This window comes from Schistocerca cancellata, chromosome 11 (genome assembly GCF_023864275.1).
Source record: "Schistocerca cancellata isolate TAMUIC-IGC-003103 chromosome 11, iqSchCanc2.1, whole genome shotgun sequence".
In the NCBI taxonomy this organism is placed as follows: Eukaryota; Metazoa; Arthropoda; class Insecta; order Orthoptera; family Acrididae; genus Schistocerca; species Schistocerca cancellata.
In genome coordinates this window covers 15212202-15500559 of record NC_064636.1, presented here as the reverse complement: position 1 = coordinate 15500559, position 288358 = coordinate 15212202, and the positions used below count along the sequence as shown (strand labels likewise).

The 288358-nt window shown below is 45.7% G+C and overlaps 1 protein-coding gene and 2 non-coding genes across 3 annotated transcripts; 1 reads left to right on the top strand and 2 right to left on the bottom strand.

Annotated features, from left to right (window-relative positions):
• Positions 1-46380: 46380 nt before the first annotated feature.
• Positions 46381-219240, top strand: LOC126108826 (uncharacterized). The gene is made up of 9 exons (XM_049914190.1): positions 46381-46504; positions 48417-49306; positions 74617-76027; positions 115576-115790; positions 145577-145777; positions 145928-146082; positions 160064-160238; positions 212069-212218; positions 219235-219240. Exons 1-9 carry the CDS (start codon positions 46381-46383, stop codon positions 219238-219240), a joined length of 3327 nt encoding a protein of 1108 aa, XP_049770147.1.
• Trnas-uga (transfer RNA serine (anticodon UGA)) lies at positions 171193-171267 on the bottom strand. The gene has a single exon. It is a non-coding gene; the product is annotated as a tRNA-Ser (tRNA).
• On the bottom strand, positions 215660-215734 carry Trnas-aga (transfer RNA serine (anticodon AGA)). The gene has a single exon. It is a non-coding gene; the product is annotated as a tRNA-Ser (tRNA).
• Positions 219241-288358: the final 69118 nt, after the last annotated feature.

Here is a 288358-nt window from a genome sequence, read left to right as displayed (position 1 = left end):
TACAGCCCTGTCTGCAGCCCGAAGGCGTTCCTTGTCTAAAGCAAGCATCGCTCGTACCATGTTAGAACCTATCTTCATTCCCATATTTCTAAATACCTTGCACCTTACAATGTTGCCATCATTGAAAGTCGCAACACAAACTTTACTTTTACTCATTATTATACTTCAACAAAACAGAGACTCAAGAAACACAATTAATTACGAATATTTTCGAGATAACGACAGAGTAAATAAACATGAAACAGTCGACAATCACACCAGCGATATATATTGAACCATCACAGGTTAGCCACAACACATACTTTATCTCACATCACTAAAATGTACCTGATGAACACGGACGTTAATAATAACACCATTTGACAGCAGTTTAACAGCGCCACAGTGGGTCACGCCCACGTAGAACACATTTCAAAAAAAATTTAAAAATAGTTGTAGTCTTCGGAATTGAATAAATTATACACTCCTGGAAATTGAAATAAGAACACCGTGAATTCATTGTACCAGGAAGGGGAAACTTTATTGACACATTCCTGGGGTCAGATACATCACATGATCACACTGACAGAACCACAGGCACATAGACACAGGCAACAGAGCATGCACAATGTCGGCACTAGTACAGTGTATATCCACCTTTCACAGCAATGCAGGCTGCTATTCTCCCATGGAGACGATCGTAGAGATGCTGGATGTAGTCCTGTGGAACGGCTTGCCATGCCATTTCCACCTGGCGCCTCAGTTGGACCAGCGTTCGTGCTGGACGTGCAGACCGCGTGAGACGACGCTTCATCCAGTCCCAAACATGCTCAATGGGGGACAGATCCGGAGATCTTGCTGGCCAGGGTAGTTGACTTACACCTTCTAGAGCACGTTGGGTGGCACGGGATACATGCGGACGTGCATTGTCCTGTTGGAACAGCAAGTTCCCTTGTCGGTCTAGGAATGGTAGAACGATGGGTTCGATGACGGTTTGGATGTACCGTGCACTATTCAGTGTCCCCTCGACGATCACCAGTGGTGTACGGCCAGTGTAGGAGATCGCTCCCCACACCATGATGCCGGGTGTTGGCCCTGTGTGCCTCGGTCGTATGCAGTCCTGATTGTGGCGCTCACCTGCACGGCGCCAAACACGCATACGACCATCATTGGCACCAAGGCAGAAGCGACTCTCATCGCTGAAGACGACACGTCTCCATTCGTCCCTCCATTCACGCCTGTCGCGACACCACTGGAGGCGGGCTGCACGATGTTGGGGCGTGAGCGGAAGACGGCCTAACGGTGTGCGGGACCGTAGCCCAGCTTCATGGAGACGGTTGCGAATGGTCCTCGCCGATACCCCAGGAGCAACAGTGTCCCTAATTTGCTGGGAAGTGGCGGTGCGGTCCCCTACGGCACTGCGTAGGATCCTACGGTCTTGGCGTGCATCCGTGCGTCGCTGCGGTCCGGTCCCAGGTCGACGGGCACGTGCACCTTCCGCCGACCACTGGCGACAACATCGATGTACTGTGGAGACCTCACGCCCCACGTGTTGAGCAATTCGGCGGTACGTCCACCCGGCCTCCCGCATGCCCACTATACGCCCTCGCTCAAAGTCCGTCAACTGCACATACGGTTCACGTCCACGCTGTCGCGGCATGCTAGCAGTGTTAAAGACTGCGATGGAGCTCCGTATGCCACGGCAAACTGGCTGACACTGACGGCGGCGGTGCACAAATGCTGCGCAGCTAGCGCCATTCGACGGCCAACACCGCGGTTCCTGGTGTGTCCGCTGTGCCGTGCGTGTGATCATTGCTTGTACAGCCCTCTCGCAGTGTCCGGAGCAAGTATGGTGGGTCTGACACACCGGTGTCAATGTGTTCTTTTTTCCATTTCCAGGAGTGTATATCTATTAAAAGGTAATAGTCTGCAGATTCAGAAAACGCAAAAAAGTAAAAATTGAACTTTTCATGATTTTGAGCCTTTCCGGAGCCCCTTAAGCTACCTTAACTACCCTGGTGAAATGCTCATACACTAATACTCTAGCGGGGTCTCGGAGTACCCCAATAAAAAAAGAACTGAAACTGTACTTTAAGGAAATTTTATTTTGAATTGCACCCTTATCACTGAATATTATAACCATTTTTACATATTTGAGATATGATTACAAACAATTTTGGCACACTGAAAATCTGGGTTTGGGGCAAACATGTTTTAAGCATTTTTCACACACTATTTTGGTTTCCTTGTCTACATTTCTTGCGCACATGTAGCATCTTGCTTTCCGCGTGGGTTCTGGCTCTGAAGATGTTGAGGTAAGACGAGTACCTCCAAGTTTAACAACAACGTCTCTCAGTTCACGAGAAAGGGGTCGGACATCTCGACGCTGTATGTGGGGCTTTACTAAATCCATTCCAAACCTCTGTAGCGATTCTCATCTTTTTAAATCATTTGTTTCATCAAGTTGTCTGGCGCACTGAAGCAAGACAGCAGCATTGACTCCCACTATGTTTAGAACGGCATAAAATACAGGCATTGGCCATCTGCGTGTTCGCCGCGATAGCGAATAGTCGGCGCACATTTGGTCCAGTGCGCCCACTCCTCCTCCTGTGGCATTGTAATCAATGATCATTTGAGGTTTTTTTCTGTCGAGTACTAATTTTCTGATCGTGATGCATCGATGAAAGCAACACAACAGCTCGACCTGTCCGAGGAACGTAAGAACACATAGTCTTTCCTTCGTTATGCCCAAATAATGCAGATTCTACTGGGCGCTTTCTGTTTGGTTTGAATTCTTCTGGGATCTGCGGTTTATTTTGCTTTAGAGTGCCTAAGACAGTCAACTTTTTGCCTTCTAGTTGATCGCAGAGTTCAAGTGACATGAACCAGTTGTCTACTGTCACGTGTCTATTGCTTCCCTCAATTGGTCATGTTGTTCTTGTTGTGGTCTTCAGTCCTGAGACTGGTTTGATGCAGCTCTCCATGCTACTCTATCCTGTGCAAGCTTCTTCATCTCCCAACCTACATCCTTCTGAATCTGCTTAGTGTATTCATCTCTTGGTCTCCCTCTACGATTTTTACCCTCCACGCTGCCATCCAATGCTAAATTTGTGATCCCCTGATGCCTCAGAACATGTCCTACCAACCTGTACTTTCTTCTTGTCAAGTTGTGGCATAAACTCCTCTTCTCCCCAATTCTATTCAATACGTCCTCACTAGTTACGTGATTTACCCTTCTAATCTTCAGACTTCTTCTGTAGCACCACATTTCGAAAGCTTCTATTCTCTTCTTGTCTAACCTATTTAACGTCCTCGTTTCACTTCCAGACATGGCTACACTCCATACAAATACTTTCAGAAACGACTTCCTGACATTTAAATCTATACTCGATGTTAACAAATTTCTCTTCTTCAGAAATGCTTTCCTTGCCATTACCAGTTTACATTTCATATCCTCTCTACTTCGACCATCATCAGTTATTTTGTACCCCAAATAGCAAAACTCCTTTACTACTTTAAGTGTCTCATTTCCTAATCTAATTCCCTCAGCATCGTTGTTGTTGTTGTGGTCTTCAGTCCTGAGACTGGTTTGATGCAGCTCTCCATGCTACTCTATCCTGTGCAAGCTTCTTCATCTCCCCAATTGGTCATATTAATTTCAAAACATCCTGTGTTGGGACTGATAATGTACTTCTATTTGTCCCTTTTCGTGTGTAAACAAATGCATTGCATAAATAGAATGTTCGTGAGTCACATAACTTTGAGGCCGTATTTGGCTGGCTTCTTGGGCATATACACGCGAAATTTGCACCTGCCACGAAAGGGTTCTAACATTTCATCGATTGCCACGTACGCTCCTGACATTTCTCTATAAAGAGTTCCCACACAGCTCTAATAGCTGCAAGTCTGTCGTCAGCCTTCATAGCATCTCTTGTAGCAGCACAATCGAGCCGCAAACAAGACGAAATGAATAAAAATCTGTGAACGCTCATAGTGGCTCGAAACACATCACGACCAGTTCCATCATTGGCAAAAAGTCCAACAACATTTTCGTGATTGGATTTCATTACTCCAGATAAATAAAGCAGACCCAGAAATATATCTAGCGGCTTTATGAACGCTGGCTTAGGAGCTCTGTATTTGTTCGACATGTCATGTATCTTGACATTTGAATTGGTTTGAGTATTGGTTGCAATAAATCTTCACTAATGAACAGTTCCCAAGCAGATAATATGTCAGTTGAATCAATCGTTTTTGCTTCACGTTTACCACCTGGAAGATGACTAACTGACTATATTGTGAGGACGGGTACGAGTTGTAGGACGCGCTTCTCTTGACCACTTGCAGCACTGCTTTTTTCCAAAAAAATATTTGTCAGCGGACGGTCTAATACACGCTTCTTCATCTGATTCTTCACAACAACTTTCTGACGTAGCTTCAGAGGTGGAACCATGATCACTTACTATGAATTCATTCTCATCTGCTGTGGTTTCCTCGTCAGATTGCGAAAACGCAGGACCATTCACTATTCTTTCCAACTCGTCATCTGTTAATGACTTCGATGATGCCATTCTGAAAAATAATGCATTCATACTCACATAACCTTAACAATTAACGCTATCGTGTAAAAAGTGTGCTGTTTTCGAAATACTCTTAAGATTTCAGTCACTTGAAACACTAATTGAGATACTCAAAAACAACTTACGTTAATACTCTGGTGGGGTATTCTGAAACCTCTTTTTCTTTATCTCACACAATAATACTGGAAACATCATTCAACAGTCCGCGTTAAAAGGCCGCATTTCACTGAGGACTACCAAGAACACAGGTGCCACCTGTTGTTCCGTTCACGTAGTATGTATTGTATTCTATCGTCTGGGGTTCTCCGGGACCGTACTACAGCAGTTAAGGGTTAAGCTTGGCAGTGCTGCAAAATGGTAAAAGTCATACCTCGCTAACAGGAAACAAAGGGTGTCAGTACAAGGGACTAGTGAATTAAATCATCTGTCATCATCAGAATGTGAAGAAATTACATGTGGTGTCCCACAAGGATCCATCTTAGGACCACTGCTTCCCCTTGTGTGCATTAATGATCTCTCATCAGTTACACTGCCAGAAGCTGAGTTCGTTTTGTTTGCAGATGACACGAGTATTCCAATAAATAGTATGTCCAGTGTAGTTCTAGAAAGATCTGCTAATGATATTTTCATGGATACTAATAAATAGTTTAAAGCCAACTCACTAACGTTAAACTTCGAAAAGACTCACTATATGCAATTCAGAACATGTAAGAGGTTTCCACCCAGCATATGCATAATGTACGAAGAACAGCAGATAGAAGAGGTTGACAGTGTTAAATTCCTGGGATTACAACTTGGTGATGAATTCAGCTGGGAGGAGCACACCACAGAACTGCAGAAACGCCTCAACAAATCTGTATTTGCAATTCGAGTGTTAGCAGACATAGGCGACATAAAAATGAAAAAGCTTGCATACTTTGCCTACTTTCATTCCATAATGTCATATGGTAAATATTTTGGGGTAACTCTTCAAGTCAAACAAAAGTTTTCAGAGTCCAAAAGCGTGTAGTACGTATTATTTGTGGAGTAAATTCACGGACATCCTGTAGAAACCTCGTCAAAAAACTGGTTGTACTAACTATTGCCTCTCAGTACATTTACTCCTTAATGAAATTTGTCCTAAATAATATATCTCTTTTTTTCCAACAAACAGCTCAGTTCACACATACAATACCAGGAACAAAAAATGATCTGCACAAGGACTTAAAAGCACTTACTTCAGTTCAAAAAGGGGTCCACTACTCGGGAACACTCATCTTCAATAATTTGCCAGCAAACACAAAAAAATTAGTTACAAATGAAGATCAGTTTAAAAGGAGCCTGAAAGACTTACTTGTGGCCAAACTCCTTCTACTCCATCGACGAATTTTTTAATAGAAACGAATGAGATATTGTATATACTCATGGTATTAGTATTGTTATTTCAACTTAAAAAAAAATTGACATGTTCCACATCCACGAGGATCCTCCTCAGCACGGATCTATGGAATGAAAAACTAATGTAATCAAAGCCCCTGTTACACGATGCGTCTAAACCGTACGTCTACGACCTCAGAAGTTAAGTTCCACTGTGCTCAGAGCCATTTGAACCTTTTGAACAGTTTAGACTCGTGCTGCAGCAGTCCCTAACCACAGGACGGTGGGCGGGCTCAAGTGACGTAAAACGCTGGTGTTGCTGGCGGTAATAGCAGTGGCAGTGGCGCTAGCCTTCAGCTGAATGCTGTCGATACCAAACTTGGAGTCTGTTAATGTAAAATCCGGAAGCAGCCCAACCAACCGAGTAGGAGTCGGTGAGGGAGTCTAAATGTGGTTGGCCAGGGCAGGCTGTGACTCGGTCCGAGCAGTCATCGGAAGGCCCAATAGCACCGACCGAACGCCGTGTCGTCCTCATGCGGTAGGAGTGCATGGAAAAAGTTCAAAGAAGGGCAGCACTATTTTATCATAGCGAAATATGGGAGAGTCACAGGATTTGGGCTGGACGTCGTTAAAACAAAGGCGGTTTTCGTTGCGACGGAATCTTCTCACGAAATTTCAATCACCAGGATAAAGCAAGGGAAATCAGAGCTCGTACCGGAAGATCGTTTTTCCGCGCGCTATATGAGATTGGAATAAGAGCGAATTGTGAAGGTGGTTCGATGAATCCTCTGCCAATTACTTAAATCTGATTTGCAGAGTATCGATGTACAGGGTGTTTCAAAAATGACCGGTATATTTGAAACGGCAATAAAAACTAAACGAGCAGCGATAGAAATACACCGTTTGTTGCAATATGCTTGGGACAACAGTACATTTTCAGGCAGACAAACTTTCGAAATTACAGTAGTTACAATTTTCAACAACAGATGGCGCTGCCGTCTGGGAAACTGTATAGTACGATATTTTCCACATATCCACCATGCGTAGCAATAATATGGCGTAGTCTCTGAATGAAATTACCCGAAACCTTTGACAACGTGTCTGGCGGAATGGCTTCACATGCAGATGAGATGTACTGCTTCAGCTGTTCAATTGTTTCTGGATTCTGGCGGTACACCTGGTCTTTCAAGTGTCCCCACAGAAAGAAGTCGCAGGGGTTCATGTCTGGCGAATAGGGAGGCCAATCCACGCCGCCTCCTGTATGTTTCGGATAGCCCAAAGCAATCACACGATCATCGAAATATTCATTCAGGAAATTAAAGACGTCGGCCGTGCGATGTGGCCGGGCACCATCTTGCATAAACCACGAGGTGTTCGCAGTGTCGTCTAAGGCAGTTTGTACCGCCACAAATTCACGAAGAATGTCCAGATAGCGTAATGCAGTAATCGTTTCGGATCTGAAAAATGGGCCAATGATTCCTTTGGAAGAAATGGCGCCCCAGACCAGTACTTTTTGAGGATGCAGGGACGATGGGACTGCAACATGGGGCTTTTCGGTTCCCCATATGCGCCATTTCTGTTTATTGACGAAGCCGTCCAGGTAAGAATAAGCTTCGTCAGTAAACCAAATGCTGCCCACATGCATATCGCCGTCATCAATCCTGTGCACTATATCGTTAGCGAATGTCTCTCGTGCAGCAACGGTAGCGGCGCTGAGGGGTTGCCGCGTTTGAATTTTGTACAGATAGAGGTGTAAACTCTGGCGCACGAGACGATACGTGGACGTCGGCGTCATTTGGACCGCAGCTGCAACACGGCGAACGGAAACCCGAGGCCGCTGTCGGATCACCTGCTGCACTAGCTGCGCGTTGCCCTCTGTGGTTGCCGTACGCGGTCGCCCTACCTTTCCGGCACGTTCGTCCGTCACGTTCCCAGTCCGTTGAAATTGTTCAAACAGATCCTTTATTGTATCGCTTTTCGGTGCTTTGGTTACATTAAACCTCCGTTGAAAACTTCGTCTTGTTGCAACAACACTGTGTTCTAGGCGGTGGAATTCCAACACCAGAAAAATCCTCTGTTCTAAGGAATAAACCATGTTGTCCACAGCACACTTGCACATTGTGAACAGCACACGCTTACAGCAGAAAGACGACGTACAGAATGGCGCACCCACAGACTGCGTTGTCTTCTATATCTTTCACATCACTTGCAGCGCCATCTGTTGTTGAAAATTGTAACTACTGTAATTTCGAAAGTTTGTCCGCCTGAAAATGTACTGTTGTCCCAAGCATATTGCAACAAACGGTCTATTTCTATCGCTGCTCGTTTAGTTTTTATTGCCGTTTCAAATATACCGGTCATTTTTGAAACACCCTGTAGATCTAGATGTAGATAATACGAATGTGGAGGGGCATGTGGTCAGCACACCGCTCCCCTGGCCGTATGCGAGTTTACGAGACCGGAGCGGCTACTCCTCAGTCGAGTAGCTCCTCAGTCTGCCTCACAAGGGCTGAGTGCAGCCCACTTGCCAACAGCGCTCTGCAGATCGGATGGTCACCCATCCAAGTGCTAGCCCAGCCCGACGGCGCTTAACTTCAGTCATCTGATGGCAACAAGCTCTTTTTATTCCTTTATAAATATTGTTCCATGTGTTTGTATGTACCCTATATATTTTCGCTAGCAAAGAAATGCCTGTACTTCGACATGTTAATTCACTTCTCACCACTACACCATGGAAAATTGTTCGAGAGATCGCGTTATGAAATTTGATTTGGCCATTGAGAAACTTTATTGTAGCTAGTTCCTTAACTGTGATACCATACTCAGAATTTTTGTTACGGTTGGTAAATCATAGACCCAGTTTGACTGTTCGGTACTGGGCTGAGACTGACGTGACATAATGCACAGTGTGAAATAAACGTGACGTGACGTGACGTGTGAAGACATCCTGATGTATCGGTGCGCTGATGTGATGTTACATAACTGACATGGCTAGTTACTTAATTCTGATACCATACTCACAATTTTTGTTACGGATGGTAAATCATAGACCCAGTTTGACTGTTCGGTACTGGGCTGAGACTGACGTGACATAATGCACAGTGTGAATAAACTGTGACTTGACGTGACCATGACTTGACGTGACCGTGACTTGACGTGACCGTGACTTGATGTGACCGGCAGTGTGAGGACATCCTGATGTATCGGTGCCCATTCGTGACGTTACGTAACTGACGTGAGCGTGACTTGACGTAACAAGCACTGTGAATACATAGCTAGTTACTTAATTCTGATACTATACTCACAATTTTTGTCACGGATGGTAAATCATAGACCCACTTTCAATGTTCGGTACTGGGCAGACGTGACATAACGCACAATGTGAAATAACTGTGACATGACGTGACGGACCGTGTCAATTTAACGGTGCCCTGATGTGACGTTACATAACTGACAGTGATAATTCACCCTGACGTGACCGTGACTTGACGTAACGAACAGTGTTAATACACCGTGATGTGTCGGCAAGTGTGGACCGGCCCTTTCACCCGGTAGCTCCCGTCCACGCCGCTGCGACCCAGGTCGGGGAACCCCCGTCCCGCCGGCGCGGCCGCCATTAGTCCGCGTTACGGCGCTGTTCCCCGGCCCCCGGTGACCTCTGACCTCTCCAGCAGCAGCGGCTGCCGCCGTCCGTCTTGCCTGGGTCAGGGGCGTCTACCCCCACCCCTAACCAACCCCCGCCCCCCCCTATCCCCAAAACCAGCCCTTACTTCAATTTCTCACCGTCTGCCCCACCGTACCTCCACCCCCACACAGCACTCCGAGAGCGGCAGGGCCCCGATAAATCTGCGACACAGATTCTCGGCTAGTGGGAACTGATTCCGGTGTTTCTTCCGGCGCTGGAAAAAGCCACCCCGTGGGTGCTGTTCGGTCAGAGAAATACGTTTCGTATGTCCGGTCGAGAGGGAATCAATTTCAGCTGTCCCCTGATCCACACGTCAGCACTTTCCCATAGGAGTGATAGCTGCAGATTAAATTACCTGCCAGGGGCAAACTTCCATACTGTCCCCTGGACAGAATTAAAAGCCAGTTACAGTTTTATAACGCTGCAACACCGAGTAATGTGCAGAATCCAGATTCTTTAAAGAATTCAACGTAAATGTAGGAAACAGCTGATTACTTCACGAATGAGGCACGTGTTTAAAAAAAAAAAACGTTTCAAGAATGTTTCAAATTCTGCTCAAAAATGGTTGAAAGCCGATAGCTGCCGTCATTATGAAACTACGCATGAATCAATATTGCTTATATTACAATAGCAACTGTACAATGTGCGTGTGGCTAAAACTCAAAAACAAACCCGTTACGATAAAGGGAGTTATGTGGTGTGGTAGCTATCATTTGGGAATCATTCCGTGAACATTCGGGGAACATTCGGGGAACATTCGGGGAACATTCCGTGAACATTCGGGGAACATTCCGTGAACATTCGGGGAACATTCCGTGAACATTCGGGGAACATTCCGTGAACATTCGGGGAACATTCCGTGAACATTCGGGGAACATTCCGTGAACATTCGGGGAACATTCCGTGAACATTGGGGGAACATTCCGTGAAGATTCGGGGATCATTCCGTGAAGATTCGGGGATCATTCCGTGAAGATTCGGGGATCATTCCGTGAAGATTCGGGGAATATTCCGTGAACAACATTCCGGAACATTTGGGGAACATTCGAGAGTACTCAGGAGCATTCAAGATGTTTCACAATGATCTTGGATGTTCTGGAACATTCGGGAAGATTCCAGAATGTTTGGGAACACCCCGGATCATTGTGGAACATTCCAGAACACTATTGAATGTTGTGGAATGTACAGAAACATTGTGGGCCATTCGAAGCCCTTTTTGGTGTGTTCTGGAATTCTGCACTGATGGGGCTACTGATTGGTAGGGGTATATACGTAAAGCAAGACCCGTTGTGGGTTGAAACGTCAGTTTCTTACAAGTGACGAAGGGAGGAACCGAGAAATTAGTGCAGTGAGTGAATAGAAACAAACAGTGAAATGTGAGTGTTCAAACTCACACAGTGACTGAATGTAAATCGAAAATAAAGTGTGGAAAGCGTATAACGTGTAGTTAATGTATTTTTAAAGAAGTGGTTCAAATGGCTTTGAGCACGATGGGACTTAACATCTGAGGTCATCAGTCCCCTAGAACTTAGAACTACTTAAACCTAACTAACCTGAGGACATCACACACATGCATGCGCGAGGCAGGATTCGAACCTGCGGTCGTAGTGGTCGCGCGGTTCCAGACTGAAGCGCCTAGAACCGCTCGGCCACACCGGCCGGCTTTAAAGCAGTCAAAGTTTCGCATCAGGCATGACAGTACAATTCATTACTTCTTTGTCACCGACTGTATTCGTGACAAATTTTGCAACACTATATCACTGTACGACACAGTGTAGGAGGTATGACGTCATGAAGAATGAGAAACTGTCGCATCTTCCATGACGGTCATATTTATTACTTCGTTGCAACTAACGTCATTCGCAACACGTCGGGCGGACAGTATTGACATATATCGCTGAATGTACCTATAAAACTGTATAACTGTACGATACATGGTTAAGACGCTGCATGTAAATAGACACCTGGCAATGTCGGATTTGTCTGATGGTATACTGTATGATACGCGCTCCGTTTTTAGCGATGACTAGTCTCTCATGCATCTCAATGTTTATGACATTACATGTCCTGGATTGTACGTCGTACGCTGATGTACAGGGCCATTCGCGAAGATATGCAAATATTTTAATATGTTATTCTACAAGTAAAACAAAAGAAAAAAAGTTCATATATGCAGACACCGCAAAATTGTACGAGGTTACACTACAGCACGATTTCCATTTATTTTGCTGTTATTAGTGTGGTGAATCTAATGAAACATGTCCGAGACGTGTATCCTTAATAGTTTTCCAGATCATCCAGAGAAGCAAAGATTGTTACTGAAGTAAATTTGTTTACTTTCTATTAAGAATATAGAAACGTTTATGTCATTGTTGGCAAACGTCAGTGAGTTGCTTCAGTCGTTTCCTTACCTTGAAACCAGTTAATTTTCTGCGTTGTTCGGCGAAAGAACATAATAACAACAGTGTATTTAAGTGTAACCACAAAGCAACTGCTGTAGTTTGTAGATGATTTATGAAATAGGTTTGCCTTTACAATTTACGACAGAGGAATACGCCGATATGGTGTTTATTGGTGGAGATATCGTTGAACATTTATTGTGAAATTCGCAGAACACCTCAAAAAATAGACACTCACGCTTCGTCCCCCGTTCCTTCTTGACATGGAAATTTTGCATATAACTGACAAGCGCTACAAAATGAACGTTTCAGAAGATATTGAAATATATAAGAATTCTCGCCTAAATTCAAAAGACTCATCAACTTGCTTTAAAAAACACGCTATATTTTGACTGCGTATCACCTCTCACAAATTGTAGAATGAAGGCTTTCACGACCGGGTGACATGGCTGTTGATATACTTTCCGGGATGTGAGGTCGTGGTCCAAGAACTTTTCCGCTCTTTTTTACGTTTCGTCCAGGACTGCGCTGGACTTCTTCAGAGGCGCTGCTCCGCTTAGTCTTGCCGACTGACTGGTCGGGTGTCTGAGAGCGACTTATATATTGTGAGAAAGGAGGGCGTGGTTCAGGTGACACGTGATGAGCAGTGATCATCCATAGCAAAGATAACGTTGACTATCGATTACCACCTTGCTATGGATTATCACTGCTCATCACGTGTCACCTGAACCACGCCCGCCTTTCTCACAATACACAGGGTGATTCAAAAAGAATACCACAACTTTAGGAATTTAAAACTCTGCAACGACAAAAGGCAGGGTAAGCACTATCTGTCGGCGAATTAAGGGAGCTATAAAGTTTCATTTAGTTGTACATTTGTTCGCTTGAGGCGCTGTTGACTAGGCGTCAGCGTCAGTTGATGCTAAGATGGCGACCGCTCAACAGAAAGCTTTTTGTGTTATTGAGTACGGCAGAAGTGAATCGACGAGAATCCGCGGGAAACAACTCGGTATGAACGTGACTCGCCTAAGGTCAACGTTTTCTGTGCCATTTCAGCCAATAAAGTTTTTGGTCCCTTTTTCTTCGAAGGTGCTACTGCAACTGGACTACAGTATCTGGAGATGTTAGAGAATTGGCTGTTCCCTCAGCTCGAACAAGAAGCACAACAATTCATATTTCAGCAGGATGGAGCGCCACCACATTGGCACTTATCTGTCCGTAACTACGTGAACGTCAACTACCCGAGGCGATGGATCGGCCGCCAGGCAGCCCGTGACAGAGCACTTCATCACTGGCCTCCAAGAAGCCCTCATCTTACCCCCTGCGATTTTTTCTTATGGGGGTATGTTGAGGATATGGTGTTTCGACCACCTCTCCCAGCCACCATTGATGATTTGAAACGAGAAATAACAGCAGCTATCCAAACTGTTACGCCTGATATGCTGCAGAGAGTGTGGAACGAGTTGGAGTATCGGGTTGATATTGCTCGAGTGTCTGGAGGGGGCCATATTGAACATCTCTGAACTTGTTTTTGAGTGAAAAAAAAAACCTTTTTAAATACTCTTTGTAATGATGTGTAACAGAAGGTTATATTATGTTTCTTTCATGAAATACACATTTTTAAAGTTGTGGTATTCTTTTTGAATCACCCTGTATAAGTCGCTCTCAGACACCCGACCAGTCAGTCGGCAAGACTCAGCGGAGCAGCGCCTCTGAGGAAGTCCAGCGCAGTCCTGGACGAAACGTAAGGAGCAGGAAAGTTCTTGGACCACGACCTCACATAAAAATGTGAAAATTTGCCCATGCCTTTCATATATTACAAGTATGTGTTACGCTTAAAACTTAATTATATGCCTTCGTTACATGTTTTATACAGGTTTTTAGCGTCAGAGCGCGCACAAATGTAACAGGTCATAGAGTAAGCTCAAAAATTTGAGCTTAGGGAACCTGGGGTCAATTCTGAGATTTGTCGTAAGTTCCTATGGGACCAAACCGCTCAGGTCATCGGTCCCTAGGCTTACGCACTAATTAAACTAGCTTACGCTAAGGACAACACACACACACACACACACACACACACACACACACACACACACACACACACACCCATGCCCCAGGGAGGGCTCGAACCGCGCGAACCGTGGAACCTCGGATCAGAGAAGCCAGGTTAACGAGACGTGGAAGTAAACTTGTCTACCGCTTTGTCTAGCATTACTGTTTTGTAGCTCATTTATCACTAACATGCGTACAAGTTTGCACGTACTGTGCTGTTAGTTTACATGTGCATTCTAGATTTCGTGCAAGGAACCAGGGAGGACCGGCCTGGTGAGCAGAAAGTCACGATGCAGGTCTTGTTTGCTTGAGGTTCGTCCATCTGACCTGTTGGAGAAGGTACCCTCGGCTGTCGGTGAGAGGATGTGGATACAACATGGCGATCGACCGCCTCACACCAGTATGGATGTCCGCAACCATCTTCGCATTCGGGAGGACGACGGTTCAATCCCGTCTCCAGCCATCCTGATTTAGGTTTTCCGTGATTTCCCTAAATCGTTTCAGGCAAATGCCGGGATGGTTCCTTTGAAAGGGCACGGCCGATTTCCTTCCCAATGCTTCCCTAACCTGAGCTTGCGCTCCGTCTCTAATGACTCGGTTGTCGACGGGACGCTAAACAGTACCCACCACCCACCACCACCGCAACCATCTCAGTGCTGTTTTTTCCTGGTAGCTGGGTTGGATGAACAGGTCCTATTCCATGGCCTGCTAGCTCACTTGACCAGAATCCCCTCCCATGGGGATATCTCAAAACCACACGCGTTATGATACCTCAGTGGGTACGGAGATGGAATTAGTTGCCAGAACTGTAGCTGCCTGTGATGTAATTCGCAACACACCAGGGGTGTTTATCAGGGTGCGTCAGAACCTTGTTCGCCGAAATCGTGCTTGGACTGGGGTTGATGGCCGACAGTTTCAGCATATTTTGTAAGATACAGTACAAATGGTACGCCCGTTGTGGCAATGATGGTATTAGCACTTAATTAACGTAAATAAAAAAAGTACACAGCAGTGTGATTTTATTCCTCTTATGTCGTTCAAATGGTTCAAATGGCTCTGAGCACTATGCGACTTAACGTCAGTCGCCTAGAACTTAGAACTACGTAAACCTAACTAACCTAAGGACATCACACACATCCATGCCCGAGGCAGGATTCGAACCTGCGACCGTAGCAGTCCCGCGGTTCCGGACTGCGCGCCTAGAACCACTAGACCACCGCGGCCGGCTCTTATGTCATTAAGCTGGCTCCTCCAAACCCAGGTTTCCCACCTAAAGTTGTTCACCGAGGTACGCTACCGACTGTGCTATAGGTCTAGTGTGTATTTTTGTGTTAGCTGTATGTAATACAATGCCTGGTTTCCGAATATCTCTGTAAATTTATGAAAAACGTTAGGAACACCCCATTTCTCGGCACTTTTTAGCCGTGTTCCACATAGAGATGGGGGATCTGCTCTTGAACTAATTCATAGAGTTGAATCTTTCAAAGGAGTGAACAATCAGTGATTGAGAAAAAAAGAACGGTAGCTCCAAACGTTTCCCACGGCCGAGAGAGAGAGAGAGAGAGAGAGAGACGGAGCATATCAGCAGCGCCTCTGCTGGTCAGAGCACAGTGCACGCCACACAACACAGCCAGCGCCAGCCTCTGCCCTGCTTCTACCTTGGCTGCCTGCATTGTGCAGTGCCCCATTGGATTTTGTGTTTCACATATGCCATGCCGTCTCTGTGCGTCGTCTGCCGCCTGCAGTGTCTGGCGCAGCTTAACTTCGCATCGCACTCTGTCGGCGATCGTTTCAGTCGCACATCCTGCCCTCTGGGCAGTTGATGCGAGCAACAGGACAGAGAGCCACCTAGCGGATAACATAGGAACTACTTGCAAAAACCTGCTCGCAAGGTAACGGACGATTTGTCTCGGAGCGGGTGAGTTCACCGCTCGCCCCCACCCTCGGAACTCGCCCGCTCGACGCTCACCCCACCGTTTCGACTCTAGCCAGAGCGTCGAGCAAAGCGACTCAGGTGTCACTCTGGTCTCTGTGGTCTCAGCTCACGCAGTAATACAGCTCGCGGCTCGACCTGCTCGACTCAGCGCCTCTGCATCGGAGTTCGTCCCTACTGGATATTGTTCTTCGTAGTAATACCGCTATGTATATTACATTATTATGTTATGTATACATCAATTGTTTTTATTTCATTTTTCTTTGTTTAAACTGATTAGATTAGGTTCCTGATGACTCCTCTTACTATAGGATTTTTATTACGGACACTCGAATTTACGCTTTAATTACGAGCGAACCGATAAACGTATCGCAAAATGTGATACACCAATATTTTCCTTGTTTTATTCTGCGTAAGGCTATATGCAGCACTTTCGTTTTACAGTCAAATTTATATATTTTTTTCTTATTCTGGTACGGATTTTGCGATTTTAGGCGTCTTCGGAAGGAAACGTTCACTTTAAAAATATATGGCTTGCGATGTATTTGTATGAGGTTAATGAAATTTTAATACATTATAGCCAAATATATTGTTAATGTAAATCTCAAGTTACAACATTTTCCGATCACCTAAAAAACCACGATAGTGCAAAATAAATCAATAATCAAAAACTTTGTCATATCGTGGAAATTTCAATAAACAATACAAAATTGTTACTCATTATCTGTGTTACTTCAAAATAGGATCAAATAAGATCAAAATACAGGTATAGTACTGGAATAAACCAAGTTTAAAGGGCAATGTGCCTTCCATTTATTTTCTATTGTAAATGAGTGGTGAGTCATGAAAAAGACCTAATTCATTTCAGGGAGTGAACAGTTCTGATCCAATCTCTGAAAAGAACAGTTTTGCGCATCTCTAGTTCCACACGCACGTTTCACTACGGAACAGAGAGCAGCGTCAGCCATTTTCATACTGCGCATTGACAGCGCGACAATCAAGAGCACAGAAATGCAAAAACTGTGACTGTGGATGATGTTCGAAATAAAAGCTGCATAGCTAAAGCGTGATTAAGAACAACGTTGATGGCTGTTCATACATTTGAATGTCTTGAAGTTTCATGTAACGTAACTTAGGTCCTACGTATGTATTACGTACATTAGTACTACTTCCAAGAGCGTAACAACGCCGGTGAGTGCATACTGAGGCTGCTGACAAATGATCGCGTTTATGTTTGTGTACACCAGGTTTATTCTTACGATGAGCGGAATATACAAACGTGACACACAACTCGCTACCCGCCCTAGCGTAACTGGTGCACTTGCTGCAGCCGGGCCGGCCGGAGTGGCCGACTGGTTCTAGGCGCTACAGTCTAAAACCGCGCGACCGCTGCCGTCGCAGGTTCGAATCCTGCCTCGGGCATGGATGTGTGTGATGTCCTTAGGTTAGTTAGGTTTAAGTAGTTCTAAGTTATAGGGGACTGATGGCCTCAGATGTTGAGTCCCATAGTGCAGTAAAGAACTGGAAAGACATGGTAAATGGACGCCTGACATTACCGCCCTGCGGTAACTTACATTCTCGACAGATCAGTAGCATTTATGTAGACCTTCTCTCGGTTGATTTACGCTGTGCCTCGCACGAACCTCTGACTTCAGACAGTTGACGGAACAACCGGCGAGCAATTGTGTGCTGCTACCTCCAGTATGAGGTGCATTCAAGTTCTAAGGCCTCCGGTTTTTTTTTTTTTTCTAATTAACTACTCACCCGAAATCGATGAAACTGGCGTTACTTCTCGACGTAATCGCCCTGCAGACGTACACATTTTTCACAACGCTGACGCCACGATTCCATGACAGCGCGGCGAAGGCTTCTTTAGGAGTCTGTTTTGACCACTGGAAAGTCGCTGAGGCAATAGCAGCACGGCTGGTGAATGTGCGGCCACGGAGAGTGTCTTTCATTGTTGGAAAAAGCCAAAAGTCACTAGGAGCCAGGTCAGGTGAGTAGGGAGCACGAAGAATCACTTCAAAGTTATTATCACAAAGAAACTGTTGCGTAACGTTAGCTCGATGTGCGGGTGCGTTGTCTCGGTGAAACAGCACACGCGCAGCCCTTCCCGGACGTTTTTGTTGCAGTGCAGCAAGGAATTTGTTCTTAAAAACGTTTTCGTAGGATGCACCTGTTACCGCAGTGCCCTTTGGAACGGAATGGGTAAGGATTACGCCCTCGCTGTCCCAGAACGTGGACACCATCATTTTTTCAGCACTGGCGGTTACCCTAAATTTTTTTGGTGGCGGTGAATCTGTGTGCTTCCATTGAGCTGACTGACGTTTTGTTTCTGGATTGAAAAATGGCATCCACGGCTCGTCCATTGTCACAACCGACGAAAAGAAAGTCCCATTCGTGCTGTCGTTGCGTGTCAACATTGCTCGGCAACGTGCCACACGGGCAGCCGTGTGGTCGTCCGTCAGCATTCGTGTCACCCACCTGGATGACACTTGTAGCATTTTCAGGTCGTCGTGCAGGATTGTGTGCACAGAACCCACAGAAATGCCAACTCTGGTGGCGATCTGTTCCACAGTCATTCGGCGATCCCCCAAAACAATTCTCTGCACTTTCTGGATCGTGTCGTCAGACCGGCTTGTGCGAGCCCGAGGTTGTTTCGGTTTGTTGTTACACGATGTTCTGCCTTCATTAAACTGTTGCACCCACGAACACACTTTCGACACATCCGTAACTCCGTCACCACGTGTCTCCTTCGACTGTCGATGAATTTCAATTGGTTTCACACCACGCAAATTCAGAAAACGAATGATTGCGCGCTGTTCGAGTAAGGAAAACGTCGCCGCCATTTTAAGTATTTAAAACAGTTCTCATTCTTGGCGCTGGCGGTAAAATTCCATCTGCCGTACAGTGCTGCCATCTCTGGGACGTATTGACAATGAACGCTGCCTCATTTTAAAACAATGGGCATGTTTCTATCTCTTACCAGTCCGGAGAAAAAAAATCGGAGACCTTAGAACTTGAATGCACCTCGTAAGTGGACCGGTTACGCCCGCGTCGGCTGCCCGAACTGCTGGCTAGAACAGGAGCGGCGAAGACGCTAACATGACACACAGCGAACTATGGACGAAGGGCAACAGGCTAGATTCCCCATGTCCCATCAATCGATCACTCCTTTTAGACAAGTTGAGCGACTGATTTCTCCTTCCTCCAATTCTTTTCAGCACTTCCTGATGAGTTTCTCGATGCACTGACCCACTTCTCAGCTTTCTCCTGTAACACCACGTTTCTAAAGCCCCCGTTCTCTTCTTCTCTGTGCCGTTTGTCGTTCAAGTTTCACTTCTGTACAAGGCTGCACCCCCGACAAATACCGACGAAAAAGACTTGCTAATAATTACAATGCTAGTGAGTGTCTCTTTTTGAGAAATTTTTCTTGGTGTGGCGAGTCAACATTTAATATCTCCTAAACCTCAGCCATCATATTTTACCAGCCAAATATGGACACATGAAAAAAAAGTTTTGCATCACTCCGGTTCACGGAACTGCTAAAGATAGCCGTCGACTATCGATATTCTATCACAGACACAGTCCAGCATGAGATTTTCACTCTGCAGCGGAGCGTGCGCTGATATGCTAGAGCACTTGCCCGCGAAAGGCTAAGGTCCCGTGTTTGAGTCTCGCTCCCAGAGAGCGTCACAGAGAGCCCCAGACAGCATCGCAGAGTGCCCCAGGGAGCTACAACACCAACAAGAATCGCTTCTCGGCTTTTGGCAAGATCAATGTGTAGTATTTGTGGCCCTTAAAAGGGCCGTTTGATGAGAACTACTACTTTCAATGATTGTATAAAGTACAATCACCCACAATGCGACAATCTTCCAAAGAAGAAGGACCACTCGCCTTCACCCATAAGTGAACGCTACAGTCAGAATTTATCTTACAACGTCTAAGACAAGACAAAGACAAACTCCCGTGCGGAAAAAGGTAGGAACCCTCATTAGCAATCATAATCTCACGGTAAGCTAAGATTTTTAATCTGCCAGGAAGTTTCAGACACAGTGCCTTTGACTGTTCACAGATGTCACTGAACCCGCGCAAAGATGTAAACAACCGTGCATGAGCAGCGCCTATTAGACGGAGGGGGTGGGTTCCGACAGCCGGTCAGTTGCAGTCACTCCACCAGGAAGGAGGTACACGGCTCGTGTTGTCTGTAGTTCAACCGTGCCTAGACGGTCAATGCCGCGGATCGATCGCGTCCGCATTGTTACTTTGTGGCGGGAAGTGCTCTCAACAAGGGCGTCTCGGAGTGAACCAAAGCGATGTTGTTCAGACGTGGAGCAGATACAGAGAGACAGGAACTGTCGATGACATGCCTCGCTCAGGCCGCCCGAGGGCTACTACTGCAGTGGATGACCGCTACCTACGGATTATGGCTCGGAGGAACCCTGACAGCAACGTGTTGAATGATGCTTTTCGTGCAGCCACAGGACGCCGTGTTACGACTCAAACTGTGCGCAATAGGCTGCACGATCCGCAACTTCACTCCCGACGTCTATGGCGAGGTCCATCTTTGCAACCACGACACCGTGCAGCGCGGTACAGATGGGCCCAGCAACATGCCGAATGGACCGCTCTGGACTGCCATCACGTTCTCTGCACCCATGACTGTCGTATATGCATTCAACCGGACAATCGTCGGAGACGTGTTTGGAGGCAGCCCGGTCAGGCTGAACGCCTTAGACACACTGTCCAGCGAGTGCAGCAAGGTGGAGGTTGCCTGCTGTTTTGGGGTGGCATTATGTGGGGCCGACGTACGCCGCTGGTGGTCACGGAAGTCGCCGTAACGGCTGTACGATACGTGAAGGCCATCCTCCGACCGATAGTGCAACCGTATCGGCAGCATATTGGCGAGGCATTCGTCTTCGTGGACGACGATTCGCTCCCCCATCGTGCAGATCTTGTGAATGACTTCCTTCAGGATAACATCGCTCGACTAGAGCGGTCAGCATGTTTTCCAGACATGAACGCTGTCGAACATGCCTGGGATGGATTGAAAAGGGCCGTTTATGGACGATGTGTGATCAAAAAATGGTTCAAATGCCTCTGAGCACTATGGCACTTAACATTGAAAGGTGGCTACACTGAGCCACAGCGCCAGAGATCGCGCCAGAGAGTATTGTTCCACCGCCTCCACTGGCAGTGATTATTGAGACGTAGCGGCAGGCAGTTCTTGCCGAGAAGTTGTGGTGGACACTGCTTGTCGTGAAGTCAGAATGAGATGTGGTAGTGGAGAGTGTTGTTCCATGTTTTATGCAGTGGTTTGATGGGAGAGATAGCAGATGTTGTTCTAATGGAGATATTGTAATGGTCAGAGTCCATTTCGTCAATATATATGGAGGTATTTTCTTTTATTCTTTTATTCTTTCAGTGACCTGAATAATGTGTCATTACAGGTTCAGTCAACAAAGCATCTGGCGTGTGTTCTTGTATTAGAGTGGAATTTTGGTTTTCTTGCACAATTATAGTATTTGTAATTTTCTTTCATCACGTCAGTATAATTGGTATTTAAAAATTCTTGTCTTGTTGAAGAAGAACCGTGCCAAATGTGCGTTGAGTCATACTACCACATACAGAACAGCTACACTTGTGCTTTGTTGTTTCGTTGGTTTTATAGTTGCTGGGGACTTAATTAATTAATTGTGCTAACAGAAATTTTCTTACATTCTTTGTTGTCATTCTAAGCAGTCAGATTGCGTACTAAAACTAGTCAGGGCCACCCGTTTACGAGACTTGCGTAATCGGACAGACAGCTACTAAAAATATTTGCATTTTTTTTATTTAAGAAAGCCCCCCTGGAGCATCTATGGTCATCAGTCCCCTAGAACTGAGAACTACTTAAACCTAACTAGTCTAAGGAGATCACACAACACCCAGTCATCACGAGGCAGAGAAAATCCCTGACCCCGCCGGGAATCGAACCCGGGAACCCGGCCGTGGGAAGCGAGAACGCTACCGCACGACCACGAGCTGCGGACGATGTGTCATCCGCCAGCCAGTCTGAGGTATCTACGCCGAATCGCCGTCGACGAGTGCGACATTCTGGATCAATGCAAGAGGACGTACTACTGTGTATTAGAGGTACTGGTGTGTACAGCAGTCTGGACTAGCATCTCTGGAGGTCTCGCCGTATGGTGGTAGAACATGCAATGTGTGGTTTTCGTGAGCAATAAAAAGGGCGGGAATGATGTTTATGTTGATCTCTATTCCGATTTTCTGTGCAGGTTCCGGAGCTCTGCGAATCGAGGTGATGCAAATGTTTTTTTTTGGTGTGTAAATAAAAGAGCTTACTTGTCAGCCCCCCTTCCCCACCCCCACCCCCATGTGGTGTGTACGTGTTCCTGTTGGCACAGCACGACGCCGGTTACCTCGCACAAGACGCGCCAGCCGTGTCCTCCGTTTCTCTGCCGGCTACGGCAGGGTCACGGCTTGCGGTAGGTCACGGGGTCGACAATCCCCCGCATTCCGGCTGGTGCGGTAATTCTGCTCTCCGGGCACGCGTGGCTAAAGGGCCCATTCGATAAATTGACCGCGCGCGCTCCAAGCCCGGCTGTGGCACCAACTTGGCTCGCCGATCGGATTTAGACTCCAAAATATGCGTGCCCTGGCCTCGGTATCGGTCGTGCTTTGCGTGTTCACCACTTCTCAGGCTGACTGTTTACCTGCTCCCGGCTCTCTAGTTCAAGACCCCTCGCCTTATTCAGGGCGGCTGAATTTCGCGATTTACTTCTGCGACTACCATCCATTGCCTCAACGATACAGAGTTTGGCCGTTAAAGATTTAACCTGCAAAGTATTCGGAGTGAACCATCTAAAACTCGCGGCGGACATATTGCGAAAGTGGAAAGTGCTATTCAGATGTGCGGTTTTCACACAACGGTTTGCTACTCACGCACTGGTACTGTTAGCCAACAAACAAATCGTAAGTGTTATTATGAAGTCTATTTCTCAGGAAATACATACTTTTTACACTACTGGCCATTACAATTGCTACACCAAGAAGAAATAACAGACGATAAACGTGTATTGGACAAATATATTACACTAGAACTGACATGTGATTACATTTTCACCCAATTTGGCTGCATAGATCCTGAGAAATCAGTACCCAGAACAACCACCTCTGGCCGTAATAACGGCCTCGATACGCCTGGGCATTGAGTCAAACAGAACTCCGATGGCGTGTACAGGTACAGCTGCCCGTGCAGCTTCAATACGATACCACAGTTCATCGAGAGTAGTGGCTGGCGTATTGTGACGAGCCAGTTGCTCGGCCACCATTGACCAGACGTTTTCAATTGGTCAGAGATCTGGAGAATGTGCTGGCCAGGGCAGCAGTCGAACATTTCCTGTATCCAGAAAGGCGCGTACAGGACCTGCAACATGCGGTCGTGCATTATCCTGCTGAAATGTAGGGTTTCGCAGGGATCGAATGAAGGGTAGAGCAACGGGTCGTAACACATCTCAAATGTAACGTCCACTGTTCAAAGTGCCGTCAATGCGAACAAGAGGTGACCCAGACGTGTAACCGATGGCACCCCATACCATCACGCCGGGTGATACGACACTATTGCTATGACGAATACACGCTTCGAATGTGCGTTCACCGCGATGTCGCCAAACACGGATGCGACCGTCGTGATGCTGTAAACAGAACCTGGATTCATCTGAAAAAATTACGTTTTGCCATTCGTGCACCCAGGTTCGTCGTAGAGTACACCATCGCAGGCGCTCCTGTCTGTGATGCAGCATCAAGGGTAACCGCAGCCACGGTCTCCGAGCTGATAGTCCGTGCTGCTGCGAACGTCGTCGAAATGTTCGTGCAGATGGTTGCCTTGCAAACGTCCCCGTCTGCTGACTCAGGGATCGAGACGTGGCTGCACGATCCATTACAGCCGTGCGGATAAGATGCCTGTCATCTCGACTGCTAGTGATACGAGGCCGTTGGGATCCAGCACGGCGTTCCGTATTACCCTCCTGAACCCACCGATTCCATATTCTGCCAACAGTCATTGGATCTCGACCGACGCGAGCAGCAATGTCGCGATACGATAAACCGCATCCGCGAGAGTCTACAATCCGACCCTTATCAAAGTCGGAAACGTGATGGTACGCATTTCTCCTCCTTACACGAGGCATCACAACGACGTTTCACCAGTCAACGCCGGCCAACTGCTGTCTGTGTATCAGAAATCGGTTGGAAACTTTCCTCGTGTCAGCACGTTGTAGGTGTCGCCACCGGCGCCAACCTTGTGTGTGAATGCTCTGAAAAGCTAATCATTTGCACATCACAGCATCTTCTTCCTGTCGGTTAAATTTCGCGTCTGTAGCACGTCATCTTGGTGGTGTAGCAATTTTAATGGCCGGTAGTGTAAAACGGAACAATACCTATTGACATTAACAAACTAAAAGCAGGGTGAATCAGAATGTCAGTGGTGTTTGTTGCATGATTCTAGAGCGAGACGTTTACGAGATGTCGTATTTTGAGAAAGTGCCGCAGCTCTCGCAGAGGGGCTGAGGCACGATGCGCGATGACGTAGGTCCCCGTTGGTGAACGGGAGACAAATGCGAACTCGTACGATGGACCATTCTTCTGATTTAAGATTGAATGATTCATCGCCCGGATATGCAGTAGTTGTTAAATCTTACCCCATCCGCATCGTACACACCAACAATTGCGAGGGAACGTTGTAATTATCAGTAGGTCTCGTACGTTCTTGGCTCGTTGCTATGGAGTTGTTGAACCTGTATGAAGCGAGTTCAACAGATACTCTTTTGATCACGTGTGAGTGAACCTACGCCGTAATTTTAAAAAAAAAGTTCAAAAGTTCTCTTTTCAGTTAATGAAGTATGTATTTTGGCATTCAGATTAAATTATTCCCCCCCCCCCTCCCCCACAGTCGTTGGTTAAGGGGCTCCGGAAAGGCTCAAAATCATGAAAAGTTCAATTTTTACTTTTTTGCGTTTTCTGAATCTGCAGACTATTACCTTTTAATAGATATATAATTTATTCAATTCCGAAGACTACAACTATTTTTAAATTTTTTTTTGAAATGTGTCCTACATGGGCGTGACCCACTGTCGCGCTGTTAAACTGCTGTCAAATGGTGTTATTATCAACGTCCGTGTTCATCAGGTACATTCTAGTGATGTGAGATAAAGTATGTGTTGTGGCTAACCTGTGATGGTTCAATATATATCGCTGGTGTGATTGTCGATTGTTTCATGTTTATTTACTCTGTCGTTATCTCGAAAATATTCGTAATTAATTCTGTTTCTTGAGTCTCTGTTTTGTTGAAGTATAATAATGAGTAAAAGTAAAGTTGCTGTTGCGACTTTCAATGATGGCAACATTGTAAGGTGCATCGTATTTAGAAATATGAGAATGAAGATAGGTTCTAACATGGTACGAGCGATGCTTGCTTTAGACAAGGAATGCCTTCGGGCTGCAGACAGGGCTGTAAAGAGTCTAGAAATACAAGCAAGAGTAAACAGGAGGAGGAGTTTGCAGAGGATGAAGATAATCCATCCTATGGACCTGGAATGCACTAAAAAGTTAATCCAATCTTTGTCGCTCGATTCCGAAAACTTTTATTTTCTCATACTAATTACATGTTTTCTAAGGATCTTCCAAACAGATTTGTTTCAAACTTTCAGTAAATGTTACACAGTACCTTCTGCTTATTTTGACACAGCCTTTTTCCAAAAAACTGTATATTTTTGAATATATAAATAAAAAATTGCAAAAAAATGTTGTGAATTTTCATTACAATTGAAAAAAAATCATCTTTAATAACTGAACTAAAATTTTGTAAAATCCATGTGTTAAGTTGTAGCCCATATTCCAATAAATAATCTGTAAAAAGTTCAACTTCCTACCTCAAATACTTCGTGAGGAAAGATGTAATTTATAAGCGTTATTTTAACATTGCAAGTATAGGGCGTTCCAGAGCCCCTTACCTGTCATTGATTAAATCACTTAATAATGTAGTCCACGCTTCATATTTCACTTGGAACGAACAGTTTATTGTTTCTCGGCCACTAAATACTTAATAACATTCGCACCACACGTACACGAAGTTGGTTGGTGAAGTCAGTTCTATTAAAATCAAATTTCTCGACAATTACGACAACTTGACTCTTCACCCTTATCATCTTCGCGAAGTCGTGTAATTGAGTCCTACTCGAGACTAATCGAGTGTAGTCCTTCGATATAGTATCCACTCTTCTTTTACTTCCAACTATTTTGAAAGTCAAGTCCAATGCTCACTAGTTTCGTCAATAAAGTTCAATTAACCCGTTATGCACGGTCGAACGCGTCTACCAGTTCCTGTCTCTGGTTAGAAAATCAGTTTCCGAAGTTCGCGTATCACGTCACGCAAGAAACACTTCTGAACCCAAAACAATCTCGTCCCGTTCCGTACTCTCAATAACTAAGACGAGAATTGTTCTCGCACGTCTTTACAAGACGAGAGCCAGCAAGCGACTTCTTCTGTGAAAGGTTATCGTAGGCGCATCGAATTTCTTCGTTGCGCTTACAACTCTCTTCCACATAAAAGTTATCTCTGACTAACATCACCTCGGACTTGGCTTTCAAGATATTAATTGCAATTATCACTTGGATATTTGTCCATTAATGAAATCTGAGGTTTCTTCCTCCTCTTGTCATAACAAAAACTCTTAGTGATTGTATAATGTTGTTGTTTATCAAAACTTCTTGGTGTTAGCTTATCGGCAAAGATGTCGTATTTGCCAAGGTAACTCTTCCGTACTTCATATTGTGATATTCTGCCTTAATTGACTTCAAGCGGGTCGTTGGGCTGTTATACTTTAGTTCAATTCTTTTATCTTGGCGGCTCGCGCATGCCCGCCTACACGTGGGAGATTGCTGCGTTGCCAGTTGTACGCGCCAAGAGAAGCAGCGCCATAGTGTAGTATAGTTCGCAAACTTACGCGCAGTTCATGAAGTAAAGCCACCACGGCCGCAATAACCCTTTCGCTGCTACAGAGACGTGCTCCCCGCATTTTGTCATCACTGCACTGCTCGCCTGTGCAGACACACGGTGTTCCGACTACTTTGACACACCTATCATTCGATTTCACAAAAACTATTTGCCCCAAAAATTTGATTTTTATACGTCTTCTTGACTGATACCTGCCCCTCCCCCTCCCCCCAATAAATGACCTAATTTTGTTTCGATGTTCAACGCAGTTATTGTGCAGCATTAAATGTAGTAAACCATTGCACGAAATTTTGAAGAGTTTGCAGAGGTTAAAGTCCATAGCGTATACTTTCCGTATGGTCGATTTTAGTTGCGACAATGTTGAGAATGGAATGTGGACAATATACGTAATTTTCATATAAAATGTACTGTATAACAATACCTCATTTAATTTAAGTACCAGATAGGTGTCGTATGTAATATTGAGAAATATTCCGTCTTTCGCGACTGTAATAAAACTTTTATTTATGCCGGTGTCATTTACCTTTTTTCTAAAAAGTTCTGATTGAAACAAAGTTGGCGAAGTGCACAAGCCTGAATAGTGGACGTAATAAAGCGTAGAAACTAAAATATATTTTCAGTGAGACGCAGTGCGCAAACAATTTGTGTTCGTCACAACGGACAGCAAATACTTGCCAAAAGTATCAGTCGACGAAAACATTGAATATGATTTTGGCAAAGCAGCGAAGCAAAGAATTGCGTCAGACAATCAAGTAGCTCGGTAGCGTACGAGCCGAAATTCTGCTCTAAATAATACTTCTAATACTGTCGCAAAAGAATATATCTCAATACGAATAGTAAAACAGCGACTGCGGAAGAGAAGATATAACAAACAAAACAGACAACATGAATATTGTATGTGTGCCTTTTCATTGTTTTCAATTGCTGTGAAAAGAAATATTGGAGTAGAAAATTAGAAAAACCGAAAACTTATTATGATTATAATGAAGAGACAAAGCACTAGAAATTTTAAAAAATTACACTCAAGCGAATAAAATTCATGAAGTAAGACACTTCGATGTTGTTTTTAATAAAGAAAATATTAAAAACCAAACGGAAATTGGAGTTCAAAATTGACCAACCAGTGAAATTAGGACGAACAAATATTCGAATAGACTGTTTGGCCTTTGCAGACGACTTGGTTATTCTAACGCAGGACATCCAAATTGCTCAGAAACAAATAGAAATTCTTAAAGAAACAGCAGAAAGAGTAGGTCTCCAAATCTCATTTGAAAAAACACAGTATATGACTAGCAACAAACTGGCACCCAAACTTTTGGAAACTAAGTATGGAAAAATCAAAAGAGTTTCGCAATTCAAATATTTAGGTGAAACAATCTCAGAGACTGGTCTAGAAAAAATTGGAAATGAAATTCGTTGTCAAAAGATGGAGACAGCTTTTAGACTTACAAAAGACATCTACAACAAAAAATGTCTCTCGAGGTACTCTAAATTGAGACATTACAACACGGTCATAAAACCAGAGTGCCTTTATGGGGCTGAAACGCTAATTTTAAACAGAAAAAAGGACATTCAAGAAATCCAAAAAAGAGAAAGAAAAGTAATCAGAAAAATTCTAGGTCCAAAATATACTGAAGAAGGAACATACAGGCTAAGAGCAAATAGTGAAATTCAACAATACACCAGCATATATTCGGATATGAAAAAACGCAGATTAAAATTTTATGGGCATATTAAAAGAATGGATGCTACCAGACTACGAAAATCGAAGTAAAGCTAAATTTGAGACAATAAAATGGATTGCTGCTATAAAAGAGGACATGAAAGAGGCAGATATAAAACAAGATGAAATTCAAGACAGAAAATTATTTAGGCAAAAAATTCATGACTGGGTAGTTGGTCAAGCTGAAAAACCAAAGAAAACTGGAACCACATGGTCTGATGAAAGGAAAAGAGCTCATTCCGAGAGAATGAAAACAATTTGGGCAGAGAGAAAGTCTAAAAGAAAATAACTGAATGCCCCGTGATTGTACTTCGCGTGGTCCAGTAGGGCCCAAACGTGAATAATAATAATAAAAACCAAACGAGGTTTGAACTCGGAATCTTTCACATAGCAGCCACACACCTTAACCATTACGCTAACGCAGCTAGTCATTCAACGGAATTCCTGGAGGACTCTAAAAATATCACACAAAATACCGACAAACACTGTTGGTATGACTATGAATTACTGACGTTTCCTCGAAGTACGATGGGAAATAAACAATTACCGCTGTTCTTTATTGCGAAAAAGCGGTTCGTGAGAATGATGCAAACACCTTTCCATGCTATCGCCTGAATTAGGAGGCTTATTGCTTGTTTGGTTTAATTAATTAATAGAATATGAAGCAATTGGTATAAATAAAACTTTTTCAAACTTTTTATAAAAGAAAATCTGCTATCAAGACATTGCTTCTGTTCAGTTACTTCATTTATGACTGAACGTTTCTAAAACTGAAGACAGTGTGTCCCTGCTCTGCACTGCAGTCGAGCTCTGGCAACGCCGTTCTCTGTTCATTGGCTGACTGCGTTTTGTGACGTCAGATGCGCAGAACGGACCTAAACTCGGCCGCCGTCGTAAATGTCGCGCACTATAGTCACTTAGTGTGTGTCAGTCCAAACAGTAGGACGTCTGTGGACGATGGGGTTTACCAGTGCATAAAAAGCCAACATGCTAATGGTGTAAGGAGAGCGTAGGAAGGACGCAGTTCGTTCTCGTACGGTGTATGTGCGAAGATACCCCAGTCGATGTAAACCATCTCGGCAATTATTTATCAATTCCTTCATCCACTTACACGAAATTGCTGTTGTTACAGCGTAACAGAAGGAAACAAGTACAAGCGATTACGGAAGAGGGTGGAAATCAGTGTTGTTGCTGCTCCTGTTGCAGTTCATCCGCACGTTAGTTCCCGCAGGTGACCGAGCGGTTCTAGGCGCTTCAGTCTAGGCGCTACGGTCGCAGGTTCGGATCCTGCCTCGGGCATGGATGTGTGTGATGTCCTTAGGTTAGTTAGGTTTAAGTAGTTCTAAGTTATAGCGGACTGATGACCACAGATGTTAAGTCCCATAGTGCTCAGAGCCATTTCAACCATTTTTGTTAGTTCCTGTGCAAGTGTTCGCGGAAGTGACATGAGACAGGCAACTGTCCATCGACAGGGGTTCCATACTTATCACAGCTCTCTCCGTCAAGAGCAGCATGGAAGCGATACAGAGAATCGTGTTAATTTCTGCACATCGGCATTGACACAGGATGCTCCAGATGTATCGTGCATCTTCTCTAGTGTTTTTTATGTCTCCGTCGCCGCTTTAGAGTCTTGTACCAGGGGAAGCAGGAGAGAGGAAATTGTTTGGTGGCCGGAATCCCCTCTCCGTAACACAACTGCACACATGTATTAGCAGGATTCCGTATGTACGAGAACAGAGAGCTACTTACACTATGTGATCAAAAGTATCCGGACACCTGGCTGAAAGTGACTTAGAAGTGCGTGGCGCCCTCCATCGGTAACGCTGCAATTCAGCGTGGTGTTGGCCCACCCTTACCCTCGATGACAGCTTCCACTCTCGCAGGCATACGTTCTGTCAGGTGCTGCAAGGTTTCTCGTGGAATGGCAGCCCATTCTTCAAGCAGTGCTGCACTGAGGAGAGGTATCGATGTCGGTCGGTGAGGCCTGGCACGAAGTCGGCGTTCCAAAACATACCAAAGGTGTTCTGTAGGATTCAGGTCAGGACTCTGTGCAGGCCAGTCCATCACAGGGATGTTATTGTCGTGTAACCACTCCGCCACACGCCGTGCATTATGAACAGGTGCTCGATCGTGTTGAAAGATGCAGTCGCCATCCCCGAATTGCTCTTCGACAGTGGGAAGCAAGAAGCTGGTTAAAACACCAATGTATGCCTGTGCTGTGATAGTGCCACGCAAAACAACTAGGGGTGCAAGCCCCCTCCATGAAAAACACGACCACGCTATAACACCATCGCCTCCGAATTTTACTGTTAGCGCTACACACAGTGGCAGATGACGTTCACCGGGCATTCGCCATACCCACACCCTGCCGTCGGATCGCCACATTGTGTACCGTGATTCGTCACTCCACACAACATTTCTCCACTGTTCAGTCGTCCAATGTTTACGCTCCTTACACCGAGCGAGGCGTCGTTTGGCATTTACGGGCGTGATGTGTGGCTCATGAGCAGCCGTTCGACCATGAAATCAAAGTTTTCTCACCCCCCGCCTAGCTGTCACAGTACTTGCAGTGGGTCCTGATGCATTTTGGAATTCCTGTGTGACGGTCTGGACAGATGTCTGCCTATTACACATTACGACCCTCTTCAACTGTCGGCGGTCTCTGACAATCAACAGACGAGGTCGGCCTGTACGCTTTTGTGCTGTACGTGACCCTTGACGTTTCCACTTCACCGTCACATGGAACCTAGGGAGTGTGTAAATCTGGCGTACAGACGTATGACACAAGCCACACCCAGCCACCTGACCACGTTCGAAGTCCGTGAGTTCCGTGGAGCGCCCCATTCTGCTCTCTCGCGATGTCTGATGACTACTGAGGTCGCTGATACGGAGTACCTGGCAGTAGGTGGCAGCACAATGCAACTAATACGAGAAACATATGTTTTTGCGTGCGTCCGGATACTTTCGATCGACAGCAAGTGCAAAACTGCTGAGGAGGTATGGGTTGAGGACAAATGTAAGAATTGAGAACACTAGGGAAAAGAGAAATGCCGTCTACAGGAAAATTGAAGAGACCTTTGGGGGAAAAAGAGAGATCACATCGAGTAGTAGTTCGAAGCAAAGAAGGGAAAGCAGAAAGGTGGAAGGAGTATACAGAGGGCCTATACAAGGCTGAGGGGCAGTATTATGAAAACAGAAGAGGACTTGGATGAGAAGGCTTGCATGCAACTGCGTCGTGAATTTGACAAAAGTCGGAAAGACGAAACAAGGCCCGAGAGGTAGACAACATTCCGTTGGAGCTACTGATAGCCTTGTGAGAGCCGGCCATGACAAAACTCTTCCATCCGGTGTGCAATGTGTATGAGGCAGACGAAATACCAAACTTACTTCGAGAAGAATGTAGTAATCTCAATTCCAAGGAAAGCAACTTCTGACAGCTGTGGAAATTACAGAACTATCAATTTAATATGTCGCTGTTGCAAAATAATAACACGAATTCCTTACACGAAAGTGGAAAAAACTGATAAAAGCCGACCTCGGGGAAGATGAGTTTGGGTTTCGGAGAAATGTAGGAACGCGCGATGGCGTACTGAACGTATAACTTATCTTGGGAGACAGGTTAAGGAAAGGCAAACCTAACTATATAGCATTTGTAGACTTGGAGAAAGATTTTTCCGATGTTGACTGGAGCACTCTCTTCGCAGGGATAAATACAGGGGGCGAAAGGCTATTTACAACTAGTACGGAAACGAGATGTCAGGAGCACGAAAGGGCAGCAGTGGCTGAGAGTGCTGTGAAACAGGTTTGTAGCCTGTCTCCGATGTTATCGGATCTGTTCATTGAGCAAGCAGTCTAGGAAACAAAAGGAAAATTTGGAGTAGGAATTAAACTCTATGGAGAAGAAATAAAAACTTTGAGGTTTGCCAGGGGCACAGTAATTCTCTCGGAGACAGCAAAGGATGTGGAGAGCAGCTGAACGGAATGGATAGTGTCTTGAAAGGAGGATATAAGATGAACATCAACAAAAGCAAAACGAGGATAATGGAATGTAGTCGAATTAAGTCGGGTGATGCTGAGGGAATTAGATTAGGAAATGAGACACTTAAAGTAGTAAAGGAGTTTTGCTATTTGGGGAGCAAAATAACTGATGATGGTCGAAGTAGTGAGGATATAAAATGTAGACTGGCAATGGCAAGGAAAGCGTTTCTGAAGAAGAGAAATTTGTTAACGTCGTGTATAGATTTAAGTGTTAGGAAGCCTTTTCTGAGAGTATTTGTATGGAGCGTAGCCATGTACGGAAGTGAAACATGGACGATAAATAGTTTGCACAAGAAGAGAATAGAAGCTTTCGAAATGTGGTGCTACAGAAGAATGCTGAAGATTAGATGGGTAGATCACATAACTAATGAGGAAGTATTGAATAGAATTGAGGAGAAGAGGAGTTTGTGGCACAGCTTGATCAGAAGAAGGGATCGGTCGCTAGGACATGTTCCGAGGTATCAAGGGATCACCAATTTAGTATTGGAGGGCAGCGTGGAGGGTAAAAATCGTAGGGGGAGACCAAGAGGTGAATAAACTAAGCAGATTCAGAAGGATGTAGGCTGCAGTAGGTACTGGGAGATGAAGAAGCTTGCACAGGATAGAGTAGCATGGAGAGCTGCGTCAAACCAGTCTCTGGGCTGAAGACCACAACAACAGATCTGAATTTTTTCTGGAGGAAGGAAAATTTTTGTTTATCGTTTAATTCTCTTAAGTGATTCTTTAATGATTTTAGGTTCACGTTTTATACAATATACCTACTTATCTTGAACACAAATTTTCAACATTTGGCTTCTTTTTATGGGCTAAAATAAATATTTTTGAAATATTCACTGCTGTCACAAATAAAATAATAATTTAATTAGTACCTTGCAAAAAAAAACTATAGTAATATTCAGTTCTACAGTGCAGGATAAGTAACTAACTTCCTTGATTTCTGTCGGTCACAAGGTGCTGCACACCGCTGCATCCACTTGTTGATGTTTTTACAGTGAAGCTGCGCAACAGGTGGTAGCACTTGTGTATGACGGAAAGACCGAACAGTTACAAATGTGTAGACAAGGTTTCAATTCAGGAAAAATGTTTCTACTGCAGCTAATACAGACTAAATATTGATGTGCTTAATTGTAGCCAATGTGTCTGAAAAGGATAAAAGTTTGATTTATAAAGTGCAGTAAAATTAAATTCCAATGTGATGTTAAAAGCATAGAATTGCCTGAGATTTTACGAAACTGCTGAAATTCCCTAAGGGGAAAATGGAGTTCCGTGAGGATTCCAGGTTTTCCAGGAGCATCGCCAACCTGATGCTCCGCCGAGTGGAACATTTCGACTCCGAAGGTCTGCGACGCCCCCCGTAGGGAAGGAAAGGCCCGGGAGGCGAAAGTCGGCGACAGATCGGATGGTTCGCAAGGGCCCTCTGCGCGCGTTGTTTGGCGCCTGGCTCGCCCTTAAGGGCCGGGAAGGGCCCTCATGGCTGCGGGGCGTGCCCTATCTGCCCTGCCGCCCTCCGCGCCGCCACGACCTGCCCTTCGCGCTCGCCCTTTGAGCAGGGCGCGTCTGGAACCAAGAGGCAGGGAATAAATACTACAGAGAGGCTAGCCCGACAACGCTCGGCCGTGTTTTATGTTGTCAAAACAGATGATAGATAAACTGCGAAAAGAATACACAACTGTTACCTTTCAGCAATTATGCTGAACAATGTATCTGATCGTATACAATCTAAACGACAGAGGTTCCCAACTTGTCTCTGACCATTACCTCTGAGTGTAACCGGGTATTACCTATTGTTGCCCCGTCCCCCTTCCTCCCATACTCCCTCCACTGCCCCTACATTTCTAGCGCCACCAACTAGTCTGCTGTTATTGTTGTGGTCTTCAGTCCCGAGACTGGTTTGATGCAGCTCTCCATGCTACTCTATCCTGTGCAAGCTTCATCATCTCCCAGTACCTACTGCAAGCTACATCCTTCTGAATCTACTTAGTGTATTCACCTCTTGGTCTCCCTCTACGATTTTTACCCTCCACGCTGCCCTCCAATACTAAATTGGTGATCCCTTGATGCCTCAGAACATGTCCTACCAGCCGGTCCCTTCTTCTGGTCAAATTGTGCCACAAACTTCTCTTCTCCCCAATCCTATTCAATACTTCCTCATTAGTTATGTGATCTACCCATCTAATCTTCAGCATTCCTCTGTAGCACCACATTTCGAAAGCCTCTATTCTCTTCTTGTCCAAACTATTTACCGTCCATGTTTCACTTCCATACATGGCTACACTCCATACAAATACTTTCAGAAACGACTTCCTGACACTTAAATCTATATTCGATGTTAACAAATTTCTCTTCTTCAGAAACGCTTTCCTTGCCATTGCCAGTCTACATATCCTCTCTACTTCGACCATCATCAGTTACTTTGCCCCCCAAATAGCAAAACTCCTTTACTACTTTAAGTGTCTCATTTCCTAATCTAATTCCCTCAGCATCACCCGACTTAATTCGACTACATTCCATTATCCTCGTTTTGCTTTTGTTGATGTTCGTCTTATATCCTCCTTTCAAGACACTGTCCATTCCGTTTAACTGCTCTTCCAAGTCCTTTGCTGTCTCTGATAGAATTACAATGTCATCGGCGAACCTCAACATTTTTATTTCTTCTCCATGGATTTTAATACCTACTCCGAATTTTTCTTTTGTTTCCTTTACTGCTTGCTCAATATACAGATTGAATAACATCGGGGAGAGGCTACAACCCTGTCTTACTCCCTTCCCAACCACTGCTTCCCTTTCATGCCTCTCTACTCTTATAACTGCCATCTGGTTTCTGTACAAATTGTAAATAGGCTTTTGCTCCCTGTATTTTACCCCTGCCACCTTGAGAATTTGGAACAGATTATTCCAGTCAACATTCTCAAAAGCTTTCTCCAAGTCTGCAAATGCTAGAAACGTATGTTTGCCTCCCCTTAATTTATTTTCTAAGATAAGTCGTAGGGTCAGTATTGCCTCACGTGTTCCAGTATTTCTACGGAATCCAAACTGATTTTCCCCGAGGTCGGCTTCTACCAGTTTTTCCATTCGTCTGTACAGAATTCGCGTTAGTATTTTGCAGACGTGACTTAATAAACTGAGAGTTCGGTAATTTTCACATTTGTCAACGCCTGCTTTCTTTGGGATTGGAATTATTATATTCTTCTTGACGTCTGAGGGTATTCCGCCTGTCTCATACATCTGGCTCACCAGATGGTAGAGTTTTGTCAGGACTGGCTCTCCCAAGGCCGTCAGTAGTTCTAATGGAATGTTGTCTAATCCCGGGGTCTTCTTTCGACTTAGGTCTTTCAGTGCTAAATCAAATTCTTCACGCAGTATCGTATCTCCCGTTTCATCTTCATCTACATCCTCTTCCATTTCCATAATATTGTCCTCAAGAACATCGCCCTTGTATAGTCCCTCTATATACTCCTTCCACCTTTCTGCTTTCCCTTCTTTGCTTAGAACTGTGTTTCCATCTGAGCCCTTGATATTCATACAAGTGGTTATCCTTTCTCCAAAGGTCCCTTTAATTTTCCTGTAGGCAGTATCTATCTTACCCCTCGTGAGATAAGCCTCTACATCATAACATTTGTGCTCTAGCCATCCCTGCTTAGCCATTTTGCACTTCCTGTCGATCTCATTTTTGAGATGTTTGTATTCCTTTCTGCCTGCTTCACTTACTGCATTTTTATATTTTCTCCATTCATCAATTAAATTCAGTATTTCTTCTCTCACCCAAGGACTTCTACTAGCACTCGTCTTTTTACCTACTTGATCCTCTGCTGCCTTCACTACTTCATCCGTCAGAACTACCCATTCGTCTTGTACTGTATTTCTTTCCCCTATTGCTGTCAATTGTTCCCTTATGCTCTCCCTGAAACTCTGTACAACCTCTGGTTTAGTCAGTTTATCCAGGTCCCATCTCCTTAAATTCCCACCTTTTTGCGGTTTCTTCAGTTTTAATCTACAGTTCATAACGAATAGATTGTGGTCAGAGTCCACATCTGCCCCTGGAAATGTCTTACAATTTAAAACCTGGTTCCTAAATCTCTGTCTTACCATTGTATAATCTACCTGATACCTTCTAGTATCTCCAGGGAACTTTCATGTATACAACCTTCTATCATGATTCTTAAACCAAGTGTTAGCTATGATCAAGTTGCGCTCTGCGCAAAATTCTACCACGCGGCTTCGTCCTTCATTTCTTAGCCCCAATCCATATTCACCTACTATGTTTCCTTCTCTCCCTTTTCCTACTCTCGAACTCCAATCACCCATGACTATTAAATTTTCGTCTCCCTTCACTACCTGAATAATTTCTTTTATCTGATCATACATTTCATCAATTTCTTCGTCATGTGCAGAGCTAGTTGGCATATAAACTTGTACTACTGTTGTAGGCGTGGGCTTCGTGTCTATCTTAGCCACAATAATGCGTTCACTATGTTGTGTGTAGTAGCTTACCCGAACTCCTATTTTTTTATTCATTATTAAACCTACTCCTGCATTACCCCTATTTGATTTTGTATTTATAACCCTGTATTCACCTGACCAAAAGTCTTGTTCCTCCTGCCGCCGAACTTCACTAATTCCCACTATATTTAACTTCAACCTATCCATTTCCCTTTTTAAATTTTCTAACCTACCTGCCCGATTAAGGGATCTGACATCCCACGCTCCGATCCGTAGAACGCCAGTTTTCTTTCTCCTGAGTAGTCCCCGCCCGGAGATCCGAATGGGGGACTATTTTACCTCCGGAATATTTTACCCAAGAGGACGCCATCATCATTTAATCATACAGTAAAGCTGCATGCCCTCGGGAAAAATTACGGCCGTAGTTTCCCCTTGCTTTCAGCCGTTCGCAGTACCAGCACAGCAAGGCCGTTTTGGCTAGTGTTACAAGGCCAGATCAGTCAATCATCCAGACTGTAGTTCCTTTTCTAGATTGTCGCACAGATGACAAAATGGTAGATATCGAAATAGATTACAGAGGGATAGAAAAACAATTAAAATCGCTCAAAAGAGGAAAGGCCTCTGGACCTGATGGGATACCAGTTCGATTTCACACAGAGTACGTGAAGGAACTTGCCCCCCTTCTTGCAGCGGTGTACCGTAGGTCTCTAGAAGAGCGTAGCGTTCCAGAGGATTGGAAAAGGGCACAGGTCATCCCCGTTTTCAAGAAGGGACGTCGAATAGATGTGCACAACTATAGACCTAAATCTCTAACGTCGATCAGTTGTAGAATTTTGGAACACGTATTATGTTCGAGAATAATTACTTTTCTGGAGACTAGAAATCTACTCTGTAGGAACCAGCACGGGTTTCGTAAAAGACGGTCGTGTGAAACCCAGCTCGCGCTATTTGTCCACGAGACTCAGAGGGCCATAGACACGGGTTCACAGCTAGATGCCGTGTTTCTTGACTTCCGCAAGGCGTTCGATACAGTTCCTCACAGTCATAAATGAGCAAAGTAATAGCATACGGACTATCAGATCAATAGTGTGATTGGATCGAAGAGTTCCTAGATAACAGGACGCAGCATGTTATTCTCAATGGAGAGAAGTCTTCCGAAGTAAGAGTGATTTCAGGTGTGCCGCAGGGGTGTGTCGTAGGTTCCTTGCTATTCACAGTATACATAAATGACCTGGTGGATGACATCGGAAGTTCACTGAGGCTTTTTGCGGATGATGCTGTGGTATATCGAGAGGTTGTAACAGTGGAAAATTGTACTGAAATGCAGGAGGATCTGCAGCGAATTGACGCACGGTGCAGGGAATGGCAATTGAATCTCAATGTAGACAAATGTAATGTGCTGCGAATACATAGAAAGAAAGATCCCTTATCAATTAGCTACAATATAGTAGGTCAGCAGCTGGAAGCAGTTAATTCCATAAATTATTTAAAATGATTTAAAATGGAATGATCATATAAAGTTGATCATCGGTAAAGCAGATGCCAGACTGAGATTCATTGGAAGAATGCTAAGGAAATGCAGTCCGAAAACAAAGGAAGTAGTTTACAGTTCAGTTGTTCGCCCACTGCTCGAATACTGCTCAGCAGTGTGGGATGCGTACCAGGTAGGGTTGATAGAAGAGAGACAGAAGATCCAACGGAGAGCAGCGCGCTTCGTTACAGGATCATTTAGTAATTGCGAAAGCGTTACGGAGATGAGAGATAAACTCCAGTGGAAGACTCTGCAGGAGAGACGCTCAGTAGCTCGGTACGGGCTTTTGTTGAAGTTTCGAGAACATACCTTCACCAAGGAGTCCTGTAGTATATTGCTCCCTCCTACGTGTGTCTCGGGAAGAGACCGTGAGGATAAAATCAGAGAGATTAGAGCCCACGCAGAGGCATACCGAAAATCTTTCTTTCCACGAACAATACGAGACTGAATAGAAGGAAGAACCGGTAGAGGTACTCGAAGTACCCTCCGCCACACACCGTCAGGTGGCTTGCGGAGTATGGATTTAGATGTACACGTCTACGGTAGGAAGTGCCTATCCAAAGATGCAAACATACGGCATTACACACTCAGTAGGAAGCCAGAATGCCTATATGCAAGAGAATTCCTGGTATTAAACTATAATTTAGATAAATTAGACGTACTAGAAAGCCGAGTTATAAGGAAAACATTAGAACCACAAAACACAGGAGGAGGTTGTAAATTACGGAGTAAGGCTGAAACACACCCAAGTACAGAAAATATTTCAAACGTAATAAGAAAAATGAGACTTTTTTTTTATTTTTATTTTTTTTTTTTTTTTGACAATTTCGAATGCAAGACAGAAGATTAACCAAAAGATCTCCAAATGTTTGTGGGGTAAGAAGTCCTCAAGAACGTGCGTCAACAAAGTAAAAATGCATTTGGAAAGAAACAATATAAAAACAGAAGATGTAATCAACAGAGACGCCTTTCGGGAAAAAGTATTGAAAGTGGAAGGATTCCGTAGGAGGATTGCTAAAAAGACTGGTTCGGAATGGTCTGAAGACAGAGAGAAGAAACGTTGTGAACAGATGAAAGCATGCTGGAGGAAAGGAAAAGACCAAAGAACGAAATTGGAACGTGGTCTTCAGATGGCGTATTTGCAGTAAACAACAATAATAATAATAATAATAATAATAATAATAATAATAATAATAATACATGGATGATCTAAAACTACTGGCAGCAACAAATTAGCAACTCAACCAATTACTAAAGATAACAGAAGTATTCAGCAATGATATAAATATGGCTTTCGGAACAGACAAATGTAAGAAAAATAGCATAGTCAAGGGAAAACACTCTAAACAGGAAGATTACATGTTGGATAACCACAGCGATTGCATAGAAGCGATGGAAAAACAGATGCCTATAAATATCTAGGATACAGACAAAAAATAGGAATAGATAATAAAAATATTAAAGAAGAACTAAAAGAAAAATATAGACAAAGACTAACAAAAATACTGAAAACTGAATTGACAGTAAGAAACAAGACAAAAGCTACAAATACTTATGCTATACCAATATTGACCTACTCATTTGGAGTAGTGAAATGGAGTGACACAGACCTAGAAGCAGTCAATACACTTACACGATCACAATGCCACAAATATAGAATACATCACATACATTCAGCAACTGAAAAATTCACATTAAGCAGAAAGGAAGGACAAAGGGGATTTATCGACATAAAAAACCTACATTATGGACAGGTAGACAATTTAAGAAAATTCTTTCTAGAACGAGCAGAAACTAGCAAAATACACAGAGCAATCACTCATATAAATACATCGGCTACACCACTGCAATTTCATAACCACTGCTACAACCCTCTAGATCACATAACATCAACAGATACGAAGAAAGTAAATTGGAAAAAGAAAACACTACATGGCAAGCACCCATATCATCTAACACAGCCACACATCGATGAAGACGCATCCAACACATGGCTAAGAAAAGGCAATATATACAGTGAGATGGAAGGATTCGTGATTGCAATACAGGATCAAACAATAAACACCAGATATTACAGCAAGCATATTATTAGAGATCCCAATACCACAACAGATAAATGCAGACTTTGCAAACAACAAGTAGAAACAGTAGATCACATCACAAGCGGATGTACAATACTAGCAAATACAGAATACCCCAGAAGACATGACAATGTAGCAAAAATAATACATCAACAGCTTGCCTTAAAACATAAACTTCTAAAATAACACGTTCCCACATACAAGTATGCACCACAAAATGTACTGGAGAACGATGAATACAAATTATACTGGAACAGAACCATTATAACAGATAAAACACCACCACATAACAAACCTGACATCATACTCACCAATAAAAACAAGAAATTAACACAACTAATCGAAATATCCAAACCCAGTACAACAAATATACAAAAGGAAACAGGAGAAAAAATTGAAAAATACATCCAACTGGCTGAGGAAGTCAAGGACGTGTGGCATCAGGATAAAGTTGACATTATGCCAATTATACTATCAACTACAGGAGTCATACCACACAATATCCACCAGTACATCAATGCAATACAGCTACATCCAAATTTATATATACAACTACAGAAATCCGTAATTATTGATACATGTTAAATTACCCGAAAGTTCCTAAATGCAATATAACATATACCGTACAGTTAAAAGGAAGTCACGCTTGATCAAGGTCCGCGTCACTTTCCATTTTTGACCAGACATAACGTCTGAGAAAGTAAAGAAATAATAATTATATCGTATTCAACACTATACAAACCATTATGTTCATTTGTCTATGTTGATGTCAGAAGTGAAGCAATTTCTGGTCTATTGCACGAACTGTCTAGAACTTGGAGAAGACATTTTCATGAAACATTTAGCGTTTGTTACTATATGCCTCACCTTAAGTGTTGTCGATTTATGGTACGAAGTACAAAGTATGTTTATAGTGAGTGGATTGTAAGAGGAACCAGTAACCTCTACCACATAGTATCATGCATAAATGCTCATAAAGGAGAAAAAATACCTGATGTAATCAGTTTTAGTCTTACGTAATTGTTATAATGATGATATGAAGATGATGATGACGATATTTTAAAAATTGAGTTTCATGGCTGGAACGGAATCAAACCCCTTTTGGTTTTTACCTCCAAGGAAATTTCATTTTACCCCTCGGGGGATAATTACCTTGTTACACACCACAGCTGTAAGGGAAAAAAACAGACGCACTATGAAAGAATTATCCAAACAGGTAGGAAATCGCAGATGCACATACATGGAAATGATTACAATTTCAGAAAAATCGCGTGATCTGTGCAAGAGAAAGTGTTTCACAACTTGAGTAACGCATTGTTTCTCTTCTATCCATGATGCAAGCAGTTACAGGGGTTGGCATTGACAGGTGGAGCTGTTGGATGTCCTCTTCAGGGATATTGTGCCCAATCCTGTCCAACTGGCGCGGTAGATGGTCAAAATGGTTGGAGTGCCCTGACCGTAATGCTACAAACATTCTTACTGGGTAATGATCCCGCGGCCTTATTGGCCAAGATAGGGTACGGCGAGCACGAAGACAAACAGCAGAAAAACTAGCCGTGTGTGGTCGGCCATTATCTTGCTGAAATGCGAGCGTAGGATGGCTGCCCATGGAGGGCAACAAAACGAGGCGTGGAATATCATCTTGGTACCACTATGACGTAAGGGTGCCGTGGGTGACAAACAAAGAGGTTGTGCTGCGAAAAGAAACCTCACCCCAGACCAGCAGACCTGGCTGTCGGGCCGAATGTTTGCGGCGTCTCCAGACTCACCTGTGGCCTGGAATCCCATCGACTGGAGTAGAACTGTCTTCGGGGATGAGTCCCCGTTCGCACTCAGTCCCAGAGAGTAGTGAAGACGTGCCATTGTTTCGATAATGCCCGAACTGTCGCAAAGTTTAAAACATCTAGGCTAAACGAGGTCAAAAATTTATACACTCCTGGAAATGGAAAAAAGAACACATTGACACCGGTGTGTCAGACCCACCATACTTGCTCCGGACACTGCGAGAGGGCTGTACAAGCAATGATCACACGCACGGCACAGCGGACACACCAGGAACCGCGGTGTTGGCCGTCGAATGGCGCTAGCTGCGCAGCATTTGTGCACCGCCGCCGTCAGTGTCAGCCAGTTTGCCGTGGCATACGGAGCTCCATCGCAGTCTTTAACACTGGTAGCATGCCGCGACAGCGTGGACGTGAACCGTATGTGCAGTTGACGGACTTTGAGCGAGGGCGTATAGTGGGCATGCGGGAGGCCGGGTGGACGTACCGCCGAATTGCTCAACACGTGGGGCGTGAGGTCTCCACAGTACATCGATGTTGTCGCCAGTGGTCGGCGGAAGGTGCACGTGCCCGTGCCCGTCGACCTGGGACCGGACCGCAGCGACGCACGGATGCACGCCAAGACCGTAGGATCCTACGCAGTGCCGTAGGGGACCGCACCGCCACTTCCCAGCAAATTAGGGACACTGTTGCTCCTGGGGTATCGGCGAGGACCATTCGCAACCGTCTCCATGAAGCTGGGCTACGGTCCCGCACACCGTTAGGCCGTCTTCCGCTCACGCCCCAACATCGTGCAGCCCGCCTCCAGTGGTGTCGCGACAGGCGTGAATGGAGGGACGAATGGAGACGTGTCGTCTTCAGCGATGAGAGTCGCTTCTGCCTTGGTGCCAATGATGGTCGTATGCGTGTTTGGCGCCGTGCAGGTGAGCACCACAATCAGGACTGCATACGACCGAGGCACACAGGGCCAACACCCGGCATCATGGTGTGGGGAGCGATCTCCTACACTGGCCTACACGGTACATCCAAACCGTCATCGAAACCATCGTTCTACCATTCCTAGACCGGCAAGGGAACTTGCTGTTCCAACAGGACAATGCACGTCCGCATGTATCCCGTGCCACCCAACGTGCTCCAGAAGGTGTAAGTCAACTACCCTGGCCAGCAAGATCTCCGGATCTGTCCCCCATTGAGCATGTTTGGGACTGGATGAAGCGTCGTCTCACGCGGTCTGCACGTCCAGCACGAACGCTGGTCCAACTGAGGCGCCAGGTGGAAATGACATGGCAAGCCGGTCCACAGGACTACATCCAGCATCTCTACGATCGTCTCCATGGGAGAATAGCAGCCTGCATTGCTGCGAAAGGTGTATATACACTGTACTAGTGCCGACATTGTGCATGCTCTGTTGCCTGTGTCTATGTGCCTGTGGTTCTGTCAGTGTGATCATGTGATGTATCTGACCCCAGGAATGTGTCAATAAAGTTTCCCCTTCCTGGGACAGTGAATTCACGGTCTTCTTATTTCAATTTCCAGGAGTGTATTTAAAAATCTGTTCGGTTAACCTGTTGCTGTTCATTCAGTATAAGTGTCCAAAAAATAGCAGTCGCCTCTTTCGTAGTGTTTCATTTATGTTTTCTATATTGCGATAAACTTCTTCATTGCTGAAACTTCCTGGCAGATTAAAACGGTGTGCCAGTCCGAGACTCGAACTCGGGACCTTTACCTTTGACGGGCAAGTGGTCTACCAACTATGCTACCCAAGCACGACTCACGCCCCGTCCTCACAGCTTTACTTCTGCCAGTACCTCGTCTCTTACCTTCCAAACTTCACAGAAGCTCTCCTGCAGAACTAGCACTCCTGAAAGAAAGGATATTGCGCAGACATGGCTTAGCCACAGCCTGGGATATGTTTCCAGATTGAAATTTTCACTCTGCAGCGGAGTGTGCGCTGATATGAAACTTCCTGGCAAAGGTGCCGAGATCGAGTCTCGGTCCGGCACACAGTTTTAATCTGCCAGGAAGTTTCATATCAGCGCACACTCCGCTGCAGAGTGAAAATCTCATTCTGGGAACTAGCTAGTTCGATTATTGTTTATTTTGTTTCTCATTGCATTGTATTCCAACTTGTCAAGGCGTAATCATCACCATTCGGTAATAACAGCTTAATGAGTTAAAAATTCCTGCTGTACTACGCCTGGCTGTTACTTCCGGTTTCTTTTAACAAAATGTCCAGTGACGTTTTGACAACGCTACACACGACGGTCACTCAATAATTAAATAGACAAATTGGTTTGACGAAAAAAATGTTAGTAGGGCAAGTTTGGTACTTTTATGGCTTTAAGTTGGCATCACTGGGATCAGCCCTGATCAGCTGATTTATCGACATTGTTTTGTTTATAACCTCAAAAATACATTTCGAGACGGGAAATCCGCTTGAAACGTCCACATTAGTTGAACAACGTTCTGTTATTCGTATTTTACTTGTTGAAGGCTAGAAACTAGTGAATGTGTAATGTAGAATGTCTACAGTTTCTGGCGAAGGCTGTATGAATCGTGCAAATTTTGACAAGTGGGTGGAGCAGTTCAAAAATGGTCGCGACTCAGTGACTGACGAACACCGTTCTGGCCGACCAGTTGCAGTTTCAACTCCCTCACTCGAAAGTCGAATTGGTGACGTCATTCGTGCCGACCGCCGTGTGACTGTGGAAATCATAGTTGATAAGGCTCAAGTTAGTACTGGTACAGTTCGTAACATTATCTGTAACAAGCTGAAGTACCGCAAAACACGTGCAAGATGGCTCCCAAAGAAGTTGACGCGGCTACACAAGGAAACAAGGTTGACAGCGTGCACAGAGCTAAAGGAACGTTATGAAATAGAAGGTGAGCACTTCCTCGAAAGATTGTAACTTGATGAAACTTGGGTTCACTGTTGTGAGCCAGAATCATAAAAACAATGCACGGAGTGGAAGCATACCAACTCACCTGTCAGCAAAAAATTCCAGACACAAGCATCAGCAGGAAAAGTCTTGGTGACGGTGTTTCGGGATGCTGAATGTCCAGTTTTTTTGTGATTATCTCGAAGAGCAGTGTACAATGAACAGCCAGTACTACTCGGATTTGCTTTTAAACAACGTGGAGACAGCCACGAGAGAGAGACGTCGTGGGTCTCGGAGGAGAGGTGCGATTCTCCAGCAAGACAACGCACGTCCTCATATTGCTCAACTAACACTTGAAACCATCGACAAAATTTTCTTGGAAGTACTGCCTCATCCCCCTTACAGTCCTGATTTAGCACCTGCTGATTTCCATTTGTTTGGTTCACTGAAGGAGGCGTTACGTGGGGAGAGGTTGCAGGACAACGAGGACATGAAAAAGTTTGTTGGAAATTGGTGCAAACATCAAGATAAAGGGTTCTTTGCAGCCAGAATAAAAAAGATTGTATCCCGTTGGAAAAAGTACATAAATGTTCAAGGGGATTAGGTTGGTAAGTAGAGAAAGCATTGTTTTGTAAAAATAACGCTTTTTCTCCAGACCAGTTTCTATTTCATTATTGAATGACCCTCATATATAAATGACCTAGTGAATAAAGTTGGAAGTTCCTTGAGGCTTTTCGAACAAGATGCTGGTGCATACATACACTCCTGTAAATGGAAAAAAGAAAACATTGACACCGGTGTGTCAGACCCACCATACTTGCTCCGGACACTGCGAGAGGGCTGTACAAGCAATGATCACACGCACGGCACAGCGGACACACCAGGAACCGCGGTGTTGGCCGTCGAATGGCGCTAGCTGCGCAGCATTTGTGCACCGCCGCCGTCAGTGTCAGCCAGTTTGCCGTGGCATACGGAGCTCCATCGCAGTCTTTAACACTGGTAGCATGCCGCGACAGCGTGGACGTGAACCGTATGTGCAGTTGACGGACTTTGAGCGAGGGCGTATAGTGGGCATGCGGGAGGCCGGGTGGACGTACCGCCGAATTGCTCAACACGTGGGGCGTGAGGTCTCCACAGTACATCGATGTTGTCGCCAGTGGTCGGCGGAAGGTGCACGTGCCCGTCGACCTGGGACCGGACCGCAGCGACGCACGGATGCACGCCGAGACCGTAGGATCCTACGCAGTGCCGTAGGGGACCGCACCGCCACTTCCCAGCAAATTAGGGACACTGTTGCTCCTGGGGTATCGGCGAGGACCATTCGCAACCGTCTCCATGAAGCTGGGCTACGGTCCCGCACACCGTTAGGCCGTCTTCCGCTCACGCCCCAACATCGTGCAGCCCGCCTCCAGTGGTGTCGCGACAGGCGTGAATGGAGGGACGAATGGAGACGTGTCGTCTTCAGCGATGAGAGTCGCTTCTGCCTCGTTGCCAATGATGGTCGTATGCGTGTTTGGCGCCGTGCAGGTGAGCGCCACAATCAGGACTGCATACGACCGAGGCACACAGGGCCAACACCCGGCATCATGGTGTGGGGAGCGATCTCCTACACTGGCCGTACACCACTGGTGATCGTCGAGGGGACACTGAATAGTGCACAGTACATCCAAACCGTCATCGAACCCATCGTTCTACCATTCCTAGACCGGCAAGGGAACTTGCTGTTCCAACACGACAATGCACGTCCGCATGTATCCCGTGCCACCCAACGTGCTCTAGAAGGTGTAAGTCAACTACCCTGGCCAGCAAGATCTCCGGATCTGTCCCCCATTGAGCATGTTTGGGACTGGATGAAGCGTCGTCTCACGAGGTCTGCACGTCCAGCACGAACGCTGGTCCAACTGAGGCGCCAGGTGGAAATGGCATGGCAAGCCGTTCCACAGGACTACATCCAGCATCTCTACGATCGTCTCCATGGGAGAATAGCAGCCTGCATTGCTGCGAAAGGTGGATAGACACTGTACTAGTGCCGACATTGTGCATGCTCTGTTGCCTGTGTCTATGTGCCTGTGGTTCCGTCAGTGTGATCATGTGATGTATCTGACCCCAGGAATGTGTCAATAAAGTTTCCCCTTCCTGGGACAATGAATTCACGGTGTTCTTATTTCAATTTCCAGGAGTATAGTAGTAGCAACGCTAGAAAATTGTTGAATTGGAGAAAACCTGCAGTGGTTCGGTACTTGGTGTAGGGACTGGCTCTTCACCCCAAACACACATGACATCATAAATAGTATCAGAGAGACTTGGTATTGTACGATTAGACGAACGATCTCTAGAAGCAGTTTACATCCTTAAGTCTTGGTGTGTCTGTACAAAATGGAGCGACCAGATGAAGCTAATCGGAGTTAAGGCAGATCCCAGATTGATTGGAAGGATCCTCAGGAACGGTTGACCACCCACAAAGGAAGTAGCTTACAAAGACCTCGTTAGATCAGTACTTGAATACTGCCTGCCAGTCTGCTATGTATACCAGATAGGCTTGACAGCAGATTTCGTGACAGTTTCGTGTAGCCAATGCGAAAGCATCTCCGGGATGATCAACTAACTCGAGTCGCAGAGCAAGCAGTAGTACGTTGCAGTGTGGTTTGCTATTCAAATTCTTAGAAGAGTCAGTCAGTAAATTGCTTGCTCCTACATGTGTGTCACGAAAAAGATCATGAAGGTAAAATTGGAGATGTTGGAGCTCTTATGGATGCTTACCTGAATCGTTGTTGTGACCCATTTGGGACTGGAACAGGAAAGTGAGAAAGTGAAAGTGGGACCCTAAGTACCCTCCAGCACACACCATAACGCAGCTTGCAGCAGATAGGTTTAGACGTAAAGAACACATCTGGTACATTGGGCTCTGTATCTCAGGAAAGCTCTTCTTATCTCGGTTGCAGGGCGGTGCGATGCAGAAGCGTCAGACAGCCACCCACTAGCCGTGGTCGAACACCGGGGGACCACCTCACCGACACTGTCTTCCAGCAGCGATTCACCACGACATCGCCACCACCAGACGCAGCCCGCTCCAAGCACCGATCGCACTGGAGAAACTCGAACACCACCTCGGCCAACTGAAGTCGCACGGCGACCGGCTTTCGAGACACCTTACACCAGCCGCTTGGTGGCGACTCTCGAGCCACCCTGTGGCGAGAGGCAGACAGCGACCTACGACCTCGGGGACGCCACCTGCGCGACTCCAGTTGGGGTACCGCCGCGCTTCACCCCACTCACTGCATCTAAGACTCGTGTGTGGGTAACCTCGCTCGATGAAGATCTCGGACTCCACTCTGGCCAGGAGTCGTCAGGAGGAGGAAGTGCAGTTTGGGCCTCCGAATGCAGTCTTCCAGGGGAGCCTCTGAGTGAACCGGAAGCGGAGTCGTCGGAACGTATTCGCTGTGTCTGCTCAGATTCGGACAGCCCGTGCGGTTATTCGTCGCCGACTCCTGAAGCGAGGGAAGTCGCGTCCGAGGCATCTCCCACCGGAGGCGCTTCTTCCTCGCCACCTCGCACCGCCCCAGCACCGGACAGCGAACCTCCCGGTCGCGACGATTTGGGGCCTCCACTGCAGACTCCGCGAGCAGAGGCAGTCTGGACTCAGACGGCAGATGGTGGAGACGCTGGACTTGAGCCCCTCCTGCTGGCCAGAGCCGCCGACTCTGCCGCCATCACAGGCGGCGTCTACATCCTCGTGAGTCCTGCCCGACACCTGCTGCGAAAGCAGCCCGGCGAAGGACACCTCCACCACCACCACCACTGCTGTTGCTACGATTTCGGTGGGCCGCTAGAGGTAGGTCACGTCTACGTCTGTGTCTGTACTATCACAACCACTGTGAACTGCATGGCAGAGAGCACTTGCCATTTTGACACATGTAAAATACCGGGTCATCAAAAAGTCAGTTGTTGTTGTTGTTGTTGTGGTCTTCAGTCCTGAGACTGGTTTGATGCAGCTCTCCACGCTACTCTATCCTGTGCAAGCTTCTTCATCTCCCAGTACCTACTACAACCTACATCCTTCACAATCTGCTTAGTGTTTTCATCTCTTGCTCTCCCCCTACGATTTTTACCCTCCACGCTGCCCTCCAATACTAAATTGGTGATCCCTTGATGCCTCAGAATATGTCCTACCAACCGATCCCTTCTTCTGGTCAAGTTGTGCCACAAACATCTCTTCTCCCCAATCCTACTCAATACTTCCTCATTAGTTATGTGATCTACCCATCTAATCTTCAGCATTCTTCTGTAGCACCACATTTCGAAAGCTTCTATTCCCTTCTTGTCCAAACTATTTACCGTCCATGTTTCACTTCCATACATGGCTACACTCCACACAAATACTTTCAGAAACGACTTCCTGACACTTAAATCTATACTCGATGTTAACAAATTTCTCTTCTTCAGAAACGCATTCCTTGCCATTGCCAGTCTACATTTTATATCCTCTCTACTTCGACCATCATCAGTTATTTTGCTCCCCAAATAGCAAAACTCCTTTACTACTTTAAGTGTCTCATTTCCTAATCTAATTCCCTCAGCATCACCCGACTTAATTCGACTACATTCCATTATCCTCGTTTTGCTTTTGTTGATGTTCATATTATATCCTCCTTTCAAGACACTGTCCATTCCGTTCAACTGCTCTTCCAAGTCCTTTGCTGTCTCTGACAGAATTACAATGTCATCGGCGAACCTCAAAGTTTTTATTTCTTCTCCATGGATTTTAATACCTACTCCGAATTTTTCTTTTGTTTCCTTTACTGCTTGCTCAATATACAGATTGAATAACATCAGGGAGAGGCTATAACCCTCTCTTACTCCCTTCCCAACCGCTGCTTCCCTTTCATGTCCCTCCACTCTTGCAACAGCCATCTGGTTTCTGTACAAATTGTAAATAGCCTTTCGCTCCCTGTATTTTACCCCTGCCACCTTGAGAATTTGAAAGAGAGTATTCCGGTCAACATTGTCAAAAGCTTTCTCTAAGTCTACAAATGGTAGAAACGTAGGTTTGCCTTTCCTTCATCTTTCTTCTAAGTAAGTCGGAGGGTCAGTATTGCCTCACGTGTTCCAACATTTCTACGGAATCCAAACTGATCTTCCCATAGGTCGGCTTCTACCGGTTTTTCATTCGTCTGTAAAGAATTGGGGTTAGTATTTTGCAGCTGTGACTTATTAAACTGATAGCCCGGTAATTTTCACATCTGTCAACACCTGCTTTCTTTGGGATTGGAATTCTTATATTCTTCTTGACGTCTGAGTGTATTTCGCCTGTCTCATACATCTTGCTCACCAGATGGTAGAGTTTTGTCAGGACTGGCTCTCCCAAGGCCGTCAGTAGTTCTAATGGAATGTTGTCTACTCTCGGGGCCATGTTTCGACTCAGGTCTTTCAGTGCTCTGTCAAACTCTTCACGCAGTATCGTATCTCCCATTTCATCTTCATCTACATCCTCTTCCATTTCCATAATATTGTCCTCAAGTACATCACCCTTGTATAGACCCTCTATATACTCCTTCCACCTTTCTGCTTTCCCTTCTTTGCTTAGAACTGGGTTTCCATGTGAGCTCTTGATGTCAGTATAAATTTGAAAAATGAATAAAACATGGAATAATGTAGATAGAGAGGTACAAATTGACACACATGCACGTTTTGTATTATCGCGAAATACGGGAGAGTCACAGAAATGACACAGGATTTGGGCTGGAAGTCATTAAAACAAAGGCGTTTATCGTTGCGACGGAATCTTCTCATGAAATCCCAATCACCAAGATAAAGTAAGGGAAAACAGAGCTCGTAGGGGAAGATCGTTTTTTCCGCGCGCTATATGAGATTGGAATAAGAGCGAATTGTGAAGGTGGTTCGATGAACCCTCTGCCAGTCACTTAAATGTGATTTGCAGAGTATATATGTACCGGGTGATCAAAAAGTCAGTATAAATTTGAAAACTGAATAAAACACGGAATAATGTAGATAGAGAGGTACAAGTTGACACACATGCTTGGAGTGACATGGGGTTTTATTAGAACCAAAAAAATACAAAAGTTCAAAAAATGTCCGACAGATGGCGCTTCATCTGATCAGAATAGCTATAATTAGCATAACAAAGTAAGAGAAAGCAAAGGAAATGCTCAATATGTCCACCATCATTCTTCAATAATAGCTGTAGTCGAGGAATAATATTGTGAACAGCACTGTAAAGCATGTCCGGAGTTATGGTGAGGCATTGGCGTCGGATGTTGTCTTTCGGCATCCCTAGAGATGTCGGTCGATCACGATACACTTGCGACTTCAGGTAACCCCAAAGCCAATAATCGCACGGACTGAGGTCTGGGGACCTGGGAGGCCAAGCATGACGAAAGTGGCGGCTGAGCACACGATCGTCACCAAACGACGCGCGCAAGAGATCTTCCACGCGTCTAGCAATACGGGGTGGAGCGCCATCCTGCGTAAACATCGTACTTTCCAGCAGGTGTCTATCAGCCAGGCTGGGGATGATGCGATTCTGTAACACATCGGCTTACCTCTCAACCGTCACGGTAGCAGTTACAAAAGCAGAATCACGCATTTCCTCGAAGATAACGGTAGACGTGGTAAATCCAAACCATACCGTGACTTTCTCGTCGTGCAGTGGCTTTTCCACGACGGTTCTAGGATTTTCGGTAGTCCAAATTCTGCAGTGGTGGGCGTCGACAGACCCTCGGAGCGTGAAATGAGCTTCGTCGGTCCACAACACGTTACTCGACCAAACGTCATCTTCCGCCATCTTTTGAAACGCCCACACCGCAAATGCCGTCCGCTTCACTAAGTCGCCAGGTAACAGTTCGTGATGCCGATGGATTTTGTACGGATAGCATCGGAGGGTGGCAACCAAACAGTAGTGTACGGAATGCCGGTGCGACGTGCGACTGCACGAGCGCTGACTTCCCCGTGCATAGACGAACCCGCTACAGTCTCCATTTCTTCCTGAACTGTCTCAGCAGCATTACGCCTTGTGCTCGGTCGGCCACTACGGCGTCTATCGTCTAAACAACCCGTGGCTTCGAACTTCGAAATCATTCTCGCCACAGCTGCATTTGTCAACGGACCTTTACACGTTCGATTCCCCTTCCTGTGGCGATAGGATCGTAGCGCTGAACTAGCACATTCCCCATTCTGATAATACAGCTTCAGTAAAAGCGCCTTCTCAGGTAACGTCAACATGCTGCGACTGCTGGCGCATCTGATTCTCTCTCTCATTACAGCTCTTTTTACACACGATTGTCATGCGCAGTCACTGAGATTTTGCTGTCCAGCGCCATCTGTCGGACATTTTGTGAACTTTTTTTTTTGTTCTAATAGAACCCCATGTCATTCCAAGCATGTGTGTCAATTTTTACCCCTGTATCTACATTATTCCGTGGTTTATTAAGTTTTCAAATTTATACTGACTTTTTGATCACCCTGTACGTTAATCAGAAAATTCACGATAAATTTCCTCCACTCGCACTGCCGACCACTAATTACCACCGTGTAATTGCGCGTATAACCCTACCACTACTATTCTACTTTAGTATGCTTTGCCTAAATAACAGAAAACCCTGTCTCTGTGTTGCCGTGTGCACTATACCCCACCAGAACAAATAGTCATGTCACGGGAAAAGCCACGTATAACCCCCTTACTGAATTTAGTTCAGTTTCCAAATAAAGTACACTACGGGAGGATATTCCCGCTAATAGGAATAGCTAATCAATAGAGTTACCCGTTTCACAGGATATGTCTGTGTGTTGTGTCTAATAGAAAAGTAAATCAGATTATTCACTTCTTTTCCTGAGATCTTACCCAAGCGGTTAGATAGAAATGCAGTATCAATAATATTATACTGAAGCTAGGACAACTCAGTTCGAAGTTCACTTAGTGGTTTTAAAATTGTACTAACGGTCGTCAGCCTGTCCAGGCAATGAAACAGCGAAGTATTGGAAAAGCACGAGTATGAACTTCGCCTTCTTTCATGCTACTGTTTAAGCTGCTTCTTCAAATGAATACTACTCCACGTAAACAATGTTGAGCTTGACCCCTATACATTACGTTTTTAAAAGAGAAAAGCCCAGCAGATAACTTCTAGAAAGCTAAAGAGAATTTGGCCAGGGGGGGGACGATTAGAAAAGCATTTTCTATACTCAACAAACAGAAATACTAAAGTACTTAGATACCAAACCACACACTTCTTATATACTGAATATTTCACTTCAAGAAAACCTCTTTCTTACTGGAATTTACTTTCAAGAGCTATTATTATTTGAACTAACTGTGTAGAGTCATTTAATAGATTCTAGTGACTTGGCTACACTCCGATTGAATTTTTCGTAAGCAAACTTTGACTGTAACACTTTTGAAGTAGTTCAGTCTCTTTATATTAACTTGTCACTTCGTGAGTCTGTAACACAGGACACTCGGATTAATCAAACAGCAGGAAGAAACCCTATATAGGTGTATCATTAGGATGAAATAACAGGGCGATCCAGTTTCTTAAAACTTCAAGAATGATTATTAAAACACAGTTTAAATTAATGGTTCACGCTGTACAAAAGTAAAAATACAAAAAAGAAAATCTTATCTTGTGGCTGTAGGGGTGGGTATGGCGAACAATTATGGCGGCTACACTACCCACAATATGACCTGCAAGTATCTTGCTGTGTGGGCCCAATTTCTCTTCTTGGCGTCGTACATTTTTACGTACAGTATCCCAACAACTGGCAGCTATGCCGTAAGCCGTTTGCAGTCTCCATCCGAGGCATTTTAGTGCAAATTTGCAGGCAAAACTTCTCCTGCTCCACAAACGTGTTGCCTCAATCTTTGGTGCCTACAGAATGCGTGACTTACTTCCCGCGCTTGCTCAAAAGGCAGCGCGCCAATTAGCCCTTGCCACCTTTTCCACTCCGCAGAGCCACTTTTATTTTAAACAAAAGCACACTGCTTGTAGGTAACACCTATTTCTTACATCGTTCCTCAGCATGACCGTTCAATAAATTGTCAAATTTACATCAACGTGAACAGTTTATAGACACAAATATTTTACATAGAAAATGTCATCAGAAAATTATTTAACGTAATAAACAATTTACGTATTTTACATACATTACTCACATACAATGGAAAGAACTTAAAACTCCGGTATAGCACACTTTGCTGTACACCTACAGAAAATATTGTACCAACATACGAAAATTTTAAAGCAAAAAAATTATAAAAATTTAAATGAACCATAAACAAATAGTTTTACGTGTGGTCATATCGTGATTGTATTCAGTGGTATTATGGGCTACATTGCAAGCATCTGGGCGCATCTCATTTGGCTGAAGAGCTTGAAAGTTCGTTATATGGGGTGTAACGTAGCAACTACGTTACGTAGTCCTGTATAAATGTACCCACTCTGTTTAGCAATTTTATGTAAAGGCTTAATAATAATAGTAACATAAGGACTTGACCCAAATTCAAATCAAAGTAATCCACGCTAACCATAAGGCGACGCGAATTAATATATTTTCGTTATTATTCAAATGAAATGCGAATGAGACTATGCAGAAGGCAGTGGGCAGGCATACGTCGAACGGTCGGTATAGAAGGCTCTGAGTCATCTCGAGCGGGAATGCGAACTAGTTGATGTTGCCGGATGTAGATGGCAGTGCCAGTTGCGCAGGAAAGGAAAATGAATAATTTCAGCGTAGTAATACCTTTCCGGTATCAGAAAGTGCGCGTGATTATGAATGCTGAGCGGGGACCCCCACCCCCTACTCTCCCCTGCAGACTTCGATGACGGTATAGCGAGATATCGGAGTCGAGAGAAAATAGTCCCACTTGTTCTTAACCATTCAGCTTAAAATATATGTATCTTTTAAAAGTGAACTATAGCACGTAATTGAGGACGGGACTTTTGAAAACAATCTCGTCTCGTATAAGCTGTTTACTTCGCCCTAGATCCTTAATGATGGACAGGCTTGTATCTGACTGCTCCGATGAAATGCTAATTTTATTCGGCCAGTAAGTACTTTTGCAGTACAAATGGCTTTCCAGGCACTGCTAAGAGTGTCTGGAATAGAGTTGGGCAACTCGATTCTTTTTCCCGATTCGATTCCTACGATTCAATCTCACATTGCGAATCGATTCCTACGATTCGTTCACGATTCATTGTAGTCTGCGATGGCACGATTCTTACGGAATGCAAAAAGTTCTACATCTTACTCACAGATGGCAGGACATGTCTGAAATTGTCAATGGGGTTAGAATCGAACTGTGTTATGATAATATATGCCATAAATAGTTTATTTATGAGTAAACATGCAAATGACATTACAAGTGTGATTCTCGATTTATACGTCACGTTTGATTTGATTGCATCTGTTTTATTTCAGTATGCCAGGAAAGAGGAGTCGATTTGTGCGAAAGGTGGTGCAAAATTACGTGGTATGCCAGTTTGGTTGTGTGGCTTGAACGTATCTAACTACGGACGTCTGTTTTATAGTAACAAAATCTAGCAGTGAGGCAGACGTGATTTGGCTCATATCATCCTATGTTTTTCTGTGCTAAGATGTCTTTCCAAGTCCACATCACTCTTGCAATTCATAACGCAGCTGACAGTCCTTCCACAAGGCAAATTTAGCTTAACTTTCATTTCGTCTAAATACGAAGCATAGGTATTTTGCTTTTAATTTGTCTGAGAACTTGCCACTGGCACAACTATTTACATGAGAAGACGACACTGCCAAGTGTCAGCTTGGTTTTCACGATAATATTACGGCCCACGAACTTCGTTTGTTCGTTTCGAGCTTCCTTTGTTGACACGCGTCCTCCACTTGACTGCCATCTGGCGGCCGTAATCATTCGGCACGACTCGGCATGATTCGGAAGTTGCCTTCGAAGCATAGCGTACTAAGAATCGTTGGAACTTGGAATCGTCACGACTCGGAAACACACAATCGTTCTTACGATTCTTTTGAACGACGATTCGTCAGTATCACGATTCGATTCATACGATTCTTTATTTAGAGTCGTTCAAATGAACGACTCATTCACGAATCGCCACAACTCTAGTCTGGAACAGCAGTTGTGTTTACGACATATTATTCCGCAATTTAATACGCCAATAAAAGCGTACGTGACGCACAGAGTTTGACTGTCTGATAGGAAGGCTCACTGGAACTGTGATGAACTTTAGAACAACGAGAGAATGTAGAATCAACGTGCAGTCTCATCTTCATGGATAAGTGATTTCATCCATGGCTCGGCACCGATGACAATTTCGGATAAGTCTTCAGGGTTTTGCTGTGCGATAGATGGCCATAGAGTCGACTGGAGTTGAACGAACCTAAATTCATTGTGTAATGTGGTGATGTTCAGGCGAGCGTTTGTTTGTTGTAGTTGCATTATTATAAGTCCCGCGTGTCAGTGCAAAATGAACTGTTTTAACTCTGACTGAAAGCGGTATCTAATTTTTTTTGTACGTAAGGAGAAGAAAAACCGTTCTAGAAGGAGCTAGCGTATATTGCATTCTTCTGGCGGATAGAGCCTGATTCAGTGTGAAGATAATTTATGAACATAAATGAGAGAGGTGTCATCCTAAGGAGCGTAAGGGAAGAAGTTGTCATTCGTGTGCTCTAGCATTGACTACAGGTGCCAAACATCACTGTAATAGCAATCCCTTGCAGTTGTAACTCGGGCTTTATTCTAGGAGACTGCGCCTCTGGCTTATACACTCCTGGAAATGGAAAAAAGAACACATTGACACCGGTGTGTCAGACCCACCATACTTGCTCCGGACACTGCGAGAGGGCTGTACAAGCAATGATCACACGCACGGCACAGCGGACACACCAGGAACCGCGGTGTTGGCCGTCGAATGGCGCTAGCTGCGCAGCATTTGTGCACCGCCGCCGTCAGTGTCAGCCAGTTTGCCGTGGCATACGGAGCTCCATCGCAGTCTTTAACACTGGTAGCATGCCGCGACAGCGTGGACGTGAACCGTATGTGCAGTTGACGGACTTTGAGCGAGGGCGTATAGTGGGCATGCGGAAGGCCGCGTGGACGTACCGCCGAATTGCTCAACACGTGGGGCGTGAGGTCTCCACAGTACATCGATGTTGTCGCCAGTGGTCGGCGGAAGGTGCACGTGCCCGTCGACCTGGGACCGGACCGCAGCGACGCACTGATACACGCCGAGACCGTAGGATCCTACGCAGTGCCGTAGGGGACCGCACCGCCACTTCCCAGCAAATTAGGGACACTGGTGCTCCTGGGGTATCGGCGAGGACCATTCGCAACCGTCTCCATGAAGCTGGGCTACGGTCCCGCACACCGTTAGGCCGTCTTCCGCTCACGCCCCAACATCGTGCAGCCCGCCTCCAGTGGTGTCGCGACAGGCGTGAATGGAGGGACGAATGGAGACGTGTCGTCTTCAGCGATGAGAGTCGCTTCTGCCTCGGTGCCAATGATGGTCGTATGCGTGTTTGGCGCCGTGCAGGTGAGCGCCACAATCAGGACTGCATACGACCGAGGCACACAGGGCCAACACCCGGCATCACGGTGTGGGGAGCGATCTCCTACACTGGCCGTACACCACTGGTGATCGTCGAGGGGACACTGAATAGTGCACGGTACATCCAAACCGTCATCGAACCCATCGTTCTACCATTCCTAGACCGGCAAGGGAACTTGCTGTTCCAACAGGACAATGCACGTCCGCATGTATCCCGTGCCACCCAACGTGCTCTAGAAGGTGTAAGTCAACTACCATGGCCAGCGAGATCTCCGGATCTGTCCCCCATTGAGCATGTTTGGGACTGGATGAAGCGTCGTCTCACGCGGTCTGCACGTCCAGCACGAACGCTGGTCCAACTGAGGCGCCAGGTGGAAATGGCATGGCAAGCCGTTCCACAGGACTACGTCCAGCATCTCTACGATCGTCTCCATGGGAGAATAGCAGCCTGCATTGCTGCGAAAGGTGGATATACACTGTACTAGTGCCGACATTGTGCATGCTCTGTTGCCTGTGTCTATGTGCCTGTGGTTCTGTCAGTGTGATCATGTGATGTATCTGACCCCAGGAATGTGTCAATAAAGTTTCCCCTTCCTGGGACAATGAATTCATGGTGTTCTTATTTCAATTTCCAGGAGTGTATTTTACTTATCACTGTAGGTCCGTGTTCTTGTTTGCTGCAACACCCTTTTTCCTTCCAGTGTTACTTGCTTGGTATGTTGCTTACACCGAGTAGCATCGAGAGCAGGAGAGCATCGGTCTGTGGCGCTTGCGTCGCGTAACAAACGTTAGATGGACTTAACCAGCTGCGCGCCCGATTTAATACAATCTACACTACGTGATCAGAAGTATCCGGACACCCCCAAAAATATACGTTTCTCGTATTGGGTGGACTGTGCTGCCACCTACAGCCAGGTACTCCGTATCAGCGACCTCAGTAGTCATTAGGCATCACGAGAGAGCAGAATGGGGCGCTCCGCGGAACTCACGAACGTGGTCAGGTGATTGGAAATCTCGCGTACAGACGTATGACACAAGTCACGCGCAGACTGCTAAAAATCCCTAGGTCCACTGTTCCCGATGTGATAGTGAAGTCGAAACGTGAAGGGACACGTATAGCACAAAAGCGTACAGGCCGACCTCGTCTGTTGACTGACAGAGACCGCCAGCAGTTGAAGAGGGTCGTAATGTGTAATAGGCAGACATCTATCCAGACCATCACACAGGAATTCTAAACTGCATCAGGATCCACTGCAAGTACTGTGGCAGTTGGGCGGGAGGTTAGAGAATTGGATCTCACGGTCGAGCGGCTGCTCATGAGCCACACATCACGCCGGTAAACGCCAAGCGACGCCTCCCTCGGTGTAAGGAGCGTAAACATTGGACGACTGAACAGTGGAAAAACGTTGTGTGGAGTGACGAATCACGGTACACAATGTGGCGATCCGATGGCAGGGTGTGGGTATGGCGAATGCCCGGTGAACGTCATCTGCCAGCCTGTGTTGCGCCAACAGTAAAATTCGGAGGCGGTGGTGTTGTGGTGTGGTCGTGTTTTTCATGGAGGGGACCTGCACCCCTTGTTGTTTTGCGTGGCACTATCACAGCACAGGCCTACACTGATGTTTTAATCACCTTCTTGCTTCCCACTGTTGAACAGCAATTCGGGGATGCCGATTGCATCTTTCAACACGATCGAGCAACTGTCCGTAATGCACGGCCTGTGGCGGAGTGGTTACACGGCAATAACATCCCTGTAATGGACTGGCCTGCACAGAGTCCTGACCTGAATCCTACAGAACACCTTTGGTATGTTTTGGAACGCCGACTTCGTGCCAGGCCTCACCGACCGACATCGATGCCCCTCCTTGGTGCAGCACTCCGTGAAGAATGGGCTGCCATTCCCCGAGAAACCTTCCAGCACCTGACAGAACGTATGCCTGCCAGAGTGGAAGGCTAAGGGTGGGCCAACACCATACTGAATTCCAGCATTAGCGATGCAAGCCGCCACGAACTTCTAAATCATTTTCAACCAGGTGTCCGGATACTTTTGATCACATCACGGCTAAGTGGCTAAACACTGGCATCGATACATTAATAAAAGTATGCAACTCTTGTTATATCGCATTCCAGCTGTGGTAGTCAGGTGATATAAATCTTCTGCACCGACCCTGCTAACTTCCAAGGGTGAACATTAATAAAACCAACAAACTGCAGGCACGGTTTCCTGACTTGAAATAGAGGGGAGAAAGGCCCTATGAACGTGGTCCAGAAATGCATCGTTGCCACGGTAGATTGCGCTGACGAATGAACTTTCCTCCAACTGCCGACGATAATACGTAACACTCTTTGCCAAGTGACACGAATAGTAGCGGTTGTCAAACTGGATACACGGAACCGTACTTTGTCTTACACCGTATTGGTGGTCCCGTTGCCTGGAGCCTGTACCGGGGTTCGTCTCGACATCCTGGAGAACCCGGTCCTCCAGATCCGGTGTAGACTCAGTCCGCGCCTCCCTGCTCGTTCGTCTGTCTAGAAGGACCCTCGACCACACAGACGCCCAAAAAGGACTGGAAATATCGTGTGGTGTGGTTGGTGTCTGGTACGGCCGTGCTGCCTCTCGGCCGTTTCCACCTGCCTACCCGTACGCAAACACCACCTCGGCTTGTCCCCGACACCAATACCGGACCAGTCTTCCGCCTACAGAACGCTGAGTCAATGACACTCTGTAACATACAAGCAAACACGGCATGTGGTCACAGCAACTGTCATTCGTCAGAGCCATCAACCGTGACTACGATGCATTTCCGGACACTTTTCAGTCGGGAATCGGTGACTGCAGTTTGTAAGTTTATTAATGTCTACCTTAGCTCGTGATGTTGCGGTAGCGTTCTCACTTCCCGCGCACAGGGTCCCGTGTTCGATTACCGGCGGGGTTACGGCGTTTTTCCTGCCTCGTGATGACTGGGTCTTGTCTTCATCATCATCATTCATCCCCATTACGGTCGGAGGAAGGCAATGGCAAACCACCTCCGCTACGGTGATATGGGTCTCCTGCAACGTCCCCTACGCTCCTTGGAGTATGGGACCTCATCATCATCACTTTGTATATTCAAATTCATTTTTGTGTCAGGTTGGTATTTGAGAAATGTGTGAAACTTACAGCCGCAACAGAGCTGTGTGAAAAGTTAATTTTGAACAGAAATATGTGGAGTTCAACGCTACACGGCTGCGAAATACAGACTAACCGGCACATCAAACAATTGGACTGCGAGAAAGTCACCCGTCTCCATTGAAATATACGTACGCCATCTCACTACAAAACAAAATATATGGAAGTTTAAAATACTGGCCCTGAATATTGCTAATCTTTATCTTTGTTGTGGTCTTCAGTCCTGAGGCTGGTTTGATGCAGCTCTCCATGCTACTCTATCCTGTGCAAGCTTCTTCATCTCCCAGTATCTACTGCAACCTACATCCTTCTGAATCTGCTTACTGTATTTATCTCTTGGTCTCCGTCTACGATTTTTACCCTTCACGCTGCCCTCCAATGCTAAATTTGTGATCTCTCGATGCCTCAGAACATGTCCTACCAACCGATCCCTTCTTCTAGTCAAGTTGTGCCACAAACTTCTCCCCAATTCTATTCAATACCACCTCATTAGTTATGTGATCTACCCACCTAATCTTCAGCATTATTCTGTAGCACCACATTTCGAAAGCTTTTATTCTCTTCTTGTCCAAACTATTTATCGTCCATATTTCACTTCCATACATGGCTACACTCCATACAAATACTTTCAGAAACGGCTTCCTGACACTTAAATCTATACTCGATGTTAACAAATTCCTCTTCTTCAGAAACGCTTACCTTGCCATTGCCAATCCACATTTTATATCCTCTCTACTTCGACCGTCATCAGTTATTTTGCTCCCCAATTAGCAAAACTCCTTTACTACTTTAAGTGTCTTATTTCCTAATCTAATTCCCTCAGCATCACCCGACTTAATTCGACTACATTCCATGATCCTCGTTTTGCTTTTGTTGATGTCTATCTCATATCCTCCTTTCATGACACTGTCCATTCCGTTCAACTGCTCTTCCAAGTCCTTTGCTGTCTCTGGCAGAATTACAATGTCATCGGCGAACCTCAAAGTTTTTATTTCTTCCCCATGGATTTTAATACCTACTCCGAATTTTTCTTTTGTTTCCTTTACTGCTTGCTCAATATACAGATTGAATAACATCGGGAAGAGGCTACAACCGTGTCTCACTGCCTTCCCAACCACAGCTTCCCTTTCATGCCTTCTAGGACAACTTATTCCGCCTACTTAATTACTGTAAAATTTAGTATGGTTGTTCGAAAGGTTTGTGCTATCATTGACGTACTGTTCCAACGAGAAGGGGTAGCACGTGGATCGGAACAGAATAATAAGAGTTACTGAAGTAATTATAGGTAAAAGAAATACGGTCGCCAGCGCCAATTGGGCAAAATTTCTGTTCGGTAGGTGAATTAATGAGCCGAACAGTCAGTGTCAAGAACTACTTGAACACGCGCGGCAACAAAGGGCTCCACGCACGTTAGCAAAAACAATTTACGTAATAAAGCGAGAAAGAAAGTAGTTTGCACTCGAAATGTCAGTAACTAATAGAGCTGAAATTTTGAAAACATACGAGGTAACACTTAGATTAATGGTTACTTACTGATGTAAGTGACAATGGCGCTACCTCACAATAACGTCTACTATTTTCATATGAATTTTGGAAAATGGCTAAAAATAATTAAAAGAAACTCTGTTGACTTCTGAACAGGGATGTAGAAATTGGTAATTACTGTATCAAAAGGTAATTATTATATTTTTGAATACATTATGGGAGAGGCAGTGATGAATGTCTTACAAATATTTACTATTAAAGACAGTCTTGATCACGATTTGCCGGCCGGAGTGGCCGTGCGGTTCTAGGCGCTACAGTCTGGAGCCGAGCGACCGCTACGGTCGCAGGTTGGAATCCTGCCTCGGGCATGGATGTGTGTGGTGTCCTTAGGTTAGTTAGGTTTAAGTAGTTCTAAGTTCTAGGCGACTGATGACCTCAGAAGTTGAGTCGCATAGTGCTCAGAGCCATTTGAACCATTTTTTTGATCACTATTTATTTATCGAGGTGACCGGTTTCCACCACTACTGTTGTCATCTTCAGACCTTCAAGTTGTATACAAAGCTTTAAGCCTCCATTATATATAGTAAGACGTGCACTGGTTTCTCCAGTAGTGATTCTCCAACAGAAAGAGGTTCCTACTCAATGGTAATTCATCGTTTTATAGCTGTATAAACTGTATTTTCTTTAATGTATGTATCCCTCTAATTAAAGCTTAGTACACAACTTGCAGGTCTGAAGATGAACGCAGTAGTAGTCGAAACCGGTCACCTCGATAAATAAATCGTGATCAAGACTGTTTTTAATAGTAAATATAAGTAATTATTATACTTTAGCACGACTGCAAGTAAAATTGTGAACCAGAAGTTTACTAACAACAAATTACAGTAATCACTCGTATTTGAACTCACTCATTAATTCTAGTTAGTGCTTTTGTTCGTAGTGCGAGGAAGCATTTTAATGTGACTAGTTGATATACTATTTGCAGCAATTAGATCGCCTCAGATTAAAGTTCAAATTTAAAGTTAGTGAGACTGAAATTATTGAATGCTTTAAGTTCAAATCTTTAATCTAACTGAATCATTCAGTTCATAAGCAAAATTAGCTGCCACTGCAATTTTCATTTTTCATAACCGGTACTCGGATTATTGTTAACAGTAGTCCCCCATTCGGATCTCCGGGCGGGGACTACTCAGGAGGGCGTCATTACCAGGAGAAAGAAAACTGGCGTTCTACGGATCGGAGCGTGGAATGTCAGATCCCTTAATCGGGCAGGTAGGTTAGAAAATTTAAAAAGGGAAATGGATAGGTTAAAGTTAGATATAGTGGGAATTAGTGAAGTTCGGTGGCAGGAGGAACAAGACTTTTGGTCAGGTGATTACAGGGTTATAAATACAAAATCAAATAGGGGTAATGCAGGAGTAGGTTTAATAATGAATAAAAAAATAGGAGTGCGGGTTAGCTACTACAAACAGCATAGCGAACGCATTATTGTGGCCAAGATAGACACAAAGCCCATGCCTACTACAGTAGTACAAGTTTATATGCCAACTACCTCTGCAGATGACGAAGAAATAGATGAAATGTATGACGAGATAAAAGAAATTATTCAGGTAGTGAAGGGAGACGAAAATTTAATAGTCATGGGTGACTGGAATTCGTCAGTAGGAAAAGGGAGAGAAGGAAACATAGTAGGTGAAGATGGATTGGGGGGAAGGAATGAAAGAGGAAGCCGCCTTGTAGAATTTTGCGCAGAGCACAACTTAATCATAGCCAACACTTGGTTCAAGAATCATAAAAGAAGGTTGTATACCTGGAAGAATCCTGGAGATACTAAAAGGTATCAGATAGATTATATAATGGTAAGACAGAGATTTAGGAACCAGGTTTTAAATTGTAAGACATTTCCTGGGGCACATGTGGATTCTGACCACAATCTATTGGTTATGAACTGCAGATTGAAACTGAAGAAACTGCAAAAAGGTGGGAATTTAAGGAGATGGGACCTGGATAAACTGAAAGAACCAGAGGTTGTACAGAGTTTCAGGGAGAGCATAAGGGAACAATTGACAGGAATGGGGGAAAGAAATACAGTAGAAGAAGAATGGGTAGCTCTGAGGGATGAAGTAGTGAAGGCAGCAGAGGATCAAGTAGGTAAAAAGACGAGGGCTAATAGAAATCCTTGGGTAACAGAAGAAATATTGAATTTAATTGATGAAAGGAGAAAATATAAAAATGCAGTAAATGAAGCAGGCAAAAAGGAATACAAACGTCTCAAAAATGATATCGACAGGAAGTGCAAAATGGCTAAGCAGGGATGGCTAGAGGACAAATGTAAGGATGTAGAGGCTTGTCTCATTAGCGGTAAGATAGATACTGCCTACAGGAAAATTAAAGAGACCTTTGGAGAGAAGAGAACCACATGTATGAATATCAAGAGCTCAGATGGCAACCCAGTTCTAAGCAAAGAAGGGAAGGCAGAAAGGTGGAACGAGTATATAGAGGGTTTATACAAGGGCGATGTACTTGAGGACAATATTATGGAAATGGAAGAGGATGTAGATGAAGACGAAATGGGAGATAAGATACTGCGTGAAGACTTTGACAGAGCACTGAAAGACCTGAGTCGAAACAAGGCCCCGGGAGTAGACAACATTCCATTTGAACTACTGATGGCCTCGGGAGAGCCAGTCATAACAAAACTCTACCATCTGGTGAGCACGATGTATGAGACAGGCGAAATAGCCTCAGACTTCAAGAAGAATATAATAATTCCAATCCCAAAGAAAGCAGGTGTTGACAGATGTGAAAATTACCGAACTATCAGTTTAATAAGTCACAGCTGCAAAATACTAACGCGAATTCTTTACAGACGAATCGAAAAACTGGTAGAAGCCGACCTCGGGGAAGATCAGTTTGGATTCCGTAGAAATGTTGGAACACGTGAGGCAATACTGACCTTACGACTTATCTTAGAAGAAAGATTAAGAAAAGGCAAACCTACATTTCTAGCATTTGTAGACTTAGAGAAAGCTTTTGACAATGTTAACTGGAATACTCTCTTTCAAATTCTGAAGGTGGCAGGGGTAAAATACAGGGAGCGAAAGGCTATTTACAGTTTGTACAGAAACCAGATGGCAGTTATAAGAGTCGAGGGGCATGAAAGGGAAGCAGTGGTTGGGAAAGGAGTAAGACAGGGTTGTAGCCTCTCCCCGATGTTATTCAATCTGTATATTGAGCAAGCAGTAAAGGAAACAAAAGAAAAATTCGGAATAGGTATTAAAACTCATGGAGAAGAAGTAAAAACTTTGAGGTTCGCCGATGACATTGTAATTCTGTCAGAGACAGCAAAGGATTTGGAAGAGCAGTTGAACGGAATGGACAGTGTCTTGAAAGGAGGATATAAGATGAACATCAACAAAAGCAAAACGAGGATAATGGAATGTAGTCAAATTAAGTCGGGTGATGCTGAGGGAATTAGATTGGGAAATGAGAAACTTAAAGTAGTAAAGGAGTTTTCCTGTTTGGGGAGCAAAATAACTTATGATGGTCGAAGTAGAGAGGATATAAAATGTAGACTGGCAATGGCAAGGAAAGCGTTTCTGAAGAAGAGAAATTTTTTAACATAGAGTATAGATTTAAGTGTCAGGAAGTCGTTTCTGAAAGTATTTGTATGGAGTGTAGCCATGTATGGAAGTGAAACATGGACGAAAACTAGTTTGGACAAGAAGAGAATAGAAGCTTTCGAAATGTGGTGCTACAGAAGAATGCTGAAGATAAGGTGGGTAGTTCACGTAACTAATGAGGAGGTATTGAATAGAATTGGGGAGGAGTTTGTGGCACAACTTGACTAGAAGAAGGGATCGGTTGGTAGGACATGTTTTGAGGCATCAAGGGTTCACAAATTTAGCTTTGGAGGGCAGTGTGGAGGGTAAAAATCGTAGAGGGAGACCAAGAGATGAATACACTAAGCAGATTCAGAAGGATGTAGGTTGCAGTAGATACTGGGAGATGAAGAAGCTTGCACAGGATAGAGTAGCATGGAGAGCTGCATCAAACCAGTCTCAGGACTGAAGACCACAACAACAACAGGACAGGACAGGAACCTACTCGGTGAATGATTTTAGGAGAATCACGGGTAAACAGTTTCGATTAAACTAATGTTATTATTCACTCGCAAAACACCACAAAGCTGAGTAACAACCTCACAAAATTGGTTGACAATAAGCTGTGATGCAGGCAGCAATCTTACTGCAGTCCATTCTCGCCGTGACGAAGTTGCTGACTACGATACTGCTGCTGGATCCATTCCGTGATAATCAGCGAGCACGGTAGTTATTGGCAATGATATTGGCGTGGCGGGTTCTCGATGCTGCTGCAGCCAATACTTCCACCGCCCACGCTCATCACTTGCCACGTGCCGCTAAACAATCACTCCTCCAGAAGTGTAGACCTATATCTCTAACGTCGATCAGTTGTAGAATTTTGGAACACGTATTATGTTCGAGTATGATGACTTTTCTGGAGACTAGAAATCTACTCTGTAGGAATCAGCATGGGTTTCGAAAAAGACGATCGTGTGAAACCCAGCTCGCGCTATTCGTCCACGAGACTCAGAGGGCCACAGACACGGGTTCCCAGGTAGATGCCGTGTTTCTTGACTTCCGCAAGGCGTTCGATACAGTTCCCCACAGTCGTTTAATGAACAAAGTAAGAGCATATGGACTATCAGACCAATTGTGTGATTGAAGAGTTCCTAGATAACAGAACACAGCACGTCATTCTCAATGGAGAGAAGTCTTCCGAAGTAAGAGTGATTTCAGGTGTGCCGCAGGGGAGTGTCATAGGACCGTTGCTATTCACAATATACATAAATGACCTTGTGGATGACATCGGAAGTTCACTGAGGCTTTTTGCAGATGATGCTGTGGTGTATCGAAGCAATGGAAAATTGTACTGAAATGCAGGAGGATCTGCAGCGAATTGACGCACGGTGCAGGGAATGGCAATTGAATCTCGATGTAGACAAGTGTAATGTGCTGCGAATACATAGAAAGATAGATCCCTTATCATTTAGCTACAAAATAGCAGGTCAGCAACTGGAAGCAGTTAATTCCATAAATGATCTGGGAGTACGCATTAGGAGTGATTTAAAATGGAATCATCATATAAAGTTGATCGTCGGTAAAGCAGATGCCAGTCCGAGATTCATTGGAAGAATCCTAAGGAAATCCAATCCGAAAACAAAGGAAGTAGGTTACAGTACGCTTGTTCGCCCACTGCTTGAATATTGCTCAGCAGCGTGGGATCCGTACCAGATAGGGTTGATAGAAGAGATAGAGCAGATCCAACGGAGAGCAGCGCGCTTCGTTACAGGATCGTTTAGTACTCGCGAAAGCGTTACGGAGATGATAGATGAACTCCAGTGGAAGACTTTGCAGGAGAGACGCTCAGTAGCTCGGTACGGGCTTTTGTTGAAGCTCCGAGAACATACTTTCACCGAGGAGTTGAGCAGTATATTTCTCCCTCCTACGTATATCTCGCGAAGAGACCGTGAGGATAAAATCAGAGAGATTAGAGCCCACACAGAAGTTCTTTCCACGAACAGTACGACACTGGAATAGAAGGGAGAACCGATAGAGGTACTCAAGGTACCCTCCGCCACACACCGTCAGGTGGCTTGCGGAGTATGGATGTGGATGTAGATGTAGATCCGTGCGTCCGCACTTCACCAAGTCTCACACCAGAATTCTCTCTCTGTGTAGCGCGCGCTCTGACGTAACATCCTCCCGCTTCCAGAGACGCCGCTACTCCAACGACATTTATTCGTTGACAAAAACCTAACGTTTCCCTAACATTCCGTCAGCGATTACTCATAGAGTAAATATCTCTGGAGAGAGCATTGCGTTCTGCGCATGTTGTCAACATTAAACCTGGATTGTCACGTGTTTTCTGCACTTCGCCGTGCGTGTGTGCTTTCCGCAGCGTTTGAGGTTTATAATATGAAGAGTTTTTGTTGTGTTTTCACCGTTTGTTGATAGTGTAATAGCGATGGTGAATTACTGTTGTCGCTACGGGTGCAAAGAAAGATATGTGAAAAGGAGGGACAGTAACTTTTCATGGGTACTATGTTTAAAAGTTTCGAGACGCATTAGAATTAAGGCTTGATTCTGTAGACGTATTTTTCTACTATTTTATGACTATATAATAGATACTACGGCTCGTACAAAAGCTTACAAACGATCGCTTCCTCTCGTAAATTAGCTAGTGGAACAGGAAAGGGAATCAATTAGTTGTTTCAGCAAATACTATCCTCCATGCATTTATCAGCGACTTGTCGATTATGTATATAGAATTGAAAGACGGGAGACAGGTAAATTCAATAGAGTCGGGGTGTGTAATTGTCTTCGTATAATATATGTGTCCAAACCTTTTTGATTACTATAAAATTACAATAGGAGAGCATGTTAAGTGTGTCTAGGACATGGAGAACGATTATGTGTGATTTACATTTTAGTTTCCCGAACAATGAACAACGAGTAAAGATGTGGCTCCTGAAAATGAGGAGTAATTTTACCCCCACAAAATATTCCAAAGTATGTTCAAAACAGTTTGAAGAGGAATGTTTAGACAGAGAAAAATTTGGACGTGTGGGGCTGAAGGTAGACGCTATACCAACTATTTTTAATTTTCCCCAGCACCTACTACCAATTTCCGCATTCAGCTTAAATAAATTTTCTGCACAAATCAAATAAAAAACACAATAGTGTAGCTAATCAAAGTACACATTCATCTTCTTTGGTGTATTTTGCCTTCTATTTTCTTCACTATTTGCTTAAGAAGCGTAAAATATTGGTAAACATGTCCCCAGACTCTTTCATTTGTGTCACTTTCCACTTCCCTTAATGGTGTTATGTGGGTTGACTGTTACATGACCAACTGTATTTGCTTTACAGTACATTTATTTTCCGATCGCCTTTTTTCCCCCATCTTACTCAGTCTACTATTTATTTAATAAACTGGGTGCAAGTACGTAAAATGCGTTAAATAAACAGTTCAAAGTGTCACCAGTAAGAGAAATTGTGCTTTAAGTCGCCAAAACAAGAAAATATATGCCCAGAAACAGCAGACAAAAAGGACGAATTAGCAGGGATATAATCGCTAATGTGTGGCAAATTAGGTGTTTTTCGGACACTTGCAAAAGTACTAGCGTACTGTCAAGTCGTTTTGCAAAAATGTACGTCAGGCTCTGTAATACTATAAAGTGCCGTATCATACCGAAAACTACCAAACATCGAGTGCATCTGAACTGTGACACCTATCGCAAAGACGCAGAATGCAATATCACTTGCCCTTAAAAGTTACGTAGCTGGTTTATTCCCGGTATCAAATGAATAATGTTACAATGTCTGCGCAACATACATAAATAATCCACGACACGTACGAAAAGAATCGGTCTGTACTAGGGATGCAGTGACATTCTAAATATACAGGGCGCTATACGGACAAACACACGACGTCCCGAGATCACGTGACCAGGCCGGCAGTGTATGTTGACAACACAAAATCTATTCTGCGCATGTGAGTACTCGCTCCAGAGATATTTACTCTATGCGCTTACTCAGCGATATTTACATAATATACATAATTGATGGTGGAGCAAATTACTACAAATTAATTCATACATCGTGTACACACAAATTTACATAAAGTTAAAAGCAAGTACCGCTTGATCAAAAAGTCAATATAAATTTGAAAACTTTGTAAATCACGGAATAGTGTAGATAGAGAAGTAAAAATTGACACACATGCTTGGAATGACATGGGGTTTTATTAGAACAAAAAAAGCCATATTGCTAGACGCGTGAAAGATCTGTTGCGCGCGTCGTTTGGTGATGATCGTGTGCTCAGCCGCCACTTTCGTCATGCTTGGCCTCCAAGGTCCCCAGATCTCAGTCCGTGCGATTATTGGCTTCGGTGTTACCTGAAGTCGCAAGTGTAGCGTGATCGACCGACATCTCTACGGATGCTGAAAGTAAACTTCCGACGCCAATGCCTCACCATAACTCCGGACGTGCTTTACAGAGCTGTTCACAACATTATTCCTCGACTACAGCTGTTGTTGAGGAATGATGCTGGACGTATTGAGCATTTCCTGTAAAGAACATCATCTTTGCTTTGTCTTACTTTGTTGTGCTAATTATTGCTATTCTGATCAGATGACGCGTCATGTGTCGGACATTTTTTGAACTTTTGTAATTTTTTTGGTTCTAATAAAACTCCATGTCATTCCAAGCATGTGTGTCACTCTATCTACATTATTCCGTGATTTATTTAGTTTTCAAATTTATACTGACTTTTTGATCACCCGGTATATATATATATATATATATATATATATATATATATATATATATATATATATACAGGGCTATTACAAACGATTGAAGCGATTTCATAAATTCACTGTAGCTCCACTCATTGACATACGGTCACGACACACTACAGATATGTAGAAAAACTCATAAAGTTTTGTTCGGCTGAAGCCGCACTTCAGGTTTCTGCCGCCAGAGCGCTCGAGAGCGCACTGAGACAAAATGGCGACAGGAGCCGAGAAAGCGTATGTCGTGCTTGAAATGCACTCACATCGGTCAGTCATAACAGTGCAACGACACTTCAGGACGAAGTTCAACAAAGATCCACCAACTGCTAACTCCATTCGGCGATGGTATGCGCAGTTTAAAGCTTCTGGATGCCTCTGTAAGGGGAAATCGACGGGTCGGCCTGCAGTGAGAGAAGAAACGGTTGAACGCGTGCGGGCAAGTTTCACGCGTAGCCCGCGGAAGTCGACGAATAAAGCAAGCAGGGAGGTAAACGTACCACAACCGACGGTTTGGAGAATCTTACGGAAAAGGCTAAAGCAGAAGCCTTACCGTTTACAATTGCTACAAGCCCTGACACCCAATGACAAAGTCAAACGCTTTGAATTTTCGGCGCGGTTGCAACAGCTCACAGAAGAGGATGCGTTCAGTGCGAAACTTGTTTTCAGTGATGAAGCAACGTTTTTTCTTAATGGTGAAGTGAACAGACACAATGTGCGAATCTGGGCGATAGAGAATCCTCACGCATTCGTGCAGCAAATTCGCAATTCACCAAAAGTTAACGTGTTTTGTGCAATCTCACCGTTTAAAGTTTACGGCCCCTTTTTCTTCTGCGAAAAAAACGTTACAGGACACGTGTATCTGGACATGCTGGAAAATTGGCTGGTGCCACAACTGGAGACCGACAGCGCCGACTTCATCTTTCAACAGGACGGTGCTCCACCGCACTTCCATCGTGATGTTCGGCATTTCTTATACAGGAGATTGGAAAACCGATGGATCGGTCGTGGTGGAGATCACGATCAGCAATTCGTGTCATGGCCTCCACGCTCTCCCGACTTAACCCCATGCGATTTCTTTGTGTGGGGTTATGTGAAAGATTCAGTGTTTAAACTTCCTCTACCGAGAAACGTGCCAGAACTGCGAGCTCGCATCAACGATGCTTTCGAACTCATTGATGGGGACATGCTGCGCAGAGTGTGGGAGGAACTTGATTATCGGCTTGATGTCTGCCGAATCACTAAAGGGGCACATATCGAACATTTGTGAATGCCTAAAAAAACTTGTTTTTGAGTTTTTGTAAGTGTGTGCAAAGCATTGTGAAAATATCTCAAATAATAAAGTTATTGTAGAGCTGTGAAATCCCTTCAATCATTTGTAATAACCCTGTAGATAAGGAACAGCAAAGGGCCTATAACACTACCTTGGGGAACCCCAGAAATCACTTCTGTTTTACTCGATGCCTTTCCATCAGTTACTACGAACTGTGACCTGTCTGGCATGAAATCACGAATCCAGTCACATAACTGAGACGATATTCCATAGCCACGCAATTTCACTACAAGCCGCTTGGGTGGTACAGTATCAAAAGCCTCTCGGGAATCCAGAAATACGGAATCGATCTGAAATCCCTAGTCAATAGCACTCGCCACTTCGTGCGAGTAAAAAGATAGTTCCTTTTCACAAGAACGATGTTTTCTAAATCCCTGTTGATTGTGTGCCAATAGACCGTTTTCTTGGAGGTAATTCATAATGTTCGAACGCAATGAATGTTCCAGAGTCCTGCTGCATATCGACATTAACGATACGGGCCTGTAATTTAGTGGATTACTCCTACTACCTTTCTTGAATACTGGTGTGACCTGTGCAACTTTCCAGTCTTTGGGTACGGATCTCTCGTCGAGAGAACGGTTGTATATGATAACTACGAAGCTATTGCATCAGCATATCAGCATACTGCGAAAGGAACCTAATTGGTATACAGTCTGGACCAGAAGACTTGCTTTTATTAAGTGATGTAAGTTGTATATATATATATATATATATATACTCCTGGAAATTGAAATAAGAACACCGTGAATTCATTGTCCCAGGAAGGGGAAACTTTATTGACACATTCCTGGGGTCAGGGACATCACATGATCACACTGACAGAACCACAGGCACATAGACACAGGCAACAGAGCATGCACAATGTCGGCACTAGTACAGTGTATATCCACCTTTCGCAGCAATGCAGGCTGCTATTCTCCCATGGAGACGATCGTAGAGATGCTGGATGTAGTCCTGTGGAACGGCTTGCCATGCCATTTCCACCTGGCGCCTCAGTTGGACCAGCGTTCGTGCTGGACGTGCAGACCGCGTGAGACGACGCTTCATCCAGTCCCAAACATGCTCAATGGGGGACAGATCCGGAGATCTTGCTGGCCAGGGTAGTTGACTTACACCTTCTAGAGCACGTTGGGTGGCAAGGGATACATGCGGACGTGCATTGTCCTGTTGGAACAGCAAGTTCCCTTGCCGGTCTAGGAATGGTAGAACGATGGGTTCGATGACGGTTTGGATGTACCGTGCACTATTCAGTGTCCCCTCGACGATCACCAGTGGTGTACGGCCAGTGTAGGAGATCGCTCCCCACACCATGATGCCGGGTGTTGGCCCTGTGTGCCTCGGTCGTAGGCAGTCCTGATTGTGGCGCCCACCTGCACGGCGCCAAACACGCATACGACCATCATTGGCACCAAGGCAGAAGCGACTCTCATCGCCGAAGACGACACGTCTCCATTCGTCCCTCCATTCACGCCTGTCGCGACACCACTGGAGGCGGGCTGCACGATGTTGGGGCGTGAGCGGAAGACGGCCTAACGGTGTGCGGGACCGTAGCCCAGCTTCATGGAGACGGTTGCGAATGGTCCTCGCCGATACCCCAGGAGCAACAGTGTCCCTAATTTGCTGGGAAGTGGCGGTGCGGTCCCCTACGGCACTGCGTAGGATCCTACGGTCTTGGCGTGCATCCGTGCGTCGCTGCGGTCCGGTCCCAGGTCGACGGGCACGTGCACCTTCCGCCGACCACTGGCGACAACATCGATGTACTGTGGAGACCTCACGCCCCACGTGTTGAGCAATTCGGCGGTACGTCCACCCGGCCTCCCGCATGCCCACTATACGCCCTCGCTCAAAGTCCGTCAACTGCACATACGGTTCACGTCCACGCTGTCGCGGCATGCTACCAGTGTTAAAGACTGCAAACTGGCTGACACTGACGGCGGCGGTGCACAAATGCTGCGCAGCTAGCGCCATTCGACGGCCAACACCGCGGTTCCTGATGTGTCCGCTGTGCCGTGCATGTGATCATTGCTTGTACAGCCCTCTCGCAGTGTCCGGAACAAGTATGGTGGGTCTGACACACCGGTGTCAATGTGTTCTTTTTTCCATTTCCAGGAGTGTATATACACACAGTAATAAATGGTCAGAGAGCACATCGGCATGAAAGTGTTACAAGCTGCAGATACAAAACAAAGAACCTTCCGCCAGTACACGCTTGGCCGTCTCCTCTGTGCAGGCCTCCTGGATTGTCCCCGAGACTCGGCCCCTCGGCGAGTGGGGGCGGGAGCCGTACCCGGACGGCAGCGACGGCGGGCCCGTCGACGCCCTCGTCACCAGGACCATCTCCGACTTGGACGTCACCGCCGTCGTCACCCGGCTCTGGTCCAAGCAGGCGGCGCGTCTCACCAGCGCACTCTCCCGGGTCGCCGACTCCGGCCGTCTCTTCGGAGCCTCCGACGATGGTGAAGACCGTGGCGGCGGTGGGGGCGGAGGCCCGCAGGTGAAGTGGGGCAGTGGGGGCGGCGGCGACGACGACCACGACACTGACGGCGACGCCCTCCAAACTGATCCGGTCCGACTCGACCGCCCAACTGGGCAGGGTAGCCCCGGACCGCGCGAATCGCCCACAGCGAGAGAGCGCCAGTTGACAACAAAATCGACGAAAAGTCTTCCGAACGACTCCGACGGGGCAGCTGTTCCTCCTCGTTGCCACTGCGGACGAGTAGGGGAACCCCCGACACCGGGCCCTCCGGGCAGTCCCGACAGTGCTGCCACCACATCCGACAGTAAAATTCCCCCGACAGTAGAAGAGGAAGTAGACCGACGACCGTATTCAATATTATTAGACGTAAACACATCGTACAGAGTAGAAAATTCCTCAGTGGGTGGAGAAAACCCGAGACCTCCGATCAGCCCCAGTAACAGTGCTGGAAAAGTTTCCTCCGATTCTGAGGACATTCAGAGCTCTCAAAGTTGTCCTCCCACTGATTACCTCAGTGAAAATTCCCAAGAGTGTGTTCACGACCTTAAGGACGCTCAATACTTACAGACTACATCCAGTGAGGAAACTGCAGGATCTACAAAATCTGTTCGGGAAACAGACGAACGTTGTGGAACTGATGATGATACTGAACACTGTGTTCCAGTCAGTCCCGAATATTGTGGTGGGGGCAATCCGGTAGCTCTTCCAGTTGTCCCTCAACAGTTCCACGTACCTCGTGCAGGACAGTACCACGATGAGCAGCTCGAGGAAAGTAGAGGTCCACGAGTAGGACCCGGTAGTGTACAAACTTGCGCTGCGTCAGTGCCGGATGAGACTCCGGGGAGGTTACCGTACCGTAGTGAGAGTGCAGTTGGAGGAGCCCAGACTGAAAGTTCTCCAGCAGCCGCTTACAGTGACACTAGCGACGATGACAGAGTTTCTCCCCCTCTGACGTACTCGGAGAGGCGAGAGAGACTCCAGGTAAAACTAGCACGTCGCATCCCCGTCACCTCTGCAACGACCCGGACCACCCCTGCAAGTTCTCCAAACCCAGGGACAGGAACCACACGGGACAGAACTGGACGATGCGACGCTGATCCGTACCGTGACGACCTCGCAGCCAGGTCTGCCCGTGGTTCGACACCCAGTCATCCTTCAAGCATAGGTGAGTACACAGCTTAATGTTAAGTGTCATATGGCCTAGCCGACATCATCATCTGCAACTTGACCAATTCATAACGAATGCAGTATGTACGAAATGTATCATAATCACTCTAATTTTTCAATACCATTATCATTTCAGTCATCACCATCAGTCCATATAATCACCACCATCGTGATCCTCACCGTCTCGATCCTCACCGTCTCGATCCTCACCGTCTCGATCCTCACCATCTCGATCCTCACCGTCTCGATCCTCACCGTCTCGATCCTCACCGTCTCGATCATCACCGTCTCGATCCTCAACGTCTCGATCTTCACCGTCTCGATCCTCGCCGTCTCAATCATCGCCGTCTCGATCCTCGCCGTCTCGATCCTCGCCGTCTCGATCCTCGCCGTCTCGATCCTCGCCGTCTCGATCCTCGCCGTCTCGATCCTCGCCGTCTCGATCCTCGCCGTCTCGATTCGCCGTCTCGATCCTCGCCGTCTCGATCCTCGCCGTCTCGATCCTCGCCGTCTCGATCCTCGCCGTCTCGAACCTCGCCGTCTCGATCCTCGCCGTCTCGATCCTCGCCGTCTCGATCCTCGCCGTCTCGCTCCTCGCCGTCTCGCTCCTCGCCGTCTCGCTCCTCACCGTCTCGGTCCTCACCGTCTCGGTCCTCACCGTCTCGGTCCTCACCGTCTCGGTCCTCACCGTCTCGGTCCTCACCGTCTCGGTCCTCACCGTCTCGGTCCTCACCGTCTCGGTCCTCACCGTCTCGGTCCTCACCGTCTCGGTCCTCACCGTCTCGGTCCTCACCGTCTCGGTCCTCACCGTCTCGGTCCTCACCGTCTCGGTCCTCACCGTCTCGGTCCTCACCGTCTCGGTCCTCACCGTCTCGGTCCTCACCGTCTCGGTCCTCACCGTCTCGGTCCTCACCGTCTCGGTCCTCACCGTCTCGGTCCTCACCGTCTCGATCCTCACCGTCTCGATCCTCACTCTCTCGATCCTCACTCTCTCGATGCTCACCGTATCGATCCTCACCGTATCGATCCTCACAGTATCGATCCTCACCATCTTGATCATCATCCAACAAACTGTCTATTGACTGTAGCGCCTACCGACTCTACCTCCTATGGACTCCAGCATCTACCGACTGCACCATCGACCCACTGTCTCATTCATCCATTGAATCAGCCAGCCATCATAAGTTCAAGTATGTATGATGTAATAGGATCGATACATTATATAATCCATCCATTGCGTGACCCACAGATCATCTGATTCATCCAGTATATGATTCATACATGATATAAGCCACATCATACAACCCATCGACTGTGTGATCCTTACATCATAATGATCCATAGTTCTTTTTGTTTAGTTTATTTTCATGTCTGAGCATAGTATTCGTGACTACTCGGTATGATGGTGAACATGTCAGTACTTTCAAAAATAGAACACATCTTCTCTGTCCATACATGGCCAAATTCTCGCCACGTAGATAACACAATTTGTTTTAATCTTAGTCTACAACAAAATCTGATAACTGTCACCTAACAACTTACATAGTATTTATTCAGAAATTCATCCGTGGAGTGGGAGTACTGAAGTAGAAATAATTCCTATTTTTTTTTAAACTTAAAGGTTTATCTCAGAAGATATATCTTCGTCTATTTTTACGACTGTGTAATTTTCTCATTTCTGCGGAAGATGAAGGCCAGGCTGTGGGTAGTGGACACTATTTTTCTGCCAGCAGCTATATTTTTGAGTACTGTTATTGTTTTCAAATAACACCTGCCCCCCACAACAAACTTCATATGAGGGTAAACGTATTTTGAAGCTCTTTTTAGGATGTCTTAATTTTCTAAACAGTTGCCAATATGAAGGCAGGCGATGGGCAGCAGATGTTATACTGGGTTGTGGCATAAGTTCGTAGCGTTTTTCTTTTTTAAGAGCGTCCACAGAGTCACGTACTATTTCCAAATGACGGAATGACAGCATGAACAGACGTGTTCAAATTATTAGACTAAAGGCATTTTTTCCAAACCTTCGCATTTATTACACATATACATCGACATACGGATCGAATCTGAACATTCAATACTTCGTATGCATGCCTTTGTTCTTAATCCACATTTTCATCCTGTTCGGCATACTTTTTACTAACTTTTCACCTGACATTTTAATACCATTGTCATGGTACCAGATTTCCTCTAGTTTCTCCATGAGATCCTGTTTGGTGGTTATGGTAAATTTCCTTGTCTTCAGTTCCACAATAGCCCATAAATTTGCAATTGCGTTCATATCAGGGCTACTCCCTGGTCAGGGCAACACTTTCAGTTGCTTTTTTCCCAAGTACTTTGAAACGCATTTGGCCTTGTGGCAAGGTGCCCCATCATGCATAAAAATGGCATGAGGAAACCACTCATTTATTTGGGGGAAAAGTTGCTTTTCGAGGGCTTAATTATATTGTTCTTGCCTCATTGTTCCTTCAATAAGGTGTAATCTGCCAGGACCTTTTCGGACATCACATTCCAGACCATAACGGAAGTCGGATGCTTCACACATTGCTGCAAAAATACAGACCCATCACTGACGCATACCTGAACCACGTGCACAAAATTGCAAGTTAGAGAAGCTGGGAATAGTAGCATAGGAGACCTCAACAGTCCCAAAATTCAGATGTGCATTCCTTCAATATCAATAAAAGATAATAATTTCAACCCAAAATTTCTATCTTCAGAGATAAGACCCATTTAATTTGCCATATCATTGCACATACCTTAGCGCAGAGTTCACACGTCAACTCCTGAAGTTGTTTAGCCTACTGCAATCTTTCGGTTTTCATCGTAGATGTGGTTTTCTGTTCTTTCCTTGGTCGGCGCGCCTTTAAACTACATTCAAAGAACCTCTTCCTCACTGTCATAGGTGAAACTTCAACTCCCAAACCTTTCAGCTGATGGCTCATGTCTGTAGAAGTAAGTTTACGGTTCACTACCGCCATGTTTGTAAGCTTCTCATTGTTCTAGGACTGATTTTTCTGTTACGTCCACGTTTTCCCTTCCTGTTCGGCTTGTATTCACTGCACTAAAAGTTTGATGCTGCTGCCAGTTTTCTGTGATGTTCTCATGCTGTCTGCAATTTCTTGCTGTGTATAACGATTTTCAGCATGAAGTGCTACCACAGCGGAAACTTTCAGAGATTTCTTTTGTCTTCCCCATAACCTCCCTTTCTTTGGAAACTCCACGATTCATTCCTACAGCTAAAAACATAAAGCTCACGAGCTATATGACGTCTTGTTAATGTAGCAAGAAGATGACAGAATAAATGACAAGCTGAAGTACACCACAGAAACATAGAACATTACTGTAAACAGTTTTGAAGGCGTGTACGCAGACAACTAACACCAACCCGATTTGGAGGGAAAATGACAAATGTTACCAACTGTGAAAAATTCAGTGGTCTGAGAGTTGCTTGGAAGGGAAATTTCGTGGCATCAATCAAACCTTTAAAACAAATCAATTACTACACTGTTCTCTCCTTTTTTTACACCAGAAAACTCGAGAGTAACAATAATAATCGATAAGTCTAATAACTTGAATTCGTCTGTAAACTCAAACAGCAACAGCGAGTTACAAATGAATGATGACAATCGGTAAATAAACCCATAGCAACTGGAATATCAAAATGCAAAATACACTCCTGGAAATGGAAAAAAGAACACATTGACACCGGTGTGTCAGACCCACCATACTTGCTCCGGACACTGCGAGAGGGCTGTACAAGCAATGATCACACGCACGGCACAGCGGACACACCAGGAACCGCGGTGTTGGCCGTCGAATGGCGCTAGCTGCGCAGCATTTGTGCACCGCCGCCGTCAGTGTCAGCCAGTTTGCCGTGGCATACGGAGCTCCATCGCAGTCTTTAACACTGGTAGCATGCCGCGACAGCGTGGACGTGAACCGTATGTGCAGTTGACGGACTTTGAGCGAGGGCGTATAGTGGGCATGCGGGAGGCCGGGTGGACGTACCGCCGAATTGCTCAACACCTGGGGCGTGAGGTCTCCACAGTACATCGATGTTGTCGCCAGTGGTCGGCGGAAGGTGCACGTGCCCGTCGACCTGGGACCGGACCGCAGCGACGCACGGATGCACGCCGAGACCATAGGATCCTACGCAGTGCCGTAGGGGACCGCACCGCCACTTCCCAGCAAATTAGGGACACTGTTGCTCCTGGGGTATCGGCGAGGACCATTCGCAACCGTCTCCATGAAGCTGGGCTACGGTCCCGCACACCGTTAGGCCGTCTTCCGCTCACGCCCCAACATCGTGCAGCCCGCCTCCAGTGGTGTCGCGACAGGCGTGAATGGAGGGACGAATGGAGACGTGTCGTCTTCAGCGATGAGAGTCGCTTCTGCCTTGGTGCCAATGATGGTCGTATGCGTGTTTGGCGCCGTGCAGGTGAGCGCCACAATCAGGACTGCATACGACCGAGGCACACAGGGCCAACACCCGGCATCATGGTGTGGGGAGCGATCTCCTACACTGGCCGTACACCACTGGTGATCGTCGAGGGGACACTGAATAGTGCACGGTACATCCAAACCGTCATCGAACCCATCGTTCTACCATTCCTAGACCGGCAAGGGAACTTGCTGTTCCAACAGGACAATGCACGTCCGCATGTATCCCGTGCCACCCGACGTGCTCTAGAAGGTGTAAGTCAACTACCCTGGCCAGCAAGATCTCCGGATCTATCCCCCATTGAGCATGTTTGGGACTGGATGAAGCGTCGTCTCGCGCGGTCTGCACGTCCAGCACGAACGCTGGTCCAACTGAGGCGCCAGGTGGAAATGGCATGGCAAGCCGTTCCACAGGACTACATCCAGCATCTCTACGATCGTCTCCATGGGAGAATAGCAGCCTGCATTGCTGCGAAAGGTGGATATACACTGTACTAGTGCCGACATTGTGCATGCTCTGTTGCCTGTGTCTATGTGCCTGTGGTTCTGTCAGTGTGATCATGTGATGTATCTGACCCCAGGAATGTGTCAATAAAGTTTCCCCTTCCTGGGACAATGAATTCACGGTGTTCTTATTTCAATTTCCAGGAGTGTAGAAGTGCTACGAACTTGTGCACCAACTTTACAGTTTTAAGGTCGCCTGATGGAACGTCGATAGGCAGAGAGCGAAATCAGACACTTCGAAAGTCAAAATTGGCACGCTATATTGTCGAAGCATTCGTAGACAAAGTCTCGGAATTCACCATGGTACACGGACACCGATGAAACACGAAGTAGAACGCTCATTAATATTTAACGAAGCATGTTAAGTACTCCGAAAAGACAAGTTAGTCATGATAAGAGGGCGAGTGTTCATTGCAATCGGCAAAAATCATTCTCTCTATCGAGATCGGAATTAAGTCGGACTGCGAAGTTATCTGGAAAGGTGTAACCGGTGTAGGTGAACTCAAGTTGACTACATCTACGTCTACATCTACATCCACACTTCGCAAGCCACCTGACGGTGTGTGGCGGAGGGTACCTTGAGTACCTCTATCGGTTCTCCCTTCTATTCCAGTCTCGTATTGTTCGTGGAAAGAAGGATTGTCGGTATGTCTGTCTGTGGGCTCTAATCTCTCTCATTTTATCCTTATGGTCTTTTCGCGAGATATACGTAGGAGGGAGCAATATACTGCTGGTCTCCTCGGTGAAGGTATGTTCTCGACACTTCAACAAAAGCCCGTACCGAGCTACTGAGCGTCTCTCCTGTAGAGTCTTCCTCTGGAGTTCATCTATCATCTCCGCAACGCTTTCGCGATTACTAAACGATCCTGTAACGAAGCGCGCTGCTCTCCGTTGGATCTTCTCTGTCTTTTCTATCAACCCTATCTGCTACGGATCCCACACCGCTGAGCAGTATTCGAGCAGTGGGCGAACAAGCGTGCTGTAACCTACTTCCTTTGTTTTCGGATTGCATTTCCTTAGGATTCTTCCAATGAATCTCAGTCTGGCATCTGCTTTACCGACGATCAACTTTATTTGGTCATTCCATTTTAAATCACTCCTAATGCTTACTCCCAGATAATTTACGGAATTAACTCCTTCCAATTGCTGACCTGCTATATTGTAGCTACATGATAAGGGATCTATCTTTCTATGTATTCGCAGCACATTACACTTGTCTACGTTGAGATTCAATTGCCATTCCCTGCACCGTGCGTCAATTCGCTGCAGATCCTCCTGCATTTCAGTACAATTTTCCATTGCTTCGATACACCACAGCATCATCTGAAAAAAGCCTCAGTGAACTTCCGATGTCATCCACAAGGTCATTTATGTATATTGTGAATAGCAACGGTCCTATGACACTCCCCTGCGGCACACCTGAAATCACTCTTACTTCGGAAGACTTGTCTCCATTGAGAATGACATGCTGCGTTCTGTTATCTGGGAACTCTTCAATCCAATCACACAATTGTCTGTGAGATGTCTGACCGTATATCCCAGTTTTTAGAACCATTCAAGTACAGTATTCGCTCAGAAGCAGGGAAATATCCGTACAATGCAGCTTTGGTGGGAGGCGTTTTAACCTGCCAAGTGTAGGTTGAAACGTCTATAGATTCTTCGCAGATCATACCAACAGACACTTTCGTAAAAGTCGTTCTTAACGCGTACTCCAGAAGCTGTCCTGAGTTAATTAGTTGGACAACCGAATACCCAATGGAAATTTGTGAGACCTTGTAGCTGGAGACAGGTTCGACCTTATTGAGAGAGTCAGTACAGAGGGTGTTTACAAAACGGTACGGCCAAACTTTCAGGAAACATTCCTCACACACAAACAAAGAAAATATGTTATGTGGACATGTGTCCGGAAACGCTTACTTTCCATGTTAGAGCTCATTTCATTACTTCTCTTCAAATCACATTATTCATGGAATGGAAACACGCAGCAACAGAACGTACCAGCGTGACTTCAAACACTTTGTTACAGGAAATGTTCAAAATGTCCTCCGTTAGCGAGGATACGTGCATCCACCCTCCGTCGCACGGAATCCCTGATGCGCTGATGCAGCCCTGGAGAATGGCGTATTGTATCACAGCCGTCCACAATACGAGCACGAAGAGTCTCTACATTTGGTACCGGGGTTGCGTAGACGAGAGCTTTCAAATGCCACCATAAATGAAAGTCGAGAGGGTTGAGGTCAGGAGAGCGTGGAGGCCACGGAATTGGTCCGCCTCTACCAATCCGTCGGTCACCGATACTGTTGTCGAGAAGCGTACGAACACTTGGACTGAAATGTGCTGGAGCTCCATCGTGTTGTGTCGTACTTGTAAAGGCACATGTTCTAGCAGCACAGGTAGAGTATCCCGTATGAAATCGTGATAACGTGCTCCATTGAGCGTAGGTGGAAGAACGTGGGGCCCAATGGAGACATCACCAACAATACCTGCCCAAACGTTCACAGAAAATCTGTGTCGATGACGTGATTGCACAATCGCGTGCGGATTCTCGTCAGCCCACACGTGTTGACTGTGAAAATTTACAATTTGATCACGTCGGAATGAAGCCTCATCCGTACATACTGACGAAAGTAAAATGAGCTCTAACATGGAAATTAAGCGTTTCTGGACACATGTCCACGTATCATATTTTCTTTATTTGTGTGTGAGGAATGTTTCCTGAAAGTTTGGCCGTACCTTTTTGTAACACCGTGTAGACACACTGGTTAGTGGTCACAGTTGCATCATAGTGGTGAGTCCCACTGCAGTAATGAATCCATCAAGAAGGCAAGGAGAGTTTTTATGTTGGACAGATAAGCAGTTGTTTGCAATCCACTAAGATAGTGAATGGACGTCATTTACGTCCATTATTAAGGACATAGAGGATACATGGGCAGGGTTTAAGTCAATTGTATACTGCACTTTGGAGAAGCGTGTAGATTAAAGACAGAAAAGACCCACCGTGATTTACTAACAAAATTCGGAAAGTCTTGAGGAAACAGAGAGTGTTACTCTCTTCAAAGAAGAACGACAAAATGCCAATAGATAAGTTAGTAGTAATTGATGTGTCTATATAAAGACCGACGTCCGAAGCGTACAACTCCTATCGTCATAGGTTGGCGAACTATCTTGCCGAAAAACCCAAGGAAATTATAGTTCAACGTAGTCACTAAGTGTGTCGAAGGCTTCAGTCTGGTCGCTCGTCGACAGGTCTGGAGTGGCAGTAGAAGACGGCAAAAGAGAAGCTGAAGTTTTAAAATCCCTGTCTCACAAGCAGTTCACACTGGATGATCATACAAACGTATGGTGGATTGACCAGTGGAGACGCTTCCATAGGGAGCACATAGAGTGAGATGACAAAAGTCATGGGACACCTGCTAATACCGTGCCAGACCCCCACCTGCGTGGCACAGTGCATCAACTAGATGTAGCGCGGGCTCGACGAGTCACTGGAAGTTCACTGCAGAAATATTGAGCCATGCCGTACATAATTGCGAAAGTATTGCCGGTACAGCGTTATCTGCACCAACTGTCCTCTCGATTATGTCCCACGAATATTCCATACGATCCATGTTGGGCGATCTGGGTGGCCAAACCATTCGCTCGAATTGTCCAGAATCTTCTTGAAACCAGTCGCGAATAACTGTGACCCAGTGACTTGTCTGGAAACGTGAGGTCCATGGATGGATGCAAATAGTCTCCAAGTAGCCGAACATAACCATTTCCAGTCAACGATCGGTTCGGTTGGACCAGAGGACCCAGTCCATTCCATGTAAACACAGCCCACACCACTGCCGAGGCAGCACCTTCTTGCACAGTGCCTTACTGACAGCTTGGGTCCATGGCTTTGTGGGGTCTGTGCCACGCTCGAGCCCTAACATCCGCTCTTACCAACTTAAATCCGGACCATGCCGCGGTTTTCCAGTCGTCTAGGATCCAGCCGATATGGCCACGAGCCCAAGAGAGGTGCTGAAGGCGATGTCGTGATGTTAGCAAAGGGACTCGCGTCGGTCAGTCTGCTGCCACAACTCGTTAACGCCAAATTTGGCCGCACTGTCCTAGCGGATACGTTCGCTGTACGTCCCACATTGATCTTTGCGGTTATTTCACGCAGTGTTGCTTGTCTGTTAGCACCGACAACGCGTCCCACATTGATCTTTGCGGTTATTTCACGCAGTGTCACTTGTCTGTTAGCACCGACAACGCTACGCCAACGCCACCCACATCGATCTTTGCTGTTATTTAACGCAGTGATGCTTGTCTGTTAGCACCGACAGCTCTACGCCAACGCGCCCCACATTGATCTTTGCGGTTATATCACGCAGTGTTGCTTGTCTGTTAGCACCGACAACGAGTCCCACATTGATCTTTGCGGTTATTTCACGCAGTGATGCTTGTCTGTTAGCACCGACAACGCTACGCCAACGCGCCCCACATTGATCTTTGCGGTTATTTCACGCACTGTTGCTTGTCTGTTAGCACCGACAAAGCTACGCCAACGCGCCCCACATTGATCTTTGCGGTTATTTCACGCACTGTTGCTTGTCTGTTAGCACCAACAAAGCTACGCCAACGCGTCCCACATTGATTTTTGTGATTATTTCACGCAGTGTTGCTTGTCTGTTAGCACCGACAGCTCTACGCCAAAGCGCCACGCTTTAATCTTTGCGGTTATTTGACGCAGTGTTCCTTGTCTGTTAGCATCGACAACGCGTCCCACATTGATCTTTGCGGTTATTTCATGCAGTGTAGCTTGTGTGTTAGCACCGACAACGCTACGGAAACGCCACCCACATTGATCTTTGCGGTTATTTCACGCACTGTTGCTTGTCTGTTAGCACCGACAAAACTACGCCAACGCGTCCCACATTGATCTTTGCGGTTATTTCACGCAGTGATGCTTGTCTGTTAGCACGGACAACGCTACGCCAACGCGCACCACATTGATCTTTGCGGTTATTTCACGTAGTGTCGCTTGTCTGTTAGCACCGACAATGCTACGCCAACGCGCCCCACATTGATCTTTGCGGTTATTTCACGCACTGTTGCTTGTCTGTTAGCACCGACAACGCTACGCCAACGCGCCCCACATTGATCTTTGCGGTTATTTCACGCTCTGTTGCTTGTCTGTTAGCACCGACAACGCTACGCCAACGCGCCCCACATTGATCTTTGCGGTTATTTCACGTAGTGTTGCTTGTCTGTTAGCACCGACAACGCTACGCCAACGCGCCCCACATTGATCTTTGCGGTTATTTCACCCAGTGTCGCTTGTCTGTTAGCACCGACAACGCTACCCAAACGCCACCCACATTGATCTTTGCGGTTATTTCACGCAGTGTCGCTTGTCTGTGAGCACCGACAAAGCTACGCCAACGCGGCCCACATTGATGTTTGCGGTTATTTCACGCAGTGATGCTTGTCTGTTAGCACCGACAACGCTACGCCAACGCGCCACACATTGATCTTTACGGATATTTCACGCAGTGTTGCTTGTCCGTTAGCACCGACAACGCTACGCAAACGCCACCCACATCGATCTTTGCGGTTATTTCACGCAGCGTTGCTTGTCTGTTAGCACCGACAACGCTACGCACACGCCACCCACACTGATCTTTGCGGTTATTTCACGCAGTGTCGCTTGTCTGTTAGCACCGACAAAGCTACGCCAACGCGCCCCACATTTATCTTTGCGGTTATTTCACCCAGTGTCACTTGTCTGTTAACACCGACAACGCTACGCCAACGCGCCCCACATTGATCTTTGCGGTTATTTCACGCAGTGATGCTTGTCTGTTAGCACCGACAACGTTACGCCAACGCGCCCCACATTGATCTTTGCGGTTATTTCACGTACTGTTGCTTGTCTGTTAGCACCGACAAAACTACGCCAACGCGTCCCACATTGATCTTTGCGGTTATTTGTCGCAGTGTTGCTGGTCTGTTAGTTCGACAACGCTACGCAAACACTACCCACATCGATCTTTGCGGTTATTTCAAGGAGTGTCTCTTGTCTGTTAGCACCGACAACGCTACGCCATCGCGCCCCTCATTTATGTTTGCGGTTATTTCACGCAGTCGGCCACAGTGTTGTCTGTGGTGAGAGGCAATGCCTGAAATTTGGTATTCTCGGCACTGTGAATCTCATACTATTTAATTCCCTAACGATTTCCGAAATGGAATATCACATGCGTCTAGCTCCAGCTACCATTCCTAGTCAAAGTCTGTTAATTCCCCCCGTGCCGCCATAAGGACGTCAGACACCTTTTCACACGAATCACCTGAGTACAAAGGACAGCTCCGCTAATGCACTGCCCTTTGATACCTTGCGTACGCCATAGCGTCGTCACCTATGTGTGTACATATCGCTATCCCGTGGCTTTTGTGACCTCAGTGTGGAAGTAGCTAACCCTGACGTAGAGAAGCAATTGAAAACGATTAAGTCGCAAGGTCACAATGGAATCACACAGTACTACCAGGCACTGGCCTCTTATTTGGCTTACTTTTACCGTGTATCTGTCGGCCAGTGCAAAGCGTTAAGCGACTGGAAGCTAGCACAAGTTACTCCTGTATTGAATACAATATCTTGTTCAGCTTGTTTGTTGCATTGGCTTGAATGTCGCACACGTGATCAAAATGTTGACCCCTCACCTGAACTTTGGCATTTTGTCGTTTTCTGGTAGGTTCATATTGATATCGTAAAGTTTCGTTAACCCTGATTACCTTCCCAGAAAAGGACGGTCTGGATTTTTCACTCCAATCAAGCTGCGAAAGGCCTCCACAAGTACGCGTTCTTGTTTTGTTCTGGATTCGAAGTCTGCGGGCAAACTTTGTACACGCTTTTATGGTCGTCCAGACAATCCCAAGAAAGTCTTTGACGCCGGACTCGGAGATGATGCTCTGTTACGATTTGTAACACAACTATTTTGACACAATACGGCCGCACGAGCACTGCCTAACAGTACCTGCCCACAACTTACTCGTAGAATTCACGTCTGATGTTCATAGTTGTCAGTTGAAACTGCCAACGTCGCTTCTGTGCTGACGTCACTTACATACTGGGTATTATATCAGCGTCAAAACTTTTTGGATGAGCAATGGAGATACATATACTGCCCATCCATAAAGTATACACTACTGACCATTAAAATTGCTGCACCAAGAGGAAATGCAGATGAGAAACGGGTATTCATTGGACAAATATATTATGCTAGAACTGACATGTGGTTACATTTTCACGCAATTTGGGTGCATAGATCCTGAGAAATCAGTACCAAGAACAACCACCTCTGGCCGTAATAACGGCCTCGATACGCCAGGGCATTGAGTCAAACAGAGCTCGAATGGCGTGTACAGGTACAGCTGCCCGTGCAGCTTCAACACGATACCACAGTTTATCAAGAGTAGTGACTGGCGTATTGTGACGAGCCAGTTGCTCGACCACCATTGACCAGACGTTTTCAATTGGTACGAGATATGGAGAATGTGCCGGCCAGGGCAGCAGTCGGACATTTTCTGTATCCAGAAAGGCCCGTACACGACCTGCAACATGCGGTCGTGCATTATCTTGCTGAAATGTAGTGTTTCGCAGGGATCGAATGAAGAGTAGAGCCACGGGTCGTAACACATGTGAAATGTAACGTCCACTGTTCAAAGTGCCGTCAATGCGAACAAGAGGTGACCGAGACGTGTAACCAATGGCACCCCATACCATCTCGCCGGGTGATACGCCAGTATGGCGATGACGAATACACGCTTCCAATGTGCGTTCACCGCGATGTCGCCAAACGCGGATGCTACCCTCGTGATGCTGTAAACAGAACCTCGATTCATCCGAAAAAATGACGTTTTGCCATTCGTGCACCCAGGTTCGTCGTCGAGTACACCATCGCAGGCGCTCCTGTCTGTGATGCAGCGTCAAGGGTAACCGCAGCCACAGTCTCCGAGCTGATAGTCCGTGCTGCTGCAAACGTCGTCGAACCGTTCGTGCAGATGGTTGTTGTCTTGCAAACGTCCCCATCTGCTGACTCAGGGATCGAGACGTGGCTGCACGATCCGTTACAGCCGTGCGGATAAGATGCCTGTCATCTCGACTGCTAGTGATACGAGGCCGTTGGGATCAAGCACGGCGTTCCGTATTACGCTCCTGAACCCACCGATTCCATATTCTGCCAACAGTCATTGGATCTCGAACAACGCGAGCAGCAATGTCGCGATACGTTAAACCGCAATCGCGATAGGCTACGATCCGACCTTTATCAAAGTCGGAAACGCGATGGTACGCATTTCTCCTCCTTACACGAGACATCACAACAACGTTTCACCAGTCAACGCCGGTCAACTGCTGTTTGTGTATGAGAAATCGGTTGGAAAATTTCCTCATGTCAGCACGTTGTAGGTGTCGCCACCGGCACCAACCTTGTGTGAATGCTCTGAAAAGCTAATCATTTGCATATCACAGCATCGTCTTCCTGTCGGTTAAATTTCGCGTCCGTAGCACGTCATCTTCGTGGTGTAGCAATTTTAATGGCCAGTAGTGTATATATAAAATATTTGTGAAAAATTATCACTGTGGGGAGGGGGCGGGGGGGGGGGGGGGAGAGCCATCGTTGGCGGTACTTGGTGTCATCAGTGTGAACATAGCGGAAAAAGACATGGTGAAATTCACTTGGAGAGTCAGCACTTTCTCTCAGATTACTGTTAACATTGTCTGCGAGGTCATTAATATGGAACATATACAGCAAGGGTATCAATACATTTCCCCATGGTTCCCCTGAAGTTACTCCTATAAGGTCAGTGATATCCCTGTCCAAGGTAACACGATCTGTCCACCACAACAGGAAATGCTCAGTACAATTGCAAATTTCGCTTGATACCACGTTTGCTCGCACTTTTGATGGTATGCGTAAGTGTGGTGCTCAGTCAACTGCTTTTCTGGGATATTTAATGGCCATTGCATCCTGAAATAGCAAGATAGTCAGTATATTTTTTCTCAAATAGGATGGTGACTGAAGGAGCAGATCTGCTTGTAACTAGGAGGTCTATAAAATTCCTTCGGCATTTGGCTTGCCGGGTGAGTTGTTAGTCAGCATTACCCTAACGTGTGCTATGCGGGGCAGTCACATGAAAACGGAAATCCCGCCACAGCCTGACCTCAGAATGGTTCCAGTCAAAGGTGATCACCACTTGTACCACTCAGAGACGACGCAATCAATGGGTGTTTCTTATAACATGGTCGGCCTCTGACGCATCCGTAACCACACCCAATCTTGCACTGAGTCATCCCACTGAAACTGACGTCCATGCATGTATGTCTCGAGGTCGCCAAAGATGTGAAAATTACATGACGGAACATCCAGCCTGTACAGTGGATGTTCCATTGTTGAAGCATAGCCTTCATCCGATTTGCAGTGTGGGGGCGCGCGTTGTCGTGCAACAGTGTGATGCAGTCAGAGAGCCCGACAGCAAACCCAAAGGCAGCAGTGGGAACATCCCACATCTCCCCCACCAGAGAAATCTGAAGCTGTACACAGGAGTTCAGTAAGGTAATGGTAACCACCTCCTCCTCTGGGGCTCTCTTGCTAGAGTGTGGAGCCACAATCAGGGTGCAGAACTACAAACACAGTATGTGGAAGCTGCAATGTGCCACGAAGTCAAAACACGAATGTAGTCTGGCAGAGTCACCCTCTTGCACGACGGCATCTGGCCCCGCACTGTCAAGTGGGCGATGGCTATGCATCAGTTAGTTGGTTGAGAAACACTGCAACATCCTCTACACAGCCCAGATCATACACCGTGTGATTGTCACATCGTTGGCGACCTGAAGGATGTCTGTTTTAGTCAGACGAGGAGGTCTGCCACATCGGGGTTGGGGTTGGGGTTGGGGTTGCGGTTGGGGTTGGGTTGTTTCGGGGAAGAGACTAAACAGCGAGGTCATCGGTCTCATCGGCTTAGGGGCTTAGGGAAGGATGGTGAAGGAAGTTGGCTGTGCCCTTTCAAAGGAACCATCGCAGCATTTGCCTGGAGCGATTTAGGGAGATGACGGGAAACCTAAATCAGGATGGCCAGACGAGGGATTGAACCGTCGTCCTCCCGAATGCAAGTCCAGTGTGCTAGCCACTGCACCATTCACTCGGTAGATGAGGAAGTGCAAGAGTTGGTGCAGTTGTGGACTTGCCAGTGCTCGGCCACTTTCTACAGAACAGGAATTCACTCTCTCACCTCCAAGCACATGGGGTAGCCATATGGTCCAAAGCGCCTTGCCACAGTTCGCACTGCACCCCCCCGTTTGAGGTTCGAGTCCTTCCTCGGGCACGGGTGTGTGTGTTGTCTGTAGCATAACTTAGTTTAAGTTAGATTAAGTAGTGTGTAATACTAGGGACTGATGACCTGAATGGTTTTGTCAGTGACTTACCACCACCACCACCACCACCACCACCACTACCACGATAACTGTCTCGATGCATGTGGTGATTACTTCCAAATGGAAACATTCCATGGTCCCGTTGAGGTGGGTATTTGGGTTTCATCACACTTCACCTTATAGAGTCTAATTACCCTCCGCCGTCCACCTCACGGCGGTTCCTCAGGCAACTTAGTCAGTGGGGCGTAGCTGGTGTGGTGTCGTGTGCCCATGTCTGTCGCGAGACTCCCAGCGGTGATGACCTCAATGGTTTCGTCCCATAGTAACTTACCACCACCACCACCACCACCACCATGATAACTGTCTTGATGCATGTGGTGATTACTTCCAAATGGAAACATTCCATGGTCCCGTTGAGGTGGGTGTTTGGGTTTCATTTGACTTCCCCCTCGTAGAGTCGTAATTCTCCTCCGCGGTCCACCTCGCGGCGGTTCCTCAGGCAGTGTAGTCAGAGGGGCATAGCTGGTGTGGTGTTGTGCGCCCGAGCATGTCGCGAGACCTCCACTGGTGATGACCTCAATGGTTTCGTCCCATAGTAACTTACCATCACCACCACCACCACCACCACCACCACCATCACCATGATAACAGTCTTGATGCATGTGGTGATTACTTCCAAGTGGAAACATTCCATGGTCCCGTTGAGGTGGGTGTTTGGGTTTCATTCGACTTCGCCTCGTGGAGTCGTAAGTACCCTCCGCCGTCCACCTCGCGGCGCAGTCAGTGGGGCGTAGCCGGCGTGGTGTGGTGTCGGGAGACCGCCACCGCCACCGCCACCGCCACCGCCAGCGGTGCCGGCGCCGAGTACCGCAGGTGCGCGTGCTGTGCCGCAGGGAACACCGCGGACGGCAAGCTCTCGCCGCCGCCGGCGTCGGCGTCGGACGACAGCTCGACGGCGGGCGTGGCCGTGGGGGCGGGCGATGCCGCCCCCCTAGTCCGCCGCCGGCGACAGCGCACGCCCGCCGCCTCCGACAGCGACGACACCGACGACGACGGCGTGCGCCTCTCGCCGGCCGACATCGAGCGCTACCGCAAGCTGGTGCTGCTGCACGGTGCGTACCGCAGCCCCGATGCATGTCTAGCCTGACGCGTTTCGACTGCAATACGGTTCTCCCTCTTCGGGAGCTCCCTGTCGACGTACTGAAGCGATCCGGACTTTCGCCGGCCGGCTTCCAGTGGTACCCCGACCTGGCGTCGCTGCACAGTGCGTACCGCGGCACCGTCAGTCCGCTCCGCTGCATGCCTAGTGTGACACTTTCCGTCCGCAGTGCAATGCACCGTCTTCGAGAGTGTGATCTGTGCATCTGTGAAATTAGTCTCTACACTTGTCACCCAACAGTGGTGCTGCTCACGGTAAGTACTTTACCCCAGCAGATTCCTCTGTTGCATATGTAGCCTGACGTTTCTTCCACAGTGCAGTTCTCCATCCTCAGGAATCTGCTCTCAGTATATTAAACTCATCCAGAGTCTCACTGCCATCGAGTGCTGCCGTATGCTGGTGCTGCCGCACAGTGCATCTCTCGCTCAGAGCGGCTTCCTCCATTGCGTGTTGACTCTGACACACTTCGTCCACAGTGCAGTTCTCCATCCTCAGGAATCTGCTCTCAGTATATTAACCTCATCCAGACTCTCACTGACATCGAGTGCTGCCGTATGCTGGTGCTGCCGCACAGTGCATCTCTCGCTCAGAGCGGCTTCCTCCATTGCGTGTTGACTCTGACACACTTCGTCCACAGTGCAGTTCTCCATCCTCAGGAATCTGCTCTCAGTATATTAACCTCATCCAGACTCTCACTGACATCGAGTGCTGCCGTATGCTTGTGCTGCCGCACAGTGCATCTCTCGGGCAGAGCGGCTTCCTCCATTGCGTGTTGACTCTGACACACTTCGTCCACAGTGCAGTTCTCCATCCTCAGGAATCTGCTCTCAGTATATTAACCTCATCCAGACTCTCACTGACATCGAGTGCTGCCGTATGCTGGTGCTGCCGCACAGTGCATCTCTCGCTCAGAGCGGCTTCCTCCATTGCGTGTTGACTCTGACACACTTCGTCCACAGTGCAGTTCTCCATCCTCAGGAATCTGCTCTCAGTATATTAACCTCATCCAGACTCTCACTGACATCGAGTGCTGCCGTATGCTTGTGCTGCCGCACAGTGCATCTCTCGGGCAGAGCGGCTTCCTCCATTGCGTGTTGACTCTGACACACTTCGTCCACAGTGCAGTTCTCCATCCTCAGGAATCTGCTCTCAGTATATTAACCTCATCCAGACTCTCACTGACATCGAGTGCTGCCGTATGCTTGTGCTGCCGCACAGTGCATCTCTCGGGCAGAGCGGCTTCCTCCATTGCGTGTTGACTCTGACACACTTCGTCCACAGTGCAGTTCTCCATCCTCAGGAATCTGCTCTCAGTATATTAACCTCATCCAGACTCTCACTGACATCGAGTGCTGCCGTATGCTGGTGCTGCCGCACAGTGCATCTCTCGCTCAGAGCGGCTTCCTCCATTGCGTGTTGACTCTGACACACTTCGTCCACAGTGCAGTTCTCCATCCTCAGGAATCTGCTCTCAGTATATTAACCTCATCCAGACTCTCACTGACATCGAGTGCTGCCGTATGCTTGTGCTGCCGCACAGTGCATCTCTCGGGCAGAGCGGCTTCCTCCATTGCGTGTTGAGTCTGACACGCTTCGTCCACAGTGCAGTTCTCCATCCTCAGGAATCTGCTCGCTCCAGGCAAATGCCGGGATGGTTCCTTTGAAAGGGCACGGCCGACTTCCTTCCCCGTCCTTCCCTCATCCGATGAGACCGACGACCTCGCTGTCTGGTCTCCTTCCCCAAACAACCTAACCCCAGGAATCTGCTCTCAGTATATTAACCTCATCCAGACTCTCACTGACATCGAGTGCTGCCGTATGCTTGTGCTGCCGCACAGTGCATCTCTCGGGCAGAGCGGCTTCCTCCATTGCGTGTTGACTCTGACACACTTCGTCCACAGTGCAGTTCTCCATCCTCAGGAATCTGCTCTCAGTATATTAACCTCATCCAGACTCTCACTGACATCGAGTGCTGCCGTATGCTTGTGCTGCCGCACAGTGCATCTCTCGGGCAGAGCGGCTTCCTCCATTGCGTGTTGACTCTGACACACTTCGTCCACAGTGCAGTTCTCCATCCTCAGGAATCTGCTCTCAGTATATTAACCTCATCCAGACTCTCACTGACATCGAGTGCTGCCGTATGCTGGTGCTGCCGCACAGTGCATCTCTCGCTCAGAGCGGCTTCCTCCATTGCGTGTTGACTCTGACACACTTCGTCCACAGTGCAGTTCTCCATCCTCAGGAATCTGCTCTCAGTATATTAACCTCATCCAGACTCTCACTGACATCGAGTGCTGCCGTATGCTTGTGCTGCCGCACAGTGCATCTCTCGGGCAGAGCGGCTTCCTCCATTGCGTGTTGACTCTGACACACTTCGTCCACAGTGCAGTTCTCCATCCTCAGGAATCTGCTCTCAGTATATTAACCTCATCCAGACTCTCACTGACATCGAGTGCTGCCGTATGCTTGTGCTGCCGCACAGTGCATCTCTCGGGCAGAGCGGCTTCCTCCATTGCGTGTTGACTCTGACACACTTCGTCCACAGTGCAGTTCTCCATCCTCAGGAATCTGCTCTCAGTATATTAACCTCATCCAGACTCTCACTGACATCGAGTGCTGCCGTATGCTGGTGCTGCCGCACAGTGCATCTCTCGCTCAGAGCGGCTTCCTCCATTGCGTGTTGACTCTGACACACTTCGTCCACAGTGCAGTTCTCCATCCTCAGGAATCTGCTCTCAGTATATTAACCTCATCCAGACTCTCACTGACATCGAGTGCTGCCGTATGCTTGTGCTGCCGCACAGTGCATCTCTCGGGCAGAGCGGCTTCCTCCATTGCGTGTTGAGTCTGACACGCTTCGTCCACAGTGCAGTTCTCCATCCTCAGGAATCTGCTCGCTCCAGGCAAATGCCGGGATGGTTCCTTTGAAAGGGCACGGCCGACTTCCTTCCCCGTCCTTCCCTCATCCGATGAGACCGACGACCTCGCTGTCTGGTCTCCTTCCCCAAACAACCTAACCCCAGGAATCTGCTCTCAGTATATTAACCTCATCCAGACTCTCACTGACATCGAGTGCTGCCGTATGCTTGTGCTGCCGCACAGTGCATCTCTCGGGCAGAGCGGCTTCCTCCATTGCGTGTTGACTCTGACACACTTCGTCCACAGTGCAGTTCTCCATCCTCAGGAATCTGCTCTCAGTATATTAACCTCATCCAGACTCTCACTGACATCGAGTGCTGCCGTATGCTTGTGCTGCCGCACAGTGCATCTCTCGGGCAGAGCGGCTTCCTCCATTGCGTGTTGACTCTGACACACTTCGTCCACAGTGCAGTTCTCCATCCTCAGGAATCTGCTCTCAGTATATTAACCTCATCCAGACTCTCACTGACATCGAGTGCTGCCGTATGCTTGTGCTGCCGCACAGTGCATCTCTCGGGCAGAGCGGCTTCCTCCATTGTGTGTTGACTCTGACACACTTCGTCCACAGTGCAGTTCTCCATCCTCAGGAATCTGCTCTCAGTATATTAACCTCATCCAGACTCTCACTGACATCGAGTGCTGCCGTATGCTTGTGCTGCCGCACAGTGCATCTCTCGGGCAGAGCGGCTTCCTCCATTGCGTGTTGACTCTGACACACTTCGTCCACAGTGCAGTTCTCCATCCTCAGGAATCTGCTCTCAGTATATTAACCTCATCCAGACTCTCACTGACATCGAGTGCTGCCGTATGCTGGTGCTGCCGCACAGTGCATCTCTCGCTCAGAGCGGCTTCCTCCGTTGCGTGTTGAGTCTGACACGCTTCGTCCACAGTGCAGTTCTCCATCCTCAGGAATCTGCTCGCTCCAGGCAAATGCCGGGCTGTTTCCTTTGAAAGGGCACGGCCGACTTCCTTCCCCGTCCTTCCCTCATCCGATGAGACCGACGACCTCGCTGTCTGGTCTCCTTCCCCAAACAACCCAACCCCAGGAATCTGCTCTCAGTATACTAAACTTATCCAGACTCTCACTGGTCAACATGCAGCACAGCCATAACTCGTGCTGCTACAGAGCTACTCTGCTGCATACCTACTCCTACGGTTCGAATGCAATGCGTTTTTCCATCTTTGAGGATGTAAACCAATCCAGACGCTTGCCAGCCAACATGGAGCGCTACCGCAAGCTGGTGCTGCTCCACGGTGCGTACCAAAGCCCTAGCCTTGTCTGACACATTTCTTCTGCTGTACAATGCTCCATCTTTGTGAATGTACTCTCCACATATTGAACCACTCTCTACACTCCTGCAAGCCAACATAAAGCGCTGGTCCTGCTCCACAGTGCCAGCAATCTTCTCCACTGCATGCCCAGTCTGTCACGTTTCATCCGCAGTGCAGTGCTCCACCATCAGGAATGTATGAGGGGAATTCAATAAGTAATGCAAAAATTTTTTGCGACTTTCCGTTAAAAAAATGGGAAATTTGTTGTGGGACATGGTGGACAGTTCCTGCTTCCGTCCCCGTAGCTTCATGAAGTTCCAGGAGGTGGTGGCGCTACATGTAATCTTCAAAATGGCGCCTCTGTCGGCAGACCAGGGAGCTGTTACTGAGTTCGTTTTGATGGGAAACCAGGGCATCACAGAGGTATTCATAGGCGCTTCCAGAATGTATATGGAGACATGACAGTGAACAAACGCGAAGTGAGTAATTGGGCAATGTGTCTGTCGCAATTGCAACGAAATCACACAAACCTGACCAGTCTACCACACACCAGCCTCTGCAGTGTCGGAAAGTGCAGTCTCTCCCGCTCGGGGTTAAAACACACTTGTTCACCAGTTTGGGTACTCAAAGGTGTGAACCTGTTGTGTTCCTCACTGAAGGACACACTTCATGGGAAGCAGTATGTGGAGGTTATTGATGCATCAACATTTTGGCTCCGATGTTAAACAGCAGAGTGGTACCGTGTGGTTATTCATGCTCTCTCAGCAAGGAGGCATAAGGAGATATGTTGTTGTTATTGTTGTTGTTGTTGTGGTCTTCAGTCCTGAGACTGGTTTGATGCAGCTCTCCATGCTACTCTATCCTGTGCAAGCTTCTTCATCTCCCAGTACCTACTGCAGCCTACATCCTTCTGAATCTGCTTAGTGTATTCATCTCTTGGTCTCCCCCTACGATTTTTACCCTCCACGCTTCCCTCCAGTACTAAATTGGTGATCCCTTGATGCCTCAGAACATGTCCTACCAACCGATCCCTTCTTCTGGTCAAGTTGTGCCACAAACTTCTCTTCTCCCCAATCCTATTCAATACTTCCTCATTAGTTATGTGATCTACCCATCTAATCTTCAGTATTCTTCTGTAGCACCACATTTCGAAAGCTTCTATTCTCTTCTTGTGCAAACTATTTACCGTCCATGTTTCACTTCCATACATGGCTACACTCCATACAAATACTTTCAGAAATGACTTCCTGACACTTAAATCTATACTCGATGTTAACAAATTTCTCCTCTTCAGAAACTCTTTCCTTGCCATTGCCAGTCAACATTTTATATCCTCTCTACTTCGACCATCATCAGTTATTTTGCTCTCCAAATAGCAAAACTCCTTTACTACTTTAAGTGTCTCATTTCCTAATCTAATACCCTCAACATCATCCGACTTAATTCGACTACATTCCATTATCGTCGTTTTGCTTTTGTTGATGTTCATCTTATATCCTCCCTTCAAGACACCATCCATTCCGTTCAACTGCTCTTCCAAGTCGTTTGCTGTCTCTGACAGAATTACAATGTTGAAAAAAAATAGGGCTTTGTTGCCAAAATAGTGAAGAATAGTATTGTGCAATGGAATCTCGAATAAAACCAACCTGGTTTCAGAAAAGAAATTTGTCGCATTACTTACAGAATTCCCCTCTTACTGTCGATATAAGAAAGCAACCCTGACTTTGTCGGCCAACATCGAGCACCACCCTAACTGGTGCTGCTCCACAGCATATGTAGTATACCGTGTTTCATGTGTAGTGCATTGCTCCATCTTCAGGAATGTACTTTGTAAACATGTGATCCGATCCAGACTGTTGCCGCCTGACATCTGGCACCTCCACAACCTGCTCTTGCTCAGTAGTGTGTACTATAGTCTCAGCCAGGTTCTCTACTGCATGCGAAGTCTGGTGCATTTCTTCTGCAGTACTGTGGTACATCTTCTGGACCATAGGTTCAGTATTTTTAACCTTGAGCATGACTGCTGCTAGTTGTGATCTATGGTGCATACGAGAACACTCACAGTCTTCTCAACTGCATGTCTGGTCCGAGATACACTCCTGGAAATGGAAAAAAGAACACATTGACACCGGTGTGTCAGACCCACCATACTTGCTCCGGACACTGCGAGAGGGCTGTACAAGCAATGATCACACGCACGGCACAGCGGACACACCAGGAACCGCGGTGTTGGCCGTCGAATGGCGCTAGCTGCGCAGCATTTGTGCACCGCCGCCGTCAGTGTCAGCCAGTTTGCCGTGGCATACGGAGCTCCATCGCAGTCTTTAACACTGGTACCACGCCGCGACAGCGTGGACGTGAACCGTATTTGCAGTTGACGGACTTTGAGCGAGGGCGTATAGTGGGCATGCGGGAGGCCGGGTGGACGTACCGCCGAATTGCTCAACACGTGGGGCGTGAGGTCTCCACAGTACATCGATGTTGTCGCCAGTGGTCGGCGGAAGGTGCACGTGCCCGTCGACCTGGGACCGGACCGCAGCGACGCACGGATGCACGCCAAGACCGTAGGATCCTACGCAGTGCCGTAGGCGACCGCACCGCCACTTCCCAGCAAATTAGGGACACTGTTGCTCCTGGGGTATCGGCGAGGACCATTCGCAACCGTCTCCGTGAAGCTGGGCTACGGTCCCGCACACCGTTAGGCCGTCTTCCGCTCACGCCCCAACATCGTGCAGCCTGCCTCCAGTGGTGTCGCGACAGGCGTGAATGGAGTGACGAATGGAGACGTGTCGTCTTCAGCGATGAGAGTCGCTTCTGCCTTGGTGCCAATGATGGTCGTATGCGTGTTTGGCGCCGTGCAGGTGAGCGCCACAATCAGGACTGCATACGACCGAGGCACACAGGGCCAACACCCGGCATCATGGTGTGGGGAGCGATCTCCTACACTGGCCGTACACCACTGGTGATCGTCGAGGGGACACTGAATAGTGCACGGTACATCCAAACCGTCATCGAACCCATCGTTCTACCATTCCTAGACCGGCAAGGGAACTTGCTGTTCCAACAGGACAATGCACGTCCGCATGTATCCCGTGCCACCCAACGTGCTCTAGAAGGTGTAAGTCAACTACCCTGGCCAGCAAGATCTCCGGATCTGTCCCCCATTGAGCATGTTTGGGAGTGGATGAAGCGTCGTCTCACGCGGTCTGCACGTCCAGCACGAACGCTGGTCCAACTGAGGCGCCAGGTGGAAATGGCATGGCAAGCCGTTCCACAGGACTACATCCAGCATCTCTACGATCGTCTCCATGGGAGAATAGCAGCCTGCATTGCTGCGAAAGGTGGATATACACTGTACTAGTGCCGACATTGTGCATGCTCTGTTGCCTGTGTCTATGTGCCTGTGGTTCTGTCAGTGTGATCATGTGATGTATCTCACCCCAGGAATGTGTCAATAAAGTTTCCCCTTCCTGGGACAATGAATTCACGGTGTTCTTATTTCAATTTCCAGGAGTGTATTTTATGTGCGGTGTAATACTCCATCTTCAGGAATGTACTCTTAATATGTTGAACCAACTGAGACTCTCATTGGCTGACGTTCATTGCTGCTACAAGGTGGTGCTATGCCACAGTGCTTATCACAATGTTGGCAGTTCCTATGCAGCACGTTCAGTCTACTCTGTTTAGTCATCACCCTATGACTCAAGTTTTCAGGAACACACGGTCAGTGGATCAAAGTGGTCGAGACTGTTGCTGCCTGGCATATGCTACTGGAAGCTGGTTCTGCTGTGTGGTATGTACAGAGCCCCTTCCAGCTTCTCTACTGCATGTCTAGTGTGCCATGTTTTGTGCACAGTGGAGTATTCCATCTTCAAGGACATACTCTGTGAGTATATGAAACCAGTCCAGACTATAGCCAGCTGTCATCAAACACTACATGCAGATGGTGCTGCTCCACAGTACATGCCAGAATCGTAGCTGGCTGGTCCACTGGATGCCTAATCTTCCACACCCTGTTTGCGAATACCTAAGTACATCTCCTGTACATTTTTATTAATCAGACCAGTGGAAGAACTGAGCTCCGTGTGAACATTCTCTGAGCCAGTTTGCACTGTGGTTAAGGTGCTGAACTTCATCCGAATGAGCTGGTTTCCATTCCCTGTTGCAGTTTCTCTGTGTTGGTCAGTGCAATAGTTGCCACTATGGGCCACAGCAGTTTACCTCTGCAGGGTGTCGTAATAAAGTTTGCCTACTTCATGCTGTTATAGTTAAAGTGTGAGTCTATAAAATAAAGTGTGGAGACATACAGCTACTGCAGTGGTAGGAGGGCTACCGTATGACTTTTTGATTAATTATGGTGCTTCTTTTTTGGGTACTGTATGTCAGTCAGTAAAAATGCAACAAATATAATATCGCTTCGTTGTCAGTCTGTCTGACAGTTAAGACCTCTTTTTCTCAGGAGCTGTAAGACATACTAAGTTCGAATTTATGTTGCATACAAAGGTCTATCGTCCCTTGTGGCTGTAAAAAAATTCAAGTTTCTAAGTAAGTGCAGTGAAAAAGATATGGCCATCCATGTCAAATATTTTGATTCTCCAAACTCATTTATAAAAACCTGTAAGATATTTACCATTGACCTACAATCACGAAATTTGGGAAGAAGTAGGTTTTAAAAGTACAAATAAAGGGAAACATCGGAAAATTGTAAAATTGTAAATTATATCACGTAAAAATATTTTTTGCTATTGCAAATTTACATTGCATACCTAACTTGTCAAAAATCTCAGGAACTACTGTAGGGTTTTATATCTGATTTTTAACAATAGGTGATGTACAAGCGAAGGTTGTGTATGTAATATACAAATATTTTGTGCTAACTGGTAGAGCTACGATGAAATGAAATCTCTGCCAGTGTGGATGTAATTGCCATGTAGCGGTGATAGGTCTAAGGCTGCCCAACTACCACAATGACAGTCTATGCCCGTGACAGCACGGCATCTGTAATGTTTTAGAGCAAAATAATTCTGATAATTGATGCAGGATTGCACTTTCATGGCTCAGGATGGTGTTCTGATATCCTGTAACACTGCCATTGAAGCGTTCCACAAAACGGCTTGACATTTGCGTAACAGTAGTCCTATAGCTGGCTGTACCCTTTTCTTCTCTGAAGACTTCAGTCAAATGCTACTATTAATGAGAACACGGCTGAGAGCAGACGAAGTATGTATGTCCGCAATTGCCAGTTAGCACAGTGTATTAATATAATTCCAAAATTAATAAATTAAATGAAAATTTGCGATAGCAAATGTGAAACTGCATAAAAAATATAAAATTAAAACTTCAAATTAAAGCATTCTTGAAGGTCTTTGAATTCCTAGGACTGATATAGAGCCAGTTATTGTATTGGTATCAGGCAAAAACCGGCGAGATTCTCGATTTCCGGGCTGATAAATCAGTATTCACTGACTTTCTTCCAACTTTAGTTAAACATGTTTGGGTAAACATTGACATGCAACTTTACTTTGCCATTTGGTGGACCCTGTTATCTGTACTGTCCATTTAACAGGTGGCACCTGGTGCTACATCTGGCAAACGACACCGAATGATTCTGCTTACTTGAATAATTTATCTCAAAATCCCAAATACTGTACAGTGTATGGAATCAGATTATAACTCATAAACAGAGAACGGGAGATAGAGATAGAGAGACACCAGGAACAATGTTTCTGATGACGTTAAAAGATGTGTAAAATACGATACAAACCTGAAAGAATGGCATTAGAGTACGGCTTGCTATCTATTGCCTTAAATTAGAATGAAAACTGAAGTAACAGTAGCAACTGGAATGAACATAGAAATATGAAAAAGGAAAGATTGTCGCTAAAAGTTAAGAGCTACAAATCAAGAGGATGAGGAAGTGTACTATAACTGGCATGTGCCTATTGTATAAATTGAACAAGAAACCAAATATTATTTTTGGGGATTTCATCTGGTACTGTAAGTAGGAATTTTCATCTGCCATATTTTAATAGTTTCTAATTCCCAGCTTAATAAATTGTTTTAGTGCTAGCTTTAGCAGTTCAAAATTACATCTAGCATATACTTACTAATGTTTAATTCCGAGCATATTGAGTTACTTTATTTGTGGCTTTGCTAGCAATTTTTTATTATTTACAAGATATTTGTAAATTAATAGGGCATGCCAACTATTTATCTTTTCTAGTTTCCATATTTACGTTACTACTTGCATTTGTTAAATTTTTTAGTGTTTTACAATGTAGATATTTAAATTAGATCAGTTATATAAATTGTTATACTGGTTTATAAACATATATCTAAAATTATCTAAAATTTAAATGATGTACTCCATCTGCATTAAACTCTGGATTAAAGGCCACTTGTAAACTGTAACAAAATAAGCAAATAAAATATAAATGAAAACAAAATGTGTCTTATTCCTATTGTTGAGAGCCCCACGGTGCTCTGTGTAAGACGGAGCCTCCCTTCCCCAGCAACATGTGTTGCTGTTCAAATCCCACAGTTCGCACCCCATTCAAGAACTTCTGTTCAATAGATATTCTGTTTCATTGACTGCCATTGCGTTACAAACTTCATCTCTTTCATACTAAACTAGGTAATTCTCAGTAACAGTCGAATTTGAATTTACTTAAGTCGTTACGACTTCAGTTTATGACCATGCATTCTGAGGATTTCCCTTCAGATAGAGATACAACCAGTAATTCCCCCCCCCCCCACACCAAATTGTGTAAGGAATTGAACACCCATGTATAAAACAGCTTCAAACATCTGATTACTTTAAAAAATGAGTGTGTTAAGCACTTGATTTTAAGTATGTTAAACCTTTGATTACAGCCACAAAACCGTTATTATATTTGTTTTAGCAGATTCTGATTATCACCCCTGAAGAAGTTTGGAAGAACTCTTAAATTACCTTTATAGTTTGTTGAAAGTCACTAAACGCTCTTGTTGGCAAATGCTGGAAGAATATAGTCTCAGCAATTTGTGCTCCATTTTATAAAGAAACTAGTCTTTCATGTATTCTAACCTTTATGATGTCATATCTCTTGGACTAATGTCGCATGGTGATATGATTTGCACGTACACTCAGTGGTAATGTGGGTAGTGGAAGCAAAATATGTTGCAAATAGAATTAGTTCTAAATCTGTAATAAATTTAAAATTCTTGTCTGTTTCTGAATTTTGACTGCATGATCAGCGAAAATGTAGCAAGTGACGAGCTCGTTTGCTTTAATCTTTTTGTGGGTGATCTCAGAAAAGGTTTTGTGAAGGTTCGAAGTTATGCATAAAGTTTGTCAGATTTTGGTAACTGCTCTCATTAGCAAGTCCTGGATAAATATCCTTTGGGTAAATAGCACACCATGAGTTATGCTCTCTCACTCACTCACTCACACACACACACACACACACACACACACACACACACACACACACACACCAGCGGTAATACTTCATCTTACTGTGTTAAACCTTTAACATGACATATACCTCTTAATTAGTAGAGTATGACAACTGACAACATCTTTAAAAAAATTTTAATTTGGTCAGTAACTACACTGAAGCGCCAAAGAAACTGGTATAGGCATGCATATTCAAATACAGAGATATGCAGACAGGTATAATATGTCTCTGCTGTCAGCAATGCCTTCTTAAGACAACAGATCTCCGGCACATGTGTTAGATCAGTTACTGCTGCTACATTGACAGATTGTCAAGATTTAAGTGAGTTTGAATGTGGTGGTGTAGCCAGTGCACGAGCGATGGGACTCAGCATCTCTGAGGTACCGGTGGAGTGGGTATTTTCCCATAAGGCCATTTCACAAGTGTACAATGAATATCGGGAATCTGGTCAAACGTCAAAACTCCAACATCGCTGTGGCCGGAAAAAGATGCTGAAAGAATGAGACCAACAATGACTGAAGAGAATCGTTGAAAGTGACAGAAGTGCAACCCATCCGATGTTGATGACTGTAAACATGTTGCCTGGTCAAAAGAGTCTCATTTCAAATTGTATCGAGTGTATGGAAGTGTACAGGTATGGAGACAACCTCATGAATTTGTGCACCCTGCATGTCTCCAGGGGACTGTTTAAGCTGGTGAAGACTAATGTTGTGGGGCATGTGCATTTGGAATGACAGTGACATCTTATATGTCCAGATATGAGTCTGACAAGTCGGCTGGCCATTGTGGCTGAGTGCTTCTAGGTGCTTCAGTCCGGAACCACACGGCTTCTCTGGTCACAGGTTCGAATCCTGCCTCGGGCGTGGATGTGTGTGATGTCCTTAGGTTGGTTAGTTTTAAGTAGTTCTAAGTCTAGGGGACTGATGTCCTCAGATGTTAACTCCCATAGTGCTCAGAGCCATTTGTACCATTTTTTGATCACTTGCATCCATTCGTGTCCATTGTGCATTCCGACAGATATGGGCAATTCCAGCAGGACAATGCGACACCTCACACATCTAGAATTGGTACAAAGTTGCTCCAGGAACACACTTCTGAGTTTAAACACTTCTGCTGGCCACCAAACTCCCCAGACATGAACATTATTGAGCATATCTGGAGTGTGTTGTAACGTGCTGTTCAGAAGAGATCTCCACCCCCTCACACTCTTATGGATTGATGGACAGCCCTGCAGGATTCATGGTGTCAGTTCCACCCAGCACTACTTCAGACATTGGTCGAGTGCATGCCATGTCTAGTTGTGGAACTTCTGCGTGTTTGCGGGAGCCAGGCATGTGTACCAGTTTCTCTGGGTCTTAAGTGTATATGACTTACTGAAAATAAAACTTTTCTTTCCCAGGAAGCCAACCTGACTCTATGTATCATGCACTATGTTATCTATTTGGTAGTATAGATGATGTTTATAAAGGAGGTACTGTTAACCTATTATATATGTAAAGCAGAGTGTATGTGTGCATCTCCAGAATCCAATCCCTAACCTTTGGATAGATTTCTGCCAGATCTGGCACAGAAGTGCAGACCTCTGAAGTATCAGCACTGTGGGCTTCATAACCTCCTGTCTCCAATAGGAAATGAGATACGTGAGGAAATGCGTTTTTTTTCCAGCCCCTGGCCCGTAGGCTGCTCTGCATAACAGGCATGTTGTGCAGGAACGGTATCGGCCTGCCCTGATTTGCAGGGCAGCCTACATGTCAGGGGGTAAGGAACAGTTTTACGGGCTCTGACTTGCAGGCTACCTTGTGTGATACACTGCAGCGTTTCTGGGTTAAAATTCACGTAACTGCTTACTGCTTCTGTCATCGTACTGTCAACCCCAAAAGTTCCACCTACCTGAGTAAGGTGTCTGGTCACCAACCCGCTTTTCTGCAACATAAATACTGTTCTGACGATGGTAAAAGCACAGTCCACATTAACTCTGTAGCTAATTGTCATGTAAATATCTTCTAACAATTTTTGGTTGGAGGGCGATTGTTTCACCTCTCAGAAAAATGTCAAAATTCGGCAAATAGTTCTTTATTGTACCTTAGATGCCAAATCAAATACGCGCCATCAGCCCGCATTTAAAACTAACACCTACAGATGGGAGGGAGGAAGAGATGTGTCCAGCATATGTGCTGAAAGCATATGGGGGCAAAGGTACAGTAAAAAAGGACATGCAGGCAATAAATTACAAGGTGACGACGACTGCGAAATGTTTGTTTTATTGAGATATCGAGGTCCTCCAAAGATGGGTGTACCCTCATTTCATGATGAGAATTTCATTTCTCTATTTTTAGCCATTTGGACTCCTATCCCAGATAACTGGGCATCAGTGACACCATATAGGTTTAATGATTTATTCAAACAGGTTTTCACAGCCTGTAGAAAAGTACAGGCTGATAATTATTAACTATGTGAAATAAAATAGTCATAACTTCGGAACAGTTTTTGTTAGATCATTCAAACTGGACAATTGGTTGCGGGGCAGGATGGGAATTAGAATGTGTATGTCAGTTAGGTTTAGCGATGAAGCCCGCTTTCATTTGGATGGGTTCGCCAATAAGCAAAATTGACGCATTTTGGGGGACTCAGAATCCGCATTTTCAGTCGACAAGTGTCTTCACCTTCAACGGGTGGCTGCGTGGTGTGCAATGTCCAGTTCCGGAATAATTGGCGCGATTTTCCTTGATGGAACAGTGACTACCAAACGCTACGTGAACGTTTCATCCCCATTATCCAGAGTGACCTTAATTTGGACAAGATGTGGTCCGTGCAAGACGGTGCTCGACACCATCGAAGCAGGAGAGTGTTTGACATCGTGGGACCGAATTTTGGCTCTGGGGTACCCAGAGGACAAGCCTTCGTGCAGGTGTTCGCTGGGTGTGTAGCGTTGTAGAGAAGTAAAACGTGGACTATAACAAGTTGAGACAAGAAGGGAATAGAAGCTTCTTAAATGTACTGCCATAGAAGAATGGTGAAAATTAGATAGGTTAATCGCATAACGAATGAGGTGATGGTGACTAGGAGGGTTGGGGGGGAAGTAAGGAATGCAAATGTTGTCGCTCTAAACACCACAACAGCAGCAGCCAACTGACGAGTTGTTTTCAAGTTGTTTCGATCAGTTGCAAGGGTCTTGGGAATGCCGTGCGTAGCTTCATCTAGTCGCCAAAAATTGCATTTCTTGTGACGTATGGCTAAGCAGTGGACACTCAGACAAATACATTGTCTGTATGTATAAAAAGCAATGTGAATCATCATCGCATGGCTGAAACCTCTATCTACAGAAAATTTGAAATCTGGGGAGGGTGTTTACCTTATTTCTGTAGTCGTCATTTAAGAAGGGATTGTTCGCAATTACACTCGTAAGGGGATTCAAATAGAGGATGAAAGGTTTCTCAGAAATATGTCACTGTTAATGCAATTTTGAAGCTAGGACTACGAAAGTCGGCATTTGGTTTCTCAGTAAGAAATAAAGAAGTAACTGTTTCGCGCGTTTTGGAAATTTTTATCACTGTAGGATGAAACAGTTGGCGAAAGTGTTTTTTTTACATAAATCATTATAAACGAGGTACTAACGCATTTTGAAGGCTATATTTATGAAAACCGGTATTTGATTACTCTGCTACAAATTAAAAAAATGTGATTTTTGAAATTCACCCACTAAGGGAGTCAGATAGGCGAGAAAAAGTTTTTATGTATACATTTCATAATGAAAGCATTTTCGACAGTAAGTCAATGAGAATTTTTATGTGGCTCCTCTCTTAGAAATGAAAAAGAAAAAATAAACGCATTTCACAGTTTTTGAAAATACAAGAAGTGGGTGAAGTAGGGGGTGAAATGTTTTATGAAGATATTTCATTGTTTTTGGAAATTCAACCCCTAAGGGATGAAATAGGTGATGAAAATTTTTCAGGAAACATTTCGTTGTATTAAAAATGTTTAAAGATAAATCTGTGAAACCTGGAATTTCACTTCTCGGTTAGATATGATGAAATATGTTTTAGGTGAGGAAAGTTTGCATAGGAACTTCACCGCAAGAATGCAGGAGGTATGATTAACAAGAACCTTGGATTGCAGCTAGCAGAATCGCTTTTATGTCAAAAGTACATTCAGAATAGACCATGGTTCTACCTGTACCGTAAGGCCATAATAAAGGTGAAAAGTTTTGAATGTGTTGCAATTTGTGAACAACATAAAAAATTTGATCAAAGGAAAACGAAAAAAGTGTTTGCGTACCATACAGTCTACGCAAGCGGAGCAACGGGCGCTAACGCAGTGTTTTACATACGCGGGTGACTGAAATATAAAACGGAATTTTTGTTTCGCACCCTTAATTGTAAACAGAGTACAGTGCGACCTCTGCTCATTGTTGCTTTCGTCTGCAGTGATTGTTGATTTCGTGTGCAGTGACTGTTGCTTTCGTCTGCAGTGACTGTTGCTTTCGTCTGCAGTGACTGTTGCTTTCGTCTGCAGTGATTGTTGATTTCGTGTGCAGTGACTGTTGCTTTCGTCTGCAGTGACTGTTGCTTTCGTCTGCAGTGATTGTTGCTTTCGTCTGCAGTGATTGTTGCTTTCGTCTGCAGTGATTGTTGCTTTCGTCTGCAGTGATTGTTGCTTTCGTCTGCAGTGACTCTTGCTTTCGTCTGCACTGTTTGTTTAGCAAAGCTAGAAGGTTGTATTATCTATGTCTATCAAAGAAACGATACAACAGACTGCGCATGACGTTATACTGCTGAAACAAATATGTAAGTCACATGACTCGGGGGACGGAGCCGAACATGTCATTACGTATTTACAATTTGACATTTTTGTTGCAGATCAAATTTGTGCTTTTTACTAGATGCAAAAGCAATAACCTTCACATATGCTCAGATTAGTTTTGTTTTGTATCTTACAGATCAGGTAAACTGACGAAAATCTGAGCTGTGTAAGTGAATTACTTTGAAATACTTGCAGAGGTATTTCATTAAGTTGAAAGTCAGGACGGATGTTGGTCGTTGGATGTAAAACTTAGAGAATGGCTAAGATTTTGAGACACACATCGTTAATATGTAGCTCACTACATCAGTGTAATCAACGTTTTTTGTAATATATTAACTCTTGCTATCTTGATGTCGTTTCGTTATCTGTACTGGATTAAGCAAGAGTCAGAGAATATACGTGTTCATTGTGCGTAGACACCTGGCATTATACTCATAAACGAATTTTCTTTCTTACAAAAGCTTACTTAAGGATTTCACACACATTCTTGCGGAATCTTTGGAAAACTAGTGCTGCATTCGAAATTGTTATTTTGTCTTCCACTGCCTGTGCAACCGACGAACTACGAGAATTCACAGTAGTACAAAAAATTGAAGGTATTGACTAAAGATCAGTCATTCTGTCGCTTTTTAAAATAACTTTCAATACGTTTCAAATTGACTACATGTAAAAACGGTAACTGCTGCTTCATTATCAGGAATTTCGGAGAAATTAGTGTAACTGCAGAACTACATGTGTAGGAGTGGTACTACAAAAAATTGGCTACATCAATGCACGATTTCAGCTACAAATGAGAGAACCTGTAACTGTCAGCGCATAATGACAGGAACTCGGCTTTTTGCCCCGGGTCACGTGACTCAGGTGTTGGTTTGAAGCGTTAGCACGTCAGAGATAGCGACATGCGCAGTCTGTGTTATATATGGTCCGTCGTTTCTTGTAGTCAGAAGCGCAATATCAGAGCAAGAGGTAGCTTCGTCTGTTGCGCAACCCATGAAAGTCGAGTTTCTCTCAACGGAGGACGTAACAACGTCCGAAATTTTGAATAGACTTGCGGCACAAATCTGGGATAACACACTGAGAAATAGCAAAGTGTACTCTTAACACAAACTCTTTATGCGGGGACGAAAAACATTTGAGGGTGCAGCAGAGGGACGTAGCAGCGAGACAGAGGAGAACATTCGCCTTCTCGGACTGCTTAATGGAGACGATTGGCGAGGAACAATGTTGCTGAAAATGCTACTGAGGCTGGATTAATGCTCAGGCCATCATTCGGGACAAAACGGATTCCGGAAAGTATGCGCAAAGGGAGGATTTCGCGTTGTCGGCGCAAAGCACGAGAAATTCAGGAATTGTTCTGGACCGCACTAGAACATCCTCACTAGAGTCTGGCCTTGCTGTGGTACGATCTGCAATTTTTTTTTTTTTTTTTTTTTTGTACCACTAAAGGAAGGACTCGGAGGACGCGTAGATTTGACGACGGTGGCGCTGTAAGTGGTTCCTGTCACAGCCACGTTCATTTTACGAACAACGGGTTTCAAGGACCTGTCCATCTGCTGGGAAAATGTGCCCACCGTTCAGGAGGCTATATACAAGATGATTCACGAAGATATGCAAATATTTCAATATGTCATTCTACAAGTGAAACTAAAGAAAAACATATAAACATACGTCCGCAAATGTTTAGTTACGGCTAATAACAAATTTTGCCTGAAATTTATCAACTTCCATCATTTTGATTTGCTAGCTCCTTCTATTGGCCGTGTTTCCAGTTAAAATTGTTGGGATGTGAGGTCCGTCAGTTGTGCAAAACACTGTTTTTTCTCAGTACCCAAACATGTTTCGGCACCACTGTGCCATCATCAGTGGGTTTTCGTTTTTATTCATTCTGCAGTGTGAACATTTTTGTTAAATGATTTATAAAATTAACAAAAATGTTCACATTGCAGAATAAATAAAAACGAAAACCCACTGATGATGGCTCAGTGTTGGCGAAACATGTTTGGGTACTGAGAAAAAACAGTGTTTTGAAGAACTGGCGGGCCTCACATCCAACAATTTTATCAACTTCACTAACTTGAAGCCTTCGCAAAACTGTACGAAGTTAAAGTAAAGCACGATTTCCACTTATTTTGTTGTTATTGGTCTGGTGAATCTAATAAAACATGTCCCAGACGTGTATCTGTAGTAGTTCTCCAGAACATCCTGAGAAGCAAAGAAATACCTTCGTGAAATTTTTAATTTATTAAATACTTGGCCCAATTTGTTTTTTAAATTCCAGACAACTGCACAAACTTTTCAAAAGAAGGTGTAGAGAATTTAATTTTGGAAAAAATTTAAATTTGGAAAAAATTTAAATTTGGAAAAAAGGAGGATATAAGATGAACATCAACAAAAGCAAAACGAGGATAATGGAATGTAGTCGAATTAAGTCGGGTGATGCTGAGGGAATTAGATTAGGAAATGAGACACTTAAAGTAGTAAAGGAGTTTTGCTATTTGGGGAGCAAAATAACTGATGGTGGTCGAAGCAGAGAGGATATGAAATGTAGACTGGCAATGGCAAGGAAAGCGTTTCTGAAGAAGAGAAATTTGTTAACATCGAGTATAGATTTAAGTGTCAGGAAGTCATTTCTGAAAGTATTTGTATGGAGTGTAGCCATGTATGGAAGTGAAACATGGACGGTAAATAGTTTAGACAAGAAGAGAATAGAAGCTTTCGAAATGTGGTGCTACAGAAGAATGCTGAAGATTAGATGGGTAGATCACATAACTAATGAGGAAGTATTGAATAGGATTGGGGAGAAGAGAAGTTTGTGGCACAACTTGACCAGAAGAAGGGATCGGTTGGTAGGACATGTTCTGAGGCATCAAGGGATCACCAATTTAATATTGGAGGGCAGCGTGGAGGGTAAAAATCGTAGGGGGAGGCCAAGAGATGAATACACTAAGCAGATTCAGAAGGATGTAGGTTGCAGTAGGTACTGGGAGATGAAGAAGCTTGCACAAGATAGAGTAGCATGGAGAGCTGCATCAAACCAGTCTCAGGACTGAAGACCACAACAACAACAACAATGGTAATAACATTAACTGAAACTGTATGAATGTGTCAGATAATCTGATTTTATTAATACCATAGCAGAAGCGAATTAATGTTAAACCGGAAAAAACAAAGCTCAGAGTTAAAGAAGTTGTACAGTGTACATACAGTTTCACAGTTGATTCACAATAAATATTCAAAAGTGTCTCCACCGAGTTCAATGCATTTAGCTGCACGTGTATGAACAGATTTTGTTGCTCTTTTCGGTTTCACAGGGTTGTTCTTAATTTCGTCTGTTGCATTCATAATGCCAGCAAGTAATGCGTCACGCGTATTGATTTTGTCCTCCTAAATTATGTCTTTCATCCATCCCCATACACAAAAGTCCATTGGTGTTAAATCGAGCGATCTGGGTGGCCACAGGCGTGTAGACCACGACCAATCCATTTCTGGGGAAAATATTCATTTAAATGTCTAGTAAGGGTGTTGGTGAAACGTGGAGGCGCGCTGTGATGTAGAAAATTCATTTGCAATCGCGTAGCAAGTGGAACATCTTCGAGCAAGCTGGCGTTTCTTGTTGAAGGAATTGTAAGTACATCTCGCGAGTTATACGTCCTGGGAAAATGAATGGTCCAATAAAGTGTGTGTCGATTACAGCACACCACACATTTATGCTAAATCGCTGCTGGAAATGGCGTTGCACTGTTGGGTTTGTTTCAGACCATACGTGCTCGTTATGTAAATTTTTTATACCGTCTCGAGTAAATTGTGCCTCATCAGCAAAAAAAATGTATTTGTGGAACTGCCGATTAGGGCAGCACCGCCTGGGTGTAAATGGTGCACTTTTTGTTTCTGGCAATCACTCCGTCTTCAGGCCGCGAGTGACCTACCGGAGCCATCCGACCGCCGTGTCATCCTCAGGGGAGGATGCGGATAGGAGGGTCAGCACACCGCTCTCCCGGTCGTTATGACGGTTTTCTTTGGCCGGAGCCGCTACTGTTCGGTCGAGTAGCTCCTCAATTGGCACTACGGGGCTGAGTGCACCCCGAAAAATGGCAACAGCGCACGGCGGCCTGGATGGTCACCCATCCGAGTGCCGGCCACGCCCGACAGCGCTTAACTTCGGTGATCTCCCAGGAACCGGTGTATCCACTGCGGCAAGGCCGTCGCCCTTTTGTTTACGGTACGGATACAGCTTATTGTACTTCAGTGTACGCCGTACCTTCGATTGTGAAATGCCTAATCATTGGGCTACGTTGACCAGCATCCTTAATATCCTCATCACCGTCTTCGCGCATCGAGGGCTCGTACAGATTATGAACGCTGGGTAGAGGACCCGTCCCCTGTAACACTCGAAATACTCCACTAATAATGGTTCGTACATTCGGAATCCTCCTAGCTGGATAACGCACACGATATTCGTTAACTGCAGCGCTAGCATTACCATCACATTTGCCCTAAAGAAACACCATATCGGGGTATTCCTCTGTCCTAAATTTGAAACGCATCCCCATTTCACAAATAATCTACAAACTACAACAGTTAGTATGTGGTTTCACTTAAATACGCTGTTGTTATTATGTCCTTTCATCGAACAACTCAGAAAACTAACTCTTTCAAGGTTAGGAAGCGACTGAAACAACTCATTAAAGGCTGCCAACAATGAGATAAACGTCTCTACATTCTTAATAGAAAGTCAACAAATTTACTTCTATAATAATCTTTGCTTCTCTGGCTGTTCTGGAAAACTACTGCAGAAACACGTCTGGGACATGTTTTATTAGATTCACCAGACCAACAACAACAAAATAATTCGAAATCGAGCTTTACTTTAACCTCGTACAGTTTTCCGATGACTTCGTATTAGCGAAATCTCTAAATCTCAGGCAAACTCTGTAACTAAACATTTGCGGAGCTATGTTTACGTGAACTTTAGTTTTACTTATCAAATAACATATTAAAATATTTGCATATCTTCTACAAACACCCTGTACCTTATCGATATGCTGGGCACGGTGGCCGAGCGGTTCTAGGCGCTTCAGTCCGGAACCGAGCGACCGCTACGGTCGCAGGTTCGAATCCTGTCTCGGGCATGGATGTGTGTGATGTCCTTAGGTTAGTTAGGTTAAAGTAGTTCTAAGTTCTAAGGGACTGATTACCTCAGAAGTGAAGTCCCACAGTGCTCAGAGCCATTTGAACCATTTTTTTTGTTATCGATAATCGCTGTTCTCATTTAGTAGCGTTAATGCGTTGGAACACGTGAGGCAATACTGACCTTACGACTTATCTTAGAAAATAGATTAAGGAGACGCAAACCTACGTTTCTAGCATTTGTAGACTTAGAGAAAGCTTTTGATAATGTTGACTGGAATACTCTCTTTCGAATTCTGAAGGTGGCAGGGGTAAAATACAGGGAGCGAAAGGCTATTTAAAATTTGTACAGAAACCAGATGGCAGTTATGAGAGTCGAGGGACATGAAAGGGAAGCAGTGGTTGGGAAGGGAGTGAGACAGGGTTGTAGCCTCTCCCCGATGTTATTCAATCTGTATATTGAGCAAGCAGTAAAGGAAACAAAAGAAAAGTTCGGAGTAGGTATTAAAAACCATGGGGAAGAAATAAAAACTTTGAGGTTCGCCGATGACATTGTAATTCTGTCAGAGACAGCAAAGGACTTGGAAGAGCAGTTGAACGGAATGGACAGTGTCTTGAAAGGAGGGTATAAGATGAACATCAACAAAAGCAAAACGAGGATAATGGAATGTAGTCGAATTAAGTCGGGTGATGCTGCGGTAATTAGATCAGGAAATGAGACACTTAAAGTAGTAATGGAGTTTGGGTATTCGGGGAGCAAAATAACTGATGATGGTCGAAGTAGAGAGGATATAAAGTGTAGACTGGCAATGGCAAGGAAAGCGTTTCTGAAGAAGAGGAATTTGTTAACATCGAGTATCGATTTAAGTGTCAGGAAGTCGTTTCTGAAAGTATTTGTATGGAGTGTAGCCATGTATGGAAGTGAAAGATGGACGATAAATAGTTTAGAAGAGAAGAGAATAGAAGCTTTCGAAATGTGGTGCTACAGAAGAATGCTGAGGATTACATGGGTAGATCACATAACTAATGAGGAAGTATTGAATAGGATTGGGGAGAAGAGAAGTTTGTGGCACAACTTGACTAGAAGAAGGGATCGTTTGGTAGGACATGTTTTGAGGCATCAAGGGATCACAAATTTAGCATTGGAGGGCAGTGTGGAGGGTAAAAATCGTAGAGGGAGACCAAGAGGTGAATACACTAAGCAGATTCAGAAGGATGTATGCTGCAGTAGGTACTGGGAGATGAAGAAGCTTGCACAGGATAGAGTAGCATGGAGAGCTGCATCAGACCAGTCTCAGGACTGAAGACCATAACAACAACAACAACAACAACAACAACAACAATGCGTTGGAGGTTACAGTTGCCTCACACAGTCCACTCACTACACACACGAGTGTCTTTTAAGTTCACCTCCGCCACCACCTTCACCTCGTGCGTTTTTGAGACGGACGCGTTTCTAACCCCGGGCCGCGCTCCATTTTCAGGAGGCTGCGGCGGCGAACACGATGAGTGCACCTGCGACCGCTACTGCCAGCACTTCTCGCCGCTGGAGGACATTCCGTTCGAGTCGGACGCGCAGATCAGTGCCTACATGAAAGTCGTCTTCGAGAGGAACAAGATGAGGGTCAAGAAGCAGCAGCAGCAGCAGCAACAACAACAGCAACAGCAGCAACAACCACAACAGCAACAACAACAACAGGTGAGCCGTCCGGTCCCTGCTGCATCAATAGTAGTAACAATCATGATAGCTTAAGGGTGGCAGCCGGCCGGGGTGGCCGAGCGGTTCTAGGCGCTTCAGTCTGGAACCGCGCGACTGCCACGGTCGCAGGTTCGAATCCTGCCTCGGGCATGGATGTGTGTGGTATCCATAGGTTTTAGTTGTTCTAAGTTCTAGGGGACTGATGACCTCAGATGTTAAGTCCCATAGTGCTCAGAGCCATTTTTTTGAAATTCTTTCGCGTTCGTGGCTGGGGTAAAGGAAAGGAGAGCAACCTTCGCTCCTTTGCTCCGTGTCTGTAATCCTATGCCCACTGTCATTTCTCTTATATGCAGACGACCTTCCGACTTGTAAATAACAAGCAGAATTAGTTCTTTTATAGATATCGCTACTATTGCAAGCAATCTAAACATACACACAGCAACAGAAGGCATGTTACACACAATGCTTATAGAAGTGTCCTTGAAAGGGTTTTCTTTAAGGGGGGAAGGGGGGGGGTTAGGACGTCAAACGGGCCGACTTGGAGCAGGAGAGGCACCACAGGACATTTTAATTTCTGCTGTCTATACTTTTACAAATAAATTCATAAAACCTTGTCAGCATGACCAGGAAGGATTCAGGATTCACACTCGTAGCAGTGGAAGTGCAAAAACATAACAAAATAGATTTTTTTAGATATGAAATTTCATCATTTTTTCATTTACTGTTGGCTGCATTTGTTTCTACAGGTACACTTTTATCCACAAGTAAGAGAGATTGTTTGATGAATTTTGCACAGCATACAAACCATACTTACAGGTGTATGAAACTCTAGAATTTTCCAAATCTATTAAAAACTGTGGTAAAAATTGAGATAATTAACCATAAAATTAGATTTTTTTTTTCTAAACATAAAGTTTAAAACGTAACAGCTCATTCATTTGAAACTTCCTGGCAGATTGAAACTATGTCCCGAAGCTAGACTCGAACTCGGGACCTTTGCCTTTCGTGGGCAAGTGCTCTACCGTCTGAGCTACCCAAGCACGACTCACGCCCCGTCCTCACAGCTTTACTTCTGCCAGTACCTCGCCTCCTACCTTCCGAACTTTACAAAAGCTCTCCTGCGAACCTTGCAGAACTAGCACTCCTGGAAGAAAGGATATTGCGGAGACATGGCTTAGCCACAGCCTGGGGGATGTTTCCAGAATGAGATTTTCACTCTGCAGCGGAGTGTGCGCTGATACGAAACTTCCTGGTAGATTAAAACTGTGTGCCGGACCGAGACTCGAACTCGGTACCTTTACCTTTCGTGGGCAAGTGCTCTACCGTCTGAGCTACCGAAGCACGACTCACGCCCCGTCCTCACAGCTTTACTTCTGCCAGTACCTCGCCTCCTACCTTCCAAACTTTACGGAAGCTCTCCTGCGAACCTTGCAGAACTAGCACTCCTGGAAGAAAGGATATTGCGGAGACATGTCTTAGCCACAGCCTGGGGGATGTTTCCAGAGTGAGATTTTCACTCTGCAGCGGGGTGTGCGCTGATACGAAACTTCCTGGTAGATTAAAACTGTGTGCCGGACCGAGTCTCGAACTCGGGACCTTTGCCTTTCGCGGGCACACTCCGCTGCAGAGTGAAAATCTCATTCTGGAGCTCATTCATTTTTTCATAAATTAAATAGATTCTAGAGTTTCAGACACCTGTAATTACGGTTTGTATGGTGTGCAAAATTAATCGAACAGTCTCTCTTACTTAGGAAGAAAAGTGTACCTATAGCAACAAATGCAGCCAATAGTAAGTGAAAAAATGAAGACATTTCACATGTAAAAAATACATATTTATTCTTATATTTTTGCACTTCCACTGCTATGAGTGTGAATTCTGAATCGTTCCTGGTCATGCTGACAAAGTTTTATGAATTTACTTGTAAAAGTATACCAACTGAGCTACCCAAGCACGACTCACGTCCGGTACTCACAGCTTTACTTCTGCCAGTACCTCGCCTCCTACCTTCCGAACTTTACAAAAGCTCTCCTCTTCCAGGAGTGCTAGTAAGAAAGGATATTGCGGAGACATGGCTTAGCCACAGCCTGGGGGATGTTTCCAGAATGAGATTTTCACTCTGCAGCGGAGTGTGCGCTGATATGAAACTTCCTGGTAGATTAAATCTGTGTGCCGGACCGAGTCTCGAACTCGGGACCTTTGCCTTTCGCGGGCACACTCCGCTGCAGAGTGAAAATCTCATTCTGGAGCTCATTCATTTTTTCATAAATTAAATAGATTCTAGAGTTTCAGACACCTGTAAGCATGGTTTGTATGCTGTGCAAAATTAATCGAACAGTCTCTCTTACTTAGGAAGAAAAGTGTACCTATAGCAACAAATGCAGCCAATACTAAGTGAAAAAATGAAGACATTTCACATGTAAAAAAATTTTTTTTTTCTTATATTTTTGCCCTTCCACTGCTATGAGTGTGAATTCTGAATCCTTCCTGGTCATGCTGACAAAGTTTTATGAATTTACTTGTAAAAGTATGGACAGTGGAAATTAAAATGTCCTGTGGTGCCTGTCCTGCTCCAAGTCGGCCTGTTTGACGTCCTGCCCCCCCCCCCCTTTAATCTGTACACGGGGTTAGGCGTTTAAGTACAGATATTTTTATGCCACGCGGCATAGCCGCCCGGGCCAAGGCGCCTTGCCACGGTTCGCGCGGCTCGCCCGTCGGAGGTTCGAGTCCTCCCTCGGGCATGGGCGTGTGTATTGACCATAGCGTAAGTTAGTTTAAGTTCATTAAGTAGTGTGTAAGCCTAAGGAGCGAGGACCTCGGTAGTTTCGTCCCATAGGAACTTACATACACTTCCAGAGATACTTTTACTGGTGACTGGTGAGAAATTAGAGCAAATACGGAGACTTACAAGCAGTCGTTCTTCCCACGCACAATTCGTGAATGGAACAGGGAAGGGGGGATCAGATAGTGGTACAATAAGTACCCTCCGCCACACACCGTAAGGTGGCTCGCGGAGTATAGATGTAGATGTAGATGTAGATGACTAAGGACAGTGTACTGAACAAATTACGTCGGTATTTACGTCATTTCCACACTAATAATTATACCTGCTAGGAGGAGTATGTTTTTACTTTGGTTACTGTCTCCAGGTATGTGTGACAAGGCCAAGCTATTAATGCATTAATGTAGCAGGCCAGATGATGATGAAGATGATGATGATGATGATGATGATGATGATGATGATGATGATGTATGTGAAGTATTCCTAAGAATACTCCAACAAGATCACAAGTAAATGTAACTAATTTTTGTTTCGTAAGTTTTCCAATGTCAAGACGTTACTGTTGACAGTTGTCTTAAGAGTTGCATCTCGAAATTGGGTTTCGATCAAATATGTATAATTAATGACGGTAGAGTAATAATGCTTCACGGCAACAAGGGCAAACAAGATGAAAAGTGGGAAGCAAAAATTTCGGAACCTAAAAACACGCTTATGTTTCGTAAATAGAACTGTAGTGGACCTTCCAGCATGTGACCAGATGAGATGAAACGCAGATACCTACCAGAAACACGAAGAAATATCCCTCTGATGATGCCTTAAACTGAAAAAAGGCGAAACGCGTCTGGGAGAAATGAAATAGAGTTCAGCAACAAACGACTGTTTTCTACATACAAAACAAATTTTTCTGTGCTTGTTGCGTAGGGTGGCTACGCAGACAAACTCGATAGATGAAACTAAAATTTATTTGAACAAGTAATCCTGGAAACTGTCTGCTGTTTCTGATGCACTGCAAAAATAGAAAATAAACGTTCTCCAGAAATTGTTTTACGTAATGTGAAGGAAAAGTTCGTCACCAACAGTTGTTCTTCAACGAAGCGAAAATACACTCCTGGAAATTGAAATAAGAACACCGTGAATTCATTGTCCCAGGAAGGGGAAACTTTATTGACACATTCCTGGGGTCAGATACATCACATGATCACACTGACAGAACCGCAGGCACATAGACACAGGCAACAGAGCATGCACAATGTCGGCACTAGTACAGTGTACATCCACCTTTCGCAGCAATGCAGGCTGCTATTCTCCCATGGAGACGATCGTAGAGATGCTGGATGTAGTCCTGTGGAACGGCTTGCCATGCCATTTCCACCTGGCGCCTCAGTTGGACCAGCGTTCGTGCTGGACGTGCAGACCGCGTGAGACGACGCTTCATCCAGTCCCAAACATGCTCAATGGGGGACAGATCTGGAGATCTTGCTGGCCAGGGTAGTTGACTTACACCTTCTAGAGCACGTTGGGTGGCACGGGATACATGCGGACGTGCATTGTCCTGTTGGAACAGCAAGTTCCCTTGCCGGTCTAGGAATGGTAGAACGATGGGTTCTATGACGGTTTGGATGTACCGTGCACTATTCAGTGTCCCCTCGACGATCACCAGTGGTGTACGGCCAGTGTAGGAGATCGCTCCCCACACCATGATGCCGGGTGTTGGCCCTGTGTGCCTCGGTCGTATGCAGTCCTGATTGTGGCGCTCACCTGCACGGCGCCAAACACGCATACGACCATCATTGGCACCAAGGCAGAAGCGACTCTCATCGCTGAAGACGACACGTCTCCATTCGTCCCTCCATTCACGCCTGTTGCGACACCACTGGAGGCGGGCTGCACGATGTTGGGGCGTGAGCGGAAGACGGCCTAACGGTGTGCGGGACCGTAGCCCAGCTTCGTGGAGACGGTTGCGAATGGTCGTCGCCGATACCCCAGGAGCAACAGTGTCCCTAATTTGCTGGGAAGTGGCGGTGCGGTCCCCTACGGCACTGTGTAGGATCCTACGGTCTCGGCGTGCATCCGTGCGTCGCTGCGGTCCGGTCCCAGGTCGACGGGCACGTGCACCTTCCGCCGACCACTGGCGACAACATCGATGTACTGTGGAGACCTCACGCCCCACGTGTTGAGCGGTACGTCCACCCGGCCTCCCGCATGCCCACTATACGCCCTCGCTCAAAGTCCGTCAACTGCACATACGGTTCACGTCCACGCTGTCGCGGCATGCTACCAGTGTTAAAGACTGCGATGGAGCTCCGTATGCCACGGCAAACTGGCTGACACTGACGGCGGCGGTGCACAAATGCTGCGCAGCTAGCGCCATTCGACGGCCAACACCGCGGTTCCTGGTGTGTCCGCTGTGCCGTGCGTGTGATCATTGCTTGTACAGCCCTCTCGCAGTGTCCGGAGCAAGTATGGTGGGTCTGACACACCGGTGTCAATGTGTTCTTTTTTCCATTTCCAGGAGTGTAGATTCTTGAAAGCATTGATTACGTTCTCTTGAGCAATGAGAAATCTGTCTTTAAAGCAAAAAATGTATTCATCTAGTTCTACATGGATAGTCTACAAATCACATTTAAGTACCTGGCAGAGGAATCGAACCACCGTCACAATTCTCTATTATTCCAATCTCGTACAGTGCGCAGAAAGGACGAACACCTATATCTTTCTGTACGAGGTCTGATTTCACTTATTTTACCGTGGTGATAGTTTCTCGCTATGTAGGTCGGAGTCAACAAAATGTTTTCGAGTTCGGAAGAGAAAGTAGGTGATTGGAACTTCGTGAGAAGATTTCTCCGCAAAGAAAAACGCCTTTGTTTTAATGATGTCCAGCGCAAATCCTGTATCATTTTAGTGACACTGAATCCCCTTTTCCGCCATCATACAAAACGTGCTGCCCTTCTTCGAATTTTTTCGATGTACTCCGTCAGTCCTATCTGCTAAGGATCCCACAACGCTCAGCAGTATTCTAAAAGAGGACGGACAAGCGTAGTGTAGGCAGTCTCCTTAGTAGCTCTGTTACATTTTCTAAGTCTCCTGCCAGTAAAACGCAGTCTTTGGTTAGTCTTCCCCACAACATTTTCTGTTTGTTCCTTCCAATTTAAGTTGTTCGTGATTGTAATTGCCAGGTATTTAGTTGAATTTACGACCTTTAGATTTAACTGATTTATCGTGTAACCGGAGTTTAACGGATTTCTTTTAGCGCTCATGTGGATGACCTCACGCTTTTCGTTGTGTAGAGTCTATTGCCAATTTTTGCACCATACAGCTACCTTTTCTAAATCGTTATATATATTTTGTAAATCGTTTTGCAATTTGTTTTGGTGTTCTGATGATTTTACTGGTCGATAAACGACAGAATCATTTGCAAACAGCCTAAAACGGCTGCTCAGATTGTCTCCCAAATGGTTTATATAGATAAGGAACAGCACAGGGCCTATAATACTAACTTGGGGAACGCCAAAAATCGCTTACATTTTACTCGACGCATTTTCCGTCAATTACCACGAATTGTGACCCCTCCGGCAGGAAACCACGAATCCAGTCGCATAACTGAGACGATATGTCGTAAGCACGCAATTTCACAAAAAGTCGCTTGTGTGGTACAGTGTCAAAAGCGAAGAAATACGGAATCTGTTTAAAATCCCTTGTCAATAGCACTCAACACTGCATGCGAGTGAAGATCTAGTTGTGTTTCGCAAGAACGATCCTTTGTGAATCCGTGTTGACTGTGTGTCAATAGACAGTTTTCTACGTGGTAATTCATAATGTTCGAACACAATATATGTTCCCGAATCCTGCTGCATATCGACGTTAACGATATGGGCCTGCAGTTTAGTGGATTACTCCTACTACCTTTCCCGAATATTGGTGTGACCTGCGCAACTTTCCAATCTTTGGTTACCGATCTTTCGTCGAGCGAACGGTTGTATATGATAACTACGAAGCTATTGTATCAGCATATACTGAAAGAACCTAATTTGTACACAGTCTGCACAAGAAGACTTGTTTTTGTTAAGTGATGTAAGTTGTTTCACTACTTCAAAGATATTTACTTCTACGTTATTCATGTTAGGCGCTGTTCTCGATTCGAATTCTGGAATATTTACTTTGTCGTCTTTTGTGAAGGCATTTCGGAAGGCTGTTTTTTATAACTCTGCTTCGGCAGCACTGTCTTCGATAGTATCTCCATTGCTATCGCGCAGAGAATGCATTGATAGTATCTTGCCGCTAGCATATTTCACATACGACCAGAATCTCTTCGGATTTTCTGCCAGGTTTCGAGACAAAGTTCTGTCTCTCAAGCAGCACGACTTGTTCACTGCGCACAACACCAAGGCCAGGAGAAAAGTTCTCGGGAGCGCACCTTCTGGGAGGCAAAGGCGACATCCTATCCGAGGCGACATCCAAACGGTGTTCGTTCATAGGTCGCTGGCTGGGGAAGATAGAACTGGCTCCGCACCCCCGCAAATACTCGCGGAAGGTCACAGCTTTGCTATTGGCTATCGAAGTTTGCAGCTTATGCAGCAAGAGGTGCATTGTCTCCAATGACCCCTGTTGCTATCTTCTGCGTCCCATGCCTGGTTACTGCTGTGACCTCCGCAGTCTCAGGCGGTTACCGCTAAACCAGCCTCGACGCAGGGGTTGAGATGACGATAGCCCGCTAAGCGTAGCTGCGTTGCGGGTTGGCCGCGTCGAAGGCGAAGTAGAGAGGGACGCCACGGTGGACGCATGCACGCACATGGGTTAGTCTATACTGACAGGCGTAGTCCACTTACAGGCGCAGTTAAGACCGTGCAGAAAACATCAGGTAGAAACATTATGCGACGCGGTTGCGGGAAGGCTGTTAGAGGGAGAGAAAAAGCGGCTAACACACTGAATTCGGTGGATATTAAGGTAGTAGTGATAACAATGTTTGCACTTACACCCTTAACTACCTTTTACAAGCACTGCCTGCAAAAAAAAGTGAAGCTCTCAGAACAACAACAAACGAAATGAAACTTACACAAATGAAATGACTCAATTTCATACCCTTTACTGGTCTCATCATACGCACACGATTTTGGGTATACAGGGTGGTACATTGATCGTGACCGGGCCAAATATCTCACGAAATAAGCGTCAAACGAAGAACCTGCAAAGAACGAAACTTGTCTAGCTTGAAGGTGGAAACCAGATGGTGCTATGGTTGGCCCACTAGATGGCGCTGCCATAGGTCAAACGGATATCAACTGCGTCTTTTTTTAACTAGAAACCCCCATTTTTTTCTTACATATTACTGTAGTGCGTCAAGAAATATGAATGTTCTAGTTGGAACACATTCTTCGCTTTGCGATAGATGGGACTGCAATAGTCACACACGTATAAGTACGTGGTATGACGTAACATTCCGCCAGTGCGGACGGTATTTGCTTCGTGATACATTACCCGTGTTAAAGTGGACCGTTTACCAATTGCGGAAAATGTCGATATCGTGTTGATGTATGGCTATTGTGATCAAAATGCCCAACGGGCGTGTGATATGTATGCTGCTCGGTATCCTGGACGACATCATCCAAGTGTCTGGACCGTTTGCCGGATAGTTACGTTATTTAAGGAAACAGGGTGTGTTCAGCCACATGTGAAACGTCAACCACGACCTGCAACAAATGATGATGCCCAAGTAGGTGTTCTAGTTGCTGTCACGGCTAATCCGCACATCAGTAGCAGACAAATTTCGCGAGAATCGGGAATTTCGAAAACGGCGGTGTTGAGAATGCTACATCAACATCGATTGCACCCGTACCATATTTCAGTGCCCCAGGAATTGCATGGCGACGACTTTGAACGTCGTGTACAGTTCTACCACTGGGCACAAGAGAAATTACGGGACGATGACAGATTTTTTGCACGTGTTCTATTTAGCGACGAAGCGTCATTCACCTACACCGGTAACGTAAACGGGCATAATATGCACTGCTGGGCAACGGAAAATCCACAATGGCTGCGACAAGTGGAACATCAGCGACCTTGGCGGGTTAATGTATGGTGCGGCATTATGGGAGGAAGGATAATTGGCCCCCATTTTATCGATGGCAATCTAAATGGTGCAATGTATGCTGATTCCCTACGTAATGTTCTACCGATGTTACTACAAGATGTTTGACGGCATGACAGAATGGCGATGTACTTCCAACATGATGGATGTCCGGCACATAGCTCGCGTGCGCTTGAAGCGGTATTGAATAGCATATTTCCTGCCAGGTGGATTGGTCGTCGAAGCACCATACCGTGGCTCGCACGTTCACCGGATCTGACGTCCCCGGAGTTCTTTCTGTGGGGAAAGTTGAAGGATATTTGCTATCGTGATCCACCGACGACGCCTGACGACATGAGTCAGCGCAATGTCAATGCTTGTGCGAACATTACGGAAGGCTGTTGAGAGGAATGTCGTTACACGTATTGCCAAATGCATTTAGGTTGATGGACATCATTTTGAGCATTTATTGCATTAATGTGGTATTTACAGGTGACGCTGTAACAGCATGCGTTCTCAGAAATGATAAGTTCAGAAAGGTACATGTATGACATTGGAAAACCCGAAATAAAATGTTCAGACGTACCTACGTTCTGTATTTTAATTTAAAAAACCTACCTGTTAGCAACTGTTCGTCTAAAATTGTGAGCCGTATGTTTGTGACTATTACAACGCCATCTATCAGAAAGCGAAAAAAGTGGTCCAACTAAAGCATTCATATTTCTTTACGTACTACATGAATATGTAATAAACATGGTGGTTCCTATTTTTTAAAAAACGCAGTTGATATCTGTTTTTGACCTTTGGCAGGGCCATCTAGTGGGCCAACCATAGTGCCGTCTGGTTTCCCCCTTCAAGCTAGGCGAGTTTTGTTCTTTGTAGTTTTTTCGTTTGACGCTTATTTCGTGAGATATTTGGCCCGGTCACGATCAATGGACAAAGTGTGTGTGGCGTACGACATACAAGTGGAAATATTTTTTTTTTTTTTTGGTGACTGTGAACAGTGTACTGAACAGCATTAATCAATGTTTACGTGATTTGCAAACTATTAATTGTTGCTATTGGAAGTAATATGTTTTTAGGTTGAGTAGTACCTCCAAGTACGTGTGGCAAGGGCGAGCCATTCAGGCGTATTGTCCCCTGGGCAGCAGGTCAGGTGTCGAAGTGCGCGTGTGTGGACGGAAAACAGTTAGCCTGTACTGACGTATGTAGTCGATTTGAGCGTGTACATATTAACGTGCCACATATAAAAATATCTGCACGTAGACCCGGACACCCTGTGTGTTCTACCTGCCGTATGTTACTGTACTTTATGTAAAATACTGTACACTGTCTAAAAATTAAACAAAATAATTTAATTTTCTGTTTGATGTTTGGAATTTTTGCGTTATCACTTATCGTGAATACTAGCATTTTCGTGTGATCGGTAATTTTGAAAATGGCATTCTTATGAAAAATTGTAACTGAATGTTCGTCAATTAACATTTCTATTTATTAATAAACATAATTCCAAGTGTAAGTAAAAAGATAACATTACCAGCCAAATTTAAAGCAGCCACTATATAAGTGAATTATTTGTGCTTTAAATAATTTTCTTTTTGGTGGGCGCCGCAGGCTCGATAAATTTGAAGGAGAACATTATTCCAAAGGGCTGTATTTCAGATGATATAGTTCTGCGCTACGAAACGAGGACTACGTATCCATACCGGTTATAAGCGCACTAAGATGTGGGCCGCGCCGAAAATTAGTAATACTGAACAAAGTAATTGGACATACAGCCGACTGGAGTAACACCCTTCTCAGAATTTTATGCCAGGTTTCAGCTGGCGTCTGTTACGTTAACAATTTACAAATGTTTACCTTTCAACACTGTTTGGGAATCTTGTAATGCTTTTCCTGATTACCGCTGCTCAGTACACTATTCTCAGTCACCAAGAATTGAACTATGGAAAGCAGTGCCATCTTTCTTTTTCCTTCATAAAGCGGTTTTTCAATGCTCTTCTGTTCTCGGTTCTCTTTCGCCTGTCCCTAGCCTTCATACAGGTGCCAAACCACGAAGAAAGTACACTCCTGGAAATTGAAATAAGAACACCGTGAATTCATTGTCCCAGGAAGGGGAAACTTTATTGACACATTCCTGGGGTCAGATACATCACATGATCACACTGACAGAACCACAGGCACATAGACACAGGCAACAGAGCATGCACAATGTCGGCACTAGTACAGTGTATATCCACCTTTCGCAGCAATGCAGGCTGCTATTCTCCCATGGAGACGATCGTAGAGATGCTGGATGTAGTCCTGTGGAACGGCTTGCCATGCCATTTCCACCTGGCGCCTCAGTTGGACCAGCGTTCGTGCTGGACGTGCAGACCGCGTGAGACGACGCTTCATCCAGTCCCAAACATGCTCAATGGGGGACAGATCCGGAGATCTTGCTGGCCAGGGTAGTTGACTTACACCTTCTAGAGCACGTTGGGTGGCACGGGATACATGCGGACGTGCATTGTCCTGTTGGAACAGCAAGTTCCCTTGCCGGTCTAGGAATGGTAGAACGATGGGTTCGATGACGGTTTGGATGTACCGTGCACTATTCAGTGTCCCCTCGACGATCACCAGTGGTGTACGGCCAGTGTAGGAGACGCTCCCCACACCGTGATGCCGGGTGTTGGCCCTGTGTGCCTCGGTCGTATGCAGTCCTGATTGTGGCGCTCACCTGCACGGCGTCAAACACGCATACGACCATCATTGGCACCAAGGCAGAAGCGACTCTCATCGCTGAAGACGACACGTCTCCATTCGTCCCTCCATTCACGCCTGTCGCGACACCACTGGAGGCGGGCTGCACGGTGTTGGGGCGTGAGCGGAAGACGGCCTAACGGTGTGCGGGACCGTAGCCCAGCTTCGTGGAGACGGTTGCGAATGGTCCTCGCCGATACCCCAGGAGCAACAGTGTCCCTAATTTGCTGGGAAGTGGCGGTGCGGTCCCCTACGGCACTGCGTAGGATCCTACGGTCTTGGCGTGCATCCGTGCGTCGCTGCGGTCCGGTCCCAGGTCGACTGGCACGTGCACCTTCCGCCGACCACTGGCGACAACATCGATGTACTGTGGAGACCTCACGCCCCACGTGTCGAGCAATTCGGCGGTACGTCCACCCGGCCTCCCGCATTCCCACTATACGCCCTCGCTCAAAGTCCGTCAACTGCACATACGGTTCACGTCCACGCTGTCGCGGCATGCTACCAGTGTTAAAGACTGCGATGGAGCTCCGTATGCCACGGCAAACTGGCTGACACTGACGGCGGCGGTGCACAAATGCTGCGCAGCTAGCGCCATTCGACGGCCAACACCGCGGTTCCTGGTGTGTCCGCTGTGCCGTGCGTGTGATCATTCCTTGTACAGCCCTCTCGCAGTGTCCGGAGCAAGTATGGTGGGTCTGACACACCGGTGTCAATGTGTTCTTTTTTCCATTTCCAGGAGTGTATTTCGAACATGCGTCAGTAGGTGGCCTTTGTGCCGAGCTATGCTTCCTATGGAATTTAAAGGTTTAAAAGATATGAGAAGTGGTTTTTGTTGTGTACTGGTCTACTAGTTAAGCACCCAATGCTGTGCTCCTGCTCTTATCAAAAGTGAAACTTAGCACCTTAATGTCAGTAGCGCATGGAACGTAAATGTTTCTCCTGCCATTCTGCCGAAAAACGACAGTTTTCAATGTACAAAACGCAAGTGTGTGCGAAGGAGTGGAAGTGTGTGCGAAGGACTGGAAGTTGATCCTTGCAGACAAAAGAATTACAACCAGACACTGTCAATAATGCTCAATGCGCAAATTGCGCCATTAGTAGTTTCGAACCAATAGGTTTATGTTCAGACGGCTGTTCCAGTTCGTATCACATTTGTTCTCGATTACGTCAGTTGTTTAGTGTATTTCTTTCGACAACTAGCATAAACAATAACAGGTATAATGTGAACGTGAGTAACTGCGTCAAGACGAAACTGCCGCTTCGAAACGGATAACGGTGCAGTTTGTATAAACAAATAGCGTTATTAACTCTGGTTGGTTCCCGTTTCCTTCTCTGCAAGATGCAACGTGTACAGACGTTGTTACTCGCACTCATGAGCAGCCAGCTTCCTGCTACGATACCTACACTGAAGTGACACGAAGGTCTACATCAACATCTACACTCCCCAAGCGTGTGGCGGAGGGTACCTTGAGTACCTCTGTCGGTTCTCCCTTCTATTCCAGTCTCGTATTGTTCGTGGAAAGAAGGATTGTCGGTATGCCTCTGAGTGGGCTCTAATCTCTCTGGTTTTATCCTCACGGTCTCTTCGCGAGATATACGTAGGAGGGAGCAATATATTGCTTGACTCCTTGGTGAAGGTATGTTCTCGAAACTTTGACAAAAGCCGGTACCGAGCTACTGAGTGTCTCTCCTGCAGAGTCTTCCACTGGAGTTTATCTATCATCTCCGTAACGCTTTCGCGATTACTAAATGATCCTGTAACGAAGCGCGCTGCTCTCCGTTGGATCTTCTCTACCTCTTCTATCGACCCTATCTGGTACAGATCCCACACTGCTGAGCAGTATTCAAGCAGTGGGCGAACAAGCGTACTGTTACTTACTTCCTTTGTTTTCGGATTGCATTTCCTTAGCTTCTTCCAATGAACCTGTCTGGCATCTGCTTTACCGACGATCAACTTTATATGATCATTCCATTTTAAATCATTCCTAATCCTTACTCCCAGATAATTTATGGAATTAACTGCTTCCAGTTGCTGACCTGCTATATTGTAGCTAAATGATAAAGGATCTTTCTTTCTATATATTCGCACCACGTGAAACTTGTCTACATTGAGATTCAATTGCTATTCCATGCACAATGCGTCAATTCGTTATAGATCATCCTGCATTTCAGTACAATTTTCCATTGTTACACCGTCTCGATATACTACAGCATCATCGGCAAAAAGCCTCAGTGAACTTCCGATGTTATCCACAAGGTCATTTATATATATTCTGAATAGCAATTGTCCTACGACACTCCCCTGCGGCACACCTGAAATCACTTGCACTTCAGAATGAGAATGACATGCTGCGTTCTGTTATCTAGGAACTTTTCAGTCCAATCACACTATTGGTCTGATAGTCCATATGCTGTTGCTTTGTTCATTCAACGACTGTGGGGAACTGTATCGAACGCCTTGCTGAAGTCGAGAAACACGGCATCTCCCTGTGAACCCGTGTCTGTGGCCCTCTGAGTCTCGTGGACGAATAACAGGAGCTGGGTTTCACACGATCGTCTTTTTCGAAACCCGTGCTGATCCTACAGAACAGATTTCTAGTCTGCAGAAGTGTCATTATACTCGGTGTTCCAAAATTCTATAACTATTTGACGTTAGAGATATGGGTCTATAGTTCTGCACATCCCTTCTTGAAAACGGGAATGACCTGTGCCCTTTCCAATCTTTTGGGACGCTACGCTCTTGTACGAGGTGCATTCAAGTTCTAAGGCCTCCGATTTTTTTCTCTGGACTGGAAAGAGATAGAAACATTGTTTTAAAATGAGGCCGCGTTCATTGTTAATACGTCGCAGAGATGGCAGCACCATACGGCAGATGTGGAATTTTACCGCCAGCGGCGAGAATGAGAACTGTTTTAAATACTTAAAATGGCGACGTTTTCCTTGCTTGAACAGCGTGCAATCATTCGTTTTCTGAATTTGCGTGGTGTGAAACCAATTGAAATTGATCGACAGTTGAAGGAGACATGTGGTGACGGAGTTACAGATGTGTCGAAAGTGCGTTCGTGGGTGCGACAGTTTAATGAAGGGAGAACATCGTGTGACAACAAACCGAAACAACCTCGGGCTCGCACGAGCCGGTCTGACGACACGATCGAGAAAGTGGTGAGAATTGTTTTGGGGGATCGCCGAATGACTGTCGAACAGATCGCCTCCAGAGTTGGCATTTCTGTGTGTTCTGTGCACACAATCCTGCACGACGACCTGAAAATGGGAAATGTGTCATCCAGGTGGGTGCCACGAATGCTGACGGACGACCACACGGCTGCCCGTGTGGCGTGTTGCCGAGCAATGTTGACGCGCAACGACAGCACGAATGGGAGTTTGTTTTCGTCGGTTGTGACAATGGATGAGACGTGGATGCCATTTTTCAATCCAGAAACAAAGCGCCAGTCAGCGGTATGGAAGCACACAGATTCACCGCCACCGAAAAAATTTCGGGTAACCGCCAGTGCTGAAAAAATGATGGTGTCCATGTTCTGGGACAGCGAGGGCGTAATCCTTACCCATTGCGTTCCAAAGGGCACTACGGTAACAGGTGCATCCTACGAAAATGTTTTGAAGAACAAATTCCTTCCTGCACTGCAACAAAAACGTCCGGGAGGGGCTGCACGTGTGCTGTTTCACCGAGACAACGCACCCGCACATCGAGCTAACGTTACGCAACAGTTTCTTCGTGATAACAACTTTGAAGTGATTCCTCGTGCTCCCCACTCACCTGACCTGGCTCCTAGTGACTTTTCGAACAATGAAAGACACTCTCCGTGGCCGCACATTCACCAGCCGTGCTGCTATTGCCTCAGCGATTTTCCGGTGGTCAAAACAGACTCCTAAAGAAGCCTTCGCCGCTGCGACGGAACGATGACGTCAGCGTTGTGAAAAATGTGTACGTCTGCTTGGCGATTACGTCGAGAAGTAACGCCAGTTTCATCGATTTCGGGTGAGTAGTTAATTAGAAAAAAATAATCGGAGGCCTCAGAACTTGAATGCACCTCGTAGAGAGACCTACGGTACACCGCTGCAAGAGGGGGGGGGGGGGGGGGCAAGTTCCTTTTGCGTACTCTGTGTAAAATCGTGCGACATCTCGTAATATCGGTAGGACCTCCTTTGTCCCAGCGCAGTAGAGTACCTCGGCCAACGGCCTTTTCGCAGTGGTAAACACCGGTTCCCGTCACATCAGCGAAGTTAAGCGGTGTCGGGCTGGGCTAGGAATCGGATGGGTGACCGCCCAGTTTGCTGAGCGCTGCTCGTAAGCGGGGTGCACTCAGCTCTTGTGAGGCAGAACTGAGGAGCTACTCGACTGAGAAATAGTGACACCGGTCTGCTAAACTGACATACGGCCGGGAGAGCGGTGTGCTGTGTTCGAGTATAATGACTTTTCTTGAGACTAGAAATCTACTCTGTAGGAATCAGCATGGGTTTCGAAAAAGACGGTCATGTGAAACCCAGCTCGCGCTATTCGTCCACGAGACTCAGAGGGCCATAGACACGGGTCCACAGGTAGATGCCGTGTTTCTCGACTTCCGCAAGGCGTTCGATACAGTTCCCCACAGTCGTTTAATGAACAAAGTAAGAGCATATAGACTATCAGACCAATTGTGTGATTGGATTGAGGAGTTCCTAGATAACAGGACGCAGCATGTCATTCTCAATGGAGAGAAGTCCTCCAAAGTAAGAGTGATTTCAGGTGTGCCGCAGGGGAGTGTCGTAGGACCGTTGCTATTCACAATATACGTAAATGACCTTGTGGATAACATTTGAAGTTCACTGAGGCTTTTTGCGGATGATGCTGTGGTATATCGAGAGGTTGTAACAATGGAAAATTGTACTGAATTGCAGGAGGATCTGCAGCGAATTGACGCATGGTGCAGGGAATGGCAATTGAATCTCAATGTAGACAAGTGTAATGTGCTGCGAATACATAGAAAGAAAGATCCCTTATCATTTAGCTGCAATATAGCAGGTCAGCAACCGGAAGCAGCTAACTCCATAAATTATCTGGGAGTACGCATTAGGAGTGATTTAAAATGGAATGATCATATAAAGTTGATCGTCGGTAGAGCCAGACTGAGATTCATTGGAAGAATCCTAAGGAAATGCAATCCGAAAACAAAGGAAGTAGGTTACAGTACGCTTGTTCGCCCACTGCTCGAATACTGCTCAGCAGTGTGGGATCCGTACCAGATAGGGTCGATAGAAGATACAGAGAAGATCCAACGGAGAGCAGCGCGCTTCGTTACAGGATCATTCAGTAATCGCGAAAGCGTTACGGAGATGATAGATAAACTCCAGTGGAAGACTCTGCAGGAGAGACGCTCAGTAGCTCGGTACGGGCTTTTGTCAAAGTTTCGAGAACATACCTTCACCGAAGAGTCGAGCAGTATATTGCTCCCTCCGACGTATATCTCGCGAAGAGACCATGAGGATAAAATCAGAGAGATTAGAGCCCACACAGAGGCTTACCGACAATCCTTCTTTCCACGAACAATACGAGACTGGAATAGAAGGGAGAACCGATAGAGGTACTGAAGGTACCCTCCGCCACACACCGTCAGGTGGCTTGCGGAGTATGGATGTAGATGTAGATGTAGATGCCCCTCCACATATGCATTCGGTGACGCCTGTGGGCTCAGTATGACACGGCGGCCGGTCGGAGCCGTCGGGTCTTGCAAGGCCTGTCCAGACGTAGTTTCAGTACAGCGCCTCGATGTGACACGGGCCCAACTGGTCGTTGGAAGTCCCTTGCAGAAACACTGAGCTACACAATCGTCTGTGATTGCGAAAGTGTTGCCGGTGTAGGCTTTTTGCACGCGGACTGACCTCTCGATCGTGTCCCATAAATACACTCCTGGAAATGGAAAAAAGAACACATTGACACCGGTGTGTCAGGCCCACCATACTTGCTCCGGACACTGCGAGACGGCTGTACAAGCAATGATCACACGCACGGCACAGCGGACACACCAGGAACCGCGGTGTTGGCCGTCGAATGGCGCTAGCTGCGCAGCGTTTGTGCACCGCCGCCGTCAGTGTCAGCCAGTTTGCCGTGGCATACGGAGCTCCATCGCAGTCTTTAACACTGGTAGCATGCCGCGACAGCGTGGACGTGAACCGTATGTGCAGTTGACGGACTTTGAGCGAGGGCGTATAGTGGGCATGCGGGAGGCCGGGTGGACGTACCGCCGAATTGCTCAACACGTGGGGCGTGAGGTCTCCACAGTACATCGATGTTGTCGCCAGTGGTCGGCGGAAGGTGCACGTGCCCGTCGACCTGGGACCGGACCGCAGCCACGCACGGATGCACGCCAAGACCGTAGGATCCTACGCAGTGCCGTAGGGGACCGCACCGCCACTTCCCAGCAAATTAGGGACACTGTTGCTCCTGGGGTATCGGCGAGGACCATTCGCAACCGTCTCCACGAAGCTGGGCTACGGTCCCGCACACCGTTAGGCCGTCTTCCGCTCACGCCCCAACATCGTGCAGCCCGCCTCCAGTGGTGTCGCGACAGGCGTGAATGGAGGGACGAATGGAGACGTGTCGTCTTCAGCGATGAGAGCCGCTTCTGCCTCGGTGCCAATGATGGTCGTATGCGTGTTTGGCGCCGTGCAGGTGAGCGCCACAATCAGGACTGCATACGACCGAGGCACACAGGGCCAACACCCGGCATCACGGTGTGCGGAGCGATCTCCTACACTGGCCGTACACCACTGGTGATCGTCGAGGGGACACTGAATAGTGCACGGTACATCCAAACCGTCATCGAACCCATCGTTCTACCATTCCTAGACCGGCAAGGGAACTTGCTGTTCCAACAGGACAATGCACGTCCGCATGTATCCCGTGCCACTCAACGTGCTCTAGAAGGTGTAAGTCAACTACCCTGGCCAGCAAGATCTCCGGATCTGTCCCCCATTGAGCATGTTTGGGACTGGATGAAGCGTCGTCTCACGCGGTCTGCACGTCCAGCACGAACGCTGGTCCAACTGAGGCGCCAGGTGGAAATGGCATGGCAAGCCGTTCCACAGGACTACATCCAGCATGTCTACGATCGTCTCCATGGGAGAATAGCAGCCTGCATTGCTGCGAAGGGTGGATATACACTGTACTAGTGCCGACATTGTGCATGCTCTGTTGCCTGTGTCTATGTGCCTGTGGTTCTGTCAGTGTGATCATGTGATGTATCTGACCCCAGGAATGTGTCAATAAAGTTTCCCCTTCCTGGGACAATGAATTCACGGTGTTCTTATTTCAATTTCCAGGAGTGTATTCGATGAGATCGATATCGGGCCACCCGGTGTCCAGATGGTGCGCTCGAATTGACCACAGTGTTCTTCGAGCGAATCGCGAACAGTTGTCACCTGGTGACATGGCGCACTGTCATCCGCAAAAATTCCGTCGTAGTTCACGAACATGAAGTCCAAGATAGTCTCCAGGCAGACGAACGTAGCCATTTGCAGTCAACGATCGGTTCGTTTGGACCAGAGGACCCAGTGCATTGTACGTAAACAGAGCCCACACACCATTGTCGAGCCACCACCGGCTTGCACAATGCCTTGTTTACAACTTGGCTGCATGGATTCGTGCTGTTCGAAGCCACACACGAACCCCCATATCAGCTCTTACCAACTGAAATCGGGTCTCACGTGACCAGGCCACTGTTTTGCCAGAGCCCAGCAGAGGCAGTGCAGGCGGTGTGGTGCTGTTAGCAATCGCACTCGAGTCGGTCGTCTGCTGCCACAGACACACTAACGCCAAGTATCTACGCACTGTTCTAACGGTTACGTCCGCCGTACGCCCCCCCCCCCACTGATTTTTGCAGCTGTTTCACGCAGTGTTGCTGGTCTGTTAGCACCGACACCTCTACGCCAACGCCGCTGCTCTCGGTCGTTAAGTGAACGCCGTCAGCTAAAAGCTTGGTCCGTAGTGTTGTTGATAATGCTTCCCGGGGTATATGGCCGTGGTCCGTGGAATACTTCTATTCCTGACGTTTCGTCCGATACTGACATCTTCAGAGGTATATAGCTGGTCCTGCCGACTGACGAGTCGGGCGTCGGAGAGCGGCCTAAATACCGAGGAAAGTGGTCTAGCTTGCATACAGTAGCAGGGAGAACATTAGTCAAAGATAAAATGTAACTATCGATAATAGTCCGTCATAGATAAAAATCACTTATCGATTCTGTAACGCCACTGTCCGTATCTCACTTAATTTCGAGGCCTCTTCTTTTCTATTAAAATTATCTTCACATCTATAAATTTCAGTAGCCTCCCTATGCAGTCGTGGATAATAGTTCACGGTAGCACTTAAAATTGTAGTTTCAGAAACCTTAACTACACGGTCACCCGACTGAAGTGCACGTCCCGCAACGGCCGATTTATCTGACCTCGGCTCCTGAAGACATTCTGGTCAGTTTTGATATTATATCTCTGTTTACTATGATTCCGGTCAATGAAGTTATGGTTTACATAACGGAAGTTTTCCCTGAAGATTTGACCGCTCTGTTTAGACATTGTCTCACATCTAGCCAGTTTCAGTGGGATGAGGAGTTTTATGAGCAAGTGGATGGTGTTGCCATGGGTAACCCGTTGAGCCCTGCGATTGTCAATTTTTACATCTAGAAATTTGAACAATTAGCGTCGACTAAAGCAAATGAGGAACCGTGTTGGTATCGTTATGTAGACGACCCATTCGTGGTTTGGACACGCGGTAAAAAAGCCTTAGACGAATTTTTTTATTATCTTTATAGCATAAACGCTAAAATTCAGTTTACCATTGAAGTGGAAAAAGACCAGGCTATTACGTTTCTCGATGTGTTACTCATGAGACAGACCGATGGCAGTCTGAAACATAAAGCGTTTCGGAACAGCACACATACTGATAGATGCTTACATAAGAACTCCAATCGTCACCCACAACAAAAAAGAGGTGTAATCAAAAGTTTAGTGGACAGGACTAAACCGATTTGTACGCCGGAACATCTGGATACGGAACTGAATCATCTTAAACACGCCTTCGAGAAGAATGGGTGCTCAAACAAAGAAATTAATAGAGTTTTAAGACCTCATTACAGCAGGCAAAAGGACAAGGATGGTACACAGCAATGGAAGAACACGGTGTCTTTACCTTTCATTACTAAGGTTACAGATCCAATCGGAAAATTTTTGCAGAAACATAAAGTGAAACCGGTATTCAAACCTACCAGAAAAATGGAACAAGTACTTCGTTGTGTTAAAGATAGGCCACCATTATCATCTATCGGTGTCTATAAAATTCCGTAGACCTGTGGCAACGTCTCTATTGGTACTACGAAAAGAAGTGTGAATACGAGGGTAAAGCAGCATAAGAGTCTTCGCCGACTGGGAAAAATAGATAAATCGGCTGTTGCGGAACATGCACTAAAGTCTGGTGACCGTGTAGTTACGTTTTCTGAAACTACAGTTTTAAGTGCTACCACGAACTATTATCCACGACTGTATAGGGAGGCTATTGAAATGTATGAACATGAAGATAATTTTAATAGAAAAGAAGAGGCCTCGAAATTAAGCGAGATATGGACAGTGGCGTTACAGAATCGATAAGTGATTTTTATCTATGACGGACTATTATCGATAGTTACATTTTATCTTTGACTAGTTTCCTCTCTGCTAGACCACGCCCACTTTCCTCGGTACTTAGGCCGCTCTCCGACGCCCGACTCGGCAGGACTCAGAAGGACCAGCCATACCTCTGAAGATGTCCGACGTAGTATTGGACGAAACGTTAGGAATAGAATAATTCCACGGACCACGGCCATATAACCCGGAAGAATTATCAACAACTGTACCATGGTTTGTGGTTTTCCATGGTTTATGGAAAAAGTTCAAGGCAATCGTAAAATGCGTTTTAGACAGGTACGTGCCGAGTAAAACTGTGAGGGACGGGAAAAACCCACCGTGGTACAACAACAAAGTTAGGAAACTACTGCGAAAGCAAAGAGAGCTTCACTGCAAGTTTAAACGCAGCAAAAACCTCTCAGACAAACAGAAGCTAAACGATGTCAAAGTTAGCGTAAGGAGGGCTATGCGTGAAGCGTTCAGTGAATTCGAAAGTAAAATTCTATGTACCGACTTGACAGAAAATCCTAGGAAGTTCTGGTCTTACGTTAAATCAGTAAGTGGCTCGAAACAGCATATCCAGACACTCCGGGATGATGGAGGCATTGAAACAGAGGATGACACGCGTAAAGCTGAAATACTAAACACCTTTTTCCAAAGCTGTTTCACAGAGGAAGACCGCACTGCAGTTCCTTCTCTAAATCCTCGCACAAACGAAAAAATGGCTGACATCGAAATAAGTGTCCAAGGAATAGAAAAGCAACTGGAATCACTCAACAGAGGAAAGTCCACTGGACCTGACGGGATACCAATTCGATTCTACACAGAGTACGCGAAAGAACTTGCCCCCCTTCTAACAGCCGTGTACCGCAAGTCTCTAGAGGAACGGAAGGTTCCAAATGATTGGAAAAGAGCACAGGTAGTCCCAGTCTTCAAGAAGGGTCGTCGAGCAGATGCGCAAAACTATAGACCTATATCTCTGACGTCGATCTGTTGTAGAATTTTAGAACATGTTTTTTGCTCGCGTATCATGTCGTTTTTGGAAACCCAGAATCTACTATGTAGGAATCAACATGGATTCAGGAAACAGCGATCGTGTGAGACCCAACTCGCTTAATTTGTTCATGACGCCCAGAAAATATTAGATACAGGCTCCCAGGTAGATGCTATTTTTCTTGACTTCCGGAAGGCGTTCGATACAGTTCCGCACTGTCGCCTGATAAACAAAGTAAGAGCCTACGGAATATCAAGACCAGCCGTGTCGCTGGATTGAAGAGTTTTTAGCAAACAGAACACAGCATGTTGTTATCAATGGAGAGACGTCTACAGACGTTAAAGTAACCTCTGGCGTGCCACAGGGGAGTGTTATGGGACCATTGCTTTTCACAATATATATAAATGACCTGGTAGATAGTGTCGAAAGTTCCATGCGGCTCTTCGCGGATGATGCTGTAGTATACAGAGAAGTTGCAGCATTAGAAAATTGTAGCGAAATGCAGGAAGATCTGCAGCGGATACGCACTTGGTGCAGGGAATGGCAACTGACCCTTAACATAGACAAATGTAATGTATTGCGAATACGTAGAAACAAGGATCCTTTATTGTATGATTATATGATAGCAGAACAAACAGTGGTAGCAGTTACTTCTGTAAAATATCTGGGAGTATGCGTGCGGAAGTGCAATGATCATATAAAATTAATTGTGGGTAAGGCGGGTACCAGGTTGAGATTCATTGGGAGAGTCCTTAGAAAATGTAGTCCATCAACAAAGGAGGTGGCTTACAAAACACTCGTCCGACCTATACTCGAGTACTGCTCATCAGTGTGGGATCCGTACCAGATCGGGTTGACGGAGGAGATAGAGAAGATCCAAAGAAGAGCGGCGCGTTTCGTCACAGGGTTATTTGGTAACCGTGATAGCGTTACGGAGATGTTTAGCGAACTCGAGTGGCAGACTCTGCAAGAGAGGCGCTCTGCATCGCGGTGTAGCTTGCTCGCCAGGTTTCGAGAGGGTGCGTTTCTGGATGAGGTATCGAATATATTGCTTCCCCCTACTTATACCTCCCGAGGAGATCACGAATGTAAAATTAGAGAGATTCGAGCGCGCACGGAGGCTTTCAGACAGTCGTTCTTCCCGCGAACCATACGCGACTGGAACAGGAAAGGGAGGTAATGACAGTGGCACGTAAAGTGCCCTCCGCCACACGCCGTTGGGTGGCTTGCGGAGTATAAATGTAGATGTAGATGTAGATGTAGTCATTGTGTGATTGGTCCGTAGTGAGAGATAATGCCTGCAATTTGCTATTATCGGCTTACTTTCGACATTGTGGATCTCGGAATAATGAATTGCATAACGATTTCCGAAAGAGAATGTCCCATGTGTCTACCTCCAGCACCATCCACGTTCAGGATTTGTTGGTTCCCGTCGTGTGGACATCATCACGTCGGTAAGTTTTCACATGAATCGCATGAGTGCTGGCCGGTGTGGCCGAGCGGTTCTAGGCGCTTCAGTCTGGAACCGCGCTGCTGCTACGGTCGCAGGTTCGAATCCTGCCTCGAGCATGGATATGTGTTTTGTCGTCCTTAGGTTAGTTAGGTTTAAGTAGTTGTAAGTTCTAGGCGACTGATGACCTCAGGTGTTAAGTGTCATGGTGCTCAGAGTTATTCGAATCGCCTGAGTAAAAACGACAGAGCTTCGTCAATGCACTGCCCTATTACACCGTGTGCGCTAGAAACTAGCTCCATCTGTATGTGTGCTTTAGCCCTACCTACCTGGTATATTGTTATTCCAGACTCTTGACAAATGTCACATTTGGCATTCAAATTGCGCTAATCAGTTGTCACTAGCCTGGCCTTCGAATGTTGTAAATATGAAGTAAATGTTCATGTGCAGACTCCTAACTAAGGTATGAGCATATGGGATTGGTTCCCCAATATGTGAGTGGCTCGAAGACTTCTTAAGTAATAGAACCCAGTACGTTGTCCTCGACGGTGAGTGTTCATCGGAGGTGAGGGTATCATCTGCAGTGCCCCAGGGAAGTGTGGTGGGTCCGCTGTTGTTTTCTGTCTACATAAATGATCTTCTGGATAGGGTGGATAGCAGTGCGCGGCTGTTTGCTGATGATGCTGTGGTGTACGGGAAGGTGTCGTCGTCGAGTGACTGTAGGAGGATACGAGATGACTTGGACAGGGTTTGTGAATGGTGTAAAGAATGGCAGCTAACTCTAAATATAGATAAATGTAAATTACTGCAGATGAATAGGAGAAAGAATCCGGTAATGTTTGAATACTCCATTAGTAGTGTAGCGCTCGACACAGTCACGTCGATTAAATATTTGGGCGTAACATTGCAGAGCGATATGAAGTGGGACAAGCATGTAATGGCAGTTGGGGGGAAGGCGGATAGTCGTCTTCGGTTCGTTGGTAGAATTTTGGGAGGATGTGGTTCATCTGTAAAGGAGGCCGCTTATAAAACACTAATACGACCTATTCTCGAGTACTGCTCGAGCGTTTGGTATCCCTATCGGATCGGATTGAGGGAGGGCATGGAAGCAGTTCAGAGGCGGGCTGCTAGATTTGTTACTGGTAGGTTTGATCATCACGCGAGTGTTACGGAAATGCTTCAGGAACTCGGGTGGGAGTCTCTGGAAGAAAGGAGGCGTTCTTTTCGCGAATCGCTACTGAGGAAATTTAGAGAACCGGCATTTGAGGCTGAGTGCAGTACAATTTTACTGCCGCCGACTTACATTTCGCGGAATGAGCTCAAAGATAAGATAAGAGAGATTAGGGTTCGTACAGAGGCATATAGGCAGTCATTTTTCCCTCGTTCTGTTTTGGGAGTGGAACAGGGAGAGAAGATGCTAGTTGTGGTACGAGGTGCCCTCTGCCACGCACCGTATGGTGGATTGCGGAGTATGTATGTAGACGTAGATGTAGATGAAAGCGAGGAATCAAAATTTGTAACGAGGCCAGGATTTGAACCCGTGACTCCTGCTCACTACTCAGATGCGCTGACCACTCCGCCACCCTGCCACAGTGTGATCGGACAGCTGCTCGCACTTCCCTAGCACGGCTGCCTCCTCAGCCGAAATTCCTATTCACGACAGCCCACTTGTGTATTCCCCCTAAAATCAGAACAGTCTGGGATTCATGCAGGATTCTCCGTTTCGTTGAGGTGCTGTTCCAGTACAGTTGGAGAGCCTCTCCAATGTTGCTAGGGTGTTTGGGGAATATCAAGTGCGCTGAGGCGTGAATGGGAATTTGGATCGAGGACAGAGACGTGTTAGGTTAGTTCGTGCAATTGCGAATAGCCATTGTGCCAGGGTGGCGTAGTGGTTATTCATTTTTATTTATTTACACGCTAAGTTCCGGAGGACCAAATTACGAGCAAATCTCCAAGGTTATGAAATGTGTCAGTACATGAAATTACAACATAAACGCCGGCCGGAGCGGCCGTGCGGTTCTAGGCGCTACAGTCTTGAACCGAGCGACCGCTACGGTAGCGGGTTCGAATCCTGCCTCGGGCGTGGACGTGTGTGTGTGATGTCTTTAGGTTAGTTAGGTTTAATTGGTTCTAAGTTCTAGGCGACTGATGACCTCAGAAGTTAAGTCGCATAGTGCTCACAGCCATTTGAACCAGCCACAACATAAACGTAATAACAGATAAAAATTAATGTTCATGAACCTGAAAAAAGTCCGTCCATAAGTTTAGGCAAACGCTGTCAGCAAAACAGTAAGAATCAGCTTAATTTTGTCAAGGAACTCCTCGACAGAATAGGAGGAGTGATCCATGAGGAAACTCTTCAGTTTCGATTTGAAAGCGCGTGGATTACTGCTAACCTATTTGAATTCGAGTGGCAGCTTATTGAAAACGGATGCAGCAGTATACTGCACACCTTTTTGCACTAGAGTTAAGGAAAGCCGATCCAAATGCAGGTTTGATTTCTGCCGAGTATTAACAGAGTGAAAGCTGCTTATTGTTGGGAATAAACGAATATTGGTAACAAGAAACGACTATAAGGAATGTACGTATTGAGAGGCCAATGTCAAAATACCCAGACTCGTGAACAGAGGTCGACAAGAGGTTCGTGAACTCACACCACTTGTTGCCCGAACCGCCCGTTTCTGAGCCAAAAATATCGTTCTAGAATGGAAAGAGTTACCCCAAAATATAATACGATAAGACATAAGTGAATGAAAATAAGCGGAGTAGACTAATTTTCGTGTCGAAGTATCACTCACTTCTGATACCGTTCAAATAGTAAAAATTGCGATATTAAGTCTTTGAACAAGATCCTGAATGTGGACTTTCCATGACAGCTCACTATCTGAACAGCTAGACATTTGAACTGCTCAGTTTCACTGATATGCCCGTTCTGTGAAATTAAAACGTCAGGTTTTGTGTCATCAGCAAACGGAAATATTTTAGACTTACCCGTAATACTAGAGGGCATATCATTTATATAGGAACAGTAGTGGCCACAACACTGATCCCTGGGGCACCCCCCACCCGCCTAGCGAACTGGGGACCTGGGTTCGAATCCCGGCTTCGGTACAAATTTTCATTCATCCCTTCAGTCTATGTATGTACATCGTAGACGTTTGAGACTTGTAAATGCTTCTGGAATCCTTATCATTTCATGTTAATTTTATCCATTGTTTTTCAGTGTTACGTCCGCGACTGTTTTACTTTCGTAAAATGAAGAACACACCGCCTTCAGTCACAGGTTGCGTTTATTTACTGCACTATGCATTTCGAGCCCTGGAGGCTAATCTTCAGGTGCTTTTTAGTGATTTGCGTCAGGTTTTTTTAGTTGTTTGCAGTTTAACATTGCATGATGTCCGCTTCTGTTGTGCAGTTGGTATACACAATATACATGTTTAATCTTGCATTACATACTGGGATATATACATAGCCACACACTTTTCCGCACATTGTAGCAGCAGAACGTAAACATGCCTGTTAACGTGCATGTTTACGTTCTGCTGCTACAATGTGCGAAAAAGCGTGCGACATATATATATATATACAGGGTGAGTCACCTAACGTTACCGCTGGATGTATTTCGTAAACCACATCAAATACTGAGAGAATCGATTCCACAGACCGAACGTGAGGAGAGGGGCTAGTGTAATTGTTTAATACAAACCATACAAAAATGCACGGAAGTATGTTTTTTTAACACAAACCTACGTTTTTTTAAATGGAACCCCGTTAGTTTTGTTAGCACATCTGAACATATAAACAAATACGTAATCAGTGCCGTTTGTTGCATTCTAAAATGTTAATTACATCCGGAGATATTGTAACCTAAAGTTGACGCTTGAGTACCACTCCTCCGCTGTTCGATCGTGTGTATCGGACAGCACTGCAACATACATCGCGTTTATACAGAATGATCTGCCAACGTCGCTCGAAAATGTCCCACTGGAAACGCGTCGACGTATGTGGTATCAGCATGATGGTGCACCTGCACATTCCGCAATTAACACTGGGCTGACCCTTGACAGGATGTTCGACGGGCGTTTCGTAGGACGTGGAGGACGCATAAATTGGCCAGCCCGTTCTCATGATGTTACACCTCTGGACTTCTTTCTGTGGGGTACGTCAAAGGAGAATGTGTATCGTGATGTGCCTACAACCCCAGAGGATATGAAACAACGTATTGTGGCAGCCTGCGGCGACATTACACCAGATGTACTGCGGCGTGTACGACTTTCATTACGCCAGAGATTGCAATTGTGTGCAGCAAATGATGGCCACCACATTGAACATCTATTGGCCTGACATGTCGGGACACACTCTACTCCACTCCGTAATTGAAAACGGAAACCACGTGTGTACGTGTACTTCACCCCTCATGGTAATGTACATGTGCGTCAGTGAAAAAGACCAATAAAAAGGTGTTAGCATGTGGACGTAATGTGCTGTTCCAGTCTCTTCTGTACCTAAGGTCGATCACCGTTCCCTTTCGATCCTTACCTAATTCGGTGCTCTCCGATACACACGATCGAATAGCGGAGGAGTGGTACTCAAGCATCAACTTTAGGTTACAATATCTCCGGATGTAATTAACATTTTACAATGCAACAAACGGCACTGATTACGTATTTGTTTATATGTTCTGATGTGCTAACAAAACTAACGGGGTCCCATTTAAAAAAACGTAGGTTTGTGTTAAAAAACATACTTCCGTGCATATTTTTATGGTTTGTATTAACCAATTACACTAGCCCCTCTCCTCACGTTCGATCTGTGGAATCGATTCGTCAGTATTTGATGTGGTTTACGAAATATATCCAGCGGTAACGTTAGGTGACTCACCCCGTATAAATAAGGAACAGGAGCAGCCCCAACACTGATCCTTGGGGCACCCCCCACCCGCCTAGCGAACTGGGGACCTGTGTTCGAATCCCGACTTCGGTACAAATTTTCATTCATACCTTCAGTCTATGTATGTACATCGTAGATGTTTGAGACTTGTAAAGGCTTCTGGAATCCATATGATTTCATGTTACTTAATTTTATCCATTGTTTTTCAGTGTTACGACGCGACTGTTTTACTTTCGTAAAATGAAGAACAAACCGCCTTCAGTCACAGGTTACGTTTATTTACTGCTGTATGGGTTTCGAGCCGTGGAGGTTCACCTTCAGGTGCTTTTTAGCGATTTGCATCAGGTTTTTTTTTAGTTGTTTGCAGTTTAACATTGCGTGATGTCCGCTTCTGTTGTGCAATTGCCATGCACAATATACATCTTTAATTTTGCATTACATACTGGGATATATAGATAGCCACACACTTTTTCGCACATTGTAGCAGCAGAACGTAAACATGCCTGTTAACATGCATGTTTACGTTCTGCTGCTACAATGTGCGAAAAAGCGTGTGACATTATATATATATATATATATATATATATATATATATATATATATATATATATATATATATCCTAGTATCTACTAGCAGTAGTATGTACTAGCAGAACGTAAACATGCATGTAAAAAGGCATGTTTATGTTCTGCTACTACAATGTGCTTAAAAGTGTGTGACTATGTATATATCCCAATCCCAGTATGTGCTGCAAAATTAAAGATGTGTATTGTGCATGCCAACTGCACAACAAAAGCAGACATCATGCAATGTTAAACTGCAAACAACTAAAAGAACATGATGCAAATCACTAAAAACCACCTGAAGATGAGCCTCCAGGGCTCGAAACGCGTAGTGCAGTAAATAAACGCAGCTTGCGACTGAAGGCGGTTTCTTCTTCAGTTTACATATCACTTCATTTTAAAGTTCATTTTCAAGTGATGGTACCATTGCAAAAGGAGAATACAGTGCGGCGACTGGATGAGTTGTGAGGGAGGCGAGTTGGAAGGGGAGGCATTTGGAATGAGGTGGAGAGTGCGTGTGTCTAGAGGATTCCAAGGACCTTTTACTACTAGTACTACTACTACTAGTACTGGAGAAGTGCATTAGCCTACATATCTACTGCATCCAGTTGTCGGCAGCACGATGCCAGTGTGGCGTTTTCTGTCCGCAGAGCATCATCAACAACAACAACAAGGAGCTGTCGGTGGTGAGCGGGGGCGGAGAGGCGGGCGACGGGTCCCCGGGGGTGGCGCTGGACGCCGTGGCCAAGGACGCGCCGCTGCCCCTGCCCCCGGCCGCCCCCGCCGCCCCCGCCACAACGACCACCAAGTCGATCCTCAAGTCGGTGCTGAAGCGCGCGGGGAGCAAGAAGGCGGGCAAGGGGTGCCCCGCGCCGCCCCCCGCAGCCCCCAGCAACAAGCAGCTGCAGAAACAACAACAACAACAACAGCAGCAGCAGCAGCAACAACAGCAGCAGCCTCAACAACAACAGGCCCTGCAGCCCCAACAGCAGGACCAGCAGCTGGGGCAACAACAGCCGCAGGTGCGCAAGCGGCACCGCGTCCAGTTCGACGAGTCGCTCAACAGGTTCTTCGACGCGGACTACGTCATCCTCATCAGGGAGGCCGAGGAGGGCGACGAGGAGTATGAGGAGGACGACGACGAGGACGACGAGGGGTGAGTCTGCCTCAACTCACCTCACTACAGCCTCAAATCCCGACCTCATTTGTACGTCTCGCATACCAGTCCAATCACCTTCCATTCGCCTAGAGACGTAGCGATCCATTACGGTACACTGATAATTTTTACTAAACTTAATCAAACATGTTGTTGTTGTTGTTGTGTTCTTCAGTCCTGAGACTGGTTTGATGCAGCTCTCCATGCTACTCTATCCTGTGCAAGCTTCTTCATCTCCCAGTACCTACTGCAACCCACATCCTTCTGAATCTGCTTAGTATAGTCATATCTTGGTCTCCCTCTACGATTTTTACCCTCCACGCTGCCCTCCAATGCTAAATTGGTGATCCCTTGATGCCTCAGAACATGTCCTACTAAACGGTCCCTTCTTTTTGTCAAGTTGTGCCACATACTCCTCTTCTCGCCAATTCTATTCATCATTAGTTACGTGATCTAATCCATGTAATCTTCAGCATTCTTCTGTAGCACCACATTTCGAAAGCTTCTATTCTCTTCTTGTCCAAACTATTTATCGGCCACGTTTCACTTCCATACATGGCTACGCTCCATACAAATACTTTCAGAAACGACTTCCTGACACTTAGATCTATATTCGATGTTAACAAATTTCTCTTCTTCAGAAACGCTTTCCTTGCCATTGCCAGTCTACATTTTATATCCTCTCCACTTCGACCATCATCAGTTACTTTGCTCCCCAAATAGCAAAACTCCTTTACTACTTTATGTGTCTCATTTCCTAATCTAATTCCCTCAGCATCACCTGACTTAATTCGACTACATTCCATTATCCTCGTTTTGCTTTTGTTGATGTTCGTCTTATATCCTCCTTTCGAGACACTGTCCATTCCGTTTAACTGCTCTTCCAAGTCCTTTGCTGTCTCTGATAGAATTACAGTGTCATCGGCGAACCTCAAAGCTTTTATTTCTTCTCCATGGATTTTAATACATACTCCGAATTTTTCTTTTGTTTCCTTTATTGCTTGCTCAATATACAGGTTGAACAACATCGGGGATAGGCTACAACCCTGTCTCACTCCCTTCCCAATCACTGCTTCCCTTTCATGCCGCTCGACTCTTATAACTGCCATCTGGTTTCTGTACAAATTGTAAATAGCCTTTCGGTCCCTGTATTTTACCCCTGCCACCTTTTGAATTTGAAAGAGAGTATTCCAGTCAACATTGTCAAAAACTTTCTCTAAGTCTACAAATGCTAGAAACGTAGTTTTGCCTTTCCTTAATCTTTCTTCTAAGATGAGTCGTAAGGTCAGTATTGCCTCACGTGTTCCAACATTTCTACGGAAGTCAAAGTTTTCTTCCCCGAGGTCGGCTTCTACCAGTTTTTCCATTCGTCTGTACAGAATTCGCATTAGTGTTTTGCAGCTGTGACTTATTAAACTGATAGTTCTGTAATTTTCACATTTGTTAACGGCTGCTTTCTTTGGGATTGGAATTATTATATTCTTCTTGAAGTCTGAGGGTATTTCGCGTGTCTCATACATCTTGCTCACCAGATGGTAGAGTTTTGTCAGGACTGGCTCTCCCAAGGCCGTCAGTAGTTCTAATGGAATGTCGTCTACTCCCGGGGTCTTGTTTCGACTCAGGTCTTTCAGTGCTCTGTCAAACTCTTCACGCACTATCGTATCTCCCATTTCATCTTCATCTACATCCTCTTCCATTTCCATAATATTGGCCTCGAGTACATCGCCCTTGTATAGACCCTCTATATACTCCTTCCACCTTTCTGCTTTCCCTTCTTTGCTTAGAACTGGGTTTCCATCTGAGCTCTTGATATTCATACAAGTGGTTCTCTTTTCTCCAAAGGTCTCTTCAATTTTCCTGTAGGCAGTATCTATCTTACCCCTAGTGAGATAAGCCTCTACAGCCTTACATTTGTCCTCTAGCCACCCCTGCTTAGCCATTTTGCACTTCCTGTCAATCTCATTTTTGAGACGTCTGTATTCCTTTTTGCCTGCTTCATCTACTGCATTTTTATATTTTCTCCTTTCGTCAATTAAGTTCAATATTTCTTCTGTTACGCAAGGATTTCTACTAGTCCTCGTCTTTTTACCTACTTGATCCTCTGCTGCCTTCACTACTTATTCCTCTGAGCTACCCATTCTTTTTCTACTGTACTTCTTTCCCCCATTCCTGTCAATTGTTCCCTTATGCTCTCCCTGAAACTCTGTACAACCTCTGATTCTTTCAGTTTATCCAGGTCCCATCTCCTTAAATTCCCACCTTTTTGCAGTTTCTTCAGTTTTAATCTACAGTTCATAACCAATAGATTGTGGTCAAGAGTCCACATCTGCCCAAGGAAATGTCTTACAATTTAAGATGTGGTTCCTAAATCTCTGTCTTACCATTATATAATCTATCTGATACCCTCTAGTATCTTCAGGCAGGGTCCTTCCATGTATACAACCTTCTTTCATGATTCTTGAACCAAGTGTTAGCTATGATTATGTTATGCTTTGTGCAAAACTCTACCAGGCGGCTTCCTCTTTCATTTCTTAGCCCCAATCCATATTCACCTACTACGTTTCCTTCTCTCCCTTTTCCTACTCTCTCAAACACATATATGTATGTAATTCTTCATGCTTTCCCGGCGATCTGCTGACATCTTGGATATTCTCGATGTTTCAACAGCGTGCCTCGCTGTCTTCTTCAGGTGCTACCTGAGACTGGTCCTTGCGCCGATCGAGTCCAGTATTTATGCCTGGGAGGAGCTGGGCGTTCCCTAATCGGTTCGCGCCGGGTCGAGAGTTCCGTCACACTCGGCTTCAACGGACCCCTCCAGTCGCAGATGTTCCGACTGCCGTCGGCGCCCCTTTTGGCCGTCCTCAACGGTTGTGGTTGTCATCTGAGGTGTGTCCGACCCGATCTGTTATGTTGGGTACTCTATCTCGTGACTGTTACTATGATTTCCACGGCGCGGACAGATTAGGGAACGCCCAGCTCCTCCCAGGCATAAATACTGGACTCGATCGACCCAGGAACCAGTCTGAGGTAGCACCTGAAGAAGACAGCGAGGAACGCTGTTGAAACATCGTGCGAGAACAACGCGAACATTCGGCTGGATTCCCGAATATCCAACATATATTTATTTATTTAGCGTGTGGCGCTAGGCACATGGTTTACACTTACTACATTATGAAATTCCATGATAAAATACACTATAAAACACATAAGTGAAGGGATACATATTCGGATAAAATACACTCCTGGAAATTGAAATAAGAACACCGTGAATTCATTGTCCCAGGAAGGGGAAACTTTATTGACACATTCCTGCGGTCAGATACATCACATGATCACACTGACAGAACCACAAGCACATAGACACAGGCAACAGAGCATGCACAATGTCGGCACTAGTACAGTGTATATCCACCTTTCGCAGCAATGCAGGCTGCTATTCTCCCATGGAGACGATCGTAGAGATGCTGGATGTAGTCCTGTGGAACGGCTTGCCATGCCATTTCCACCTGGCGCCTCAGTTGGACCAGCGTTCGTGCTGGACGTGCAGACCGCGTGAGACGACGCTTCATCCAGTCCCAAACATGCTCAATGGGGGACCGATCCGGAGATCTTGCTGGCCAGGGTAGTTGACTTACACCTTGTAGAGCACGTTGGGTGGCACGGGATACATGCGGACGTGCATTGTCCTGTTGGAACAGCAAGTTCCCTTGCCGGTCTAGGAATGGTAGAACGATGGGTTCGATGACGGTTTGGATGTACCGTGCACTATTCAGTGTCCCCTCGACGATCACCAGTGGTGTACGGCCAGTGTAGGAGATCGCTCCCCACACCGTGATGCCGGGTGTTGGCCCTGTGTGCCTCGGTCGTATGCAGTCCTGATTGTGGCGCTCACCTGCACGGCGCCAAACACGCATACGACCGTCATTGGCACCGAGGCAGAAGCGACTCTCATCGCTGAAGACGACACGTCTCCATTCGTCCCTCCATTCACGCCTGTCGCGACACCACTGGAGGCGGGCTGCACGATGTTGGAGCGTGAGCGGAAGACGGCCTAACGGTGTGCGGGATCGTAGCCCAGCTTCATGGAGACGGTTGCGAATGGTCCTCGCCGATACCCCAGGAGCAACAGTGTCCCTAATTTGCTGGGAAGTGGCGGTGCGGTCACCTACGGCACTGCGTAGGATCCTACGGTCTTGGCGTGCATCCGTGCGTCGCTGCGGTCCGGTCCCAGGTCGACGGGCACGTGCACCTTCCGCCGACCACTGGCGACAACATCGATGTACTGTGGAGACCTCACGCCCCACGTGTTGAGCAATTCGGCGGTACGTCCACCCGGCCTCCCGCATGCCCACTATACGCCCTCGCTCAAAGTCCGTCAACTGCACATACGGTTCACGTCCACGCTGTCGCGGCATGCTACCAGTGTTAAAGACTGCGATGGAGCTCCGTATGCCACGGCAAACTGGCTGACACTGACGGCGGCGGTGCACAAATGCTGCGCAGCTAGCGCCATTCGACGGCCAACACCGCGGTTCCTGGTGTTTCCCGCTGTGCCGTGCGTGTGATCATTGCTTGTACAGCCCTCTCGCAGTGTCCGGAGCAAGTATGGTGGGTCTGACACACCGGTGTCAATGTGTTCTTTTTTCCGTTTCCAGGAGTGTATAATACATAAACACAATAGCCGGCCAGTGTGGCCGTGCGGTTCTAGGCGCTTCAGTCTGGAACCGCGCGGTCGCAGGATCGAATCCTGCCTCGGGCATGGATGTGTGTGATGTCTTTAGGTTAGTTAGGTTTAAGTAGTTCTAAGTTCTAGGGGACTGATGACCATAGATGTTAAGTCCCATAGTGCTCAGAGCCGTTTGAACCATAAACACAATAAAAAGTAACATCACAGCAGATATTCTGCGTTACACAAGTCTTCAAATTCTGACGTGTTTCGCCTTTAATGTCTGTAAGGCGTCTTCAGTGGCTTAGAATATGTACGTATTTTTACTATTTAGTTTACATTTTAGAGAAACCTTCCTATAGGCAATAAACAGTTCTGGTGACTGGATTTTGCTGTCACGTAATATTTCAAATTCTGCTTGCAGGTTTCGTTGACGATTTTCTGCGCATTATGTTTCTGTTCCATTTTTGGTGCCATTCCTTTTATTATAATTGGCACATGTGGTTTTTTCCCATATTTCACAGCATTACAAACTCTACACTTGTTTAGATGCAATGTTTCCGTTTGTTTTGCCGATTGTCGGTAGTTATTGCCAATGATCGAATCAACTGTAATTTTTGAAGTTTCTGGCATATACAGGGTGAGTCACCTAACATTACCGCTGGATATATTTCGTAAACCACATCAAATACTGACGAAACGATTCCACAGACCGAACGTGAGGAGAGGGGCTAGTGTAACTGGTTAATACAAACCATACAAAAATGCACGGAAGTATGTTTTTTAACACAAACCTACGTTTTTTTAAATGGAACCCCGTTAGTTTTGTTAGCACATCTGAACATATAAACAAATACGTAATCAGTGCCGTTTGTTGCATTGAAAAATGTTAATTACATCCGGAGATATTGTAACCTAAAGTTGACGCTTGAGTACCACTCCTCCGCTGTTCGATCGTGTGTGCCGGAGAGCACCGAATTACGTAGGGATCCAAAGGGAACGGTGATGGACCTTAGGTACAGAAGAGACTGGAACAGCACATTACGTCCACATGCTAACACCCTTTTATTGGTCTTTTTCACTGACGCACATGTACATTACCATGAGGGGTGAGGTACACGTACACACGTGGTTTCCGTTTTCAATTACGGAGTGGAATAGAGTGTGTCCCGACATGTCAGGCCAATAGATGTTCAATGTGGTGGCCATCATTTGCTGCGCACAATTGCAATCTCTGGCGTAATGAATGTCGTACACGCCGCAGTACATCTGGTGAAATGTCGCCGCAGGCTGCCACAATACGTTGTTTCACATCCTCTGGGGTTGTAGGCACATCACGGTACACATTCTCCTTTAACGTACCCCACAGAAAGAAGTCCAGAGGTGTAAGATCAGGAGAACGGGCTGGCCAATTTATGCGTCCTCCACGTCCTATGAAACGCCCGTCGAACATCCTGTCAAGGGTCAGCCTAGTGTTAATTGCGGAATGTGCAGGTGCACCATCATGCTGATACCACACACGTCGACGCGTTTCCAGTGGGACATTCTCGAGCACCGTTGGCAGATCATTCTGTAGAAACGCGATGTCTGTTGCAGCTGTTTGGGCCCCTGCAATGAAGTGAGGACCAAAGAGGTGGTCGCCAATGATTCCGCACCACACATTTACAGTCCACGGTCGCTGTCGCTCTACCTGCCTGAGCCAGCGAGGATTTTTAACTTTTGTATTTTTTTGGTTCTAACAAAACCCCATGTCATTCCAAGCATGTGTGTCAATTTGTACCTCTCTATCTACATTATTCCGCGATTTATTCAGTTTTCAAATTTATACTGACTTTTTGATCACCGAGTGTGTAAGGGTGGTCCATTGATAGTGACCGGGCCAAATATCTCACGAAATTAGCATCAAACGAAAAAAATAAGTACAACACATCTGTTCGCGCTTGACGAGGGAAAAACTGATGGCGCTATGTATGGCCCGCTAGAGGGCGCTGCCATAGGTCGAATTGATAGAAACAGTATTTTTTTAAAAATAGGTACCCGCATTTTTATTACATATTGGTATAGTAAGTAAATAAATGATTCTTTGGTTTGGAACGTTTGTTTAACTTTGTGATGGGTGGCGCTGTAATATTCCAACACTTATAATGTGCCTCACCCATTTTAGATGAACAGTTCGTAACAAAGTGGTTTTTTACATTAAAACACAAAAAGTAGTTACGTTTGGACCTCATTTTCTGTTTCTCCAATGGGATGCATTTGCTTTTGTGACCTTATCGTAGATTAAGGGTACGCATGCTGTTACTGCGTGAGCAACTGTAATAACCACATTAATGTAATAAATGCTCAAAAAAGTGTCTTTTAACCTCAACGCATTTGGCAATACGCGTAACGAAATTCCTCTCAACAGCGAGTAGATCGCTTTCAGTACTTGCCGCACATGCATTGAAAATGCGCTGACGCAGGCGTTGTCGGTGGATCACGATAGCAAATATCTTTCAGTTTACCCCAAACAAACAAGTCCGGAGATGTAAGGCACTGCGAACGTGTAGGACATGGTATGATGCTTCTACGACCAATCGACCTGTCATTAAATATTCTCTTTAATACCGCTTCAACTGCACGGACATCCATCATGTTCAAAGTACAACGCGTTTCTGTCACGAAGTGAGACATCTTGTAGTAGAATCGGTAAAACACTAATTAATAAATAGGCATACATTGCCCCATTTAGACTGCCACCCATAAAATAAGAGCCAATTAGATGTCTTCCCATAATTCCACACCATGCATTAACCCACCAGGGTGGCTGATGTCCAAATTGTCGCAGCCATCGCGGATTTTCCGTTGCCCAGTAGCGCATGTCATGCTGGTTGACGTTACTTCCCTCTGTGAATGACGCATAGTCACTAAGTAGAACTCTTGGAGAAAAAAAAAGGCCTGTTATCGTCTCGTAATTCTGCCCAATGGAAAAAATTTACACGAAGTTCAAAATCATCGCCCTGCAATTCCTGGTACATATAACTATGGCAGTTATAAGAGTCGAGGGACATGAAAGGGAAGCAGTGGTTGGGAAGGGAGTAAGACAGGGTTGTAGCCTCTCCCCGATGTTATTCAATCTGTATATTGAGCAAGCAGTAAAGGAAACAAAAGAAAAATTCGGAGTAGGTATTAAAATCCATGGAGAAGAAATAAAAACTTTGAGGTTCGCCGATGACATTGTAATTCTGTCAGAGACAGCAAAGGACTTGGAAGAGCAGTTGAACGGAATGGATGGTGTCTTGAAGGAAGGATATAAGATGAACATCAACAAAAGCAAAACGAGGATTATGCAATGTAGTCGAATTAAGTAGTAAAGGAGTTTTGCTATTTAGGGAGTAAAATAACTGATTATGGTCGAAGTAGAGAGCATATAAAATGTAGACTGGCAATGGCAAGGAAAGCGTTTCTGAAGAAGAGAAATTTGTTAACCTCGAGTATAGATTTAAGTGTCAGAAAGTCATTTCTGAAAGTATTTGTATGGAGTGTTGCTATGTATGGAAGTGAAACATGGACGGTAAATAGTTTAGACAAGAAGAGAATAGAAGCTTTCGAAATGTGGTGCTACAGAAGAATGCTGAAGATTAGATGGGTAGATCACATAACTAATGAGGAAGTATTGAATAGGATTGGGGTGAAGAGAAGTTTGTGGCACACCTTGACTAGAAGAAGGGGTCGGTTGGTAGGACACGTTCTGAGGCATCAAGGGATCACCAATTCAGTATTGGAGGACAGCGTGGAGGGTAAAAATCGTAGAGGGAGACCAAGAGATGAATACACTAAGCAGATTCAGAAGGATGTAGGTTGCAGTAGGTACTGGGAGATGAAGAAGCTTGCACAGGATAGAGTAGCATGGAGAGCTGCATCAAACCAGTCTCAGGACTGAAGACCACAACAACAACAACATAAATATGGTAAGGTTGAAATGTGTGATGGTGTGGAATTCTCAAAACTGACGTTTTTGAAATTGGCGATTCCCGCTCAATTTCTCTGCTACCGATGTGCGGATTAGCCTCAACTGCAGCTAAAACACTTATTTGGGCGCCTCCATTTGTTGCAGTTCTTGGTTGCGTCTTCTTCTTTGGCTGAACACTTCCGGTTTCTTTAAACACGCTAACTATCCGACGAAACGCCCGGACTCATGGATGCTGTCTGTCAGCATAACGACCAACATACATACCACAAGCTTGTAGGGCGTTCTGACCAAAATAGCCACAAATAAAAACGATACATATCTTTTCTACGACTGTTAAACGTTCCATTTTAACAAGATTATGTCTCCGGCGTAGGAATTGCGACTGGACAAGCGTATTATCGTACGTAACGTAAGTGATGAATCGCACACACACTGCTATAGCGTGCGCCGTTACATTTGTGAGAATATTACAGCGCCATCCATCACAAAAACGAAACAAATGTTCCAAATCAGACATTTCTGTTTATTTACGTACTGTATGAATGTGTAATGAAAATGGGGGTACCTACACTCCTGGAAATTGAAATAAGAACACCGAGAATTCATTGTCCCAGGAAGGGGAAACTTTGACACATTCCTGGGGTCAGATACATCACATGATCACACCGACAGAACCACAGGCACATAGACACAGGCAACAGAGCATGCACAATGTCGGCACTAGTACAGTGTATATCCACCTTTCGCAGCAATGCAGGCTGCTATTCTCCCATGGAGACGATCGTAGAGATGCTGGATGTAGTCCTGTGGAACGGCTTGCCATGCCATTTCCACCTGGCGCCTCAGTTGGACCAGCGTTCGTGCTGGACGTGCAGACCGCGTGAGACGACGCTTCATCCAGACCCAAACATGCTCAATGGGGGACAGATCCGGAGATCTTGCTGGCCAGAGTAGTTGACTTACACCTTCTAGAGCACGTTGGGTGGCACGGGATACATGCGGACGTGCATTGTCCTGTTGGAACAGCAAGTTCCCTTGCCGGACTAGGAATGGTAGAACGATGGGTTCGATGACGGTTTGGATGTACCGTGCACTATTCAGTGTCCCCTCGACGATCACCAGTGGTGTACGGCCAGTGTAGGAGATCGCTCCCCACACCATGATGCCGGGTGTTGGCCCTGTGTGCCTCGGTCGTATGCAGTCCTGATTGTGGCGCTCACCTGCACGGCGCCAAACACGCATACGACCATCATTGGCACCAAGGCAGAAGCGACTCTCATCGCTGAAGACGACACGTCTCCATTCGTCCCTCCATTCACGCCTGTCGCGACACCACTCGAGGCGGGCTGCACGATGTTGGAGCGTGAGCGGAAGACGGCCTAACGGTGTGCGGGACCGTAGCCCAGCTTCATGGAGACGGTTGCGAATGGTCCTCGCCGATACCCCAGGAGAAACAGTGTCCCTAATTTGCTGGGAAGTGGCGATGCGGTCCCCTGCGGCACTGCGTAGGATCCTACGGTCTTGGCGTGCATCCGTGCGTCGCTGCGGTCCGGTCCCAGGTCGACGGGCACGTGCACCTTCCGCCGACCACTGGCGACAACATCGATGTACTGTGGAGACCTCACGCCCCACGTGTTGAGCAATTCGGCGGTACGTCCACCCGGCCTCCCGCATGCCCACTATACGCCCTCGCTCAAAGTCCGTCAACTGCACATACGGTTCACGTCCACGCTGTCGCGGCATGCTACCAGTGTTAAAGACTGCGATGGAGCTCCGTATGCCACGGCAAACTGGCTGACACTGACGGCGGCGGTGCACAAATGCTGCGCAGCTAGCGCCATTCGACGGCCAACACTGCGGTTCCTGGTGTGTCCGCTGTGCCGTGCGTGTGATCATTGCTTGTACAGCCCTCTCGCAGTGTCCGGAGCAAGTATGGTGGGTCTGACACACCGGTGTCAATGTGTTCTTTTTTCCATTTCCAGGAGTGTATTTTAAATAAAAGTGCAGTTTCTGTCAATTTGGCCTGTGGCAGCGCCATCTGTTTTTCCCGTCGCACTCGACTTGTTGTTCGTATTTATTCGTTTGATGCTAATTTCGTCGGATATTTGGCCCGGTCACTGTCAATGGACCACCCTGTGTATACACACATCAAAAAATGTTTCGCATCACCCCAGTTCCCAGAACTCTGGAAGATAGACGTTCACTGTGGATGTTGTACCACAGACACAGTCCCTTTGACTGTTCAGAGGTGTCACTAAACCCGCCCAAGGATGTAAACAACCATGCATGAGCAGCGCCTATTAGACGGAGGGGGTCTGACAGCCGATCAGTTCCAGTCATTCCACCAGGAAGGAGGTACACGGCTCGTGTTGTCTGTGGTTCAACCGTGCCTAGACGGTCAATACCGCGGTTTGATCGCGTCCGCATTGTGCCAGGATGGGCTCTCAACAAGAGAAGTGTCCAGCAGTCTCGCAGTGAACCAAAGCGATGTTGTTCGGACGTGGAGGAGATACAGAGAGACAGGAACTGTCGATGACATGCCTCGCTCAGGCCGCCCGAGGGCTGCTACTGCAGTGGATGACCGCTGCCTACGGATTATGGCTCGGAGCAACCCTGACAGCAACGCCAACGTGTCGAATGATGCTTTTCGTGCAGCCACAGGACGTCGTGTTACGAGTCAAACTGTGCGCAATAGGCTGCAAGATGCGCAACTTCACTCCGGACGTCCACGGCGAAGTCCATCTTTGCAACCACGACACCGTGCAGCGCGGTACAGATGGGCCCGACAACAGGCCGAATGGACCGCTCAGGATTGGCGTCACGTTCTCTTCACCGACGAGTGTCGCATACGCCTTCAACCAGACAATCGTCTGAGACGTGTCTGGAGGCAACCCGGTCAGGCTGAACGCCTCAGACACACTGTCCAGCGGGTGCAGCAAGGTGGAGGTTCCCTGCTGTTTTGGGGCGGCATTATGTGGATCCTGATGCTGTCTGGAATTCCTGTGTGACGGTCTGGACAGACGTCTGCCTATTACACAATACGACCCTCTTCAACTGTCGGCGGTCTCTATCAGTCAACAGACGAGGTCGGCCTGTACGCTTTTGTGCTGTACGTGTCCCTTCACGTTTGCACTTCACTATCACATCGGAAACAGTGGACCTAGGAATGTTCAGGAGTGTGGAAATCTCGCGTACAGACGTATGACACAAGTGACACCCAATCACCTGACCACGTTCGAAGCCCGTGAGCTCCGCGGAGCGCCCCATTCTGCTCTCTCACGATGTCTGATGAGTACTGAGTTCGTTGATACGGAGCACCTGGCAGCACAATGCACCTAATATGAAAAGCGTATGTTTTTGTGTGTGTCCGGATACTTTTGATCATATGGCGTACCTCGCAGCGGCCGCTTCCGACACTGCACCGCATTACACATTGCAAAAACAGACATAATGTCTAATGGGATAACATGAATCATTCATTTTATAATGTTACTTATAATCCGTGTTGATTGCAAATTTTTTATTCGTATGACCGGTTTCGGTTCATGCAGAACCATCTTCAGATCTGATATTTCAGTTACAGGAGTAACCCGTCCAAATCCAGCATGTGAAAGTTGCTGGATTTGGACGGGTTACTCCTCTAACTGAAATATCAGATCTGAAGATGGTTCTGCATGAACCGAAACTGGTCATACGAATAAAAAAATTTGCAATCAACACGGATTATAAGTAGCATTACACATTGACAGCGTTTGTGAAGTGATCCGCCATGTTTGTGTGCCGCCTGTAACAGAGCAGTATCGGGAAACCGGTGTGGCAACGCTGCAGCGGCAAGCGGCTCACGTAAACTACCAAGTAATTTTAAACGGGCTATAATCTTTCATTGTCGCTCTGGCAAGAATGGTTCCCAAGCGAAGTGGCACACTCGAGTCCCATTCCAGAGGACGGCGGTTGAAACCCACGTCCAGACATCCTGATTTAGGTAACTAGGTTTTCCGTGAGTTACCTAAATCGCTCCAGGCAAATGCCGGGATGGTTCCTTTGAAAGGGCTCGGCCGACTTCCTTTCCCATCCTTCCCTAATCCTACGGGACTGATGACCTCGTTGTTTGAAATGCCGGGATGGTTCCTTTGAAAGGGCTCGGCCGACTTCCTTTCCCATCCTTCCCTAATCCTACGGGACTGATGACCTCGTTGTTTGAAATGCCGGGATGGTTCCTTTGAAAGGGCTCGGCCGACTTCCTTTCCCATCCTTCCCTAATCCTACGGGACTGATGACCTCGTTGTTTGAAATGCCGGGATGGTTCCTTTGAAAGGGCTCGGCCGACTTCCTTTCCCATCCTTCCCTAATCCTACGGGACTGATGACCTCGTTGTTTGAAATGCCGGGATGGTTCCTTTGAAAGGGCTCGGCCGACTTCCTTTCCCATCCTTCCCTAATCCTACGGGACTGATGACCTCGTTGTTTGAAATGCCGGGATGGTTCCTTTGAAAGGGCTCGGCCGACTTCCTTTCCCATCCTTCCCTAATCCTATGGGACTGATGACCTCGTTGTTTGAAATGCCGGGATGGTTCCTTTGAAAGGGCTCGGCCGACTTCCTTTCCCATCCTTCCCTAATCCTACGGGACTGATGACCTCGTTGTTTGAAATGCCGGGATGGTTCCTTTGAAAGGGCTCGGCCGACTTCCTTTCCCATCCTTCCCTAATCCTACGGGACTGATGACCTCGTTGTTTGAAATGCCGGGATGGTTCCTTTGAAAGGGCTCGGCCGACTTCCTTTCCCATCCTTCCCTAATCCTACGGGACTGATGACCTCGTTGTTTGAAATGCTGGGATGGTTCCTTTGAAAGGGCTCGGCCGACTTCCTTTCCCATCCTTCCCTAATCCTACGGGACTGATGACCTCGTTGTTTGAAATGCCGGGATGGTTCCTTTGAAAGGGCTCGGCCGACTTCCTTTCCCATCCTTCCCTAGTCCTACGGGACTGATGACCTCATTGTTTGGCCCCCTCTTCCTAATCAACCAAGAATGATCCCCGAGAAAAGTGCTCTTCGTTAATGTGCTCCAGTCTCCCGTACAACAAAACTTCAACTTTAACGTTGGAGGCAGGGAGGGAGGGAGGGAGGGAGGGGAGTGAGTTATGAGGTGCAGCCGGCCGCTGTGACCTAGCGGTTCTAGGCGCTTCAGTCCGGATCTGCGCGACCGCTACGGTCGCAGGTTCGAATCCTGCCTCGGGCATGGATGTGTGTTAGGTGTCCTTAGGTTAGTTAGGTTTAAGTAGTTCTAAGTTCTAGGGGACTGATGGCCACAGATGTTAAGTCCCCATAGTGCTCAGAGCCATTTGAACCATTTTTGTCTGCTGCAGTTGCCTCGACGACCTGGACGATGAAGACGCGGACGTCGACGGCGACATGTCCGAGCTGTGCACTTGCAGCGCCGGCAACGCCGCCCTCACTGCCGCCCCCGCCGCCGCCCCCGCCTTGCGAGAGACGCTCCACCGCGTCATAGTGCCCGCCTCTCGCAGAAACCACGAAGCGCAGGTAAGGTCACGCATACAGCCAGTTGCGAAGGCGCCTCTAAAAATAAGACGTTAAGTTCTGGAGAAAATTCAATGAACTGTGGATGAAGCCCGACCAACAGGCATTTACACGCATTGATCCGAAATGATAGTGCATTGAAAATGGCCAGTTTCTAGCTGAAATCTAGATCTACCAAATAAAAATTCCAAATGACGACTGATACTTACGGCTGATACTTACGACTGATACTTACAGCTGATACTTACAACTGATACTTATGCCCTCTACTTACGACTGATACTTATGCCCTCTACTTACGACTGATACTTATGCCCTCTACTTACGACTGATACTTATGCCCTCTACTTACGACTGATACTTATGCCCTCTACTTACGACTGATACTTATGCCCTCTACTTACGACTGATACTTATGCCCTCTACTTGCGACTGATACTTATGCCCTCTACTTACGACTGATACTTATGCCCTCTACTTACGACTGATACTTATGCCCTCTACTTACGACTGATACTTGTGCCCTCTACTTACGACTGATACTTGTGCCCTCTACTTACGACTGATACTTGTGCCCTCTACTTACGACTGATACTTATGCCCTCTACTTACGACTGATACTTATGCCCTCTACTTACGACTGATACTTATGCCCTCTACTTACGACTGATACTTATGCCCTCTACTTACGACTGATACTTATGCCCTCTACTTACGACTGATACTTATGCCCTCTACTTACGACTGATACTTATGCCCTCTACTTACGACTGATACTTATGCCCTCTACTTACGACTGATACTTATGCCCTCTACTTACGACTGATACTTATGCCCTCTACTTACGACTGATACTTATGCCCTCTACTTACGACTGATACTTATGCCCTCTACTTACGACTGATACTTATGCCCTCTACTTACGACTGATACTTATGCCCTCTACTTACGACTGATACTTATGCCCTCTACTTACGACTGATACTTATGCCCTCTACTTACGACTGATACTTATGCCCTCTACTTACGACTGATACTTATGCCCTCTACTTACGACTGATACTTATGCCCTCTACTTACGACTGATACTTATGCCCTCTACTTACGACTGATACTTATGCCCTCTACTTACGACTGATACTTATGCCCTCTACTTACGACTGATACTTATGCCCTCTACTTACGACTGATACTTATGCCCTCTACTTACGACTGATACTTATGCCCTCTACTTACGACTGATACTTATGCCCTCTACTTACGACTGATACTTATGCCCTCTACTTACGACTGATACTTATGCCCTCTACTTACGACTGATACTTATGCCCTCTACTTACGACTGATACTTATGCCCTCTACTTACGACTGATACTTATGCCCTCTACTTACGACTGATACTTATGCCCTCTACTTACGACTGATACTTATGCCCTCTACTTACGACTGATACTTATGCCCTCTACTTACGACTGATACTTACGACTGATATTTACAAGTCAGTATAACAGACGCTGCGTGCAACAGCCTTGAAGAACCTTACATTATAACAGGACAAATCTTAACAATTATCTACTTTACATACTTCTTAATTAATGTACATATTGCAAACGCATGAGATAAACTACCTAAAAAAATTAAAGCTAATAATATTCTTATAAAAACAATTCTAGTATACTCAGCTAAAAAAATTAAAGTAAAATGTAGGGTAACCTGAGTTAAATGGTTTGGTATTGGTTAAAAATAGTATATGTGTCTTGAAAGGAGTGTATAAGATGAACATCAACAAAAGCAAAACGAGGATAATGGAATGTAGTCGAATTAATTCGGGTGATGTTGAGGGAATTAGGTTAGGAAATGAGGCACTTAAAGTAGTAAAGGAGTTTTGCTATTTGGGGGCAAAATAACTGATGGTCGAAGTAGAGAGGATATAAAATGTAGACTCGCAATGGCAAGGAAATCGTTTCGGAAGAAGAGAAATTTGTTAACATCGAGTATAGATTTAAGTGTCAGGAAGTCATTTCTGAAAGTATTCGTATGGAGTGTAGCCATGTATGGAAGAGAAACGTGGGCGATAAATAGTTTGGGCAAGAAGAGAATAGAAAGTTTCGAAATGTGGTGCTACAGAAGAATGCTGAAGATGAGGTGGGTAGATCAGATAACGAATGGGGAGGTATTGAATAGAATTGAGGAGAAGTTTGTTGTACAACACACTAAACAGATTCAGAAGGATGTATGTTACAGTAAGTACTGGGAGATGAAGCAGCTTGCACAGGATAGAGTAGCATGGAGAGCTGCATGAAACCAGTCTCAGGACTGAAGAAAACAACAACAACAAAAATAGTATTGGTTAAAAACAGTCTTCGTTGCAATTTTTTTTTCCAACCTTGCGTTTCGCCTTGTTTAGGCATGTTCAGGTTATCTTTTCTGGATTGACGCGAGAGGCACCAACATCTGCATAACGCGTTCCCGCTCACAGGAGCGAAGATGCCACATTTGGAGTGGAAGAATTTTATTGGTTTATCAAAATCAATATGTTGTCGTCGACATCTTCAGTCCAGAGACTGGTTTGATACGTCTTCCATGCATTCACAGCACCAGATTTGCAGCCGTTGGCCGAAACAGCAACAAATTTTTTTCCAGAGTTAATCGGTGTCGTATTAACGTATTAGAATATTTACGGATATTAGAAATTTCACTGTCACGCAATAGTTACAGCCCACGCTGGACCTCCGTGTGACTATCTGCAGATTCAGTGTTACCAGATGGTACGTGCTCCTGCAAATGTGTCTAGGACCGTTTTGACATATACGATAGATCCTTTACCTACACTCGTGCTCATAAATTAAGGATAATGCTGATACACGGTGAAACAACGCTCCGGCGAGCGTTTTGCGGGTTGAAATCACCTCGGGCTATGACCGTGCGGTGCATTTGACCTGCGGTCGTCGCACGGTGGCGCTGGCAGCAGTCCACACACGCAGAGGTGTGTGGGTGCATGTCAGCGTACGGTGCAGCGAGTAGGTGTCCAGACGTTTTCAGACGTGCTAATGGTGACTGTGTGTTGGAAATGGCTCAAAGAACACACACTGATGTCGTTATGAGGGGTAGAGTACCAGGGCGACTGGAGGCTGGTCAAACACTGGTAGCAGTTACTTCTGTAAAATATCTGGGAGTATGCGTGCGGAACGATTTGAAGTGGAATGATCATATAAAATTAATTGTTGGTAAGGCGAGTACCAGGTTGAGATTCATTGGGAGAGTCCTTAGAAAATGTAGTCCATCAACAAAGGAGGTGGCTTACAAAACACTCGTTCGACCTATACTCGAGTATTGCTCATCAGTGTGGGATCCGTACCAGATCGGGTTGACGGAGGAGATAGAGAAGATTCAAAGAAGAGCGGCGCGTTTCGTCACAGGGTTATTTGGTAACCGTGATAGCGTTACGGAGATGTTTAACAAACTCAAGTGGCGGACTGTGCAAGAGAGGCGCTCTGCTTCGCGGTGTAGCTTGCTCGCCAGGTTTCGAGAGGGTGCGTTTCTGGATGAGGTATCGAATATATTGCTTCCCCCTACTTATACCTCCCGAGGAGATCACGAACGTAAAATTAGAGAGATTAGAGCGCGCTCAGAGGCTTTCAGACAGTCGTTCTTCCCGCGAACCGTACGCGATTGGAACAGGAAAGGGAGGTAATGACAGTGGCACGTAAAGTGCCCTCCGCCACACACCGTTGGGTGGCTTGCGGAGTATAAATGTAGATGTAGATGTAGAAACACAGCAGGTCGTAGCACGGGCCCCCCGTGTGCCACAAAGTGTGATCTCAAGATTACGTCAACGATTCCAGCAGACAGGAGACGTGTCCAGGCGCTACAGTACGGGACGTCCGCAGTGTACAACACCACGAGAAGGCCGATATCTCACCATCAGTGCCCGCAGACGGCCACGGAGTACTGCAGGTAGCCTCGCTCGGGACCTCACCGCAGCCACTGGAACAGTTCTCTCCAGACACACAGTCTACAGACGACTGAACAGAAAGGGGTTATTCGCCCGGAGACCTGCAAGGTGCATTCCACTGACCCCTGGTCACAGGAGAGCCCGTAAAGCCTGGTGTCAAGAGCACAGTACATGGTCATTGGAACAGTGGTCCCAGGTTCACCGACGAATCCAGGTATAGTCTAAACAGTGATTCTGCAGTGGTTTTCATCTGGCGTGAAACAGGAACCAGATAGCAACCCCTTAACGTCCTTTAAAGTGACCTGTATGCAGGTCGTGGTTTGATGGTGTGGGGTGGGATTATGATTGGTGCACGTACACCCCTGCATGTCTTTGACAGAGGAACTGTAACAGGTCAGGTGTATCGGGACGTCATTTTGCACCAGTATGTCCGTCTATTCAGGGGTGCAGTGGGTCCCACCTTCCTCCTGATGGATGATTACTCACGGCCCCACCGAGCTGCCATCGTGGAGGAGTACCTTGAAACAGAAGATACCAGGCGGATGGAGTGGCCTGCCTGTTCTCCAGACCTAAACCCCATCGAGCACGTCAGGGATGCTTTCGGTCGACGTACCGCTGCACGTCTTCAGACCCCTACCACACTTCAGGAGCTCCGACAGGCACTGGTGCAAGAATGGGAGGCTGTACCCCAGCAGCTGCTCGACCACCTGACCCAGAGTATGGCAACCCGTTGTGCGGCCTGTGTACCTGTGCACGGTGATCATATCGCATACTGATGTCGGGATGGATGAGCAGGAAACAGTGGCGTTTGCAGCACATGTGTTTCGGGACGGTTTTCTCAACTCATCATCAATACCGTGGACTTACAGATCTGTGTCGTGTGTATTCCCTGTGTGCCTATGCTATTAGCGCCAGTTTTGTTTAGTGCCACGTTGTGTGGCACCACATTCTGCAATTATCCTTAATTTATGAGCGAGTTTGTAGTTTATTAACGTGCAAATCTATCTACTTGTTTCAGCTCTTTTTGTGTTCAAGAAATCACTACCGCTACAGCTTCCTCATAGTCGCCTGTACCACCTCCAACATCAAGTATCTTTGTTGCCATTAGACCAACTGTGTCTTCGAATTGTGAGTGCGCTTCCGAACTGTATGTTCCAACTAGCCTTCACAGAAAACATACATTCTATTGTTCTGGGAAAGTCTTTTTTCGTCCACGAGTTAACAAAACTTGACGGCGCTCACAGGGTTGGCTCTGACGTATAATATCGAATTGTTCAAATGGTTCAAATGGCTCTGAGCACTATGCGACTTAACATCTGTGGTCATCAGTTCTCTAGAACTTAGAAAAAAAAAATGGTTCAAATGGCTCTGAGCACTATGGGACTTAACATCTATGGTCATCAGTCCCCTAGAACTTAGAACTACTTAAACCTAACTAACCTAAGGACAGCACACAACACCCAGCCATCACGAGGCAGAGAAAATCCCTGACCCCGCCGGGAATCGAACCCGGGAACCCGGGCGTGGGAAGCGAGAACGCTACCGCACGACCACGAGATGCGGGCTAGAACTTAGAACAAAGAACTACTTAAACCTAACTAACCTAAGGACATCACATACATCCATGCCCGAGGCAGGATTCGAACCTGCGACCGTAGCAGTCGCGCGGTTCCGGACTGAGCGCCTAGAACCACTAGACTACCGCAGCCGGCTATTGAATTGTTGCCGCTCAGATTTAGATACAGGTTTGCATGGTCTTGCGTACGAAAAAGACGAAAATATAGTGATCGTTTCGAAAATAATCTATGATCCGCTTCGATGAGGCACGATTGCAGTGAGGAATTACCGATTTTTCCCGTGAGAGTCTAGTTTTAGATTGTAAGAAAAAGCCAGTAATTCACTCCACCCTCTGAGAAAACGACAATGACAGGGTCAGTATGAGGAAAAGGGTAGGTAGTGTAGGTACGAATTACCCTCTGCCAGTCACTGTGCTGTGGGTAGGTAAGAGTAAAGGATGAGAATGAATTGCATCGACAAAAAAAAAAAAATCCGTCTGTCTTGCGTATTTCGTTGTCATGGACCCATTATGTCCAATGGCTCGTTACAGGGTGGTGGAAACCTTCACGATTATTATTTCTTCGTGTTTTTTTTACCCCAGTCATGTTTTTCTGCCAAATTACTTTAACTTACTTTACGGCGGTACACTCAAACTATGCCGTCACCCACACGCACGAGGGGCAGCCAAATGGAAACCTTTAATACTTTTTAAAATTTTTTTACTGAACTAAAGTCGAACACAATAGCGTCATTTTTAAAGTCGGTAAAAACGGAACCTTTCGATGATCGCTTTGCCGTCTGTTGTTCGTATGTTTGTTTATATCTCTGTTTGTCCGACTTCCAAGAATCCTTTTTCCCAGGAACGGGTAGATATGTTGTTATTGTTGTTGTGGTCTTCAGTCCTGAGACTGGTTTGATGCAGCTCTCCATGCTACTCTATCCTGTACAAGCTTCTTCATCTCCCAGTACCTACTGCAGCCTACATCCTCCTGAATCTGCTTAGTGTATTCATCTCTTGGTCTCCCCCTACGATTTTTACCCTCCACGCTGCCCTCCAGTACTAAATTGGTGATTCGTCGATGTCTCAGGACATGTCCTACCAACCGATCCCTTCTTCTAGTCAAGTTGTGCCACAAACTCCTCTTCTCCCCAATCCTATTCAATACCTCCTCATTACTTAAGTGATCTACCGCGATCATCAGCATTCTTCTGTAGCAGTACATTTCGCAAGCTTCTATTCTTTTCTTGTCCAAACTAGTTATCGTCCATGTTTCACTTCCATACATGGCTACAATCCATACAAATACTTTCAGAAACGACTTCCTGACACTTAAATCTATACTCGATGTTAACAAATTTCTCTTCTTCAGAAACGCTTTCCTTGCCATTGCCAGTCTACATTTTATATCCTCTCTACTTCGACCATCATCAGTTATTTTGCTCCCCAAATAGCAAAACTCCTATACTACTGTAAGTGTCTCATTTCCTAATCTAATACCCTCAGCATCACCCGACTTAATTCGACTACATTCCGTTATCCTCGTTTTGCTTTTGTTGATGTTCATCTTATATCCTCCTTTCAAGACACTGTCCATTCCGTTCAACTGCTCTTCCAAGTCCTTTGCTGTCTCTGACAGAATTACAATGTCATCGGTGAACCTCAAAGTTTTTATTTCTTCTCCATGGATTTTAATACCTACTCCAAACTTTTCTTATGTTTCCTTTATTGCTTGCTCAATATACAGGTTGAATAACATCGGGGAGAGGCTACAACCCTTTCTCACTCCCTTCCCAACCGCTGCTTCCCCTTCATGCCCCTCGACTTTTATAACTGCCATCTGGTTTCTGTACTAATTGTAAATAGCCTTTCGCTCCCTGTATTTTTCCCGTGCCACCTTCAGAATTTGAAAGAGTATATTCCAGTCGACATTGTCAAAAGCTTTCTCTAAGTCTGCAAATGCTAGAAACGTAGGTTTGCCTTTCCTTATTCGTTCTTCGGATAGACATATCAAACTGAAATTTGTCACATATTAAGGTCTATGCTCACTTCATGGTGTAAAAATTTTAAGCTTGTAATTTAGTTCATTCAGACGTTAGGGCCATTTATTTCACATATTTTGATACTCGGAAACTCACTCGACAAAACATACAGGGTACGTCCCGTTGACCTAGGATGATGGTATTTGTCAAGAAGCAAGGCTTCAGCGTACAAGTAAGGGAAAATATCCGAAAATTCTAAATTTGTAATTATATAACTCTAAACATATTTCTTGTCGTTTTTCTTTCATCCGCCTATTTGTCCGTGTATCTGTTAATACCCTTTTTTCTCCGGAGCAGTTTGGCGTATTAAATTCAAATTTGTCACATATCGAGATCTATGGGCCCTCGGTGGTTGTGTAAAATTTCGAACTTGTAAGTGAATTCAGTCGAAAGATACGGCCATTTATGTCACATATTGTGATATCGGGAAACTCTCGCATCAAAACCTGTGTGTGTGTGTGGGTGCTATTCTATCATTCTGTGCAACGGATTAATCTGAGACGTATCCTTTACCCTGTGGCTCCTGCAAGATGCAATTTGCACCCCCACACTGCTACAGAAGTCAGACAGACGCTCCTAACGTTCTAAAGAGAAATGTCCGAAAAACTTTCAGCAACAAATATCTTCTGGAGTCGTCCGCTGTAAGGAAATGACACAAACATTCACAAAATTTCTCACGTAACTAGTGGGATACTTGGGTAATGGAGTGGTGCTAGTTAGTGTACGAAAAACATGAAACTAACGAAAATTATTATTTATTTTGCAAAAATTCTGAGAAATCACAATGGCACTTTTAGTTACGAACTGAACAAGTTATATCCTGGTTCTTTTCGAAATGTGAAGTTACCTCTCAAGGTTAGGATTCGCTAATGACATTTCTATACAAAGCTTAAGATTGTTATTGAGTTGGCAGAATGGCTGAGAGGCGCGCCTACTCAACTTGAATAATTATCCTTTAGAATGTTGCCAGGTACGGTCGAGGCTGTCATGTGTGAAATGCAGTGAAGTGTACTGTCGTGCAGGAAATATGGGGCTCGCAAGAGCTGTAGCGCACAATACCGTAAGCTGCGATGACTGCTGTCTGCGCCGCTCGCTGCTGACAAATAAGTTAACTCTCGTTCTATCTGGATTGACCTTCGCCAATCAAACTGTCCCTACGTCTCGATGAAGTCGAGGACTCCTATTGGCCCCTAGTCTAACTACTGGCGTGGTACACCGGTCGGATAACCAGTCCACCGCGATGCCACTCAAAAATTTGCTCGCAGGCGTTTTAACTGTAACTCTGTCTCTTGACACCGCACAATAAGTGTGTCGGGCAACTCAGTGAACGACGCTTAATCACAAGGACTCGATATAGAGAGTCGCTCTCGACAGATGTGCTTTCCCAGTGAAGTACTGAGGAGAGACTTGTTCCTCGCTCTTTGAGTACACGTACGAGCACACACGCTCTCGTTATGTGTTCCCGCTGCAAGAGCGACGACAGAATGGCCTCTCTCCACACCAGATGTAAAGGGGCGTATCTTTCGGTCTCTTCCATTACTCCTTCAGCTCGAAGCGTCAGGAATATCGTCTGCCAGTCAGCATTGCTCTTCTGAAACGGGAGGATGACGTTTCGTTTAAGGCGACCAATCAGGAAATCTGTAGCATCGGCGTATGGCCTTTGCTGTCTCCCTGTGAAAATCTCTGAAACTGCGTGCTATGTTTGTAAAGAATGCATAGGCTGGCCACTCCCACACAATGTAGCGGAATTTGCTTTTAAGCCGAACGCAGGGTCGTTCTCCCTTTCAGTCGGGCAAACGCTGTCTGCTCTACGGGCGGTCACCGGCTGACATAGACAGGCTGAGTCGACCTCTGAAGGGACCGGCCCACAGCGTGTTGTTTGCTTCTCCCGAACTAAAACCCCCCTGCGACCGTCGTGTCTAGAATATGTCTGTGTGTGTGTGTGTGTGTGTGTGTGTGTGTGTGTGTGTGTGTGTGTGTGTGTACGCCAGCCTCGAGTACTTCAGTCTCGGAGCGCGTTTGCGATTTACTAGTTATATGCATATCGTTTACACAAATTGATACAATACTGACTTTATCTTATCGAGTTTGGGTTCGAATGAAGCGTCTTGATGTGTGGAATATTAGTGTGAGGGCGGAATATGTAATCAATGAAGGTCAGGAGACCATGACGTCTTACACCTGCAGTGTGCTTTCTGTTGGCCTGGAATCACGAAATTTGGTGAGGTTTCACAGTACAAATAAAGGCAAAAAAAAAGCCGAAATCGTTAATTTGTACTTCTATAAAACGAAAAATATATTTCTTTCGCCATTCGTTGTTCGACTTGGAACTTGAAAATAAAACTTCCTCGAACGTCTCGGAATCGATAGTATCGATATCTTGAACTGACCCGTGTCGATAACAGCCAAACAGTGTTTCGAAATTCACTTGCCGCCGCTTGGAGTTCGAGATAATTTCGTCAGCACGTGTCGCCGTGAAACTATCCGTTCGTATATTGTCTGAGTACGTAACTAGCTTAGCACCCACTGCTTTGCTCGCATAGAGATTTTTGTTTTTATTTAATCGAATTTTTATGTTGTTTACAAATTGCAGCACCTTCTAGGCTTTTCACGCTAATTAAGGCTGTACGAGCATGGTCTTTCCTGAGTGTGCTTCTGACCAAAAAGCGATTCTCGTAGCTGGAGTCCAAAGCATTTTTTCTTTTTTTATTACTCATGCCTATTGCGTTATTTCTATAGTAGTATTCGTCCCCTAACAAAGGGAAGTAGCAATTTTCACAAATTTAGCTTTCAATTTTGATGAAATATTTTCTTTAAAAGTTTCATGCCCCATTGCACTCCCTTAGGGGTTGAATTTCAAGAAACACTGAAACACGTATTTTCATTTTTTTAAATTTCTAACTGAGAAGTCAAATACCAATTGTCTCAGAGGTAGCCTTACAAATCCTTCAGTAATTCTTTAATGATCATTCATTAAAAAAAATTAGCATACTATTTTACGCCCTTAGTGGTTGAATTTCCAAAAATGTTGAAACACGTAAGTTTCTATTTTCTGACTGAGAAAAGGAAAACCAGTTTTCTTTGTTCCAGCTTCAAAATTCCCTCATAAAAGCGAAATACTTTCAAAAAGCCTTTCATCCCCTATTTCACCCTCTTAGGAGTGTAACTTCCGACAATCGGTTCTTAAACGATGTCTACAGTATAAGATCCACACGCTTTTCAGTCTCGAAGATTCTGTCCTTAGCTGTACGGGCTGGGCTGTGGTGAGTGAGTGAGTGAATTAGTCTGATTCTATCCCCCCCCCCCCCCCAATTAGGGGTTGGACTTCGATGAAACACAAATGTTTTTCAGAATGAGATTTTCACTCTGCAGCGGAGAGTGCGCTGATATGAAACTTAAAACTGTGTGCCGGACCGAGACTCGAACTCGGGACCTTTGCCTTTCACGGGCAACTGCTCTACCAACTGAGCTACCCAAGCACGACTCACGCCCCGTCCTCACAGCTTTACTTCTGCCAGTACATCGTCTCCTACCTTTCAAACTTTTCTCTCTAACCGAGAAGCCAAACAGCAATAATGAAAGATTTAGCTTTACAATTGCTTTCGCAATGAAATGTTGTCATAAAGCGTTTCGCCCTGTTCCACCTCGTTAGGGGTTGTTTATAAAGACGTTCCAACTACACCTGAATATATTCGAGAGAGAATTATCAAAGCGTGTGCTTCGATAATTGCCAAAGTGATAAGGGATACCACTCAATCCATGATAAGCACTGCATCGATACCAATGGTCATCACTTGGAACAGCTTCGGTAAATGGACGTCCATGCCACCTTTTTGACCTTCCTTGACCTTCAAAGACCCTACTCTTACACATCGTTGGATTCGTCTCGATAGCCGCTGTCAAAAAATAAGTACCGAGCTATAGCATCCCACTTTAATAAAGAAGGTTGACCTTCATATCTGCAAAGCCACCCCACCTAGCAACAAAAAAGCAGCATCATATTTGGCCCCGTTGTCCCATGCAACTTCTGTCCCACAAACGTTTCAGCTATTACCATAGTTTCGGAGTTATTCTAGGTGGCAATAGTTGGCGACTCACCCCGTATACTTTATTGTTGGCAGTCGAAAAGGTTACACGTTTTTTCGAGTCTCGGCGAATTATTGCTTTCGAAAAGGGTGGATCAAAGAATTTGCACCGAATTTTGTTTGAAGCCGCGCGGGGTAGCCGTGCGGTCTTGGGCGTGTTGTCATGGTTCGCGCACCTCACCCCTCTCCCCCCCCCCCCCCCCGGTGGAGGTTCAAGTCATCCCGTGGCATGGGTGTGTATGTGTGCGTGTGTATGTTGTCCTTAGTGTAAGTTAGTCCGCCTCCGTAGCGTGGCAGTAGCGTTACTGTAGAATGAAGGCTTTCACGACCCGTTGACATGGCTGTTGATATACTTTCCGGGATGTGAGGTCGTGGTCCAAGAACTTTTCTGCTCCTTGGACCACGACCTCACATCCCGGAAAGTATATCAACAGTAGCGTTACTGCCTAGCACGCAGGGGTCCCGGGTTCGATTCCCGGCAGGGGACTGGGTACTGTGTGTCCTTCATCATTATTTTCATCATTATTTTCATCATCATTGACTCGCAAGTCGCCGATGTGGTGTCACCTAAAAAAAAGGACTTGCAATACGGCTAACGAACTCCCCCGCATGGGGCCTCCCGGCCAACAATGCCATACGATCATTTCCATTTAGATTTAAGTAGCGCGTAAGCCCATGGACCGATCATCTTAGCAGTTTGATCCCATAGTCCCTACCACACTTCTTTTTGTTTGAATAAAGTGCAGCACCGCATTTGAAATGTTGATCGTGGCTTTTGGCTTTTGGCGTATCTGCAAGGAGTAAGGCAAGAATTGAAGAGTGGTATAAAAGTTTCAAAGAGGGTCGAGAAGACGCTGAAGACAACCGCCCTCGACACCGTATGACATCACTAACTGACAATGGTGAGGAACAAGAGTAGGAAACCGTTCTGAAAAATCGCCAAATCACTATGACAGATGTTGATGTCTGTGTATCCTTTGGCTCGTGTCGAGCAGTTTCGTGGGACGTTTTGGGCACGAAATGCGTTCCGAATTATTTTTTAAATTCGACGAAAAACGACTTCTCGTAGACATAGCTGAAGAAGTGCTGAATGAAGTCTCGAACTTCTAAAGGAGGTTGTGTTGAATCCTACCTTGCCGTCGAATGTGGACTGTGCAGGAAACCTGCTTTCTCGGATTGAAGCAAATCGTATCAGTGAGTTTTGTACATGACCATGCTTAGATTGAGAAGTACAGGGTGATAAAAAAGTCAGTATAAATTTGAAAACTGAATAAATTACTGAATAATGTAGATAGAGAGCTAGAAATTGACACACATGATTGGAATGACATGGGGATTTTATTAGAACCAAAAAAATACGAAAGTCCAAAAAAAATATCGGACAGATGGTGCTTCATCTGATCGGAATAGCAATAATTAGCATATAACAAAGTCAGACAAAGCTAAGATGATGATCTTTACAGGAAATGCTCAATATGTCCACCACCATTCCTCAACAATAGCTGTAGTCGAGGAATAATGTCGTCAACAGCACTGTAAAGCGTGTCCGTAGTTACGGTGAGGCATTGGCGTCGGATGTTGTCTTCCAGCATCCCTAGAGATGTCGGTCCATCACGATACACTTGCGACTTCAGGTAACCCCAAAGGCAATAATCGCACGGACTGAGGTCTGGGGACCTGGGAGGCCAAGCATGACGAAAGTGGCGGCTGAGCACACGATCATCACCAAACGACGCGCGCAAGAGATCTTTCACGCGTCTAGCAATACGGGGTGGTTCTAATGAAACCCCATGTCATTCCAAGGATGTGTGTCAATTTTTACCTCTCTATTATTCCGTGGTTTATTAAGTTTTCAAATTTATACTGACTTTTTGATCACCCGGTATATAGGCCTAGGTCTGTTGCAAACAAAGGGCGACAGACAAAAGAAGCAAGTTTCTTCAGTATGGACAATGCTACATAGAACAAGCGAAATGACTGGCCTTGAAGGTATTGCAGAACTGGGCCGCGGCCAATCGGGAGCGGCGCTAATGTTATCTTTGCATAGGGGCCGCTGCTGTGGCATTGTCGTCCTGGAAAGTGGTCGGTCAGCGTGCGATTGGCCCACAGCTTCTCAGAGCCCTCTCTGCTCACTCTCTTGTTCCCGAATTTGAAACTCAACGCCGAAACAGGTTGCAACAGCTGACGAAACATGGCCATACGGGAATGACGTCGGAACCGGGGGTCCAATCGTCCCAACGGAATCTGCGTGAAGAGCCGAGACCGAAAACAGACTCGACGAGATGCATCACACGTGAAGGTTCTTCTCACCGTTTTCTTCGATTACAATGGGGTTGTGCATCACGAGTTCTCAGCTCATGGTGAATAAAGAGCACCACCTGGAGGTTATGCGCTGTTTGCGTGAAGGCCGGCCTGAGTGGCCGAGCGGTCCTAGGCGCTTCAGTCTGGAACAGCGCGACCGCTGCGGTCGCAGGTTCGAATCCTGCTTCGGGCATGGAAGTGTGTAATGATGTCCTTAGGTTAGTAAGGTTTAAGTAGTTCTAGGGGACTGATAACCTCAGATGTTAACTCCCATAGTGCTCGGAGCCATTTGAACCATTTTTTTTGTTTGCGTGAAGCAGTGCGAATTGTGTGCAAGACCACTCGCGGAAATTGCATCACGGTAATGCTCCTGCCCACACATCTAGGCTTGTTCGCGATATTTTTTTTTTTTTTTTTGCAAGAAAACAAAAACATTATGCTGCCTCGACCACCGGTTCGCCGGACGTGGCTCCCTGCGATTTCTTTGTGTTTCCGAGGTTCAAGAGATCCGTCAAAGGACGCCCTCTTGCCACCATTGATGAGGTAAAAACAGAATCGATGGCGCTGAACGCCATAGTGGAAAGTCAGTTCCAGAGTGCTTCCAAGACAGAACAAAAGCGTCGACGGAAGTGTACTATATCTCAGGGGGGGAATACTTTGTAAGGGACAAAATTAATAATAATAATAATAACTCATTTGGAGTAGTGAAATGAAGTAACACAGACCTAGAAGCACTCAATACACTTACACGGTCACAATGCCACAAATATAGAATACATCACATGCATTCAGCAACAGAAAGATTCACATTAAGCAGAAAGGAAGGAGGAAGGGGATTTATCGACATAAAAAACCTACATTATGGACAGGTAGACAATTTAAGAAAATTCTTTCTAGAACGAGCAGAAACTAGCAAAATACACAAAGCAATCACTCATATAAATACATCGGCTACACCACTGCAATTTCATAACCACTTCTACAGCCCTCTAGATCACATAACATCAACAGACACGAACAAAGTAAATTGGAAAAAGAAAACACTACACGGCAAGCACCCGTATCATCTAACACAGCCACACATCGATCAAGACTCATCCAACACATGGCTAAGAAAAGGCAATATATACAGTGAGACGGAAGGATTCATGATTGCAATACAGGATCAAACAATAAACACCAGATATTACAGCAAGCATACTATGAAAGATTCCAATACCACAACAGATAAATGCAGACTTTGCAAACAGCAAATAGAAACAGTAGATCCCATCGAAAGCGGATGTACAATACTAGCAAATACAGAATACACCAGAAGACATGACAATGTAGCAAAAACAGTACATCAACATAAACTTATAAAACAACACGTTCCCACATACAAGTACACACCACAAAATGTACTGGAGAATGATGAATACAAATTATACTGGAACAGAACCATTGTAACAGATAAAACACCACCACATAACAAACCTGACATCATACTCACCAATAAAAAGAAGAAATTAACACAACTAATCGAAATATCCATACCCAATACGACAAATATACAGAAGAAAACAGAAGAAAAAATTGAAAAATGCATCCAACTGGCTGAGGAAGTCAAGGACATGGGGCATCAGGATAAACTTGACATTAATAATTATACTATCAACTACAGGAGTCATACCACCACACAATATCCACCAGTACATCAACGCAATACAGCTACATCCAAACATATATATACAACTACAGAAATCCGTAATTATTGATACGTGTTAAATTACCCGAAAGTTCCTAAATGCAATGTAACATATATCGTACAGTTAAAAGGAAGTCACGCTTGATCAAGGTCTGCGTCACTTTCCATTTTTAACCAGACGTAACGTCTGAGAAAGGAAAGAAATAATAATAATAATAATAATAATAATAATAATAATAATAATAATGTCGTGTGACTAGGACGTCCTAGACTGTTCGCCAGGTGCAAGTCTTTCGATTTGACGCCACTTCGGCGACTTGCACGTCGGTGGGGATGAAATGATGATGATTTGGACAGCACAACACACAGTCCCTGAGCGGAGAAAATCTCCGACCCAGCGGGGAATCGAACCCGGGCCCTTAGGATTGACAGTCCGTCACGCTGACCACTCACTTACCGGGGGCGGACAGGGACAAAATTAATGTTGATGAATAAAGAAAGATTCTTTAAGAACAACCAAAATTCCCGTTTCTGCCGCCTGCAGGGCACTCCTTGAACCACTGGTAACAGAACTGCCAGCAGTGGCGCGAAGTTTAGGTTTCTAATTGTAGGGAAGCAGCCTACTCACGCCGTATAAAATTCACATCAGTCTTTCCATTGTCTACATCTACACCTACATCCATACTCCGCAAACCACCTGACGGTGTGTGGCGGAGGGTACCTTCAGTACCTCTATCGGTACTTCTTGTGTGCCATCCAGTCTGCTGTAACTACCTCTGACGTCATAAATGTTGCGCAGTACTTTAAAAATCAAGTAAATAACCTGAAACGGTTCTAGAATGTCAGGAGTAATACTAAATCAATATGTGTTGAATATCAGTTCGATAACCTAAACCATTTTCAAAATTTGGACGTTTTTCTGTAAAAATCATTGGCGCAACAGAAAAGAGCTAGAGACTTAAAATTTTATATTTAGATTCCTTTTTCATAATAATTTAATAGGAACAGTACTTTGGATCTCACGAGTTAAAATTTTAGTGGAAATTCATAATTTTCTGGTTTTTGTATTAAAAATTAAGGAAGCAAGATAGATTAAGTAGGCTAATAAATAAGGCTAGGATGTTTATATGTAAGTAGAATGGAGATCCGCTATAATCATAAAGATGTGAGAAGTTTCAATTGAATAACTATATAACTATAGTGATAGCGTATCTCCAAAGGGCAAGTTCAGAGCTCGTCTGCTGCGTGTAGTGTAATTAAATTAATTGTCTCGCCCAAAATATTTTACTTAGCCACGTCAGACTTTTATTATGATTACTTACCTGTGTGCTGAATGCACATTTAAATTGAGAGCTTCATCGGCCATCAGCAAAAGAAGCTATAAATTATTATGTAACTTGAAGTGGTGCGTTACTAGCCCAGCGGCTAGTCGGGAGAGCCGATTTGATCAGGCGTTCCCTTAGCCGTCCGCACCGCGGCTATATATATAAGAGCGCTGCACGAGGAAGGAAGGCCCCAGTTCTCCCCAGACGCTGAATAGCACACCAACTGTGTCGGGAGTCGCGTCGCGTCGGTATCGTTGCTATAAACAGCCTCGGATGCCGTAATAAGTTACTCGGGATACGCGTAACCGTGAAAACATTTTCGAGTGAAGTGTTAATTCTGGGATGACTTTAATTATCTATCTTCAGTTTGCGTACGTCGCATTTCCACGTACCGCCGCGGGACATACATTCTACCATCATTTAGCGTGGTGTTTGATGAACATTATCATCAAATTATGGCGAGCATTCATTTAAACATTTAATTTGGACAGTTTTAGTTGCATCAGCGCATTAGACTCTGAACTGCTCTGTTAGGTTGTGTGGATTCTTTTTTTTTTTTTTTTTTCATCTGTCACTTTCAGAATACAGAGAACGTTTTTTCACGATCTTTTTTGATTATGAATCCCAGACAATCTCCTAATTCCTCAGAGCTATAAGCTGTAGCTATAAGTGTATTTCTCAGATGAAGTGGGCACTAGGAATTCTAATTACAGGATTCACGTTTTGCTAATCACTTTCTGGTTGCCAATATTGTAGTTAGAGAGCCAGTGTTGAGAACGGCAAAACAACAGCATAAATAACAGGAACATTTATATAGCAATTAATCCCACCTGCCGCCCCACATATGGTTAGACGGGAGGGAAATGCATCTTTTCTTTTCTACATTACAAAACATTTTATATTAATCAACAGTAATTCCACCCGCCGCCCCCACGTAATCACAATTTTAAGGTTTTCGTTTGACTCCCCTTACAATATGAATCGCAAAGTAGCGCAGTAACCTTCAGACAGACACAAAAACCAATATGACGTGGCTTGATGTCGGCATAGCGTCTTCGTGGCGTTGTTCCACTGTGGTCAGAGAACCCACAGACGAGATGCGTACCGGCCAACTCTCCATAGTAGACTGCTGCACATCGCTGATAATACACAACTAACTCTGCCGAGGAAACTCACAGAGATGCGACCAGACACTACTTGTAATTATATAGTTATGTAGTTGTCAATTCGTTCGAGCAATCAATCATTCATAATAGGAAACACAGTCATAACTCAGTCACTCAGAATTTTCCTTGTTAGAATGAAATCAGGCGATGATTCTTCTTCTCCGCAGGCACGTGGTTTGCGTCAGTCTGCTAATCTGTAGAAATAAAATACCTCGTATTTTTGGGTGCGTTGTACAATCAGTCGGGAAACCTCAGATCGAGCGGCTATTTGGCTCTGATGAAGTTTAACCTTCCCAAGAAGTAATGGATCTCTCGGATTATTAAATGCAGGTTCGTACCCAGTCTTTCGGAAGTTCCCTTCTGATTAACATCTACGCAATATATCGATGAATATCATTAATTCTCAAATGTCAAATAATGTAAATTGTTACACACCTTTTGTATGAAGCAGCAACCTATCTATCTATATCCGGATCCCGCTGGGGTCCCCCCACCACTTTTCTTCCTCCACTTGCTGCCAGGTCACACCTCTCCTTTCTACAGATATTCTCACTCCCATTTTCCACCGTGTTCTTAGGCGCCCTCTAGGTCTTTTCCCGTCCATCTTTAGTTCTTCCATAATTTTGGGGAGTCTCTGCCCATGCATCCTCTTAACATGCCCGTACCATCTTAATCTCTTTCTTTCAATTTCTTCTCTCATACTTTTTTTTGTTTGAGGTCCTTTCTAATCTCTACATTCCTTACTCTGTCCATTCTTGTTTTTCCCTTAACTGCTCTGAGAAATTTCATTTCCCCTTCTTGCAGTCTGCTCCAGTCGCTTTCTGTCATTGTCCATGTTTCTCCACCATAGGTGACAATAGGGATGTAATAATTCTTATACATAAGGAGTTTTGCTCTTTCTGAAACTTCATTGTTCCAAATCAGATGTTTTATTGTTTGGTAGAAATTGCCTCCCTTTTGTAACCTCCTATTAATTTCGTTACTTATTCTTCCATCCCTAGATATTTCACTCCCTAAATAAGTGAAACTTTCTACCACTTTGAGGGGTTCTCCATTCAAGGTAATACTTCCGTTGATTCCTTTCTCCCTTCCAAATACCATTACTTCACTCTTATCTTTATTTATTTTTAATCCATACCTTTTCATTATTTCCTTCCACGCATCAAGCTGTAACTGTACATCTACCTCTTTATCACCCCATATTACCATATCATCTGCAAAAATCATCTTTTTGTCTTTTTCTTTTACTATATCTTTAACTGACCTATTCATTCCCTCCATCACAACATTAAAAAGCGCAGGAGATAGAATACTTCCTTGCTTAAGTCCTTGTCTTATTTCGAAGTATTCAGAGTTCCCCAATGGTGTTGTAATTCTACAATTGTGGCAAGCAGCAATATATATATATATATATATATATATATATTGCTGCTTGCCACAATTGTAGAATTACAACACCATTGGGGAACTCTGAATACTTCGAAATAAGACAAGGACTTAAGCATATATATATATATATATATATATATATATATATATATATATATATTTCCTCCGTTTAATCGTACAATTTCGTATAAGTTATCTTTTGCCATAAATCTCAATATTCAGATTACAATACTTCAAACAAAGCTCAGGCTAATCGGCACAAAGACGAGTCTACTTGTATAATAATCTTTGCTTCTCTGGACGTTCTGGAGAACTACTGCAGATGCATGTTTGGGGCATGTTTTATTAGACTCACCAGACCAACAACAAAATGAATGGAAATCGTGCTTTACTTCAACCTCGTACACTTTTTCGATCGCTACATGTTAGCGAAGTTGCTAAATTTCAGGCAAAATATTTTATTACTTGTAACTCCGTAACTAAACACTTAAGGATCTATGTTTATATGAACGTTTTTCTTTAGTGTTACTTGTAGAATGACATATTAAAATATTGGCATATCTTCGTGAATTACCCTGTATATATTACTTAATCGATAATTCCCCTATAGGGGAACGATGGAGTTCCGATATCTGACCCATGAATTTTACTTCGGAAGTTGTTCTTGTAAGTGTCTGTTCTATGATTTTTCCGGGTTTTTCGGTCGATTTCGAATTCCACCATGGTTTTAAAGAGGGTTTCGCGGTCTACCATTGTGTCATAATGTTTATATATTTATTCTATAAAGTTCTCGCTACGTTAACAAGACATTATATAGCTTGTGAACTTGCATTTTTTAGCTATAGGAATAAATCGTGGAGTTTCCAAAAAAAAACGTGTGGTTACGGGGAAGACAAAACATGTTTCAGCTGGGAAAGTTTCGGCTGTGGTAGCAGTTCTTGCTGAAAATCGTTATACACAGCAAGAAATTGCTGACAGAATGCGAATATCACAGGAAACTGTCAGCAGAATCAAACTTTCAGTGCAGAAAGGAGATGAAGACGAGCCAAACAGAAAAGGAAAATGTGGACGTAAAAGAAAAATCAGTCCGAGAACAACGAGAAGATTTACGAAAATGGCAACAGTGAACCGTAAACTTACTTCTACAGACATGAGGCATCAGCTGAGAGGTTTGGGTGTTGAAGTTTCGACTGTGGCTGTGAGGAGGAAGGCTGTCTGAATGTGCCCAGAATGGTAGCTCAGTTGGTAGAGCACTTGCCCGCGAAAGGCAAAGGTCCCGAGTTCGAATCTCGGTCGGGCACACAGTTTTAATCTGCCAGGAAGTTTCATGTCTGAATGTGGTTTAAAGCTGTGCCGACCAAGGAAAACAGAAACCACACCTACAATGAAAACCGAAAGATTGCAGTGGGCTAAACAACTTCGGGAGTGGACGTGTGAGGACTGGGCTAAGGTATGTGCAATGATATGGTAAATTAAGTGGGCTGATATCTGAAGTTGGGAATTTTGGCTTGAAATTGTGATGTTTTATTGATACTGAAGAAACGCACATTTGAATTTTGGGACTGCTGAGGTCTCCTATGCTACTGTTCTCAAGTTATCTGACTTGCAATTTTGTACACGTGCTTGAGGTATGGTTCAGTGATGAATCTGTATTCACTGTGATGGAAGACAGCAGCCAGTATGTTCGTCGCAAACCTGGAGAACACTTCAGATCAGAGTTTGTGAAGCAATGTGTGAAGCATCCAACTTTCGGTATGGTCTGCAGTGTGATGTTCGCAAAAGGTCCTGGCAGACTACACACTGTTGAAGGGACAATGAGGCAAGAACAATATACAGAAATCCATGAAAAGGAACTTTTCCCCCAAATTAGGGAGTAGCCCTAATATGAACCCAACTGAAAGTTGATGGGCCACTGTGAAACGGAGGATAAGGAAATTTACAATAACCACCAAACGAGATCTCATGGAGAAACTAGAGGAAATGTGGTACCATGACAATGACACTAAAATGTCACGTGAGAAGTTAATGAAAACTATGCCAAACAGGTTAAAAATGTTGATTAAGAGCAAGGCCATGCATACGAAGTACTGAATGTACAAATATAATCTGTATGTGGATGTAAATGTGTAATAAATCTAAAGTTTGGGGGAAAAAATGTCTGGAGTGTAATAATGTTAACACGGCTGTATGATAGTCTACAGTAGCCTGCCATCGTTTTAGAATGATAAATATAAAGGGGCGCGTAGTCTCCAGTGAGTCATTAAGGAGTCCTGCATTTTTCATTTGATGTGTTAAATCCCATGAACACTCGTACGTCTATTGCACCGAAATAACTGCACAACAGGCCGAATGGCGACGGTATGCGCTGCGTATCACGGTGAAAGGGAAAAAAAGAACCCTCTTGTTCAACTGATACACTGCACTTGCCGTTGCCGAAAGTAACGTCACCTTCGCTCTCCGCCTTCAGGCTTACGTTGAGTATGTAATATCTCTTTATATTCGATGAATTATTCTGATACAGTTCCACGCTTCAATGACGTTTACTGATTTTCTATCTTGATACTCGCAGAATCCACGCGCAAAGTACACTCCTGGAAATGGAAAAAAGAACACATTGACACCGGTGTGTCAGACCCACCATACTTGCTCCGGACACTGCGAGAGGGCTGTACAAGCAATGATCACACGCACGGCACAGCGGACACACCAGGAACCGCGGTGTTGGCCGTCGAATGGCGCTAGCTGCGCAGCATTTGTGCACCGCCGCCGTCAAAAAAATGGTTCAAATGGCTCTGAGCACTATGGGACTCAACATCTTAGGTCGTAAGTCCCCTAGAACTTAGAACTACTTAAACCTAACTAACCTAAGGACATCACACACACCCATGCCCGAGGCAGGATTCGAACCTGCGACCGTAGCAGTCCCGCGGTTCCGGACTGCAGCGCCAGAACCGCTAGACCGCCGCCGTCAGTGTCAGCCAGTTTGCCGTGGCATACGGAGCTCCATCGCAGTCTTTAACACTGGTAGCATGCCGCGACAGCGTGGACGTGAACCGTATGTGCAGTTGACGGACTTTGAGCGAGGGCGTATAGTGGGTATGCGGGAGGCCGGGTGGACGTACCGCCGAATTGCTCAACACGTGGGGCGTGAGGTCTCCACAGTACACCGATGTTGTCGCCAGTGGTCGGCGGAAGGTGCACGTGCCCGTCGACCTGGGACCGGACCGCAGCGACGCACGTATGCACGCAGTGCCGTAGGGGACCGCACCGCCACTTCCCAGCAAATTAGGGACACTGTTGCTCCTGGGGTATCGGCGAGGACCATTCGCAACCGTCTCCACGAAGCTGGGCTACGGTCCCGCACACCGTTAGACCGTCTTCCGCTCACGCCCCAACATCGTGCAGCCCGCCTCCAGTGGTGTCGCGACAGGCGTGAATGGAGGGACGAATGGAGACGTGTCGTCTTCAGCGATGAGAGTCGCTTCTGCCTCGGTGCCAATGATGGTCGTATGCGTGTTTGGCGCCGTGCAGGTGAGCGCCACAATCAGGACTGCATACGACCGAGGCACACAGGGCCAACACCCGGCATCATGGTGTGGGGAGCCATCTCCTACACTGGCCGTACACCACTGGTGATCGTCGAGGGGACACTGAATAGTGCACGGTACATCCAAACCGTCATCGAACCCATCGTTCTACCATTCCTAGACCGGCAAGGGAACTTGCTGTTCCAACAGGACAATGCACGTCCGCATGTATCCCGTGCCACCCAACGTGCTCTAGAAGGTGTAAGTCAACTACCCTGGCCAGCAAGATCTCCGGATCTGTCCCCCATTGAGCATGTTTGGGACTGGATGAAGCGTCGTCTCACGCGGTCTGCACGTCCAGCACGAACGCTGGTGCAACTGAGGCACCAGGTGGAAATGGCATGGCAAGCCGTTCCACAGGACTACATCCAGCATCTCTACGATCGTCTCCATGGGAGAATAGCAGCCTGCATTGCTGCGAAAGGTGGATATACACTGTACTAGTGCCGACATTGTGCATGCTCTGTTGCCTGTGTCTATGTGCCTGTGGTTCTGTCAGTGTGATCATGTGATGTATCTGACCCCAGGAATGTGTCAATAAAGTTTCCCCTTCCTGGGACAATGAATTCACGGTGTTCTTATTTCAATTTCCAGGAGTGTAGTTTCATACAATAGCTATGCCATGAGCGCCTAATTATTCTTTGTAGTACTCTCCGTGGTGGTTGTTACAATAAATCGTTATTGAGGTCTTTCAGTCGTTTCCTAACCTTGAAACGAGTTAGTTTCCTGTATTGTTCAGTGAAAGAATATAGCAACACAGTATTTAAGTGAAAGCGCATAGTAACTGTTGTAGTTTGTAGATTATTTATGATATAGGGATTACGACAGAGGAATACGTCGATATGGTGTTTATTGGGCCAAGTATTTAATAAATTAAAAATTTTACGAAATTATTTCTTTGCTTATGTGGATGTTTTGGAAAACTACTGCAGATACAGGTGTAGGACACGTTTTGTTTGATTTACCAGATCGATAACGACAAAATAAATGGAAATGGTGCTTTACTTTAACGTCGTACAGTTTTCCACTGGCTTCATATTAGCGAAGCTGCTAAATTTCAGGCAAAATCTTTTATTAGCCGTAACTCCGCAACTAAACATTTGCGGACCTATGTTTATGTGAACTTTTTTCTTTGGTTTTACTTGTAGAATAACGTATTAAAATATTTGAATATTTTCTTGCATCAGCATGTAATCTGTGAAACTTCCTGGCAGATTAAAACTGTGTGGCGGATAGAGAATCGAACTCGGGACCTCTGCCGTTCGTACCTTCCAGACGGGCAGCAGTAAAGCTGTGAGGACGGGGCGTGTGTCGTGCTTGGGTAGCTCAGATGGTAGAGAACTTGCCCGCGAAAGCCAAAGGTTCCGAGTTCGAGTCTCGGCCCAGCACACAGTTTTAATATGCCAGTAAGTTTCATAGCAGCGCACACTCCGCTGCAGAGTGAAATTCTCATTCTGGAAACTTGTAAACTGTGCTTGCATCGAAAGTAATTGGTTCGGTTACCGCAGAAGTTACACGATAAGCTAATTTTTATTACTTATAAAAAGGAATTTGTATTGTGTAAGGATATAAGTTACACAATGCACTGAGACTGAATGACGTGCATTTCTAATTATGTCCGAAAGAAAGAAGCAGAAAAACAAAGAATTCGTTGGTTCGCAGTAAATCTCTCATACATTTATTTATGTTTCTTTCGCTGCTACTACTACCGGTAAACATACAATTTACTGCGTCATTTATGTAGTGTACCAAAACTACTGAATTGTACTTTTGGAAACGCACAACTCTACTTACATCAAAATGCATCTACACATACATCACCTACATCAATACTCCGCAAGCCACCTGACGGTGTGTGGCGGAGGATACCTTGAGTACCTCTATCGGTTCTCCCTTCTATTCCAGTCTCGCATTGTTCGTGGAAAGAAAGATTGTCGGTATTCCTCTGTGTGGGCTCTAATCTCTCTGATTTTATCCTCACGGTCTCTTCGCGAGATATACGTAGGAGGGAGCAATATACTGCCTGACTCCTCGGTGAAGGTATGTTCTCGAAACTTTAACAAAAGCCCGTACCGAGCTACTGAGCGTCTCTCCTGCAGAGTCTTCCACTGGAGTTTATCTGTCATCTCCGTAACGCTTTCGCGATTACTGAATGATCCTGTAACGAAGCGCGCTGCTCTCCGTTGGATCTTCTCTCTCTCTCTCTCTTCTGTCAACCCTATCTGGTACGGATCCCACACTGCTGAGCAGTATTCAAGCAGTGGGCGAACAAGCGTACTGTAACCTACTTTCTTTGTTTTCGGATTGCATTTCCTTAGGATTCTTCCAACGAATCTGTCTGGCATCTGCTTTACCGACCATCAACTTTATATGGACACTCCATTTTAAATCACTCCTAATGCGTACTCGCAGATAATTTATGGAATTAACTGCTTCCAGTTGCTGACCTGCTATATTGTAGCTAAATGATAAGGGATCTTTATTTCTGTGTATTCGCAGCACATTACACTTGTCTACACTGAGATTCAATTGCCATTCCCTGCACCATGCGTCAATTCGCTGCAGATCCTCCTGCATTTCAGTACTATTTTCCATTGTTACAACCTCTCGATATACCGCAGCATCATCCGCAAAAAGCCTCAGTGAACTTCCGATGTCACCCACAAGGTCATTTACGTATATTGTGAATAGCAACGGTCCTACGACACTCCCCTGCGGCACACCTGAAATCACTCTTGCTTCGGAAGACTTCTCTCCATTGAGAATGACATGCTGCGTTCTGTTATCTAGGAACTCTTCAATCCAATCACACGATTGGTCTGATAGTCCATATGCTCTTATTTTGTTCATTAAGGGGAGCCGGAGGTGGTCAAATCCAAAACATTACGATTTTTTTTTTTGCTACCGAAAATTAATTGGAACATTCCTCTTTAGTGTAAACTTTGAATTATTGTTCTACTCGCCCTGGAAGTGGAGTTATTACCGTTTTCCCCCACGCCTGCGGAGGAAATGGGCGGCCGCTGAATGCATCTAACACCCTCTCGTGACTTCCTGGCGAACTGCTTGGGATTTTCTCGGCCTGTTACGCATACAGCGCCTTATGTTACGCATACAGCGAGTGTGCAAGGGTTGGCTACATTGTTTTCTGTGACAAATGAAGCGCTAAGAGCGCGGGACATCGTCTCTTTGCTGTTTACCGTTTCGAATTAGCTCAGTGTTGCGCCCGTTGGTGGTAGTATTATACTTCTTGTGTAAAGCGTTGTTCTGGTTACGATGCCACGTTTTAGTAGCCGTGTATATAAGAAGAGGAAGAACGCAGGGAAAAGAAAATTAACACTAATACCAAGTTGCGATACTACAATTACTGAAACAGTGCGTTCTTCTGCTAAGCAATACTTGGCCAGCCATAGCCCCGTGACATCTTGTAGCAAGAAGCTGACTGGTGGAAGTAATACTTGGCCAGCCATAGCCCCGTGACATCTTGTAGCAAGAAGCTGACTGGTGGAAGTGACAGATTTCGTGAATATGTTAGTGACAGTCATGATATTTTTCATGACTTAGCACAGCCAGAATTGTTACACAAATGTCTACACGGAAAGACGCGGAATCCTAATGAGAGCGTAAACAATTTGATTTGGAAAGTGATTCCTAAAAGGGTGTTTGTAAGCATAAAAACACTGCACTTTGGCATTTATGATGCAATAGCAACCTACAACCAAGGGAGCAGTGTGAAGTGTGAAGTTCTGAAGGCATTAGGACTTACAGCTGGGGTGGACACTGTACGAGCACTAAGAAATATTGACAGAGAAAGGATAAGAGGAGCAGAAAGGAGAGAAAGGCATATGAAGTATGATGGAACAACAGGCCAGAAACGAAGACAGAAGAGGAAGCTTTCGGAGGATGAAGAAGAAGACCCTGATAATCCATCCTATAGTGCAGGAATGTACTGAGAAACTTTGATAGCCATTTCCCGTAAATTAGAATTTTTCGAATATAAGGAACATTTTCTGAAAATCCACTCAAGCTAGAGAGATGAAATTTTTATACAGCACTCCTAGTGGTCAAACTTACATTGTAACACAGCCATTTGGCAATATCTTCAGTAGTTTCATTTCAGTTCAATTATAAAGCAATTATTTGTAAAAAAATTTGGGTCATTAATAAAAAAAATAATTGGAAGGAAACTAGAAAAGATACTCCAAATTCCCTCCGTTATAACTGCAATACTAAACCACTCTATATGTAAAAAAAAATTCAAATTTTTCTATTTGGTAGTTTAATCATAAATGTTCCTCAAACTTACTGATTTTAACATGGGCAGCATAGGCACCTCTGGCTCCCCTTAAACGACAGCATTCTTGAACACCCTGAGATAGTTCGTCGCATTCGAGTTCATCCTGCATAGGCACTTGTAGGAGGGGGTGGCGTACGTAGAGTTAGTCTGTGAGGAGTGGGGGTTGGGGGAGGCGTGAAGCAGCGCTGATGGTCTGCCGCCGATGACGGACACCGGGCGCGGATGGTCAATTTCCGGCGGGGAAATTGGGACTTCACCTCGCGCAGGGCTGCCACCTTCCCCCGGCGAATAACCTGCAGCGGAAGTCCAATCGCTCGACGGAGACGGGGGCGCGTGATCAGATTATCAGCTCCCCACTAGACCTGCGCGGGCCGATGAGGTGGTCTCCGACTGCACCCGAGAGAAATGATAAACGGACCTCCAGTGAGACACGGCGTACGTAGGCCGTATCTGCGTGCGACACGGCCAGAGTGGTCCAGCTGTGGGCCGAAGTGCGAGATGAGTCATTGTCGTGTTGGAAAAGCACGCATCCCAGACGTTGTACAGACCTAAGTGTGCACTGGAGAATTGTCCAGTTTGAAGAGCACGCCTTCCGGACGTTGTGCAATGGGAAGTGTGTGCGCTGGGGCATTGTGGGAAAAGTGCAGTTGCTTACTGTTCTGGGGCGTTGCACTGTCGAAAAAACACAAATGCCTAACGTTGTACAGATGGAATTGTGCAGTGGGACGTTCTCTCGTTGGAAACACACATCTCCTTGGCATTGTATGAGGTGCATTCAAGTTCTAAGGACGCCGATTTTTTTTCTCCGGACTGGAAAATGATAGAAACATGCGCATTGTTTTAAAATGAGGCCGCGTTCATTGTCAATACGTCCCAGAGATGGCAGCACCGTACGGCAGATGGAATTTTACCACCAGCGGCGAGAATGAGAACTGTTTTAAATACTTAAAATGGCGACGTTTTCCTTACTTGGACAGCGTGCAATCGTTCGTTTCCTGAATTTGGGTGGTGTGATACCAATTGAAATTCATCGACAGTTGAAGGAGACATGTGGTGACGGAGTTACGGATGTGTCGAAAGTGCGTTCGTGGGTGCGACAGTTTAATGAAGGCAGAACATCGTGTGACAACAAACCGAAACAACCTCGGGCTCGCACGAGCCGGTCTGACGACACGGGCGAGAAAGTGGAGAGAATTGTTTTGGGGGATCGCCGAATGACTGTCGAACAGATCGCCTCCAGAGTTGGCATTTCTGTGGGTTCTGTGCACACAATCCTGCACGACGACCTGAAAATGCGAAAAGTGTCACCCAGGTGGGTGCCACGAATGCTGACGGACGACCACACGGCTGCCCCTGTGGCACGTTGCCGAGCAATGTTGACGCGCAACGACAGCACGAATGGGACTTTCGTCGGTTGTTACAATGGATGAGACGTGGATGCCATTTTTCAATCCAGAAACAAAGCGCCAGTCAGCTCAATGGAAGCACACAGATACACCGCCACCAATAAAATTTCGGGTAACCGCCAGTGCTGGAAAAATGGTGTCCATGTACTGGGACAGCGAAGGCGTAATCCTTACCCATTGCGTTCCAAAGGGCACTGCGGTAACAGGTGCATCTGATGTGTTGGCAAATGTGCCAACACCTTGTAGATAGAGGAGGCCTAAATGCACGCTATAATCTAACGCAGACGGGCGTGAGGACTGGAACAGGATACTTAATGAATGCTATAAAGAAAAGTACGTAGCTGCGGTTATACTTAACTTTTAATCCATCATTGGTATACAGCGTTCTTGATAATACAAGTGAGACTCTCTCCAGAAATGGTTAATGGCGCCTTGCTAGGTCGTAGCCATGGACTTAGCTGAAGGCTATTCTAACTGTCTCTCGGCAAATGAGAGAAAGGCTTCGTCAGTGTAGTCGCTAGCAAAGTCGTCCGTACAACTGGGGCGAGTGCTAGTCCGCCTCTCTAGACTTGCCGTGTGGTGGCGCTCGGTCTGCAAATACTGACTGTGGCGACACGCGGGTCCGACATGTACTAATGGACCGCGGCCGATTTAAAGCTACCACCTAGCAAGTGTGGTGTCTGGCGGTGACACCACAGCATCCTACGAAAATGTTTTGAAGAACAAATTCCTTCCTGCACTGCAACAAAAACGTCCGGGAAGGGCTGCGCGTGTGCTGTTTCACCGAGACAACGCACCCGCACATCGAGCTAACGTTACGCAACAGTTTGTTCGTGATAACGACTTTGAAGTGATTCCTCGTGCTCCCTACTCACCTGACCTGGCTCCTAGCGACTTTTGGCTTTTTCCAACAACGAAAGACACTCTCCGTGGCCGCACATTCACCAGCCGTGCTGCTATTGCCTCAGCGATTTTCCAGTGGTCAAAACAGACTCCTAAAGAAGCCTTCGCCGCTGCCACGGAATCGTGGCGTGAGCGTTGCGAAAAATGTTTACGTCTGCAGGGCGATTACGTCGAGAAGTAACGCCAGTTTCATCGATTTCGGGTGGGTAGTTAATTGGAAAAAAAATCTGAGGCCTTAGAACTTGAATGCACCTCGTACAAAGGAAAATAGTCGCCAGGCTATTGTTGTGATAGAAAGGCACTCCCCCCTAGTTATAAAATGGTAACTGTACGCCGCAGCAATGTCCTGTTGGAGGAGCATACCTGCCTGGTGTACGGGCGGAAGCGTCCACTGGGGGACTCTCCCGTTGGGAAAGCATAGCTGCCCAATTCGGACACAAGTGTCTACTGAGGCATTGTCCTGATGGAAAAGCGTATCTTCCTGCGCGCAAAGGGAAAAGAGTGCTAGGGCCTGCTGTTGCACAAAGGCAAGTGTGCACTGGAGCGCTGTATTGTTCGGAAAGCGTACCTGACTGACGTCGCAGAAGGATACGTGTGTGCTAGGAATTGTCCTTTTGGGAAAGCAAGTACAAAGGGAACTGTTGAAACGTGTTGTTGGAAAAAGCACACCTCTCACACGTTTTACACAGTCATCTGTACACTGAACATTGTCCTGTTGGAAAAGCGCGCGCACACACCCTCAAATACGTTGCACAGTGGGAAGTGCATCCTCAGGCAGTGTACTGTTGGAAATCACACACGTCCTGGCTTTGTACTGGGGAAAAGCGTGTGCTGGGGCATTGTTCTACTGAAGGAGGACACCTCGCTCACGTAGTGGAGAGAGAGACGTGAGCCGGGACATTGATTCTGCTCCTAGAAATCTATATCTCAGTAGAAGTATGCACTGGGGAGTTGTCATGTTGGAAAAACACACATCCTTGATGTATACGGGAAAGTGACTGGTGTTGCAAGATCGCTTCTGCCTGAGGTTGTGCAAAGCGGTGTGAGTGGTGCTAGATAGTCCTCTTCAAAAAAAGTACATACCAGACGTCGTGCAACGGGAAACAATTGCCTGATAATCGATGCAAAACTAAAGAAAAATCGAGACACACTCACTAGATTTGTCGACCTAGAAAAAGCGTTTGAAAGCTTAAAATGGTGCAAGATGTTAGAAATTCTGAGGAAAATAGAAGTATGCTTTAGGGAAAGATGGGTAATATGCGACGCACACAAGAATCAAGATTGAACAATAACATTGGAAGACCGAGAATGAAGTGCGCAGATTAAGAAGCTTATAAGACAGGGAAGCAGTCTTACACTCCCATTGTTCAATCTACACATCGAGAAGAAGTGAACAAACTAAAAGAAAGGTTCGAGAGTGGGATTAAATATCAAGACGAAAGGATCTCAATGATACGATTCACTGATGACAGTGCTAACCTCAGTGAAAGTGAAGAAGAATAACGGGATCTATTGAATGGAGTGAACAGTCGGATGAGTACAGAATATGGAATAAGATTAAACCAGAAAAAGAATAAAAGTAATGAGAAGTAGCAGGAAGGAGAACAGCGATAAACTTTAACATCGAAACTGATGATCGCAAAGTAGATGAAGTTAAGGAATTCTGGTACGTAGGCAGTAAAATAATCCATGTCTACAGGGGCAAGGAGGATATCAAACAAAGCAGAGTAGCACTGGCAAAAAGGGGCATTTCTGGCAAAGGGGAGTCTTCTGGTATCAAACATAAGTCGTAATTTGAGGAAGAAATTTCTCAGGATGTACTTGTGAAGCCCAGCAATGTGTGGTAGTGAAACACGGACTTTAGGGAGACCAGAAAAGAATTGAAGCATTTGAGATCCGGTGGTCCAGAAGAATGTTGAAAATTAGGTGGATTGATGAGGTGCTTTTTGTAGAATCGACGAGGAAAGAAATACACTCCTGGAAATGGAAAAAAGAACACATTGACACCGGTGTGTCAGACCCACCATACTTGCTCCGGACACTGCGAGAGGGCTGTACAAGCAATGATCACACGCACGGCACAGCGGACACACCAGGAACCGCGGTGTTGGCCGTCGAATGGCGCTAGCTGCGCAGCATTTGTGCACCGCCGCCGTCAGTGTCAGCCAGTTTGCCGTGGCATACGGAGCTCCATCGCAGTCTTTAACACTGGTAGCATGCCGCGACAGCGTGGACGTGAACCGTATGTGCAGTTGACGGACTTTGAGCGAGGGCGTATAGTGGGCATGCGGGAGGCCGGGTGGACGTACCGCCGAATTGCTCAACACGTGGGGCGTGAGGTCTCCACAGTACATCGATGTTGTCGCCAGTGGTCGGCGGAAGGTGCACGTGCCCGTCGACCTGGGACCGGACCGCAGCGACGCACGGATGCACGCCGAGACCGTAGGATCCGACGCAGTGCCGTAGGGGACCACAACGCCACTTCCCAGCAAATTAGGGACACTGTTGCTCCTGGGGTATCGGCGAGGACCATTCGCAACCGTCTCCATGAAGCTGGGCTACGGTCCCGCACACCGTTAGGCCGTCTTCCGCTCACGCCCCAACATCGTACAGCCCGCCTCCAGTGGTGTCGCGACAGGCGTGAATGGAGGGACGAATGGAGACGTGTCGTCTTCAGCGATGAGAGTCGCTTCTGCCTCGGTGCCAATGATGGTCGTATGCGTGTTTGGCGCCGTGCAGGTGAGCGCCACAATCAGGACTGCATACGACCGAGGCACACAGGGCCAACACCCGGCATCATGGTGTGGGGAGCGATCTCCTACACTGGCCGTACACCACTGGTGATCGTCGAGGGGACACTGAATAGTGCACGGTACATCCAAACCGTCATCGAACCCATCGTTCTACCATTCCTAGACCGGCAAGGGAACTTGCTGTTCCAACAGGACAATGCACGTCCGCATGTATCCCGTGCCACCCAACGTGCTCTAGAAGATGTAAGTCAACTACCCTGGCCAGCAAGATCTCCGGATCTGTCCCCCATTGAGCATGTTTGGGACTGGATGAAGCGTCGTCTCACGCGGTCTGCACGTCCAGCACGAACGCTGGTCCAACTGAGGCGCCAGGTGGAAATGGCATGGCAAGCCGTTCCACAGGACTACATCCAGCATCTCTACGATCGTCTCCATGGGAGAATAGCAGCCTGCATTGCTGCGAAAGGTGGATATACACTGTACTAGTGCCGACATTGTGCATGCTCTGTTGCCTGTGTCTATGTGCCTGTGGTTCTGTCAGTGTGATCATGTGATGTATCTGACCCCAGGAATATGTCAATAAAGTTTCCCCTTCCTGGGACAATGAATTCACGTTGTTCTTATTTCAATTTCCAGGAGTGTATATGTAAAACGCTGACGAGAAAAAGGGACAAGTTGGTAGGACATGTGTTAAGACAAAAGGAAATGACTTCCTTGGTACTTGACAGGGAGCTAGAGAGGGTAAGAACAGTACAGGAACATAGAGGTTGTAATACATCCAGCAAATAATAGACGATGTAGCTTCAACAAAGTGCTACCCTGAGATGAAGAGGATAGGAATTTGTGGCAATCCGCATGAAACTATCCACCGATCACAAAAAAAAAAGTCTTGCTTCAACCGGTGTCGCTTTAGCTAGGATATATACTCGCCTCTATTGTGCTTCATTATTTTTATTGTAGTTACAGCTGTGAAAGCTAAATCAATATTCAGTTCAGTTTCTAATGTGAACTACTGTGTTCTTCAAACAACTGTTTATTTTAAAAATATATATTATTCAGTATACCAGACTGTATCAAGAATGCCACCTTTTTGTCCTGTGGCGAGTACATGCTATATAGAAAAATTTGATATATTACTTTGTATGGGGCACAGCGAAGAACTGTTACATTCTCACATCATACAGGCATTTCTCGCGGAGGTTATAGAAATGTGAATTGTAGTTTTCTTAGTGTTCCTTGCTTGAATCTGTAAAAACGAAACCCTAATAGAATGACAACATTCCATTGAAACTACTGACGGCCTTGGGAGAGCCAGTCCTGACAAAACTCTACCATCTGGTGAGCAAGATGTATGAGACAGGCGAATTTCCCTCAGACTTCAAGAAGAATATAATAATTCCAATCCCAAAGAAAGCCGGTGTTGACAGATGCGAAAATTACCGAACTATCAGTTTAATAAGTCACAGCTGCAAAATACTAACGCGAATTCTTTACAGACGAATCAAAAAACTGGTAGGAGCCGACCTCGGGGAAGATCAGTTTGGATTCCTTAGAAATACTGGAACACGTGAGGCAATACTGACCTTACGACTTATCTTAGAAGAAATATTAAGGAAAGGCAAACCTACATTTCTAGCATTTGTAGACTTAGAAAAAGCTTTTGACAATGTTGACTGGAATACTCTCTTTCAAATTCTAAAGGTGGCAGGGGTAAAATACAGGGAGCGAAAGGCTATTTACAATTTGTACAGAAACCAGATGGCAGTTATAAGAGTCGAGGGGCACGAAAGGGAAGCAGTGGTTGGGAAGGGAGTGAGACAGGGTTGTAGCCTCTCCCCGATGTTGTTCAATCTGTATATTGAGCAAGCAGTAAAGGAAACAAAAGAAAAATTCGGAGTAGGTATTAAAATCCATGGAGAAGAAATAAAAATGACGTAATTCTGTCAGAGACAGCAAAGGACTTGGAAGAGCAGTTGAACGGAATGGACACTGTCTTGAAAGGATGATATAAGATGAGCATCAACAAAAGCAAAACGGGGATAATGGAATGTAGTCGAATTAAGTCGGGTGATGCTGAGGGAATTAGATTAGGAAATAACACTTTAAGTAGTAAAAGAGTTGCAATTTGGGGAGCAAAATAACTGATGATGGTCGAAGTAGAGAGGACATGAAATATAGATTGGCAATGGCAAGGAAAGCGTTTCCGAAGAAGAGCAATTTGTTAACATCGAGTATAGATTTAAGTGTCAGGTAGTCATTTCTGAAAGTATTTGTATGGAGTGTAGCCATGTATGCAAGTGAAACATGGACGATAAATAGTTTCGACAAGAAGAGAATAGAAGCTTTCGAAATGTGGTGCTACAGAAGAATGCTGAAGATTAGATGGGTAGATCACATAACTAATGAGTAGATATTGAATAGAATTGGAGATATGAGAAATTTGTGGCTCAACTTGACTAGAAGAAGGGATCGGTTGGTAGGACATATTCTGAGGCATCAAGGGATCACCAGTTTAGTACTGGAGGGCACCACGGAGGGTAAAAATCGTAGAGGGACACGAAGAGATGAATACACTAAGGAGATTCAGAAGCATGTAGGTTGCAGTAGGTACTGGGAGATGAAGAAGCTTGCACAGGATGGAGTAGCATGGAGAGCTGCATCAAACCAGTCTCAGGACTGAAGACCACAACAACAACAACAATAGAATGACTTTGTTGTCCGTCTGCCTGCCTGTTAAGAATCGTTTATCTCAGGAATAAATAGACATACCAAGTTCACATTTATGTCACCTATGGAGGTTACGGTCCCTTGGCAGGTGTCACATTTTTAGCTTCTAAGTCACTTCAGTCAAAAGGTGCCGACATTTATGTCACATATTTCGATACTCGAAAACTGTCTCACCAAAATATTCCTGTTGAGCTAGAATCATGAAACTGGGCAAGAAGCAGGTTTTCACAGTACAAGTAAAGGGAAAAAATCCAAAATTGTTAATTTTTAACTATATGACAACACTGTGTTCTAGGCGGTGGAATTCCAACACCAGAAAAATCCTCTGTTCTAAGGAATAAACCATGTTGTCTACAGCACACTTGCACGTTGTGAACAGCACACACTTACAGCAGAAAGACGACGTACAGGATGGCGCACCCACAGACTGCGTTGTCTTCTATATCATTCACATCACTTGCAGCGCCATCTGTTGTTGAAAATTGTAACTACTGTAATTTCGAAAGTTTGTCTGCCTGAAAATGTACTGTTGTCCCAAGCATATTGCAACAAACGGTGTATTTCTATCGCTGCTCGTTTAGTTTGTATTGCCGTTTCAAATATACCGGTCATTTTTGAAACACCCTGTATATATTGATGGCAGCTCCAGCGTAGGGTGCACACACACACACACACACACACACACACACACACACACACACACACATATATATATATATATATATATATATATATATATATTTCTGACATTTCAAATTTTTACAGTTTTCTGTAAGAAACGTTTAGAGACATTTCGAATATATACGTTTAATATATAAAAATATACGATAGTGAAACGGGAAAGTATACTTTACGACTTGCTGATTTATGATCAGAGTATTACTATAGAATGCAACAAGAAGAAGCTAGGCTAAAGGTCAGAGAGTGGGTGGAAGAGGAGACGGACATAGGGGTGGAACGAAATAGAGAATGGGAAGGTGGAGATAGACAGAAAGAGGGGGCAGAAAGAGATTGAAAGAGAGGGGAGTGGACAGGAAAAAGGAGGGTGGGGTAATAGACTGAGAGGGGGATGGGAGAGAGATGGGGCATCAGGAGGTGGAAAGACAGCAGCAGGTGGAGAAGTCAGACAGATAGGTCGGGGCGGACAGAGACAGGGAACAGGAGGAGATTAGCACGTATGTTCAATTCCCATACGTGTTAGAAACGTGTGGTTTCTCTTTTCTTTCTTTTTTTTCACATAAGCAGATTAAGCCACAGCAAAGAGTGTGTGGGTACAGCTACTTACAGATGAAAGTGTTGTCACAGTGCCAGCTTCTATCACAGTATCGAAATAACTTCAAATACTGAGAGTAAACTATTTCTTATACAACTTAAGTCTTTTTTAATTGATTCCCCAAAATTGCCTCATATACACATTCTCTACTGTGATTGCAACGCTGAGATTGTGTGTCTGTTTTCGAAAAACGACGGTACAGTATCGATATAGGTTGCTCAGAATGCTCCAGTCCACTTGAATATCAGTTTTGGTATTAGTATCCGCGTAGTATGTTGTTTCCTGGGCAGAGGTGAATTTCTCTGGTCCGTGCAGCTACCAATATGGCGACCCTGTCAGGATACGGGGAATTGTTCCGGTAACACGTTGTTGTGGGTTGTGGGACAGGAGGGTGGTGGGGGGGGGGGGGGGTTAGGGGAGGGGAGGGGAGGGGGAGGCAGGTGTACCGCAGCGGCGGTCCCCCGAGGCCATAATGACGCCGACATCGCCGCCCGCTAGCGGAACACGGCACGCCGGTGATGGCCAATATCCTGTATGACGTCAGGGGGTGTGGGTGTGTGGGTGTGTGGGCAGCCCCCAGCGTAGGGCACGACCGCGCAGAATTGTTCCGGAGCCATCCGGAAACTCTGCAGTACCTGCAAATTTGTTTCCTACCTGTGCTCTCCTTCACCGCAAAACTCTTTCCTCGGCATCCGTATTTTTGTGGGAAATGTTTGCGAGACAGTGCCAATGTTTCCTGTAGTTCAACAATAAATTGTAGGTGAGACTGAGACAGTTAATGAGCAGCAAAAAATGCTGCCCTTCTACAAGAGCGATTGCCTACTAGACACTAGTGCAGCCAACGCATCAGTATTGCTTGACCACGATGGTACTGCACTTGACCACTCTTTGCCGTTACCAGAAGCACATTATCACATTACAATAAAAAAGTACAGTGCAGCCTAAGGAAAGTGCACCACACCTTGAATAAATTCCAGACATATACACTCCTGGAAATTGAAATAAGAACACCGTGAATTCATTGTCCCAGGAAGGGGAAACTTTATTGACACATTCCTGGGATCAGATACATCACATGATCACACTGACAGAACCACAGGCACATAGACACAGGCAACAGAGCATGCACAATGTCGGCACTAGTACAGTGTATATCCACCTTTCGCAGCAATGCAGGCTGCTATTCTCCCATGGAGACGATCGTAGAGATGCTGGATGTAGTCCTGTGGAACGGCTTGCCATGCCTTTTCCACCTGGCGCCTCAGTTGGACCAGCGTTCGTGCTGGACGTGCAGACCGCGTGAGACGACGCTTCATCCAGTCCCAAACATGCTCAATGGGGGACAGATCCGGAGATCTTACTGGCCAGGGTAGTTGACTTACACCTTCTAGAGCACGTTGGGTGGCACGGGATACATGCGGACGTGCATTGTCCTGTTGGAACAGCAAGTTCCCTTGCCGGTCTAGGAATGGTAGAACGATGGGTTCGATGACGGTTTGGATGTACCGTGCACTATTCAGTGTCCCCTCGACGATCACCAGTGGTGTACGGCCAGTGTAGGAGATCGCTCCCCACACCATGATGCCGGGTGTTGGTCCTGTGTGCCTCGGTCGTATGCAGTCCTGATTGTGGCGCTCACCTGCACGGCGCCAAACACGCATACGACCATCATTGGCACCGAGGCAGAAGCGACTCTCATCGCTGAAGACGACACGTCCCCATTCGTCCCTCCATTCACGCCTGTCGCGACACCACTGGACGCGGGCTGCACGATGTTGGGGCGTGAGCGGAAGACGGCCTAACGGTGTGCGGGACCGTAGCCCAGCTTCACGGAGACGGTTGCGAATGGTCCTCGCCGATACCCCAGGAGCAACAGTGTCCCTAATTTGCTGGGAAGTGGCGGTGCGGTCCCCTACGGCACTGCGTAGGATCCTACGGTCTTGGCGTGCATCCGTGCGTCGCTGCGGTCCGGTCCCAGGTCGACGGGCACGTGCACCTTCCGCCGACCACTGGCGACAACATCGATGTACCGTGGAGACCTCACGCCCCACGTGTTGAGCAATTCGGCGGTACGTCCACGCGGCCTCCCGCATGCCCACTATACGCCCTCGCTCAAAGTCCGTCAGCTGCACATACGGTTCACGTCCACGCTGTCGCGGCATGCTACCAGTGTTAAAGACTGCGATGGAGCTCCGTATGCCACGGCAAACTGGCTGACACTGACGGCGGCGGTGCACAAATGCTGCGCAGCTAGCGCCATTCGACGGCCAACACCGCGGTTCCTGGTGTGTCCGCTGTGCCGTGCGTGTGATCATTGCTTGTACAGCCCTCTCGCAGTGTCCGGAGGAAGTATGGTGGGTCTGACACACCGGTGTCAATGTGTTCTTTTTTCCATTTCCAGGAGTGTACATATATACACACACCTCACTCCCAGGTGCAATAATATTGCGGTCGATTAACATTGTTTTGTTGTTACTGTCTTTGGCCTGTAGGCTGGTTAAATGCAACTCTTCACGCCAATCTATCCTGTGCGAGCATAACTATGCAACCTACATCCTTCTGAATCTGCTTACTGTATTCGTCTCTCGGTCTCCCTCTAAGATTCCCTCCCCCCCCCCCCCCCACTCATACTTTCCCCCATCACCAAATTCACGAACCTTTCTTTTAATCAAGATGTGCCATAAATCTCCTTTCTCTCTCTAGTTTTATTCAGTACCTCCCAGTTAGTTACCTTAGCTAATCTTCAACTTTCTCCTGTAGCAGCATATTCTAAAAGCTTCAATTCTTGTCTCACCTGTTTGTCCTTTACATTTCGCTTCTGCACAAAACAAACACCTTCAAAAAGGTCTTTGTAAGACTTGAAATTATGATATTCAATGTTAACAGATTCCTATTTTTCAGAAACACTTCTATTGCTACTTCCACTCTTCATTTCATGTGCTGTCTACTTTAGCCATCATCAGTTCTTTTGTTGCCCAAATATCAGAACTTATCAGTTAGTGCTAGCCTCTCATTCTGCAGTTTAATTCGTTCACCATCCCCTAATTTAAGTCCCCTCTCTCCGTTCCCTTTGTTTTACTTTCATTCATCTTACATCTCCCTTTAAAGTCCTTTGCTGTGTGTGATAGAATTACACTGACATTGCCAACGCTCAAAATTCTTACTTCTTCTCCCTGAACGTTTTAAATCCTACTCCAATTTCTTTCTTTCTTTTCTTTCCTTTCCTTTCCTTTCCTTTCCTTTCCTTTTCTTTTCTTTTCTTTTCTTTTCTTTTCTTTTCTTTTCTTTTCTTTTCTTTTCTTTTCTTTTCTTTTCTTTCCTTTTCTTTTCTTTACTTCTCGCTCACTATATGGACTCAACCACATTGGGGATAGGCTGCAACCCTCTCTCACTCCCTTCTCAACCACTGTTTCCCTTTATAGTCATTAGCTCTAATAACTGTCATCTGGTTTCTGAACAAGTTTTAAATAGCCTTTTGCTCCCTGTATTTTACCGCTAATATCCTCAGAATTTCGAAGAGTGTGTCCCAGTCAACATTGTCAATAGATTTGTCTAAGTCTACAAAAGGTATAAGCGTAGGTTTGCATTTCTAACTTCATAGAGGAGTCATGTGGTCAGTATTGCCTCGCGTCTTCCTAAATTTCTCTGGAATCCAAACTGATTTTCCTCGAGGTCGGCTTCTACCAGTTCTTCCATTCTGCTATAAGGAATGTGTGTCCGTATTTTGCCACCATGAATTATTAAACTTCTGGCTCGGAAATACTCACACTTGAGCTGTACCGCGTCCGAGGCCAATTCCTTATCCAGTTACTAAACGAGCGTGGTAGCAGATGGGAATTTTGTAGAGGTCTCAAAACCTGTGCTTAAGGACTTGCCCGGTTTGTTGTACTTCCGTACGTAGAGACCCTTCGTGCTCGTATTGTGGACGGCTGTGACACAATACGCCATTCTCCAGGGCTGCATCAGCGCATCAAGACATTCCGTGCGACGGAGGGTGGATGCACGTATCCTAACTAACGGAGGACATTTTGAACATTTGCTGTAACAAAGTGTTTGAAGTCACGCTGGTACGTTCTGTTGCTGTGTGTTTCCATTCCATGATTAATGTGATTTGAAGAGAAGTAATAAAATGACCTCTAACATGGAAAGTAAGCGTTTCCGGACACATGTCCACGTAACATATTTTCTTTCTTTGTGTGTGAGGAGTGTTTCCTGAAAGTTTGGCCGTACCCTTTTGTAACACCGTGTATACAGACAAGTTGTTGTTTAACGATGTTACAAAAAAATCTCCAAACGTTTTTATCGATTTACTTTCAAATTCTTACACGGTATGCTAATAGCCCTTTGAACTGAAGTAGGCTACAACTTTTTTAATATATGTGGTAAATGAATATACAGGGTGAGTCACCTAACATTACCACTGGATATATTTCGTAAACCACATCAAATACTGACGAATCGATTCCACAGACCGAACGTGAGGAGAGGGGCTAGTGTAATTGGTTAATACAAACCATACAAAAATGCACGGAAGTATGTTTTTTAACACAAACCTACGTTTTTTTAAATGAAACCCCGTTAGTTTCGTTAGCACATCTGAACATATAAACAAATACGTAATCAGTGCCGTTTGTTGCATTGTAAAATGTTAATTACATCGGGAGATATTGTAACCTAAAGTTGACGCTTGAGTACCACTCCTCCGCTGTTCAATCGTGTGTATCGGAGAGCACCGAATTACGTAGGGATCCAAAGGGAACGGTGATGGACCTTAGGTACAGAAGAGACTGGAAGAGCACATTACGTCCACATGCTAACACCTTTTTATTGGTCTTTTTCACTGACGCACATGTACATTACCATGAGGGGTGAGGTACACGTTCGACGGGCGTTTCATAGGACGTGGAGGACGCATAAGTTGGCCAGCCCGTTCTCCTGATCTTACACCTCTGGACTTCTTTCTGCGGGTTAAGTTAAATGAGAATGTGTACCGTGATGTGCCCACAACCCCAGAGGATATGAAGCAACGTATTGTGGCAGCCTGCGGCGACATTACACCGGATGTACTGCGGCGTGTACGACATTCATTACGCCAGAGATTGCAATTGTGTGCAGCAAATGATGGCCACCACATTGAACATCTATTGGCCTGACATGTCGGGACACACTCTATTCCACTCCGTAATTGAAAACGGCTACCACGTGTGTACGTGTACCTCACCCCTCATGGTAATGTACATGTGCGTCAGTGAAAAAGACCAATAAAAAGGTGTTGGCATGTGGACGTAATGTGCTGTTCCAGTCTCTTCTGTACCTAAGGTCCATCACCGTTCCCTTTGGATCCCTACGTAATTCGGTGCTCTCCGATACGATCGAACAGCGGAGGAGTGGTACTCAAGCGTCAACTTTAGGTTACAACACCTCCGGATGTAATTAACATTTTACAATGCAACAAACGGCACTGATTACGTATTTGTTTATATGTTCAGATGTGCTAACGAAACTAACGGGGTTTCATTTAAAAAAAACGTAGGTTTGTGTTAAAAAACATACTTCCGTGCATTTTTGTATGGTTTGTATTAAACAATTACACTAGCCCCTCTCCTCACGTTCGGTCTGTGGAATCGGTTCGTCAGTATTTGATGTGGTTTACGAAATATATCCAGCGGTAGCGTTAGGTGACTCACGCTGTATATTTAAAATCTTTACTGCGATGGAATGACGTGTGTGTGTGTGTGTGTGTGTGTGTGTGTGTGTGTGTGTGTGTGTGTCGTTGTTACCAAAAATGTCGCAGAGCTGTTGGCCCATTTACTGCAAATTTTTACACGATATCCCAATAAACAGTCAGCTTATAAATTTTAAATAAGTATATGGTATATAAATATACTATATAAAGGAGAAAAGTTATGAGAAAAAATCTGGAAAGTTTTTGAGCGGTTTACAAGTTTTTGGGCAGTAGCCTGATAAACCTTATGGCGAGCAACGGCTACGTTATTTTTAATATATATACGGCATGTATTAAGGGGAAACGATGTTAGAAGAAAATCTCAAAAAGTTCTTCCCAAATTTACTTCAAATTTTTACGCGATACTGTAGTAACCCTTCCGACGGACATAGGCTGCATATATATTTAATACACGTGGTACGTAAATGTGTGTATATCACATAAATGTTAACAAAAATCTCGTTATGTTTTTGAGCGATTTACTTTAAATTTTTAAGCGGTATTCCAATAAACATTTGGCGGACATCAGCTAAATCTTTTCTTAAACAACAGTGTAAAAGTTTTCTGTCAAAACCGACTACAAGAACGAACTTCTGTGCTACGCTGCGCTGCTTCGTTTTCTTCCTCCTAGTCACTTTTTACTGCATTTTTAGAAGGCGACTAGCAACAGCCGTCGAGTAATGTACAATATGCACGTTTGCGCTGCTTTTAAGCCCAAATGTCGACTGGTCACAGACCATCATCTTCACAGATTAGGGTTAAAACAGCTTGAGCCACACCGTCACATCTGTCATTACTTAGATAATGGCCACGTCTCAAGCGTAGTGTGAGTTATGAATTCCAGTATACAACACAGAGGAATTTCAGAAGCAGACAGACAGGGGGACAGTCAAAATAATGTGAACAGTGGTAGTAATGGGTTGTTTGTGTTTGACAGCCAACAACACAGGTAAGACACGTGTCGCCCTGGACTGCGCGTGTTCAGTGCAGGTTGTTTACGGGTTGTTGTTGTTGTGGTCTTCAGTCCAGAGACTGGTTTGATGCAGCTCTCCATGCTACTCTATCCTGTGCAAGCTTCTTCGTCTCCCAGTACCTACTGCAGCCTACATCCTTCTGAATCTGCTTACTGTATTCCATCTCTCGGTCTCCCTCAACGATTTTTACCCTCCACACTGCCCTCCAATACTAAATTGGTGTATCCCTCGATGCCTCAGAACATGTCCTACCAACCGATCCCTTCTTCTGGTCAAGTTGTGCCACAAACTTCTCTTCTCCCCAATCCTATTCAATACTGCATTAGTTATGTGATCTACCCATCTAATCTTCAGCATTCTTCTGTAGCACTACATTTCGAAAGCTTCTATTCTCTTCTTGCCCAAACTATTTACCGTCCATGTTTCACTTCCATACGTGGCTACACTCCATACAAATACTTTCAGAAATGACTTCCTGACACTTAAATCTATACTCGATGTTAACAAATTTCTCTTCTTCAGAAATGCTTTCCTTGCCATTGCCAGTCTACATTTTATATCCTCTCTACTTCGACCATCATCAGTTATTTTGCTCCCCAAATAGCAGAACTCGTTTACTGCTTTAAGTGTCTCATTTCCTAATCTGATACCCTCAACATCACCCGACTTAATTCGACTAAATTCCATTATCCTCGTTTTGTTTTTGTTAATGTTCATCTTATATCCTCCCTTCAAGACACCATCCATTCCGTTCAACTGCTCTTCCAAGTCCTTTGCTGTCTCTGACAGAATTACAATGTCATCGGCGAACCTCAAAGTTTTTATTTCTTGTGATGTTTTTATTTCTTCTCCATGGATTTTAATACCTACTCCGAATTTTTCTTTTGTTTCCTTTACTGCTTGCTCAATATACAGATTGAATAACATCGGGGAGAGGCTACAACCCTGTCTAGCTCCTTTCCCAACCACTGCTTCCCTTTCCTGCCCCTCGACTCTTATAACTGCCATCTGGTTTCCGTACAAATTGTAAGTAGCCTTTCGCTCCCTGTATTTTACCCCTGCCACCTTCAGAATTTGAAAGAGAGTATTCCAGCCAACATTGTCAAAAGCTTTCTCTAAGTCTACAAATGCTAGACACCTAGGTTTGCCTTTCCTTAATCTTTCTTCTAAGATAAGTCGTAAGGTCAGTATTGCCTCACGTGTTCCAGTATTTCTACGGAATCGAAACTGATCTTCCCCGAGGTCGGCTTCTACTAGTTTTTCCATTCGTCTGTAAAGAATTCGTGTTAGTATTTTGCAGCCGTGACTTATTAAACTGATTGTTTACGGGCAGCGCACACTTAGTATTTCCATTGGGAGGCCGAGCTCGACGTGCAATGAAAGACCTAACAGAGTTCCAAAGAGGGCAGATTGTGGGGACCCGAATATCTGGAGCGTCACTAACCAAGACTGCCAACTTGTTGAATGTTTCAAGAGCAACTGTTTCAACAGTCATGACGGCCTACACAAAACACGGCAAGACATCGTCGTGTAAACGTAATAGCGGGCGCGGATCAAAATGGAATGAGGGAGAGATCGTCGTACGCCGACACGGATTGTGTCAAAACACAAAACTACGGCGACTAAAGTGACTGCACAGTTCAATAGCCGTCTCCGAAACCCCGTATCTGTCGGCACTGTCAGCCGAGATGTCCGTAAAGCGAGTATTGACGCACGAGCTGCTGTACCGAAACCATTAGTGAAGACAGTCAACGCAAATAAGCGTCAAAACGTGGTTGCCAGGAGCTTAAATCTCGGACGGGTGATCAGTGGAAACACGCCATTTGGTGCGACGAGTCGACGTTTCCGGTATTCCCGACGTCGGGCCGGGTTTACGACTGGAGAACGCGAGAAGAAGACTACAGTCGTGATTGCCCGATTCCGACAGTCACGCATGGAGGTGGAAGTGTGATGGCGTGCTGGTCCCGTGATTACTGCCAAAGGCCATCTTACAGCCAACGATCATGAGAAATGTTGTTGCCCCATCAGTGATGCCATATTTCAGGAGGATAACGCACCCGTTCACACAGGCAGGACGGTGCAGTCGTGGTACGAGGGGGCTTGCAACTGAACTGCAGCGTCTTTTCTGGCCAGCACGGTCCCTGAGCTTTTAACATTATTAGACCCTTGTGGGCAGTATTGGATCACAACTCCGGAGCAGATTTCTGCCTCCTTAACCACTACAGAGCTGACAAGCAAGTGGAAACAATACATTGAAAGCCTCTATCAGGGTGAAGATTTGTCTGATGTGATAGAAGAAGAAACAGGAGTCGATTTAGAAGAGATAGGGGATCCAGTATTAGAATCGGAATTTAAAAGGCAGAAGGGATAGATAACATTCCATCAGAATTTCTAAATTCATTGGGGGAAGTGGCAACAAAACGACTATTCACGTTGGTGTGTAGAAAATACGAGTCTGGCGATATACCATCTGACTTTCGGAAAAGCATCATCCGCACAATTCCGAAGACGGCAAGAGCTGACAAGTGCGAGAATTATCGCACAATCAGCTTAACAGCTCATGCATCGAAGCTGCTTACAAGGAATAATATACGGAAGAATGGAAAAGAAAATTGAGAATGAGCTATAGGTGACGATCAGTTTGGCTTTGGGAAAAGTAAAGGGACGAGAGAGGCAATTCTGACGTTACGGCTAATAATGGAAGCAAGGCTAAAGAAAAATCAAGACACTTTCATAGGATTTGTCGACCTGGAGAAAGCGTTCGACAATATAAAATGGTGCAAGCTGTTCGAGATTCTGAAAAAAGTAGGGGTAAGCTACAGGGAGAGACGGGTCATATACGATATGTACAACAACCAAGAGGGAATAATAAGAGTGGACGATCAAGAGCGAAGTGCTCGTATTAAGAAGGGTATAAGACAAGGCTGTAGCCTTTCGCCCCTACTCTTCAATCTGTACATCGAGGAAGCAATGATGGAAATGAAAGAAAGGCTCAGGAGTGGAATTAAAATACAAGGTGAAAGGATATCAATGATACGATTCGCTGATGACATTGCTATCCTGAGTGAAAGTGAAGAAGAATTAAATGATCTGCTGAACGGAGTGAACAGTCTAATGAGTACACAGTACGGTTTGAGAGTAAATCGCAGAAAGACGAAGGTAATGAGAAGTAGTAGAAATGACAACAGCGAGAAACTTAACATCAGGATTGATGGTCACGAAGTCAATGAAGTTAAGGAATTGTGCTACCTAGGCAGTAAAATAACCAATGACGGACGGAGCAAGGAGGACGTCAAACGCAGACTCGCTATGGCAAAAAAGGCATTTCTGGCCAAGAGAAGTCTACTAATATCAAATACCGGCCTTAATTTGAGGAAGAAATTTCTGAGGATGTACGTCTAGAGTACAGCATTGTATGGTAGTGAAACGTGGACTGTGGGAAAACTGGAACAGAAGAGAATCGAAGCATTTGAGATGTGGTGCTATAGACGAATGTTGAAAATTAGGTGGACTAATAAGGTAAGGAATGAGGAGGTTCTACGCAGAATCGGAAAGGAAAGGAATGTGTGGAAAACAGTGATAAGGAGAAGGGACAGGATGATAGGACATCTGCTAGGACATGAGGGAATGACTTTCATGTACTAGAGGGAGCTGTAGAGGGCAAAAACTGTAGAGGAAGACAGAGACTGGAGTACGTCCAGCAAATAATTGAGGACGTAGGTTGCAAGTGCTACTCTGAGATGAAGAGGTTAGCACAGGAAAGGAATTCGTGGCGGGCCGCATCAAACCAGTCAGTAGACTGATGACCAAAGAAAAAAAAAACCAAAAAAGTCACTACAGGAGTTAGAAGAAGATTTGATTCAAGGGTGGCGTAACATTCCACTGGAGACAATACAATAATTATATGCCAGTATTCCAAGAAGAATCGGAGCTGTGTTACGGGGAAATTGGGGGGGGGGGGGGGGCAGCCCCTTATTAATAAACCATTCCCAAGTAAGTACGGGTGTTCACATTATTTTGCCTAATCCCCGTAGTAATGAGAGCGTAGGCAGCGCAGTACTGAAGACAGGATCAGAAATATATTACAATTGTACAACTGTAATACTTCAGGCCGGCCTCTGTGGCCGAGCGGTTGTAGGCGCTTCAGTTCAGAAACGCGCTGCTGCTACGGTCGCAGGTTCGAATCCTGCCCCGGGCATGGATGTGTGTGATGTCCCTAGGTTAGTTAGTTGTAAATACACTCCTGGAAATTGAAATAAGAACACCGTGAATTCATTGTCCCAGGAAGGGGAAACTTTATTGACACATTCCTGGGGTCAGATACATCACATGATCACACTGACAGAACCACAGACACATAGACACAGGCAACAGAGCATGCACAATGTCGGCACTAGTACAGTGTATATCCACCTTTCGCAGCAATGCAGGCTGCTATTCTCCCATGGAGACGATCGTAGAGATGCTGGATATAGTCCTGTGGAACGGTTTGCCATGCCATTTCCACCTGGCGCCTCAGTTGGACCAGCCTTCGTGCTGGACGTGCAGACGGCGTGAGACGACGCTTCATCCAGTCCCAAACATGCTCAATGGGGGACAGATCCGGAGATCTTGCTGGCCAGGGTAGTTGACTTACACCTTCTAGAGCACGTTGGGTGGCACGGGATACATGCGGACGTGCATTGTCCTGTTGGAACAGCAAGTTCCCTTGCCGGTCTAGGAATGGTAGAACGATGGGTTCGATGACGGTTTGTATGTACCGTGCACTATTCAGTGTCCCCTCGACGATCACCAGTGGTGTACGGCCAGTGTAGGAGATCGCTCCCCACACCATGATGCCGGGTGTTGGCCCTGTGTGCCTCGGTCGTATGCAGTCCTGATTGTGGCGCTCACCTGCACGGCGCCAAACACGCATACGACCATCATTGGCACCAAGGTTCCGAATGGTCCTCGCCGATACCCCAGGAGCAACAGTGTCCCTAATTTGCTGGGAAGTGGCGGTGCGGTCCCCTACGGCACTGCGTAGGATCCTACGGTCTTGGCGTGCATCCGTGCGTCGCTGCGGTCCGGTCCTAGGTCGACGGGCACGTGCACCTTCCGCCGACCACTGGCGACAACATCGATGTACTGTGGAGACCTCACGCCCCACGTGTTGAGCAATTCGGCGGTACGTCCACCCGGCCTCCCGCATGCCCACTATACGCCCTCGCTCAAAGTCCGTCAACTGCACATACGGTTCACGTCCACGCTGTCGCGGCATGCTACCAGTGTTAAAGACTGCGATGGAGCTCCGTATGCCACGGCAAACTGGCTGACACTGACGGCGGCGGTGCACAAATGCTGCGCAGCTAGCGCCATTCGACGGCCAACACCGCGGTTCCTGGTGTGTCCGCTGTGCCGTGCGTGTGATCATTGCTTGTACAGCCCTCTCGCAGTGTCCGGAGCAAGTATGGTGGGTCTGAGACACCGGTATCAATGTGTTCTTTTTTCCATTTCCAGGAGTGTAGTTCCAAGTTCTCGGGGACTGATGACCTCAGATGTTAAGTCCCGTAGTGCTCAGAGCCATTTGGACCATTTTAATACTTCAGGTCTTCTCTGTTCAGTACTGCGCTCTTTATGCTTGTTATTATGCGAAATTCCAATTCGGTTTTACAGAGAGTTCTGCATTGGCTCCTTACTTAGCTTGCATTTATCACAAATCTCTTGCCCAACGTAAAGTCCCGAGCGACTGGAAAAAAGCGCAGGTGACGCCTGTATATAACAAGGGTAGAAGGACGGATCGCCAATATCCTTAACATCGGTTTGTTGCAGGATTCTCGAACATATTCTCAGTTCGAATGTAATGAATTTCCGTGAGATAGAGAAGTTGCTGTCCGTGCATCAGCACGGCTTTAGAAAGCATCGCTCCTGAGAAACGCAACTCGCCCTTTTTTCACATGATGTCTTGCCAACCATGGATGAAGGGTATCAGACGGATGACATATTCCTCGACTTCCGGATGCCGTTTGACTCGGTGTCCCGCTGCAGACTCCTAACTAAGGTACGAGCGTATAGGATTGGTTCCCAAATATGTGAATCGCTCGAAGACTTGTTAAGTAATAGAACCCAGGACGTTGTCCTCGATGGTGAGTGTTCATCGGAGGTGAGGGAGGTGGTGGAGGGTACCTCGTACCACAACTAGCATCTTCTCTCCCTGTTCCACTCCCAAACAGAACGAGCGGAAAATGACTGCCTATATGCCTCTGTACGAGCCCTAATCTCTCTTATCTTTGTGGTCTTTCCGCGAAATGTAGGTTTGCGGCAGTAAAATTGTACTGCGGTCAGCCTCAAATGCTGGTTCTCTAAATTTCCTCAGTAGCGATTCACAAAAAGGACGCCTCCTTTCCTCTAGAGACTCCCACCCGAGTTCCTGAAGCATTTCCGTAACACTCGCGTGATGATCAAACCTACCAGTAACAAATCTAGCAGCCCGCCTCTGAATTGCTTCTATGTCCTCCCTCAATCCGACCTGATAGGAATCCCAAACGCTCGAGCAGTACTCGAGAATAGGTCGTATCATTGTTTTATAAGCGGCCTCCTTTACAGACGAACCACATCTTCCCAAAATTCTACCAACGAACTGAAGACGACAATCCGCCTTCCCCACAACTGCCATTACATGCTTGTCCCACTTCATATCGCTCTGCAGTGTTACGCCCAAATATTTAATCGACGTGACTGTGTCAAGCGCTACACTACTGATGGAGTATTCAAACGTTACGAGATTCTTTTTCCTATTCATCTGCATTAATTTACATTTATCTATATTTAGAGTTAGCTGCCATTCTTTACACCAATCACAAATCCTGTCCGAGTCATCTCGTATCCTCCTACAGTCACTCGACGACGACACCTTCCCGTACACCACAGCATCGTCAGCAAACAGCCGCACATTGCTATCCACCTTATCCAGAAGATCATTTATGTAGGTAGAAAACAACAGCGGACCTACCACAGTTCCCTGGGGCACTCCAGATGATACCCTCACCTCCGATGAACACTCACCATCGAGGACAACGTACTGGGTTGTATTACTTAAGAAGTCTTCGAGCCACTCACATATTGGGGAACCAATCCCATATGCTCGTACCTTAGTTAGGTGTCTTGATAGTTAGGAGTCTTGATACTTCGCTGAGTCCTTCTCCGATTTCCATCATTATTTTTCCGCTTAAGCATCCAACAGTAGTCAGCAAGCATAGTTGCCTCCCACCTTCCCTGGTACCGTCTCTCGAAGTCACGGACATGCTGGTGGAACCGCTCCCCCTGTTCTCCACTGTAAGCTCCCAGGTTTTCAGGAGAACTGTCCATGTGGGAGTGTAGAAAATGGACCTTCAAGCTCATCTTGCAGCCTTGAGCTTCGTATGCTGCCGGCATCCGTTGAACAATGGTTTTGTAGTCAGGATCCTTAGTATTTCCCAAGAACTTTCGCACTACATCCTTGAACGATACCCAAGCTTCTTTTTCCTTCTCATTCATACTTTCCACAAAGAGGGTGCCTGTCAAAAGATTTTCTTATGTCTGGGGCAGTGAAAACTCCCTCTTTTCAACTTTGCTTCGGACAGCTTTGAGAATTTTGTACATAGATATTTAAAACAGTCCCCATCCTTTTGCAGCGATTTTACAAATTGTTTCATTAACCCCATTTTGATATGGAGAGGGGGCAACAAAACTTTTTCTGGTGGTACCAAAGTAGTATTGATAACATTTTTCTCTCCAGGTTTTAAAGTTTCGCGGGGTGGCCAATCACTTTTAGTCCAGTGCTGTTCTCTGGCGCTACTATCCCACAAGCATAAGGAGCATGGGTATTTAGTAGAGCCTGCCTGCTGACCCAAAAGCATCGCGAGTATTTTGAAGACCTCACAAACCATCCAGTGATGGTCCTGATATTTGATTTTTTCCACGATAATGGCCAGATCGTTATACTCTTCGTCCATATGCACAGAATATCCGATCGGAAGCGATGCAAATTTATTTCTGTTGTGCAATAGTACTACTTTAAGAATAGAATCAATGGACAGGCGCCATTCACATGAGTCACACTGGATATCAAAGCAGTGCATGAGTCCTTCCACATCGTTGCAAAGAAACTAAATTTCCTTCTTTCGAGAAAAACCGAGTAAATTCTTTTTCTCCGTGTCTCTGACATGAAAATGTGCCAGTTGATAAAAGGTTTTTATTTTTTAATCTAGAACCTAACAGTTCGGCTGCATCTTTTGAAAGACCTATATCTCTTACTGGAGCATTGAGTTCACTTTGAGAAAATACTTGAGGCGTTTCATCTTCGTCTGAAGAAAAATCTGAGCTTGATAGATAATGGGGAAAAGGAGGAGGGAGGAGGAAGGTATGGGTAAAGAGAGAGAGAGACAGAGAGAGAGAGAGAGAGAGAGAGAGAGAGAGAGAGAGAGAAAGAGAGAGAGAGACAGGGGGGGGAGGGGAGGAGATTAAGGCTTACAGCCAATCACCGTGGTTGTTTGGGAGTTGCCAAGCACTGGAGGGGTCGCCAGTTTAATATATTCTCTAACGGAGTCACAGATGCGTTTCGAAACGATATAGAAACATTTCCTGCGATTGCGGTAATGTGTAACTTCCTTTTCCCACGACTTTTCTCGACCTTTATGATTTTTTTTCCTTCTTCTCGCGCCTCCAGGAGTCTCCGCCGATGCGCTCCGACTGGTCTCCGCAGCAGACGCTGGACGAGGAGGAGCAGGCGGGCGCCGACGACGCGCACGTCGACGCCGTGCGGCGCACCGACAACGCCCCACGCCCTGCGGCGGGCGCCGAAGATTCCGGCAAACAGGTGAGGCGGCTGGCGCGTGCCGTGCTAAACAACCACACACAGTGCAGTCCACACTCGCGCCTTCGGCTGGGGGTTCGCCGAATCACCTTGATTCTTTCACTACCGTTCCACTCTCGAACAGTGCACGGGATTTCTGTTATTTCACACTGAAGAGCCAAAGAAACTGCACTACTGGCCATTACAGTTGCTACACGAAGAAGAAATGCAGATGATAAACGGGTATTCATTGGACAAATATATTATACTAGAACTGACATGTGATTACAGTTACACGCAATTTGGGTGCGTAGATCCTGAGAAATCAGTACCCAGAACAACCACCTCTGACCGTAATAAGGGCCTTGATACGCCTGGGCATTGAGTCAAACAGAGCTCGGATGGCGTGTACAGGTACAGCTGCCCGTGCAGCTTCAACACGATACCACAGTTCATCGAGAGAAGTGACTGGCGTATTGCGACGAGCCATTTGCTCGGCCACCATTGACCAGACGTTTTCAGTTGGTGAGAGATCGGGAGAATGTGCTGGCCAGGGCAGCAGTAGAACATTTTCTGTATCCAGAAAGAGCGGTACAGGACATGCAACATGCGGTCGTGCATTATCCTGCTGAACTGTAGGGTTTCGCAGGGATCGAATGAAGGGTAGAGCCATGGGTCGTAACACATCTGAAATGTAACGTCCACTGTTCAAAGTGCCGTCAATGCGAACAGGAGGTGACCGAGACGTGTAATCGATGGCACCCCATACCATCACGCCGGGTGATACGCCAGTATGGCGATGGCGAATACACACTTCCAATGTGCGTTCACCGCGACGTTGCCGAACACGGATGCGACCATGCTGATGGTGTAAACACAACCTGGATTCATCCGAAAGAATGACGTTTTGCTATTCGCGCACCCAGGTTCGTCGTAGAGTACACCGTCGCAGGCGCTCCTGTCTGTGATGCAGCGTCAAGGGTAACCGCAGCCACGGTCTCCGAGCTGATAGTCCGTGCAGCTGCAAACTTCGTCGAACTGTTCGTGCAGATGGTTGTTGTCTTGCAAACGTCCCCGTCTGTTGACTCAGGGATCGAGACGTGGCTGCACGATCCGCTACAGCCGTGCGGATAAGATGCCTGTCATCTCGACTGCTAGTGATACGAGGCCGTTGTGATCCAGCACGGCGTTCCGTATTATCCTCCTGAACCCACCGAATCCATATTCTGCTGAGAGTCATCGGATATCGACCGACGCGAGCAGCAATGTCGCGATACGATAGACCGCAATCGCGACAGGCTACAATGCGACCTTTATCAAAGTGGGAAACGTGATGGTACGCATTTCTCCTCCTTACACGAGGCATCACAACAACGTTTCACCAGGCATCGCCGGTCAACTGCTGTTTGTGTATCAGAAATCGGTTGGAAACTTTCCTCATGTCAGCACGTTGTAGGTGTCGCCACCGGCGCCAACCTTGTGTGAATGCTCTGAAATGCTAACCATTTGCATACCACAGCATCTTCTTCCTGTCGGTTATATTTCGCGTCTGTAGCACGTCATCTTCGTGGTGTAGCAATTTTAATGGCCAGTAGTGTATTACAGCTGCCTAATTTCGTGTAGGCCTACGAAATCACGCAGAAGTGCCGCAACACGACGCGGCACGGACTCGACTGATGTCTGAAGTACTGCTGGACGGAACTCACACCATGAATCCTGCAGGGCTGTCCATAGACCGGTAGAGTACTAAAGGGTGGAGATCTCTTCTGAACAGCACCTTGCAAGACACCCCAGTTATCCTCGATAATGTTCATGTCTGGGGAGTTTGGGTGGCCATCGGAAGTGTTTAAGCCCGGAATAGTGTTCCTGGCGCCACTCCGTAGCAGTCCTGAAAGTGTGAGGTGTCGCATTGTCCTGCTGGAATATTGCCAAAGTCGGTTGGAATGCACAGTGGACGTGAGTGGATGCAGGTGATCAGGCGGGATGCTTACTGTTACGTCGGTGCCAAGGTAGCCCCTGAGGGCCGGCAACCTGTATTACACCAGAGAGGACAGGGTTGTCTGTGTCCAAGGCGTACTAGAAACACCGTGGTAAACACCGGTTATTGACATACAAGACAATGGAAACAGACATTCCGAGCACTACTTGCTACAGGGGGAGCTCGAGCCACGCCTTGCAGGAAGTATCACTGCGCCAGAAAACCCGATTGGATGGAGACAGCTACTTAGGGGCTAGAACCAGTCCCCAAGGTCAGTTCACTCCAGATGACGACCCCGTGGACTTCCACCGCTGAAGATTACGTCATTGTCTCGCAGTTGGACTTTTACTAGTGTGTGTGTGCGTGTGTGTGTGTGTGTGTGTGTGTGTGTGTGTGTGTTTTACCAGGGACCTTTGTGGAAAATTAGAAGTGAAATTTTTGTTTGCCTCAACTGGGAGACTTTTACTGGCATCGTTATTGTTACCTTTCAAATGGCTCTGAGCACTATGGGACTTAACATCTATGGTCATCAGTCCCCTAGAACTTAGAACTACTTAAACCTAACTAACCTAAGAACAGCACACAACACCCAGCCATCACGAGGCAGAGAAAATCCCTGACCCCGCCGGGAATCGAACCCGGTAACCCGGGCGTGGGAAGCGAGAACGCTACCGCACGACCACGAGATGCGGGCTGTTACCTTTCATTTGTTGTTCAGTCATCAACCTTGAAAACGTATATAAACAAAAGTTGCGTTAGTGAAAAATTGCGAACACTCAGTCACTACACTTACGTACGTGTCACCTGTCAGAGTCGTATCCAGACGTATCAGGGGTCCCACATCACTCCAACTGCACACGCCCCACACCATTACAGGGGTCTCCACCAGCTTCAACAGTCCCCTGCTGACATGCAGCGTCCATGGATTCGTGAGGTTGTCTCCATACCCGTACACGTCCAGCCGCTCTCGATAAAAATTGAAACGAGACTTGTCTGACCAGACAACATGTGTCCAGTCATCAACAGTCCATTGTCGTTGTTGACGAGCCCAGGCGAGGCGTAAAGCTTCGTGTTGTGCCGTCATCAGGGGGTACACGAGTGGGTCTTCGCCTCCGAAAGCCCGCATCGATGATGATGTTTCGATGAATGGTTCGCGCGCTGACACTTGTTGATGGCACAGCACTGAAATCTGCAGCAGTTTGCGGAAGAGTTGCAAATCTGTCACGTTGGACGATTCTTTTCAGTCGTCGCTGGTCCCGTTCTTGCAGCATCTTTTTCCCGCCGCAGCGATGTAGGATTCCTGATATTCACGGTACACATCCTCGAGAGGGAAAAATCCCCACTTCATCGGTACCTCGAAGATGCTGTGTCTCACCACTCGTGCGCCGACTGTAACACCACGAACAAACTCACTTAAGTCTTGAATGAATTTTTCACTCTACAGCGGAGTGTACGCTGATATGAAACTTCCTGGCAGATTGAAACTGTGCGCCGGACCGAGACTCGAACTCGGGACCTTTGCCTTTCTGGGGCAAGTGCTCTACCGACTGAGCTACCCGAGCACGACTCACGCCCCGCCCTCACAGCTTTAATTCCGCCTGAGTTCGAGTCTCGGTCCGGCACACAGTTTTAATCTGCCAGGAAGTTTCGCTTAAGTCTTGATAACCTGTCATTGTAGCAGCCGTGACCGATCTAACAACTGCGCCAGACACTTGTTGTCTTGTATAGGCGTTGCTGACCGCAGCGCCGTATTCTGCCTGTTTACATATCTCTGTATTTGAATACGCATGCCTATACCAGTTTCGTTGGCGCTTCAGTGGAGATTTAACGGGTTTTCACTATTGATATGTTTAACGAATTAAAAAAAAACTGAAGCTGCTCTCACAATGTGATCTGTAAAAGGCGTAATCCCATGTCAAACGGTTCATGCAGTAAGTCAAGTACTGCAGTTAGAAACTGTGTTTACCTGTATGTTTTGAGAAATCACAAATTACCCTATATACTCTATTCATGCAGTATTTGAGAATAAGGGCGCTCTGCAACAAACCTTACGCATAATTTGAAGCCTTTTCGATCCTTTTTCTGGCTGTGAGAGAGAGGGATGGGGGGGGGGGGGGGGGGGGGGGGAACAGATCGATTAAAACCGATGCCGAAATTTCAGTTCTAAATAACCAGTATTTTTAATAATAAATGAAAAGCACCAGTTTGCTTTTGTTCTACAATATTATTTTTATTGCTAACCGGTTTTCGGCTTACAAGGCCATCTTCAGGCATTTACTGAGTATTATCACCAAAGAAGTTAAATGTTAGCAGACAACATTGGAAGAGAAGTAACACATCTAAAGGGAAGTAGAAACATACAGTGAGTAACATCTTTGCAATGAAGTAGTAAAAACTGAACAGTACATAAATAACAATGGAGTTGACAGGAAAACCTTTAGCACAAAATAAGAATAGTATGCCTACATAACAGTTTCTATTGATAAACAAAACTATTGAAATAAGATAAAATTAGTACTAGGCAAGGCTGCATCAAGAGGTATGAAACATGGAGAGTAATACACAACCAATTAAAAAAAGAAGAGACAGTTGTCAATGTAAATACAGAATACACGAGGAACTTAAGCCAGATCAATACAATAAACAGAAATTAATAAATGCAGGAAAATTGAGGTGTTTGAGGGAACCTACAGTTTGAGAGTGTGGTGATACAGCATTTTAACATTAATATTATAATCAAAGCAGTGGCTGTATACCAGTTTACATTAAATAAATGAGCAAAGTAAAATATGAACAGTATTTGATGAGACAACTACAAGGGGAGTTAAACATGGATACTAATACAAGTACAAGCTAAAAGCAAACCCTTAACTATTGAAACTACAGCATATGTGGAATACAAAGGCAACTGCAACAAATAAAACAACTTAATGACTACAGGAAAATGGGAATATGTAGGAAGAGAGTGTGGGAAGTAATGAACAACAAAGATGATTATGTGAAGTTTAGGAGAGGGGAAGTGTTGAGTTGTGTCTGGTCATTTAGGATGAGATTTTTCGGTATCTGTCTGGTCACTGGTACAGCAGGCGTTTATTTTTTTACTAAAAACCCAGTAAAAAAGTCGAAAGGTTATTCAGGTGTAACAGCAGTACTAAAATTTCATTTTCAAATACATATATTTTTTTAAAAAGTTATTTTTTCGTAAAACTGACATTGTCTTGAATTCTTGCGTTATTGTAGAAGATGGGAAAAGCGACCAGTGCTCTTTTATCAACAATTCCGACAGAAACGCACAACAGACACGTCACATAAGAGCTGCTGAGGCAATGAGATCCCTGTCGTGGTGTTTCTTTGCTTGAGGTACGGTATGTACGTACAGTGTGCAGCACTTGATTCCCACCCACCTAGTCTATTCGGTAATTTTCCGATGTCGTCGCAGGACATGGGTCGTAATGCAGGATATAACCTACCTTAATCTGGAAATATTTTTACTAAGTGACCTAGCAGCGAAGTACAATGCTTCATTTGGTTTAAAAGATTAAACATTATTGTCTGCCATTCTATAAAATAATGAAAGAGGAAGGAAATTATGGGAAGACTAATAAATTGAGAACTTTACAGCAAAGCTTTTCCCAATGTTGACTGGCATACTGTCCAAATTCTGAAGGCAGCAAAAAAAAAAAAATTTGGAGCAGAAATTAAAATCCATAGAGAAGAAATAATAAGTTTGACGTTTGCCGATGACATTGTAATTCTATCAGAGACAGCAAAGGCCTTGGAACAGCAGTTGAACGGAATGGACAGTGTCTTGAAAGGAGGGTATGAGATGACGTCAACAAAAGCAAAACGAGGATAATGGAATGAAGTGGAATTCAATCTGGTGATGCTGAGGGAATTAGATTAGGAAATGAGACACTTATAGTAGTAAAGGAATTTTTGCTATTTGGGGAGCAAAATAACTCACCATGGTCGAAGTAGAGAGGATACAAAATGTAGACTGGCAATGGCAAGGAAAGCGTTTGTGAAGAAGAGAAATTTGTTAACATCGAGTATAGATTTAAGTGTCAGGAAGTCTTTTCTGAAAATATTTGTATGGAGTGTAGCGATGTATGGTAGTGAAAGATGGATGATAAATATTTTAGAAAAGAAAATAATAGAAACTTATGAAATGTGGTGCTACAGAAGAATGTTGAAGATTAGATGGATAAATCACATAACTAATGAGGAGGTATTGAACAGAATTGGGAAAAGAGGAGTTTGTGGCACAACTTGACTAGAAGAAGGGACCGGTTGGTAGGACATGTTCTGAGGCATCAAGGGATCACAGGGGAGCGTGGAGGGTAAAAATCGTAGAGGGAGACCAAGAGATGAATACACTAAGCAGATTCAGAAGGATGTAGGTTGCAGTAGGTACTGGGAGATGAAGAAGCTTGCACAGGATAGAGTAGCATGGAGAGCTGCATTAAACCAGTCTCTCGACTGAAGAGCATAACAACAACAACAACAACAACAAAAGCAGCAACAATACAGTCGTAGTATTCAATAAAAACAGAAATTAGCTGGTATGCTGCCTGTGTCTACGTAATATGCCTTTATCTGCTTGTAGCCCATCAAAACGCACAAATTAACACTAAAAACGGAGTTCTTCAACCTCAATTTTCACTCTTTAGCACTGACGTAACTCGTGATGCCAAAATAATGGTATGATCCCCGACTACAACATTTTGAGCAGAGTTTCAAAGAAAATAGAATCAATAGAAGAGTAATGATGATTTTTTAGTAGTATTCAGTCACTAATCACTTTACGATAACAGCAGCAAACGTGGAACGGGCCAACTTTTCTTTTATTCTCCTTTTGAATTCAATATTTTGAATCTATGTATCTTGAAACTGAGATAGTAAGAGTGATAAAATCTTTGTTGTGTTTCTACGTTTATTACAGGAGATAAAAATACAAAACCGAAATCGGTTATTTGAGAAGCTGGATATTATCTGCGGTTTTATCAATCAGGTTGATCGGGCGTGGAGAATAATCGATATAACCAGAAACTTGTTGTTTCAGCGATAATACCGATCCTTACTATCACCTCCTTCCCTCCCCCCCCCCCACTTTCCCCCTCCCTCAATAAAAAATGTAAGGAAGAAAAGTTTAGCGCTTGCTACATTTCTGCTGTTCATTTAGTTCAGGATGAGGCATGGCTAGAGTTGTAAGACTACCCTAGGCTACAGTAGACTGTCACATCTAAGGGTAGACTCCACCACTTTTCTTCGTAGCTTTCATCAGTTTTAAGATCGTAGCCACGTTACCTGTATGTCAGACGTGTTGCATACGTATGGGGCGTTACTTCAGTTCGATCGGTTAATAAGCGTCAAACGAAAAAACTACAAAGAACGAAACTCGTCTAGCTTGAACGGGGAAACCAGATGGCGCTATGGTTGGCCCGCTAGGTGGCGCTGCCATAGGTCAAACGGGTATCAACTGCGTTTTTTTAAAATAGGAACCCCCATTTTTATTACATGTTCGTGTAGTACGTAAAGAAATATGAATGTTTTAGTTGGACCGCTTTTTTCGCTTTGTGATAGATGGCTCTGTAACAAACATATGGCTCACAATTTTAGACGAACAGTTGATAACAGATATGTTTTTTAAATTAAAATACAGAACGTAGGTACGTTTGAACATTTTATTTCGGTTGTTCCAATATGATACTTGTACATTTGTGAACTGTTACAGCGTCATTACCTGTAAATACCACATTAACGCAATGAATGCTCAAAATGATGCCCGTCAACCTCAATGCACTTGCCAATACGTGTAACGACATTCCTCTCAACACCTGTCATGAAATATGGTATTGAATACCGCTTCAAGCGCACGGGAGCTATGTGCCGGACATCCATTATGTTGGAAATACATCGCCATTCTGTGATGCAGTGAAACATCTTGTAGTAACATCGGTAGAACATTATGTAGGAAATCAGCATACATTGCACGATTTAGATTGCCATCGATAAAATGGGGGCCAATTACCCTTCCTCCCATAATGCCGCACCATACATTAACCCGCCAAGGTTACTGATGTTCCACTTGTTGTAGCCATCGTGGATTTTCCGTTGCCCAATAGTGCATATTATGCCGGTTTACGTTACCGCTGTTGGTGGATGACGCTTCGTCGCTAAATAGAACGCGTGCAAAAAATCTGTCTTCGTCTCGTAATTTCTCTTGTGCCCAGTGGCAGAACTGTACACGACGTTCAAAGTCGTCACCATGCAATTCCTGGTGCACAGAAATATGGTACGGGTTCAATCGATGTTGATGTAGCATTCTCAACACCGACGTCTTTGAGATTCCCGATTCTCGCGCAATTTTTCTGCTACTGATGTGCGGATTCAGATGGTTCAAATGGCTCTGAGCACTATGGGACTCAACTTCTGAGGTCATTAGTCCCCTAGAACTTAGAACTAGTTAAACCTAACTAACCTAAGGACATCACAAATATCCATGCCCGAGGCAGGATTCGAACCTGCGACCGTAGCGGTTCCAGACTGCAGCGCCTTTAACCGCACGGCCACTTCGGCCGGCGATGTGCGGATTAGCCGCGACGGCAGTTAAGACACCTACTTGGGCATCATCATTTGTCGCAGGTCGTGGTTGACGTTTCACACGTGGCTGAACACTTCCTGTTTCCTTAACGGACACTTGGATGATGTCCTCCAGGATACCGAGCAGCATACATAGCACACGCCCGTTGGGCATTTTTATCGCAATAGCCATACATCAACACGATATTGACTTTTTCCGTACTTACACGTTTGTGACTATTACAGCGCCATTTATCACAAAGCGAAAAAAGTGGTCCAACTAAAACATTCATATTTCTTTACGTACTACACGAATATGTAATAAAAAATTGGGGTCCTATTAAAAAAAAAAACAACGCAGTTGATATTCGTTTGACCTATGGCAGCGCTATCTAGCGGGCCAACCGTAGCGCCATCTGGTTTCCCCCTTCAAGCTAGACGAGTTTCGTTCTTTGTAGTTTTTTCGTTTGACGCTTATTTCGTGAGATATTTGGTCCGGTCACGATCAATGGACCACCCTGTATAAAGGGCCGGGTAACCTAGGGAACATTTTTTCAACGTAGTTACCCTCCTGTCTGTTACTTAAGAAACAATATTTATAGCAAAATTGAAATTGTCCGTGGTTAACTCAGGTTTGATTCGAAAATTGTGGATTTGTAATGTGAAAGAGGGGGGTCTTACAGTAAAAATGTAATAAAAAAACTATGCAGATTTATGATATAGCGCTAGAAAAGACAATTTCCTCAAAAAAAGGTAAAATAAAAAAACCGCGAATCATAAAGATATCAAAACATTGGTTCTGTACCTCGTCGGTCTTACATAAAATATGTTTCTGTTGTGCGTAAACAGCTCTCGCACTTACGAATATAACAGCAAACTTTTGCCTCTGGTCATGATGATGAACGTTCTGCTCAGTACAAAAACAATAATAATGATTTAGATTTTCTTGGTGTTTCTGCATGTACTCTGTAATTGCTTTGGTTACGTGAAAGCGCAGAAGTTAGGCGATCAACTAATTTTTTATTACGTACAAAATGCAATTTGTATTTCGTAAGGATGTAGAACACACAATGGTCTAGCACTGAACGATATGTGGTTCGAATCGCACGCGAAACAAACAAACAAAAGACGAAGAGTAGTCATTGGCGCCTACGTACCCTCTCTCACATTCATTTATGTTTGAATTCCTGCCAATGCTACCAGTGTTGCCGGCTATCCCACATACACTCCTGGAAATTGAAATAAGAACACCGTGAATTCATTGTCCCAGGAAGGGGAAACTTTATTGACACATTCCTGGGGTCAGATACATCACATGATCACACTGACAGAACCACAGGCACATAGACACAGCCAACAGAGCATGCACAATGTCGGCACTAGTACAGTGTATATCCACCTTTCGCAGCAATGCAGGCTGCTATTCTCCCATGGAGACGATCGTAGAGATGCTGGATGTAGTCCTGTGGAATGGCTTGCCATGCCATTTCCACCTGGCGCCTCAGTTGGACCAGCGTTCGTGCTGGACGTGCAGACCGCGTGAGACGACGCTTCATCCAGTCCCAAACATGCTCAATGGGGGACAGATCCGGAGATCTTGCTGGCCAGGGTAGTTGACTTACACCTTCTAGAGCACGTTGGGTGGCACGGGATACATGCGGATGTGCATTGTCCTGTTGGAAGAGCAAGTTCCCTTGCCGGTCTAGGAATGGTCGAACGATGGGTTCGATGACGGTTTGGATGTACCGTGCACTATTCAGTGTCCCCTCGACGATCACCAGTGGTGTACGGCCAGTGTAGGAGATCGCTCCCCACACCGTGACGCCGGGTGTTGGCCCTGTGTGCCTCGGTCGTATGCAGTCCTGGTTGTGGCGCTCACCTGCACGCCGCCAAACACGCATACGACCATCATTGGCACCGAGGCAGAAACGACTCTCATCGCTGAAGACGACACGTCTCCATTCGTCCCTCCATTCACGCCTGTCGCGACACCACTGGAGGCGGGCTGCACGATGTTGGGACGTGAGCGGAAGACGGCCTAACGGTGTGCGGGACCGTAGCCCAGCTTCGTGGAGACGGTTGCGAATGGTCCTCGCCGATACCCCAGGAGCAACAGTGTCCCTAATTTGCTGGGAAGTGGCGGTGCGGTCCCCTACGGCACTGCGTAGGATCCTACGGTCTTGGCGTGCATCCATGCGTCGCTGCGGTCCGGTCCCAGGTCGACGGGCACGTGCACCTTCCGCCGACCACTGGCGACAACATCGATGTACTGTGGAGACCTCACGCCCCACGTGTTGAGCAATTCGGCGGTACGTTCACCCGGCCTCCCGCATGCCCACTATACGCCCTCGCTCAAAGTCCGTCAACTGCACATACGGTTCACGTCCACGCTGTCGCGGCATGCTACCAGTGTTAAAGACTGCGATGGAGCTCCGTATGCCACGGCAAACTGGCTGACACTGACGGTGGCGGTGCACAAATGCTGCGCAGCTAGCGCCATTCGACGGCCAACACCGCGGTTCCTGGTGTGTCGGCTGTGCCGTGCGTGTGATCATTGCTTGTACAGCCCTCTCGCAGTGTCCGGAGCAAGTATGGTGGGTCTGACACACCGGTGTCAATGTGTTCTTTTTTCCATTTCCAGGAGTGTATTACCAGGTTATTTATGCACTGTACCTAAAACGACCGCAGCTCCAGGCATGATGTTTTAATTTGTTACTTCTTTACTGTTAATACTGTACGCAGCACATTTTTCGGACAACACTATCCATATAATCCGTTGAATGTCTCCGAAAAATTGTATCATTGTACGACACACAGTTCAGGAAATATGGCGTCATAAACAGCGAAACTGTTGTACACATGCAAGTTCGATTATTAAAGGAATTCGGGAGGGGGGGGAGGGTTGTAGGGGGCGTTTTACTGGTGAGTAATTAATTGATTTCGGGTGGAGACTGATGAAAGGGTACTAGAGCAGTACAATACCGGAAACGGTAATTTTTTGGTAACCATTATGCCTATCGGACAATGACGTGGCGCAGTATTAATGGTGAAAATGCACGATGCAAACCCTCGGACACAACACCGGAGCAATGATTGGCGTGTGCCTCTTCCTTTGTGGCAGACTGAATATACTCTTGTTTCAGTTTAATTAATTGCCTTTCAATTAGCTGCAATTCGAGCAACACGCATTTAGAAGCAACAGTGCAAAAAAAAGTAAAATAAAATTTGCAGTATTGGGTGGCGTTAGCAAAAGAGAATGTCCATTCAGCAAACTGTCCGACGCGCACAAATAGTTCACTCTTTTTACAGCCACCGTGAAAAATAAACAGCGTTGTAACTTACAATCTGATAATCAGTTTACAGTAAAGCCACACACTCAGTTCTCTGGCGCTATGTCCCTGCGGGGCTGGAGATTTTCTCTGCCTGGGGATTGACGGCCTTGGGAGAGCCAGTCCTGACAAGACTCTACCATCTTGGCGAGCAAGATGTATGAGACAGGCGAAATTCCCTCAGACGTCAAAAAGAATATAATAATTCCAACCCCAAAGAAAGCACGTGTAAGTCACAGCTGCAAAATACTAACGCGAATTCTTTACAGACGAATGGAAAAACTGGTAGAAGTCGACCTCGGAGAAGGTCAGTTTGGATTCCGTAGAAATGTTGGAACACGTGAGGCAATACTGACCCTACGACTTATCTTAGAAGAAAGATTAAGGAAAGGCAAACCTACATTTCTAGCATTTGTAGAGTTAGAGAAAGCTTTTGACAATGTTGACTGGTACACTCTTTCAAATTCTGAAGGTGGAAGGGGTAAAATACAGGGAGCGACAGGCTATTTAGAATTTGTACAGATACCAGGTGGCAGTTATAAGAGCCGAGGAACATCAAAGTGAAGCAGTGGTTGGGAAGGGAGTGAGACAGGGTTGTAGCCTCTCCCCGATGCTATTCAATCTGTATATTGAGCAAGCAGTAAAGGAAACAAAAGAAAAGTTCAGAGTAGGTATTAAAATCCTTGGAGAAGAAACAAAAACTTTGAGGTTCGCCGATGACATTGTAATTCTGTCAGAGACAGCAAAGGACTTGGAAGAGCAGTTGAACGGAATGGACAGTGTCTTGAAAGGAGGATATAAGACGAACATCAACAACAGCAAAACGAGGATAATGGAATGTAGTCGAATTAAATCGGGTGATGCTGAGGGAATTAGATTAGGAAATGTGACACTTAAAGTAGTAAAGGAGTTTTGCTATTTGGGGAGCAAAATAACTGATGATGGTAGATGTAGAGAGGATATAAAATGTAGACTGGCAATGGCAAGGAAAGCGTTTCTGAAGAAGAGAAATTTGTTAACATAGAGTATAAATTTAGTGACAGGAAGTCGTTTCTGAAAGTATTTGTATGGAGTGAAGCCATGTATGGAAGTGAAACGTGGACGATAAATAGTTTGGACAAGAAGAGAATAGAAGCTTTCGAAATGTGGTATGGTAGAATTGGGGAGAAGAGGAGTTTGTGGCACAACTTGACTAGAAGAAGGGATCGGTTGGTAGGACATGTTCTGAGCCATCAAGGGATCACCAGTTTGGTACTGGAGGGCAGCGTGGAGGGTAAAAATCGTAGAGGGAGACCACGAGATGAATACTGTAAGCAGATTCAGAAGGATGTAGGTAGCAGTAGGTACTGGGAGATGAAGAAGCTTGCACAGGATAGAGTAGCATGGAGAGCTGCATCAAACCAGTCTGAGGACTGAAGACCACAACAACAACAACGGGACTGGGTGTTTGTGTTGTCCCCATCCATTTATCATCATCATCATCATTAGTGATCGCGCAGTCAAGCGACCCACAATCTCATCATCATCATCATCATCATCATTTGGCGCGATGCTGAATAAACCTCACTCATATACAGTTTGGGTAAGACGCTTCGTTAATGTGGTTCAGTATTCAGTTCTGTTTATAAGAGTTAGAACGCTAGTCTTTCGGGACACAAAGATGTTGAGCATCTTTGGTCGGAATTTAAAGGTATTGTCCACCATGTGCTAGAGAAGTATGTGCCTAGCAAAAGTATAGGGGATGGAAAGGATCCACCTTGGTACAACAAACATATTAGGAAGTTGCTGAGAAAGCAGAGAATTTTGTTGCACAGTCGGTTTAAACGTAGTCACTGCCCCGCTGACGAACAGAAATAATGCGAAATGAAAGCAGCTGTCAGAAGGACAATGAGAGACTCTTTTTTAACGAATTTGAAAGCAATATTTTATCTGCAGATTCTAAAAATAACCCCAAAAAATTTTGGTCGTACGTAAAATCTATGAACGCTACAAATTCAATAGCTTCTCTATCTGACAGTACGGGTAATTTAACTGATGATGACAAACAGAAGGCCGAAATTCTAAACCTAGCCTTGAAAAACTCGTTTACGATAGAGGACTGTAGCACCATTCCCGCTTTCAATTATCGAACAAACGAAAGGATGGCTGACATAGTGTTTAGTGTATCTGGAATTGTAAAACAGTTAAGATCCTTACACGCCAGGAAGGCATCTGGCCAGACGGTATCCCCGTAAGATTTTACGTTCACTATGTTACAAACATAGCATCATTCTTGTCCGTCATCTGTCAGCGATTACTGGAACAGCGGAAAGTTCCATGGGACTGGAAGAAGGCCCAGGTCATAGCAATGTATAAAAACGGTAGAAAATCGGATGCACATAATTACCGGCCAATTTCACTGACATCGATTTGTTGTAGAATCGTGGAACATATTTTGTGTTCAGACACGATGACCCTCCTAGACTCTGAGAAGCTCATCTGCAGAAACCAGCACGGTTTCAGGAATCAGCGGTCATGCGAGACACAGCTGGCCCTCTTCGTGCATGATATACAGCAGGCTCTAGATACCGGCTCCCAGGTTTATGCCATATCCCTAGACTTTCGAAATGCGTTCGACTCAGTTCCGCACTGTCGCTTGCTACGAAAAGTGCGCGCTTACGGTCTATTCGATGACATATGCGGTTGGATAGAAAGTTTTCTAACAGACAGGCAGCAGTATGTCGTCCTGAACGGGGTAACTTCAACAGAATAAAGGGTAACTCCAACAGAAAAAAGGGTAACTCCAACAGAAAAAAGGGTAACTCCAACAGAAACAAGGGTAACTCCAACAGAAACAAGGGTAACTCCAACAGAAACAAGAGTAACTTCAACAGAAACAAGGGTAACTCCAACAGAAACAAGGGTAACTCCAACAGAAACAAGGGTAACTCCAACAGAAACAAGGGTAACTCCAACAGAAAAAAAGGGTAACTCCAACAGAAACAAGAGTAACTTCAGGTGTGCCCCAGGGCAGCGTAACAGGTCCTCTGCTTTTTACGATTCACATAAATGATCTGGTTGATGGTACTGACAGCGGCCTTAGACTGTTTGCCGATGACGCTGTAGTCTACAGGAAAGTACTATCACATGAAAGTTGTGAACAAATCAGTGAGAATTTGCAGAAAATAAATTCGTGGTATAATGACTGGCAGTTATCTCTCAATATTAGTAAGTGTAACCTACTGCGCATAACAAGGCGAAAATCCCCATTAATGTGCGAGTACAAAATAAATGATCACTCTTTGGAAGTGGTATCATCAGTCAAGCATCTAGGTCTGAGTATTCGAAATGATCTCAAATGGAATGATCAGATTACACAAGTAACGGGTAAGGCGAACTCTAGATTGCGGTTTATTGGTAGAATCCTGAAGCGATGCAGTCCTTCAACAAAGGAAATGGCTTACAATACGTTAGTTCGTCCAGTCTTGGAGCATTGTTCGTCTGTATGGGACCCTTACCAGTTGGGTCTGATTCAAGAGATAGAGAAGGTCCAAAGATGAGCTGCAAGATTCGTGACTGGTACATTTATCCATCGCGAGAGCGTTACGAATCCCATAGAAAGTTTGAAGTAAGACACACTTGCAGATAGACGACGCGGTAAACAGAAGGGGCTGCTCACTAAATTCCGAAATCAGATCTTCGCCGAGGATGTAGAGCATATATCATTACCACCAACTTTCAAATCGTGCAATGATCACCATTGAGAGGTAAGGGAAATTAGAGCTCGTACTGAGGCGTTCAGACAGTCGTTTTTCCTTCGCGCGATCCGCGAATAGGAAGGGGGGAGGGGAATATGACTTTGGCGCAAATTGTGCCCTACGCCACACACCGCTTGGTGGCTAGCGGAGTATATATGTAGACGTAGACGTAGATGTAGATGTATTTGATATGTTGTTGTTGTGGTCTTCAGTCCTGAGACTGGTTTGATGCAGCTCTATCCTGTGCAAGCTTCTTCATCTCCCAGTACCTACTGCAACCTACATCCTTCAGAATCTGCTTAGTGTATTCATCTCTTGGTCTCCCCCTACGATTTTTACCCTCCACGCTGCCCTCCAATACCAAATTGGTGATCCCTTGATGCCTCAGAACATGTCCTACCAACCGATCCCTTCTTCTGGTCAAGTTGTGCCACAAACTTCTCTTTTCCCCAATCCTATTCAATACTTCCTCATTAGTTATGTGATCTACCCATCTAATCTTCAGCACTCTTCTGTAGCACCACATTTCAAAAGCTTCTATTCTCTTCATGTCCAAACTATTTATCGTCCATGTTTCACTTCCATACATGGCTACACTCCATACAAATACTTTCAGAAATGACTTCCTGACACTCAAATCTATACTCGATGTTAACAAATTTCTCGTCTTCAGAAACGCTTTCCTTGCCATTGCCAGTCTACATTTTATATCCTCTCTACTTCGACCGTCATCAGTTATTTTGCTCCCCAAATAGCAAAACTCCTTTACTACTTTAAGTGTCTCATTTCCTAATCTAATTCCCTCAGCATCACCCGACTTAATTCCACTACATTCCATTATCCTCGTTTTGCTTTTGTTGATGTTCATCTTATATCCTCCCTTCAAGATACCATCCATTCCGTTCAACTGCTCTTCCAAGTCCTTTGCTGTCTCTGACAGAATTACAATGTCATCGGCAAACCTCAAAGTTTTTATTTCCTCTCCATGGATTTTAATACATACTCCGAATTTTTCTTTTGTTTCCTTTACTGCTTGCTCAATATACAGATTGAATAACATCGGGGAGAGGCTACAACCCTGTATTACTCCCTTCCCCACCGCTGCTTCCCTTTCATGTCCCTCGACTCTTATAACTGCCATCTGGTTTCTGTACAAACTGTAAATAGCCTTTCTCTCCCTGTATTTTACCCCTGCCACCTTTAGAATTTGAAAGAGAGTATTCCAGTCAACATTGTCAAAAGCTTTCTCTAAGTCTACAAATGCTAGAAACGTAGGTTTGCCTTTCCTTAATCTTTCTTCTAAGATAAGTCGTAATGTCAGTATTGCCTCACGTGTTCCAGTATTTCTACGTAAACCAAACTGATCTTCCCCAAGGTCGGCTTCTACTAGTTTTTCATTCGTCTGTAAAGAATTCGTGTTAGTATTTTGCAGCTGTGGCTTATTAAATTGATTGTTCGGTAATTTTCACATCTGTCAACACCTGCTTTCTTTGGGATTGGAATTATTATATTCTTCTTGAAGTCTGAGGGTATTTCACCTGTCTCATACATCTTGCTCACCAGATGGTAGAGTTTTGTCAGGACTGGCTCTCCCAAGGCCGTCAGTAGTTCCAATGGAATGTTGTCTACTCCGGGGGCCTTGTTTCGACTCAGGTCTTTCAGTGCTCTGTCAAACTCTTCACGCAGTATCGTATCTCCCATTTCATCTTCATCTACATCCTCTTCCATTTCCATAATATTGTCCTCAAGTACATCGCCCTTGTATAGACCCTCTATATACTCCTTCCACCTTTCTGCTTTCCCTTCTTTGCTTAGAACTGGGTTTCCATCTGAGCTCTTGATATTCATACAAGTGGTTCTCTTTTCTCCAAAGGTCTCTTTAATTTTCCTGTAGGCAGTATCTATCTTACCCCTAGTGAAATAAGCCTCTACAGCCTTACATTTGTCCTCTAGCCACCCCTCCTTAGCCATTTTGCACTTCCTGTCAATCTCATTTTTGAGACGTCTGTATTCCTTTCTGCCTGCTTCATTTACTGCATTTTTATATTTTCTCCTTTCATCAATTAAATTCAATATTTCTTCTGTTACCCAAGGATTTCTACTAGCCCTCGTGTTTTTACCTACTTGATCCTCTGCTGCCTTCACTACTTCATCCCTCAAAGCTACCCATTCCTCTTCTACTGTATTTCTTTCCCCCATTCCTGTCAATTGTTCCCTTATGCTCTCCCTGAAACTCTGTACGACCTCTGGTTCTTTCAGTTTATCCAGGTCCCATCTCCTTAAATTCCCACCTTTTTGCAGTTTCTTCAGTTTTAATCTACAGGTCATAACCAATAGGTTGTGGTCAGAGTCCACATCTGCCCCTGGAAATGTCTTACAACTTAAAACCTGGTTCCTAAATCTCTGTCTTACCATTATATAATCTATCTGATACCTTTTAGTATCTCCAGGGTTCTTCCATATATACAACCTTCTATCATGATTCTTAAACCAAGTGTTAGCTATGATTAAGTTGTGCTCTGTGCAAAATTCTACCAGGCGGCTTCCTCTTTCATTTCTTAGCCCCAATCCATATTCACCTACTACGTTTCCTTCTCTCCCTTTTCCTACACTCGAATTCCAGTCACCCATGACTATTAAATTTTTGTCTCCCTTCACAATCTGAATAATTTCTTTTATTTCATCATACATTTCTTCAATTTCTTCGTCATCTACAGAGCTAGTTGGCATATAAACTTGTACTACTGTAGTAGGTGTGGGCTTCGTATCTATCTTGGCCACAATAATGCGTTCACTATGCTGTTTGTAGTAGCTTACCCGCATTCCTATTTTCCTATTCATTATTAAACCTACTCCTGCATTACCCCTATTTGACTTTGTGTTTATAACCCTGTAGTCACCGGACCAGAAGTCTTGTTCCTCCTGCCAACGAACTTCACTAATTCCCACTATATCTAACTTTAATCTATCCATTTCCCTTTTTAAATTTTCTAACCTACCTGCCCGATTAAGGGATCTGACATTCCACGCTCCGATCCGTAGAACGCCAGTTTTCTTTCTCCTGATAACGACGTCCTCTTGAGTAGTCCCCGCCCGGAGATCCGAATGGGGGACTATTTTACCTCCGGAATATTATACCCAAGAGGACGCCATCATCATTTAATCATACAGTAAAGCTGCATGCCCTCGGGAAAAATTACGGCCGTAGTTTCCCCTTGCTTTCAGCCGTTCGCAGTACCAGCACAGCAAGGCCGTTTTGGTTATTGTTACAAGGCCAGATCAGTCAATCTTCCAGACTGTTGCCCTGCAACTACTGAAAAGGCTGCTGCCCCTCTTCAGGAACCACACGTTTGTCTGGCCTCTCAACAGATACCCCTCCGTTGTGATTGCACCTACGGTACGGCCATCTGTATCGCTGAGGCACGCAAGCCTCCCCACCAACGGCAAGGTCCATGGTTCATGGGGTGGTATTTGATATTGTAGCTTCCAAAACTAAACTAAACTTAATAGACTGTCCGGTCACAAAGTTAAATGCAAACGCAACCTGAGTCGATCAGTAATTCGGGGGGCTAGGACAGCAGCACCTCTGGAACGGAATGTTGTTTTGAAGGTCTTCATTGTGAAGTCAGGTTTGATGAAGTTTTCTGTCCACTCTCGTCTATCCTGTTCGAGCCCATTCACCTCTACACAACTTCTGCAGCCTATATCCACCATAGCCTACTTAACTGTATTCATCTCTCCATCCCCCTCTACGATTTTCACACAGTCTCGCAAGTTCATCAAATACACGGTTGAGTACCAAGTTAGTTCCCGACATGTACAGTAACCACTCACATACGTCAGGTTGGCAGCAGTGTCAATGGAGGGCATATAAAGCGTGTTGGGGCTGAGCGCGGAAAACACTGTGAACGTTGTCATAATGCGGAAACGTAGCGATTTATCTGCCGTCCGAAAGGACATGCTCAGTGGCTTCCGGGCCAAGGGTGGAAGGACTTCCCAAACGGCGAAGTTTGTCACCTGTTCACATGCGGCCATGGTTGAAGTGTAATGGCAAAATAGCGATGTCCAAAAGCGACATCCAGGCAGCAGTTGTGCAACGTAGGCCGTAGTAGTACAGGACTTTCCCATTACGTCGAACGCTGCGGTGCTGTTCCAAGGCCGGAAACCCCTGACAATAGTGACAATGTAGGGGGAAAATAAACTGGTGATAAACTCCTGGAAATTGAAATAAGAACACCGTGAATTCATTGTCCCAGGAAGGGGAAACTTTATTGACACATTCCTGGGGTCAGATACATCACATGATCACACTGACAGAACCACAGGCACATAGACACAGGCAACAGAGCATGCACAATGTCGGCACTAGTACAGTGTATATCCACCTTTCGCAGCAATGCAGGCTGCTATTCTCCCATGGAGACGATCGTAGAGATGCTGGATGTAGTCCTGTGGAACGGCTTGCCATGCCATTTCCACCTGGCGCCTCAGTTGGACCAGCGTTCGTGCTGGACGTGCAGACCGCGTGAGACGACGCTTCATCCAGTCCCAAACATGCTCAATGGGGGACAGATCCGGAGATCTTGCTGGCCAGGGTAGTTGACTTACACCTTCTAGAGCACGTTGGGTGGCACGGGATACATGCGGACGTGCATTGTCCTGTTGGAACAGCAAGTTCCCTTGCCGGTCTAGGAATGGTAGAACGATGGGTTCGATGACGGTTTGGATGTACCGTGCACTATTCAGTGTCCCCTCGACGATCACCAGTGGTGTACGGCCAGTGTAGGAGATCGCTCCCCACACCATGATGCCGGGTGTTGGCCCTGTGTGCCTCGGTCGTATGCAGTCCTGATTGTGGCGCTCACCTGCACGGCGCCAAACACGCATACGACCATCATTGGCACCGAGGCAGAAGCGACTCTCATCGCTGAAGACGACACGTCTCCATTCGTCCCTCCATTCACGCCTGTCGCGACACCACTGGAGGCGGGCTGCACGATGTTGGGGCGTGAGCGTAAGACGGCCTAACGGTGTGCGGCCCCGTAGCCCAGCTTCATGGAGACGGTTGCGAATGGTCCTCGCCGATACCCCAGGAGCAACGGTGTCCCTAATTTGCTGGGAAGTGGCGGTGCGGTCCCCTACGGCACTGCGTAGGATCCTACGGTCTCGGCGTGCATCCGTGCGTCGCTGCGGTCCGGTCCCAGGTCGACGGGCACGTGCACCTTCCGCCGACCACTGGCGACAACATCGATGTACTGTGGAGACCTCACGCCCCACGTGTTGAGCAATTCGGCGGTACGTCCACCCGGCCTCCCGCATGCCCACTATACGCCCTCGCTCAAAGTCCGTCAACTGCACATACGGTTCACGTCCACGCTGTCGCGGCATGCTACCAGTGTTAAAGACTGCGATGGAGCTCCGTATGCCACGGCAAACTGGCTGACACTGACGGCGGCGGTGCACAAATGCTGCGCAGCTAGCGCCATTCGACGGCCAACACCGCGGTTCCTGGTGTGTCCGCTGTGCCGTGCGTGTGATCATTGCTTGTACAGCCCTCTCGCAGTGTCCGGAGCAAGTATGGTGGGTCTGACACACCGGTGTCAATGTGTTCTTTTTTCCATTTCCAGGAATGTAGATGCAAGGCTGTGTTGCGTAGGACGGTTCACCTTAGTGTTGCGGTGGTGTAATGGTCAGCATTTCTGCCACGTAAGCAAGAGCGTCTGGGCTCGACTCCCGGATGCGGCAGATATATTAATTCATTTCTTTTGCTTCCCTCATTACCGTAGATAAAGGTGAGACATAAATCTCACAGGAAAAAATTTAATTATAAGATCTGTAAGATATCAAAGAGAGCAGGTGTTGACAGATGTGAAAATTACCGAACTATCAGTTTAATAAGTCACGGCTCCAAAATACTAACACGAATTCTTTACAGACGATTGGAATAACTGGTAGAAAGCGATCTCGGGGAAGATCAGTTTGGATTCTGTAGAAATACTGGAACACGTGAGGCAAAACTGACCTTACGACTTATCTTAGAAGAAAGATTAAGGAAAGGCAAACCTACGTTTGCAGCATTAGTAGCGTTAGAGAAAGCTTTTGACAATGTTGACTGGAACACTCTCTTTCAAATTCTAAAGGTGGCAGGGGTAAAATACAGGGAGCGAAAGGCTATGTACAATTTGTGCAGAAACCAGATGGCAGTTATAAGAGTCGAGGGGCATGAAAGGAAAGCAGCGGTTGGGAAGGGAGTGAGACAGGGTTGTAGCCTCTCCCCGATGTTATTCAATCTGTATACTGAGGAAGCAGTAAAGGACTGGAACACTCTCTTTCAAATTCTTAGGATGGCAGGAGTAAAATGCAGGGAGCGAAAGGCTATTTACAATTTGTACAGAAACCAGATGGCAGCTATGAGAGTCGAGGCACATGAAAGGGAAGCAGTGGTTGGGCAGGGAGTGAGACAGGGTTGTAGCCTCTCCCCGATGTTATTCAATCTGTATATTGAGCAAGCAGTAAAGGAAAGAAAAGAAAATTTTGGAGTAGGAATTAATATCCATGGAGAAGAAATAAAAACTTTGAGGTTCGCCGATGACATCGTAATTCTGTCAGAGACAGCAAAGGACCTGGAAGAGGAGTTGAACGGAATGGACAGTGTCTTGAAAGGAGGGTATAAGATGAACATCAAGAAAAGCAAAACGAGGATAATGGAATGTAGTCGAATTAAGCCGGATGATGCTGAGGGAATTAGATTAGGAAATGAGACGCTTAAAGTAGTAAATCAGTTTTGTTATTTGGGGAGCAAAATAACTGATGATGGTCGAGGTAGAGAGGATATAAAATGTAGACTTGCAATGGCGAGGAAAGCGTTTGTGCAGAAGAGAAATTTGTTAGCATCGAGTATAGATTTAAGTGTCAGGAAGTCGTTTCTGTAAGTATTTGTATGGAGTGTAGCCATGTATGGAAGTGAAACGCGGACGAGAAATAGTTTAGACAAGAAGAGAATAGAAGCTATCGAAACGTGGTGCTACAGAAGAATGCTGAAGATTAGATGGCTAGATCACATAAGTAATGAGCAGGTACTGAATAGAATGGGGGAGAAGAGGAGTTTGTGGCGCAACTTGACTAGAAGAAGGGATCGGTTGGTAGGACATGTTCTGAGGCATCAAGGGATCACTAATTTAGTATTGGAGGGCAGCGTGGAGGTTAAAAATCGTAGAGGGAGACCAAGAGATGAATACAATAAACAGATTCAGAAGGATGTAGGCTGCAGTAGGTACTGGGAGATGAAGGAGATTGCGCAGGATAGAGTAGGATGGAAAGCTGCATCAAACCAGCCTCTGGACTGATGGTTCAAATGGCTATGGGACTTAACATCTGAGGTCATCAGTCCCCTAGAACTTAGAACTACTTAAACCTGTCTAACCGAAGGACATCACACACATCTATGCCCGAGGCAGGATTCGAACCTACGACCGTAGTAGCGGTAGCGCGGTTCCAGACTGAGGCGCCTAGAACCGCTCGCCACAGCGACAGGTATTATGTAAGGTACAGTGGCCCAACACCAGTGCACGTCTATCTATGGTGACCCTGTCCACCCGTTACGTGCAGTTTGTTTCTTGTTGGCACAGTGGCATCTTCCAGCAGGACAACGTAACGTGTCATACACAGCTCGGAGTGTGCGTGCGTGGATCAGAGAGCACCAGCATGAGTTCACATTACTCCCCAGCCCACTAAACTCCCAGGATTTAAACCCAGTAGACAGTCTGTGGGGACTCTTCGATCGCCATGGATCTCCAACCGAGGAAGCTGGCCACGCCGCTGGAGTTGGCATAGGCTACACAACCCTGTTGGTACCTTCCAGAGCCTCACTGTATCTATCCTATCACGTCTGGAACTGCAGTAGGTGCTCATCACGACTTTTGACGGGTGGTCACGTCAATCTGACAGGACAGTGGACTTCTTCCATTTTTGACCATTCAGCCTTCTCACTAGAGATGGGGGATCCGCTCTTGAACTAATTCATAGAGTTGAATCTTTCAAAGGAGTGAACGATCAGTGATTCAGAAAAAAAGAACGGTAGCTCCAAACGTTTCCCACGGCAGAGAGAGAGAGAGAGACGGAGCATATCAGCAGCGCCTCTGCTGGTCAGAGCACAGTGCACGCCACACAACACAGCCAGCGCCGGCCTCTGCCCTGCTTCTACCTTGGCTGCCTGCATTGTGCAGTGCCCCATTGGATTTTGTGTTTCACATATGCCGTGCCGTCTCTGTGCGTCGTCTGCCGTGTGCACTGTGCAGTGTCTGGCGCAGCTTAACTTCGCATCGCACTCTGTCGGCGATCGTTTCAGTCGCACGTCCTGCCCTCTGGGCAGTTGATGCGAGCAACAGGACAGAGAGCCACCTAGCGGATAACATAGGAACTACTTGCAACAACCTGCTCGCAAGGGAACGGACGATTTGTCTCGGAGCGGATGAGTTCACCGCTCCCCCCACCCTCGGAACTCGCCCGCTCGACGCTCTCCCCACTGTCTCGACTCTAGCCAGAGCGTCGATCAAAGCGACTCAGGTGTCACTCTGGTCTCTGCGGTCTCAGCTCACGCAGTAATACAGCTCGCGGCTCGACCTGCTCGACTCAGCGCCTCTGCATCGGAGTTCGTCCCTACTGGATATTGTTCTTCGTAGTAATACCGCTATGTATATTACATTATTATGTTATGTATACATCAATTGTTTTTATTTTATTTTTATTTGTTTAAACTGATTAGATTAGGTTTCTGATGACTCCTCTTACTATAGGATTTTCATTATGGACACTCGAATTTACGCTTTAATTACGAGCGAACCGATAAACGTATCGCAAAATGTGATACACCAATATTTTCCTTGTTTTATCCTGCGTAAGGCTATATGCAGCACTTTCATTTTACAGTCAAATTTATATTTTTTTTTCTTATTCTGGTACGGATTTTGCTATTTTAGGCGTGTTCGAAAGGAAACGTTCACTTTAAAAATATATGGCTTGCGATGTATTTGTATGAGGTTAATGAAATTTTAATACATTGTAGCCAAATATATTGTTAATGTAAATCTCAAGTTACAACATTTTCCGATCACACAAAAAACCACGATAGTGCAAAATAAATCAATAATAAAAAACTTTGTCATATCGTGGAAATTTCAATAAACAATACAAAATTCTTACTCATTATCTGTGTTACTTCAAAATAGGATCAAATAAGATCAAAATACAGGTATAGTACTGGAATAAACCAAGTTTAAAGGGCAATGTGCCTTCCATTTATTTTCTATTGTAAATGAGTGGTGAGTCATGAAAAAGAGCTAATTCATTTCAGGGAGTGAACAGTTCTGATCCAATCTCTGAAAAGAACAGTTTTGACCATTCAGACTTCTCACTGGCTTGGTGAGGCCAACCATAAATCTCTCCTTCGTGCCAACTTCCTTATCTCAGACTAGCTCTCGCACCACAATGTTCTCAGTTATATGTTAGACGTATTCCAGCCTCTGTCTTCCCTTTTACCTTCTCTTTAACGCCCTACGGGTCCCTCTAGTACCACGTACATTATTCTCTGTATCCTAACATCTCTACCCAACAATTGGGAAGATGGACAGCTCACACCAATAGCTAAGAAAGGTAGTAGGAGTAATCCACCAAATTACAGACCCATATCATTAACGTCGATTTGCAGCAGGTTTTTGGAACATGTATTGTGTTCCAATATTATGAACTACCTCGAAGAAACCAGTCTATTGATATACAGTTAACACCGATTTAGAAAACATCGTTCTTGTGGTACGCAACTACCTCTTTATTCGCACGAACTGCTCAGTGCTATCGACAAGGTATTTCAGATTGATTCCGTATTTCTGGATTACCGGAAGTCTTCTCACACTTCAACACGCAAGCAGCTTGCAGTGAAATTGCGTGCCTATGGAATATCGTCTCAGTTATGTGACTGGACTTGTGACTTCCTGTCAGAGGGGTCACAGTTCGTAGTAACTGAGGATAATGGAATGTAGTCGAATGAAGTCAGGTGATGCTGAGGGAATTAGATTAGGAAATGAGACGCTTAGGCCGGCCGCGGGGCCGAACGGTTCTAGGCGCTTCAGTCTGGAACCGCGCGACTGCTAGGGTCGCAGGTTCGAATCCTGCCTCCGTCATGGATGTGTGTGATGTCCTTAGGTTAGTTAGGTTTAAGTAGTTCTAGGGGTCTGATGACCTCAGGAGTTAACTCCCATAGTGCTCAGAGCCATTTGAACCATTTTGAGACGCTTAAAGTAGTAAAGGAGTTTTGCTATTTGCGGAGCAAAGTAACTGATGATGGTCGAAGTAGAGGTATAAAATATAGACTGGCAATGGAAAGGAAAGTGTGTCTGAAGAAGAGAAATTTGTTAACATCGAGTATAGATTTAAGGGTCAGGAAGTCGTTTCTGAAACTATTTGTATGGAGTGTAGCCATGTATGGAAGTGAAACGTGGACGATAGCTAGTTTGGACAAGAAGACAATAGAAGCTTTCGAGATGTCTTGCTACAGAAGAATGCTGAAGATTAGATGGGTATATCACATAACTAATGAGGAGGTATTGAATAGAATTGGGGAGAAGAGGAGTTTGTGGCACAACTTGACTAGAAGAAGGGACCGGTTGGTAGGACATGTTCTGAGACATCAAGGGATCACCAATTTAGTACTGGAGGGCAGCGTGGAGGGTAAAAATCGTAGAGGCAGACCAAGAGATGAATACACTAAGCAGATTCAGAAGGATGAAGGCTGCAAATGGTACTGGAAGATGAAGAAGCTTGCACAGGATAGAGTAGCATGGAGAGCTGCATCAAACCAGTCTCAGGACTGAAGACCACAACAACAACATTATCTGAATGGTGCGGAAATTGGCAGTGGGCCCTAAATAACGAAAAGTGTGAGGTCATCCACATGAGTGCTAAAAGGAATCCGTTAAACTTCAGTTACACGGTAAATAAGTCAAATCAGAAGGCCGTAAATTGAACTAAATGCCTAGGAATGACAGTTACGAACGACTTAAATTTGAAGACACACATAGAAAATGTTGTGGGGAAGGCTAATGAAAGACTGCGTTTTATTGGCAGGACACTTACAAAATGTAACAGACTTACTAAGGAGACTGCCTACACTACGCTTGTCCGTCCTCTTTTAGAATACTGCTGCGCGGTGTGGGATCCTTACCAGGTAGGACTGACGGAGTACATAGAAAAAGTTCAAAGAAAGGCAGCACGTTTTGTATTATCGCGAAATATGGGAGAGTGTGTCACAGAAATGATACAGGATTGGGGTGTACATAATTAAAACAGAGGCGTCTTACGTTGTGGAAGAATCTTCTCACGAAATTCCAATCACCAGCTTTCTCCTCCGAATTCGAAAAAATTTTATTGACATGGATCTACGTAGGGAGAAACGATGACCACGTTAAAATGAGGGAAATCAGAGCTCGTACGGAAAGATAGATGTGTTCGTCTTTCCGCGCGCTGTACTAGACTGGAATAACAGAGAAGTGTGAAGGTGGTTCGATGAACCCTCTGCCATGCACTTGAATGTGATCTGCAGAGTATCGATGTAGATGTAGATCCTTCCCGTTCATCTTGTTACTGTTTTCCACATCTGATTTGATCCATTATAAATGGTTTTTGAAAGCCTGCGACTGTGAAAACAATATGTTTGTTTATAAATAAATCTTCTCCTACTAGTCACGATTATTCTTCATTTTATTTTTCGCACGCCGCGGTTCGGAAAGTGGTTCCCATTTTCAAGTGCGTTTTTTGTGTGTATTAAGCCATTTCTGTTGATGTTGTCAATGTGTGTGTGGACTGATGAGGTAAGAGGAATGGGAAGGTTCTACGCAGAATCGGAGAGGAAGGTAATATGTGGAAAACACTGACAAGTAGAAGCAACAGGATGATGGGAAATGTGTTAAGAGATCAGGGAATAACTTCCATGGTACTAGAGGGAGCTGTAGACTAGGGCAAAAACTGTGGAGGAAGACAGAGATTGGAACAAATCAAATAAATAATTGAGGGGATAGCTTGCAAATGCTGCTCTGAGATGAAGAGGTTGTCACAGGAGAAGAATTCGTGGTGGTCCGTATCAAACCAGACCGAACAGAATAAGATTAACAATAGCACTGTTAGTGGTGAGCATTCTACTCTTTTAAGGCCATTTTCGTCACGCGTGCGGTGCGACTGCAAGCCTTGCTTCCTTATTCTTAAACCAAGTTATTCTCTGTGCAAAATTCTACCAGGTGGCTTCCTCTTGCATTCCTTACCTCCAGTCCATATTCACCTGCTACCTTTCCTTCTCTTCCTTTTCCTACTATCAAATTCCGGTCCCCCATGACTATTCAGTTTTCATCTTCGTTAACTATCTGAATAATTTCTTTTATGTCATCATACTTTTTTCAATCTCTTCATCATCTTTTGAGCTAGTTGGCATATAGACTTCTACTACTGTGGTAGCTGTGGGCTTCATGTCTATCTTGGCTACAATAGTTTGTTCACTTTGCTGTTTGTAGTAGCTTACCCGCACTCCTATTTTTTTTATTCGTTATTAAACCTACTCCTGCATTACCCCTATTTGATTTTGTACTTTTTTTCCCCCATTATGAACTCAAATTTAAGTAGGGATTAGATGTCTTCCTCTATGCCACCTAGCATGAATTTCAAAAACACTAGTGACATGAATCCCAATTCATGCTTTTCTCACATTGACATTCTGATAGACATGGATCAAGGCAAGCATGTGGATGCAGTTGAACTTTCAAATAGCATTTGGCGCAGTAGCACAACAATGTTTACCAATGAAAGGACAACCATATGAGGGATTAAGTGCAATTTGTGACTTATGGAGATTTCCTTGTAGAGAGGGTGCAGTGTTTAATCTTTAATGGGGCACTCAATAGATGTAGAAGTACTGTGAAATACAGGAAAACCTGAAGTGTGTTGGCACACTTATTCTTAGTGTTCTAAATTATTGTCCTATTAGACTACTAACAGTAACCTTATAGTTTTTCAAGTGATACAGGTATCTACAGGGTGTCCATAACTAAAGTTCCAGTTTCAAAAGAAAGATAGCCACTGTTCAGGATGATGTCGGATTTGAACAGCATATTGTAGACACAGGGAGAAATGTCAGAGAAATAAAAGAAGAAGAAAATTTTGCAAATACACTCCTGGAAATGGAAAAAAGAACACATTGACACCGGTGTGTCAGACCCACCATACTTGCTCCGGACACTGCGAGAGGGCTGTAGAAGCAATGATCACACGCACGGCACAGCGGACACACCAGGAACCGCGGTGTTGGCCGTCGAATGGCGCTAGCTGCGCAGTATTTGTGCACCGCCGCCGTCAGTGTCAGCCAGTTTGCCGTGGCATACGGAGCTCCATCGCAGTCTTTAACACTGGTAGCATGCCGCGACAGCGTGGACGTGAACCGTATGTGCAGTTGACGGACTTTGAGCGAGGGCGTATAGTGGGCATGCGGGAGGCCGGGTGGACGTACCGCCGAATTGCTCAACACGTGGGGCGTGAGGTCTCCACAGAACATCGATGTTGTGGCCAGAGGTCGGCGGAAGGTGCACGTGCCCGTCGACCTGGGACCGGACCGCAGCGACGCACGGATGCACGCCAAGACCGTAGGATCGTACGCAGTGCCCTAGGGGACCGCACCGCCACTTCCCAGCAAATTAGGGACACTGTTGCTCCTGGGGTATCGGCGAGGACCATTCGCAACCGTCTCCATGAAGCTGGGCTACGGTCCCGCACACCGTTAGGCCGTCTTCCGCTCACGCCCCAACATCGTGCAGCCCGCCTCCAGTGGTGTCGCGACAGGCGTGAATGGAGGGACGAATGGAGACGTGTCGTCTTCAGATATGAGAGTCGCTTCTGCCTTGGTGCCAATGATGGTCGTATGCGTGTTTGGCGCCGTGCAGGTGAGCGCCACAATCAGGACTGCATACGACCGAGGCACACAGGGCCAACACCCGGCATCATGGTGTGGGGAGCGATCTCCTACACTGGCCGTACACCACTGGTGATCGTCGAGGGGACACTGAATAGTGCACGGTACATCCAAACCGTCATCGAACCCATCGTTCTACCATTCCTAGACCGGCAAGGGAACTTGCTGTTCCAACAGGACAATGCACGTCCGCATGTATCCCGTGCCACCCAACGTGCTCTAGAAGGTGTAAGTCAACTACCCTGGCCAGCAAGATCTCCGGATCTGTCCCCCATTGAGCATGTTTGGGACTGGATGAAGCGTCGTCTCACGCGGTCTGCACGTCCAGCACGAACGCTGGTCCAACTGAGGCGCCAGGTGGAAATGGCATGGCAAGCCGTTCCACAGGACTACATCCAGCATCTCTACGATCGTCTCCATGGGAGAATAGCAGCCTGCATTGCTGCGGAAGGTGGATATACACTGTACTAGTGCCGACATTGTGCATGCTCTGTTGCCTGTGTCTATGTGCCTGTGGTTCTGTCAGTGTGATCATGTGATGTATCTGACCCCAGGAATGTGTCAATAAAGTTTCCCCTTCCTGGGACAATGAATTCACGGTGTTCTTATTTCAATTTCCAGGAGTGTAGATGGTGCTGTATCTGAATGTCGGTGGGGTCAGCTACAAATGACAGATGAATGGCAACACAATGGCAATGGTTTGAGTTGCACATTGCAGCGTCCATAATGTTCTGTCTGCATGACTGTGCAAGTTTGGCAGTCAGTGGTTGTGGCACTGTTTGTCAGGTGAGCCAACTCACCACAGCAAGCTCATACCAAATCAGATGGGAAAAATTATTTTTTAATTGTCCTGGGGCCAAAAACTGCATAAAATGCTCTCTAACTGTTGTGAGGCAGGCACAAGACATGTTCAGTATGCTGTCCACCATTTTCTGCCATGAGTTGAAATCAAGAAACAGCTTATTCCACAACAGATCAGAGTGTCTCAGGGGTCACATTCAGAATGTATTGTGCAATGTGTGCCTTCAGTTCAGCTACATTCATAACTGGAGAACTGAACACATCCTTCGGACAACCCCGCAGCCACAAGCCACACGGATTAAGAACAGGTGACTTGGGCAACCAGACTGTAGGGAAATGATGGCTGATGATTCTAGCATTTACGAAATGCCTCTGCAACAGCCACTTCAGTGGATGTGCAATGCGTGAAGGAGAAAAATCTTGCTCAAAAATGATCCCACTCAACCATCCACATTATTGAAGCGTTGGAATGACATTGGCGTGTAAAAGCCTCTCATGATAATATTATGAAAAGATGTAACTCACCATATAGTAGAGAGTTAGTTAGTTAGGTGTTCCATTGATCAATAGCACGGAAAAACCGTTATGATGTGGGACGTGTCAAATGCACAATAAATGCGCTCAGGAAACAAGTTTTTTTTACATTATAGTGTTATACCTAAATATTTCTGTTATCTATACCATTCCCTTAAAAGGCACAAAATGCATATATTATATCTCCAGATTTATTTATTCATATTCAAGAATTCATCTATGGTATAGGAGGAGTTGTCAAGTAGGTATGATTTCAATTTGTTTTTAAAACCATTACTGCTGTCTGTCAGGCATTCTATTTCATCTGGTAATGTATCAAAAAGTTTTATAGCAGCATATTTTACCCCTTTCTGTGCCAAAGATAGGTTAAGTAAATGACAGTGCAGGTCATTCTTTTTTCTGGTATTGCAATCATGAGTGTCACTGTTGATTTTAAACTGGTCCATGTTGTTGAGAAAAAATTTCAGTACCGAGTACATGTACTGTGAAGCAGTTGTAAGAATTCCTAACCTTTTAAACAGATGCCTACAAGATGTGCGACTGTGAACCCCCACACATTATTCTAACTACTTTCTTTTGAGCAGTGAATGCCTTTTGCCACAGGTCGTGCCTTCGAGTCCCGGCGGATGCCCGGCCTACGAACCGCCACTGGAGTTTGGGGACCCTGTTCACGTGACACTCTCGCCACCCGAGGCCTACAAGGACGTGGGCGACGACGAAGACGACGACGTGGACGGCGCCGGTGAGTACCGCTCATCTCGTAGCTTCCTAAGTGCCGCTAGATTCCACGTGACGACAGCTGCTGACGTCTCACTGGCCAATAACTTTTTGTTCTGGCTGATACGATGATGATCCAGCTAAGTAAATATATTGAAACGTCTCGCTCCCTTCAGCATACTGATAGTTGTGGAATGATGTTGGTAAAGATAAGAGCCGAAAGTGTGGAATTAAAATTTGTGCCAAGGCCAGGACTTGAACCCGGGTCTGCTACTTACGAGGCAGATGCGCTATTCACTACACCACCCTGGCATTGTAGGTTACATACTTGCTCGGAATAGCCTAGTCCATTGCCCTCCCTCACCAGGGTATCCCGAGCAGCTGAATATAGCACATCTGCTTACTAGCCAGCAGTCCCGGGTTCGAGTCCCAGACCTGGCATAAATTTTAATTGATTGCTTCAGCTTCTATACATACAGGGTGTTTCAAAAGTGACCGGTATATTTGAAACGGCAATAAAAATTAAACGAGCAGCGATAGAAATACACCGTTTGTTGCAATATGCTTGGGACAACAGTACATTTTCAGGCGGACAAACTTTCGAAATTACAGTAGTTACAATTTTCAACAACAGATGGCGCTGCAAGTGATGTGAAAGATATAGAAGACAACGCAGTCTGTGGGTGCGCCATTCTGTACGTCGTCTTTCTGCTGTAAGCGTGTGCTGTTCACAACGTGCAAGTGTGCTGTAGACAACATGGTTTATTCCTTAGAATAGAGGATTTTTCTGGTGTTGGAATTCCACCGCCTAGAACACAGTGTTGTTGCAACAAGACCAAGTTTTCAACGGAGGTTTAATGTAACCAAAGGACCGAAAAGCGATACAATAAAGGATCTGTTTGAAAAATTTCAACGGACTGGGAACGTGACGAACGAACGTGCCGGAAAGGTAGGGCGACCGCGTACGGCAACCACAGAGGGCAACGCGCAGCTAGTGCAGCAGGTGATCCGACAGCGGCCTCGGGTTTCCGTTCGCCGTGTTGCAGCTGCGGTCCAAATGACGCCGACGTCCACGTATCGTCTCGTGCGCCAGAGTTTACACCTCTATCCGTACAAAATTCAAACGCGGCAACCCCTCAGCGCCGCTACCGTTGCTGCACGAGAGACATTCGCTAACGATATAGTGCACAGAATTGATGACGGCAATATGCATGTGGGCAGCATTTGGTTTACTGACGAAGCTTATTTTTACCTGGACGGCTTCGTCAATAAACAGAACTGGCGCATATGGGGAACCGAAAAGCCCCATGTTGCAGTCCCATCGTCCCTGCATCCTCAAAAAGTACTGGTCTGGGCCGCCATTTCTTCCAAAGGAATCATTGGCCCATTTTTCAGATCCGAAACGATTACTGCATCACGCTATCTGGACATTCTTCGTGAATTTGTGGCGGTACAAACTGCCTTAGACGACACTGCGAACACCTCGTGGTTTATGCAAGATGGTGCCCGGCCACATCGCACGGCCGACGTCTTTAATTTGCTGAATGAATATTTCGATGATCGTGTGATTGCTTTGGGCTATCCGAAACATACAGGAGGCGGCGTGGATTGGCCCCCCTATTCGCCAGACATGAACCCCTGTGACTTCTTTCTCTGGGGACACTTGAAAGACCAGGTGTACCGCCAGAATCCAGAAACAATTGAACAGCTGAAGCAGTACATCTCATCTGCACGTGAAGCCATTCCGCCAGACACGTTGTCAAAGGTTTCGGGTAATTTCATTCAGAGACTACGCCATATTATTGCTACGCATGGTGGATATGTGGAAAATATCGTACTACAGAGTTTCCCAGACCGCAGCGCCATCTGTTGTTGACAATTGTATCTACTGTAATTTCGAAAGTTTGTCTGCCTGAAAATGTACTGTTGTCCCAAGCATATTGCAACAAACGGTGTATTCCTATCGCTGCTCGTTTAGTTTTTATTGCCGTTTCAAATATACCGGTCTTTTTTGAAACACCCTGTATCAAAGATAAACGTGAAACAAAGTATGTCATCAGGAAAACGTAATTACATCAGATTGCTATCGGAACAATTCCCCACTTAATGCGTGCGCGTAGTATAGCAGTAAGATAGTTCTGCGCTTTCTTGATTTGGCTTCAATAACTCGCCCTAGCTTAAAGTTCGCGATGAAACAAGTGACTGTGTCGAATTTCGAGCAATCCAGTGATACATAAAGGCACCCATTCCCAAAACTGCCATTCTTCACAGTTCATTAAAGTGGATATCGTGTATAAGGCATCTGCTCATCTCTCTTAAGTCGCATCACCAATCCTAGTTTGTTATTCGCTTTTCACTCGTAGCATTATAGTACGGTCGGAATCGGTGATAAATACGTCGAAGGGGCCAACGGTTTGCGGTTGTCACAATCGATAGCCTCAAAACAAGGATTTCTCCGTTTTTCTTTTTGTAAAATTTTCGTGTGTGTAAATTTCAAGCTGCCCTAGAATTACCGCATCAAAAAGTAGCAGAAGTGCAGTGCACGTACAATATTTGCAATACAGTATTTGTGGAGAGGGAATGAAGAGGAATTTTGTCTTGCGTTTATATATACCAATATATATATATATATATATATATATATATATATATATATATATATATATATATATATATATATATATATATAATTTTATATATATACCAATAATATGACGAAAAAATGAAGTAAGAAGCAGCAACGATTTAAATTGTTCAACAGCGTCGAACACGGTCTTGGATATTGGATGAGAGAAAATTGTGAGCATGTTTAAAAATTGAATGACAAAACCTTATTCCTGTTAATAAACAGTAGCAAAATCAAAACACAAAATATATTATACGAAGGCCTACACTTCCTCCTGTGTTTTTCTTTAAAATGTTCTATAGATGTAATGTCGTGTACCTAAAACATTGAAAATACTTAACACACGTAAGCACAAAACATGGATAACAAATACACTGTTATTCCAGTCCTGCACTTTGAAAAAAGTAGCATATGTTGAAATTAAATATTCTAGTTTCGGACAGTCACACCAGAGAGAGTTTTGTTTAGTTTCTTAAACAGTTAATTTAATTTTAAATTTAATATAATAACGCGTAGTATAGTATACCGCTCTACTTAATGTAATCAGTTACCGTTGTTTGCATTTTTTGCATTTAATATAAGCGTTCGCATTTTGCACTAACAATGCAGTCCTTTTAATGCCTGATTTAAGGGCAACAATCTGCAGGAAAGAACAATTTTGAAAATAAGCGTTACATTGTTGTTAGTAATCCATAAACACGTAACAAACAAAAACGAACACTGGACGTTTAGCCTATATATTTCTCCGAAAATTTAATAAAAATTACGTCGTTTCATACGTTAAGCCGCAGTAAGCGATGTCGCACAAAGAGGGACTCAAGATTATCGGAGGCATCTTAAACACTCACTATACGACGTAAACAAGGAAGAATCAGACTGTAATGGCGTCAGTGCGTAGATTAAAGTACGGGCTTTCATATAAAAACAAAATTATTGAGATATCTTAGCACGTATTTTTTTTTAATTTCAAAACGGTATTTACTTAAAAGACGCGCCTCGTACAACCTTCACCATAAACTTTAGACATTGTACTGTATATATTCATTGGTTTCTCGCCTTCAGCAAGTAAAAGACGAATAAGAGAACGTTGTTCAACTAATGTGGACGTTTCAAGCGGACCCGCCATCTTAAAATGTATTTTGAAGGTTATAAACAAAACGATGTTGATACATCAGCCGATCAGAGCTCATCCCAGTGATGCCAACTTAAAGCCATGAATGTACCAAACTTGACCTACTAACAGTTCTTTCCCCTGACCAATTTGTCTCTTTAATTATTGAATGACCCTCGTACCGCGTGATCAAAAAGTCAGTATAAATTTGAAAACTGAATAAATCACGGAATAATGTAGATAGAGGGGTATAAATTGACACACAAGCTTGGAATGACACGGGGTTTTATTAGAACGAAAAAAATTCAAAAGTTCAAAAAATGTCAGACAGATGGCGCTTCATCTGATCAGAATAGCAATATCAGCATAACAAAGTAAGACAAAGCAAAGACGATGTTCTTTACAGGAATCGCTCAATATGTCCACCATAATTCGTCAACAATAGCTGTAGTCGAGGATAATGTTGTGAACAGCACTGTGAAGCATGTCCGGAGTTATGGTGAGGCATTGGCGTCGGATGTTGTCTTTCAGCATCCCTAGAGATGTCGGTCGATCACGATACACTTGCGACTCCAGGTAACCCCAAAGCCAATAATCGCACCTGGGAGGGCAAGCATGGCGAAAGTGGCGGCTGAGCACACGATCGTCACCAAACGACGCGCGCAAGAGATCTTTCACGCGTCTAGCAATATGGGGTGGTTCTAATAGAACCCTATGTCATTCCAAGCATGTGTGTCAATTTTTACCACTCTATCTACATTATTCCATGGTTTATTAGGTTTTCAAATTTGTACCGAGTTTTTGATCACCCGGTATATGTGCGTATCGCTAACCCCCAAAGCTTACTGTTTAAGGATTCTGTTTTTACCCACTGAGGTACAGAACCATAAAAACGGGTTGCAAAACACTGAAGAGAGAAGTCTGCGTTCTTTTTTCGTGGAGCACACTGCTATTGCCGACTTCATCACCAGTGTGGAAGGCAGTGAACGCGCATAGCCGTACGGCGGGAATATTCACTGTTCACGAGCGTAGATTAGCGACTGAGTTCCGTCCATTAAGTGATTTACGGCCCTGCGTACATACGTGCTGTTTCGGCGCCCCTTCTGTTTCGTCCGAAGCGTTGTTCCGGTGATTACTCACCGCGTTTGTTAGCCGCGCGCGAAGCTTGCTTATTTGGAGTCGATTAATCGTGGCGGCGAGCAGTTATTGTGTATACAGTCGGAGCAAAGTGGAGTGACGAAAACACGCCGTGTCTCGCTGCACAGGCAGCTGCGTCCCGTGCGGGTTTTGGAGCGCGTGGCGGAGGGTTGTTTGCACCAATAGCAGCGCTTTCTTTTTTGTAGTCCTTCATGCGCTTATTGAGTGGGCGGAAGAAAATGGCGTTCTCTATCGCTCTGAACCCAGGGTATTCTCTGCCTCGTCGTGCAGGGTGGCCCAAAACGAACGCATGGATTTGGGTTCAGTATTAGAAGTGCTGTTAGGGGTACGTCCGTTAATTATGTGAGCTGAATATGGGAGGGGGGGGGGGGGAGGCGACAAGATCTCACCAAATCTCATTTAAAAGGACGGCGGGAGCGTGAGGGGGTTGGAGGGGTGGGGGGCAGTACGGAGAAATCCCTAGAGTATGCTTTTGCATCGCAGATAGGTCGGTCGGAAAAATTACACTGTGTTTAGGTTAGAAACTTTCATCACTCTTGTTTGTGATTAGAATGCTATGTTAAATGAGAACGAGAAGATCGTATGCTTTCCGTCTGACCACCTAAGGAGCGCGAGGTGGTGTTCGAGTTTTGCCGAGTATTATTTCATTCTGTTCAAAAATTAAATGACATTCGAGTATTATTTCATTGTCTTTAAAAATTAAATGACATTCGAGGCTATTATCTTTCTTTGCTGGTTTTATCTGCAGATTCTAAAAATAACCCCAAAAAATTTTGGTCGTACGTAAAATCTATGAACTCTACAAATAATTAAATACCTTGTCTTGCTGACAGTACGGGTAATGTAACGATGATAAACAGAAGGACGAAATTCTAAACCTAGCCTTGAAAAACTCGTTTACGACAGAGGACTGCAGCACCATTCCCCCTTTCGATTATCGAACAAACGAAAGGATGGCTGACATATTGTTTAGTGTATCTGGGACTGTAAAAGAGTTAAGATCCTTAGACGCCAGGAAGGCATCTGGCCCACACGGTATCCCCGCAAGATTTTACGTTGACTATGCTACAAATATAGCACCATTCTTATCCGTCATTTACCAGAGATCATTGGAACGGCGTAAAGTTCCACGGGACTGGAAGAAGGCCCAGGTCATAGCAATCCATAAAAACGGTAGAAAATCGGATGCACATAATTACCGGCCAATTTCACTGACATCGATTTGTTGTAGAATCGTGGAACATATTTTGTGTTCAGACCTAATGACCTTTCTCGACTCACAAGCTCATCTGCAGAAAGCAGCACGGTTTCAGGAAACAGCGGTCATGCGAGACACAGCTGGCCCTCTTCGTGCATGATACACAACAGGCTCTAGATACCGGCTCCCAGATTTATGCCATATCCCTAGACTTTCGAAAGGCGTTCGAGTCAGTTCCGCACTGTAGCTTGCTACGAAAAGTGCGCGCTTACGGTCTATCCGATGACATATGCGGTTGGATAGAAAGTTTTCTAACAGACAGGGAGCAGCATGTCGTCCTGAACGGGGTAACTTCAACAGAAACAAGAGTAACTTCAACAGAAACAAAAGTAACTTCAACAGAAACAAGAGTAACTTCAACAGAAACAAGAGTAACTTCAACAGAAACAAGAGTAACTTCAACAGAAACAAGAGTAACTTCAACAGAAACAAGAGTAACTCCAACAGAAACAAGAGTAACTCCAACAGAAACAAGAGTAACTCCAACAGAAACAAGAGTAACTTCAGATGTGCCCCAGGGCAGCATAATAGGTTCTCTGCTTTTTACGATTTACATAAACGATCTGGTTGATGGTATTGACAGCGGCCTTAGACTGTTTGCCGATGACGCTGTAGTCTGCAGGAAAGTAGTATCACACGAAAATTTTGAACAAATCAATGGGGATTCGCAGAAAATAGGTGTAATGCCTGGCAGTTATCTCTCAATATCAGGAAGTGTAACCTACTGCGTATAACAAGGCGAAAACCCCCATTAATGTGCGAGTACAAGATAAATGATCAGTCTTTGGAAGCGGTAACATCAGTCAAGTATCTGCGTCTGACTGTTCGAAATGATCTCAAATGGAACGGGTAAGGCGACCTCTAGATTCCGGTTTATTGGTAGAATCCTGAAGCGATGCAGTCCTTCAACAAAGGAAATAGCTTACAATACGTTACTTCGTCTGTATGGGAAACTTACCAGTTGGGTCTGATTCAAGATATTGAGAAGGTCCAGAGAAGAGCGGCAAGATTCGTGACTGGTACATTTAGCCATCGCAAGAGCGTTACAAATCTCATAGAAAGTTTGAAGTGGGACACACTTGCAGATAGACGGGGCGCTGAGCAGAAGGGGTTGCTCGCTAAGTTCCGAAATCCAATCTTCACCTAGGATGTAGAGCATATACAGGGTTATTACAAATGATTGAAGCGATTTCACAGCTTTACAGTAACTTTATTATTTGAGATATTTTCACAATGCTTTGCACACACATACAAAAACTGAAAAAAATTTTTTAGGCATTCACAAATGTTCGCTATGTGCCCCTTTAGTGATTCAGCAGACATCAAGCCGATAATAAAGTTCCTCCCACACTCGGCGCGAGTTGGAAAGCATCGTCGATGCGAGCTCGCAGTTCTGGCACGTTTCTTGCTAGAGGAGGTTTAAACACTGAATCTTTCACATAACCCCACAGAAAGAAATCGCATGGGGTTAAGTCGGGAGAGCGTGGAGGCCATGACGTGAACTGTTGCCACCGCGCCGAAAATTCAAAGCGTTTGTCTTTGTCATAGGGTGTCAGGGCTTGCAGCAATTGTAAACGGTAAGGCTTCTGCTTTAGCCTTTTCCGTAAGATTTTCCAAACCGTCGGCTGTGGTACGTTTAGCTCCCTGCTTGCTTTATTCGTCGACTTCCGCGGGCTACGCGTGAAACTTGCCCGCACGCGTTCAGCCGTTTCTTCGCTCACTGCAGGCCGACCCGTTGATTTCCCCTTACAGAGGCATCCAGAAGCTTCAAACTGCGCATACCACCGCCGAATGGAGTTAGCAGTTGGTGGATCTCTGTTGAACTTCGTCCTGGAAGTGTCGTTGCACTGTTATGACTGACTGATGTGAGTGCATTTCGAGCACGACATACGCTTTCTCGGCTCCTGTCGCCATTTTGTCTCACTGCGCTCTCGAGCGCTCTGGCGGCAGAAACCTGAAGTGCGGCTTCAGCCGAACGAAACTATATGAGTTTTTCTGCGTATCTGTAGTGTGTTGTGACCATATGTCAATGAATGGAGCTACAGTGAATTTATGAAATCGCTTCAATCATTTGTAATAGCCCTGTATTATTACTACCAACTTCCGTATCGCGTAATGACCAACATTCGCAGATAAGGGAAATTAGAGCTCGTACTGAGACGTTCAGACAGTCGTTTTTCATCCGCGCGATCCGAGAGTGGAACAGGGGTGGGGGAACGAGGGGTTGGGGGATTATGATTTACGCGCGAATTGTGCCCTCCGCCACACACCGCTTGGTGGCTAGCGGAGTATGCATGTAGATGTAGAAGCATCGGCGGCTGTCAAGTGACAAACGCGTCGCGCAGCAGACGTCAAACCAGTCACTGACTGTCCGCAGGGATTTTGCCGAGGTTACGACGCTGGTTCGGTTGTGGGTGGGCGTATTCGCCGCGGCTCGCGCTACCCCTGGAGCCGGCCCGGTGGAAGTCGCTCTGTCGGCAGCGTTTAGCGGCTCTGCGGCGAACAATGGCTGGCGGAACGGACCGGCAAACGCCCACGCCGGAGACACACCAGGTTTCGCAAGCCGGCGTCCAGACGGAACCGCCCACGCCACATCGCAAGCAGGAAAACCGACCGAGCGCGGATTTACGGCTGCAATACGCCGCAGCTGGAGTCCTCATTCAACTGCGCCTTCTGCCGAACACACAGCGTACCTCTAACCATTTCACGATTATAATAATACATTTTTGCCCTTAAGAGAGTCCTCGAACTTACACTACTGGGCATTAAAATTGCTACACGAAGAAGAAATGCAGATGATAAACGGGTATTCATTGAACAAATACATTACACTACAACTGACATATGATTACATTTTCACGCAGTTTGGGTGCGTAGATCCTGAGAAATCAGTACCCAGAACAACCACCTCTGGCCGTAATAACGGCCTCGATACGCCTGGGCATTGAGTCAAACAGAGCTCGGATGGCGTGTACAGGTACATCTGCCCGTGCAGCTTCAACACGATACCACAGTTCATCGAGAGTAGTGACTGGCGTATTGTGACGATCCAATTGCTCGGCCACCATTGACCAGACGTTTTCAGCTGGTGAGAGATCTGGAGAATGTGCTGGCCAGGGCAGCAGTCGAACATTTTCTGTATCCAGAAAGGCCCGTACAGGACCTGCAACATTCGATCGTGCATTATCCTGCTGAAGTGTAGGGTTTCACAGGGATCGAATGAAGGGTAGAGCCACGGGTCGCAACACATCTGAAATGTAACCAATAGCACCTGATACCTTTAACGCAGAGTGATACGCCAGTATGGCGATGACGAATACACGCTTCCAATGTGCGTTCACCGCGATGTCGCCAAACACGGATGCGACCATCGTGATGCTGTGAACAGAACCTGGATTCATCCGAAAAAATGACGGTTTTCCCATTCGTGCACCCGGGTTCGTCGTCGAGTACACCATCGCAGGCGCTCCTGTCTGTGATGCAGCGTCAAGGGTAACCGCAACCACGGTCCCCGAGCTGATAGTCCGTGCTGCTGCGAACATCGTCGAACTGTTCGTGCAGACGGTTGTTGTTTTGCTAACGTCCCCATCTGTTGACTCAGGGATCGAGACGTGGCTGCACGATCCGTTACAGCCGTGCGGATAAGATGCCTGTCATCTCGACTGCTAGTGATACGAGGCCGTTGGGATCCAGCACGGCGTTCCGTATTACCCTCCTGAACCCACCGATTCCATATTCTGCTAACAGTCATTGGAGCTCGACCGACGCGAGCAGCAATGTTGCGATACGATAAACCGCAATCGCGATAGGCTACAATCCGACCTTTATCAAAGTCGGAATCGTGATGGTACGCATTTCTCCTCCTCCCACGAGGCATCACAACAACGTTTGACCAGGCGACGCCGGTCAACTGCTGTTTGTGAATGAGAAATCGGTTGGAAACTTTCCTCCTGTCAGCACGTTGTAGGTGTCGCCACCGGCGCCAACCTTGTGTGAATGCTGTGAAAAGCTAATCATTTACATATCACAGCATCTTCTTCCTGTCGGTTAAATTTCGCGTCTGTAGCACGTCATCTACGTGGTGTAGCAGTTTTAGTGGCCAGTAGTGTACATTTCTGCCCTTAAGGGAGTGCTTGAACTTGAATGCTACAAGATTATTCAATTTTCGATATCGTGTTGATGTATGGCTGTTCTGATCAAAATGCCCACCGGGCGTGTGCTATGTATGCTGCTCGGTATCCTGGACGACATCGTCCAAGTGTCCGGACCGTTCGCCGGATAGATTCGTTATTTAAGGAAACAGGAAGTGTTCAGCCGCGTGTTGAAACGTCAACCACGACCTGCAACAAATGATGATGCCCAAGTAGGTGTTTTAGCTGCTGTCGCGGCTAATCCGCACATCAGTAACAGACAATCTGCGCGAGAATCGGGAATCTCAAAAACGTCGATGTTGAGAATGCTACATCAACATCGATTGCACCCGCACCATATTTCTATGCACCAGGAATTGCATGGCGACGACTTTGAAAGTCGTGTACAGTTCTGCCACTGGGCACAAGAGAAATTACGGGACGATGACAGATTTTTTGCACGCGTTCTATTTAGCGACGAAGCGTCATTCACCAGCAGCCGTAACGTAAACCGGCATAATATGCCCTGTTGGGCAACGGAAAATCCACGGTGGCTGCGACAAGTGGAACATCGGCGACCTTGGCGGGTTAATGCGTGGTGCGGCATTATGGGAGGAAGGATAATTGGCCCCCATTTCATCGATGGCAATCTAAATGGTGCAATGTATGCAGATTTCCTACATAATGTTCTACCGATGTTACTAGAAGATGTTTGACTGCATGGCAGAATGGCGATGTACTTCCAACATGAAGGATGTCCGGCACATAACTCGAGTGCGGTTGAAGCGGTATTGAATAGCATATTTCGTGACAGGTGGATTGGTCATCGAAGCACCATACCGTGGCCCGCACGTTCACCGGATCTGACGTCCCCGGATTTCTTTCTGTGGGGAAAGTTGAAGGATATTTGCTATCGTGATCCACCGACAACGCCTGAAAACATGCGTCAGCACATTGTCAATGCATGTGCGAACATTACGGAAGGCGAACTGCTCGCTGTTGAGAGGAATGTCGTTACACGTATTGCCAAATACACTGAGCTTGACGGACATAATTATGAGCATTTATTGCATTAATGTGGTGTTTACAGGTAATCACGCTGTAACAGCATGCGTTCTCAGAAATGATGAGTTCACAAAGGTACATGTATCTCATTGGAACAACCGAAATAAAATGTTCAAACGTACCCCTGTATTTTAATTTAAAAAAACCTAGCCGCTGGGGTGGCCGAGCGGTTCTAGGCGCTGAAGTATGGAACCGCGGGACCGCTGCGGTTGCAGGTTGGAATCGTGCCTCGGGCATGGATGTGTGTGATGTCCTTAGGATAGTTAGGTTGAATTAGTTGTAGTCCGCATCTCGTGGTCGTGCGGTAGCGTTCTCGCTTCCCACGCCCGGGTTCCCGGGTTCGACTCCCGGCGGGGTCAGGGATTTTTCTCTCCCTCGTGATGACTGGGTGTTGTGTGATGTCCTTAGGTTAGTTAGGTTTAGGTAGTTCTAAGTTCTAGGGGACTGATGACCATAGATGTTAAGTCCCATAGTGCTCAGAGCCATTTTAAAAAACCTACCTGTTACCAACGGTTCGTCTGAAATTGTGAGCCTTATGTTTGCGAGTATTGCCGTGCCAACTATCACAAAGCGAAAAAAGTGATCCAACTAAAACATTCATATTTCTTTACGTACTACACGATTATGTAATAAAAAATGGAGGTTCCTATTTAAAAAAAAACGCAATCCTGACTATGACCTATGGCAGCGCCATCTAGCGAGCCAACCATAGCGCCATTTGGTTTCCCTCTTCCAGCTAGACTAGTTTCGTTCTTTGTAGGTTTTTCGTTTGACGGTTATTTCGTGAGATATTTGGTCCGGTCACTGTCAAAGCACCGCCCTGAATAGGGAGAAATGATCATAATGAAATAGGAGAAATAAGAGTTCGCACCGAGAGATTTAAGTGTTTGTTTTCCCTGCAAGCTCTTCGAGAATGGAACGGTAGTAAAATGTTGTGAATGTGGTTCGAGGAACCGTCCGCCAGGCACTGAAGTGTGAATTGCAGCGTTGTCATGCAATGTCGTTGCGAGGGAGAATGCTGTAGTCACTAAGACTACAATGGCAAGAGCAAATATTCATGAGTGCACAGGATGGCATGGGACCAAAGTAAGTTCTGTTTCTACATCTACATCTACATCCATACTCCGCAAGCCACCTGACGGTGTGTGGCGGAGGGTACCTTGAGTACCTCTATCGGTTCTCCCTTCTATATCAGTCTCGTATTGTTCGTGGAAAGAAGGATTGTCGGTATGCCTCTGTGTGGGCTCTAATTCTCTGATTTTATCCTCATGGTCTCTTCGCGAGATATACGTCGGAGGGAGCAATATACTGCTTGACTCTTCGGTGAAGGTATGTTTTCGAAACTTCGACAAAAGCCCGTACCGAGCTACTGACCATCTCTCCTGCAGAGTCTTCCACTGGAGTTTATCTGTCATCTCCGTAACGCTTTCGCGATTACTGAATGATCCTGTAACGAAGCGCGCTGCTCTCCGTTGGATCACCTCTATCTCTTCTATCAACCCTATCTGGTACGGATCCCACACTGCTGAGCAGTATTCAAGCAGTGGGCGAACAAGCGTACTGTAACCTACTTCCTTTGTTTTCGGATTGCATTTCCTTAGGATTCTTCCAATGAATCTCTGTCTGGCATCTGCTTTACCGACGATCAACATTATATGATCATACCATTTTAAATCACTCCTAATGCGTACTCCCAGATAATTTATGGTATTAACTGGTTCCAGTTGCTGACCTGCTATTTTGTAGCTAAATGATAAAGGATCTATCTTTCTGTGTATTCGCAGGACATTACACCTGTCTACGTTGAGAATCAGTTGCCATTCGCTGCACCATGCGTCAATTCGCTGCAGATCCTCCTGCATTTCAGTACAATTTTCCATTGTTACAACCTCTCGATATACCACAGCATCATCTGCAAAAAGCCTCAGTGAACTTCCGATGTCATCCACCAGGTCATTTATATATATTGTGAATAGCAACGGTCCTATGACACTCCCCTGCGGCACACCTGAAAACACTCTTACTTCGGAAGACTTCTCTCCATTGAGAATGACACGCTGCGTCCTGTTATCTAGGAACTCTTCAATCCAATCACACAATTGGTCTGATAGTCCATATGCTCGTACATTGTTCACTAAACGACTGTGGGGAACTGCATCAAACGCCTTGCGGAAGTCAAGAAACACGGCATCTACCTGGGAACCCGTGTCTATGGCCCTCTGAGTCTCGTGGACGAGTAGCGCGAGCTGGGTTTCACACGACCGTCTTTTTCGAAACCCATGCTGATTCCTACAGAGTAGATTTCTAGTCTCCAGAAAAGTCGTTATACTCGAACACAATACGTGTTCCAAAATTCTACAACTGATCGACGTTAGAGATATAGGTCTATAGTTCTGCACATCTGTTCGACGTCCCTTCTTGAAAACGGGGATGACCTGTGCCCTTTTCCAATCCTTTGGAACGCTACGCTCTTCTAGAGACCTACGGTACACCGCTGCAAGAAGGGGGGCAAGTTCCTTCGCGTACTCTGTGTAAAGTCGAACTGGTATTGATGTGACGCGGCAACTATCGGACCATTCGCCACGCGCAATATAACGGATCCAGGTACAATCAGGCAGAATTAGACCAACACATTCACAGTACAAATACTGGAATACAGACAACAAGTCGGGAACACGAAGCGATGAGAGCAGCTACTGTTTACTACGAAACGAAAACCAGTGTGGAAGAAGCGAGAAGATGAGATGATGGAGGATTCATAGACGTGCAGCGCTCCAAGTGGCGTGGCAGCGAACTGAGGCCGTGTTTACAGCGAGTGCCTGTATGCGTCCAGCCCTGCCGGCCGCCGTATGCGGGTCTACTTTTCCTCGGAGACAGAAGCGGCCCGACAGGTACCGGAAATGACGCAGTCGGCCGCGACGGCGCGTTTCCTGCGACACTTGGCTGCGCATGCGCAATGGCCTCGTGTGGCTGGGGGCGCACTGGAGGGTGGACATCTAAGGTTTATAATTTATAGAAAACAGCTACCAGCCACATGTATGGTTGAAACGTCCCCTTAGGAACAATTTTACACGACTGTGCTGATAAACCTCTTACACTATTTGCTTTTCAAACAGCTGAGCAAAACTGAACGTACTCAAACATTCACTAAAGTGACACACAATATATTTAGCGCAACGCAATCTGACTATCAAAGATCCCTGCAAAAGAATGGCCCTGAGTAACATTAAACTATACCTTTCACAAATAACTTACCTCACAAAAATCTTCATTACTCGAACTACTGCAATACAGCGAGCACCACTACTGCCAGCTAAATAAAAGATTCAAACTACGGAAGGCACTAACTACTGATAAGGATAGTTAGCAAATGAAAGATATTAATAGAGAACAAACAATGTATTTACCTTAATAGTCATAATATATATAGCAGTTCATGACAAATTTCAAAACTCCGCCATCTCTCTCCCCACATCCACCACTGCTGGCGGCTCACCTCCCACTGCGCAACGCTACGCGCTGTTCACATCCAGCTGCCCAACACTACAATGGCAGACAACAATGCAAACCAGCCACAGACTGCACACAGCACAGCCAGTGATTTTCATACAGAGCGCTACGTAACGTTGCCAATAAGAAAACATAAACAGCCTACTTACATAAAGAAAACATAAACAGCCTACTTACATGGTTTAAAAAGGTTTATTATCTTCAGACCATGACCGGTTTCGGATTTTTCTTTACAAATCCATCTTCAGATGGCAGTTACAAGCATTCTAAGTTGGACCTAGTTTTGTTTTTGTTATTCGTTTGCTGCACCGGGAAAGAAAAGAAATATTTTTGTTGTCATATCGGTAATGGTATTTTTACAAAAGATTTACCTCTTTTACAATATCTAATTGCTCATGAGATAATTTTCTGTTTTAAACTTCGTAAACGTGCAGGTTATTGTACTTACGAGCTATGTAGTTCTGCCTGACGAAATATTCGTGCGTTTATGTTTTCGAGCGCAAGCTTAATACACTTTTCAATATGCACTATGTGAGTGCTGTTCCAGTCAATGGACGTCACTTTCAACCTCATCATCTTAATTACACACGCAGCACACACGAATGTTATTGTTGTTGTGTTGTTGTGGTCTTCAGTCCTGAGACTGGTTTCATGCAGCTCTCCATGCTACTCTATCCTGTGCAAGCTTCTTCATCTCCCAGTACCTATTGCGACCTACAACCTTCTGAATCTGCTTAGTGTATTCCTCTCTCGGTCTCCCCCTACGATTTTTACCCTCCACGCTGCCCTCCAATACTAAATTGGTGATCCCTTGATGCCTCAGAACATGTCCTACTAACCGATCCCTTCTTCTGGTCAAGTTGTGCCACAAACTTCTCCTCTCCCCAATCCTATTCAATACTTCCTCATTAGTTACGCGGTCTACCCATCTAATCCTCAGCCTTCTTCTGTAGCACCACATTTCGAAAGCTTCTATTCTCTTCTTGTCCAGACTATTTACCATCCATGTTTCACTTCCATACATGGCTACACTCCATACAAATATTTTCAGAAACGACTTCCTGACACTTAAATCTATACTCGATGTTAGCAAATGTCTCTTCTTCAGAAATGCTTTCCTTGCCGTTGCCAGTCTACATTTTATATCCTCTCTACTTCGACCATCATCAGTTATTTTGCTCCCCAAATAGCAAAACTCCTTTACTACTTTAAGTGTCTCATTTCCTAATCTAATACCCTCAACATCACCCGACTTAATTCGACTACATTCCATTATCCTCGTTTTGCTTTTGTTGATGTTCATCTTATATCCTCCCTTCAAGACACCATCCATTCCATTCAACTGCTCTTCCAAGTCCTTTGCTGTCTCTGATAGAATTACAATGTCATCGGCGAACCTCAAACTTTTTATTTCTTCTCCATGGATTTTAATACCTACCCCGAATTTTTCTTTTGTTTCCTTTACTGCTTGCTCAATATACAGATTGAATAACATCGGGGATGGGCTACAACCCTGTCTTACTCCCTCCCCAACCACTGCTTCCCTTTCATGTCCCTCGACTCTTATAACTGCCATCTGCTTTCTGTACAAATTGTAAATAGCCTTTAGCTCCCTGTATTTTACCCCTGCCACCTTCAGAATTTGAAAGAGAATATTCCAGTCAACATTTTCAAAAGCTTTCTCTACGTCTACAAATGCTAGAAACGTAGGTTTGCCTTTCCTTAATCTTTCTTCTAAGATAAGTCGTAAGGTCAGTATTGCCTCACGTGTTCCAACATTTCTGCAGAATCCAAACTGATCATCCCCGAGGTCAGCTTCTACTAGTTTTTCCATTCGTCTGTAAAGAATTCGTGTTAGTATTTTGCAGCTGTGGCACATTAATGATATGGGCCTGTTATTTAGTGGATTACTCCTGCCACCTTTCTTAAGTATTGGCGTGACCTGCGCAACTTTCCAATCTTTGGGTACGAATCTTTCGCCGAGGGAACGCTTGTTAAGTATGGAGCTGCTGCGTCAGTATACTCTGAAAAGAACCTAACCGGTATACAACCTCGAACAGAAGACTTGGTTTTATTTAAGTTGCTTCACTGCTCCGAGGGAGTTTACTTCTACGTTACTCATGTTGGCAGCTGTTCTTGATTCGAATTCTGGAACATTTACTCCGTCTTCTTTTGTGAAGGCTGTGTTCAGTAAGTCTGCTTTGGCAGGCTGTCTTCGATAGTATCTCCATTGCTGTATAGAAAACACCTCCTTCGTTTCCGAAATAGTTGGGGGGGGGGGGGGGGAAAGCGAGAACCGAGCCAATACTCACGTTTGGAGGTGTAGAATTTGAGTCTGGAGACGTACGAGGGATGTTGAATAAACAATCAACCCTTTTTTTTTACTGAAAGCAGGTTGGTTTTAATCGAGATTCAAATACACCATATTATTCCACGTACTTTTGGCTACAAAACCTTATTTTTCAAAGTAACCTCCGTTCTTTACTTTCGAATTCATTGTGGGAGTGACAGTGATCAATATGTTACAAATATTTACTATTGAAAACAGTCTTGATCACAATTTATTTAGCACGGTCAACGGTTTCGACCACTACTGTGGTCATCTTCAGACCAATGAGTAAGAACCTCCTTCTGCTAGACATTCACTACTAGAATCACTACCAGTGTAGTAGTGATTCCCTTTTTGTTGTCATCAGTCTACTGACTGGTTTGATGCAGCCCGCCACGAATTCCTCTCCTGTGCTAACCTCTTCATCTCAGAGTAGCACTTGCAACCTACGTCCTCAATTATTTGCTTGACGTATCCGAATCTCTGTCTTCCTCTACAGTTTTTGCCCTCTACAGCTCCCTCTAGTACCATGGAAGTCATTCCCTCATGTCTTAGCAGATGTCCTATCATCCTGTCCCTTCCCCTTATCAGTGTTTTCCACATATTCCTTTCCTCTCCGATTCTGCGTAGTACCTCCTCATTCCTTACCTTACCAGTCCACCAAATTTTCAACATTCGTCTATAGTACCACATCTCAAATGCTTCGATTCTCTTCTGTTCCGGTTTTCCTACAGTCCACGTTTCACTACCATACAATGCTGTACTCCAGACGTACATCCTCAGAAATTTCTTCCTCAAATTAAGGCCGGTATTTGAGATTAGTAGACTTCACTTGGCGAGAAATGCCTTTTTTGCCATAGCGAGTCTGCTTTTGATGTCCTCCTTGCTCCGTCCGTCATTGGTTATTTTACTGCCTAGGTAGCACAATTCCTTAACTTCACTGACTTCGTGAGCATCAATCCTGATGATAAGTTTCTCGCTGTTCTCATTTCTACTACTTCTCATTACCTTCGTCTTTCTCCGATTTACTCTCAAACCATACTGTGTACTCATTAGACTTCATTCCGTTCAGCAGATCATTTAATTCTTCTTCACTTTCACTCAGGATAGCAATGTCATCAGCGAATCGTATCATTGATATCCTTTCACCTTGTATTTTAATTCCACTCCTGAACCTTTCTTTCATTTCCATCATTGCTTCCTCGATGTACAGGTTGAAGAGTAGGGGCGAAAGGCTACAGCCTTGTCTTACACCCTTCTTAATACGAGCACTTCGTTCTTGATCGTCCACTCTTATTATTCCCTCTTGGTTGTTGTCCATGTTGTATATGACCCGTCTCTCCCTATAGCTTATCCCTACCTATTTTCAGAATCTCGAACAGCTTGCACCGTTTTATATTGTCGAACGCTTTTCGCAGGTCGACAAATGCTATGAAACTGTCTTGATTTTTCTTTAGCCTTGCTTCCATTATTAGCCGTAACGTCAGAATTGCCTCTCTCGTCCCTTTACTTTTCCTAAAGTGATTCTCTAGCAGAAGGAATACATTGGTCTGAAGATGACCACAGTAGCAGTCAAAACTGTTGACCGTGCTAAATAAATTGTGATCAGGACTGTTTTTAATAGTAAATAATCTCCGTTCGATGTCACGGCCTTACCCCACCACACTGGGAGGACCCTGTGTGTCCACATGGTACCGCATCTACTGGTCGACGTAGCGGCCGACGTCTTGCTGCACCAATAACCTCTCCATCATCCACGCACGGAGTGCGTTCACGCAGACGGTCCTTCGTAACTGTTTGTGGTCGTCTTGTAGGTGGTAAGCCCGGAGTTCACACAGCTTTGAATATCCAAACTTGTGGCCACACAGCAGCGAGGTGTTTGACTGTTGTCTGTCGATCACCTCGTATGAGAGTGTCCGCACGTTCCAACACTGCAGGGGTCACACAGCTGAGTACTGCCGGCTGACACGCGGGACACGGGACAGGTTTGCGCGACCTTGTTGCCATGGCGACAGACGCGCATGACCTTGTTGCCATGGCCACAGACGCGCATGACCTTGTTGCCATGGCGACAGACGCGCATGACCTCGTTGCCATGGCGACAGACGCGCATGACCTCGTTGCCATGGCGACAGACGCGCATGACCTTGTTGCCATGGCGACAGACGCGCATGACCTTGTTGCCATGGCGACAGACGCGCACGACCTCGTTGCCATGACGACAGACGCCTTGCCCTACGACTCGCCGTGCTTTTGTTCAACTGCCTGATTTCTGAAGACACTCCACAAGCGCCTCTCTGAATATCTGCGATGCTCTGGTTTTCCGTGATAAGAAAGTCAATGACGGCTGCCCGCTTGGACTGCACCTCCGCCACAGAGCCGTATTGAAGGCTAATCACAACGCAACTTCATAAAACTACACTGCTCGCCATTAAAATTGCTACACCAAGAAGAAATGCAGATGCTGAACGGCTATTCGTGGGAGAAATATATTATACTAGAACTGACATGTGGTTACATTTTCACGCAATTTGGGTGCATAGATCCTGAGGAATCAGTACCCGGAACAACCACCTCTGACCGTAGTAACGGCCTCGATACGCCTGGGCATTGAGTCAGACAGATCTCTGATGGCGTGTACAGGTACAGCTGCCCGTGCAGCTTCAACACGATACCACAGTTCATCGAGAGTAGTGACTGGCGTATTGTGACGAGCCAGTTGCTCGGCCACCATTGACCAGACGTTTTCAGTCAGTGAGACATCTGGAGAATGTGCTGGCCAGGGCAACAGTCGAACATTTTCTGTATCCAGAAAGGCCCGTACAGGACCTGCAACATGCGGTCGTGCATTACCCTGCTGAAATGTAGGGTCTCGCAGGCATTGAATGAAGGGTAGAGCCACGGGTCGTAACACATCTGAAATGTAACGTCCACTGTTCAAAGTGCCGTCAGTGCGAGCAAGAGGGGACCGATACGTGAAACCAATGCCACCCCATACCATCACGTCGGGTGATACGACAGTATGGCGATGACGAGTACACGCTTCCAATGTGCGTTCACCGCGATGTCGCCAAACACGGATGCGACCATCGTGATGCTGTAAAGACAACCTGGATTCATCCGAAAAAATGACGTTTTGCCATTGGTGCACCCAGGTTCGTCGTCGAGTACACCATCGCACGCGCTCCTGTCTGTGATGCAGCGTCAAGGGTAACCGCAGCCACGGTCTCCGAGCTGATAGTCCGTGCTGCTGCAAACGTCGTCGAACTGTTGGTGCAGATGGTTGTTTTGCAAACGTCCCCATCTGTTGACTCGGGGATCGAGACGTGGCTGCACGATCCGTTACAGCCGTGCGGATAAGATGCCTGTCATCTCGACTGCTAGTGATACGAGGCCGCTGGGATCCAGCACGGCATTCCGTATTACGCTCCTGAACCCACAGATTCCATATTCCGCTAACAGTCATTGGATCTGGACCAACGCGAGCAGCAATGTCGCGATACGATAAACCGCAATCGCGACAGGCTACAATCCGACCTTTATCAAAGTCGGAAACGTGGCGGTACGCATTTCTCCTCCTTACACGAGGCATCACAGCAACGTTTCACCAGGCAACGCTGATCAACTGCTGTTTGTGTATGAGAAATCGGTTAGAAATTTTTCCTCATGTGAGCACGTTGTAGGTGTCGCCACCGGCGCCAACCTTGTGTGAATGCTCTGAAAAGCTTATCACTTGCGTATCACAGCATCGTCTTCCTGTCGATTAAATTTCGCCTTTGTAGCACGCCATCTTCGTGGAGTAGCAATTTTAATGGCCAGTAGTGTGTGTTACTGAAAATTCCTCAGGTGTTTGCTTTGTGTTGTCGTATACGTAATCATCGGTGCACTTTGCTCGTTCTGTATGCGTCACGTGCAGCGTAAATGGGAGGTGTTCTCTGCTGGCCGCACGCCAGCATCGCCTGCAGGTTTTGCCTAAAAAAAATTTTTTTTTGATCGGACCGCCAGTTCATTCGTGCGTTTATGCCCCGCGTATTCAGGTCATTAGCGGGGTGGACGTTCCGTTTCCTCCCACCTGTTGCTGTGTTTACTGATGGGCGGGTGTGGGGGGGGGGGGCGGCGGCGAAGTGCGAGAGGGCGACCCCAGTATACATATTTCACCAACCCAATCACTTTTCAGTCAATTCTTTCACCTCTGCTCGGTTTAATCATAGTGATGAGTGATGTGACTCGAGTCGTTTTACTTTCACATTACACATTCGCATGTCAACATGGGTACATGCTGACCATTCACAAGCGTCTTTCTTATTTATTTATTTTTAAATTCAGATTTAAATTATTCATTCCTCCCACCACCTTGGACACGTTGCAAAAATAGAAATCGTTTAACGGAATAGAAAGAGGTAGGAGAAAATTTTTCAGTCTATTTTCGAATACGAATTTACAGTGTGCGTGACATTTTATATCGCGTTGTTAAGTCAGTGAAATTTTTGTTGCAACATAATGCACCTCTTTTTGTGCCACAGGCAACCTTGGTGTGAAACAATCAGTATCATTTTTCTCCATTGTACTTCCATTGTACTTCGTGTGCGTCGTTGTTCGATTTGACCTGTAATGGATAATTTACAACAAGCGTCATGAGGGAATAAAAACACTGAGAATCAGCACTCAAAATGGCTGACTCCTTAAACGGACGTCTGGAACATGATCGCGTGATTTTGAGCGATGAAGACTTACTTTCTTAAAGATGAGTGACCCTAGAATATTTTTAATTCGGCGTCACTGGAATGAAAATAGGCAAAATACGTTGGATTACTGATTTGTCTTTCTCCAAAAATTGCTGTGATTCGAAGTGCAATGGTGAGTGTATTAAGTAGCTTTAGAAATTAAAAAAAAAGAACTGTCTTCTTTTCAGCGTAAATTCTCATCAATAGACACACATAATTTCTTATGTTTCCTCCTAGTTGTTATTTCCTCACAGTACCTATAGAATGTGCAGAACTCAATATGTTACGTCTTCCTGAAATTGAGACTATTTAAAGGGTGGGTGGGGGGGGGGGGGGGTAGCACGTTTACAAATAAATTCATAAAACTTTGTCAGTATGACCAGGAAGGATTCAGAATTCACACTCATAGCAGTGGAAGTTCGAAATCACAGCGAAATGGTTTTTTTTTTTCATCTGAAATTTCATCTTTTTTTTCACTTACTAATGTCGGCATTTGGTGCTATTGGTACACTTTTCTTCATACGTAAGAGAGATTCTTCGATGAATTTTGCACAGCATACAAACCATACTTCAAGGTGTATGAAACTCTAGAATTTTCCAAATCTATTAAAAACTGTGGTATTTACAGGTTCACAGACAAAGCATCCTAGGTTTTGGAGTGAAAAACCGTAATTGTAATGATCTGCACTACAACAGAAACAAGAAGCACAACTAAAGGAAAAATAATGTAATGTGTGTTGCAGCTCACAAGTGAGATTGAAGCAGATAGTTCGTGTGACTTAGTATGGGCAGAGGTTATATTCGACAACCGGAATAAATTAGTAACTGGCTCCTCTTACCTACCCCTGGTCTTAGATAAAACAGTCGCTGAATAATAATAAATGAAAAGCACCAGTTTGCTTTTGTTCTACAATATTATTTTTATTGCTAACCGGTTTTCGGCTTACAAGGCCATCTTCAGGCATTTACTGAGTATTATCACCAAAGAAGTTAAATATTAGCAGGCAACATTGGAAGAGAAGTAACACATCTAGAGTGAAGTAGAAACATACAGTGAGTAACATCTTTGCAATGAAGTAGTAAAAACTGAACAGTACATAAATAACAACGGAGTTGACAGGAAAACCTTTAGCACAAAATAAGAATAGCATGCCTACATAACAGTTTCTATTGATAAACAAAACTATTGAAATAAGATAAAATTAGTACTAGGCAAGGCTGCATCAAGAGGTATGAAACATGGAGAGTAATACACAACCAATTAAAAAAAGAAGGGACAGTTGTCAATGTAAATACAGAATACACGAGGAACTTAAGCCATATCAATACAATAAACAGAAATTAATAAATGCAGGAAAATTGAGGTGTTTGAGGGAACCTACAGTTTGAGAGTGTGGTGGTACTGCATTTTAACATTAACATTATAATCAAAGCAGTGGCTGTATACCAGTTTACATTAAATAAATGAGCAAAGTAAAATATGAACAGTATTTGATGAGACAAATCGCTGAATAGTTCAAAGAAAACTCGAGTCTCATCGCAAACAGGTACGCTACTCATGCAATTATAGTTGGCATTGACTTCAATCTGCCTTCGTATGTTGACAAAAATACATTTTAAGACCCTATTGTAGATAGAAAACAACTTCCGTAATTGTCCTAAATGCTTTTCTATTTAAATTATTTTGAACAATTAGTTCACGAGGCCATTCAAATTGTAAACGGTTACGAAAACACACTTAGCCTGTTAGCCCAAATAATCCTGAGCATCACGACGTATACAGGGATCAGTGAACACACAGTCGTAGCGAGGCTCAATTCCTTGAACAAAGAAACTCACCAAAACTAAACGCGAAATATATCTGTTTATAAAAGCAGCTAAAATTTCGCTTGACGTCTTTCTAAGAGACAGTCCCCAATACTTCCAAACTATGTAAGTGAAGACCATATGTGGCTTAAGTTCAAAGAAATAGTATCAACAGCACTCGAGAGATTCGTACCAAATAATTAATAAGAGACCGAACTGATCCCCCACGGTACACAAAACACGACAGAAAGCTGCTGCAGGAGCACCGAAAAAGGCACATATAATTTAGACCAGGGGGCTCCAATAGACTTGGCCACTGTTCCTATGTTTCGATACAGTGTATCGATACGTGGAACTGTTTCAGTGTTTCGGAACGGCTGTGGTTCACTGTTTCGAAACAGTGGTGTTTCATTCCGCCCCTGTCTCGGATATCCGGACCAGATTCGATCTCGAGCCAGACACAGAAACTGTATCGTTGTTTCTAAATAAATGCTGTTTCAGTCCACCTGTGCTTGGAACGGACTAATTGTATCGAAACAGTGATGTTTCATTCCGCTCTGTGTCGGACGAGATTCGGGCTCGGCACAGGTACTGAAACACAACACACCACTTCGTGAAACACTTTCAAAGAGTGTCGAAATCTTTTTGACAAGCAATAGCATGAAGCTTAAGATATCCGAAAGTAAAGCTTTGTTTCTAGCCGACTGTCCTATTCCGAAATGGCGTAACATCTGCTTTATAAACACTAACCAAACAACAAAACAACGCATACTATTCACATTCAAAATAATAAATAAGTGAAAATCATTCAGTTAAATTAAACTTTTTTTATAACATACGCTTCTCTGTTCAAGTACAGTAATCATATTAAGAAACGCAAGTAAGACTACAACATTTCGAATAAAAAAAGGCGTAGAGTGACAGTTATTAGACATATACATAAATCTGATGTAGGTATAATTGCAAGCAATCTGTTTGACATATCACTGATAGTGTAATGGTGAACGGGAAGGGCTGGGAAGCATGGTGAACTTATAGTAACGGTTCGAAACACCCTGAAAGACAAAATTTTTTCTGTTATATTTCGTTATTTATTCGAATTATTTGGCATTATTTGTGAGTCTATAGTAACTGTGCCTATTATCCACAACGATTCCCTTTGTGTAGATGGAAACTAGCAGGATGGGTATATTACCCATACTAACGGAATGTGTGTTTCTGCAGTTTGCTCCCACCTCCAGTTCCGTTCGTGGTGGTTCTTCTGTCTTCAGCTATGGCTGTCCTCAGCCAATTGAAAAGTATGAAAGCCACACGACACGAAAGCAGCGTATTTGCTGCATGAAATACGAAACTGCCAAGACGCCTAAGTGATAGTTTCATACTTTCTGCGATATGATTAGCGCTCTCGCACCTCATTTGTGTGTATATGGACATACCTATACAGTAGACATTCAAGATGATAAAATGTCTAGGTTTATTAGATTACAAAACACAAACTGTTTCACTGTTTCGAAACAGCGTATCGAAACATTACATTGTACTGTTTCATTTGTTTCGAAACAGTTACGTGTTTCAGTTTGCCCATCTCTAGTGTCCAAAGTATGAGCAGCGGGCCGAAACCGGCGCGCGTTAGCTGGCTGGACATCCCTGGTATCCGGCCCGCCAAATATTTGAGGTACAACCTATCCTGCCAACAACTCAGTTCCGAGGCCTATCGCGACCAATACACCGCGACATTGTCGGAGCTCTGTCTTTACAAAGCGGAAGGTCATGGTTAAACTTGTGGCTATCCACAATAAACAGACAGACCATCCTCCGTGCGATAGTAGAAAAAAAAAGAACGGTGAACAGACTAGTTTGGCGAAAACATTTTAAGTAAAAAACATTCTTTGCATTTTATTCTACTCACGAGTCTGGTGCAATTCTTTCAAATGGACGCCATTTCGGCGACTAGACTTAGTAATCAATCATTATGGGAGATGCTTCTTAAGCAACTTTCTTTACGTATTTCGATTTTCAGATTTTCCTTGTCTCTTCGAATTCAAACTCTGAATTGTCCCGCACCTACTAGTACAGCGCATAACTATCAAATATATGCTCTGGCTCTGCTACTCGCTACATAACTAAACTTATTGTTGCGCCGCTTGAAACAACAATGCGTTGACGTACTCTACCTCTGTTACGTCTTGTAGTAATAGTGTTGCTAACAATGATTTTGAGATTTCGTTAACTTTGCAGGACGCTTTCGTGAAGAATGTGCAGTGACATACTTTTTTTGTCGGTGAAATTCGCCAGAATAAAATATGCCAGAAATTCGGTCAGGTACGTCCCCCGATCAAAATTATGTAGTTAAATAAAAATCGTAGTTCGTTTCAGTGCTAGCTATTTCCACAACCTTAGATTTTTGCGATTTCTTCTTTCCTTTAGCCTTACATTACGGTGATCGTGGAGTGATACTGTGCTTTAATCCCACTAGGTAGATCTTGGCCCTTATGACTTCGTGGAGGAGTCAATTTCGCCCGCAGACTAAAACGTTTGGAGACCCCTGATGTAGACGAACGCTAAATCTCCAAGACTGGCGAAGTTTTACTGAGGCTCGAAATTTGGTGCAGATTTTAATGCGAGATGCATATAATTGTTTCCACAATGAAAGTCTCTCTAGAAATGTGGCGGAAAATCCAGAGAGATTGCGGTCCTATGTTAAGTAAACCAGCGGAAAGGTTCAGTAATCAGTAAGTACCTTTATTGCGCGACAGCGCTGGGGGGGGGGGGGGGGGGGGGGCGAGAGAGACAAGCGACCCAACATTTCGGAGCAGGCAAATGTCCGGCGTGGCAAATGTCCGCACACCGATCTGGCGCGCTAGGGCAGAAGGTTGACCTGCTGTGAGCCCGAGAGCCACGTGTCCGTGCAGCGACACGTGGTCGTGCGTTGTCTTGCTGGAAAATTGCGACTGGGGTTTCGTGCAGAAAGTGTGTGGCTGGGTTTCATCGACGTAGGTCACGCAGGTCACGGTGCGCTGGACATCCATCAACTGTGACTTGATGTTGTACACAATAGCACCCCTTACCGTAAGGCCTAAACGTCTGGTGCGGGCTAATGCACGGCGGGATTGTTGGACCGTTCTTCTCTCCGGAACAAACAAGTGAGTGGGTGAGTGTATCTGGACATGGTGGAGCAGTTTGTGTGCCCTCAGATCATTTTTCAACGGGATGGAACTCCTCCGCATTGGTCAACGGCTGTTCGCAAGTTCGTGGATAGGTAGGGTCACCACATGCAATTGTTTAAAAAGGAGGACAAACAGCTTCAAAAAGGAGGACAAAGGAAGAAAAAAAGAGGACACATCAATGCGATGCTCAAGATCTTGGCCACCTGTGCAATAAATTTAACATTTCAGTGACAAAGCAACATGCATTTCGTTTTATAGCGTTCAGGCAGCCAATAAGATTGCGCGTTTCTGCCGGGAATTAAAACTAGTTGTCAATTGTTACTGATGGTCAGATCGTGGTTGACTGAGCAATATAAAAAAAATTAAAAACATTGATTGTGGTGACAGTGTGGCGTCAATTGTTTTGTTATGTCAACAAAACGGAATTGTTTACAAAGCAGAAAACGTAAAACCATTCACCTCCCTTCATTCGACGCACCGCTACCAACATCTACAACTCAAGCAGTTAATGACGACATGTAAACTGCACTTCAACCTTCCAAATACAAATAAATTGAATGACTATGAAACAATGAAATAAAACCGTGACATTTAATCTGTCGAGTTATTTCTTACCTTTATTGGCCACTGAGACGTACGTTCCAGCTCCACATATCTTTCATTCCGCTTCAAATTCATTTCTCCCTTTCTTGAAAGCCGGATATTTGCAGGTACGGACATCAGAAAATGTACACTTTCGTTTAGGCATAGCCAAATACACTCCTGGAAATGGAAAAAAGAACACATTGACACCGGTGTGTCAGACCCACCATACTTGCTCCGGACACTGCGAGAGGGCTGTACAAGCAATGATCACACGCACGGCACAGCGGACACACCAGGAACCGCGGTGTTGGCCGTCGAATGGCGCTAGCTGCGCAGAATTTGTGCACCGCCGCCGTCAGTGTCAGCCAGTTTGCCGATGGCATACGGAGCTCCATCGCAGTCTTTAACACTGGTAGCATGCCGCGACAGCGTGGACGTGAACCGTATGTGCAGTTGACGGACTTTGAGCGAGGGCGTATAGTGGGCATGCGGGAGGCCGGGTGGACGTACCGCCGAATTGCTCAACACGTGGGGCGTGAGGTCTCCACAGTACATCGATGTTGTCGCCAGTGGTCGGCGGAAGGTGCACGTGCCCGTCGACCTGGGACCGGACCGCAGCGACGCACGGATGCACGCCAAGACCGTAGGATCCTACGCAGTGCCGTAGGGGACCGCACCGCCACTTCCCAGCAAATTAGGGACACTGTTGCTCCTGGGGTATCGGCGAGGACCATTCGCAACCGTCTCCATGAAGCTGGGCTACGGTCCCGCACACCGTTAGGCCGTCTTCCGCTCACGCCCCAACATCGTGCAGCCCGCCTCCAGTGGTGTCGCGACAGGCGTGAATGGAGGGACGAATGGAGACGTGTCGTCTTCAGCGATGAGAGTCGCTTCTGCCTTGGTGCCAATGATGGTCGTTGAGAGTCGCTTCTGCCTTGGCGCCAATGATGGTCGTATGCGTGTTTGGCGCCGTGCAGGTGACCGCCACAATCAGGGCTGCATACGACCGAGGCACACAGGGCCAACACCCGGCATCATGGTGTGGGGAGCGATCTCCTACACTGGCCGTACACCACTGGTGATCGTCGACGGGACACTGAATAGTGCACGGTACATCCAAACCGTCATCGAACCCGTCGTTCTACCATTCCTAGACCGGCAAGGGAACTTGCTGTTCCAACAGGACAATGCACGTCCGCATGTATCCCGTGCCACCCGACGTGCTCTAGAAGGTGTAAGTCAACTACCCTGGCCAGCAAGATCTCCGGATCTGTCCCCCATTGAGCATGTTTGGGACTGGATGAAGCGTCGTCTCACGCGGTCTGCACGTCCAGCACGAACGCTGGTCCAACTGAGGCGCCAGGTGGAAATGGCATGGCAAGCCGTTCCACAGGACTACATCCGGCATCTCTACGATCGTCTCCATGGGAGAATAGCAGCCTGCATTGCTGCGAAAGGTGGATATACACTGTACTAGTGCCGACATTGTGCATGCTCTGTTGCCTGTGTCTATGTGCCTGTGGTTCTGTCAGTGTGATCATGTGATGTATCTGACCCCAGGAATGTGTCAATAAAGTTTCCCCTTCCTGGGACAATGAATTCACGGTGTTCTTATTTCAATTACCAGGAGTGTATATTGTCACCAAAGTCTGACTCTTTTACAATAAATGTGATCGAGTATAGATTTAAGTGTCAGGAAGTCGTTTCTGAAAGTATTTGTACGGAGTGTAGTTATGTATGGAAGTGAAACGTGGGCGATAAACAGTTCAGACAAAAAGAGAATAGAAGCTTTCGAAATGTGGTGCTACAGAAGGATGCTGAAGATTACATGGGTAGATCACATAACTAATGAGGAAGTGTTGAAGAGGACTGGGGAGAAGAGAAGTTTGTGGCAGAACTTGACTAGAAGGGATCGGTTGGTAGGACATGTTCTGAGGCATCAAGGGATCACCAATTTAGTATTGGAGATCAGCGTGTGGCGTAAAAATCGTAGAGGGAGACCAAGAGATGAATACACTAAACAGATTGAGAAGGATGTGTTTTGCATTAGGTACTGGGAGATGAAGAAGCTTGCACAGGATAGAGTAGCATGGAGAGCTGCATCAAACCAGTCTCAGGACTGAAGACCACAACAACAACAACATGTTCTGAGAAAGAACGCTTGATTTCTTCATGCGGCGAGTCGTCAAGGACTGTTTGTGTGCGACCAAAGTGGACGATATTCGTATCTTGCGACATTGTATCACTAATGGGATTGCAGCAGTAACAGACGGAATGTTACAAAGAACTTGGTAAGCAATTGAATGTTGTTGTTGTTCTGGTCTTCAGTCCTGAGACTGGTTTGATGCAGCTCTCCATGCTACTCTATCCTGTGCAAGCTTCTTCATCTCCCAGTACCTACTGCAGCCTACATCTTTCTGAATCTGCTTAGTGTATTGATCTCTTGGTCTCCCTCTACGATTTTTACCCTCCACGCTGCCCTCCAATGCTAAATTTGTGATCCCTCGATGCCTCAGAACATGTCCTACCAACCGATCCCTTCTTCTAGTCTAGTTGTGCCACAAACTTCTCTTCTCCCCAATCCTATTCAATACCTTCTCATTAGTTACGTCATCTACCCACCTTATCTTCAGCATTCTTTTGTAGCACTACATTTCGAAAGCTTCTATTCTCTTCTTGTCCAAACTAGTTATCGTCCATGTCTCACTTCCATACATGGCTACACTCCATACAAATACTTTCAGAAACGACTTCCTGACACCTAAATCTATACTCGATGTTAACAAATTCCTCTTCTTCAGAAACGCTTTCCTTGCCATTGCCAGTCTACATTTTATATCCTCTCTACTTCGACCATCATCGGTTATTTTACTCCCTAAATAGCAAAACTCCTTTACTACTTTAAGTGTCCCATTTCCTAATCTAATTCCCTCAGCATCACCCGACTTAATTTGACTACATTCCATTATGCTCGTTTTGCTTTTGTTGATGTTCATCTTATATCCTCCTTTCAAGACACTGTCCATTCCGTTCAACTGCTCTTCCAAGTCCTTTGCTGTCTCTGACAGAATTACAATGTCATCGGCGAACCTCAAAGTCTTTACTTCTTCTCCATGAATTTTAATACCTACTCCGAATTTTTCTTTTGTTTCCTTTACTGCTTGCTCAACATACAGATTGAATAACATCGGGGAGAGGCTACAACCCTGTCTCACTGCTTTCCCAACCACTGCTTCCCTTTCATGCCCCTCGACTCTTATAACTGCCATCTGGTTTCTGTACAAATTGTAAATAGCCTTTCGCTCCCTGTATTTTACCCCTGCCACCTTCAGAATTTGAAAGAGAGTATTCCAGTCAACATTGTCAAAAGCTTTCTCTAAGTCTACAAATGCTAGAAACGTAGGTTTGCCTTTTCTTAATCTTTCTTCCAAGGTTAGTCGTAAGGTCAGTATTGCCTCACGTGTTCCAACATTTCTACGGAATCCAAACTGACCCGATATTCTTCGTGCTACAAATGGTTCACATGTAGAGGTGTACTGATGATAAATATAAATTCTTTGAGATGCTCTACAGCGCGGTGCATTTTTCATTGTCGTATCTACTGTAGTTTTTCTCTCCTGGGTACTTGAAATCAGGGAGGTTTGAGTGGGACACCCTGTATTAAGTTCGAGTGTAATGACTTTTCTGGAGACTAGAAATCTACTGTGTAGGAATCAGCATGGGTTTCGAAAAAGACGATCGTGTGAAACCCAGCTCGCGCTATTCGTCCACGAGACTCAGAGGGCCATATACACGGGTTCCCAGGTGGATGCCGTGTTTCTCGACTTCCGCAAGGCGTTCGATACAGTTCCCCACAGTCGTTTCATGAACAAAGTAAGAGCATATGGACTATCAGACCAATTGTGTGATTGGATTGAAGAGTTCCTAGATAACAGAACGCAGCATGTCATTCTCAATGGAGAGAAGTCTTCCGAAGTAAAAGTGATTTCAGGTGTGCCGCAGGGGAGTGTCATAGGACCGTTGCTATTCACAATATACATAAATGACCTTGTGCATTACATCGGAAGTTCACTGAGGCTTTTTGCGGATGATGCTGTGGTATATCGAGAGGTTCTAACAATGTCTCAATGTAGGCAAGTGCAATGTGCTGCGAATACGTAGAAAGAAAGATCCTTTATCATTTAGCTACAATATAACAGGTCAGCAACTGGAAGCAGTTAATTCCATAAATTAACTGGGACTACCCATTAGAAGTGATTTAAAATGGAATGACTATATAAAGATGATTGTCGGTAAAGCATATGCCAGACATTCATTGGAAGAGTCCTAAGGAAATAAAAATCCGAAAACAAAGGAAGTAGGTTACAGTACGCTTGTTCGCCCACTGCTCGAATACTTCTCAGCAGTGTGGGATCCGTACCAGATAGGGTTGATAGAAGAGATGGAGAAGATCCGACGGAGAGCAGCGCGCTTCGTTACAGGATCATTTAGTAATCGCGAAAGCGTTACGGAGATGACAGATAAACTCCAGTGGAAGACTCTGCAGGAGAGACGCTCAGTAGCTCGAAATGGTTCTAATGGCTCTGAGCACAATGGGACTTAACATCTGTGGTCATCAGTCCCCTAGAACTTAGAACTACTTAAACCTAACTAACCTAAGGACTTCACACACATCCATGCCCGAGGCAGAATTCGAACCTGCGACCGTAGGAGTCGCGCGGTTCCGGACTGAGCGCCTAGAACCGCTAGACCACCGCGGCCGGCTCAGTAGCTCTGTACGGGCTTTTGTTCAAGTATCGAGAACATACCTTCACCGAGGAGTCGAGCAGTATATTGCTTCCTCTTACGTATATCTAGCGAAGAGACCGTGAGGATAAAATCAGAGAGATTAGAGCCCACACAGAGGCGTACCGACAATCCTTCTTTCCACGAACAATACGAGACTGGAATAGAAGGGAGGACCGACAGAGGTACTCAAGGTACCCTCCGCCACACACCGTCAGGTGGCTTGCGGAGTATGGATGTAGATGTATTACAAATAGCTGAGTAACCATTTGGTCGCTGCAGTCACGGACTGTGCGGCTGGTCCCGGCGGGGGTTCGAATCCTCCCTTGGGCATGGATGTGTGTGTGTGTTTGTCCTTAGGAAACTGTAGATTAAGTAGTGTGTAAGCTTAGGGACTGATGACCTATGCCGTTAAGTCCCATAAGATTTCACACACATTAGGACATTTCGAACCGTTTGGTGATGAAACGATATTTTCGTCTTCAAGCATAGAAGTTGTGCAAGCTTAACGTCAGATATTTCGGACCGTAAGTGATGGCACGTTTTAAGCTGTTGGAGGTTCGATACTTTAAACGACTGGCGCTGGGGATGGTTCAAAATGGCTCCGAGCACTAACTGCTGAGGTCATCAGTCCCCTAGAACTAAGAACTACTTACAGCTAACTAACCTAAGGACATCACACACATCCATTCCCGAGGCAGGATTCGAACCTGCGAACGCAGCGGTCGCGCGGTTCCAGACTGTAGCGCCTAGAACCGCTCGGCCACTACGGCCGGTGCTGGGGAAGGGTTTTTACTGATACAGTACACGTAGGAGAAAAGATATCGATTGAAAAGTATCGATTAGAAAGCTGTAGGTACGAAGATAAAAGCACTCACTGGCCAAATGTGTGCCGGCTGCAGTGGCCGAGCGGTTCGAGGCGCTTCAGTCCGGAAGCGCGCGACTGCTACGGTCGCAGGTTCGAATCCTGCCTCGGGCATGGATGTGTGTGATGTCCTCAGGTTAGTTAGGTTTAAGTAGATCTAAGTTCTAGGGGACTGATGACCTCAGATGTTAAGTCCCATAGTAAGCCATTTGAACCATTTTCCGCAGCCACATGTCCAACAGTTTTTCCGCGCACCTCCTAACGACGAATTCAGGACACGTGTTGTCCGCGATAGATTTTGAGTGCTGACCAGTGTAAATGCAAGCCTAATTGACAGTAGTATTATTTCGAAATGCGCTCCGTCATAATGAAGGCTTTTTTAGAAAAGTGAAGCCCTTGTTTTGATTATACGCGCGTGCCACTTGCCATGTAGGCCATATCGCGACAGCTCGTTTGCGTATAATGAGACGGTAATGACGTTTCGGTAGCGCTCCACGTCCGGAATCATCAGCAGCCAAATTGTTAGCGGCGCAGCGGCGGCAATTACGCACGACTGGCGAATCCGGACCCGCCCACGTTTGTTGCGGCACAAGCCCGGAAAATTGCCCGAGTTTGGCCGCTCCGCTAGGGGTCGCGCTAATTATAATTCTGTGGGGCCCAATTTGCGTGAGGCTGCGAGATAATACCGTTGCCAATGAAGCCACTACGCGCTCGTGTGTGTGTGTGTGTGTGTGTGTGTGTGTGTGTGTGCGTGCGTGCACGCATGTACGCGTATAGTCCTGCGACGGTAATGCCTCTTCCGGTGCAGAGAGCCAAACCATTGAAGATTCTCAACACCACTGCACAGTAAGTACATGTGACGTGGAACCTCTTCAATGCGAGATCGGAAGTTTAGTTTTACTAAGGTACACTTGAAAGCGTCGCGTCAACAGTTACGGCAGGAAAGATACCAGCTGCTAATGGCCCACCACGTGCACGAAGAGGGCGACGGAAAACGAATGTCTCGGCCTTCTGTAGGATGTACGTATTACACTTCACAAAATGGACATCGTCGACATTCCAGAAAAGTTCGAAATAAACCATTCACTTGCACCGTGAACACGGAATGAAAAACGACGTGTCACGGTGATCACGAAGGTTCGCACCATCGAGATCGAAGGCGAAGTCCTTGGGAGTTACAAACCGCGGAGGGCGTTCAGCTAGATATCCACTACTTTAAAAAAAAATGCATATACGAGGTGCATTCAAGTTCTAAGACCTCCCAATTTTTTTTTTTCTAATTAACTACTCACCCGAAATCGATGAAACTGGCGTTACTTCTCGACGTAATCGCCCTGCAGACGTACACATTTTTCACGACGCTGACGCCACGATTCCGTGGCAGCGGCGAAGGCTTCTTTAGGAGTCTGTTTTGACCACTGGAAAATCGCTGAGTCAATAGCAGCACGGCTGGTGAATGTGCGGCCACGGAGAGTGTCTTTCGTTGTTGGGAAAAAGCCAAAAGTCACTAGGAGCCAGGTCAGGTGAGTAGGGAGCACGAGGAATCACTTCAAAGTTGTTATCACGAAGAAACTGTTGCGTAACGTTAGCTCGATGTGCGGGTGCGTTGTCTCGGTGAAACAGCACACGCGCAGCCCTTCCCGGACGTTTTTGTTGCAGTGCAGGAAGGAATTTGTTGTTCAAAACATTTTCGTAGGATGCACCTGTTACCGTAGTGCCCTTTGGAACGCAATGGGTAAAGATTACGCCCTCGGTGTCCCAGAACATGGACACCATCATTTTTTCAGCACTGGCGGTTACCCGAAATTTTTTTTGGTGGCGGTGAATCTGTGTGCTTCCATTGAGCCGACTGGCGCTTTGTTTCTGGATTGAAAAATGGCATCCACGTCTCATCCATTGTCACAACCGACGAAAAGAAAGTCCCATTCGTGCTGCCGTTGCGCGTCAACATTGCCCGGCAACGTGCCACACGGGCAGCCGTGTGATCGTCCGTCAGCATTCGTGGCACCCACCTGGATGACACTTTTCGCATTTTCAGGTCGTCGTGCAGGATTGTGTGCACAGAACCCACAGAAATGCCAACTCTGGAGGCGATCTGTTCGACAGTCATTCGGCGATCCCCCAAAACAGTTCTCTCCACTTTCTCGATCGTGTCGTCAGACCGGCTTGTGCGAGCCCGAGGTTGTTTCGGTTTGTTGTCACACGATGTTCTGCCTTCATTAAACTGTCGCACCCACGAACGCAATTTCGACACATCCTTAACTCCGTCACCACATGTCTCCTTCAACTGTCGATGAATTTCAGTTGGTTTCACACCACGCAAATTCAGAAAACGAATGTTTGCACGCTGTTCAAGTAAGGAAAACGTCGCCATTTTAAGTATTTAAAACAGTTCTCATTCTCGCCACTGGCGGTAAAATTCCATCTGCCGTACGGTGCTGCCATCTCTGGGATGTATTGACAATGAACGCGGCCTCATTCTAAAACAATGCGCATGTTTCTATCTCTTTCCAGTCCGGAGAAAAAAAATCGGAGGCCTTAGAACTTGAAAGCACCTCGTACAATCATATTGGTGTAACGGGGTGATGAGAAATGGTGGAATGAGAAACAATCTTTCTTGGAGCTTATGGTGAAAAATTGCTATGCTTTAAGGCGTAGCTGCAGACAGCGTGGTAATACGTTTCGTAAGCACGGAAAAAAATAAATAACACATCCAGAGGCTGAATTTGTCGAGTGCTTCCACGTGCTGGGAATAGCAATGTCACACACTTACCAGGAGGGACAGTTCGCTCTAAAGGAGTACGATTTTTATACGCAGACCAGGAATCGAGCAAAAGCAAGTTACATTGATCACCTTCACTACTGCTATTTTTTGATATGTTTTTGCATATGTTGATATTTTTAAAGGAAAACGATACATTTGAAAAATTGTTGCCAGACAAACAGTTACTATGCAACAGTATGTGTCACTTCCTGGCAGATTAAAACTGTGTGCCCGACCGAGACTCGAACTCGGGACCTTTGCCTTGGTTCGCAGGAGAGCTTCTGTAAAGTTTGGAAGGTAGGAGACGAGATACTGGCAGAAGTAAAGCTCTGAGTACCGGGCGTGAGTCGTGCTTCGGTAGCTCAGATGGTAGAGCACTTGCCCGCGAATAGGCAAAGGTCTCGAGTTCGAGTCTCGGTCGGGCACACAGTTTTAATCTGCCAGGAAGTTTCATATCAGCGCACACTCCGCTGCAGAGTGAAAACCTCATTCTGGAACAGTATGTGTGTCTGCTGTGGCAGCACAGTGCATTCGTAGAATGAATAAAAGGACGTCTTCTGGTCCGGACTGTATACCAGTCAGGTTCCTTAACAGAGTATGCCGATACAATAGCTCCGTACTTAACAATCACATACAACAGTTTGCTCAACGAAAGATCCGTACCCGAAGACTGGAAAGTTGCACGGGTCAGATCAATATTCAGGAAGGATAGTAGGAGCAATATACTAAATTACAGGCCCATATCATTAACGTCGATATGCAGCAGGATTTTGGAACATACACTCCTGGAAATGGAAAAAAGAACACATTGACACCGGTGTGTCAGACCCACCATACTTGCTCCGGACACTGCGAGAGGGCTGTACAAGCAATGATCACACGCACGGCACAGCGGACACACCAGGAACCGCGGTGTTGGCCGTCGAATGGCGCTAGCTGCGCAGCATTTGTGCACCGCCGCCGTCAGTGTCAGCCAGTTTGCCGTGGCATACGGAGCTCCATCGCAGTCTTTAACACTGGTAGCATGCCGCGACAGCGTGGACGTGAACCGTATGTGCAGTTGACGGACTTTGAGCGAGGGCGTATAGTGGGCATGCGGAAGGCCGGGTGGACGTACCGCCGAATTGCTCAACACGTGGGGCGTGAGGTCTCCACAGTACATCGATGTTGTCGCCAGTGGTCGGCGGAAGGTGCACGTGCCCGTCGACCTGGGACCGGACCGCAGCGACGCACGGATGCACGCCAAGACCGTAGGATCCTACGCAGTGCCGTAGGGGACCGCACCGCCACTTCCCAGCAAATTAGGGACACTGTTGCTCCTGGGGTATCGGCGAGGACCATTCGCAACCGTCTCCATGAAGCTGGGCTACGGTCCCGCACACCGTTAGGCCGTCTTCCGCTCACGTCCCAACATCGTGCAGCCCGCCTCCAGTGGTGTCGCGACAGGCGTGAATGGAGGGACGAATGGAGACGTGTCGTCTTCAGCGATGAGAGTCGCTTCTGCCTCGGTGCCAATGATGGTCGTATGCGTGTTTGGCGCCGTGCAGGTGTGCGCCACAACCAGGACTGCATACGACCGAGGCACACAGGGCCAACACCCGGCATCATCGTGGTGTGGGGAGCGATCTCCTACACTGGCCGTACACCACTGGTGATCGTCGAGGGGACACTGAATAGTGCACGGTACATCCAAACCGTCATCGAACCCATAGTTCTACCATTCCTAGACCGGCAAGGGAACTTGCTGTTCCAACAGGACAATGCACGTCCGCATGTATCGCGTGCCACCCAACGTGCTCTAGAAGGTGTAAGTCAACTACCCTGGCCAGCAAGATCTCCGGATCTGTCCCCCATTGAGCATGTTTGGGACTGGATGAAGCGTCGTCTCACGCGGTCTGCACGTCCAGCACGAACGCTGGTCCAACTGAGGCGCCAGGTGGAAATGGCATGGCAAGCCGTTCCACAGGACTACATCCAGCATCTCTACGATCGTCTCCATGGGAGAATAGCAGCCTGCATTGCTGCGAAAGGTGGATATACACTGTACTAGTGCCGACATTGTGCATGCTCTGTTGCCTGTGTCTATATGCCTGTGGTTCTGTCAGTGTGATCATGTCATGTATCTGACCCCAGGAATGTGTCAATAGTTTCCCCTTCCTGGGACAATGAATTCACGGTGTTCTTATTTCAATTTCCAGGAGTGTATATTCTGTTCTAAGATTATGAATTACCTCGAAGAAAATGGTCTATTAACTCACAGTCAACACGGATTTAGAAAACATCTTTCTTTTGAAACACAACTAGCTCTTTACCGGCACGAAGTGTTCAGTACTATTGCCAAGACACTTCAAATCGATTCCGTATTTCTGGATTTTCGGGAGGCTTTTGGCACTGTTTCACCACAAGCGGCTTGAAGTGAAATTGTCTGCTTGTGGAATATCGTCTCAGTTCTGTGACCGGATGCGTGATTTCCTGTCAGAGAGGTCACAGCTCGTAGCAACTGACGGAAAGTCATCGAGTTAAACGGAAGTGATTTTTCGCGTTCCCCAATGTAGTGTTACAGACCGTTTGCTCTTGCTTATCTATATAAACGATATGGGAGACAATCTGAGTAGCCGTCTTCAGTTGTTTGCAGATGACACAGTCGTTTATCGACTAATAAAGTGATCAGAAGATCAAAAGCAAATTGCCCAACTATTTACAAAAGGTATGTGTATGGTGGGAAAATTGGAAATTGACCCTAAATAACGGAAAGTTTGAGGTCATCCACATGAGTGCTGAAAGCTATCCGTTAAACTTCGGTTACGCGATAAATCAGTCTAATCTAAAAGCTGTAAATTCAACTAAATACCTAGGTGTTACAATTACGAACAACTTAAATTGGAAGAAACACACAGATAATGTTGTGGGGAAGGCAAACCAAAGACTGCGTTTTATTGGCAGGACACTTAGAAAATGTAACTGACCTACTAAGGAGACTGCCTACACTACGCTTGCCCGTCCTCTTTTAGAATACTGCTGCGCGGTGTGGGATCCTTACCAGGTAGGACTGACGGAGTACATCGAAAAAGATCAAAGAAGGGCAGCACGTTTTGTACTATCGCGAAATAGGGGAGAGATTTGTTGTTGTGGTCTTCAGTCCTGAGACTGGTTTGATGCAGCTCTCCATCTGCTTAGTGTATTCATCTCTTGGTCTCCCTCTACGATTTTTACCTTCCACGCTGCCCTCCAATACTAAATTGGCGATCCCTTGATGCCTCAACACATGTGCTACCAACCGATCCCTTCTTCTACTCAAGTTGTGCCACAAACTTCTCCCCAATCCTATTCAATACCTCCTCATTAGTTATGTGATCTACCCATCTAATCTTCAGCATTCTTCTGTAGCACCACATTTCGAAAGCTTCTATTCTCTTCTTGTCCGAATTATTTATCGTTCATGTTTCACTTCCATACATGGCCACACTCCATACAAATACTTTCAGAAATGACTTCCTGACACTTAAATCTATATTTGACGTTAACAAATTTTTCTTCTTCAGAAACGCTTTCCTTGCCATTGCCATTCTACATTTTATATCCACTCTACTTCGACCATCATCAGTTATTTTGCTCCCCAAGTAGCAAAAAAAAAAAAAAAAAAAAAAAAAAGAAAAGCAAAAAATAGTGTCACAGAAATGATACAGGATTTCGGGTGGACGACATTAAAAGAAAGGCAGTCGTTTTTCGTTGCAGTGGAATCTTATCATGAAATTCCAATCGCGAATTTTCTCCTCCGAATGCGGAAATATTTTTTTGACACCGACCTACATAGGGAGAAACGATTACAATGATAAACTGAGGGAAGGGAAATCAGAGCTCGTTCTTTCCAGCAGTATACAGGATTGGAATAATAGGCAATTGTGAAAGTTGTTCAACGAGTCCTCTGCCAGGCACTTAAATGTGATTCACATAGTATCGATGTGGGTGTAGAGGAAAACTATAGCAGTGACTTCAATGAATGAGCAGAGCAAACAGATGGTTGAAGAGGGGCGACAACAAACAGATGGTTGGTTGGTTGATTTGGGGGAAGGGACCCAACAGCGAAGTCTCCGTACCCTTTCACAGTAACGATCCCGGAATTTGACTGAATCGATTTAGGGGTATCGCGGAAAACCTAAATCAGGATGACCAGTCGCGGGATTGAACCGTCGTCCTCCCGTATCCGAGTCCAGTGTGCTAGCCTCTGTGCCATCCCGCTCAGTAATGCTCAGTAATTGAGATGTGACTTTATTTTAATTTGACTACCAGTTTCGGCACCACTATGCCATCTTCAGGTCCCATATGCAACTCTAAAAAATAAGTGCTGTTGTCGTACAGAGCCACGTACTCACGACGTCCAGGGATATATAGCTCTGTGTGGCATTATCGTTTATTTTTCAGGGTTGCTTTTTTGGTCTGAAGATGGCGTAGTGGAATGCCGAAACTGGTAGTTAAAATAAAATAAAATCTTAGTTGCACGGCTGTTGGCAAATTTCATTGATAATGGAGAAACGTCCTCATCTAATAAATATGCCGCAGTTTCGAGAGTGTAGCGTGTAGTTGTAGAGTTTTATGTCAGGGTGAGAGGAGGTACTGGGATTCCCAGTGGAGAATTCTGCCTTTGTGAGAACGACATAGCACGTAGGCCTTGGAGAAATATCGAGAAAGCACGTTCAATTTCCAGTCTCAGCGATTCGCGTTAAGTTTCCACTTGCGTCGTGAGCTCCATATGTCCAGCAATAGGAGCTCATAAGTGTCAAAATATTGTGTTACTTGCAAGTTCCTGGTACATTAAAACTGCGTGCCGCATGGGGCCTCGAACCCCGGACCTTGCTGGCAGGAAGTTTCAAATCAGCGCCAACTTCGCTGGGGAGTGAAAAATTACCCTGCTCTTCAATTATTCACCGCATTTCAGGCTAAGAAGTTAATGGTCAGAGGGCTTAACGCAGACAGGGACTAAGAGGGGAATGAATTTTTAATTTTCGTTAGGCACAACGCAGCTTAACAAGGTTGTCCGCCTTTTTTTTCTGTCCGCAATTACGTGGAAATGTAAGTGCTAGCGCATGAACACCAGACGCCGTATAGGATTCAACCTACTGACATGGAAATTCAGCCGTTTCTGCTCGTCTAAATAATGTATCCCCATTAACAGTGCTAATATCTCTCTCTCTCTCTCTCTCTCTCTCTCACACACACACACACACACACACACACACACACACACACGAAGCGGCCTGCCATGAATTACACTACTGGCCATTAAAATTGCTACAACAAGAGGAAATGCAGATGATAAACGGGTATTCATTGGACAAATATATTATACTAGAACTGACATGTGATTACATTTTCACGAAATTTGGGTGCATAGATCGTGAGAAATCAGCACCCAGAACCACCTCCGGCCGTAATAACGGCCTCGATACGCCTGGGCATTGAGTCAAACAGAGCTCGGATGGCGTGTACAGGTACAGCTGCCCGTGCAGCTTCAACACGATACCACAGTTCATCGAGAGTAGTGACTAGCGTATTGTGACGAGCCAGTTGCTCGCCCACCATTGACCAGACGTTTTCAGTTGGTGACAGATCTGGAGAATGTGCTGGCCAGGGCAGCAGTCGAACATTTTCTGTATCCAGAAAGGCCCATACAGGACCTGCAACGTGCGGTCGTGCATTATCCTGCTGAAATGTAGGGTTTCACAGGGATCGAATGAAGGGTAGAGCCACGGGTCGTAACACATCTGAAATGTAACGTCCACTGTTCAAACGGCCGTCAATGCGAACAAGAGGTGACCGAGACGTGTAATTAATGGCACCCCATACCATCACGCCGGGTGATACGCCAGTATGGCGACGACGAATACACACTTCCAATGTGCGTTCATTGCGATGTCACCAAACACGGATGCGACCATCGTGATGCTGTAAACAGAACCTGGATTCGTCCGAAACAATGACGTTTCGCCATTCGTGCACCCAGGTTCGTCGTCGAGTACACCATCGCAGGCGCTCCTGTCTGTGATGCAGCGTCAAGGGTAACCGCAGCCACGGTCTCCGAGCTGATAGTCCGTGCTGCTGCAAACGTCGTCGAACTGTTGGTGCAGGTGGTTGTTGTCTTGCAAACGTCCCCATCTGCTGACTCAGGGATCGAGACGTGGCTGCACGATCCGTTACAGCCGTGTGGATAAGATGCCTGTCATCTCGACTGCTAGTGATACGAGGCCGTTGGGATCCAGCACGGCGTTCCGTATTACCCTCCTGAACCCACAGATTCCATATTCTGCTAACAGTCATTGGATCTCGACCGACGCGAGCAGCAATGTCGCGATACGATAAACCGCAATCGCGACAGGCTACAATCAAAGTCGGAAACGTGACGGTACGCATTTCTCCTTCTTACACGAGCCATCACAACAACGTTTCACCAGGCAACGCCGGTCAAGTGCTGTTTGTGTATGAGAAATCGGTTGGAAACTTTCCTCATGTGAGCACGTTGTACGTGTCGCCACCGGCGCCAACCTTGTGTGAATGCTCTGAAAAGCTAATCATTTGCATATCACAGCATATTCTTCCTGTCGGTAAAATTTCGCGTCTGTAGCACGTCACCTTCGTGGTGTAGCAGTTTTAATGGCCAGTCGTGTACTCTCCTACGTCAACCACTTCACTCCAGACTATCAAATACATCCAACATCCTGAATTATTTGCTAGATATATTCTGATCTCTGTCACTCCCTACCGTTTTTCCCCTCTGCATATCCCTCAGATTATTCGCTGATGCGATAACCCATCATCTACAGTCACAATCCTCAAGTCAGCTTATGGTGGATGGCGCGGCGTGCTTTGTAAAACTCTCTCACTGCCCCGTTTCCAGTTCCAATTTGGCTCTGAGCACTATGGGACTTAACTGCTGAGGTCACAAGTCCCCTAGAACTACTTAAACCTAACTTACCTAAGGACATCACACACATCCATGCCCGAGGCAGGATTCGAACCTGCGACCGTCGCGGTCGCGCGGTTCCAGACTGTAGCGCCTAGAACCGCTCGGCCACACCGGCCGGCTTTCCAGTTCCCATTTCGGATGGTGTGCGTGAAGAAAGATTGTCGGTTACACCCAGGGTGCGCTCAGATCTCTTTAGCCTTACAGTCATGGTCTTTCCGCGAAATGAACGTTGGCGGCAAAAATACGCTCCTGGAAATTGAAATAAGAACACCGTGAATTCATTGTCCCAGGAAGGGGAAACTTTATTGACACATTCCTGGGGTAAGATACATCACATGATCACACTGACAGAACCACAGGCACATAGACACAGGCAACAGAGCATGCACAATGTCGGCACTAGTACAGTGTATATCCACCTTTCGCAGCAATGCAGGCTGCTATTCTCCCATGGAGACGATCGTAGAGATGCTGGATGTAGTCCTGTGGAACGGCTTGCCATGCCATTTCCACCTGGCGCCTCAGTTGGACTAGCGTTCGTGCTGGACGTGCAGACCGCGTGAGACGACGCTTCATCCAGTCCCAAACATGCTCAATGGGGGACAGGTCCGGAGATCTTGCTGGCCAGGGTAGTTGACTTACACCTTCCAGAGCACGTTGGGTGGCACGGGATACATGCGGACGTGCATTGTCCTGTTGGAACAGCAAGTTCCCTTGCCGGTCTAGGAATGGTAGAACGATGGGTTCGATGACGGTTTGGATGTACCGTGCACTATTCAGTGTCCCCTCGACGATTACCAGTGGTGTACGGCCAGTGTAGGAGATCGCTCCCCACACCATGATGCCGGGTGTTGGCCCTGTGTGCCTCGGTCGTATGCAGTCCTGATTGTGGCGCTCACCTGCACGGCGCCCGCCAAACACGCATACGACCATCATTGGCACCGAGGCAGAAGCGACTCTCATCGCTGAAGACGACACGTCTCCATTCGTCCCTCCATTCACGCCTGTCGCGACACCACTGGAGGCGGGCTGCACGATGTTGGGGCGTGAGCGGAAGACGGCCTAACGGTGTGCGGGACCGTAGCCCAGCTTCATGGAGACGGTTGCGAATGGTCCTCGCCGATACCCCAGGAGCAACAGTGTCCCTAATTTGCTGGGAATTGGCGGTGCAGTCCCCTACGGCACTGCGTAGGATCCTACGGTCTTGGCGTGCATCCGTGCGTCGCTGCGGTCCGGTCCCAGGTCGACGGGCACGTGCACCTTCCGCCGACCACTGGCGACAACATCGATGTACTGTGGAGACCTCACGCCCCACGTGCTGAGCAATTCGGCGGTACGTCCACCCGGCCTCCCGCATGCCCACTATACGCCCTCGCTCAAAGTCCATCAACTGCACATACGGTTCACGTCCACGCTGTCGCGGCATGCTACCAGTGTTAAAGACTGCGATGGAGCTCCGTATGCCACGGCAAACTGGCTGACACTGACGGCGGCGGTGCACAAATGCTGCGCAGCTAGCGCCATTCGACGGCCAACACCGCGGTTCCTGGTGTGTCCGCTGTGCCGTGCGTGTGATCATTGCTTGTACAGCCCTCTCGCAGTGTCCGGAGCAAATATGGTGGGTCTGACACACCGGT

What these genes read in the sequence shown, in the direction of transcription:
- LOC126108826 (XM_049914190.1), top strand. Translation starts at nt 46,381, where the DNA reads ATGGCGCTAGCTGCGCAGCATTTGTGCACCGCCGCCGTCAGTGTCAGC. An exon ending in CGACAGCGTGGACGTGAACC is followed by an intron (nt 46,505 to 48,416) that starts GTATGTGCAGTT and finishes TCTCGGTTGCAG; the next exon opens with GGCGGTGCGATGCAGAAGCG. An exon ending in CAGTCATCCTTCAAGCATAG is followed by an intron (nt 76,028 to 115,575) that starts GTGAGTACACAG and finishes CTCCATTTTCAG; the next exon opens with GAGGCTGCGGCGGCGAACAC.